The sequence below is a fragment of the Anopheles nili genome, chromosome 3 (genome assembly GCF_943737925.1).
Source record: "Anopheles nili chromosome 3, idAnoNiliSN_F5_01, whole genome shotgun sequence".
Classification (NCBI taxonomy): Eukaryota; Metazoa; Arthropoda; class Insecta; order Diptera; family Culicidae; genus Anopheles; species Anopheles nili.
Genome location: NC_071292.1, coordinates 13,695,820 through 13,930,486, shown reverse-complemented (window position 1 = coordinate 13,930,486; position 234,667 = coordinate 13,695,820). Strand labels below are relative to the sequence as shown.

Genomic DNA, 234,667 nt, shown 5'->3' with positions numbered 1-234,667 from the left:
CATTTTATCGCTGTATTCGTAGGTAACTATTCGAGTGATTGTTTGTTTTCGACGTAAAATACTACAGGAATTGCTTTACTGGTTAATTTGTGGTCATAGTCAAATGCAGCAAAATATATTTAATACCCATAGTGTAGTACAGCCTTAACGGCACGTTGTCACGTTTGACATTACTTAGCGCAGCTGTCAAACAATCTGCAAGGTTTTTTGTACGGCTGGTAGAAAAGAAGAAAAAGCCAGCAAATCCGCACGCGAAGCTCTCCTGCCGCGACGAATTCAATTCGAAATTCTCCAATCATCGTAAGCTCACACGTCTAATGTTTTACGCGACCGCGTTGGCCATTCGTTGCTCCAACGCATATCGTTCCGTGTGCACTATTATCCGCGGTGTTGGCAGAGTACAGTTGCGTGAATGGTCGTGTTCGTACTGCAATTAGATCCATAAATTCCCTACCATTCGGTTTGGTCGTTTCCACAAAGAAACGTTGGCAAGAAGCGCATGTACGAGGTGCAGTTCGTTCCAAAAAACTCTTCAATAACGTTCGTCTAGCTTTTTTCATGAGCTGTTAGGTCCATTGCGTGTGATATAATATAGCATAAGTAAGTGCATCGGGTTGTGTGTGGCAGAAAGTGTGACCGGACGTTTCGCGGGTGTTTCAGGTACGGGATTGTACGAATGCTTGCTTGTGTACGCCCGTGTGCTCGGATCGTTCAGTACGCCGTGGTGCAATTTTTTGCTGTTACGTTAATGATGCTTCTCTTACTGTGATGATGACTGAGCTCTCGACGCCAGCGGCATCGTTAGTCGGACGTTAGCATTTGTCGTGTAAAGATATTTACGTGCTATTTAGTCACGCGTTGCCAAATTCTTTCACCTCTTATACCTTCCTCCCTTTTCGGGACGGAGTGTTTTGGCACCACATCTTTAAGGAAGGAATTTTGGATCTCTCAATTTATCCCATCTCCCACCATCTCGTGGCTCTGTCTTTCGCTTTCTCTGGAAGAAGTCTCCAACGCAAAAGTAAGCTAAACAGACTAACGAACAAAAAACCCGTGGAAATTCCATCGCTCGCATGGTGTGGTAGGTTCACATTCTCGGATCGTAGTGTGCGAACCATCGACCAGCATTCCATGTGGCAAACCGAAAGCGAGAGACGACGGCTCCAGGTGAAAGGAAAGCGTTCCCAAATTCAACACCGACGAAAGTAGGTTACGGCACTGCGTACACCGGGCCACGGATGCCGTAAATTGATGGTGCTCCGAAAGTTGGTGCTTCTCTTTGCCTCGCGAATCATCCTCGACCCATAGCAATCCATCACCAACCAATCCATCATCATTGCGTAGCGTAGTTTTGCTTTTTTACAGCACCTTACCACGGTGCAATGTAGGGAATTCCACGTGTACACGTGCGTTTTTTGGTTCTGTCCTATAAATCAAATTGACCTCCAAACTGCACCCCTAATTGGGATTCCCATTGTTTAGAACGCAAAAAAGAGGTACCCGCCCAACATAACAGCGCATGGTGACAGTTTGCTTCGATTGGAGCAACATAGAAAACAGTGCGTGACGGTGTGTGAGTGACGCTGCGTAGGTAGGCCCATTGCTAAGGGTGTGTTTGGAGGACGAAACAGGATTTGGTGTTTCCTGTGCGACAGGATTGAGCTGCAAATTGGCGAAACAAAGAAGCCCTAGACGTGGTTTGTTTGACAGTTCTAGAGCTACCGAGGAAACGACTCTGCCAATCTGCTTTTTTCATGTGGTAAGTTGAATTATGATTCTTTTTCCTAATAGTATTTTTTATGTAGCATGACAATAATTATGCTCTATTTATAACATATAAAATGTTTGAAAAATCGTAGTAGACTTGGTGGAAATTAGAGTTCTTTAGCAGCTCAAGAACATTAGTTGAGGCCTTTCAATCCCACTGCAATTTTTAATGTAAAACATGTTCAATCAAACATCCAAAGCAATCTTCTCGGATATCGAACCTTCTCGCTAATGGGGATTCATTTGTTTGTTTACCGAACCCCGGAGCCATATTTTGTTTACCTTCGAATACAAATTTCCACTGCAGTCGCCTCAGAACGAAGGTTTGGGCAGACAGAAAATCTGACCGTCCGATGAGACGCTTTCTGGGGCAGCATAATACTGCTGTTTACCTTCGGGCGAGTTTTCATGACGACTGCACCAATCGGAAACAGCAAAAACCATGTTTTCGTCCCGTGCTTCGGGCGGAAGAAGTAGCACCTTGGGTCGTCGCCCTGGAACGTCATACTTACTCCCCCTGCGGTGGTGTGTGTGTGTGTTGGGTGGTATTGCATTCCCCCATGGGGAGGTAATGGAGAATGTTTTTGAAGCTCCACTGGCCTAGTTGAATTATGTTCTATCGAGCTAATGAACTTGAATCTTAGAAAATAACTTGAACCAGTCCTGGGATGCTCACCGAAACCGAATTTAAAACAAGCACAACTCTGTGTGTTGTGTGGCATTTTTCCTGAGAGCGAGGGCCGAGTTGCATGGGGTGATAAAATTGAACGTATAAGGACACTCTTAAACTAATGTTTTGCACGTGTGGAATATGAACTAACATAAGAAATATGACTTTGAAAAGTACCCTTTTGTCATTGGGGACAAATCATATTTAACATTTGTTTCATTCGTCTGAATTGATGGCAAAAACAGAATTTTTCCGTTGCCAGGTGCTTCATTTAAACTTTATTTTACAACAAGTTTAAAATATTACAATCTTAAGCGCAGAATATGATAACCATTGCACGATTGCATAAATTCAACCAATGCCAATTGTTCTGGATAGAATAGCATGCAAGCGAAAAGAATATCATCTCGCGTCTTTCTGCTGCATCGACCTCCTCCCGGGCAAAGTGGTGCTTCCTGGCATTGGTTGCAAACGCCGGGTCAAGGCTGCTTTTCCTGCACCTGCGTATCCGTGGTGTGCACCAACGTGGGGCACAAAAACTGGCTTTTGATAGCGCAGTCAGAGCTCGGTGTTATTTTCTTTTTTTTTGCCTCACGTTACCGTTTAACCCGCTGCACAAGTACGTCCGTCTAACCGTTCGTACCCGGTTGGCTGGCCTGGGTCGAGAAAATCGGCCACCACATAGGCCCGGGCAAATGTTCGGGCAACTAATCGAGAACCGTAATGCTGCTGAAGCAAACCGATGCCCTCATTTTAAGCCCCCTTGAATTGTATGCGCACGTTCGCTGTGCTATCCGTAAGTCGATAAAAGCGTATCGCCGGTCTTTGTTTTTACGGACGCGATATTTAGCCCGACAAGCGAGGAGGGACTTAAAAATCCAACCGCAGCCGGTGCTAATGATAAGTAACGACCCAATCCAGAACGTGCCCCGGAACCGGGCGGTAAGGAATGCAAATTCGTGCCAAATGCACATCCTCCTTCGTGGAGGTTTTGGACGAGGAAACATTCGACGAAGCCATACAAAACAAAAACCCGCAGTCATGGAAAAGCCAGTGAGGTGGACGCGAAAAAAAGACAGGCACGCAGATCGATAGGGAAAAGGTGAATAAGCTAACCTTCTGCTGTTTGGGTGGGCAAGAAATGAAGCTTCCTTTTCGAAATGGAACCACGCTGAGTCGCGCTGAAGGAAGGGCCGAGATGGAAAACGCGCCCCCGCACACGTGGGGTGGAAACTAACATTACATTAGCAACTTCCGTTAGGCCGGTGGAATTCCTCGAGTTTTCTCGATTTCTTCGCCCGTTCGCCTCCCCGAGTCCCGTTCAGCTGCGCGATCGTACTGCGGAGAGGAAAAAGATTATTAGTCGGTCTTTTCCTTGATGTTGCGACAAGAACAAATGGCGTAAAAGGCGAGACGCAGCGAAATAGAGAAGGGAGGGCAGGAAAACTAAAATAGAGAACACTGGCGAGTGATCTGAGCGAGTGTAGCATGGTGTGCCGTAATTTGTGATGCCCTCAAAGACCTCCCTTTCACGAGAACCGAGTGGAAATGAGTGGAAAAACAAATCGAAATATGACGAGGTGAGAAACGTGACTGCCCTCTCCACCCTGTCAATGTCAATGTTAATGGTGGGTTTTTTCAAATGGAGGAAGGAAAATTTTCGAGGGCGCTTTGCATGGGCCAATTGGAGTAGCGAATGGGTTGGATTGACCACTATAAATTCCTCCCGCCAGTAAATTAAACCAGAATAATTAATGCCGTCCGGTTCGGTGTTGGCTTCTCATAAACGCGTCACGCTCGGAAATGAGGTTCCGATCTTGGGAAAGCACGCAACGCGCTTCTATTCCCAGCGTTTCCCAGGTCCACATCTCACGATCCCTTAAGGGGTTTCTATCGGAAGCGCACCGTTTTCCCACTTTCCAGACCGGCAAACAAACATAACCGTCGCGATCGCCGTGAAGAAAGTGGAGTTTTATTTATCGCGCAAGCCCGTGGGGATATCTTCCATCTGGGGTGGGATGTTTTTAAGTAACGGGCGTCGTAAAATCACCAATAATATTTCCGTGTCATGCCACGTTTGCCAATTCGAGCGTGCTGGTTTAGCGTAAACAATCGTTCGCGATGGCAGCTTGTAGAGTAGTCCCAAACCAAACGACGAACAACTCGCGACCTGCAGCGGACCATTTAGCCTAGGTCCAGGCCTCGCGACCCGCGAAAACTTCCCCAAGCGTGAAGCAGAACAATAGGAATTGGAAGACTGACTTCGCTTCCCCAAGACAGCTTGTAATTCGTTTAAAATTGCGAACCGATCCCAAAAACGCACCCTCCCAGCAGGCGAATTCACGGTCAAGCACCACCCAGCAAGGGGTTGGTTTCCGAGGGAGCTCTATTTCCCGGAGGAGGTGCGGAATTAAAATTTACTTTGGTTTATTAATTATTTGGAGCCTCTCCACCTGAAAATCTTTCGTTGTTTTTAAGTGCCTTAACTGTTTTTTCCCCCAAACCGATGGCCAAACGTCGTGTTGGCCATTATTCCTTGCGTTTTGTTTTCGCACCATTTGTTGACGTAGGCTCCGATCGGGTTGCGAATCTCCACCTCCAGAATAGGGAGAGAGATCTCGCCCGTGACGCATTACGTGGCGCTTCGATCGTCTTTCAGCCATGTGGAACGATCCAGCGGTGGTTCTGAGGTAGCTCCAAGATCGCCGTGAATCTATTCTTTGAGCATGTGCATTTTAAAACTCGAAATTGAGACCTCTAAAGCCCCTAAGCGTCTCCATGTTGGGATGATTTGTGGCGTTTTGATTGAAGAAGCTGAATAAATATGTTCTTTGAACAAGTTTAAAAATCGCTTCTTAAACCTTCTTCTCCTAACCGGAGGCGTGCTGAGGCAACCGCTAGAACGCGGTAACGGATCGCGAAATTTATTGGAGCGTTGCTCGAACCAAACCGGCACATTCTCGATGACACCCTGCTGCCTTCTCCTGTACCTGTACCGGGTGAATGCTCCAGGTCCTGTTGATCTTGCACTTCGGTGATCAGTGAAGAGCATCTGATGAGTATTCGAGAGAGAGAACCAGGGGGTTTTCCCTGCGGTGAAACGGGGAGCACACTGCTTTTCCACCTTCGTTTTCCTTGCATCACGGAAAAACGGAAAGAAGGAAGGAATTGGAGAACCCCGTCATGAGGGTTCTTTTGTAATAAATTTATGATCGTATCTAGATTATACTGTTGCCACCCATCTTATGTTTCCTCATGCAGCCGATTCCGTTAGTTCTTATTAGTGGGATAGTTTTTTTTTCTTTTCATCTCTCTACCGCAAACTAAAATCAATACACCACGTCGCGAACGGAGTTGAGGACCCTTTTCGGTTGGGTTGGAGCTTATTATTTGCTGGTTAGGTTGTGCCCAGCAAGGCGGAAACGCTGGTTCCGGATTCCGCACGGCTGCTTTCAGTTCTGATTACGTTCGAGAACGAGAATAGAGTGCGGTTCGCGGGAAAACAACCGGTCCGGGGATGGAGTTGCATGGTCACGAAGCGTGATTCAGTAAAGGTGCTAAATGAAAAATAGCTCTAAATTGTAGATTGCTACGTAGAAATATGGCGGAATTTGCCGGGGAAGCGCCAACAGTGAGCAATATTGCGTAATTTCGCTAGGCTGTTTGTTTCAAAATGTAAAAAATGGAAATTATTATCAACTTTACTAGTGTAATAAGTTACGCGCTGAAAGTTTCCATTATGCCCCGCTAATAGCTTAATGGAACCACTGTCGCCGTCCATCAGTCTAACGACTGCCGACAGCCGCGGAATGGAAAACGTGTAGCCTTTTCGTCGTGACAAACCGATGAAGATCCGCTGCAGTTAAAAATACGACGTCTTTGCTTTCCTTTTGCAACATCTTTCCGACACGATCGATTGGCTTCGCTGTGTGGTAGCAGCTTTTTTTTCTGTTCATCTTCTCTTCAGTTCAGTTCCCCAACTCGAGAAAACTCACCTAAAATGCGTTCAACGATCGTCTGTGGAGCGACCGGATGACTCAAATGTGGCCATTAGGTGTTTGTTTTGGTGTGGTTTTTTTTATAACACTATTTTTGCACCCACATTCACCCCCTTCCCCCTTCGTTCGTCCTGCTGCGACGATGGGTCAGAGTTTATTGACATTTCACCGATTGCGATCGCCGGTTTCGCACCGTTAAACGCCAACAAGATGTTTCCGCTTCCCAGCTTGACGCCGAGTGTCATTTTCGGTGCGTTACGGCGTGAAGAAGTTTCCTGATCTGTGATCTTGACATTGCTCCACACCGTTATGCTTTCTTGCTCTCTTTTGCTTTCTGCCATTTCGTGATTACAGTTGATACATTCGAAAGGAGTTTTGATGTAACAGAGGTTTGATTTTACAACCCTCTGGAAAGATGAAAAAAAAAACGACACATTAATTCACCACTCCGTTAAGTTGCTGAAAAGCTGAATGAAGAGAGCCGTCCGAACACTGCCATAAATCTTAATGATTGAATGGATTTTTGAGTCTCCATCGCTGTCGTTTACAGATGGTTTTGCTGATCGTAAAATCGGAACGCGAAATGAAACGCGAATCGCGGAATTGGCTGCACCACCGTGTTTGACCACCGACCGTATCGCGTTGGTACAGTTATGACGATCGTTTTTTTTGTCTTGTCAGGTTTTCCCATGCCTGAATTCATTTAGGGTTTTCCGTGGTGGAAACAGAAACACTACTGTTACATGGGCCTTTTTTACGACAGCATATGTCACCACATGTGCCGCGTACTAAAACATGCATGTGCGATGTATTAGAAAGTGTATATGACCGATTCCTTTATATCCGCATGGTGTCGACAATAAAAAAGAAAGTTTGAAATACATCGATCGTAACGGTTGCGATGGAATTATTGTTCATTTTCTTATGTGTTGATTATGCTCAGTAAAAATTTATTGATCACAAGTATGCTTTAGCATTAAATTAGTCTGATCAGTATAAAATACTCAGTTTTATTTTAAACATGTTATTATGTAACGAATCATTTGTTTTAGATATTTCATATTTTCACATTCCAATGCATTGAGGCACTATAAGCTTGAACAGTATGACCGCATAGTTTCGTGCATCGTTATCATAAACCGCCCCCCACGAGAACGTTACCATATGGTCTGTGATGCCTATGGCTCGACGATTACTTCATTAAACATTCATCGACACATTCCGATGCGTGCCGCGTGGCGACTACCGGGGTGATGTGGGGTCTTATTAAATTGCACCCATACTAGTGTGCCTATGCGGCTCCACTTACGCGTAGGCGTAGGGCGTCGGCCAAACTGAAAGACGAATCGATTAGGGTACGGTGGTGCCTAAGGCCCTCTTTACAATGCTATTAATTGGATTGGATGCAATTCGGTACAGTCAGTAGCGTTTCCCAGGAGCATGCAGCTCTTCTTAATGCGTATGTCATGCTTTAAGATGCTGTTAGTTGAATCATTTATTAGTCTTCTCCTTGAAGAATGTTAATTGAGTTGTGCCCAAAGAAGCATTAATTCTCATAATTTTTATTTACAATATTCATCGCTACTATAATGAGGAGAGCTTAGGTCCTCTGTTTTTAGAAGGCAATTAGCAGCTTTCATTTCATTGCGACATTATGCATTTGCATCTTAAAGCGCTCGGTTACACAGTAGCTTGACGCTCCTCAAAACTGACGTCATTATGCATCTCATGCGTGAATAAAATATAGCCGGACTGGTCACTCGTCAGCTCTTTCCCCTAGGGCATCACGCCTATGATACATCCATGCAGGTGTGGCTGATGCAGCAGGTTGGTATTTTTAGCTCTCCATACATTTCCATTCACCTAACGTGGGTTCAATCGTTTAGAGCTCGAGCAGAAGGTCATGGAAAGGTGTCAACAGCCAAGCAGAAGGTTAGCCACGCGGGACCTGGTGAGAGCACCGTCATCATGCAGTTCCCTCGAACGAGGCGGTCGTGCGAGATTCAGAGGTCATGTCCCAGTTTCGTTTGGTGTGGTGCATGCGTTGTGCGAGCGGTTGCAATTCGAAAATGCAGAAAATAGTAAAAATCGGATCCATTGGGGTGGGCTGAATGGTGAATAGCGCCAGCGTGCAATTTCTCCTTGAAGCCCGCCATTGTCGTGAAGAGGGCGAAGGATTTTGGCTTTGTTTTGACCGTGTCCAATGGGGTCACCTTGACACGATGTGGGTTGGAAAATAAAATTCGAACCGTTTGTGATCTAACGTATAATAAGGAAGCTTAAGTATGTTTCGACAACAATACCAAAATCGAACTACAAGTTTATTAACAACTTGTACATGCATTCGATACAATGAAAAAGCAATGTTAAAAATAAATGTAGTGTCTGATTGCCGGTAATGCTGTTTGTTTTACGACAAGCAGCCATACATGCACACTTAAAAGCGATTGTTTAATTAAATATAACGATCTCAACCCCTCTCAACCCGCTGTCGACTTGAAGTCACCCAGAAAGAGGTGTTGTGTGTCGCATTGCGGCGGAATTACCCATTTAGCCATTTATGGTGGCGATCAGATGCAATCGAGTGCAGCTTTGCGTTGCGGAAACTGTGCCGCAATTTGGCTGCATTGTTGAACCGGCTTGGTCAATGCAAATCAAGCAAAAGGAGCCTTTTTAAAGCTGGCACCACACGCTCGATTAGAGCAGACTATGTGGGATCAGCGTGTGCTGCATACCTTCCGATCGGACATGTTGTTATTCGCCAAAGGAAGGGGGACATTTAAGCGACGCAGGATGGTGTGTATGTGTGTAGGAGAGTTTTTTTTGCTTTTCTGCTGTCTCGGGACAAACAACTGCCCACGATTGTTCCATAATTGGAACAAGCCAAAAATATTATCACGTACACCAGCTGCTCATAATCAGCACGCGATTCTCGTTTGCTGGCGCAGCCACGAAACCGTCAGACGACAATCATTTTGATTGGGTTTTGGTGGAATGCGATGCTCTTTTTTGTGGACAGTCTTACGTAAATCATTCGTTAAATTAGTTTATCGAAATCTGCCGTGCTGCGCAGACACATTATCCACATCTATTTAAGGTACATCGGGGTTTCGAATGTTTCGAATGGTTCTATCTATCGAAATGTCGAATGTTTCGAATGGTTCTATCGATCGAAAAATCGTTTCCATACCATCATGCCGAGAAAAAGAGCTATAAAAGTAGTGGTATTTTAGACGAATTCTGGACATAAAATTGAGAGCTCTTTTTTATCATTCGCCCATCAACTGTTGAACGTCTCAAGAGACCTATAACACTTAATTTTATTTCGATAAGCAAGCGACATGAGTGGGAAAATTATCTGGTTGCTTTCGTTTCATTGGGAATTTAATGAGCACTGGATAACAACAAGTATCTTAACAATGCGCGTAAAGTTTATCATTTAAAAAGTATCGTTTAGTAGGGAGATTACGAAATGAAAGCAATCATTTTCCCCTAACTATTCCCTCATAAAAACAACTCAATGCTATCTACGAGTAAATTAGTTCCAAAATATCTGTATCTATAAAAAAGTAACTCAATTATGAAGTGAGCATCGAAGATATCAGCAACAATAGAAAGCGAATCGTGTTGTACTAGGCGGTCAGCGGGAAAATTTCATCCTATTTGTAGTAGCAGCCATTGAGCATGTACATGATTTGTTTGTTTTGCTCACAGCTTTGTCTGCCGCGCGGTAAATTACAACACTTGCTCCAGAAGACCATTGAACATCGCGCGTCTGAGTAGTAAACGATATTGCCCCACTTTATGCACAACTCGAGCGCCCATAGGTGAAATCCGTAATTTACTACACTTGCTGTTGTAGTGTGTGATCGATGTAGTTCCCACTCGCTCTTACTGTCGTTCGCTTTTGGTCTCCTTTCGTTTCCTTTTTGCATGTACGATTGTTTCGCTCTGGCACTGGTGGGAGATGGGTGAGTTTCAGCGATAGATTTTCATGTTTTTCCCAGTCATTTGAATAGAGTGAAATTGAACCCGGGGCCTGTTCGCTGATGCTGATCATGAGAAAACTCGAGCACACCTATTGCCGTGCTTCCGTTGCGCTTTCGTTTGAGAAGCTAAACCAATGTTTAATGTTTAATTCTGTTTTTTTTCTTCTATTGTAAAGTAATCGAAATTTTGCCACTCAACCTTCGATTCCGTGGAGTTTGGTTTCGATTCCCCCACGGCAGAGTTACTTTCGAATGCATGCTCAGCTGTCGGTTACAAGTGGTGCAAATTTATGTTATGCTAATGTGTGAAGCCACAGTTGAATGTTGATCCATTTGCCTTCCGCTGAGGGTGATGTTGAACAACACCGCGGGATTAGAGCGCATCGATCCCCGAGAGAGTGCATAAACGGATATGCAACAGGCAAGCAAAAAACAGATAATTATTAATTCAATTAAATCGAGTGGGCTAAGACAGATTGCCGTTGGGGAAATGGATTATTTTTCACCACTCCCATTGGACTGCTGTGGTCATTTATTTAATTTTGTTTCGATTTCCCAAATCGATCACACGGCGAGGAAACGTGTTGAGCATGCGGATGTGCCGTGTTGGGATTGCGAAACGCAAAGGAAAAACAAACAACCACACATTTCGTCACCTTTCACTTTCTCACAAATCCACCGGGACGACGAGAAAATGCCGACCGAGGCTGCCAAAATTGTGCATCATGGCGTGGGAAACTCGATGGCTGATGTCTCACTTACGCGACTTGACGAGGGCATTGTTTTTCTCCACTTCCGCCCAGCGTCTAACGCGTCGAAGGGGGCTAATTAGTTTTTCCCCCATCGACCAAACGACACGATAATATGCAACGAGCGCCTAATCATCTCGCGTTTGTCTGGGCGTCCCTTTGCCTTACGACACCAGCTAGTTTGATAGAACCACGGTGCATTGCGTAGGAAAATTAGCTTGTAACTTTTCTGTTGTTGTTGCTCCCTGGAAGCTCTCGATGGGGGCGCTAATGAGTTTTCCCCCAGTATTTTCCTCCAGCATCCGGCCAGCGCGAAAATCTTCACAAATCTTCCATTGTAAGATCGGTTAACGTGCGCAATCGGTACCCCCGATACCCGGCTTCCTTCTTTTTAATAGCCACATCTCGGTGGAAAAGTGGATTATTATGCTCGAAGCCAATGATCATCATATCACCTCTTTCTATCTTTTTCTCCCTTCCCCGAGTCCGATCGCTAGTTTTTCGCGGGCTTCCGCAGGCCACCACGTGGTTGCATTGTGGAAATGGGCACCCGGATTACGCCAGCAGTGTAGAAACTTCAAAATCTCGAACCGCTAAGAAAAAGAAAGAAGCGATCAGGTTAAGCATGTGTGCGTCTGGCGATCATGGGGCTAATTTTCACCCCCCCCCCCCCCAATGGAAATGACGTCTCGCGGGGAGGAATGCAGTCACGGATTAATGAGTCATCTGCGTCATCGGCTGGCCAACTAGCTCAGTCCGGTGAGCCGCGCAGCTTCTCTCCAGCGTACTCCCGGCAAGCCGCGAAACGAATGGCCACGAGAGTGGTTGATCTGCGCACGCCTGATTTAGCATCGCAATAAAAGCAATTTGGTGTGGCCCGTCGTGTTCCCAGCGCACCCGGTTTTTCGAGCCTGATTAGCGGGATATTGCGGTGTGTTTGCTGTGCGCCGATGAATCCGGCGTAATCGAGCGTGGAATTACTGAACAACCGGCGACCCACAGTGTGCAGCCGCGTTTGTGGGGAATCTGTAAGGAATTATTCGGTCAGGGAACTTTTCGGAGCGCACCAACGCGCAATTCGTCGTGGGTTGAAAGGTTCCGAGAAGAACGCACCGCATAGACGATGGGATCCCGTTTAGTTTTCCTTCATCAGAAAAAAACGAACATTTTCTTTTCCTTTCTTTATCAGGCGCTTAGTCCGCTGTGAAAAGGCGTTTTTTAAAAGCTCGCTTTTAATTGGACGGGATAGAGAAATTGGCAGACGAAGGGTGGCGTTAATTTGTTTGAGTAAGTTTGAGCAGCCTTTCCCAACGAGTTTAATACTCAATTCAATTAAAATTATTACCTCTTTACCAGAGCAGTCAGATTGGAGAGGGAAGTTTGTAATCTATTTCCTCATCAAATCGCCCTCTAGGGGAGTTACACCGGTAAAGGGAATGTTCACTCGAGCACAGCAGACGTGTGTGTGTGTTTTACGCTTCGTTGCCGCACATCCCACTCGAGCACTAATCGTAAAGATGCTGAAAATCTAATCTTCCTTTTGGCTGGCCCCAAGAACCGCCAAGGGAAGCAATCGTTTCTAGTTGCCGCAATGGTGCTAGACAATAGAACGAACGTATGGTGCACTAAAAGGCGGCGGCTGATGGAACGCGCTCATCCTTCGGTTATGATTCGCGTAATGCTTTTTCCTGTGCATGTGCGGAAACCGGTGGCGCATTAGTACCGACAAGCCAGCTAAGCCGCCGCTTCGCGTGTTCGCAAGAACGAATGTTCCGTTACGAGCGAAAACTTGCACTTGTCCGTTTTGTCGATTCGTACCGAAGCGCCCGTGGGGGAAAGTCCAACTTCTGTCCTTCCTAAGGCCGCTCGAGCCGTGTGTGCAGATCGAAGCGGTGCAACGAACACGCACCGATGCATAATATCCCTTCACCACCGGCGGGCGACACGAACTCTGTGCGCCCGGAACTCCACCCCAAATTAGGTAACTTTGCAACCCCCTTTGGCTGGCCCGGGTGTCGAGAGGGTTGTGCAGGAACTGAAACGTGTGTGTGTGTGTCTGTTTTTATTGCAATTGTTTTCTGGTGCTTGTTTGTTTCATGCTCGCCTCCTAAAACCCACGAACCGCCGGAGAAAGAAGGAAATGAATTTTTAACTCTAATGATACGCCTCTTTCTTGTGGGGTGGTTTTAAATTGGCCCTGGAACAGAAGGCTTTGTTGGTTGGTTGGCGCTCCTTCGCGACGTTGCTGACTAATTACTCTAATCACGGAGTCCAGAGGTCGTTTCGCTTGATTAGTGTTTCGCGACAAGCGCGGCGGATTTTGTCGAGCTGCTGTTTCGTTTTCTCTTGCGGTTTCTTTTTAATCAATTTTATGCTCTTTAGGTTGCGTTTTCGAATGTCTCTAACCGGCTTGAGTGAATGGGATTTTTTAGAGCCATTTTCTGGTGAAAATCTAGATAAACAATTCACTAAGTTGATGCATAAACAATAAAAATAATGAGCTTAGAATGAAACCACGTTCAAATCAACTATCTACGTGAGTCTAATGATATTAGCTGTCATAAATATATCTCTTTAGATGTTCATGTAGGCCTGATAAAACACTTTCAAGGCACAAAATAAATTTGAAAACACCGTCCCAGGTTGATACATCACGATAATCAACTCGGCGATAAACTCACATATGCTTCTCGATATGTATAAATGGATTTTCATACTCCATTGCAAGGAAACATCGTAAATTGAGTGCTGAAACCGGATTTACGAACCATTCCGAGGGACCATGGAATGCAAATGGATGGCTCCGCGATACTCGATCAATTAGAGGGGCAACAAATTGTACAATTAGTGTCAGTGCCGTGTGATCGCGACGAGTTTGCAGGAGCTTACTCGCGGCGGCAACGGAAACCCTCTACAGCAGAGACTAGTAGACCTCACGTGTGATGCAACCTCCACCACTTTTCCGGTGCAACGATGCCTGCTGCCTCCCAAGATGGTGTTCGCGCTGTCGCCTGCTGAAGATGCTGCAAGTGATTGCATAAATTGTCGCGTGTTCGCGTGCCGTTCCGCTAGGGCGCGAGTTGTGGCCCTTTTTCCATTCCGAGGGCTTGTTATTTGCGGCAAACCATCGACAATGAAGGTCCGCCCGGTCGACTGAGAAGAAGATCTTGATTAAACACCCTCGCGAGGACAAGACAACATAAACGAGCACCAAAGTTAGCACTCGAATGAGGCGCCAGCTTCGTAAACCGGCCCCGTTGTGAGGGTGAGTTGGTAAATTTTTCGGGACATCAAATATTTGTCGTCGTATTTCACAGTTTGCTTTCCTGGGCCGCGTGCCTCACGAACGAGGCCGCCCGTTGGTTCACACCAATGCACACCTAGAATCAGGGAGAGAGGGCGTACCTTGCATCACCGGGAAGTTTATAGCGCCTTGTGCCATTTCCGGTCGCCTGCCCAACGAAGGAGTAGTCACTGAAAATAGTCGACGACGGTGACATAAATCCCTGCGCCAAACCTCCAGAGAAACGCGGTAGACACGCTCCAGACGGCTAAATAATGGGAAGGTAACGGCTCCAAACGGCCGTTCCAAAAAAGCACCTTTTTACCGATGGAATTATAGTGACACACACACAGCACACCACGCGGAAAAGGTGCAATGGCGTGAACCAACCCTTTTTTTGTTATTTCCCACCGATAGACAGAAAGCAGTGCCAGCAGCAGTACGTGTTAGGCGTGTGCCAGCAACACACCAGATCTGGAGTAGATACACGCGGATCGAAAATGGGTTAGCGCTTTCGTGGGCTACACCACCGTGTTGGCATTCTGTCGCTAGGGCACTGACCGGAGGTTTTTCCGTGGTGAATGAAAAATTAATCCAAAGGGACCCCGAGCGCGAACGAAAGAGCAGCACCACGCCATGCACCATGTTTGTGTCCACTTCACACAACGAACCATGTGTGGCCACATTTGTCAGGTCATTTTCCGAGCTGCCACTATGTGTGCGCGTGTGTTGCTGGCAGGGACAGGAAATTAGGCTTTGCGTTCGTGTGACTTTTGACGTGAGAGGGATGGGCTTTACTTGTTACTATGTCCCATCCATCAGGAAAAGGGCCGCTTGAGCGAGCGAGTTTCGTTTTCGTGTTTGTGATGTCATTTTCCTCTCGATCTCTCTCTCTCTCTCTAGCCGGGAAAATGTGAACGATCCCATCAAGCGGTGGAGCTGATGGGTTTCAAATGACTTTCTGCAACCCGCTCGAGAATAAGTCGACGGAACGGCGGTACCGCTTTTTCAGTCGCCATTACAGCTTGCCAGAGAGCAATAAGAGTGGAAGCGAACTTTAAGTAAATGAGACGTTTTAAATTAATTTTACTTCCCCAAATATCCGTCTGCTGGCTTGTGGCCAGGGTGAACAATATGTTAGCTTAAATAAGTCTCGCTTACATTACTTTTGAGCGTCGTTTTCATAACCATCCCATGAATCGGTTGGAATCGGATGCACTACCAACGTTGCTTTAAACTCGATAAAGCGCCCCGGTTATGGTGTAAGAAGATGCCTGCGCACCCCTAAATGGCTTCCCGACGTTCGCAGACGGAAGAACTAATTCGATTAACACCGACCAACCGTGCCAAGAGGTCTGCCTGCCTGCCTGAGTCGACGGCCACCCAACCCCAAACTCGACTGGCGCGCCGTCGCAGTTTAGAAACGGTTGATTTGAAATCCAATTTCAAGAACGGTTCTACTGGCGAGTCAGTGGCCACCGACATCCATGTTGCGGTTCCTTTGGGGTTCCCGGTCACCACCGTCTCCGTGTACGATTTGCTTCGTCCGTTTGTCTCCGACACCCCGATAAGTCGATGAACTTTGGCCCTCTCCGTCGGTGGTACTGGTGGACCCCTTTGAAGGAAAACATCTTCGACCGCCGTCACGCGTAGTGTCAACTTTCGCCGGAAGTTTTGTTTTTTCTTCTTCTTCTTTCTTTCACATTCCAACGGTGCGTCGCCGGGGGCTTCAAAGCCACGGCGGCGGCCAAACCGATGGGGCGGAAAATGCGAACCAATCGAAAACATCACCACCCCCTCCACGAACGTGTGTGAATGGCTCTGTGTGGCGCTTCGTACGGTTTCTTTGGTTTCTTTCGTTCGAGGGTAAGAGAGAAAGTGGAACGGTTGGTGGGGAGTGATTTGTTTTTTCTTTTTCGGAGGGAAGGAGAGCTTTTGTGAACGGTTCGATAACGCACGTGTGTGTGTGTGGCCATATATTGGTGCATCGTGTTGTTCGCATTACGATTGGGATCGTTTTTCCGGGGGGCCAGCAAAAAGTGAAACCATGGAAATCTGAAACGAGGGTGAAATTTGCACACAGACACACACACACATGGGCGCTTACTTTTGCGTGTGGTTTGTGAGGAAAAGGTGCAAATGAATACCTTCGTGTCTCGTTGGTCAATTTCTTCTCCCCTAAAGGCACGCTCATGATGATGGAGAAACGAATGCTCGGAATGGGAACCGTAAATCACACCATCGTCGCTGCAGGTGGAGCTTATTGCTACGGCCAAAGAGACATCATAAGAAGACACTCGTCTTTCGAGATGACTCAGCGTCCCGGGAGGGAAATATCATCACTGCCACGGGACCAACGGTTTTTCTCTTGGTGATCATATTCGCCCCCTACTCTCACGGCACGTGTTTCCGATCTATGCTGTTAGCATAAATCCATTTGCGGCTGGCTCTTCCATCCGTCGCTCGAGCAGTCATCATCGGCGATGACTTATCATGAGAAGGGGGCATTAAAAATAGGCATGCAGGAGAATGCCGTCGGAATTAGTTTTCCCCCAAAAGAGTCGTTCCCCTAACGAGTGATCGAAGGAAAGATGTCACGAATGCCAGCGGCTCAAGCACAGACGCGCGGAGCAATTACGGAGAGTGATGAAATCTGTGTCAACGAGATATTATTGTCATTGTTGAAAGGGTTTCGGCCCACACGAAAATCCATCGATGGAAGCCAAATGACTGATAAGTATGCATATGGCGGTTGATGGAAGCATACACGTTCCCGTGAGTGCTGTTACGCGGGGTTTTTGTGGCTTTAAATTAATTTATTATAATTCCTTAAGCAAGTGGAATGGAAATGTAAACCGTTTGTTCGCGCTTTGCTCCCAGCAGGACGGCTGAAATTGGTCGAAATGAATCGCTTTACAAAGACGACCGCCCGTGCGGATTTTCGCGGATGGGTTTTATGCTTTCGGCGTGAAAATATTTCAATTTCCACGCTTCTGATATTAATCACTCACTTCCCGTTTGTCGGCAAATAAAGTCGTTTCATTTTCTTTTTTTTTTTTTGCAACACTTCCCCACCCAATCGCTGAACGAACAATTTGCATGTGGCATTCATTTACGAGTGGATTTATCTTTTTCACCCCCCTGGGGTGGTTGGTGTAATTATGGGGTTGGATGAAGCACAATGCGCTTCAATTCGAGTGGCGTTTTATTGCGCATATTGAAAATGGTCGTCGTAAAATCGAACAACAAAAACTTTGCGCACATGTGCTGCTTCTTTCCTGTCCTCCTCCCGTCGTCTTTCGCTCACATTAATGATCTTTAATTAGCATATTTTCATCAAAACTTTCACTCACCGTCGTCCCCCGTAGCCCAAACGAACGCAAGCAATGTTTGTGCAAATGTTTATTTTCCTAGGCCAGTTTTTCGTCGTTTTTTACTACCTGAAAGCTGATGCTGTTTTTTGTGTGCAATTTTACCAGGGCTGTAGCTTTTCCGAGAGGTGCCGATAAACATATTCCGTTGATAGTTTCCCTTCTTCTTTTACTATGCGTGTTTCGCTCGGGGCCCCCCCGTCGTGATGGGAATAATTTTCCCCACGGCGTGGAAAAAATGGGAGTTTTCAATGGGTGAATTAATGAATCCACCGGAAAATAGCGAGTTCGCGTTTCAGTGTAAATTAAGTAACGCAAATTAAATTGTCTGTGAAAGGTGCCCCGGGTGGGACATCAATTAAACTAACTAATGCGAGAGTGCATAGCGTTAGTATGGACTTTTCGGTGTCGGTAGGCTATAAAGAGGTGAGCGTTTTGGATGGGAAATGGAGGTCAGCAACAGCGGTGTGTTAAACATAATTTATTTATCGCCGGCTCTGCTTCACAGCACCAGTGCCGTTTACTAACATGCGGTTAACAAACAACTCCCATTGATCACCCAATTAGTATAGGTGCTCCGGTTACGGCAGCAAACAAGAGCACTTTGCTATCTTTTCTGAAATCGATGTACTCAATGCAATCGGCAAACACGACGGCGCACCCTAGCCCGATTCGTAGTCGCGATAATCACAGCTCTCGAGTAAAATAAACTCCAAAGTACTCGAGAATTCCGTTAACACGACAATTTATTTGCGGAAAAACTTAAGCACATCACAAAAGCCAACCATACCAAAACCAAAACCCTAGCCTGCCCAAAAACACGCCGAAGTTATGTGTGCCGATGGCCAAAATATCGACGATTCGAGGTGGAACCGCACAATAAAACACTTTCTCCTTCCTGCACATAATGCACCCACGGACTGTATTTCCATTTCGATTGTGGGATGTGTTGGAGGCCGCCATATTATTTTTTTTTTCGGACCTCCACCACCGATATGGAGTTTTGTGAAAGCCATCGGCGGCCCATCGTTGCCCGTAGAAGGAGAAAAGCCCGGTAAGAGAGAGAGAGAGGAGATTACGCCCCTATCGAAAGGGAACGTTTATGAGCCAAAATCAAAGGTACCGGAGGCGTGTGCGATGGCCGGGCGAATATAACTTATTACGCTTAAACCCTTTACACGGGTGCGTGCGTGGTAGTTGGCTCCAAATTTAAGAGCATTATGATGGAGGTTAACGGCTAACGGATTTCCCGGGGCGCATTCATGATTTTCTCACTATCCCCTTTTTACCTCGGCAGTGGCTTCCGATGCCACGAATGCAAGCGAAGAAAGAAGGGTACGCCTTTTTTGGAGTTTATTTGGGAACCGTGGGTTGAGAGCTCTCATCGTTGGTTGCATTTTGTGGCTGCTGTTACTCGTGGGCAAAGTGCGAAGAACGACGCCCTCGCAAGTCCTTAATTTGAGACCAAGAAGCAACTAAAGACAGGGTGTGCAACTAAAGACAGGGGGGATCATGATCTACAATTCTACGAGCATCATATAATGAGATTTAAGGGTGCTAAAATTAGCCCCAACTCTGTCTATTCTGCAGTTGGTGAAATTATTCACACCTCCACTGTGTGAAGATGCGTCGCTTCAGCGAGAGAGAATAAATTCCATTTTGCCATAGTCCGGTGCTATTAAAAATAATCATAAACCGTGACAAAAAATTCTAATAGGTAGAGAGAGAGCACCGAAATGGCAGTGTCATTTGTGAAATGTGTGTATGACTAATTTTCTCAGCATTGCCGCGTGATGCAATGCGGCGAGTTTGTGGTTGCCGTGAGATCATCACCTGGTTGGGATTTGTTCGGACACTTTGGGTGGGGATGGCGTCACGATGGTCCTGTCTCGTGACCGGTGTGAATTCGTTCTCGCACACTACGTAGCTCGAGCGGACAGTTGATTGATTGTCATACGAATTTATGAATTGATTTGATTTATCCAATCACTAAAACGACCCCTAACGTAACGCATTGTGGCTCAGTAAGTTTTTTGTTTATCCACTTAAGTTATCCAAAGCATTATCCACTGAAGAAAGATAATTATGTGCGTTTTCTAATTTGGGAAAAACACCCTCGTTTAGGTTTTCAGCTGATGTGTGACGAGCATCTTCCTTGCGTTCGGTGGACGCAAATAGAACCTTACCTTAATCGCTTTCGAAGCGGCTTTCGTTTGACACACGATCCATCTACGACTTTTTGCCTTAATGCCTGTAAGTCTTCTCACTATGGACCCCGTGACAACTCGCAGCGCTGTTGCCGAAATGCACCAAAACTGCAGCACGGCATATCAGCCTGTCGAGTGACCCGACCGATCATTCCAACTCACACACTTCACTCCACGACCGTGCAGTGCATTTTTCATCTCACCAACATCGACCAGCGGTGATCTCGAGCGCCTCTCCCATTGGGAAATGGGATGATCATTGCTCCCACTAAGGCGGAATCGGTGCATCGTTCGTTGCAGCATCGCTAGAACGTATGTGTCTGGGCGGTTGCAATCAGAGAGGGCACCGAAAATAGATCGGATCTATTTTTAAGTACCTGTTTCGTTCCGTTTAAAGGAGGGTTTAATGCCACTTTTTAGGGATTTGCTCGGGATTCGGTGGTGCTCCTGGCAGCCGGAACACCCAAAACCCCAGCAGCTATAGGCAAGAATCTGTCAAAGCGCGCTTCGTTCGTCGTGTTGAAAGTTTTATGTTTTTCCCTCGTGCCGTAGACCTACAGTGGGTTTAAGGGTGGTCAAAATCTTACGCATAGTATCTGCCCGTGTACTTGACATTTGGTTTCTATATCGAGTGACTTATTTAACGCCACTCCACGCGGAGGATAAAAAACCTTTTCATGCGAGAACAACTCTTCCACCAAATGAAGCAGACCTTTCGCCCGCTCCGGTACAAGAAGGTCGTAGAAGATGGCTCGAGCAGTGCACCCAAAACCCTCGCCTATCGTGTTTCAAAGGTCACTCGCTGTGGCACGTACCGACACAATGCACAATGCGCGTTTTCTAGCCAGCTTCATCGTGTTTCTATACTGTTGTCACTTGCCTCTTGAGGGAAAAATAAAACGAACGAGAGAGAAAGAGAGAGAGAGAGTGCACACATAATTAGATCCTCGCGCGCCCAGAGATGCGCCGGTTCTAAAAGTGTACCGTTTTTCCTCCCGACATATGCACGCGCGCGGGATTCCTGCGACTAGTTGCACGCACGTGCATCACGGTTCACGCCGGCCGGGGCTTTACGGACATGGTTCTTCTGCTATGCGTTCACCAAGCGTTCAGTCTTGTCGCCAGCTTCCCGACGGGTAGGAAGCACACTCTATCATTAGATCTTTTCCACCCCTTTTCAGGGTAACGGTTCCGCAGAAGGTGCGGTTTGACGTGACAGCGTGTTCCCGCGTTTAAATTTTAATGACATTTCGCCGCATGGCTTTACCGGTCGTGCACTTCACTAACGTGTGGTCTATTTCTTTTTTTCCCGTCTCTTCCAGATTTAGAAGACTTCCTCTATCTCACTGGCACGCGATCGTCCACAACGTACGGTGAGCTGCAGCGCATTGCAGTGCCTCCGCTGGTGTACGATTTGCCTGCAGGACAATTGCGACAAAGATTCGGTACGGCACTCGGCCCCGGATGCTCTCGTAGTGTGGGACTTTCAGCACTGGAAAAAGAGACTATCGAGACAACCGCCTCTGGCTACGGACAGCATAGTGCTCCAGATTCTATATCCGGCTGGGGCGTGATTGTCTGGGCGTTTATATTTTGCCACCCGTTCGTCCTCGTGGATCGCCTTCGAACACGAACCTGCAGTAAGCTGCAGCGACCCCACAGAGGGAGCGTTATTTTGGAGGAAATTAAACAGCCCCAAGCGATTGGCCAACCAGCTCCTCCACCGACCGTCTAGGTTCTTCGCCCAAACAGCTGCAGTGGCTGGTTGGCTGACCCAGCGCGTGTCACCGACGAAGAAATCAAGCAGTGAAGTGGAGTTTAATATTTCACCCGATTTGTTTCGTTCGTTTTCCCGTGTTCCGGCGTTCGCCTTTCGGCTGTAATTGACTTCCGTTATTTTCTGGAGCGTATTTTAAATGTTCATTTCCCAATTTTCCCCTCTAGGAATAAGGTATATAACAGCAGCGGAAAATTGTGTCGCAGTGTTGTGTTGTGTTCCCCCCCCAAATTTTCAACCGGGGGGAAAAATTAGTCGCCTCATAACCGAAGCGACGTTTCGTGCAAATTTCCGCAGACAGTGTGATTCTTCTCTCATGTGTACGTGTACTACGTGTGTGCGTGTGTATGTTTGTCGGTGTGAATAATAAATGGTGAATTAAAATTGGCGCAGACCTGAGCCAGCTCGGAAACCCGGGAGAGGCAGTTTTATGCATCCTAATTTGGCCGCATCGTGCCACCTTCGCGACGACGGTGGAGAGTGTTGTTCTTAATCCAGCCAAGATTAGCAATTTTACAACCGGTCCCGTGTGTGCGTGTGTGTTTTGTGTGTGTGTGTCCACTAACGATCCTCGCACGGCAGCACCGGCAGCAGAACGGGCCAGAACGTGAGCGGCGGCCGGTACCGCGAGAAAGTGAGACAGCGTGGCGATCTACTCTTCTATCCCCGCGGTTGGAATATGGATAGAAGTGTAGATTCCATCGGTAGTTGCTCGCTCGATGTAGATGCCGATTCGACTGATTTTTCAGGTTAGTATGACGACATTCCAGGACATTTGGATGGAAAATTTATGAAAATTAGGAGCCATTTAAAGGATAAAGGACATTACCCTGGTGTTCCTAAAGGTGTTTGTCTTGAACAACTTAGAAACCCAATTTAAACGGATTTAGAGAATAAATTCTCCAAGATCTCGAAATCTTAAATTCTCGAACTCCTTAAGACGGTATACTTTTTGTACAAGCATCAACCACTTATCTCACTCGGCTACTCTTTAACAGCCTCTTTTATTTGACCAATTAAAAGCATTGCTTCATCCCGCACAAACGAATGTGATGTTGTCCAAGGAGGTTTTTGCCTAAAGGTAGGTGGGCGGATAAGCGTCATCAAGAAACAGATTCCGGAGTAAGCAGGAAACAATTTCTTTACGGTCGTGGCCACGTTTGAAGGGGTTGGCCAATTACGTTCTCATAGAGAGCCAGTTTCACCGGCTTGTGGAACCTTCCCAGATAAGGCCGGAACCGGCGACAACTGCGTCACACGCGTGGTGGGATGACATTGAATTTCCCATTTGGGGTGTTCACCAACAAAACCACCCCCGAAATGCTGGACACCCGCGTGGGGGGGTTGAATGAAATAAAAGGCGATAAATCATGAGGGACAAATGCGGCTGTAGTAATCACTAGCCCCGTGTAGAAATGAAGTGCGAGTGTGCCAAAAATCGTCCACAGCCGTAAACGGGTGCGCTTAAATGGGCACTCTAGGAGCTCGTAAAAGCCGATCGGTTGAGGAAGAAAGCAGAAAACGAGGATCGCGAGGGTGGATGGATGGGGGTTGCTTCCCACGCGTTTGTCGCGTGTAAGTCGTCACACACAATGGGCGAGGTGCCATGTGGTGTCTTGGCTTCCTCTTGCCTTCGATTTCCTTTCAGACTGATTGGACCGGAAACAGGATTACGCGTACGCGTGCACGGCTCGGTAAAAGTACGCGTGATCGCGCGCTTAGCCACGAAACGTGGGATTGATTTTCTTATCCCTTTTAGTCACGTTATGAGGGTATTTTTTTGAGGAGTTGTGGGTTACGCGATACGGTCGGGTGATGGCAGCATTGTTATTATTTTCCTTAACTATGTTAATGCCATTCGGTAGAGTTGTTTCGAACCCGCGCTCGAAGGTCAATGTCGAGCAGGGAAATTTGAATTCTTGTTTGCCCTCCCCAAAACAAAAACCGGCTCCTTCGTCGCACGTGTGGGTAGATGCTTTTGTTTTCAATCCCATGTATTTTTTCGTGTATTTAACTCATGTTATTCCGTCATTTTTTTACCCGGCCATTGTCGTTCGAATGTGGAGAAAATCGAACCCAGTTTTTTCGTTCAGTTCATCGTTCAATCGTGGTGTGCTTGTAATGCTTACTAGCCCCGAAAACATTGAAGGTTAAACGTTGGCCTTCTCCAAATGGGACTCGGTCGCATGCTAATGGGCGGCGAAATGGCCTTTTTTTTGTTGTACTTTTTTGATTTAACGCCCGCGACTTGTTGAGCTGACGTTTGAGCGATTGCTTCGTGTCATGCTAAAGCATCATCTTTTCGCAAAGAATGAAGGCTTTCGTGGGTGTTTGCGGCACTCGAAACGTCCTGCAAGGACGCGTGTCAATAGTTTGGGCCATGGACTTTCGCTTTTTTTGCACGTTATACGTACTGGTAGAAAATCGACCCGCATCTTCGAGAGTCGAGGACAGGTGTTCTGGAGTTCGTAAGGCAAAATGCGCTAATAATCCACCAGCAAAAGCTCCAGTTTCCCGATCGAACCAGGTGTAAAATATCAACCAAGCAACGAAATATCCTAATCAATATGCCATCTTTGAACCTGTTTCGATTCAGTGAGCAATAACGTGTTTGAAGGTGTTCCTTTGTTTTTGTATAAATTCACCTGGACCTAGAATCTGTATTTTGAAACAGGTTTCTTTGGCTGCTTAAGATGGAACAAGGACAAACGCCTTTTAATTTGAGACCTTCTTCTTCTGCTCCATTTCATCTACAAATCAACACCACCGTTGGGCAAATATTTACTTTGCAACCCAACCACTATCAACGCCCGGTGAGAAAGCCTAATGTATTTTTGATGAACCACCGGTAAAGGGTGATCATTAACACTAAAATGGCGTTAGGTTCCCGTGGGCGTTTTTCTTTTTCCTGTGAGAACACTGCCCAAACGATGCTAATACGAAGCCCATCAACCCAATTCGCAGATAATAGCACTTTTATCATAATTAATTACTCTCCGGGGTGTTTGCGAGCTAAAACTGCTCGCCATAGACAGTCCCCTTGTGGTTTTGTTAGCAATTTATACTCGATATGGGAAACGGTGTGTATCACTTTCGATCAACGGTTTCCGATTTCCAAATCATCCCCCATATCAAGCGATACACGCCCGTCGCTATCTGAGCCCAATTCCCGGTGCATTAGTGTGTTAGCTACCGTGTGTTCACGGGATGTGTCGTAATTAAACCATCACTGGCACCGCTGTTGCTGCACCGATTGCTGCACCAACCATGGGAACCCGGACAGTCCGACGTCCGGTCACCGAATCGGACCACACCGCGGCCGGCATCAACCTCCATCACAGTCTAGTGCACCCACTCGGCATCAATGAAGCCCTACGCGCGTCGCCCACCCTTACGTGCGTGAGTGTTTGCGTCTGCGCGGGCGACTTGCGCTTGGGTGGGGGTGAATATACAAATGTCCGCCGACGCTCCTTCTGCACTGCATCAGAGCCAGCCAGCCCCTTCTCGAGGAAAGGAGAAGCGAACGGGCGCCTGCATTCACCGAAGGTAAAGGCGCGTCTCGGTTTCCTCCATCGCGACATTGCGTCATAGAGCTGCAGCTTGAATGGGGCATGGAAGAAAGAGAGCACGAGAGAACAAGAGAGATGGTAGTTTGGAGCAGCAGAGGGCTTTCCAAGTGCCGAGGAGGCTCGCGAACGAAACCACTCCAATGTGCGCTCGACAGTCGGTCCGAGTGGTCGATCATGTCGTGTTGTTGGCTCGTAGGGAGGACCGTATGGCGATCAACTCTGGTTTCGGGCATCAACGCAAGGCTCACTGTTGATAAACGACGAAACTGAAAGTGAACGTCGCGTTCCCTTATCTTCGAGTGTGGTTCCAGTGTGTTAAGAAACCCACAACGAATCCGTCTTTGCAACGCAGACATCCCCCTCGATTCGAGTAGGTTAGTTCAAAAACCACGCGCGCTGTTGATAACACACTGCCTGATCGATGTCATTCGTAGTGCGAAATACGGCGCAAATCGTTCTCTAATAGCTGGGTATCTTAGTGAAGTATATGCGTGCCTTGTATAAGGTGGTGATGTGCGAGAAAACCAGTTCCCACGGCCGTCGCGCATAGTTGTCCGGTGACGTAAAGCGTGTCCATGTGTTCGACTCCACCCAGCTGAGTGGATGACCAAATCCAACGGGGGGTTGCTTTTCGAGCAGCTTCATCTCATCGTTCCTAGAAAAGTGCATTCCTATGCGTTGAATTCTCTCATCTGTTTAGTTCGCCTGTAGATCATCTGATCTGGAGATCACCGGCATCTCCGCAATAGGTGATCAACAGAGACGCGTAGGTTGCTCCAACAAAAGCCCTTCCAGACAACGAATCTGCGTCTCCATCGAGTGCTTTTTGTGGAGGTTGTTCCTTTAAAAAGTGCAACTAATCGATCGATCCATCCCCCACGTGTTCGATCGTCGTAATTGCCTGGTCGTCGCCATTCGACTGCGTGAGTGCGTTTTTTTTTGTCGTCCTGCTCAGGTGCTCCAGTTCGTTTGTGTGAAGAAGTGAAGCAAAGCGCATGAGACCGCGTGGGGTGCTACTATTTATTATGGTCCCCAAAGCGGACGCATGGTGTTTTCCCTACCGCAAGGCGCCATTTGTCGGGCTTCCTACGTGCTCGATCGGTCGGTGCAACAACATTTCGCCCACTCGTCGGCAAATGCATCCCACCGACACAGCGGCAAACGGATGTGTGGGTCGAAAACGATGCTAGAGCTACCTCGATATGGGGTCGTGATTTCTAGACGATTTAAGCTTATTTGTTTGTCTCCATGGGCCAAGCGTTGTGCTGATCCTGCTGTGTTGAGTGATCGGAAGCGAACTCGCTGGAGTTGCGTTTTAAAGGGCAGGAATATAAACCATCTCAATTTGTGGGTGATGTGAAAAGAACACACGAACGTAGTGCATCGGCTGATACTGACGTCCTGTGAGTCATGTTTCGATCGGGTGAATCAAGCAATAACAATCACGAATTGGCCTCAGATAGCACGTATCACTTCGTCAGCCTATACGGACAGCCAGAAAAAGCCTCAAAAGGGCTCAATCTGATAAAGCACTGAACTGTTCGTTCCGTTTCGTACCACCATTAACTGCTATCGATTCTATTCCACCCTTTTAAGAGCCCTAAAAGCCCATATGAAGGTTACCTCTTGTGCAAACATATTGGCTGCAGTCGGATTGCGTTTATTCGGAGCGGAAGCGCGTTTGTGGGATCGTGATGTCAACATAACAAACTGCGTCGATGTTTTCGTTCACTATCTCTTGCCCAACTGGCTCGGGAGCTTGTACTTGGTAGCGATTGGCCTCCATCCAAGAAATTCTCTACTCAAGGAAAGCAGGGTGTTGTCCCTTGGGTGGTTGAGACGCGTCCGGGGATGTGTGCGCTTGATATGATATTGCTGCGTTCAATTGGCTTAATCGTGTCGCAATGTTTTCTTCACAGTCCAACGAATAGTGGAGTCTTTTGAAGTGAACGAATGTTTGTTTATGTCAGAGCGCATTAAGTGTTAAAACTCGGTTTAAAATCTGCGCTACCCGGGGTAAAATTGTGCAGAGATTTTCGCTTACTTCATGCCATTCTCGACAGCTACCTTCCCGGTGATCAATTGAATATGTCAATATGTCTGAAAGCAACATCAATACGCTCCACACATTATAAGTTCACCGGTCGTGAACACAAATAAGAAGGCAAAACGAAATGGGTCATAAAAACACCCATTTGTCAAAGTGATTTTTTTTGCGCACATATTCGAACTACGAGCCTGGAAAAACCGATCGATCGTCGTTAACGAACGCGGGAACAGCGTGATAATTGATCATTTTGTTGCACCCTTCTCACGGCCTTGCGAGGAACCACCATTTCATAATGTTCGTTGCGATTTATGTCTCCTCGAGAAGCTCTCTTCCGCTTGCGTACGGTGATTCCCCGATGACTCATCGTGGCATTAGAATGCTAAACACTCGCCAGACGATGATGTCTCGTCACAATCGCCGCAACAGCTTTCATCGACTCGACCCCGCACCAAGGACACATCCTTGAGTGTGTCCTTCATTGGCCACGCAGGGACCTAGGGGTGTCCTTTCTCGTGCGTGCCTGGTGTCGCGTGCCTTGCGATTGTCGTATAACGTATAAATTTATCGGTCCCGTGACCGATCCGGCCACCAGTGTCCTTGAAGGAGCAATATCGCCTCCACTCTGCTCCAGGGATGAAGCGTAGCAAAAACAATTCTCCACCCACGAATCCTCGCCACTTGAACAAGGAGAAAGAGAGTCGGCCACGCGCTTGAACCACTCCGATATTTATGGCACCCGTTTTAACGTGCGCTTCCCGTCGCGTCCTTCGGGCGAGCAACATTTTTATGGACCGTCTTTGACCATCGCGGGCTGCCATAAGGCAATCGATTGACTACTGGCTGCCCGTGGCGTGTGACGGAAATTTACCGCATTTTCCATCACGTCGCGGTTCTGTGCGCTGGTATTACAGGGTTGCTTTGCCAACGGTAAATGAACTTGAAATTAAGTCACTGTTGTACTAGGTTACCTTGGGGAAGGTTAGTTTTTCTCGTTCTGCCACGTACTGTTGATTTAGTGGAACTTGTTCGATTTGTTTGTTCAGCAGCTTTGGAGAGTTCAATAAGCAAACATTTTTGCAACAAGTTAGTGTAAAGAAGACAATTTTAAGCCAAACTTGTGTTATCCTTGTGTTGTTGTGATATCTTAAATATTGTTTCCATATCGTTTTTTGTATCAGCAACATTTTAAGATTCCTTCCGTGTGTGTTAATTGTACCGTTCCGTGTGTTTTATTCCTTCCAGACACCTCCGGGGAGCTCAATTTTCTAACGCCTATTTCCGGCAAGGACATAACGCGCGAATTCACGGCCGGCATCAAGGAGCGCTGCATGCTACCTGTGATCAACTGTCAGGCAGTCACAAGCGTACTGGATCCGGTAACCGGACACATCAGCACCGTCCTAACGACGACCGCTACGGCCAACCCACAGGCACCATCCTCCCAGACGTCTTTGCTACAGCCTCTGCTCGGCGGTGGCGACGGATCGTCTCCTACGGCCACTAGCAAAAAACCGAGCTACCTTAATTTGGCCTGCTGCGTGAATGGATACTCGAACCTGACGACGTACGATTCGAAGCTTCGCCAGGATATCAACAAATCGCGCGAGGTTTCACCAAGCCGGCCTATTATCGCCACGCTGCACTACAACCGGACGGATTCCGGCACCGGTGGTCACCTGCTAACGGCTCCAACGTTGAGCTACGTCAGCATGAACAACACCATCAACAACAACTACAGCAGCAGCACGGCAGGGATCGGTGGCAACCGAATGTTTAAGATGAACACCGCCGGGATGGTCCACGGGGGAGCTCTCAACGGTAACACGTGTGGAAGGATGCGTGGAATGAATGGGACCCTTCCGGCGCAGGTTGGTGGAGCCGACATGACGGATAATGCCGCTGCAATGGGTCTGTTCAACGGGAACGGTGCCTACACCGGGGGAATCCGCACCAAAGTGATCTCCTCACAGTCACAAATCAGCAGCCACACGCGGGATGACGTGCAAGCTCAGCTGATGACACCGAAGAAAAGCTTCATACAACAACGCGTCGAGAAGCTGTACGGAGCGAGCGAGGTGGTGGTACTCAACAAGCAGAACTACAGCAGCAGCGAGCGGAAGTACCTTAACAACATTGCCAACAATGAAACCAGTGGCTCGTGTGGCGGAACTCCATCGAAGATGGTTCACCACAGCAGTATGGCGGGACAGCAGCAATCGATTGGGAACGGAACCACCCGGAATGGTGTCGCCAACGGACACACGGTGAACGGAACGAATGGTGCGTCGTTCGGGGCTGTCGACGAAAACAACAAGCAAATTAATGGGGAAAGACACGAGGGAGATGGTGATGATCCGGACGTTGAATCGCTGCCAGTGTTGCGACACCTGCGGCCGGAATTCCGCGCTCAGTTGCAAATATTCTCACCGAAAAAAGTGCCCAAATCTTCATCGAATCGTTCCTCGTTTGTGGCCCCGGGTGCGATCAATGGCAACGGGGAGACGACGCACATCAACGGTAGCGCATCAACCGGGACGGATCACTGTAACGGTGGGGAAGAAAATGCCAACCTACGCGGGGTGTCGAAGCGTCACTCGCAGGTAAATGGCAACAGCTACACGGAACACTTCGAGCAGCAGATACTGAACGGTGGAGGTGGTTCTGATCGGATTGGTTTTTCGCTAAAGAACGGTCGAACCAGCGCCAATGTTACACTGACAACGAGCAACGGCAGTACCGCCGACGAGCATCACGTCCACGAGGAGCAGGTTGCTCCGACGACAACCAGTCGTAACCATAGCAACGCCGGCGTGCATACTGTGACGATGCAAAGCAACAACGTCAGCAGCAGCAGCGTGGTCGAGCAGCAGGAACAGTATCGGCACGAAACGTCGCACAGTTATCACCATTCTAGTAGCAGCGCGTCGTCGTCGTCTTCAGTGATAGTGGAGCAGAAGATACGCTCGATGGTAGTGGTATCGTCGACTACGGCCGATGACGGTGTGGAACGAATGTCGACTGCCACTGGCAGCGACAGCGCCATCATTGCCGCTGTCACACCGAACGTGGCGGACGTGCAAATACCACCGATAGCCACCGCGGCGAGTGTGATCGAGAACGGCGAACAGACTGGTAGTCGCAAAGCCACCAGTAGTAAAGACGGACTCGAGACGGAACCAGCGAGTGCTGCCAACAAAGCTCACGTCGCGAACGGTAGTGGAAGTGAAATTGTGAATTGTGATAGTCAGTCCGAGCTGGTGACCGCGGACGTAATGCGCACACCAAACGGTAGTAGTACGGTGGTTCTGGATAGTGGTGCGACTGCTGTCGTCACGATGCCGACGACGATGGCCGTTTTCGGGCATCGGGATTCAAAGGAAAGCAGCCGTGATATGGCAGAACCAACGCCCGTCATCGAAGTAACCACGAATGGCACCACCAGCACTAGCGACAGTAACAGCAACAACAACAATAACGTGCTCGATGGAAATTATTTCCTTCGGATCATGAAAACTGAGCAACACCGGCTAGAAGCAATGGCTGACGAAGTTGAGAAAGAAATTCAACTGATAAAGGTACGGTCGCGCGGAAAGGTGCTAGCGATTGTCTCGCCTGCAGGTCTGGTGGGAATTGCGTGCGCAATGAAAGTATTTTTGTTTTCGTGTCACGACAATCCATCCTCATAGCTGGCTATTTCGCTCCGGGACGCGTGATTAGAGGGTTCCTTTTATTTTTACCTAAACATTAAGCAAAAATGCGCGCGCATCCCACACATCTCAAACGCGGGCGAGTTGGCCTTTACCTTAGTGTTCCGCTCAACAGCTGATAGTTTGGTTTTAATTTTAGGCCGACGGTGTTGAGCTGAGCGAGGACATGAACGGATACATCCTGGCCGCCGTAGGCAAAGCGCGCTTGCTCTGCTCGCAGAAAATGAAACAGTTTGAAGGTTAGTACTGTGAATGCATCGGAAATAAACGCAACATACTGTATATGGGGAGGGCGATATTGTTCCCTCGCAGAAAGTCACGAGACTGATGGCCATGAAAAGGTGAATTTGATCCAGCGACAAAAGGTTGCAAATGATTATCAGGCGCTAGGGAGCTTATCAAGCCGATATACTTAAAACTCTATTAAATGATTTACGCCGTTCAAGATTTCTTATCGGAAACGGAGATCCGTAGTGTTCTGTATAGATAATGGCTCTAGAAGCTCTTCAAAGGTTTCGTAGAGTTTTGTTTTTATATGACGTTAATATTGATTGATCGTTGCATTTAGTTTGACAGAGCTATGAATAACTCTTTGACTGCTGAATATTTTCATATGCTTATTAAGTTGCGCAAAAGAGAATCAAAATGTTGGTTAGAGCTGGCAAAACAAAATATATCATTCAACCGTAAATAGGCGGTAATGAAAGGCGGCAGTGTCAATCAATAAACAGCGTCGTATTCCATTGGTATCCAATCTGAAACCACTTCCTCCTCGCTTTTGTAACATTTGCGCGTGACCATTTCTGCTCCGCGCTGTGCCTTTTCGCATTCATTAACACCGCCAGGGGTGCGATCAATGGACAGATATTTTTGTTTCAGTTAGCACACGAAAACCTGTTCGTGCTAACGTGAGCATAAACAAGCTAACGTTTAAAACGCTCGGCGGAATCAAATTCAAAACTCATCCCCGGAATGATTGTGAATTCAAAACTGTTTATCGATAGTTTGAATAATTTGTTTGTTTGTTTCCTGTCTTTTTTTAGATTTATGTTACACTAACTTGAACCAATCGCCAGACGAAAAGTTCCAAACGACCGGAGAAGATCTGAGAGGATTCTGGGACATGGTGATGCTGCAGGTAAACAAGGTCGATGCCAGCTTCGAGGAAATTGATTCGTTCCGGAAAAATGGTTGGCGGGTAAGTTGAAAAAATAGTGTGCCAGAAAATGCAAATGTAATTGGATACATTGGCCATGTAATTTATTCTCGAATTTTTTTCTTCGCTGCGTCATTATTCATCCCCTACGCTTATTTGTCATTTTAGAAACCTACCCCAAAGAGTCCGACGCCAGCGCAAACCCGCAATGGTACTGCACCGCGTACAAAGTTGGTGAAACGTCCCTACAAAACACCGGCGAGCGTGGCGAACGGTGGTGGTTCCTCCGTAACAGACGGTAGCAATGGCGTCGAGACGAAAAAAGCGTCTGCCGCCCTGGCGGCTGCCAAACGGGAAGCCCAGCGGAAGCAGCTGATGGAAATGAAACGCAAGCAGAAGCTGGCCCACAGCCAGCAGCAGCAGGCGGTAGAAATATTTGCTCCGGCGAGCGAACTGCCGGTGCATAACGGTGATGACAAGAATCCTCCGGCAGTGGCCGGCTCGACACTGGTGGATTTGAGTTGATCTCTTTCGCCAGTGGCAATGCGCTAAAGCCTTTTCCAATTACCAATTCCGATAGTAGCTGAGACCTGAAGGACTGGGGCACGGTAGAGAAGCAGATCACCGTATCTGGCCAGTACGTGATGGCAGAATTGGCCAGGCGTGCAAGGAAAAGCTAACGCTAACGCAACTCGATTCGAGCACGCAGAAAAAAAAACGCTCCGTGAGCAAAATTCGGCTGCTTCAGCAGACCAGTATGTTTGTAAATTAGTACACACACAGGACTGATCGATTATTTTACATTCTTTGTTAAGTTTCGCGAATAATTTGCGGGACGTTGGAAGCACAGAACGCAGTAACATTCGAAAGTTGTGAGCATATCTGCTATTTTTTAAACCACAAAGCTTAAACCACAACTGATATCAGACGTACATACCACCAGCACCTTCATCACCATCATTCATTGTTCACGAACGTGAGCTCCTTCATCACTAATGAAAATTCAAAATGTGCTGCGTGTACCGTAGCCTTCAACCAATTTCATTATCCTCGATAGTAAGACGAATTGTCTTTACCACCAGCAGTAGCGCAGGACAGGATTACAGAGAAAACGTACACAAATTGTGATTGTTTTATACATTTTACGGTCGAATATTATAACTATATTATTGTCCCATTTTATTGTAAGTACCCGTTTTACTTGTATAATGATGCGATTTGGTTTTTAAAACATTCGAACGAATTCATTGGCTTTCGGACTTAGATGACTGGGCGAATTGTAAACAGACATGGGAGGAAACCTCACGGGAGGAACGACTAAAGCGTACGAATTAAAGTAAATCTGTTCCATCTCGCATAACGCAGTTCAGAATAAACGAGAAAGACGACATAGATAAAATACATCGTTTTCTAGCTAGAAAATGGTTCTCAGGAGAAAGGAATGACTTAGTTTGAATAACACATACACATCCACTCACACTCGTAAAGACAAACTTACCTGGCTCCTTTAGTGGTTTAGACGTATTACTCTTAGGTACCTATTCCTTTTTACGAGCACGTGCTAACTATTAATTTTTATCGCGACCCGTTCTATTAACGAATCATTATAAACTATTGTACATGCGGACGAAAGAAAAATCGAAATGTAAGATGAGAAGAATCTCTATTTATTAACAAATGATTATCGAAAATCATTTATCTATTACTATTACCGCTTTTACACTACTACTCAGATGTGTCCGTTGCTTACTCTTTATTATAAGGGGAGAAAGACAAAGAAAAACCTAAACGCATCAGTTAAGTTGTGCATTTTTAATTGGGCTACGAAAATTTAAAGTCGTGCATCATTCAGACACGTTTTCGAAAATTCGCTTATGGGTGTTATGGGAAAAAACGTAGGGTTTTGACTATTAAGATGATCCCTTATGAGTTTGGGTGTCTGTTCATAGTTTTCGCTACTATACCGTACCGAGCTTGAATTTGCCTTTTCTTTGCGATGTAACTGTTGATAGCATTGAAAGTAGTGTGTTTCCTTTGCGTTGCGATATTTGTTTCACTTTACTTCTATAATGATGACGCTCCAGCACCTTACTTCGTGTCTCTGATACTTTGATATGCAAACGGTGATAGCATACAAGGGAGAGGAAGTGGAACCCAAACAGATCATTGGAACACTCAAGGAAACGTAAATAGAAATACTGATATGAGACAAAAACTAGTTCAGAGACAGACAAAATTAGCGAAAATTTATCCACTGAGCGAGTGCCTTATCGATATCGTTCTCGAAGGAAGAAGTTGATGCGCATATGAGTACAAAAAAAAACAATAAATTAGTTTTTTCAGTTGTTCTTCCTTTGCGACTGTATGTTTTTCAGTTGTTTGGTTATCACTTAGCAAAATGAAACTAATTGTTTTAGTATTTTTTCGATTTCGGATATGTTATCTGTCGCATTTTCCTATGTTCCTTCTATTAGTTCGAAATAAGCTTGGAATTAAATGGATAGGTTCAATGTTGGAACGAACGTTAATCACTATGCTCCATGACAAATGATAGACATATATTGCGTCACGAACAAGAGCGGAACTAGCAAAACGAATCTATTTTGACGCAGCTCAAATGGTTTTACGTAAGCAGACAAAATAGAAGCGAAACCATTACATTATGCTATTTATCGTGTGTGGTTTACTAGCATAAAACGGGCGGTTTGCGTTTATCTCGGTTAGCAGAAGCAGAACCGATGGACAACGAGATAACACAGTTTAGAATATAATTCAAAATGAAATCGGAAGCGATGTTTAACAGTGGCGCTTCTTTGCGATTTATTTTTCATATTCGAGCGATTTTTGCACATTTTACAGTATTTGCTAAATTTCGAACGTTGCGAAAGGTGGCGGGGAGAGAGCACCGAAGGGCGTAGAAACAGGATACGCACGTTGATATGGGGAAATGAAAACAAAACCACCAACAAAACGAACACAAATCAAAACCAGTACATTCACCGACACTTGAAATACACGATTTTTATAACGTAAGAAACGCTCTCCTCTATGCTGATGCATAAGATTAGCCAGCAGGACGAGCAGCAGCTTTCTAGCTGAGCTTTCAAAAAGGGTGCTCTTGACGCTAAAAAAACAGAGGAAACGAAACTAAATGAAACTGATAAATCATGCCGATTCCTTCTTGCTTATGTGTAGATGTCAGCATACTATATGGCGATAAGAAAGCGTTGCCGAATTGGATGGAATAAATCGTACATTAAACCGTACACCCCTCACACACCAAGCGGACATGGTGTTTATGATGCTTTCTCTTTTATTTTTCGTTAATTTGTCTCATTTCGTGAATCTTTTTTTTCATTTTTATTCACTGCATTAGTCTAATGTACATTTTTTTTATTTCATATCAATCTCTGACTTAAGCGTACGAAGCTCCTTGACTTAGGTATCGGGAAGTATCGACACATTCATTAAAATTAGCTTCTCATTAATCTACTACTAACGATTCTACTATTTTTCAGGCTTACTTCAAAATTGTTCATCACCATCAGTTCAATGCAGTGCATAAGGATAGTGCTGTGATCGGAAAGCGATCTACCCTTGAGTGGACTGGATCTCTTGTAACGAAGCACACACAGCGGCTTTCATTTCGGAAGGATCTCTATGCGCGGACGGCAGACAGAATCATCACAATCATGGGCGGATCTTGCAAGGTACAAGCATGTCGGGCAAGTTTCCAGAGAAAAAAGAAAACACCCCTTTAGAAGTGCATCTTCTCGATCTGCACCGTGCTGTGTTTAATGTGGAAGTCCTTCTGAGCGATATGGTTCGCAGTGGCTAAAATCTCCGTTGTGTTTGCCAGGGGATCTACGAGAAGATTGGCAATTTGAAGTGATCGGCGGGGCTTTCAGAGCGACGCATCAGGACTACCAACTTACCGATCATGAGATGTACCGTCATCACGTACCAGCCGGTCGAAACGCTCCACACTCGAAGGTCGTGCACCGCCTTCACACCTTCGACGTACCCTAATTCGGAAGACAATCGCTCCAGCGACACATCGACGGGGACGGCATCCACGAGGATGCGCATCGAATCGCGGAAGATTCGCACCGTCGTTACCAGGACGATAAGCGAGAAAACGAACGTGCAGATCGGATCGAACGCTTTCAGGTGTGGCTGCAGATGAAAAGCAATGTTTCCTTCGTGATTTCCTCACCCAAAAAATGATCTCCTTCGTTCACACTTACAGCGTATTTGATGACGATCGCCGCGATCAGCACCCCGATACTCTGGATGAAATCACCAATCACGTGAATAATGGCCGCGCGAACATTGAGGTTACTGCTGTCGTCATGAGCGGCCTCCGAGCACTGCTGCTGCTGCTCTGTTAACGAAACTGCCGTGTGGTCACTTTGCTCCTCGTCATCGCTGTGTCCCCGAGTGGACGATTCCGGATCGGTGCTGATGCGCGAATACGCCAGTTTGCTCGAGCTGATCAGATCCGGCGAGTGTAAACCCGCGTCGATACTCATCCGCTGACGAAGGCTTTCCTTGTGCAACTTCAACCGGGCACTGTTGAGGATGGTGTCCAGGTTCGGACGTTGTCCTATATGATCCCCCGTTAGCGCAAACGAGTTGTGGCGACTATTCCCACGCGACGTTATCGGACTCGCGGTCTGCGGGCTCGGTGGATAGTTGGGGATGATGAGTTGTTCCAGCTTGTCGCACTTCTTCTCGTCGCAGGACAACGTGCGGTGCATCCTCGGTGTCATCGGGGAACACGATCGCGACAGCGACAGGCGTGGTGACATGAGCTGAGGCGTTTTCGATCGCGGCCGAGAGGTGTGACTGTGGCCGTGCGCGTGGCTGTGTCCTCCGTGCGAGTGGCCATGCCCTCCGTGCGAGTGGCCATGTCCCCCGTGCGAGTGTCCGTGGCTGTGTGGCACTACGCTGCACGATCCGTGCAGAATGAAGGCCGTTCTAAAGCGAGAAAAGACCACCATTGATAGGAGATTGGAAACTACGTGAAGAGCGCCACTCACAAACTTACATCACATTCATCACGACACCCAGGATGGCCACGATGATCATGGTGTCGGCATCGATGTCATAGTTGCCCTCGATCAACCTGTTAGCGGACATAACCACCAGCACAGCCGTCAGCGCCCAGATACCAAAAATGGACAGTAGTGCGCCGAGAACCTCCACCCGGCGGTACCCGAAAGACATCCGGTCGTCTGCCGGCCGGTTAGAGATCCAGATTGAGATGATCGCGATCACGAAGCTGATACAATCCGACAGCAGATGGGCGGCGTCCGTCATGATGGCCAGGCTACCGGACAGGTACCCTCCAACGAATTCCGCTATCTGCGTGGAAAGGATGCGTCGTTCATGGTATGTATTGACACATTGTATTGATGCTTGCACTGCTTACCATGAATGCCACCGTGAACAGGGTGGCCCACATAAGCTTTCGTTTCTCCGCCTTGCCATACGATTCCGTTGGGGATTTTGAGGCAGGTGTGAACAGACAGATAGGATTGGAGAGCTGTGTAGGAAAAGCGGTTTACTTTAATACCTTTGCTTAGAATGTATCGTCTCAGTATTCCCCCTATAACGCATTGAAGATAAGAGGATAGTTCTCCCAGTCCCAGTGTCCACATCCGGTGAGATGCGCTAATTTGTCGCCTAATGGCTTCAACGCCTAAGCTGCGATCTTGCGGGTTTGATCAGTCAAATAAGTATGCCCAACGGTTTACAACGCAATCAAACTCGTGCGGTGATTATACGGTGAGCCAATTAGCACCGGATTGTCGTCGAAATCTGACCGGACGCGTGATCGATGCGATGGCCGATACGGTTCCCCTGGGTTCTGTTTACATCGTTTCCGGAATCGACCGGACAATCACGATAAATCAGAGAATCCGACGGTAATGACAGCTTATAGGTTTAGGGTCAAGTGTAATTGCGACGGCCATGATCTGATTTTTGTGTGCCGATCAATCCGCGATAGATCGTAGTAGGATCGGTTTTAAAAGAGAGTTGTAAACTTGCAAATTAACCTTCCTTGGAGGTGATGGATTGAGCAATACGTTTCTTCGATATTTTTACCGATAACTTCGTCGATGGAGAAAGAACCGTGCCTGCAACCTGTTGCCAACGGAGCGCGGTTTTATTTTCCTGCCAGGGGTCCCGTGGAAATTGGTGTTAATTTTGCCACTTTTTCTGCACCGCTAACAACGTGAGGTCGTGGCGCGTGAAGAAGCCCAAGACGGGTTTCGGGGTGTTTACTGATTTCCTATCAAGGCTGTGGTGACGTGTAACGAGGATTGTAGGGACACCTTGGACGGTTGGTGATGAAACTTTGGGTTGCCAATGTGTCTATACACCTCTGTCGATAACTAACGAGCTGCTGATAAACAGATGCTGTGTCCGCAACCTTAATCTAAACCGTCTCACTAACATTTCGTTTCCACAAGAGATCCGTTTAGAGTAAATCCAAATTAAATCATCCCATAAACATTGTCTCGCTTGGCATACATCTAGAGTCCCGCGTGCCTTATCGGTTGGGACGCTCCAGACGACAAAATTACCCCCAATCAGCCTCAACGAGTCGTCGTGTTGCGGTTTAGCTCAAAAACACTCCAACACCCAAGATGGGTTGCGGTACAAGTCCCAGATTAGCTTCGACACGAGGTAAAGGGGTTGAATGCGGATGGTGGAACGCGTGAAAATGTCTTGCCCTTGCCCGGTGTAAGTAGTTAGTAATTTCCAGTTGCTGTTTAACAACACAACATCCCCCACGACCACCAGCCTCGACTGCGAGCAGGTATTTCAATGGAATGAAACCTTTTGGGTAACACTTCGTCGTCCCCATCCCACCGATGGGGGTGGAATTGGAATCAACCCCGACAACCTACTCGACATGCAACTCCTAATCTCCCACTTCTTCCACCCAAGTGGGCACATAACAATGACACTTGGCACGTTGCGTTTTGGAGCCCGCGTGGTGCGATTTTCGCTTTCAGCGACTACCCTCGAAAAGGCCCCCCAATTCCAACCCTACAACCCTACAAATTGCTCGATACATGTAAACAACCGCGCAACCCAAAGTTCCATTGTTAAAACGCCCATCCCCTCTCCCGTTCGGTTATGGCACCATCAAGGCGCTTATCAATCGCCCCCAAACGGCCAACACAGCGGCTATCATAACTCCACCAAGCGATGGCACGTAACGATCCGCACGGGAAGTACTTCGGATGGGCAACGATTAGATATAGCGCCCGCGTACTTCACCCTTACATTTGTGATGCTTTGCAGCAAGTTCTGGCGGCTGCTGCACTGCCCCAGCTCAAGATCCGTCATGTTGCGATCGTCGTCCTCTTCTGGTTCCGAGTGGATGCACACTTCCACGTAGCTGTTGCTGTTCATAATGATGGAGATCCTTGATCAGCGGACAACAGAGGTCCGCCTTTTGGAAGGACGTGCGCGATTCGGATTAAATTAGGCTCTCGATCAACCTGTACTTCCCGGAACGCGATCACACACTGCACACAAAACCACCTGCTCCAACCGGAACACTCGCATCACAAAATCACGAACAGCACCGTACGATCACCCGAGCCGAATTAGTTGGCGCGTATCGCGTGAGATCTATCACACGTGCTAATTTCTGGGGGCTCTAGGGCTAGAATTCGGCTAGACACTGCTATTATTCTACTACGCGCGCGTGCAGAAGGTGCTACTACCAGTTCACGTTTTCGCAAGCATGGTTCAAATCGTGCATTGGCAGCCCGAATCTACCGCACCCAGCTAACTCCGAAGTGGCACTGGCGAGCGTGCCGCGGGTTTGATATAATTTTTATATTCCCACTCCACGGATCGCAACGTCACCGATGGTCGGTGCGGGTTTTTTTTTTCTTCTCTTTCGTGTGGCTCTGTGGCCATTGGCCGAGTTGCGGACTCGAGAGAATGTGATAACACTTTGTACCAACATTCAGTGTGTGGTAGCGTTCGATGTGGTGAGGGCAGGATATGCGAGCGTCAAGCTTGACGGCTCTGGAGGCAGTTTGGATCGTGGAGGTGCTGGTGATGATCACTCTTTGGCTTAACCCATGGTGCACGTTTTGTTGGCGCACGCTTTTAGAACAATGCGACAAGTTAACACGCGAGGGGGCCTTGGATGCACGGGTTGGATGGTACGCGCGGCTCGTTGTAGTTTACTGGTGCGATCTGGTGAAGCCAGGGTAGCTGGCCGGCATTTAATAACGTCCCCACGATCAATCGGTGACGTTGAGGATTGCGCAAAAAAAAAGTAGTACGCTCTCAGGGATGGCGGACTTTTAACACATGTGCGTTTCGGACGACGATTCGTGCATTTCTTATCTTGTTTGTGATGTTTGCTTATGAAGTTATTGAATCATGCAAACAAACAGCTGAGTCGCTTACAAGTGCCAATTTGCGTTAATTGCGATATATTACAACCGCTGTGGAAAAAGCATTCTACCACATTTTTCTTGTTATCTCTATTGCATTTGTGCTTGCTGTAGAAGAAGTACAATTCGTCGTATTTGAAAGTAGGAAATTGTATAAATTGATTCAAAAACATTTTAGCATTTAGTCTATTGGATTTGTAAGAATATAAGGTTTTATATATATTCTCTGGAACGATTCACATTAACACACCACGTTTTTCGGAGCCCATGCAACAATCTTCTCCATCTATCTCTCTCGCTCATGTTTCAAACAATTACCACCCCAACTAAGTTCACTGTGGCCTTGCGTATAACAGTTGCATGCAAGTTTTGGTCTATGCATGCAATAAGCTTGCCTGTATAACTATGGTGATGGAACAGTTTCTAGAACGAGTGGTTCTTCAATTCCAAAAATCGGGCGATATTAATTCACAACCATAACACGAAATTATAATGTTCGGTACTTCCTTAAATTAACTAATGTATTTTTTAATTTTTTATACTATCATTTCAGCGTGATGAACCACATTGACAAAGGAATACGCACGGCTTCGTGCCCTACCAGGCCAATCTTTCCTTCGTCCTCGTTATCTGTCCCGATTTCGATCAGCAAAGATATCGCCGGTGCTTATATGCCTAAATTACCATTTATCTTTCGTTCACGCTGCATAGCCCCGTTAACGCATTATCTAAACCAAACAAAAATGCTTCGCTCGTTTATCGACCACGCTGGACGATGGAGAGATATGCGCTCTTATGCTCGAGCATGAAATATCGGTAACATTCCCACGCCTTGCGGTTGGAATTATTTCTTTTCCTGCACCATTCGGCACTGACGGCTAAACATTGCCGAATTTCCTCGATACGCACCGATCGAACGGGGAAATGCAGTGCCCTGATAAACGCCCGGGCGTGTGCGCCGGAACGTGGAAGCTGTCATGCCGACGTTCCGAAAGACCGCGACCACGATCTTCCGGAGCTTCTGTTCGCGTGACGCCTGACGAAGCGTCCGGAAAACCTCGAAAGCACCTGGCGTCCCTGGACGTGCCCGAAATCGGGAACGCAGCCGCCCGTCAGCCACGTTAAACAATATCCAATCAAATTAATAACAACCGCACCGGGAACGGATTCCGCTCGCACAGATGCGGTCGGGTTAACCGTGGAAGGAGAGGTTGAAAGGTTTTTCTGTGCATTTGTCATGGAGCTGTTGTGTTTTTTTGCTCCGTTTATTCGTAGGTTTCTTTGGAGAATGAACAAAAAATACACGACTAACCATGACCAAGACATGAGGCGATGAGGAATGAAGAAAAACGGCTGCGATGGCACGCTGGCAGTGGTCATAAAAAAAGAAGCATGCACCAGACGCGCGCCCGGGCGTTGGGAAGCCACAAGAAATCAAAGGCCACCTTCAGGCGCTGCTCGGGGGCTGCCTTTCAAACTGTTGCTTCTACTGCTGGAGGCTGCCGAGCGAAGAGCGGAAGGAGAGACGGGAAAGAAGAAAAAACAGGCACACACAAAAAGGACCTTCCACGCTCGGCGAAGGTCCCTGCGTGCAGATGGTAGCGAAATAAGGCACCTTTCTGAGGTCCTACGCGCCGTTGCCCAAAGGAAGTTTTTACGGCGTGGTTGAGAGATGCTCGCGTTGCTTCTTGATCTCCTGCGTGTGCGTGTGTGCGTGTTTGACAGCGTGAAAGAGGTCCCTGCCATAATGGCCATGAAAATAGCGGTGCGTCTCTAACGATGTCCCTGCCGATGCCGATAGGATGAAATCGAGCTGAACCGTGGAGGGAAGGAGAGCGAAAAAAATGATCCCGACCGACCCAAGTGCATCCGATACATCGGGAGATGCAATTTGTGCATTCCCTTCACCATCCCCCCCAGCGACATCCTTTCTTCGTCCTGCACCATATTTCACTGTGCCGTGTAGCATTCTTCTCGAAGTCTCCTTTTCTGCTTTCTGTAGGTCGTGCTTTCTTCGGCGCGAGCTGAGAAGGTAATTTGATTTCAGTTCCTTCAGTTTGGGCTTCTCGTTTTCTCGTCACTCTCTCGCACAGCACACACACACACACCCGGCTAGTGCGCACTCCTGTTGCGCGTGCATCCTTAATGATGCGGACACCATCTGCGTTTGGGTGGCTCTTTCCGAAAACAACGGGTGTGCCGGGTTTTTGAATAGCCGAGAAAGATAAAAAAGTACTAAAAGTACGCACATTTCCCGTGAAGACAATGCGAGCCTATGGATTGTTTTTCGGGGTTGATTTACAGACGGCGTTGTTGTGTCCTGCCGAGGTGACCAGCTTAGTTTTGCGCGCGCAATTTCGTCTCGGGTTTCGGGCTAATGATGTTTTTATGAAGTGTCCATTCTGCTGTAGCTGTAAGTTAAATAATGTTATATGTAAACCACAAAATAAAGCACTTGTTAAAAAATGTGTTGGAAATAAATTATGTACCGATTAAGACGTATTCCTATGTAAAATAATGTTAATATGTACCGCAAAAAGAAACACTTGTACAATAAATGTATTTTTGTGAACTTGAGTGCTATCTTTGCTTTATTTTTAAGTTATTTAATGTTAGTATAATAATGCATGAGAGGAACCACTTATTAAAATAGTGTATTTTAATTATTTTTAGTGCTCATTTTGCGTTATTTCAGCGTTAAATAAAGTTATTGTAAACCACTAAAAGAAACACTTGTATAATCAATGTAATTGCTGTAATTTAAGCGTCTATTTTACTGTATTCTTTTGTAAAAAAATGCCAATTTTATCCACAAAAAACGCTTAATAAATAAAAGTATTTTTATAAATTAAAATCAAACGCTTTTTTAATGTGATTATGATAGAAAAAACCCGATAAGTTATCGTTTTTCGCTTTAAATTTGGTTGCAAAGTCCTCCCGGTCCGTACCAGCAGAACGCCACACGCGCCGGCAAGCAAAAATGCTTCGAAGCCGAAAAAATCAGCATCCCGAAAACGAACCAAAATCTGCACCTTAGTACCAGGGTCGCATGATACCCAGCAGGCTGTAATGTCCGCTACACGCGTGTTCTCGCTCGCACTAGTCATTGCGCATGCAACTCCCCCCTCCAAAAAAAATGTGGTCCGGCCCGAAGCCGACGACGCATGGATGGATCGGCTTATCAGCGGATTAGCGGTGAAAACGAGATCAACCGACGAGTGCCGTGGCTTCGAGCGAGCGAACGAGATAAGCCTCTCGCTCAAGCACGCGCGCGCGCGCGCCATCGAGTTGGGTTGGGGGAGTGTACTTAGCGTAGCGCTCTCTCGCACATTGTCGCGTGCCTTCTCACGCGTGGTCGCACACGCGCTCACGTCAAAGGCACAGCCTCCTTGGTTCCTGCTCGCCTGGTACTATTACTTTTTGCGCCGGGTCGTTTTCCGTTTTTGACGCGATCGCAAAATTTTGATTTTGCCCGACCCAAAACGGAGCTTGTTTTTCGCGCCGCTTGGAGGCTCCCGGTTTGATGGATCGATTTAATAGCGATGAATTGCGTTTTTTGCAGCAGTCTTAAAGCATTGAATGGACATTATTTAAAAAGCAGGGTCATTTTTTTATTTTTCCTCGTTATCGACACGAATCGACTACCAGAAAGTAAGGGAAAAAATCCGCTTTGAAAAGTATCCAATCAGGATCAAACCTGAACATTTGTTCGGATCGAAGTAGCGTTTTTTGTTGCTCTTCTTCTTAAATTCACCGTGCAAACGGACCATTTCACCTTCGAAAAAAAAACCCTTCTCGATCGCGCGTGGCATTGTCCTGTGGCATCCGGGAAAACGGCATCCAAAACAATAGCTAATCCTGCCGCACCAGAGCAGATGCGTCCGTCCAACGCTGACGGCTGGCATAGCTATCAATATTTGATCCTCAGCATCCACCCGCGTGCGTTTGTGCATCCGCATTCCGGAACGCACGCGGCCAAAAGACCCAGCCCAGCGAAGAGGGAGGACATAAAAATCCCAAAAACTGCACCGGAATCCATCGCAATGGGAAGAAGCGAAATGCACCCTCAGGGGCCCCGAGCCCTGGCGGCGTTCCGGTGCATACGATGGTGATTGAAATCTGCTGCACCCTCTCGGGCGCGTGCATATGCTGCCGCAGTTCCGCAGCAGGTGGTGGGGCCAAGGTGCCGATGTGTAAGTGAAGGAATTTTCGCTTCCCGGTCCCGTGAATGGAAACCGGTCGGAAAAAAGGGAAGCGGGAACAGGGCGAAAAAAAAACACAAACCAGCGCCCTGCCAACAAACCCACCAAAAAAAAAAGCTCAAACACACTCGAGCCTCCTTTCGAAAGAAGGAACTTATGAAGAGAGTAAGAGAGGAAGATCGGAGAGATGAAGCGAAAAATCCAGCAAAAGAACCAGTCCACGAAACACCTGCCGATGACGAAAATTGCTTTAAATGTTTTTTCTCCACTCCACGCCCGCCTGCCCGCTGCCAGGAAGCCCTTAACGGGAGGGTGTTAAGAAGGGTGTAGCGGGAGGTGATCGACAATTTGGGGGGGTGAATAAATGCTACCCTGCTGCTATCAACATCCATCCTGGGCGCGCGCACCAACCCCCCTGGCAGCGACGAGATGCCGAGAGATGAAGCCAGGCCTTTTTTTATGTGTTCCAGGACACCCAAACACACTCGCACACACGAATGCGTGCATGAAGGGCTATCCCTTTTCGATCGCTCCTGCTCATTATCGATCATTCTCGCCTTAATGCCGGTGAAGGCTGGCGTGCGCCAACGACGGGATGGCGAGTGGATCGATTTTTCGCAAAAGGGAAATCAACCCCCAAGGACAGAATGGGCCGTTAGCTGATTTTGAAAATGTCCTAGAGTGGTGGAAATTATTTTTGTATTCATTTTTCAACAAACTGGAAGTATGTATAAAGCACTTTTCATGCTAAGTTTGAAGCAGAGAATCATGACAAAAAAGGACTCAGATCATTCAAAGTTTCCTTCCGAATAATTTTCCGAAAATAAAACAGCAACAGCTTCAAACACACTTTAAAAACATCGATCATGCATGATCCTTGCTATGCAGGCATTCATTTAGGCTCCTTTCCAGTTCCTTCCACCTTCTTGCTGCATTCTTAAAAGCATGTATTCTTTTTTCCAATCTCCACAGCTCATATCCGGCCCCTAGGATACGAGATCCCACCCATCCTTTCAGCAAACTCCGGGCGACGTTTCCAAGGGATTATTCATATTTCACCGGCTGTCGTTGGCAGCTCAGCTTCTTCCGCCTTCGTCCGAGGACTCTCCCGAGATTCCTTCGCTCACATACACACACACACTCCATCTGTCATTGAATTTATGGTGGTTTATTATACCTGCCTGACGCGGGTGATCCTGTCGACACCGGCACGCTCCCAGGACCCGATCACGTCGGCCACACGGACCACAATCAAGCGTGCCCGGTACGAGGGCGCGGTTTTCATTTCAATTATCATCGATCTTACGAATGAAAGGGCAGCCTTTTAATCGGTGCCCATTTTTCGGTCGAAATAACTCCCAACCCAACGGCAAAGCGGCACGTAATTAGTTGGTCTCGAATGGCGCTTCGGCGCCGGGCAACAATGTTGCAAACCGGGTCTGCAAGCGTTGGGATGCTGCCCCATTGAAGTTGCAATCAAAAGTGCACGATCGGGAGATGAATTCGTGTTCGACATGGACGCGCAAGGATAAGGACGACGGCAAGGAATGGCCAACCATTTTGCGGGCAAAAACGAGTGAAAAGCTCGCCCCGAAACGAGGCCAATCGTTTTAATTACATGCTGCCGTTTTGTTGCTTCCATCGAACGAAATTTCAGGGTGGCGGGTGGCATTTTTGAAGTCCTTTTCCCGCTTCGCCCCAGGAAACCAGTCAAACCGGAACCGAAGTTTTCACTTAGCGACTCATGTAGAAATTCACCTTCTTTCTCTTCGAACGTCAATTTCCCAATTACCTGGCAGGTTCTTAAGCACACATAAATGAGCAATCGAGTCGAAGTTGATTGCTTCTGCTTCACGTGCTCGCTTAATGCCAATCGTTATCGCTGTTTTATTTTCGCATACACGGTAATTCCGCCCGTTTCGCTGGTATCGCAAATTTCTTTCCCCCTCCCGTCATAAAGTACACAAACACGGAAATATTCTGCAGTCGAATTCGATCCAAAATGTCGAACAAAACCGTGCGGCGAAAACCAGCGAAACATATCAATTAATGATAGACCGGTAATTAAAGCGAGCCCCCAGAGATGCCATCTTGAACGCGTGATGTCAAGTTCACGGCAAACCCCTGCGAAACGAAGGTATGATCGATTGTCGCGTTCTCGAGGATGATAAATGGGACTTGCCCCATCCAACGACGGTTTTCCGGTTTCCATGGTAACCGTACTGGGGGAGCGCTCAGACAAAAAAATATACAAGCGATGGCAACTTGGATAATTGATGATGAACCAGTCTCTCGTGCCACGTCAACGGACAAGACAAACATTAAGTGCGTCGTGTGTGCGTGCGTTTTTTGCTTTCAGAATTATCAAAAATCGTACATTTCTCACGAATTCCACGACGCTGGTTTCACTTGCCCGTTTTGGTACCGCGGTATGGCTTTAAACCGGCACCGAGTCGTGCAGTTCAAGCGCGCGTTGAGTCCTTTTCCCTTCAGAGCCGTATCCTTCATTATCTTCCACGGAGTTGCCGGGAGCTTAGTCATAAGGATGTGCGCCCCCAGAGGTGTCGTAAAATCCACCATGCAAACACGTCCCCGAAAGCCAGCCTTCCTGAGTGAGAGGATTAGACGAGGACGCTGTACTTCCGGTGCGCCATTTCCGGAACAGGTGTGCACCGTATTAGCCGGGTAATCCGGCGTTATGAAAGTACTGGCACCTTTTTCCAACGGAGCCAACCTCCCACCAGGTTTGGGTGGTTTCGCTTGATGAGCAAATAACTGATCGGGGAATAACCGCGAAAGCAATAGAGGGAGCTTTCTGGGAGCTGGTGGTGGGTGGAAAGTTTTCCCCCGTCAGGAAGCTATTTGCATTAGTTAGGCTTGCGGCGCTGAATGAGGTTCAATTGGAAGCGGTTTATCGATTGGCGATGGTTGTGTCGAAAGGAGTAAGTTTTTCAATGCCGTTTAACAACACTTGAGCACTTGAGGCTGGGAAGCTTCGAGAGCCGTTGCTTTTGTCTTTATTTTTATCACCAAACAGCGTGGAAAATATGAATAATTGAATGATAAATTGGGTCAGTGAAAGAGTTATTTTTGAATTAACCTTTACAGTTTCTTCAACAGTAATATGTTGAATTATCATCAGAGAAACTTTCCTATATGAATTCATTTGATCATGTTTTTTATTAGAAAATAACGTGAAGAAATTCAAAAACTATGAAATTTTTAAAAATTCATCTAAAATATCATGAGACATGTTTCTAAACTTGTGAAACGATAGCTAAAAATCATAAGCAATAGCAATAATCAATGGAAAGCCTCTTTAATCGGTACCGTATAAGTAAAACGCCTAATAAAAATCGGATAAATGCGATTCATTTAAAGCCTACGCAAGCCTATTGATATGATCCAGTTATGATACACAGCAAATATCGATTAAGAACGATGCAATTATTGCCCAGAATAGAGCAGATTTCGTTAGTTTCAGCCTTCGACAAAACATTAAATTGCTTAAGTTTGTGTATCCTCCATCAGCAAACGTTTGAAACCGGTACAGTGTGATTAATTATTTTTTACCAATTACAGCGCCGTAAAAATACGAACCTCATTTTCCTCGTTAACCCCATTTTTTTCCCGATGGAGCAACACACTGCTGTCTCCGGTTCCGGCATCGTTTGACGGTCGATCAAATTTCAAGCGTGTGCCCAGAGTTTCTTAAGCCCGCAGCCCAGCGGTCGTCGGTTTAGGCAGCTGTTTTTCCCTACGATCCACTTCCAAACGCTCACCCAAAGTCCGGACACGATCATCCACGTGCCAGGCTGGACGTGGGGAAACAAAACCCTTCGTTGACGCAATTTTCATCCGCCCTTGATCGGTCCCGAACGAAAAACCCCGTAGACGCGTAAGTGTAATCATCAATTATGAGGCATTTCGTTGAACGCTGAAATAATAATCGAACCTCCCCTACTGTGCCGTGGAAAAAGGGGTTTGCCAGATACTAGGGGCACATTCCAAGGTCCTTCTCCATATGCTCGTGTCATCCACGAGGATAACCATTTTTTTTGTTGTTCTTCTATCTTTCATTATATCGCTCGTTCCCATTCGTCGCTTCGCGCCTTAGCCACGCTTCCTCCAGAGATAAACACACCCGTCAGTCCATTTTTCCAATCCGTTGGAGCGATTTTCGGCTCAATTTAGCCTCCGCTCCGTCAACCACATGTTGAAGGATCGGAGAAATTCGGGCACGATCGTTTGAGCGTTTTTCCACCAGCTCGCAGGACGAACGATCCCGTGGCAAACGGAAATGAAATTTAGCACCCAAAATCGCAGCTCCACGACACATAATTGCAAACCTGTCCGCGATCATGCCACGATCATGCCCCTTTTAGAGTTGTGCTTCTTTGGCCCTTTTCGCACAAAAGCGACCCCTCTGAACTCTCTCGCTTGAGCCCTTCTCTCGCTTCTGGGAGGTTAGACTGTCGGTGAACCTTTTTTTAAGAGAAAACTCACATACCACCGGCGAAGGCTTCTTCCTTGGTGAAGAACAAAAAATACAACTACGCTGTCTGATGCTCGTTTTTGGGACGGATTTTTTTTTCTTCTCCAGTACACGTCTCTTGGAAATCCTATTCCGTGAGCACCGTAAACCGATCCTGCAGGTCGACCGAACACCCGCTAATACAACCGAATCTGATCGCACACCTGCCGCTGGAGGTAGACAAGAAACGGAGCACTTTAATCGATCCCTTAAACCCTCCCCAGCATCGAAGATCGAAGGGTTCGTCGTTGAACGAGACCTCCCAATCGAGCGGTGGTTTTCGGAGCAACGAACTCCTTAGCGGCGTCTCGTCGTTCATCGAGACAGGCTTAGGTTTTCTTCAAACAGCCCGGATTTCAAATTGTTTTTTAACAACGAAACAAGTGATCGGTGCCGCCACAACCGACGAGGGCAATTATTTTCGATCTCAACAATCATAAACCATCGAGCAAACGGGGATTCCCCTTTTTGGGGGGAGATGGAATTTGGCTTTGATTTGTCGATCGCTCGCTCGTCCTGTCGTCGTTTTCCGAGCCAAGAGAAAGCTGACCCCGAGGCCAAGGCCACAGCCACCGGAGCAAACGAAAAGCCCGAGGGGGCCATCGGATATTATGCAAATAGTGCGTGCCGAGTTCCGCTGCTTCCTTAATAAATTACATGTAATTATGCATACACGGCGATTCATTTGAATATTGGCCGCGTAATTGGTTTCACTTTTGGCCGATCGCGGTTTGTCCGTCCGTCGAAGCGCCGAAAGACGACGGGAAGAAATTGTCCAATCCAATCTGCCGGCGGGCGTAATTGTTTGGGGATGTTTTTTCGTTTCCCTTTTTTCTGTGACATTATATTTGGCATTCGTCAATTTGAGATGCATTTAACAGGGAATGCTTTCTGCGAGCGGGTCTGTGAGGAGAGGGATGATTTCGATGGCAAAAAAAGACAATTTATTGTACTTACTTTCAAGCGATTTGCAGGAAAGTAGCTGAGCAAAGAACACACCATCTGTGGGAATAATAAAAAGATCACTTTAATACATAGAATACGATCTATTTGCTGCTTGCAGGAAGACCCAAAAAAAACAGCACCATCAAACCGCCAGTTTGGGGATGATTTATGAGCACAATACGAGCCAAGCCTTTTGTGCATTTCATCCGGCATAATGGGCCGCAGTGTTCTATGGGGCAAAAGGACCAACAGAGGAATTGAAAAAAAAAAAAGCGCGCGCATCTGAAAGGCGGCCCATCGCACCGCGAGTGTATGATTTTAACCTCAAAAACCAAATTCCCACGGTGGTTCACTTCCCGACGCGCAAAACAACCGAAGCACCGCTGGTGGAGTTTAATTTAACCGCTTCCCATACGGTTCACGCTGCATTCGCGGAAGACGGGAAGAAAAATCAACCACTAAACAGCGGCGAAAACAAAAAAAAACGGTCGTGTACCATCGTCCTTTGCATCGAAAAGTTTGGCCGCCATAAAACGCCACTCGTAATTAACCCGACACGGAAGCCGTGGCCACGTTTCGGAAGGCAAGTGGATAAAGCGACAAGGAAGAAGAGCCACGGGGAACAAGAAGCGTTGCGGGAATAACAAAAAAAAATCGCACATCCAAAACAAGCATCCCCCGCCGAACTATAGGAAGCGCCGAAATGCGCTAGTTAAATGCCGCCCCGGTTTTGGAAAAAAAAGCAGAACCTTCCACACGAAAACGCACGGTTTGGGCGATATCGCACGATTTTCCACCAGAAAAGCCCCCAGAAACCGTTTCAAAGCAGGGGCTGCTGGCCAGAGCGAAAGGACACGCACAAAACTGCAGGCAGAATGTGTTTTTTAGGGGTTCGACCGTGTGCTCGGTGATGCATTCAATGCACATCATGAGTGAGCGAGAGAGAGAGAGAGAGAGAGAGAGAGAGAGAGAGAGAGAGAGAGAGAGCGAGAGTGAAGAAAATTCACCCTTAAAAAAAGGAGCGCTACAAATCTCGTCCTGCGTGCGAGTGAAAGAGAACGAGCGAACTGCACCCGCTAGAGTGAGACGGCACGCTCTTGCTCTCTCATCCGCTCTCTCGCCGTTAGGTCGCGCGGGGCAACATCGCAGCCGCCTATGCTGAGCATAAATTCTATGCTGCCAGTGCCGACCATTCGATCTCGTGCGCTCGGAACGGAAGGACGCGCTTTTTTGCCGCTACTCGAACGGTCAGCTTTTCCTGTGCGTGCGTGTGTGTTTCTGTGCCGTGAAGTGGGTGTGTGCGATTGTGAATTTTTAATAAAAAAAAAAGTAGACGGCCACGACACGTGCTACCGACGAATATTCAACAAGTGGCCGCCCCAACCAACGGAACATCCGTGATCGGGATTCGGGGTTATAAACGGCACGGCACCCTTAGTTTGTTCACCCAACCATGCGGACGGTTTGACTTCTGTCTATTCCACCACACACACGGAAACCACGGAGTGCAAGTGTGCATTGCAGTGCGAACTAATCAACTCCCCAGCCAATTGACCCTTTTTTTGTGATCGAAAAAGGGGGAGCCGAGTCGTTGATTGAGCGTTGAGGGTGTGTTTTTCGTGTGTGAGTGCGTGCGTGCGTGCGTTACCGTGGCAACCATGGCGGACGAAAGCCTACACGTACCGGACACCAGCATCGACTTCCACATCGTGCAGCTGTTCGAGCGGCTCGAGGCGATGCGAAAGGAACCGGGCCAAAAGCTGTCCCGTTCGTTGCAGGGCCGCATCAACATGCACACCGAGCTGCGCAGCCTGGAACTCTGGCGGTAAGGTGGCCTTATCGTGGGGTTTTTATTTCTTTTTTTCTTTAACGAGCCGCCATTCGAACACTTGAGCCAATAAAACGCGACGAGCGAAACTCACCCCCTTCATTTTGCGCCGGGAATCGGTGTTCAAATATGCATGACTCGTGTGCGGATGTGGGGTGGAGTTGTGGAGTGTGGAGCAGAAACACACACACACCACCCCCCACTATTGCCGGTATAATAATAAAACGAAATAGGGGGGTCGTTTTTGGGTGATTGGATTTTAAAATTTCATCCCCACAAAACGCGCAACGCAATCGCAATCTAATGCATTTCGCTTCATTCGCTTTTCCTTCCACAACAGATCGATCACGTGCGAGAGTTTGGCGTCCTTTTTCTACGTTTTCATCGTGTGCGGAGCGGCGGCCGGAGCCGGTGTTGGGGCAAGCGTGTCCTCCGTCCTGCTGGCCACAGCGCTTTCGTCCGGTTTCTCCATGATCGCGCTAACCCAGTGCTTCCTGCACACGTCGGGTGAGTCGGCCTAATCGGCATGCAAAAACTTTCTCCCACCGGTGCAGGTCCTTTTTCCTTGTTGGGACCCCATTTTTTTTTGCTTGCTTGCTCTCCTTCACTGCGCTTTCGATAAACAATTATTCGGTACGAACGATGTCGTCGATGATCGGTGCTGCAGCGTAGAACACGGTTTCAGGACACACGACCAGAGAAAGCCACCCCAGTTGGAGGTCGGAGAAAGTCGAGGGTTGGTTCTATGGTGATGGGAGATCAGAAACAAAAAAAAGAGCCCAATTACATCGCTTAACGCCACCAACCGTGTTCGGTGGGTCGTGTGCCTCGACGATCGCAAACCATCACCGTACGGCATAATCACCATTAAGGGCGCAGGAAGCGACGCCAACCGGCATACCACGGAGCCGTTGCCTTAATTTCAACCCCATTGCTTGAGGCGTGCTGGCGACATTCGATGCGTCTTCAATTCCCCACCATCTTCCTGCAATTTGCTGATAAAGGTTGCCATCCCCATGAAGAACGACAAGAGCAAAAGGGCAACGAAAAAGCGAAGCTGATACTGGCGGAATTCGGCGAGCTGAAAATCGGCCCATTCGCAGACCAAAGGGGCCATAATTTCTCCACCATGGCTGCCGTTTGTGGGTCATAAAGAACGACCGAGACGCGTACGAGGAAAATGTGCATCATCAGCGGGAATTGATGGTAGCGACAGAATTGCAACCGGGGGATGATGAGCGACAGAGCAACCAAGAGAGAGAGAGAGAGAGAGAGAGAGAGAGCGGACAAAAAATGACAATCCTCCTCCCGAAAGCACAAAAGCGCGCTGGGTCGAGTTTAAGGCAGCGGAAAATAATGGAAAAAAGATGCGGCCCCGAAACAAACGTACAGCTGCCGGCGAAGCAGAAGACCTGTGGTCCTTTCGGCAAGGCGAACCATCCTGGCTCTGTTGCTTTTGCTTTTTGCCATTTTTTCACCCGATTCCGATCACTTCTCGGTTCTCCCTTGGGCAAGGCAAACCGTGTCTGACCGTGCCTCGGGGTCATCCTTGGCAGGGCCTTAGCTGATCCAATCCGACCGGGAAAACACCGAAGACCGTTTGTTTGTCTTGCCTTCCTTGAGTCCTTTCAGCGTCGGAGGAGATGGCCACCCGGCTATGATTTCGGTCCTACTTCGAATAGCGAAGAAAATGGCGCATGTTTCACTCACGACGGTTGGTTCTAATTGTGCTGTGTGTGTCCTTTCTTACCACGTTTCGTTTCAGGAGCACACGTCAACCCGGCCGTCTCGATAGGGATGCTGGTCGCGCGCCAAATTTCACCACTCCGTGCTCTGCTGTACATCGTGGCGCAAAGTGGAGGTTCCATCGCTGGAGCTGCTCTGCTGTATGGGTAAGTGTCCTGAGAAGACTCACCGAATGTATTAGCATACCCTTGAACAGCTCCAGCACGCGCTGCTGCTGCCTTTTTTTGCATCAAAATCGAAACACCCGTGCGTGTGCGTGTTTCTCGCTTCCCCAACATAACCTCGGCTAAAATCCTCGGCTCCAAACCACACGGCGGCACACGAAAAGCTGTCCCAGGTTGCTTGAGCGCAGGATGATAATTTATGGACCCCCACCATCACTGTAATCACCCAACGGCAGGTGATACATTCCGCTTTCTCGGTGCGTTTCTTTTGCGCTTTTGTTTCATCGAGCGTGTGTTTGTGGCTTATTTTCCTACCTGCGCTTGGTTTTAATTTTTCGCTTGCTTGCCGCCGGTTTTGGCATGTGCAGCTTTCGGTGCTTTGGTGTTTTTCGTCGTGCCGGTTTTTCTTTTTCTGTGCTTTCGGTTGGAGCAAACACATGCCAATCCATGCACGGCCGGCGCCGAAATGTGTCTTATTTTTTGTTGCCAGCTCGCGGAAGACACGCACCTTGGAAAGGAGACTCGATTAAGAAAAGGAGTCTCTGAAGTCGCTGCAGCAGTCAATGCACTCGATGCAACCGGGCTTTGCGCGAAAAAATTGATGTAAACGACCTCACATCGGGTATAATCTATTCCCGCCGTTAGCCCGACCGATTGCCACCTCATTTGTTTCTCAAAATGCACTTTTAGATGCAATATTTCACGCCCTTTTTTCGTCCTAAAGCACCACCATCGTGACGGGGCAACATTTGACCTGCATTTTGTATCCAATAAGCCGCTAAATCTTACGCCGAGAGGTGAAAAAATCGTCCCCACGCTCTAACACCACCCATAAATTGATCGATTCATCTTCATTAACCTGCCACGAGACCGATTAAATCGTGGGCAGCCCGTTGTTGTGCAATGTGCACGCACATATTCTCCGTCCTCCACAGCCGCGAGCAGCAGAACCATTACAAAATCAAAACAAAATCCCTTATTTATTGGCTCTCGGCAGGGGAGAAGAAAAAAAACCCTCAAACTGCACGCGCTACGATGTCGATTTTTGTCGATGTTTATAAACATCGACCGCGACATCGTGAAGATAAATTATCACGCAGCCTAAACACCCATGCGACGGCAGCAATTAGCTCGTGGCACGGGAAAAACCCCCGTGAACGTTCGTCACCCTTTTTGGCGCCCTTTTGGGAGGAGGTTGATAAATTCTCACAACCAACCAACACCTGCCAACGTTCCACGGTGAACATCTTCGGTGAAAGCATCGCACCATCTCATATTTGGCGCGATTTTGGGTGAGCTACAACACGCGTGGGCCCGAAAAGATGCAACTGGTGGGTGTACCGAGATGCAAGCCACCATTTTGTCGGCGAGAAAGCGTAAATCCGATCCGTGTTTCGTTCCGCGCTGCATGGGAATGCATGCCTGGTGCTGGTGCCGGGACCCGAGTGCAGCTGTTGCACTTTAGGCGGGCTTTAGGCGGAACCAGCGCTCGCCTAAATAATCACAGAGCTCAGATGCTAGATGGGCTGGCATGCCTTTAGCAACAGGCGAACCAGCGAAGGAGCGTACGGACGCGGAAAGCCGAAAATACGGACGCAAAAGGACGAGGCAAAGGTTCAGGTCAAAATCTGTTCTCTGGTGCATCCTTGGGACGCTCATCCTCGGGTCCGTCTTCGAGAAGGTTACCGATTTTGGGACCCGTCGAGAAAATCCGCCCCTTCGAAGGCCGCTTAATGCGCTGGGATGTGTGTGTGTGTGTGTATGCCCGCGCTCATCGGCTGTCTCCTGATCGCAGGATCTCGCAGGATCTGGTTGCTTAACATCAGCAACAACAATCTGTTGAATGTGCTTCGCTCGTTCGCTGGCTGTGAATCTGTCTGAAATCTGACGCCATCTGTGCATCGTTGGTTTTGGAAATTCGCTGCCCAGCGATTCTGGGAAAGCCCCACGCTGATCCGCTTAAAATCCGCTGCTCGTTTCGTGGAGATCAGCATTTTCTCTCTCGAATCAAATGGAAACCTGCAAGCAGTGCGCTGATTCACGCCAAAGCAGGAAGGGAATCGCCCCCCAAAAAGAGCAAGCTCCAGCAATCAAGCAAGCAAACAAAAAACTAAACCAACCAGTCTATGGCGCAACCAGCTGCCAGGTGTATTTGGTGTCCTACCACGACGATTCGTCCACGTCCGTTGCGATCGGACAATGGGTTCGATTTATTCCTCGCCTCGGAACAGCTGTTCGCGCTTGGATCGATTTTTATCGCGATCACGTCATATTGGTTGGCGTCAGAGAAAGAGAAAGAGAAAGAGAGAGAGAGAGAGAGAGAGAGAGAGAGATAGTGCGACCACGACGAGGGATCCTCGGGGGATGAAATGCAGTCACGATTATGCATACGCACGGCAAACAGCACCGGAGCAGTGCATGCTTTCTCCCGGTCGGCTCGAATTAGTGGCATTCTGGAAGGGTGGCGATTGCAGCTGAACAGCATTGTCCAACAATGCCCATCCATCATGAAGCCTGCGCGATCTGTAGCTTACCGTCACGATCCCGTGCTTCGTGGTCAACCCGCGTTCTGCCAGCGCGACATTAGGCCATCGAAAAGCCACTCGACCCTCGGAATAATTTGACCAAAGCAACGGTCCCTTGCGAGAAAACGCAGCCACGCGATGACAGCTGCAACCATTTTCGGGTTTCTTTTCTTGGTTCATTTTTTTTTCTGCTTCTTGTGGTCCTGTGTCTTCTCGACCTCGCTCTGCTCCTTTTGTGTGTCTCGTGATTTCGTGGCATGGGTTGGTCTTTTTTTTTTTTTGCTGGTGATATTGTCGAAAACCCACCATCACCACCAGATTGGCCTCCTATCGCGGTTGGTTTCTTTGTCGTCCTCCAGCGCGTGTAATGAAGCACCCAGACGCGGGGTTTCAAAGTCCATCTCGCTGATGGAACCACTGGGGAGAGAATGAGCATATGATTGCCATATGGTTTCGAAGCCCGATAGCGACCCCAAGGCCTATCGATGGTGAGAACGAGCGTCAATTGTCGAGCAGAGCGTTTCAATCTGTCATCACGCGAACGGAGACATCCGTGGCCGAGAACCTCGCTTTACGCGGTTGTTCCACGGGACGATAATCTTTCCCCCACGATCTCTCGTGCCTCGTGTGAGAAGCTGTCAAACGACTAGCGACGTTCCGTACTTGAAAAGGACCCCAGAAACGTTCATCCCAAGCGTTCGACGTCAAAAGGGGGCCAAAGGAACAACGCACCATAATAATTGGTTTCGATGTAAATTAAACTCTCTCAATTTCAGTGCAGTGTGCTTGTACCGACAGCTCAGAGTGATGTTTTTTTTTCCCTCCACGGCCCTTATTGTTCTTTTCTTGCTCCCTTGGGAGTTGGGAGATCCGTTTTCTAAAGGCGCTGGTGTCGACAGCGCATTGAAGTGCCGCACTCGGTGTTTCAGTGGCTTTACGGAAGCAAAAGGCTGCAGCCAGGCGTCATTAGCACACCGTCCTGGGAAATGGGTGCGTTCCGAAAGGCACCGAAGAAAAGCGAACCGTCTGGTTTGGCACGAGAAACATGTGTCTTGAATTTGTTGCACCCCTTTTTCGCCGCCAGAGCCATATTTTACATGCCGTACAGCATCGTGGCGGTGTCACTGGGAGGTCAATGAGCGATGGGAAGCGAGTAAATGTGTTCGCTTTAGAAGAACCACCGGCTTCAGTGACTTGCTGTGTGGGGAATCGAGTCAGGCCAATTTCTCGTCCGAACACTCGAAGCGTAACACAGATAGCAGACGAACAGGGGGTTCTCGGAACGCGACAAATCTCTGGGAAAATGTGCCGCCCAAGTGCGCCGAGTGTCTCGTGGAATCGTTTTGAAGGAGCTCTAATTGATCCGATTAGTTTTATTAAGCAGTCGTACTAACGTGTGAGCGTATGTGTCCGTATGTGTGTATCTCCGTAGAATTGCGTTGTTTGCCATTCTCCGACTCAAAAGGACCTCTGGCTCAAAAAGGACCCAATTCCCGCCCCCTGTTCGAAAGCTGCAGAAAAAAAACGAAACGCACACAAAATGGAAGTGAGATGCTACCTGTGCGACCTGTGCAAAAACCCGTGGCACTTAGCGACGAAATGAAAAACCCATGGGAAAACCGTGCTCACTCGCGATGCCTTTCGGCAGGTTCCATCCACGGGCCTCGGGTGGGCCTGCTTCTTCCACGTAGCTTCAGAAGGCTGGGGGTTTTTCTTTCCTCGGAATCTTTTTTCCCTCTGCTTACAATACAAAACGAAGCGGAATGCTAAACAGGAAACGGCAACAGAAAGCGCCGACCCTTCGGAACCAGGTGCTCTATCCTTGCGCTATGTGCGGCCCTTTTTTTCCTACTCTCTCTCTCTCTCTTTCTCGAGGCTCACTGGCAGCAATCCTTCGCTGCGACCGTCCGTTGTGTGCATATGAATATCTGATTTTCCGTTCCGTCTTCGCTGTTTGTGCTGGTGCCCGTTTTTTTTTTCTTCGCCCTTCAGTTTTTCTCCTCTTACACCGTTAACATGCTCGTAATGTAATGGCATCCGTGTGAGGGTAGCTGCGTGGTGCACCTTTGACCTGTGGCTCAGAAAGCCGGAGCCCTACGAGAGCATGTTAGCCCACGGGTGGCCACGGTTCACTTGGCTTTGAACAGTTTTATTTAACCAGCAGCTCGGTATTGCTTCTGCTGCTGGTCATGCAAATAAAACGGCGGAGATACACACGAAACTGGGCGCTTTCGAATCGCTTCCGAAAGGGAAACACCCGAATCGAAGTTGTCCCAAACACATGACGCCGTTCGTGGTGCTAGAACTATCGCAGCTTCGCTATCTCACGGTGTGGCCATTTGATGGAAGCATATTTCACGGTCGGCGAGTGGCATTTGCATACGCCCGTAGCCGTAATCTGCAACCAATTTGCAATTTCACATCGAGAGAGGGAAAAAGAGAGATCGTGCGATCGGCGGGAGCAGTTTCACGGACTAATAGAACTGTGAATTTTTATTGCTAATTTATGCATACAAAGATAGCGGCTCGGGTAAGCTACGAGGGAGCGAGTGGATCGAAGATGATTGCCAATTTTAAAACGCGATTGCCATTTTGTGTTAGGGGTTCGTCGAATTGCAGGTTGTGGAGAATTTCGTACGGTTGCGGTTTCGTTTGTAGCAATTAAGTTGTTTCGGGCGTGGACAAATTTATAAACTACACGTTCCCGGTCGGTCTGTACGGACAGGAAGTGAACGATTTAGGGTGACAGGATGCGCCTGTCGGCACAATTGTTCTGATGAACCTACGAGATGCCTGATTTATTCCGGATTGTGACCGAAACGCGGCGTCTTCACGCCGGCGAGTGACATTTTGACGGGCTTTCCTTCGAGCGCCGGAAGAACGTGATTCGAAAGGCAATCGGGTGTGTTCTTCTACGGATCCAAAAACCCTAACAGCCGCAGCTACTGACGAGAACAACCCGCGGCACCAGCTCCTGGACGGAAAAAGAGGAAGGAAAAAAAATATCGACATTTGGCTGCAATGCCCTGTGACTGTGTGGCACTTGTTTAATCGAGCTGTGTGTATCGTTGGGATCATGCACCCAAAAAACACTGTCCTGTGAGAACAAAAGAGTGCCAGATTAACGCCACACCCATTCGCTGACAGAGGAAAACGCACGGAAATGCACCAAATTTCCCGGCATCCTTGCTAACGATGTCCATAAATCTCCCACGACAGTGCATTGAAGTGGAGGATGATTATTTTTTATGTGTGTGTGTGGCCATCCCTCCCTACGAGTTCGTCCTTTTGCGTCCTTTTTGCTGATTAACGCAAGGCAAACAATGCAATCGCTGCAACACTTTTCTCTCCACCATTCGATGGTCGGGGTGCGATTTTCCGATGACAATGATACACTTTTCCACCCAAAAAAAAACAAGGAAAACCCTCCCGAGGGTTGATCCTTTCACCGAGGTTCCCGGGTGCCATATGCAAATAAATAATAACCACAATCACCGTGGGCTCGTCGGGCGGATGTTATTGTTGCGCCTTCTCGAGGAGGGGTTCGCTCGATTGGCTTAGTCACGATTGGGTTCGAACGAGGAAACGATTGCAGGGTAATAACATCTGCATATGCCGACAATTATGCACTTCCGAGGGCCAACCATGTCGGATTGTGTCTACAGAACGGACGAAAGGATTCACCAGAAGGACGTTCGGACAGATGTGAAGATCTTGCGTAAAGACGAACGCGAATTCAATTATCTTCTGACCACTTCAAGTCATCAGCAGAAAAGGCACTGAAGCTGACAACAGACGGATGGAAAGATCCCGACGATGAGTCAATTCAACTGGAACCGATAATTCGTTCGACATTCGATGACTTTTGGGTGATTCGATTTGTGGCGTCTCGACGGATTGTGGTCGTAAAACCTTCAGCGGTTTTAAAATTTATCACCCTGCATGGGTTGCAAGGACTCGTGGCGAACATTCTGTGCGAAATGAGAAACCAATGGCCAGTGGCGTGTAATTCGCACTTGTTCCCTTTTGGTGGTAGGTCGTGTACAAAAAACAGAACTGTAACAAACTGCTTTGACCCGCAAACCCACTGGCGCCCTTTTTTACACTCACACACATCGAGGGAAAAAAATTGGCCATGTTTCCCTCGCGCCCCTGTTCGTTTCCGACCGCAACGGCGGAGGTCACAGAAAAACAAACAACTGTTCGCTAGAGCGCTTGCCCTCCTGGCCAATTTCAACCCCTCGATGTGGGCTCGAAGGACTTTCCAACCCTCCGAGGTTTTTTCGCTGAATGTGGATGCTCGCTTCCGGATGCTGCCAGAGGATCTAGACAGACGAGGCAGTGCGTAGTGTTATCGCACCCTGGTCGAAGTGATTTAAACTCTCCACTCGACATGTATCAATTACGGGGATGAACTTTAAAATCCACTCCGAAAGGGTCACTTGGGACGCAGGGTTTCGGAAGTTGCGCTCAAGCGAAAAACACATCCTCTGCCGTCTGGACCAAAATCGGACCGGAACTGGTTTTTCCCCTTGGCAATTTTAAAATTATCACACGATCACTTGCGGTCGAGCAGTGGCTAAAAAAAATCATATTCTCCGAAAACCATCGTCAACCACCCCAACGAAAGCGGGAACTGCACGTGATATCGTAATTGAATTAAAATCCACTTGTTGTCGCTCCCATGCGACCTCGCGAACGGGAAGCACAAGTGGAATGGATGATATATCATGCGGCCCTGTTTTTCCCCCATTTTTCACTGACGTTCGATGAAGAAGTGCACTTTCAGGCAGGGATCAATTAGGCCTTTTTTGAAACATGTGCGCGTCCGCTCAAAGGCGCAGGTCTCCCGAAGACTAGAGAGCCCTTCAGGACGCGAGAGGAGCAGTTTCAAACGCAACCACTGGCAGGACGTTCTCACGGAAGCGACGACTAACGGGGCGCTTACATTTACCCTGCGCGTTTATTTATGTAGTCGAACACGCCACAACACATTACCACGAGACAATTATCCGTTATTTCGGCTCCCGCATCCGCGAGCCAAACGCCCGAAGGATCGTCACTCCGGACGTGGGACCATTTTTCAAGTGCCCTTTGGAAGATTTCGGGATCTTTAGACCACAAACACAAACATTCGAGCGGGGTCCCTAAACGACCGTTACACGTCGGGACGAAGGACCTCCACGGGAGATTTTACAGACTCCCGGGTGACATGCATTCTGAGAAATGGGTACTTCAGTGACACTTTGCAGTGACTTCTTGGCCATCCCGAAATCGCCTGATCGTTGTTCTCACCTTGACGTAGCGCAAATCTCGCATCCTTGGTGTGTTTATCAGTGGGATCTTCTCAAAGCACCAATTGCTGAATCCCGCAGGGCTCGAATGCACCTCTAGACCGGGCTAATTCTACCTGCCATCCATATCCTGGCCGGTAATTTCGGTTCTTCCCACTTGCGCAGGATTTTCCAACCGCTTTCGTACCAATTGCCAAACCAAATTATCCAAATTACCTGTCATCCGTCCCGGAATTCCTCCGGTGGCGTTGTTCAAAACCCCTCAGTGGGTAACTGTGAAAACTGTCCCTTTGACTCTGCGTGCGCTTTGATCCTTCTCTTCTGCGTCGTCGCTGTCGTCGTCTTCTTGTCACCAATTTTCCACGTCCTAATTCGTGCCGCTTTTCTCTTCACATTCGCAGCGTCACCGTGCCCGGCTACCAGGGCAATCTGCAGGCGGCCGTTTCCCACAGCTCATCCCTAGCCGCCTGGGAGCGGTTCGGTGTCGAGCTCATCCTGACGTTCATCGTCGTCCTGGTGTACCTCATCTCGACGAGCTCGTTTAAGAAGTACTTTGGTTCATCCGCGATCGCCATCGGTGCGGCGTACAGTGCGTGCAGTTTCGTGTCGGTAAGATCAAACAAACAGCCTGTCCACTCCTCTAGCTACCTACCATCCCATTCCTACCACGGGATTTCGTCACATTCCTGAAGTTTTGCCTCCAGGAACCGGATGCCTGGAAGGTGCCTGCTTGGGTTGGCTTAAAACCGGTGCCAATTGGACATTGTTGCGATCAGATCGCATTCCCGCTAGCCTACCTTTGGGCTTCCCATTTTACGGTCGATCGTAAATGTGTGTTTAATTGTACGTGTGTGTGTGTGATCACACTCCCTTTACCGTTCCGTCCCGTGACCCAAGATCCAGCGTGCGAAGAAGGATAAAAAAAAGAGATAAATCCTCCGCGAACCGCGGGATCCTTGCGTTCCGGGGATGGAATGCGAGACCGATGTTATCGTGCAATCGAAAAAAAATCCACTATTTAATGAAGATACCATCGCAACCCACGCCCAGGATGGGTCCGGTTTCGGGCCTGCGATATGTTTCCATCCTGATAACGGTCCTCGCGTACCACTCCCTAATCGAATGTGAACGCATTGGGCCTCGAGGTCGATTACATCGCTCCAGTTACAACCGCCGGCACTGCTAGCGAATGTTTGCCCAAAAATAGACTCCTCTCTGTAGCTCTCTTTCACGCTCACACAACCACGCACGATCGCCAGCATTAAATGATAAGCGATCAGTGCCTAACATGTGCTTTCCAACCCGGACCCGCGCGTCCTGCGCATGCCAGCATGAAATTATGTTGTACCGCACACACCCTGTCCCTGTGGCGTGTCCCGTTTCGGCGTACACATGCACGTGTGCTTTTTATACTGGTTTGTTTTTTTCCCCTTGCTTTTTTTGAACCTTCGTGTTCGCTTTCTGTTGGTAAACGATTTCCGTTTCAAAACTTGATGAAGGTGGAATGGACGCACGAAGCGAAACGGAGGGGGAGGGGAGAGAAAAATCCTGCCACACACTAGCGCTCGCGATACCCAACTGGCGACTCGAATAGACAAACCGAAGGTATGAAATTTGAATCTGGATGAAACACCTGCCCGGTGCCGTTTTCTGCTTCGCGTACGTTCCACCATTCGTGCGAGTTGGTGCCCGTTCGCCGTTCCTGCGTGGTGCGATTCTTACGAAAAAGGTGTCAGTTCGAGCATAACAGAGAAAAACGAACAGAAAAGGTACGCAGAAGAAGATAGATAAAAAAAAGCAGGCTCGCTTCACCGGATCTGCGTCCTAACGAAGCGATCGTGCGCGTCCTTTTGAGCACTTCCTTAAACTATGCGGATGCCCCAGTGAAAGGGAAGGATATCCTTCTCAAACTTTGTGGTCCATACAATCGGTACCCAGGTAGCCTTCGGAGATGGCCATTGTTCACCGTGATCAACGAGATCCGGCGTGGACATGTGCATGTGCTAAGGCGCGTGTGAAAACGCGTTTCGCAATGGCGATCTTCCCGCAACGAGTTCTATGCGCTCTAAAAGATCCTCGCGGCTCTAACGAGACTCTCGGCTAATGTATTTGGTTTATTTGTTGATTTATTCCCTCACAGATGCCCTACCTAAACCCAGCTCGCTCGCTCGGTCCATCCTTCGTGCTCAACAAGTGGGACAACCATTGGGTGTACTGGGTTGGACCGTTGGTCGGAGGAGCCATTTCCGGTGTGCTGCACGAGTTCATCTTCAGCGCAAAGCGATCAGCCAGGCGCTCGAAGGACGACGTTGACTCGAGCCTCAACTCGGAAGATGACATCAACTACGATATGGACCTGGAGAAGCCGCACCAACAGCAACATCAGCAGCACCAACAACAGCAGCTGCAACACCAGGGCAAGTACCATCAGTACCGGGCTCCGAGTGGAACTCTCACCGGAAGTCAGCAGCGTTACTGTCAGAGCATCTACACGGCCGAGCCAACCTCTAAGGTGGAGCGAATCGAACCGATCTACGGTGGAACCAAGTCGATGTACTGCAAATCACCACCACTGACTCGCGCCAACCTAAACCGTTCGCAATCGGTCTACGCTAAGAGCAACACGGCACTTAACCGTGACCTGCCAGCTCGCTCAGGACCTCTTGTTCCAGCTCAAAGTTTGTACCCATTGCGTGTGTCTGCCGCACCTCAGACACACCTGCAGAATCAAAACGTGCAGAACCAACTGCAACAACGCTCAGATAGCATCTACGGCATCCGTGGTTCAATGCGACAACCTGCCCCAGGCGTAACTTCTCAGATGCCTCCCCAGATGGCGCCACCAACCGGCGAAGGTCCTGGCTTCCAACCGATCTACGGTGCGCGTTCCAACAACCCCAACTGCTCGACGGACGCGCTCAAGTTCGACCGTGACCCCAACAGGTAGGTTTGTATGCGCGTTTTTTTTTTGTTTTCGCGACACATCGCAGGATGAGTTCTAATCGCTCCTACTTTCCCCACCACACCGACTGACTGACAGTTCTCTCCTTTGAACCTCCCACGCACGCTTCGTTTCCTGCAACGCAACGACGCCTCCTCGCAGCCGTGACGACACGCTCAGCTCGAAGTTTTCGCGCGGAACCGGAGCAAACCGGCCGGACTCGATGTACGGTGGAGCAGGTCAGCGGCGCATCCATTCGGCGCAGTCGGATGATAGCTCGTACGGGTCGTACCATGGTCCTGGACCTGCGCTAACGCCACCGACACGTAACGCTAGTAACGGCAGCAGCAGCTACAACCCGGTCGTAGGAACCGTGCTGCCAAACTACGAACGCAAGACGTCCTCATCGTCCGCCTCGAACCAGCAACAGCAGCAGCAATCGCAGTCGGCTCGCGGAGGACAGGCTGGTTCCAGTATACAGAATACGAGCCTTCCACCACCACCACCACCGCTACACCACGCGATGCCACCATCCTACGCCATGCATCCTGTGAGGCAGAACTAGATCATCTGGCGAGACTTCCTAGACTCCTCGAAGACTTCCCACTAGCTAGCTAGCTAACTTCCATGATCGTATGCATGCGTGTTTGAGTTTGCGTGTTTGTGTGTACGCTTGCGTGTGTGCGTGTGTTTGCGTGTGTCCGTGTGTCAGCACACAGTTTAGGTTAGAATTTGGGGCATGCCCCAAACCTGGACTGCACCACCTTGTGTGGACGTGGTCCAGATCGTCGGCAAGCTTTTCTACGGACGCCCAGTGCTACGGCCGGTTACGCGCGAATCGGCAAATCGACCTTCCAGATCGATCATATTCCGTGCGGCCGGTTGTAATCAAATTTATACAATTAATCGTCGAGTGGTCGCTTGACACAGCCGCATCTATCGTTGATATTAAGAGACTGAAACGGCACCACCTGTTCGTCTACCTGTTCCGAGTGCAGGTGCTTCGGAGCAAAAAACGGCCATATGATATCGTGTAATCGTTCTAGGGTTTCATGAGCGTTGTACGGGCGATCGGATTCGCCCGGTGTAGTTCGTAATATTCCAAAGTTTCGGACCCTTTCGAATACCACGTCGCACATGCGTGGCGGGCTTACAGCTAGTACAAATGTAAATAGATAGATTCGGTTCGATTTTTGTTTTCATACGGATAGTTTTATTTCATGTTTTCGCGGTTTAACTTTATTCTTCCTCGTAGGCTAGATTAGTTATTGGAGTGGAATTGTGCGTACATAACGCAGGTTGCGTGCGGTTAGGCAGTTGGAGGGAATCAGATCGAATGTTCATAATACGACAGGCTTAACGCTGATGGAACTAGCGAGCGTTGAAATGTTCATAGGTTTATGCGACGTTCGCATCGATAGTTTAGTGAGGCTGAGACGAAAGTATGCATAATCATGTTACTAATGTTGCAAAAAGTATCCTATAATGTACATATTTATTTGTGATTTATATAGACAAGATTATAACTCATTTAACAAATTTTACAGTAACCATCGAATTGTGGCAAAATAAATAACAAAATCTTTTCTTAAGAGGAGGTTTTTTTTATTGTCGTGCTACAGGCTGAAAGAAATTTACAATGTAAAATAAGTAAGTATGTAGTGTAAGCTATATTATTATATGATGAAATAATAGCGCAAACTTTTAAAATAAATGCGAAATTGAAATACTAGGGCTTTCAACAATTTGATTATCACGAAGAAGTATTCAAAGTACACCCTTTAAAGGTTTTTCTTGGCGTTTATGCTTTTATTTATCCGTAGTGTGCTGCTTCAATTGTTTGTTAAGTAAATTTAAACAAAATATCGTTTTTTACGATCAGTTCACATTTTATTCGAATGATCGACAACGCCTGAAAGTATACTATCCAGCACACCCTTCGCATTGTAAGACGTTTGGTATCGATCGCGCGCTTAAGACGTTAGCATCACACATCCTAGAGAAAGATCGAATGGTCGTTCCGAAAACAAAAATGCCACGCGTTGTATTAAAATGATAAAAAAATAAAATTATGCTACTATTGTTTCAGCATTTAGCGTTTGTCATCGAGTTAAAACATCGCACAGACTTAACGTGCATCCGAATAGTTAGGATTACATTTGTTTTTATTCATCTTAAGCACATAGAACACAGTTCAGATCGATACAATGGTTTATTGGTTGGTTCCTACTTCATCAGTCTTCACCTACGACATCATGCGACAGGATAGTTACGCTCTACAAACTGCCATAAATTACTACACTCTAGCGGGGTACGGTAGCGTGCGGGAGGTTTGTTTTTTATAAATAACATTCTTACGCTAGTAGGATCACTATGTAAATATATACGAGCGCGCGCCAGAGCAACACACGCACGCACGCACGCGCTAACGCAAATGCTACACTTAACGGCTACGAGTTCATTGGTGGATAGGTTGAGGCTGTCGTTTTGACTTCTACAGCTTAAGACAGACCGTCTAACTGCAGCTCATCAGTGGAGGCGGTGGTGGTGGCATTCCGGGATCATGTAGCACCACACCTCGATGTCCATGTGGGTGAGGTAGCGTACGAGAGTTCGACGCAGGATGCATCAAGGATCCAGCCGCAAGGTACGCTCCATGATCGCGTGTTGGCGGCGTGATCGCAGGACCTGTTCCGTGGTAAGAACCGTACGAACTGTCATCCGAATGCGTCGAGTGGATGCGTCTTGTCGCGGCATACGCCGACTCTGGCCGTTCTGCTCGAGAAAGCGTGTTGATCACCTTATCGCAGCTGCTGCTGCACGTGGAGTAGGTTCAGAAAAGGGAACTGATCGTTATAGAAAGAACATGGCAGGTCAGTGATGCTGCAAAGAGTGATGCCGCGGTGCGATCTCACACAAAACTTACCCGGCCTGATCGTGAACGTCACGTAACCCTTCCGTGGAGCAACCGGGATTGTTTCGTACGGAGTAGATCGGCTGGAACGACGTTTGTCCATCGACGTGACCCGGTCGAGGTGCGAGTTGTTGCGACAAATGCTCGGCCAACTGCTGCTGCTGTCGAACGGTGTTCCGGATGCCGTAGATACTCTCAGAGCGCTGGTGCAGTTGATTCTGGACGTTCTGATTCTGCGTGTGGACATGTGGCTGTTGCTGCTGCTGCTGATGCTGTTGAGAAACTCGCATCGGATAGAGACTCTGTGCCGGAACCAGCACTCCAGGACGAAGAGTGGCCGTAGCAGCGACCGTCGCCGGGATCTCGTGGTGCAGGGCCGTGTTACTCTTGGCGTACACCGACTGTGAGCGGTTTAGGTTCGAGCGGGACATTTGCGGTGACTTTCCAAGCATCGATTTGCCGTACATCGGTTCCAGAGGCTCGATCTTGATCGTCGGTTGATCGCTGCTAGCGTACATGCTGTGGCAGAAGCGCGAAGGCAGCGTTCCACTGTGATGGCGTGCGTTTTGGAACTTCCCGATCACACCCTGAGTGGCGGCCATTTTGCTGACGTCCACAGCGTAATTGTTGGACTCTTCCGTAGCTGAGGCTGTGATGCCGTTTGAGCCATTCACGCCAACACCCTTTGGTTTGCCCTTTGATTTCTGCTTCGGTGTGAACACGAACTGATGTATCAACCCAGCGATAACGCTTCCGAACAGCGGTCCAATCCAGTACACCCAGTGGTTGTCCCATTTGTTGAGCACGAAGGAAGGTCCTAGCGAGCGAGCTGGGTTGAGATAAGGCATCTGTGGAAGAAGATCGAGAGGTTAGTGAATGAGACACACCAAGGATGAAAGTGCCCAAAACTCACCGATACGAAGCTACACGCACCGTACGCCGCTCCGATGGCGATCGCGGATGATCCAAAGTACTTCTTAAACGAGCTCGTCGAGATGAGGTACACCAGGACGACGATGAACGTGAGGATAAGTTCGACACCGAACCGCTCCCAGGGTGCCAGTTGAGCACTGTGCGAAACAGCGGCCTGAAGATTACCTTGATAACCCGGTACTGTTACGCTGCAAGTGAAAAAGGATCAAAAGGAAAACAGACATCAAACATTGTGTTTCTCTAAGCCGACATTAGGGTGGCAAAACGCGCCGTAGGGTTGCACGGTTCATTTAAGGGATCGAGAAGGTAAATGCCGTTAAGCTGGGATCGGCTTTGCCGGGAACTGGAACTGCTCGGTGTTTTTTTGCGCAATCACTGAGCATGATTTGCATATCGCGCGATTGAGTGATAATCAAGCGAGTATTATACGTTCGATGGGATCAATAAAAAAACGGAAGCAGAACCGGAATTCCTTTTTCTACGCCCGTAATCCTCGAAATCGCCGATCAGGTGGCTTATTTGAGGCATGTATTATTTCTCTATTTTTAGGGTTATGTTAGAAAGCATAAAAAACAGGACATTGATCATTAGCGATGAAGTTTGCAGCTCCAACGCAACCTGTTCTGTTGGTGTACTCTCCCAGCATAAGGTGCAATTAGGCGCCCTATTCATGGCATCCTTCGACAACTGTCGGAAAAAAAGCGAGCCAGTAATCGTCGCCCATCCGTCGCGCATCCATCATAGGAGGCATTTTTTTTCATATCCTGCTGTCGCGACTACTTGTTCCCTCGGCGCATGCTTGATCCACTGGCCGTTGCGTTTCCGGTTTTACGGTGGGAGCGACAACAAGTGGATTTTTAATTCAATTACATCGTAACATAACCTTAAAATTGCGTGGTGCGTAAAGCCAATCGCCGACCGCGGCAGGACACGCTCCGGATCATTTTTCTTTTTTTTCTTTCATGCTCGTGTGCGCGCAAATTTAAACGCTATTGTGAACCCTCCGAGGGGTTCGTTGCACGAGGGCTAAAAAACGAGTTCCGGCCTGGCAGAAGGTAAAGAATGCCAGCGACCACGCTGTACATTACGCAACTTTCGAGTCCCCTTCCGGGTGGACCTCGTGATCGGGAAGCTGGACACGGGCAGTGGACGGGAAGTGGATTTTAAAGTTCATCCTCGTAATTGATATATGTCGAGCGGAGAGTTTAAATCACTTCGACCAGGGAGCGATAACACACCACACCGCTACTTCCTTTTTCGTTCTGTCGTCCCGGTTCCATCTACATCCTGCCAGCATCCGGAAGCGAGCATTAACCCTCAGCGAAAAAACCTCGGAGGGTTGGAAAGTCCTTTGAGCCCACATCGAGGGGATGAAATTGGCCAGGAGGGCAAGCGCTCTAGCGAACAGTTGTTTGTTTTTCTGTGACCTCCGCCGTTGTGGTCGGAAACGAACAAGGGCGCGAGGGAAACATGGCCAATTTTTTTCCCTCGATGTGTGTGAGTGTAAAAAAGGGCGCCAGTGGGTTTGCGGGTCAAAGCAGTTTGTTACAGTTCTGTTTTTTGTACACGACCTACCACCAAAAGGGAACAAGTGCGAATTACACGCCACTGGCCATTGGTTTCTCATTTCGCACAGAATGTTCGCCACGAGTCCTTGCAACCCATGCAGGGTGATAAATTTTAAAACCGCTGAAGGTTTTACGACCACAATCCGTCGAGACGCCACAAATCGAATCACCCAAAAGTCATCGAATGTCGAACGAATTATCGGTTCCAGTTGAATTGACTCATCGTCGGGATCTTTCCATCCGTCTGTTGTCAGCTTCAGTGCCTTTTCTGGTGATGACTTGAAGTGGTCAGAAGATAATTGAATTCGCGTTCGTCTTCGCGCAAGATCTTCACATCTGTCCGGACGTCCTTCGGGTGAATCCTTTCGTCCGTTTCGTAGACACAAACCGACATGGTTGGCCCTCGGAAGTGCATAATTGTCGGCATATGCAGATGTTATTACCCTGCAATCGTTTCCTCGTTCGAACCCAATCGTGACTAAGCCAATCGAGCCAACCCCTCAACTCGAGAAGGCGCAACAATAACATCCGCCCGACGAGCCCACGGTGATTGTGGTTATTATTTATTTGCATATGGCACCCGGAAACCTCGGTGAAAGGATCAACCCTCGGGAGGGTTTTCCTTGTTTTTTTTTTTGGGTGGAAAAGTGTATCATTGTCATCGGAAAATCGCACCCCGACCATCGAATGGCGGAGAGAAAAGTGTTGCAGCGATTGTTGCATTGTTTGCCTTGCGTTAATCAGCAAAAAAGGACGCAAAAGGACGAACGCGTAGGGAGGGACGGCCACACACACATAAAAAATAATCATCCTCCACTTCAATGCACTGTCGTGGGAGATTTATGGACATCGTTAGCAAGGATGCCGGGAAATTTGGTGCATTTCCGTGCGTTTTCCTCTGTCAGCGAATGGGTGTGGCGTTAATCTGGCACTCTTTTGTTCTCACAGGACAGTGTTTTTTGGGTGCATGATCCCAACGATACACACAGCTCGATTAAACAAGTGCCACACAGTCACAGGGCATTGCAGCCAAATGTCGATATTTTTTTTCCTTCCTCTTTTTCCGTCCAGGAGCTGGTGCCGCGGGTTGTTCTCGTCAGTAGCTGCGGCTGTTAGGGTTTTTGGATCCGTAGAAGAACACACCCGATTGCCTTTCGAATCACGTTCTTCCGGCGCTCGAAGGAAAGCCCGTCAAACTGTCACTCGCCGGCGTGAAGAAGCCGCGTTTCGGTCACGATCTGGCATAAATCATGAACCCCTTTCCAGCTGCTACTGCTGCTGCTGGTGCTGTTTACGAACAAACCAGCTAATTTCGGCCTCGAGTTCGGAGACATCGCCAAAGGGCTGTCTATTTTCTGAAGCGATTTGTTTGCGCCCTAAAATGGCTTAATTGTGGCAACCGGGTTTTAGTTAGCGTACGTTCGTGCTCGGATGTGCAAGAACTCATTCTTGTCTCACTCTAGCTAGCTTTCGCTCGTTCACTCCAGTTAAAACCCGTGCCAACGCTGGGAAAGGAAATTCGCAATCAACTGCTGCACCGGCGTCCGAAATTTTTGCTATCCCTGGCACGCAAACCCCCAGGTTCCCGTTCGAAAATAATGCAACGCTGGGAGGGCGCATAAATTAGCAATAAAATTTAACAATTTCATCCCGCCCCGGAGGCGAAAAAGAAACAAAAGTACCACTGCACATGTCCTGGTGCCACGCGGGCATCACCAGCGAGCCCAGGGTTTTGCCCCGGAACGGGACGAAATTGATCCGTCAACCCCGAAAACTGCTCACCGAGGCAATATGCAAATTGAATGCTGCTGTAAAATTTCATGCAAAATTGCAGCTGACAACAGCCGGAGCCCGGACGTTTTGGACCCCGTGGGAAAGCCACGTCGCCTGGGATGGATCACCGGGTAAGAAAAGAGAACCGAAAAAAACGGCCAGTGTGAATTTCCGCGCGGAGGAAAAGCAACCAGGCTGCCAGTGAAAACCGGATTGGAGGTAAACGCATCCTTGGGAGCTTGTAATGAGTGGCAGCTCGTGGGAGAGCATGCGGGCACGGTCGGTTAATTGGAGGGAAATTTCATTAGGCATTAAATTTATCTCGCCATTTGAGGCACCCCATCATTTGCATCGCGATTCGATTCCGTAATTTGGGAGGCCCGATCGAAGCAAACCGCTATCTACGTCGTCCGTAGCAACGATGATGATGGATGGGGCGATTGAGAACGAGCGAGAAAGCACGCGAAAGTTCACTGAACTTTGTTCGCTTTTTCAAGGAGCGTAAACACGCAGCCTGCGGGGTTCGTTTTCCTTCGCACGAATGGGGTGGTCGTAATAAAAATGGTATCACCTAAAGTAATTAGAATGGTTGACAATCAGCTTGAATTAAAATGGTTTAAGGCCGTTTTCTGTTTAATTAAGACATTCGGAGCGATTCTATTAAATCTTCTTCTGGTTGCGCTTTTCATTTCTTACTTGCGCTTCTAGGGATATTTCAGCACCTTTGCAGCATTCAAAAAAAAAATCACCCCAAGCGACGGTTAAAGAAGCAAATTCTTGTACCGTTATCTCCATAGCAGGATCAAGGACTTCTTAATGGATTTGTTTGTTTGGAAAAAGTTCCCTCATCGACGTTAAACAAACAAACAGCCGCCATCGATCCGGAAGCTGATTTAAATATCACCAGATTGATCCGGCGACGAGTGATCGACTCCTGAAGACCCAATCAATCAGCAGCCCAATTTTCCACCCTTCCAGATCACACCCAAAGCAACGGGACGTGGGCCTAGTGCCGATGGACGTGCTTCCATCCAAATGAGCGACGGTTGCAACCCAAAAAACTCGATACCACCTCAAGGACGAGGCGTGCCGTTTCGCTCGAGAGGCCCATCTTTATTATGAAAAATGCACCACTCCTCCCCGGTAGGGTAGGTGCGTCTCAAATGACAAATCATACCACAGAAGGGCTCACCTTCGGATGTCAGTCGACACCCGGTTGGTTGCGTGCGGTAGAAAAACAAAAAGTGTCCCGGTTTTGGGCCCCTAGGGCCAGCCGATGCGTGCATAATTATGCGTTTGCTGCACCACTTCGCCCCGAGTAGGCGATGCTTTTGGGGGATGGTGTTTCTTTCCTTCTTCTTTGGCGTAATGCTTTCCACAACCAGCGCCTACTGTGGCGGCGATGAGCGATCTGACATTCTATACTTCCGGATTGCTCATGCATGCCGTGCTCAGGTTCGACATGGTTCAAGTGGCCAGCTACGACGTGCGCTCGAATCCCGGCGATTCGAAATAAAAAGGAGGAACCCAAGGGGCGCTCCCTGGCAGGCGTAAAAAGGCGCAGGATGGGGGCGGTTTTCCATCCATTTTCACCATCCGCTAAAGAGCGCTGAGAGGTTGTTTTCATTTTTTTTTTTTGCTTCATTCATGATGCACCATCAACCGAGGAAGTGCATTGTGCATTTGCAGCAAACACACACGTGCTGGCGCTGTTGATGCTCCAGTGCACGTTGTGCCCTTTTTTTTTTCTTCCTTCTCTCTCTCTCTCTCTCTCTCTCTCTCTCTCTCTCTCTCTGTTCGTTTGCTCTCGAACGTCATCGCGTTTTTTCGGGATTTCTTTTCCATTGTGCCGAGAGCCTTGGGCGGTTTCGTTCCTTATCCCTCCAGCGAACAGGAAACGCATTGTTTCCGCGCGCTACCGAAAGGTTTCGGGCCATCGTGGAGAAAAGAGGAAATGAGAGACGCAACAAAAAAGAAATAGCTGCAGCTCGAGATGAAGATGAATACATTTATTTTCGCCAGTGGCAGCATAACTCTTCGGTGAATTTGGCGAACCTTTCGAGCGGGTTCCGCTCGACGGACGATCGTACGAGTTCCACGCGCGTGCGAAATTGAGGTCGTTGCCATATTTTGCCCGCGCGTTCTTCTCCACCCCAAAAGGGGCCCCCATGGCACGCGAACCTGATGTGGCATCATTTCCCGACCACAAACCGACCAGTTTCCCGTTCTTAAGTGACCTGCTGCGTTTCCGGGGCGAGCCGAAAACCCCAGAGCTGCACCTTGTGCTGCTAATGATTATTTACGAAAGAAAGCGGCCGGTTTCCCTTTTTTTCCGGCCAATTCCCCCGTTGACCCATTAGAACGAGAAAGGGCACGCTTAAAGTGCAGCACCATTGCAACCCATCCGCGATCCGTCCGTGATCGTGCGTGCATTAAGCATTCAGTTATGATGATTATTACGTCCAGCAAACGCGATCGGACGCTCGATAAGCACCCGTGGCCAACGGGAGTAATTACGCCACTTTGAAGGGCGCGGCAAAGTGTGTGTGGAGTGGGGTAAAAAAGGGCCCAAAAATTGAAACGAAACCCGCAACGGCCAGTGGCGGTGGACACTTTCCATTCCTTCATTCCATTGGCGTTTGTTTTTCGGGCGCGTGCATTCACTTTTTTTTTTCATCGAGCTTTCGGGCGCGGATAAGGGCGAAAGGATAAAGGACCGTTGGTAGGGCAGGACACACACACACAGGACGCGCAGGACGCGCAGGTGCCACCAGAACCGGAACCATTTTGATCGCCTCATCAACATCCGCCACACCATGGACCCGTGTCAAAAACCGAGCCCGGACACACATTCCACCAGCGCGTGTCCTTCGACGGGGTTTTTTTTTGGATTGACCATTAACACACACACACACACACGCATAGCTATTTGCTTTTGAAAGTGCTTTTCCAAAACCACCACCCGAGGCCCACCTCGGAGGAGCTCGTCAGCATCTTGATCGGTCGGTTGGAGACCGCAACGCGACGAGTTTGGATCTGTTTCGCTCGAAGGAGTAGCCGAAGGATGCGAGCAACGAGAGAGAGAAAAAAAGCACACAAAAAAGGACAAGAAAACGAAAAGGAACAGAACGGCCCAAGCACCGGCCGGAGACGAAGATGAATGGTGTTGGGTTACGGTCGCGGCGTACGCTACCGGATGAGCTGCTTCCGGGTTTGTGGTCGCAACTTGTTCGGCGCCTATTTCCGCTTTCTCCCGGTTTAAGGCCATTTTTTACAGCTCTCTCTCTCTCTCTCTCTGTCTCTTTCGCCATTGCCTCTTATTATCGAGCGCGACATACTTCCGCATAAAGCACGCTGGTGCGACCGAAGGCCTGTTGCTCGTTGGCACCTGGTGCTGGAGAACCAAAGACCGAGTGTGGTTGGGTTTTTGCTTTTCCTCACCGTGTCAGTGAAGAGAAATGGCGACACTGCCAGCATTCCGGCACACGCACGTTATGTACGGTCCAGTGCGAGCGCTCCTTCGAGGGCCAGATGCCGGGAGATGCTCGAGAGCAGGATGCGTCTCCTGTTACACAAATGGGCCCAGGACGCGGGTTCGAAGTTCAACCTGACCGTGGGTGGAAGTGAAAGATGCTGTTGTGTTGTAGAATTTTCACCAAGCACCATCTTTTTTTTTAGTGTTTTTTAAATGAAAATCTCTTCGCAGTGCTTCGGAAAAACATATGGGGCTTTTTTTTGTGTTAGAAAGAAAAATCGGATACGGTTTAAAGGAGGGTGGTTTTTTTTTCAACACCACGCTAAAACACACCATCTTGTCCAGCTGGGGAAAGGAAAACTAGCTGAGCATCGACGGGTGGAATGCGTTTTATCCGAGAAATAAATCATTTTCCGGCATTTTCCTCCCTCCTCCGATGATGCGATGCGGTGTGATGGAACTCGAGAATTTCGAGAAATAGATCGCAATACCGCACAGCTCAGCGATTTCGGCAGATGTTTCACCACGGCGGGTGTTATTTATGCTACGACACAAACAAAAAATGAACCCCCTTAAAGTAAGCTGCCCAACTCCCGATGTCAACGAAGTCCCGATTGGACATATTTTTTTTCTTCTGTCAGTCGGCTAGTTGATCCTCCATCTGCACCACGAGTACGCTCAAAATTAGCCTCTTCGATTTCACGACGCGTGGTTATTTGAACGAGCTGTAAGGTTTTATTAACCCAGCCCCGGATGCAACCGTTAAGTCCTTCTTTGGAGGGAAAAATTACTCCAGAGCACATACAGCCAACAAAAAAAAAGACGACACACGCTCAAAAACAGGAGCATAAGCGAAGCGATTTGTCTTTTACCATCGGATCGGTTCGGTAACGCAGCTTACGCCTTTCCTTTCGCTTAGGCACGTGAAGACAGCCAGATGATCGCCTTGCATCCTTGCCGTGGCATGAAAGGAAGCTCATAAGCGATGCAGCTTAACCTTTCACATGCCCCCTTGTGCACATTACGTGCGCCACAAACTTTCTTCGGCTTTTATCTCGTCTGGGGATGTGTGTGTTTTTTTTCTCCCCCATCCATCCATCCATAGCCCCTGCAAAAGGGAGGTGAAGCGCAGCGCACACAAACCAAGGGTAGACAAAAAATAAACCCAACCCAAAGCCCTTTCCAAGGAAAATCGAAAACCCACAAAAGGAGAAAGCGAGAGAGAGAGAGAGAGAGAAAAAGTGCATCAGAATGAAGGGGACTCGGTTTTTCAGCTTTTCCCAAACCCTTTCGCCGAGCTATTCAGTGCACGAGTTCCGTTTCAACCCACGGCGGGAAATATTTATTAATAGTTCAGGATCTCCCTCCTGGTCCTCTCGGTTCAAGATGCTCTCACCAACCCGCGCCTTTTCGGATGATCCACACCGGGAGCTGCTAATGATATCCAGGCGCTTGGTAGCCACGCGCACATATCAATCTGGAGCATCTCACCAAAGTGCATAACGACACGGTGGGTTGCCCTTTTTATACCCTGTTTTTTCGTGTGTGTGGACTTTAACCACTTCTGGCTACCGAGCAGCCATGATGTAAAAAGAGCCAAAAAACAACTGCACCCCGGTGGCGACGGCATCTTCCTTAGGCCACCCGGTCTAAGAGTCTATTTCCGCCCAGTCCCGGGGAGAGTTTGTGCATTCGTTTAGGTTTTTTTTTCTCTCTCTCTCTCTTCTTTCTGTGGCCTTGCTAATGCTGGTTTAAGACATTATCCTTGACTGCCTCGTGCAGCTTCACAATTGATGCGTTCCAAATTGGGTTCCCTCTTTTTTTTTTGGGATGGTCATAAAAAGGGGTTTAATCAAACGAACGCGCACCGTTGCTACATCCTCGGCAATCAATAGATGGGTGGATATGAATATTTGAACATTATGTTTTGGGTTCTGGTTCTGTAATCGACAATAAAAAAAATATCCATCCAATTCAGGGTGGAGGAACAAAAGGAGTTTATGGACATATGTTTGGAAGCACATTTGCTGTTTAATTCCGAACGAAAGCATCTTCCACGTCGACGAAAGGAACGATAAATTCAATTCGTCAATCCCCGCATGTCACTCTGACAGAAAGGAACATTTTCACCATTCCTGGCGGTTGGAATTTCCCACCCAAAGGGCATCTCTTTGTGTCTGCCGTGTAATGGAGCTAACGAGAGCCAGCGAATAACACCAAACAACCACACAAAAAAAAGTCCGAGTCAGACCGAAAGCGAGCTGGGGATTGCAAACACGCCGAGTTAATTTTGGCAGGACATTCATGCGTGAAACCGTACCCGGTACCCGGTATGTGGCACGCGCATTTGCAACAACGAACAAATGCGTCCTCTTCTGGTGGATTTCGTGTGTGCGCTTACTGTCCCGTTACTTGCCCAAAAATAAGCAACTATAACGGAAAAAGGCACATCTTGCTCGCGAAAAAATAAATAAACCGAAAGAAAATATGTCAGCCCGTTTCTGTCAGGCGTTTTTCCCTCCCGTTTCCCGATGGGGTTTAACACGCGAATGCAGGAGACAGCGTTTCAAGAACAAAGCGCGTCGCGTTCTAAATGGATCGTTATGGGAGCAGCGTCTTATCATCGTTGAGCCACGCGTCTTCGGTTGCTGGAACGATGGAGATTTCCCGCACCCAGTTTGGAGTTTTACAGAGACGGGCTCTTTTATCTAACGAAATATGGTTTGCGAAGGCATAAAAGGCACCCTGAACGGTAATGGTGAGTTTAAACAAGCTTTAATTGCCGACAACGTGCACACCCAGAACGAGCAGTCGTTGGCTTCACTTTAGCGGCGTTTAGTTTGCGCCATTTCAGTTTGTCTTATCGGAAGGCAATTTCCTGCCAAAGGTTAATCCAACGAAAGTCAGGACCGTTTCCGTGTCGGAGGAAAAAACTTTAAAATTAACTTCCGAACCCATCCCGCCGGAAGCGGATTATCCCTCAACTGACACCTATTGATCGGATTATCCGCAAAACGGATCCCTCGGAATGATGCTGCCGGAGCAATGCGCCCGTCCGATGGCACGTATCAAGCGAAACGAACCGCGGATTCGAGGCCCATCTTTCCCCGGCAGATCCTTAACAATCGAAATAGAGACGTTTCAGTGCCGGGGCCGAGTTCGAATTCGAATTCCGTTCGTAACGATGTTAACGACATCAGCTGTCCTCCCACCGACGTGTCCGAATTAATGTGATATAAATGCGGTTTCGATGCGAGTTGAATTTGGCGCCAACCGAGGATCGGGCCTTTGTCCAGGCGAGCAAATAAAACCTGGTCAATCTTAAGGAGAGAAAAAGGAGGAAGAGAAAAAAGCGCTTCCTCATTGTTCCCGAGCCAGCCAGAGTTGCATTCAGGGCGCCCCTGTCATCCATTCTCCAGGAGCCACGTTTGCGCCGGATTAAATGCCTTAGGAGCACGATTTGTGCCACCGAAAAGCGAAACCCCGCCCGAGAAGGGTGCCGTGTTTACTTTTCACACCGAATTGAGCGCAAGGTCAGACCAAGGGGACCGGGGCCATTTAAACGCCAAAGATGCGCCCGGGAATCGAGCGTATTACGTCGTCACAGCCACCTTTGGGTGTCATTCTTCAAACAAACACCGGAAGGTTGCGTTTCCCCGACACGGAACAGCACAATTGGCCGATAAAACAATCCCTGAGGGGTGGATTCCTTCCATACGCATTGTGAGGTGATGTTAAGGAGATGAGACACACGCACGCACGCACGCACACGCAAAAAAGAAGATGAAAGAGCTTATTGAATGGTCGCATGAAACCGATCTCGTCACGCGTGACTCGTCCCGTTGTTGTCCTGTATAGGACGTCTTGGCGCCTGCGTGTCCTCGCCCGAAAAAGCACCCCAACAAAAGGGATACGGATTTAGCGATTTTCCACCGAAAAGCATTCAATCTGTCTGTCACCCGAAAGGAAGCCGAAAAAAGAAGCCCGCAGCTGCTTCCCGCAGGCCGGGATGTTTCTTCGAAGATGCGCTACGGCGTGGGTTTTGCGTGCAACAGGCGAGGATCTCGGGGTCGGGTTTGGTTTTGCATGGTGTACGCTGGTTGGAAATGGGAACTCAAACACGCACACACACACAGTCGTTCGTTTGGCCACGCTTGGCATCCTCCTGCGCGTTGAGAAGCGCATGATCGGCAAACTGTTGCGCGCGCCCGTCGGAATCTGGGAAACTGGGCGAATCTGGCCTCCGTGGAAAGCCGATACACACGCCACGCTGGGAACGCGCCTGTGGTAAGCCAACGCCTGGATCTCCACGCGCCAGCTCGAAGAAAACGAAGAAGAGGAAGAAAAACCCCGGCAGAATCGGTGAGATCGAGCGAAATCTGACACCATCTGGACGATGGCGCGCAACAGGCATGGAACGTTCGATCGTAGCTTTTCTGCCGGTTTTGTTCTCTCTCTCTTTCTCTCTCTATCACTCACTGAAACGTCTTCAAGATCCCGTTCCTTGAGGGTGGGAAATGGACGTGCTTCGGAGCGAGATTGTGCCCGTCTTCAGCAGGATCTTCGGAACCGCAATCATCCTCGCTTTGTGCGCTCCTGCCCATGGCCACATATCCTTGCTGGTCGCTTGTTCTCAGGGATCTCGCTCGATCTCGCAAACCGGCAGCAGGGAGGAAAAACCCTTTCGCCTCCTGATCCCGTTCGCCATGGTTAGCGTTTAATCCTTTTTTCCTTTTGTGTTCCTCGTCTCTCCGTTGTCACTCCTGTCGGTGACCCACCAGCTGGCAGGCTCGCTGCACGCACGCAGGATCACCAGGAATTAGGATGCTCTCCGTTGGCTTTTGTTTGCGAGCCGAGCACACCGCTAGCTCGCTAGCGTTGGGATTGCATTCAATTGCATTGCAATGAATGTTCTCGGTGACGCACCGGGATAACCCGAAAGGATAACGCATCCCGGGTGGAAACAAAAGCCCGCTCGTACGGTACTCCTCTCAACTGAACTGGGGATGAAGCAATCACCGATCAACCGGTCGCGATCGGGTTCGAAAGGTGCGCCTTTCGCCAAAATTGGAGTACCGCTACAGGCCTGGAACGTTCCCCGTTTCGATGAAAAAGGCATCTGCGGGTACCATAAAAGTGCACGTCCTTTGACGCGTTGCATTTGCATCCTTCGCACGGTATTTGGAAAGGATTATTGGCGGGCAGATTGAATAATCAGCTGCCTTGTAGGACCTGACAGCTCGTCGATTGTTGCGCTTTATCGATCGAGAGCACCCGAACAAAAGGGGAGAAGGAACGAAAACACCCTTCAATAACCTGGCACGTAATGCGCTATGGAAATGACGGTTTATGACCTAAACCGAACCCGGCCGTGCACAGATGCAAAACGATCGCGATCAACGAAAAGTGATCATTAGAACTCACCCTTCGGTCGTTTCGGAATGGAACTGGTGGCTTGTTAAACTCATCAGCATTCACACTGATGGCAGTTACAAAGCAGCTCCGTGGTCTGTCCATCCAACAACGGTCCAACATTTATCAATCCTTGAGCCTTGTCCATCGTCCTCTTAATGTGACATATTTGTTTTTGTCCCATCGACATCCAAAGATGAGCCCAGCAGCAAGCTCTTCCTGCTGCGAAGGGACACACATTGTGCGCTGCAGTTTGCGGTGCAGCAAACCAATTTCGCTCAAGCGCACGCATGCAAGCAATTCATCACTGCCAAACGGCGCCGCCGCCAGCGTCATCGTCATCTTCGTCGTCTTCGTCCCAAGACAGTCTTTAGACGGGAAAAAGGACACACGCGCCACGACGCCGGATGGACGACATGCACGGCATGCGCGCGTGCAAAACTGCAACCTCATAATCAGGAGCGCTTGCCTCGTGCGTGTGTGTGCGTGTATGTTCAACATGGCGCACGGAAAAACAACCGCAAATGACTGCGAAGTGCGCAAAAGTGGCACAACAGGGGGCGTTCGGGTGGCAGCTGCCGGTTTCGCATACACGAGTGCCAAAGGCTGGCTTTTCCTTTAACCTTCTTCGGTTATGTTTTTTTTTTCTTCCTCTCATCACGAGCCAGTTGGTTCACCAGTCGTCTCCTGATTTAACGCACAAGATGCTCTCGATGCTTTCCGGGCACCAAAAGGCACCCGAAGAAAAAAAACGCATCTTATTTCTAAATTATTTTCCCATCACCCACCCGGCCGTTGCGGGAGGAAGACACAAATCTCCGGCTCTCGGGGTTTTTCCCAGCACTTTCCAGGTCGGTTTCATTTTTTGCTCTCTCTCTCTCTCTTGCTCGCTCCCACATCCATCTTCCTTGAGGATGATCTTAAAGCATCAGGCACTCCTACGCAACATGCTGCCGAGCAACAAACGGCCGGCAAGCGGTGGGAAACAATCTCGTGAAGATAAGCGTGGAAAGGAAGGAACCAAAAAACAAAAAAAAACCAAACCGTATAATAACGCCCCGAAGAAACGGATGCGCAGCTGGCAGAGCAGCAGGATCCTTCGCAGGGTGGACCCCCGAGGAGGCTCCCTGAAGGATTCCCCTGCTCGGATGGCTACAATGTAGTACCGGCAGCAACCACGGTTGCACAAGGACCCAGGACTTCCGTTCACCGTCGGTGTAGGAAAAATCAAATCAAACTGCACGTCCAGCTTTGAGTGTTGCGATCAGAGATGGCTACTTCCGGTGGCATATCCTGCAGCCGGCCGTCACACAGGTTGCGCAGGACATTCGACGCTTAATCCGTCCATCCGGCCGAACGGTTAGGTTCCCATGGGAGACACGTAGTAGGCTTTGGATGAAGGAAAAACAGCATGCGACAAGGATGCAGCTCGCCTACTTGGAGAAATGAAATGCAAGCCCTCTTCAAGACCTCTAGAGCTCACGACATGAATAAACGGCTTCACGCGATTCGTCCGGGAAGTCGCCTGCATCCTAATGTGACCACGTGTGTGTGTGTGTGTGTGTGTCGTTCTACACACCCGTGGGCACTCGTACCATCATTAACGCAACAACCCAACGCGGGCGCATGCCACCAAACCAATGGCGTCGCCGAGATACGTCCCCCCCCCCCGTATTAAAAAAACAGCCCCCGTTTTTTTTCGCTCAACCCTCCTTCGAATCCCACCCCGATGGAGCAAAAAAAAAAAGTGGGTCCGCTCTCCATTTCTAAAACGCGACGCCACTGCACGTGCGGCCGGCTGGAGCCTTGGGCAGCCGGCGATTCAGCGCGCACCTGCCAGCCCCCCCGTAGGAGGAAAAGCAGATAAAAGGGGGGAAAAGGATAGCAAACGAGGCTCGCGCGTTTATCATCCATAAATTATCATCGGCAGCAGGCTACGCCGGCAAATTGAGGTTACACGCGGCCCCTCGATTGTGCGGGTCTGTCGCCGGCTGGCTCCATCGTGTGGCACGTGTGTGCAGAACTGGGATCTTCTTTCGTTGGGGCTCGAGCGCCCTATGTGTGGCTGTTTTTTGTATTCGCTCTCCCCCACCCAGCCAGCTCCCCACAGTAAATAAGGCATGAGGCGTTTAGTCGGGATTTTAGTCGAAATGGGCGGAATGCCTTCCGTTGGGTTCCGTAAATGAAGCTGTTTTTTTTTCTTTCACTCCCCCAAAAAGCTCCTCCAGCTTCAGGCGTGGGTTTGGGCCGTGTAAATACGAAACTGCGAGAGATACAGTCACGGACGGGATGCGAGATGATGAGCTAATAATTACCAGCTCGTTTTTTTTTTCGAGCCAAAGAAGCACATTACCGTGAAAAGGCATGGTGAATAAAATACGAAGCCATCCGTTCAGCTGCGATCGCTGATTGGGAACCCCACCGCGCAAGGTCACGTGCTAATACCGCGCACAGCACTGTAACGCCCCACAAAAGTCCGCACACAGAGGACAAGCGAGCTGGTACTTACCCGTACAGCATGGCGGCACCGGCTATCGATCCACCGCACTGGGCCGTGATGTAGAGCAACGCGCGAAGGGCCGATATCTTTCGCGTCACCGCCAGGGCCATGGTGACAGCTGGATTTATGTGTGCGCCTGCATTCGGGAACCCAAAACCGGTCGATCGGGAGACAGAGAGAGAGAAAGAAGAGACAAAACAGAGAGACACAGTTAGTGAGTGCACGTCGAGTCGGAGATCGCGCGCGTGTTGCATTAAGTACGCCATTACATCCGGTCGTGGGGCGCGATGGGAAGAAGATGGCCACCCTGCAGTTGGCTGCACTTGTTGATTTTTCGAGCATACATATGAATGCGCTGGTGCATTCACAGCTGGCCTGCTGCTGCTTCTGGCACAGCGAGGTAATCAATTCCAGCCGGACGATGCCACGATGCCCTCGTTCTAGGCGAAGACATTTTGATTCTGCCAGTAGATGGGGTTGGTGGGTTTCTTCCTCTCTGTTTTTCCCGGCCCTTTTTCCCGCAGCGCTACGATTTGCTCGATTTATCATTCCCTGCCGATGTGGCAGTGCACTTGCACGCGTGCAAAAAGTGCTGCATCGGATCGGTTATCGCCACCGCAGGATCGGTTTTGGCGATTTTATTTACGCGATAGCGAAACACACACACAAAAAAGCATCTCAGTACCGAGGACGGCTGTAATTGACGGTGCATGTGTGTTTTTTTTTTCTTCTGCAGCCGTACAAAGCCCACACAAAGCGCCACAAAACAAAGCGCCCGATGGGGAGGAAAGAAGCTCGAAATAAAATCTATAAAATATTGTGCAGTCTCTGCCGTCGTTGTCCAGGGGGCTCATAATTATAGGTCGGAATGAAGCGACCCAGGAAAAAAAGAAGGTGAAAATAAAAAAAAAAACCCCGTCCATAAATTATTGCACGAGAAGCCGCAGGTTTCCGTTGTGGGGGTCACAGCTGTGGGAAATGGCCGTGGCGGGCGCGCCCGCGTACGTGGGCGGGAGAAAATTAATAAATTACGGCACCGGCGCGGTGTCCGGAAAATGAGCGGTGCAATTAAAAAATTACTCACTTCCCAAGCGCGCTAAATAAACAGCGGGAACTTATTGCTTTCGTAAGGACGCCGGCCGGCTTCAAGGACGAAACGTGCAATTTGGGAAGTGTATTCGTTGGGAGGTTGATTACTTTATTGACCTCCGGCCGGGGATGTTTTCTTTTTTCGAATCATTTACATACGCGCACCGTATCTCCTGTACCTGGGAAAAAGGACCTTTATCGCGAACGAACCCATCTGCATTTCGGTGGAAGGAATTTCCAACCGAGCAGATGGAACCGCGAACGAACGCCAACAAAACCTACCTGAGACGTGTAGAAAGCACTGCGTCAGGACGACGACGATCAACCCGGAAGCGAGTGACGTCGCTAGCAGCAAGGACGAAACGCTCGCTCCAACACCCGCACCGGCAGCTGCACCGCACACGACGAACACGTAGAAGAACGAGGCCAGACACTCGGACGTCACGGATCTGGAAGGAAAATCAGTACAAGGAAGGAATTAAACCGTTGTATCGTTCAAGACACCCAAGGCACGATCGTATGGATGGAAAATCTCAGACCCTTCGTCCAACAGGACGAGGTACCCGGCGGTTATCTCGACCGGTAGCGAACGTCTTGAGGTGTTTTGTTTATTTTTCACACCACCATCAGCAGCAGCAACATCGCAAGGACCTTTTGAGGCGCCTGTTGCGCGCCGGGATTTAAATCAACCCGCACCATTGTCCTTCGCTACCTGGTACATGGACATTATCGAACCATCTTCGCAGAACTTTTGCCCAGATGTTTTGCGAGCCAAAGGAAACACCCGGTCGGGTGCGGTTAAATGGATGATAAATTTTCCCGAACCGGATGACGAAAACCGACAACGCGCGCACCATTCCTGTCCGTCTGTTTGGGCAACAATCCGCGGTAGTCCGGTATCGTGTTGTTCCTGCAGTCTGTGGACGGCCAAACATGCAATATTTCGTCCCGGCTTAATGACGATCGTACGGGTGTGGAAATGCACTCGCCTGATGCGACCCACCCGGGGTGGATGAGGGTGGATTTACGGTTGGGAAACATTTTATCGTGCGATTATCGCTCTCTTGCCACCTCGACCGGGCATAGACACACACACGATCTTTGTGACGGTGGGGCAGTTTGGGCGTGTTTGCATTAATTTTGCATTTTTTGTGGGATTTTTTTCTGTGGCCTAAAACACCCGGGAGGTCGGGTGAATTCCAAAAAAAAAAACGAAATAAAGCAAAATAGCATACAGATGCTGAGACACGACCAAGGTCACTGGCGGAAGGCATCGCTCATGCAAACGACAGATGATCCATTTCACGATCGCGATCGCAGTTTGGGTGCGTGTGTTGGTGTATGAGTGTGTGTGTGCGTTTTTGCATCATTCCCCCCACCAAACGGTCTTCTTACGTGTGCCGCCCGTTTCGACACCCCTTGGGAGGGATTGGCGCTATTTTAAGATATCCTTTGAACATTTTCGCCAAACCCGGTCCCGCATTTGTTACACATCCGTTATACGCCGTATGAGCGCATGTTGGTGAGGTTTTCGGGTGTTTCATTTTTTTCAATCTTTTTCTCGCGCCTCTCACCCCCCCCCCACCCCTCCTCCCCTAAAAACCCCCGACCACCCAACGAAAACGCCGACACGTTTGACGGAGAAAAACAAGAAAGAAACATCCCAAACGGTTTGGTGTTTTTTTCCTCCCGGAGCGCTCCCTTCGCTCGCATGGCCGCAGGAAGTTTTTCCTGTCACAGCTTCCATAACCGTGACAAATGGAAACGGGAGGCGAATAATACAGTGGGGGAAAAAAAAGCGAAACACGTCGCGCGCTGCACGTTTTTACGATGCAGATGTTTTCGCTCTCTGGGCGGCCGCGGGCGGCCTTAGAACGAAGGACGCGACACCGAAACATAACGCGACTTTGCGCTGAAGTTAGCCTGCTCGAAACGCCCGTACACGATCGAGCCTGAGCGTCCTGAGCGCGCGGTTTTGTTTTTTGTTTGCTGCTTTCGTCTCCAGGACATGTTTTACCATTACGAGCACTTCATAACGGAAATGTCATTATTCATAGCAAGGATACTATCGCCTTCTGTCACCATTTTTACCGTTACCGAAACCCATGGCCTGCTTGTTTTTTTTCTGTTACCAAGGAGTGCTTGATTTTCTGATGTTCATAAATGATCGCTTTACTGGTGTTGTTGTGCAAGCCGCCAAGTACATTTCTTCTGAACCAGTTGAAAAGCTGTTCGAAGACATCCGGCTCGGAATTTTATTTCATTACCAAACCCGAATTCATTCCAATGCCGGTTCGGTCCTCTTTTAATTGTAGACCCTCTTTAATTCATTTAAATTTCTCTCTTATCATCACCAAGTGGGCCCAATCGTTGGTGCCTCGTGCGCCTTCTGAAGGGCGAGCGAAGACACTTCGTATTGGGAGAAGCAAAAAAAAACAATCCACTCTCCATCGCCCCCAAACGATCCGTACCGCCGTGCCCGGCATCGGACATCGACCGCGCTTCGTGCCCGTTGAGAGTGAAATTAAAATTTAATAGACCCATCATAACTCGCGCGATGGAGGGGAAATAGTTTTCCAAAAGACGCTGGCGTCTTTTCGCCACCATTCCAGTACACCAGCGTGGTGGGCGTTAGTACGGCACCAGCCCGGTGAAGCGTGCCGACAGGCAGAGAAGAACCAACAGCAAAAAAAACTAAGAGCCCCTGAGTGGAAGGCGCCGGAAGCGGGCGCTGCCACTTGACTGCACCTTACCCACGTTTGCGGGGGATATATGGGAATAAATATCGTCGTTCCGGATGGGCGGAAATGATAATTGCCTATACGAGTGATTAATTAGCGACGTTTTATGCTCGCGCACCCGGTCACTGGCAGCGCACCGGGGAATTAATTGATTCCATGATCGAACCACCACCATACGCACCTCCAAAGCTCCAGTGTGCGCAGCTCCTTGTGCATGTTGGCACGGGTTTGCACGGCAAGGGCCAGCTTAGGGCCTGGATCCTTCCGGAGAGTCTCCAACCGCTCGAACAGCTGCACGATGTGGAAGTCAATGTTCTTGTCCATGATGTGGCAGTGGTTTTCCTCGGACATTGCTCACTCGACCGTAACGGTTGTGGGTTCACTTAAAAAATACACACACACACGCAGACACTCCAGCGAGTGTGCAGGTTTAATTCACCGCGATTCTCGAGTCGAGAAATTCGCACACTTTCTTTGGGGTTTATGTTCTTAGTTTAATCACAGTGCGTTACGACGTTCACTGGGGGAAGCAATCTCGTAGCACCGCAAAATCATTAGCATCGTTTTTCTTCCTTCACGGCCACAGAAAACACTCGATCGTTTGGCACACCACACAGGGATACTCGAGAGACGGAACTGAACACTACCACGGGATAGGAAAAGCACGTGCGCTCGCGGTCGCTTCGTTGCGTGTTGTGATCCTCCGCGTTGGATGTCGACGCGCGCGATGTGCCGGTCCTGAGCGCAGACGAGCACGGCAACAGCAGCATCATGCTGTCTCGGCATGGTCCAGCATGCTGCAACAGCATAAGGGTGGGTTCGGGTTTCGGGTGTTGCACGAACGCGAACTCGGGCACCCGAAGTTTGGGTCGACCCGCGTGAGCATAAGTTTTATGCTACCGCGTCCGCGTGGCCAAACGGCCCAAGGGGAAGTACGGAGGGCTTTCCGGGACCGAGGGGAATTTCCTGACCTACACACGAAGGTAGAATTGTGGGGCCCGGGACCAGCGCCGTACGTGAGAGTTTTATTTATGGCGTCAATATTTTAATTGCTTCATGATAGAATAGGTCACTTTTATGCTTGTACTCCCAGCTGGAATTCCGCCTGCGCGCGCTGAAGACGATGGCTGATTTATGGCGGACAGTGGTGTGGATGGGATGGGAGGGGGCCAGGACGAAAGGAATGAAATTGCGTGTCCGATGCGCCTTCGCGCCCTGTGTAAACATTTCCTTTTCAACAAAACTTTTACTGGCGCTGCTTGTTTGCTTTTGATGTGTCCGAGCGGAATAGTGTCTTAAAGATGTGGACATATCTGTTACACACAAAATGGGGCAGGATCTAGCTACCGAATGCAGGATGCGTGACGATTACGAAGGTGCTGAAAGCACACAAACCCAAAAAAGGGTGTTTATGGTATTGTATAAAAATTTTAATTCAGTACCAGCTTTTATAGAAGAGCGGCATCGAGGGAAGCTCCGCGTATTTATAATATTGCATTGTAAAATTACAAAGCTATACCAGCAGCAACACAACATTTAAAATTCTTGTTCTTAGCATATGTCTCCAGAAAATTTTCTCATAAAGTTTGACTCATATTATTTTGTTTTCTTCTCTATATAATATTCACAAATTTTTAATCGCTTAAAAAGGTCACTATATGAAAATTTTAAATTTTAGTCACAGCATACGAATTACAATGAAAAACAAATGGCAATAGCATGCAACCGAATATATTGCAATTGATGAAGGTCCTTTTTCGAATATCCTCAAACCGCATGAAACTATTGCCTACATTCGGGCGTATTCAAGATACATTCGAATTTTTGCACGTGTTGTATTTTGACGACAATTGCAGTAAAACATCCACCAATTTTTGTGTTTCAATGATCATTATGGTTTATATTCTAGCACAACAGTAGTATTTAAGAAATTTTAGCTCAGTTTAGGTACAAATGTAACAAAAGACGTGGTTTTGAACACTACTTCGACGACACGGCTTGCAACTGATTTCGGATGATGTTTATTGCGATTAATAATCATTATCTATCTACACTAGAAATAAACAAATCTGAAAGAGCTATATAAAGATGGATGTGCGATTTTCTTGTATAAATAGATATCGAAATACGTCAACGGCTAATGGTTTGACGGTGGAAAAATTTAAAAACATTTTGACATAAAGCCAGCCTGACGTTCATTTTGTCATTGGCGTGAGAATGTATGTGAAATTGTTTTGGTCAGGATTGCTAGGAAGGATTTTGTGAGTTTTAACATTAACTTGAATATAAAGCCATTTCCTTGTTGTGGGATACACAGAAAAACATCATAAAGCGTGGTGGGGCTTCAAACGTACCGATGAGTAAACCACGTGTTGCTCTATCATAGGGAATAATAGTGTGTTTGGTAAACGGATAGAGAATTTGATCGTATTCAGGATAGTGACAATCCTTTTACTGTTAAAACTTTATCATCTCCTTATCATATAGTATCCAAAGAATAATAAGTGCAGGTAATTGTATCATGTTCAAGCAACATATGTGAACTGTGATTGCAAACCTCTGTGCAATGATAGAATTCGTTTTGTAACTTCAGACGACCATCAGAATCGGTGAAAAATCCGCTCTACAGCAATGGAACCACCGAGTTTCCACCCGTGCGATGAAGCCGTAATTTCCACCAACGACGATGCAAGCAACTGCAAAAGGTCCGCGGTGAAGCTAGGCTATTGGAAGGACGATTTTATCGGCCACTTCGTGCGCAACCCAGATCGCAAAGCACCCGAAATAAACCGCGGGTATTATGCCCGTGTCAAGGGTATCGAGATGTGCATTGAAAAATTTTTCAAGGTTAGTGTGACGCCGATGCACTCCTGAGGTGCGTCCCGGGAAAACGGGATACGAGCAACATCATCAAGTGACATTGGGCGGGTTTGATTTAGCATTGCAAATATTATGCTCCTTTCAGAAAACTGGAGATAAATGCCAAATCGTCAATTTGGGCTGCGGCTTCGATACGTTGTACTGGAGATTACGAGAAGCCGGACACATGGTGACGAACTTTGTTGAGCTCGATTTTCCCACCGTTACCTCCCGCAAGTGTTACCAAATTAAGCGAAATAAGATTTTGCTCGAGAAAATCCACGTTGAAGGTAGATCCTCGTTCATCCAACTTTCTTGCCGGGGTTAACAATAAGTTAATATCATTATATTTCGTTGCAGATGGAGAAGTACGCCTCAGCCCCACTGATCTGCACTCGACAAACTACCACATAGTTGGCGTGGATCTACGCAACATCGACGAGGTGGCGCTTAAGCTGCAACAATCCGAGATCGACTACAACGTACCGACCATCTTCCTGGCCGAGTGCGTGCTGGTATACATCGAACCGCAGAACTGCAACAATCTGCTGAAATGGTTCGCTTCCAACTTCAAAACGGCGGCATTCGTGAACTACGAGCAGGTCAACATGAACGATCGGTTCGGTGAAGTCATGCTGACCAATCTGAGGCAACGAGGCTGCAGTTTGGCTGGAGTAGACTCGTGCATTTCGCTCGATTCGCAAATCTCCAGGTAAACAACGTTCATGTCTGCTTGGTCCCGGATATGGTTATGTTTAATGTCACGCCATTGCGTCGTTACAGATTTCTTCAGTGCAACTGGCACGGTGCCAGAGCGTGGGACATGGTGCAGATCTACAATAGTATTCCCGCCTCAGAGCGAGCGCGAACCGAGCGGATCGAGATGCTGGACGAAGCGGAGCTGCTGGTGCAACTGTTTCAGCACTACTGCATCTCGATCGCCTGGATAGGGGACTTATTTCAGGATGTAGAGATCACGTAAGTACTAATTTTAAGCACCTGTTCCGTTGGCACAGATAAATGTCACGATGGCCTTCCCGTTATGTATTTTTCAGGGTGGAAAAACAGCTTTCCTCGTTGAACATAGATTAATCGACCGAATGGCGCATGTCTCCGAATGCCGGCCGCAACGACAGAGGCTTGTGGTGTTAAACCCGTACTGCAAACCCTACGACTCCCAGGAACAAGAACCCACAAACGCCCCCATAAAGGAAAAGGAAAAAAGTGGCAGGAAATCGAATAACGAAACTCTACAATCAAATCCAATAGAAGGAACATTTAGCACATTGATCGTATTTTAAACGTTTTTGCACAGTTTATTGTTCATACCGATCGAGATCCGCAGATAGAAAATCAAACCCGTGAAATCCACAGCTCCTACCAGGGAGAATTGAATTGCACACCCTCTGTTCATCTTGCCAAAAGGGCACAGGCAGCAGTTGCATTCACCAGATTCAGATTTATGCTTCGTCGATCCGTTACTACTGGAGTAGCAAAGTAGTTCCCTAATCAAGAAATAACCCTTCTCCTCCATAATGTCATCCGTTTGCATGAAGAGACTGCATTGATTAGGTTTGTAGATAGGTTGTAACAAATTGGATATCATCTGCGCGCACATCGAATTCCTTGCATGCCGGATTACTTAGATGTTTTTAGGTATTTTTCTCCCCCTAAAAAAACGTTTCGTTCTACTTTTTTCTCTCTTGGCTCGTTCATTATTTACATTACCCACTCAGCTCACGCCAAACCGAAAGGATGTGTATCTGTGGGTACATCGTGAACCACCGAGACGCATCCCACAATTTTTCGGGTGGCCAGAGCCTCTCATGTGTTCCTTAGAGCGTGTCCGCGAATGTTGTTATTATTTATTTTAAATAAAGATAATCTAAAACAAACGTCGTGTCTAAAGTATATAACAGGCTTCGTTATTGAACGCGATTTTGATGCAGCATTCGCACACAGGGCAGCGAATGTAAGGCTCGGGACCGTTTTTTTCGATCGCTGGACGATTTATCACAACAGGGAAACATATGCGCACCTTCGCATGCGAGGTTTACACGATGCGAACTGGATTCGACTGAACAATGCCTTGGTTAGAGCACACGTTTTTCGCAATCGCGCTCATCGTGTCGAAATTCTTCACAAACACGCCGCTATTTATCCGCCGGATGTTGATTCGAACGCGGTCATTTGCCTGAAAAACGAATTAATGAAGTCGAAAAGCCAGAATGCCACCAGCAGTTTTCTTACCTCCACACACCACGCCTTCACCATCAGCACCTCGTGCTCGGCCGACGGATGGTTCTCCCGGATGGCTTTGGTAGCTCGGGACAGTATACAGGACATAGCGTAGATGTCGATGGCGGAATCGGCCAACCGCATCAGCAGGAACTGCTGGTCTACGATACCCTTGCCGTGCTTGATCAGCAACGTCTCAATCGTCTTAGAGAATCGATCGATACTATCGGCACACAGAGCGGACGACTCCTTGAGCGGATCGGCGACGAACGAGCTGAGGTCCGTACCACCGTATCCAATGCTTCGAACAGCGCGCCTCGAACCCTCTTTGAAGATCAGTCCCAGATTGGCGGTAGGATTCTTGAACGCACGCTGCAACTCCTTGAGATGCGATCCGGCATACTGAATGCCCGTTAGCGTGACGAACAGCCGCAGGATATCGTTCGCTCCCTCGAAGATCCGATAGATGCGGATGTCTCGCAGGAACTTCTCCAACCCACTGGAGCTCATGAACCCGTTTCCACCCAGGATCTGGATCGCTTCATCACACACGTACCATGCGGCCTCCGATGCGAATACCTTCGAAATGGCCGCTTCCAGGTGGTAATCCGTATGACCAGCATCCATGTTACCCGAGATCATGTATCCCATCGATTGGCTCACGTACTGAAGCATAGCCATGCGAGCCAGCTTTTCCTGTACGTTGCCAAAGTTTTCAATTTTCTGTCCAAACTGGACACGGGTTGTCGCATGTTCAGCCGCCTTCCGGATACAGTGCGCCATCGTTCCGGCCAGCGTGCCTGACATACCGAATCGGCCATTGTTCAGGATGTTCATCGCCACCTTGAACCCATTTCCTTCACCACCCAGCACGTTCTCGACTGGGATCTTCACATCATCGAAATAAATCTCGGCTGTGTTCGAGCACTTAATGCCCATCTTCTCCTCCGGTGGGCCACTGGTCACACCCGTGAATGCTCGTTCCACGATAAACGCGGTCACTTTGTCACGTTTCTGGCCCGTCTTCGGATCGGTCACCTCGGTTTGCGCGAACACCGTCAAGATATTGGCCAATCCACCACCGCTGATCCAGATTTTGGAACCGTTCAGCACGTAATGCGAACCATCGGCTGATTTAACCGCTCGACTGCGGATGGAACCAGCATCCGAACCGGAACTGGGTTCTGTGAGGCAGAAAGCCGCAATCGTTCCACCGGTCGTCACCTTCGGGAGGTATTTTTGCTTTTGCTCTTCGGTACCGTACAACAGGACACCCTTCCAGCCGATGCTCTGATGAGCCCCAAACACAACCGCCAGACCTAGATCGACGGAGCCGACCAGTTCGCCCATTCGCGCATAACCCGTGTTCGGAAGGGCCAATCCACCGTACTCTTCTGGCGCTTGCATACCCATCAGACCCATCTCCCACATGCTCTGGAATGTCGCCTCATCCGGTCCACCGTTCTTTTCCGCCTTCACGGGATCGTAACCTTCCTGCAGTGGTGAGAGAAGATAAAAGTGCATTAATTCCGGCCTTTTAAGTTGACGACCTTGCGGACTTACAAAAAAGCGCGTAACCGGATCAATGAGCGAACCGACCATGTCCTTCTGCTCCTGCTTCAGGGAATCAGGGAACGGGAACAGTTGCAGTGGTTCGATTTCACCCCGGAACAGATTCGCCATATACGAGGTGTTGACCGTCGGGGTTGCCGATCGGTGTTCTTTTGGTTTCGTTTGAGCGGATGCTGAAAGCCATCTGAAAGCGATAAGGGGAAGGTTGTTAATTGATGCTTCAATGAACGGACAGTTTGATGAGAGTTCACTGCAGCAAGACAAGGTCTTTTGTGGCCGAGAATAACCTCCTCCGATTGTGCGTCATGCGAGTGCTGCTTTTTTCGCCTCGTATGCTGAAAGTCTGCCGTTAACTTCGCACATTATCTCCGTATCAGTTGAGCCGCATAAGTAACCGTCTTCCTCGTTCCAAAGGTCGTATCGCAACGTGAAACTGGCACGGTCCACACGGCAATTTGTGCCAACTCACCGGACCGCGCTTTACGCGATTTCATCACGGATTTACGCGAATCCGCCCGCGAGTACGCACCCGGTACAAAGTCCACATTGCGGGGTTTGTAGCAGTGAAAATATCTCCGCTTGACGCGACGTTGACCGACTTTTATTTTGCTTCGCTTATTACCTTCCATTTTGCACGCAAACAGCACCGTACGGGTGATCGCCTGCTAGCACACCACGATTGACCAACGCCAGTCGGTGGAGACGATGCATTTTTGGGGTTTTTTTATTCTCGGTTAAATGCTAGCTACACACTGAAACCTTGCCCTCTAAAGTCCAACACTTGCTGGTCGTGACGGAAAACCCCCAAGCACTTCACACTCACAATTCGCTGCGTACGACACGCACAAGTCAAATAAACGCGAAAGATTGTTCGTTCATTGACGCACTTCGCGCTGACGGACCTGTTTTGCGTGATCTCGCGTGGCTCTCTCTCTTTTTCTCTCTGTCGTTCTCTCTATTTGCGAGTGCTCTCACGCGAATTCCCCCAAAGGGCGTTCTCTCGCACATTGAGCTTCATTGTTTACCAACATTCGGGCGTCAGTCCATTGACACTAGCTGGGGATTTTTTTCTCTCTCTCATTTGCCCAACGAATTTTCCACTATTATTCCACGCCATAAGGAACACGTGCGTTTTTGGCGAAATGCCATGATGGTGAAGTTTTGAACCGGAAAAGTTGAGCCACCACGCTTGAATCCTTATCAATGGAAGGGACTTAACCGATTGCGCAACATTGTGAAATGGCAAAAAGGTGGCTAAATTCACGGTGTACAGGTATTGGATTCCATTCGTCCTTTTTGCATCCTTTATGCTTACCTGGAGTACTGTTCAACGATGGCTTTAGGCGAATGCTCATTTCGCGCGACAATATAGCGCCCTAATCGCAACATTATGGCTTGCAAGCGGAATCGAAAACGCGTATTCACTAACGTGCCTGAAAGCCGACGTCAATACCGACGGTAGTCACGAGACTGACCTTCCCGTCGATGCATCCTGGCACTAGTCATGAAATTCTCTCCCCAACAAAACCCCTGATAACACCGTGCGGCAAGAAAACGTGTCCAAAGATCGCATTTGCACTCGTGGATAACGAAGAAAACCGGTTCGTTGGATTTGTGATATCATTTCGCCTCCACCCGAACTGATAACGCACCTTCCGGTTCAGAGGGAGGCGTATATTTACTGCGTGCTATGGGAATTTTCTTTCATTTTTTTCTTGTTTTTTGCTACTACCCACATATCGGTAAAATGTTAATCTATCTCTAGCGGATTAGTGTGCGCTACGCCTCGCCTTTCCGACACGTTCCGTGCGACCTGCGCAAGCTTCTGATAGTGCTCCTTAAATGCGCCCGAGTTGATTCGATTGATGTTACGGTGCACACGGTTGCTCGCCTCCTGGCACCAAATCTGCGTCATCAGAATCTCGTGTTGGGCCGAAGGAAGTCCTTTACGAACAGATCGGGACGCCCGTGACAGTACCGCCGCCATCGTGTAGATATCGATGACACTGTCCGCAACTCGGGCAAGCTGGAACTGCCTTTCGACGATGCCTTTGCCGTGCTTCACGAGCAGAGATTCAATGGTCTTGCTGAACACGTCCATACACTGCAAAGGGAGAAGCGTAAAGCGTGAATAAGGGCATCCAAATTCCTTCCGCATGTCCTTTTTTGTTACCTCAGCACACTGTTTTGCTGCTGGTTGCAGCTCACTGGCAACGAAAGAACCCAAATCCGTTCCTCCGAATCCGATGCTACGCCCCGCTCGTTTTGATCCTTCCGTCAGGACAACGCCCAGATTGCCCAGCGGGTTTTTGAGCGCCTTCTGAAGCTCACGAAGATCCTTTCCTGCCTTCTGGATGCCCGTCAGTGCGATGAACATCCTCAGAACATCATTGGCTCCCTCGAAGATGCGGAACACTCTCATGTCGCGCAGGAATCGTTCCAATCCACTGGCTTTCATGAAACCATTGCCTCCTAGCAGTTGGATGGCTTCATCACACACGTACCAGGCTGCTTCCGTGCAGAAAACCTTACTTACAGCCGCCTCAAGATGGAAATCTACCGAACCCTGATCCATGTTTCCGGACACCATGTACGTGAGACTCTGCCCCACATAATGGTAGGTGGCCATCATGGCGAGTTTTTCCTGCACGTTCTCAAACTCGATCAACTTCCGCTTGAACTGGACACGATTGCTCACGTGATCAGCCGCCTTTTCGACGCACGTTTTCATCGTTCCCGACAACATAGCACCCAACCCGAACCGTCCAGAGTTAAGGATGTTGACGGCAATCTTGAATCCATGTCCAACTTCACCCAGCAGATTTTCAACGGGCACTTTAGCATCGTCAAAAATCACCTCCGTCGTCACCGAACACTTGATGCCCATCTTGCTCTCGGGAGGTCCTGTACTAACACCCTCAAATGCCCGTTCCACGACGAAAGCCGTCATTTTGTTGCGCTTTTCACCCGTCTGAGGATCAACGACCTCCACCTGAGCGAAGGTGGTGAAAATGTTCGCAATACCACCACCCGAACACCAGAGTTTCGTGCCGTTTAGGATGTAGTACTTGCCGCAAGGACTAAGCACAGCTTTCGTATTTATCGAAGCCGCATCCGATCCTGTGCCAGGTTCTGTCAGTGCAAATGCCCCAAACACCCTGCCGGTGCATAACTGAGGCAGATATTTCTCCTTCTGCTCTTTGGTACCGTACATCACGATCCCTTTCGTGCCGATCGTCTGATGAGCTCCGGCGTAGATACACATGCCCAAATCGTAGCTACCGGCCACCTCCGAAATCCTCGCCGATTGTGTGTTTGACAATCCCAAACCACCGTACTCGGTGGGTATAAACGGCCCAAGGAATCCTTGATCCCAAAGCGTATCCACGACGGCCTGTTCTACCGATTCCGTTGAGTCGTTTTTAGCCGCATCGTTCACATCCTTGAAAAGAGAGGTTAAGAAGAGGATCAGTTTACTTTCAGGAGCTCAAAAGAGAGTCCATTAATTGATCTGCTTACTCGATAGAACTTTTCCGTAGGATCGATGAACGCCTGCACGTACTCCTTCTGCTCGTCGTTAAGCGGTTCCGGATACGGAAACAGTTCGGCCGTTTGAAGCTTTCCACTGAACAGGTTCATCACAAACGAACGGGACGGTTTCTGCTGGTCATTGGGTTTGGGCGCTGCATTTGTTGATAGATTTCGAACAGCTCCTTGCAGCAGCAAACGACGCATGTACGCGTTAACCGCGACGCTTCCACACGTTTTCAACATTTTGAATGGGTGACTAGGGGGAAAATAAACCCGCGTGTTATCTAGATAGCGGCTGTTTTGGAACTGAAACACGGCGCGGTTCGATCCGCTTTTTGCTGATGCATTATTTTTTTTTATCGACAACCGATATCTTGCAGCTACTATCTGCACGTCCCGTGGACCTAGTGCGGTTGAGAGGGATGAACGGGATTATGAACTACCTCCAGGGGTTCCAATTCCATCGACCTGGGGAATTCCGAAGCACACACACAGTAGACCGAGAGCTGCGATTTGGCAAGAGGTTCAACTTATCTAACCGTGGAAGTACAGACAGTAAGTAACTGGCAGTGAAAAGAAACAGTAGAATAGTCACAATTTGGAGGCATTTTATTGTTTTAAATCGTTTTCTTTGACGCCTTAATCTACTTCTATCGGGTTTGTGAATAGCACCCCCCGACGATGGGAAATAGTTTTTGCTATCGTTGCCATTCGCTGATAGTTTGCCGTGAAGGATTCCGAGTGAATGCGGTTAACGTTTCGGTGGACGCGATCGCTCGCTTCCTTGCACCAGATTTGCGTCATCAACAGTTCCTGTTCCGCTGACGGAAGTCCTGTTTTGATGGCACGAGCCGACCTGGAAAGAACAGTTGCCATTGAGTAGACATCGATGGCACAATCGGCGAGCCGGGCGAGCTGGAATTGCCGCTCTGTGATGGCTTTCCCGTGAGTACGCATTAGAGATTCAACTGTTTTGCTGAATATGTCCATGCTCTGGAAGTGGAAAGGCCGTATTAATGATTAATCGATCTCAAGACTTTTGAACTAAAAGAATGTACTGGCGTACGCATACCTCAGCACACTGTTTCGCTGCTTCGTGTAGCTCCGCTGGAACGAACGATCGTAAATCCGTTCCTCCAATTCCAACCGTGCGTCCAGCACGCTTTGATCCTTCCGTCAGGACAAGACCCAGATTTCCCAGCGGGTTTTTCAATGCTTTCTGAAGTTCGCGAAGGTCCTTGCTGGCGTATTGGATGCCCGTCAGTGCGATAAACATCCTCAGAACGTCATTGGCTCCCTCGAAAATTCGAAACACGCGTATATCCCGCAGGAATCGCTCCAGTCCGCTGGCTTTCATGAAACCATTGCCACCTAGCAGTTGAATGGCTTCATCACACACGTACCAGGTTGCTTCAGTGCAGAAAACCTTACTTACAGCCGCTTCCAGATGAAAATCCACTGAACCCTGGTCCATGTTTCCAGACACCATGTACGTGAGACTTTGGGCCACATAATGGTAGGTCGCCATCATGGCGAGTTTTTCCTGCACGTTCTCAAACTCGATCAACTTACGTTTGAACTGTACACGATTGCTCACGTGATCAGCCGCCTTCTCGATACACGTTTTCATCGTTCCCGATAACATTGCCCCCAAACCATAACGTCCCGAATTAAGGATGTTGACGGCGATTTTAAACCCACCTCCTATCTCACCCAGCTGATTTTCCACGGGCACTTTAACGTCATCGAAGAACAGTTCGTTCGTAACCGAGCACTTCAGACCCATCTTGTCCTCCGGAGGTCCTGTAGTAACGCCCCCGAAACCACGTTCCACAATAAAAGCCGTCATTTTGTTGCGCTTTTCACCGGTTTGCTCGTCCGTCACTTCCACCTGCGCGAAAGTCGTGAATATATCCGCCAATCCACCTCCAGAGATCCAGAGTTTTGAACCGTTCAGGGTGTAATGCTTTCCGCAAGGACTCAGAACGGCTTTCGATTTTATCGAGGCCGCATCCGACCCACTACCAGGCTCCGTCAAAGCGAACGCACCGAAAACTCGTCCGGTACTCAACATCGGGAGGTATTTCTGCTTTTGCTGCTCAGTTCCGAACAGAAGGATCCCTTTCGTGCCGATGCTCTTGTGTGCTCCGATAGCCAGACTAAGCGAAAGGTCGTATCCTCCACTGATCTCGGCCATTAACACAGACTGAACGTTGCAAAGACCAAGTCCACCGAGTTCCGGTGGCACGTAGACGGACAGCAGTCCAAGGTCCCACAACGAATCGATCGTTCGCTTGTCCACGTTACTCGTATCATCGTTGCGGACTGCATCGTTCACTTCCTGTTGTAAGAACACACGATCGGAGCGAGAAAGACCGCTTTAAAAATTGATCTTGGTAATGCTCCCAAACCCCTCAAAGTATACCTACCGTGAAAAACTTATGCACAGGATCAACAAGGGCTCTGGCGTACTCCTTCTGCTCGTCATCCAGCGGTTCTGGGTAAGGAAACAGCTCGGCCGTTTGAAGCTTACCACCAAAAAGGTTCATCAGGAAGGATCGATTCACGGGCGGACGCTCATCCTTCGTGGGTGTGGCAACTCTCGCCAAATTTCCACTTCCGGTAAAGAACAGCCGTTGTTTTTGAACTGCGACCACATTTGGCTGGGCCCAACGGATCAAGAACGATGCGGAGAAACTTCGAAGGTGCAACATTTTGCGAGCCTACCAGCGGAAGCGCTTCTGGTAGCTTCGAACTGAAAACTGGAGCCATTCGCTAGGAGAACCATCCACCAAAGCTACGATAAAATACGCCCAGTACGTCACGCCTTATCGTGGTTTAATCTGCCAGAAAGCTGGCAAAGGGCACATAAAAGAACTTGCGAAAACAAAAATCGTTTGTGATTTGCTGGTTTGGCAAAACGGTGCGAAAATGCGCTGCCAGTTTAGTCATGCATTCGCGCAAAACGGTCCACACATTCCGATAAACCTTGCGAACTTTGAGCTTTCTTTGGTGTGGCTTAGTTCCGTGTTGTGTGATATCGTTTTGTCTGATACCGCGTGAACTCATCCGCAGAAACGCATTATCGGGCGGAGAAATGTTGCAAATCAGCATCAAAACCTTGGCGAACTCACTGCGGTTACGCACTTTCCGGACAAAGCCAGCTGTTTTAAGGGTGGATAGATAAACCGAACCAGCCTTAAGGAAAGGACGATTACTTTCGGATGAAAAAGTGACACTCTATGGGAAAGCAAAAACCACACTCGTAAAGGTATATGAAACGATTTGTCTATTGCCTGGCCCGTGTCGTCAGCTGGCCTCGAGTTTTTGGCTTCATCGTGAGGCGTTTCTTAGTTGTATGTACATGGTATCATTAAACCTATAGCTACACTATCAGTAGGTGGAGTTTTGGTGAATCAGACTTTACACATTAACCAAAATAAAAAAATGAAAGCCATAAAACCATACCTAAAACAGTGGAATTGTGTCAGAGAATCGAGCCTTCGTAAGCGTCAAAAGTTAAGCACCTTCGTCATAAGTGGGTAAAAACGTGGTACTCAAAAACGTGTGTAAATATTACGTAAAAACAAAACAAAAAACACAAAATTGGTCTATAAATGTTCGTGAGAAGACAAAAAATAAGAATTGAGCTACTACTCTCCTCATCACTCTCCGAGAGTGTGTCATTCCTGGTGCATATGCCCTAATGTCCTGGCTCTTTGGGTCGATGGGATCGTCAACCACAACACCCGACCGGATCTGGATTCACTTTGCGTAACTTTCTCCTGAGGTAAAGTGTACAGGAATCCGCCTGGTGGTGGTTTCGTGGCCCGGATGTCGCAATTTTCCCGCGTTTATTCGATGTCCAGCGGGTTGTTGTGTGCGATGCCATTGTTCGCGCAAATGTTCTTCGCGATCTGCGACATCACGCCGTAGTTTTTCACGAACGAGTCGGTGTTGATTTTGCGAATATTCACCCGCACACGATCGCTAGCCTGAAGTGAGGATAAACCAGAGAAAAAAGCTCGTTATCGTTGATCTAACGTACATCCTAGACACTCCGAAAAGGCACACTCTTACCTCGTGACACCAGGCTTTGGTCATCAGCACCTCGTGCTCTGCCGACGGAAGGTCCTTGCGCACGGAACGTGTTGCTCGGGACAACACAACCGCCATAGCGTACGTATCGATCGCCGCATCGGCCAACCGGTTCAACAGGTACTGCTCGTCGACGATCTTCTTGCCGTACTTGATCAACAACGATTCCACCGTCTGCCCAAACAAATCGATGCACTCGGAGCACTGCTTAGCGGAGAGTTTCAGTGGATCCGCGACATGCGAGCTGAGATCCGTACCACCGTATCCGATGCTACGGATCGCACGCCTTGAACCCTCCTTGAAGATCAGACCCATATTGGTGGCTGGATTCTTGAAAGCACGCTGCAACTCCTTCAGATGCGATCCGGCATACTGAATGCCCGTCAGTGCCACGAACAACCGCAGGATATCGTTCGTGCCCTCGAAGATGCGGAAAATGCGCAAATCACGCATCACACGCTCCAGCCCGCAATCCTTCATGAAGCCCATACCGCCAAGGATCTGAATCGCTTCGTCACACACGTACCACGCCGACTCGGACGCGAACACCTTCGAAATGGCCGCCTCAAGATGGTAATCCAACGAGCCCGTGTCCATGTTGCCCGAAATCATGTAAGCCATCGATTGCGTGGCGTAATGGTGCATTGCCATCTTGGCCAACTTCTCCTGAATGCCACCGTACGTTTCGATCTTGCGTCCAAACTGCACACGGTTTGTCGCATGTTCCGCCGCCTTCTGAATACAAGCTCTCATCGTTCCGGACAATGTCGCGGCCATACCAAACCGGCCGTTATTAAGGATATTCATTGCCACCTTGAAACCGTTTCCCTCACCACCCAGCACGTTTTCCATTGGGATTTTCACATCCTCGAAGTACACCTCGGCCGTATTCGAGCACTTAATGCCCATCTTGTTTTCTGGCGGACCACTGCTAACACCACCGAACCCACGCTCCACAATAAACGCGGTCACTTTGTCCTTTTTCTGACCCGTCTTTGGATCCTCCAGCTCGGTTTGCGCGAACACGGTCATTATGTCTGCGATGCCACCGTTCGAGATCCATATTTTGGAACCATTCAGCACGTAATGCTTGCCGTCGGCCGATTTCACTGCCCGGCACCGGATCGAACCGGCATCAGAACCCGAACTTGGTTCCGTTAAGGCGAAAGCGGCGTACACTTTTCCGGTGGACACCATCGGTAGGTATTTCTCCTTTTGCCGCTGGTCACCGTACAGCATAATACCCTACATAACACGAGGAGAGATGAAAAAAAAAAACATAAACCATTCGATTACGATCGTGGGCGCGTTTGGTGAAGGACATCTCAAAGGCAACACGGGTTGCTATTCCGGGTGTTAAAGATCAACCCCAAATCAACCCGATCAGCTCAGCTGGTGAACGATGCTTATCAGCAAGGCGATCCGGTTGCGATTACCGGCATTTGCGATCACGTGCATCGTATTGATCAGCAGAACCACGCTTACCTTGAAGCCGATGCTTTGGTGGGCACCGATGAAAATACCCAGCCCAAGATCCTGCCCACCGATAATGTCGCACATGCGGGAATATTGCGTGTTGTTTAGTCCCAGTCCACCGTACTCGGGTTGGACCATGAGTGAGAAGGCGCCCAGTTCCCACAACGCCTCGGTGGTTTTTTCGTCGATGGACGCGTTGACATCGTTTTTCACAGGATCGTTCACCTCCTCGAAGAACTTGGTGACAGGATCGACGAACGAGGCGATGTACTCCTTCTGCTCGGCATCGAGTGCCTCCGGGTAGGGGAAAACTTGAGCCGGTTGAACCTGACCGCGGAAGATGTTCGTCAGGAAGGACATGTTGGGTCGTTTGTCCGCTTCGGCTGGGGTGGCGGTTTGTTGTGCTTCGGCGGCCTGTTTGACCTGAGGTGCCGCTGAAAGGCATCTGGAAATAGCGCGAAAGGAGCGCCATTAGTCGTCCATTTTGAATTCCTTGAGGTCCTAAGACGAACGCATAATTCGTTCCCAAAAGCCCCTTTAAGTCGATGAAAAGCCTTATTCGAATTATTCATTCATGCGCGCGCGTGATACGGGTGATATCTTATCAGCGCGAGTACAAGCCTTGAATGGGCAATAGGTTTACGGAGCGATTACACACGGAACCGTTATGTTGTCTCCGTCGCCGTAGGAATCCCTCCAGAACGTCTGGGAGCAGAAGAATAGCAGAAAACCGCTGCAGGTAAAGCAGACTAATCCTCGCCCGTACTAATGATGCCGTTAGAAAGAAGCTCACACACGTGAACGTCTGCTTGCGCGTGTCAACAACGGTCAGTTTCGTGTTGTTTACGTAAATGACGGCGAGACACGATGGCGAAAAAGTACAAAGTCCACAGGCGGCCACACATGCATCAAGCGGGCGTTTGCTCTCTCGCTCTCTCGCTTTTTCTCAATCACAGTTTACTTTTTCTTTGTTGCCATCGGATTGGGCATTCCGGAAGTTCTGATTACCCACGAGCAACCCGTGACCTATATTCCTTTTGCACACGTTGCGGTGGTTTCCTTGAAACCAGCGAGCCCTCAAGGTCATTACTACGCGGGTGTACAAAAAAAGCCAAGGCCCCACACTCCCGGTTACCCAACGTAACGAAATTCTCCCCTTTTTGACGGGGCCTAAAAATAGGGAGCTATTACCTTCGAATTTCGATGCCCTTTACTTTCTGCGTATGGCGCACAACCAGCTGCCCGACGCGAATCATTTTGTCACCACCGAAAACGGTACTACACTTAAGCGCACGGAAGAAAAAAGAAAACACAGATATCCCGTCGGGAGAACAAAGAGTGATCACGCTTCGGTTGGGTAATGGCGATGAAGTGTAAATGTTGCGTCCTCTCTCGTCGAGAACTGGTGTGGAACTTGCGTTAACTGCGTCGTGTTTACGTCGTCGTTGTCTGCCAGAGTGACAGTAATGCCAAACCCAGGACGACAGGGTCTGTACGGATCCGTCCGACAGCATCGACCGTGGGAATGTGCGCTAGGTAACGTCACTGGCAGCGCCCCCACATGCCCAAGCGACAAATGGACGGCTGAACATTAAATACACATTTAAAAAGCATGAAATAAACTATTCCCGGACAAATTGTCAGTTCTTTAATTAGTTTATCACTTAAGGAATACAATTTATATAGGTACTGAAAACCCGGCCAAGAGAATAAAGAACATTCCCAACATGTCAGGCACCCGTGATTTCGAAAAAAATCCTGATTCCTTCCCGCTTTCAAAAGGATATTATTTCGGTCAATGCGCAAACAAGAAAAAAAGCCGATCCGTTTTAGGTGTCTGCTCCGAATTTATTGTGCTCTTCATAATCGGCCACAGGACGAAGCGAACAGAAACAACAAAAAAAACTAGCTAACGTACCTGACTATGATGGGTAGTGACTAATGCCTGCTTTAAATATCTATCGCTTAATGAGCAAATGTAATGTTTCCTGATTCCTAAGCTTTGTTACGCTACCTGTTCTCTTAGACCTAGAGATAATGACGCATTCCGAACGACACGCTCTTACGATAAATTCTTATTGCCGCTAGAAGTACTGCTGCTTGGTGCTGTTGCCGTCTTTGTTGCTTTGGTGGCCACTTCATCGTCGCTACTGCTCTCGCTGTCACTGCTGCTGCTGCTGGTCGAGGATGGTTCCGGTGCCGCCGAGCTGTTCCGTCCCGGAATGGTGTGCGGGAATGGTTTGCCCTTCGCCGCCAGGCTCTCCTGCAACCGCTTCAATGCCGTCCGGTTAACGTTCTCCAGACAGGTCACCTTCAAGCCCTCTTCCAGAGCCACCAGTGCGTCCTCGGGTTGCTCCCGTGCGACCAGGATATCGATGAGACAGCTGTAGATCAGTCCCTTGCCCTTTTCTGCCACTTTCGAGTCGCGTAATTGCTCGATCAACCGACGGCAGAGCGCATCGTCCTTGTTGTCCCGAGCCTGCTGGATGATCTTCTGGAACATGATCCGGGAGCTGTTCTTCAGGTACCGGTTCCAGATTGAATTTGCCTTTTCCGCGTCACCAACGATGAAGTAATGCGTCCAGAGAGCGTTCACCGGTGCCAGCAGTTCCCATTTCGCGTATCGTTCCGCAAGTCGCTCGTACCGTTCGTGCAATTCTGGGTGGTGCGATAGAATACCGGATGCTCCACCGATTGGGAAGTGTTTTGCGGCCACGATGGCTTCCTCCTTGGTCTGTAGTCGCTCGACGGCATCCTCCAGCTTGCGTAGATACTGATCGGCGTTTCCATTCGACACGTTCGCGTGACACAAGCGATTGTCGAACGAAATCTGCCGTTTCAGATCATCCGAAACGAGCTCGCCAATGCGATCGAACGTCGCCACATCGCCACTTATGGCCAGCTTGTTGAGGAAGTACTTAAACGTGCGCGGAATCGGGAACATCTTCTGCTCGAGCATGTCCAGCACGTGCTTCGATGCCTCGGAAAGTCGATCTCGGTTCACGAGCGCCTCGATGATCGCCGACCGCTCGGTGAGATTTGGTTTCGCGTCCGATCCCTGCAGCGACTCATACGCTGCCAGGATGCGATCAGGATTGTTCACTTTGATCGCTTGTTTCAAATCACGCAGTGCCGGATTCGCCGGTGCACGTCGTCCACCTTCCTGGGGTTGTCCTTTCGGTGCAGCACTGGTGGGAGCGGGTTTGGGATCTTTTTTAGCTTTCGGTTGGCTTGCAGCAGCAGTACTGGTCACTGGCATCACGAACGGGACATCGTATCCGTTGCTTTTCAAAAATTCACCCAACTTCGTGAGGAACGAGTCGGAAGGTGTGACGTTCTCTTCCTGCATGCGTGTCCACAACCCGAGCGACTTTTCCGCGTCCTTCTCACCGATGTAACTCTGCAGCAGTTTGTGGTAAATTTCTCCACGATCGATGTGACTCAGATCTTTGGTGGCTTCCATCAGTCCTTCGAGACTGGACGTTTTGCCTTCCTGCTGGTAGCGCTCACATGCCGTCTGGATGCGCTGGTAGCGCGTACGCAAACCGGGCGTTTCAAGGATCTTTCTGGCCTGTCGGATACGGCCACAGTCGACGAATGCGAACACGAGATCGTACAGACTGTTCACCTCACCGTGCACCTCCGTGCTGAGGTCGGTCAACCGCTGCAGGTTGGTGGCATCTTCCGCCTGGATCAATCGGCACGTTAGTTCCGTTTTCCACGGTGTCATGCGATGCTTCTGGCAGATCTCTGTAAACGTGTTCATTGCGGACGCTAGATCATCCCGCATCAGGTGCACTTTGATGAGCGAACCGAGGAATATGTTCTGCGGTTTGATGAAACCTTCCGCCATCAGCTGATCGAACAGCTGGTTCACCTGCTGCACGTTACCCTTGTCCGCCAGGGTGTTGAGCAAACGCCAGCACGCACTGTTGTACACAAAGTCCACCTCTCGTTGTCCCTCTGGCTTGTCGTCGGTGGTTTGCGTGTCCACAACTGCCGACTGGGAATTTTCCTTAAGGAAGCGCAGCGCGTCATCAAAACGATCGCTTTCAAGCAATCCTTGCGCCAAGCGTACCACCTTTAGCCGATCGAGCGCAAAGTCTGGCTGTTTAGCTTCGACGGCTTTAAGCAGCGCGAAAGCTTCCTCCAACTGACCATTTGCGGCGTACAGTTCAATCGTCAGCCCGTAAATTCCCGGACTGATGACGAAATTTTCCGCCTCCAGCTTCTGTATCACCTCCGCCGTCTTGGCGTAATCGTTCGCCCGGATGCACGAATGCAGCAGCTGAGATTTCGCGCCATTTGCATTCTCTTTGCGGCTTTCCAGATCCACGATGAGCCGTTCGAGTTGCGGAACGGACAGGCTCGAAACCGATTGTCTCTGGCGTTGCATTCGTTGGTTCCCGCCAGGGCGCTCCAACTCGATCGGTTCCAAATCACCCGCAGCCAGCTTCGACAGCATGCTGGAAATTTCCGGTGTCATCTCGCTACCCAATCGCTCCTGGATTTTCTCCGCCATGCCGTTGCTGATGGAGAGACCCTGGTTCACGAGACCGGTCAACAGTTTCTGCATCACCTCCACGCGGTTCGTCTTGAACGTCACCACGACGTCGAATAACATGCTGCCGAGCACTTCCGCCTGTTGTGATTCGGTGCTGGCACTGCTGGTTTCTCCTCCTTCGGTGCTTTGTTCGCTTTCCTCTTCTACGGTACGCGCGCGCTTCAGCCCATCATACATAGAGCGAGCGAAGCGCACGTACGAGTCGTAATCCTGTGAATGCTGGAGCGCCTGTACGAGCGGTTTGCGGAAGATTCCGGGCGAGTAATACGCCCGATAGCGTGACGCAATCGAAGCCGCTTCTTTTAGGTTGTGCTTTTCCAGTGCTACGTAGGCGCAGCTAGAACTGGCGACGGCCGACGAGATACCAACGCTGCGCAGTAACTGGATCACGATGTCATTGTTGGTGACCGGCATGTTCGGGATAGCGTACTCGCGCACCGTTTCACTGCTGGGATAGAGGCTAAACTTTTCTCCCATCGTGCGCAGCACATTCAGCACGTTGTCCGTGCGCTCCTCCTTGGTCCAGGTGGGTTCGTTTGCGCAAAACAATGGCCAGAAAAAGTGCTGCCGGATCGGTTGATTCTGCGTGGACAGCTCTTGCAGCAGCGCGAAGCTCAGCTCCATCGAACCGCCCTTGAGGGCTGTCTCGAGCGCGATCAGATACGCGCGATCGTTCAAGTTTTGCTCTTGCAGTTCCTTGCAAATTCCGATCACCTTTTCCGATGGACGTTTCGCCCGCACTAGTTGACGCACCAGGAAGCTGCCGGTGTTTGCCAGCTCGCCGTCGTTCTTCGAAGCACGAGGCATGGTTCGGAGGAGCTTCAACGCAACATCCTCCTGACCTCTGTTGATCAACCGGAGGATCACGTTCACCGCGTCTTGGTTGTAGCCGGCCTGGCGGCGAATCTTCTCCACCAATTTGTCCACCCGATCCGGGTATCCATTGGTGGCGAGCGAGTAGATTATCTCCAGGATGTCTTTGTCGAGCAGGAACACCTCTTTGTTCTCGCAGGCGTCGATCGTTTTGCAGATGTAGTCTAGGTCGCCTTTGCGGGCGTATCCGCAAAGCAGTGTCGTGTATGTGTCGGCTGACGGTTGAAGACCTGCTTGGGCCATCACGGCCAAAATCCCCGTCGCCGATTCCAGATCGCTAAAAGATGCAAGCGCATGTAAATAGAGACGTGCCAAAGCTGCCGCATCGTTCTGTACTTACTCGGCCTGGGAATGGCCCATGATGAGTGCGTTGAAAACATATTCATTGACCGGGAGTTGCTTCTCGCGCATGAATTCCAATATCTTCGTGGCCCCTTCAATGTCTCCCTGTTGGCAGTAGCGTGAGATTAGCCGTTGGTACGTAACACGGTTCGGTTCGATTCCTTTCGACTGCATGTCGGCAAGGAACTCCGTCGGTGAAAACGGATGCTCATTGTCCAGGTACACCCGCAGCAGAGCATTGTAGTGCGACACGTCCATGGTAACGTTCAAATTCTTCAATGTCTTCCATATTTCCTGTACCATTGAGGTGCGTACCTCCGGCAGCTCCTCCGGAACCAAATTACCTAGATAACCATGAGCCAAAGAAAGCGTATTAAATGATTTCGATGCAACAGTGCACTACAAAAATGCTATTACCACAACATCTGATGACCAGCAGAGACTGTGCGCTGGTAGCCGAACGGTTTATGCGGATCTCTTCCAACACCTCCTCCAGATCCCGCCGGGAGATACGACCCGATCGACGTACATCCTCGTCCAAACGTTTCAACGATCGCTCCAATCCGCTTTTGCTCTTGGTAGCAGCCGTTGCAAAACCGCTGCAAACACAAAAGTTTTTATTACATAAAAATAATACTAGCCTGACGCACTCGGGCACGGCATGTTGCGTAATTAAGCCGGGCCGTGGCTGGGCACCGGGAGTACGGTCCTTCTGGCGTGATAGTGCGCATTTTTACCTGGTGAGATGGCCGCACAAACATTGTGACTGCTGAACGAAGCTGCTCTCGGTTTCGCGAGCGGAGTTAAATACTAGATTTCGTGCGAAACCGGCAACATAACGCACAAATTTGCTCGATCGCAGTATCGAGGCCATGTTTTCTGACGAACGGGAGAAGGTGTTTGACACTGTGTTGACAGTACCATGCGTGAGAAACAACGTGATTTTGATTTGCATGGGCATAGTGACAAACGTCTCGGTTATTTAGTATGACAAATCGTTCAAAATTCATATTTAGTAAAATTGTAATAATATATTACAAAATAAACTGTATTCAATTGCATTGAATAGATAATCTAACGTTTGATCGAAGTGCTAGGTGTTTTATTCTTGTCTCATTCGAAAAAATCTTACATCCATTTTTAGTTGCCAAAATGCGTTTTCAAGCGTGAGCACGTGGTCGCATTTTCAAATTCAAAAATTTTACTTTCAAGTGCGCTCATCGTAATCGCCAACAGATTACTGATACGATATAAACTATCTCAAATAGGCTAATGTTTCATCGATCGAGGCAGAAAAGTCGAAAGATTTATCTCAATGTATTATTTTAAAGCACAACTTCTGATGCTTTCATAGAACCAATGTGGTTTAGCAGTATTTTATTAACGCATTCGATTAAATTAGTTTTAAAGCTCAGGAATTTTTTAGAGATTATTAGTAAAAAAAGAAGCAAAATTACTTGACAAAAAATCATTCCCCACGAACAAAAACGCTATTTTTATGAGCATCACTGTAGGAAATCTGCTGTCAAATATTGTAAACATTTTGCCGGTGTAAACATTTGCACGTGAATTCGCTGGTGGATTTTTTAGGTACGCGGAATCAGCTCAAAAATGGAAACAAAACCGTTGTTGTACCTCGAAGAATACAAACTGAAGCAGGATGCCAACGATTACGGGTTGGCCGACGAGTTTTGGGACTTTGAACGGTTCAAGCAGCAGCTGCAAATCGTTATCGTGCGCTATGAGGAAAACGATATGGAGTTCGACATGATCGGTGTGAGTCCCGCCATTGCGAACATGTTCCGTAGGCTGATGCTGAGCGAGGTACCGAGCATGGCGATCGAGAAGGTGCACATCTACAACAACACGTCGATCATACAGGACGAGGTGCTGGCACACCGGCTGGGACTGATACCGCTCCGTGCCGATCCACGGATGTTCGAGTACAAAGCCAACGAAACGGATGCTCCCACCGCGCAGGACACTCTCGAATTTGAGCTGAAAGTGAAATGCACTCGCAAGAACAAGGACTCCACGGATGTGACGAGCAACGACATCATGTACAAGAACCACAGCATCTACTCGGGCCAGATCAAATGGGTGCCGATTGGAAATCAGTCGACCGTGTACAATGAGGCTGCGGTTGGCCCGATCGATGACGACATTCTCATCAGTAAAATGCGCCCCGGACACGAGTTCGACATCAAGCTGTTTGCCGTGAAGGGAGTTGGCAAGGATCATGCAAAGTTCTCGCCGGTGGCAACCGTTTCCTATCGATTGTTGCCCGATATTAAGCTCAACCGACCGGTTGTGGGGAACGACGCGCGGTTACTACAGAAATGCTTCTCTCCGGGGGTCATCGAGATCGACAAGGATGACCACGCGTACGTGAAGGATGCCCGGTACGACAGCTGCAGTCGGAACGTGTATAGATACCCACAAATTTCCGATGCCGTTACGATGGCACGCGTCAGAAACCACTTCATATTTACGGTGGAATCGTTGGGATCGCTCAAGCCGGACGTTATCTTCGTGGAGGCGGCCAAAGTGCTGAAGAAAAAGTGTCGAATGTTTTTAGATGAAATAAAGGGAAACTGAAACCGGAAATATACTAGACCTTGTTTAGTCATGATTTTAACGTCTAAAATTCCAGAATCCGAAGGAGAAAGATGGAACTTCACGAAGACGACACGATGAGGTAAGTTATTGGCTCCAAAATAGATTTATTTTTGCCTGTCTGTCATTCCATACACTCACATTGGCTAGTGATCCGGGTTTTCAGTACCACGCATGTATTTACAATTTATTTCGCTTACTCCCCAGTGGAGGTTTCTGTAGATTGAACGCATCAGCACCCGTGGAGGACATGGCACCGAAGCCAAAACCTAACCGGTTACCAAACCCAAGCCCATCGCTCCCGGACGTGTTAGTGCCTGCGCTCATGCCAAAAAAGTTCGTCTGTCCGAAAGCGCTTTTAGTCGGGTCGGTCGAAGCCGTCCCGGTGGTTCCTCCCGGCCAGAGTGCCGTACCTGCTGCCCCAGGTTGCCTGAGCGATACGCCGAAGCTCACGTTACCCATCACCGACGAGAACGGCGTCGGTCCAGACGAAATGTTGAGTGCGAATTTGTCCACGGCACTGGCCCCGGCGTTCGCAGTGTCTTTGTTTTCGAACACGTCCGTGTGGTCGCGCAACAGGTATCGTCGCAGATTGAGGTACTGTTCCTTCTGCGTTTCCACCTTCTGGTGCAACTCGTGCAATCGGCCGGCCAACGCAACGAAGCTTTCGTAGATCTGCTGCAGGCACAGCTTCAGATCCTGTGGCGTGAAGTACTGCGGCGTGGTCAGCGAGTTCATATGCTTTTCCGTCAGCTCGACCTGCTGCTTGAGATTGATCAGATCGGACTCGTACTTATGGATCAGCTCGATGAAGTACTGCAGCGGCAGCGTGTTCTCGAACTGCAGCCCAGCAGGCGTTTCTTGCGTGCGTTGCGCCATGTCGGCCTGGTGCGTGATGCCGGACGTTTCGTGGCGCAGCATTTTAATGGCGTTCTGGTTGTTGCCGACGCTATTCGACAGCTCCGCTAGCGTGCAGTTGAGGCGCTTGATTTCGTTCGAAACGTTGGACATTTTTCTCGCCGACGAGCGCGCAATGTCGGAGCTGATCGTTTTCTGCTTTTTAATGTAATCCTTGAGGTGTTCGACCGTGCTGATGATTTCCTGCGGCACCTGCGATTCCTTCGCTTTAGTGTTGTCGTTTTTGCCCTCCACCGATTTCGGCTGGTTGGCGTTGATGTCGACACCACCCAGCCCGACCGTGGTTGTGGCTGTCGTCGCGGCCGGTGCTGGTGCGACCGTTGTGATGGGTTTGGCCGCCCCGAACAGTCCTCCTGAGGCGGTGTTTCCGAGACCGAGTGCCCCCGTAGCGCCAGTCGTTGCGGTGGCCGCGGTTCCGAAGTTAAGCGTAGGCACCGCGAATGTGGACGTTGTTGTGGCCGTCGCAGTCGTACCGGCGGACACATTCAACCCGCCGAAGGGGCTGGCCGTGGTGGAAGTGGCCCCGAGACCAAACGATAACGGTGCCGCCGTAGTCGCAGCTGTTCCGGCAGGTTTACCGAAGCTAAATCCTGGTGCGGCTGCTACTGCTGCCGTTGCCGCGACGGTGGCGGGGGTTCCGAAGGAAAATCCTGTCGCTCCCGCCACCGGTGCTGCGGCGGTTCCGGCGATGCTTGTTGTTGCCGCAGGCGTCCCGAACGAAAACGCGGGTGCCGACGTTGTCGGGGTACCGAAGCTGAAGCCAGACATTGTAACACGTTCCGTGGGGTGGGTATGGGATAAAACTACACAAAAACAAAGAAAATTTTGTGTTTTCCCTCGAGAACAAAAAAACGAGGGAAAAGCACGCACGGACTAATTTGTTGATCTACTCTTGGCACAGGAACGGGTTGGTTAGGGTTGTTTTGTTAGTTGTCATAATGCGAGGATATGACAGCAGCAATTCGTTACGACGTTCGAAAATTACAGAATACTGAAAGAAAATGGCTACAAAAAGGTTAACTAATATTTTTTATTCAAAATTTAAATCCTTTTTTTTGTTTTAATACGCAGTTTTTTCATGCCCATGGCAATATCTAGACAATAAATTCAATTTCACAACATAAACACGCTGTACCTAGTGGTTGATATCCCTGTCGGAATGGGATACGATAAATCGATCGTATTTTCACCTTTATTCTGGTGAAATGTATTGTATAAGATGTAAAAATCGAGTAAAACGTTTCTTCTAATAAAAAAGCACGTGTTAGTTAGGGATTTTACGATTTTACATCGTTGGAATCATCGAATCGTTGCGTAAATCAAGCCAGGACCTGAAGACGTCAATGTTATGAAATGTCAAAAGGATGACATTGGCCGGCGAACAGAAAACATTAAAAAAGTTCAACAAAAATAAAAAGGGTATTACACAAATAGTTTAAATGATCGTAAAACAGTTGTTTATTTAGTGCAAACAGACGGTAAATTTGAGTTTGAGTATTTCTCCCTGCTTTTAAGATGTCTCTAATCAAAATTGTGCTCTTCGTCTGCAGGAAACGCCGATATGTCGAAAATTTTGTTACGTTTGTCCAGTCGCTGTTTGGGTGAGGCTTGCGGGAATGGCGGAGCATTTAGTGGCAAAACTGGACTATCCAGTCATGGACGGTGGACATTGCAAGGATCCATGATGAGAAGGTTTGAGCACGCATCTGGTCAGCAGGATCCAATGAAGGGCAAAGGGCCAATCACGTGGAAGAGTTTTGCATTTATTGCCACCGCCGGTGTCGGTGTGCTCGGGTTCATGTGGTACGTGAAAGACGAGAAGGAACAGGCGTTGATGCGCGAACGAAAGCGGCAACTTGGTAAAGCGGCCATTGGCGGAAAGTGGGACCTGGTGGATTCCGATGGTAACCCACGAAAGTCGGCCGATTTTCTGGGCAAATGGTTGCTCATTTACTTCGGTTTCACGCACTGCCCGGACATTTGCCCGGATGAGCTGGAGAAGATGTCGGCCGTCGTTGATAACCTGGCGAAAGAGAAAGACGCCGACCCGGTGCAACCGATCTTCATCACAGTCGACCCACAACGGGACTCCAAAGAAATCGTGGGGAAGTATGTGAAGGAGTTCTCCCCGAAGCTGCTCGGCCTGACGGGCACGGTGGAACAGGTGGCACAGGTATGTCGCGCATTCCGTGTATATTTTAGCGCCGGCCCGAAAGACGAGGACAACGATTACATCGTAGATCACACCATCATCATGTACTTGGTCGATCCAAACGGGGAATTTGTTGATTACTACGGGCAAAACCGCGATAAGGAATCGATAAAGAATTCCATACTGATCAACATGCAGAAGTTTAAACAGATGACCAAAACGTCGTGGTGGTAGCCCGCTTGGAGTGTACGAAACAGAGTAGTAGCGAAGGGGTTGATAAAATATTTGTTAAGTTGAATAAACTCGGCAGCGTGTCGGCATTTTGCTTTAATGTAATAAATACGTGTTATTTATTCGTTAGAAATTGTTGAGAAACATATCGTTACCAAAGCACCGGTTTGATTAAGCTTTATAATTGCGGCTCATTTCCGAAAGGGAGCACTTTCTTTTAATTTCTTTTCCACGAAAAGCCCGCCCTTCGCAAGAGAGAACAATCGATCTTATCAGCTCACCTTGTGGGGGTTGTTTTTCAAAAGTCAAATTACTATCCCACGTGGCTTCCAGCGACATCAAAGCATGCCACGTTTAACGCTTTTTTCCGCCCATAAAACACCACCGATGGGCTGGAGTGTGGGCATGCCAAGAGCCAAGAAAGCTTGGTTCTGCCAACATTTAACCAGCGTAAAGCATAATCTGCTTTGCGAAAGTTTAATTAAGACGCGAAGAGCAAAGTTAGAGGGGTTTTCATCTTGTTTGTGTTGTAGTTTTTCGTCCGCCCGTCCCCAACCGGTGGCACGCGTGAGTGTAGAGATGTGGCGAGATGTAACGTTGAAACAGGATTACCACCCGCGTCGGTATTTCTTCACACCAAACGGCGGTGGCCGACGCCAGGCCACGAGGACGATCCGGTGGGACGTGTTTTAAAACTTAAGTCTAGTGCAAAGTTGCTTTGCGGTGATGGTTTTGCACCGTAACGCTCTCTGCAGGCCATGCCACCTCCTTGCTGGTTGGTGATCGCGGGCGGAATAATGAAAACAATAATGGCTTTGATCGTTGCGAGTGCAGAGTGCGGGCGTGTTCTCGGTGCTTTCATCATCCTGGTGTGTACGCGTTGGTAACGAGCGCCATTAGCGTGCACAACATGGTTCGTGATTTCACCGCAAAGCGCTCCGCAAAAGGTTCGCATGTCCTTGGAGCGATTGGGATGACAAATTTTCACCGAAAAACAAAAAACCGGCCTGTAAAGAGGGTGAATATTGCGTCGGGAAAACATTTTTCGACACATGGCGCGTTCAATGATTGTGTGCCGGTGCCGTAACACAATACGTACCGAAGAGTAAAGTTCTGTTTTTTTTGCTGTTTACTTTGTGCCCTCCCACGCCACTGCACATGCAACGCCGTGAGCCAGAGTGCAATGTTCACGTGCTGAAGTCCGACCGAGAACGGATGCTCTTAAGCCCAAGCCAAAACCGGCAGCATGGACACGGGCAGATTAAATTAAAACTTTCCCTCACCCTTGTTGACTGTTGTATTTTGGGCGATTTTTACGCCCCTCCCACCCTTCTCCTTTTCTCCCACCGACCGGCTACGGGTGTCCTGGAGCAGTTTCCGCTTCGCTGATGAACTTTTGCTACTTCTGCCAGCGCTTCTTGTGCCGCTGCCCGGGCACGAGCTAATGTAAATCCTTTCTTGCTAGTAGTTTTACGGGCATTTTTTTTGTTCTTTCCCACTGTGCATCGCTCTTTGCGCGAGAGCTTAAGGACATCGTCGAAATGGGTGTGCATGTAGTGTGCAAATAACTTTGCGAAAAGGGGTTGGAGAAAACAAGCGGAATTAGCAATTGGCTTGCGATAAGCATTCGAGTGCAGCTTCGGGTGTGTACTGTGGGATTTTGTAGAGAGCACACTACAAAAAAAAGGAAGAAACTTCGAGGCATATGGTCGTCTGACTTTGGGCGGTGGAATTCCGCATGTGAAGGATTAGGCATTTGGAGTAATGTTTTCCGGTTGTTTCAAGATTAATTGAAACGGTTTCAGTTGCTCCCGAGGGTGCACGATTTATTCAAAGTCCGCATGATTTATGCACCCTCTATCGGAATTAATTATTCCCATCAAAGGGGTAATGTTTGACGCCCGAATAATAAATCCTTTTTTACCTATAAGGAATCCGTAAGGAAAATGCGCCGGAAAAAGGAGCCGCAACTAAATAGATTGGTATTTAAAGCGTACTTGTGCTCCCTCAATGGTCAAGCAAGAAGGGTACACTCCGTTTCCGGTGCACATGGAAGAAAACCTTTTTCATTTTCCCCGGCAACGGAAATAATTGCTCCGCAATGGAACGTTAAGTAAACAACTAAGCCGAAGGCGACCGACGGGAACAGTATTTAAGTGAAAAGTATCCAAAACAGCAGCAGCCCGATGGGCAAGAAATAAGCATCCGGGAGGGGGCGACGATAAGCGAAAAGTTGCTGCAAACTGGACCGGAAGCATTCAAAAGGGAAGAAAAGTTTCCCATTCGTAATTGTAAGCTAGGACACACACAAACGCACACACCCGCGCGAGAACGCCCCGAAATGAAGAGGAAAAAAAGCACGACAAAACGAAGGAAGAATTTATCAACGGTCTGTCTGTCCGGATCCGGAAGAAGTTATCGAAGCCCTGGCCTGGGTGGAGTGGCTTGCTTTGGAATTTCCGTATATTTCTCCGCTTTTCGGCACATTTTTCAGCGCTTCTTCATTCGTAACGGGGTTTTGGGACGAGGCGCAAAAAGTGCCGCAAAATGAACACCGAAATCGAGACAGGGAAAGTTTTCTTCTTCTTCTTCTTCTTCGCTCTCTCTCTTTTCCTACTCGGGAATTGCCAAAGTTGATTGCTCCTTTTGGCGGTAAGCCTCCTTTTCTTTGACGGGCTTTTTTTCCCTACACCCACCACGCTGTCTGTAAGGATGTACGTGTACTTTTTGTATATCTATTTATCAGAGAGGGAGGAAAATGCATTACACAGTGGAAATGCTCGCCCCCGGAAATGGACGACCCGGCAGTGTGATTGTTGATCGTACTTGGCTTCCAGCCCGCACACTCGCCTCTTGATCGCTCGGTTTCGTCGGCTGTTTTTTTTTTCTTCCACCCTTCGAGCCCTTGGTTGAGTGACGTTTCATTTTCCCGGCCCAGACGGCAAGGATGCCAGAGGCGAGCAGCACCCTTGCCGAGTTGGTGCTTGAGCTGTTGAAAGTTATCGTAAATTGAATTTATTTCGCTCGCCCACGGTATGATATCGAACATTTCCGAATCGAATTGATTTTGCTGAATACGGCCCCGGAATGCTGGGCAGTATCGTGGCGTGTTTTTCCTTTCCATTCGTTCTCTCGCTCTCTCTCCACTCTTTACGCCAAGTGCCCTTGGTCATGGTCAGCGATGAGGGTTATTTCTGTTCCCGGTCGCGCTCCACCACCCGGTTCTCGTTTGCTTCCTCCTGTTCCGAGGACATTTGGGGCTTTTATTTGACAACGGTTGGAAGTTAATATTAATTTTTCCTGTCATGATGAGATTAGGAACTTTTATTATTGTTCGATTGGTGTTTTGAATTCGTGTTTCTACATAGAAGGCCTTGCTGCAAGTGGCCTCCCTTTTTTCGCCGGATGGGGCGGAGTGCGTCCGAGTGGAAAGAATCCTTGCGCTTCGTTTGCCATTTCGCGCTTATGGGAAGAGTTTGTTTCGTTTGATTCCGAACCACAAATTGGCCACGGTTGGGGAATATTCCCTTTTTTTTGTTGCTCGAAAAAAGCTCTCTGGCCCACCTAATGCCATCCTTTTGCAAGCTCGCCTGATGCCGTAGCGAGTGTGATGTAAATTTCCCTGTCAAATGGGCACAACATTAAACAAACGTAACACACAAACAGGGGGAGGTTTCATTCTCGCTCGCCTTCGTGCAGGAAATAATATCGTTACCGGTCATACGCGCGACGGGTGGTTCAGGACGCTCTGCCACGAAATGCATAATGGCATTCCCGGGCCTCTCGGTTTTGGTTTGATTTGTTGCGAGATCGTTTCGGTACGAGCCGTACGCTCGCCGGTATGTTTTAGCAATTTAAGTGCTAAATCACAGGGCACTCCTCCGAAAGGGGTTGCATCCTTCGGACGAAACAGAGTGGGTGGGTGTGGTGCAGAAATTTGTAGTGATTAATTTTTATTGCACATTCTATTTCATAAATCTGCTGCTACGTTGTGGCATTTCTTCCACCCACCTACCCAAAATTCCACCCTCACAAAAGCCACCCTCGAACACGGAACCTCACCAGAGTGTGGTTCGCCTTTGCCCACTTCACCCAGCTGTGAGTGTGTTTCCATTTCCGGCTCGCCTTCGTGATCTGGTTGCGCAGTAAATGGTACCAGCTGGCATGTTTGCTTTTGCGGGACTCCCTGTCCTGGGGACGAACTTTTTGGCCGAACGACTCGCAACACAGTGGTGGTGTCGTACACACGGGCACCGCAAATCGGTCCGAGGTTCCGTGTCGCCCGGGGTTTGCCAAAAATGAGAGAGTTTGTTCGTCTTCATTCCGGCGATTGCCGGTCGGGTAGAACATAAACATCTTCTTCGGTAGAGTCGCCCAATGAAAGGCATTTTGTTCCACCGGCTGACCTCTGCTGGTGGCCCTTGCCCTTGCCATCTGGCGAGAGTTTTGTTCACTATAGCGAGGGTGGTGCTTTTTTTGTTTGTGTTCCATCGTTCCATCGTTCCGTCGTCTGTAGCCGTTGTTGAGTCGTAAGAAGACACAGACCGGGTGGCTGGTGAAAGTGGCCAAAACCGAACAGAGCACGAGTGGCCCTTAATGGTGAAACGGTGGCCGTAGAAGGGTTGAAGTCTGCACCGGGTGGTTATTCTTTATGCTGAACTTACGCTCTCACATCATACGTACAATGTGGTGTAAACAAGTCACAAGCTCCAACCGGTCAGTGCCGCGTGGTTCGGTCAGAGGGATGGCAAAGGATCGCATTTCGTAAATTTTTACCACTCTCCCCCAAGCTCCACCCAGCGTCCGGCTAATCGAGTGGGGCACTCTCTCTCTCGCTCATTCTCCCTTCTGACACGTTTCACCAGATTTATTCCTCCGATGGCACATTATGGTAACTATCGCCTGAACTTAACGACACCCGGGCACGGATTGTTGTGTTTCGTGTTTTTAGGGGGTGTCGTTTTGGGGTTGGCAAGAAAATGTTTCGCTCCGGCTCATCTTCATTAAGCGGAAGCTGCCCAGACCCCCCGACAGAGGGCACTTTCTTTCTACTTTCGCTCGAAGCGAACGAACCGCCGTCGCTGCCTGTACCGTGCAGCTAATGGGTGGTCGTGAATTGCAGCACACTGAACAGTTGGCCACCATCCCAACCACCCCCCCCCCTCGAAAAGGACGAAGAAAATGCCACCCCTCGCAAGAAGCACAATTGCTGGTGTTGGCGCATGTTCTAAAGCTCCACCGATACCGGGCGGGAGGGCCATTTCCCATCGGTCGTACATTTAATGCTCGCGTTTTATTGTGCAATGCGAGTGCCATAAAACACGCGTCCATACGTGCGGGGGAGATAAAGGGGGTGGGAGGGGGCATGCGAAGGGTGGGAATTGGGGACCAATCGAACCCACCTCCCTTCGATCCGCCATACGCGGTGCAATGATGTGCTTGTTTGGCAATCATCATAAATTGTTCGCCCCTTCCTCTTGTGTGTGCGCGTTCTCCCCCCAGTCGCTTGTGTCCTTACGCTGTGGGGTGTCCTTTACGCTGTGAAATGTCGCCCGCTAGCCACCCTCGGGTGAGTAACTTTTTCAATAACACCCATCTACCAGCTGCCGGGGGAAGCAAAAAAAAAAACGACCCACAACGCGCTTTCCCCGTGGTGGATGGTGGATGGAAGGAATTTTAATTTCACCACACGAAGGACCCACCACACGGAGACCGCCTTATGCAGACCACCGAAAGGGAGGCAAACGGCCCATGGAACTGAACGGGAGCACATGTGTAGCGGCCCACATTACGAGCAATCAAAGAAACAGATGACGACGAGCATTAGCGGGTGGGTTGTGCATAAATATTTCCATACTGTATCGGTTTACTGGGAATTCTTTCGAAGGGGATGTTTTTCCCAGCATTTTTTTTCTTCTCTGTATTGATGCCGCTCTCTCTCTCTCGCTCGCACAACCCGCTTTTCCGGCCCATTCGGTGGCTTTGTTTGCGGTTCTGGCGGCTTTATTTACGAGCTATTCGGTTGCGAGCGTGGCGTACAGGCCACGGGGCATTGTGAGATAAATTTATTCGATTTATTTATTGCTTGTAATACGCTGCCACTGCAACGATCGAAGCGGGGGGTTTATTTTTACTTCATCCGGAATGCTGGCGATTGCGCTTAGTGTCGGCCATTCGGAATTGTGGTGCTCTTTTGTCTTCGTTTTCGGTCACGCTTTCTTCCGGTCGGTGGAGCAACAGCTCTCTGTCTTTCTCTCTTCGCGCCGAACAACAGCACGCCCATCAATATATATTTGCGGCCAGGCTTTATTTATGCCATCCGTTTTGAATTGTCCCCGCATCCCCGGCCGGTGGCATTCGGATCCGGAAAGTGCAATATCCGGCACCGCTAAAAGCTGCTCCATCGCTTTATCGGGCGGGAGTTGAATATTTTGCACCCATTTTGTTTCAATCGTGCGCGATTTCCGGGCACAAATAAACCCCCAAAAAAATAAGACAAACGGCGCCGGAATGCTGACAAGTGAAGGGTGCTTAGAAAAGGGGTTTTAGACACTTTTTTCTTGCCTTGTTCGGGTATGTTCTTCCATGGAACGCAGCGCTGGAATGTAATCGGGCGAATAAATCATGCCAAACCACGGTACGATCCAATTTTTATTTCATTGTAACGCTGCAATGCGCCGTGAGCGAGCAATTTTCGGATTGCACCACACGCAGCGTTCGCTAGCGGCAGGTGAAAATGCAGCGAGCTTTTTCTCGGTTTCATTTCATGTTTATTTCTCACATCACTCCGTACTTACCCGGCGTGGGGCTGTAACGTGTTCCGTGCCAATAATTACGGATAATGTGGCAGTGGCGCCCTGGTCGGACTTCTCCAATCAAACGACCAGTGGATTGAGTGTTTCGATAAAACGATAAATTTCCTTTAATCATTCGCCCCATTTTGTTGTTTTTGCTTCGTGACATCCGTTACGCGAGCACGGTGGTTTCCGGTTTTACCGGTACCGATACCGAGGTCCTTTGCGAACCGATCTAGCGAGTGGAAATCGGATAAAATGTAACACGAAAGAAAATGAAACCACATAAAAAAAAGAACTGCCGTGGGAAGAGCTTTCTGCTGGTTCTTCTTCTTCTTCTTCTTTTTCGGCACTGCGCTGGTTACAATAAACTATGGGGTGATAAAAACTGAACGCGCAAAATCAATGGTCGGGAAGGTGCGATTCTTGTCGGGGTTTGGGTGTGGCTCCCACCTCCTCCCTTCCCTGTCCTCCCCACGAACCATCCTATCACCCTGCCGGGATCGATGGTGGATAACATATTTTCCACATTTCTTTTTTCTCATTCTCACACCACCCGAAGACAATCATCCGTTCCACTGGCTTGGAAATAACCGTCCATCCGTTTATCACTTCCCTTTCGCTTCGCTCCACTGGCAGGATGGATTCCATATTTGTTTCTTTTACTTCCGGGCTCTCCTTTTACCTCCCCCCCCGCCCCATCCGGAAGCGTTCCGGAAATGGGCGAAGAAGCGAAGGGAGCGCTTTCTGCGATGGGGGAGATTTTTTTCCACATTTATGGGTAATTGGAAATAAAATTTTATCTTCCTTTGTGCTGGCCCCCCCCCCGGACCGTACCGTACGTCGGTTGAAACGCTTTCGCTAATAAACCTCGCCGATGGGTTGGTACGGATACGGTAGAAAGGCGCTGCCAGGCGCGACCGGAACCGGATCGAGTGCAACCGATGCACCGATGCACCGGCCCGAATGATGGGTCCGATTTCCGCGCCCGATCGCAATTGAATTGCAGCTGGCCAGTCCAGCGTTGGCCGGGTTGGGTGGACGATGAGCTGCACCGAATGCTATGCAACGTCGTACAGCTCCTTCTCGGCGGACGTCGGTGGTTCGCATTCGAATGACGCCAGCATGAGCTCTGTAGAAAGAGAGAGACAGAGAGAGCGAGAACGGGAAAATATTATTAATAAGTGAAGCAGTGAAACCGTGCGGTCCATTCAGCCCACCAGAGGACTGGAAGGTGTTTTCGTTCCTGAACGAATGGAAGTAATTCAAATCGAAGAGCACCACCGGAAGTGGTGTTCCGGTCCCAGGCCGACAGACGCGTCTCAGAAGGTGGGCGTACGCCAAATGCCAAACATTGCGCTGCAGTGAAGTCGCTGCTCGGTGCAGTTTGGATCCTGCAGAAGTGCCTCGGGTAGATAACAAACTCTCAAGGGTCATTCCAGCGAACATACGACGACGGAGAGCATCATCATCGTCGTCGTGTCGCCGACGGATGGACCTTGGACTTGCCCGGCCGGGTGTCTTGGAATGGCATTTTTATTAACTATTCTTGCCATCGCTCGCTCGTTGGCCGGCTATTCTTCATTCGAAAAAGCAGACACCAGACGAAAAGGGTTCGCTAGGAAGAGCGGTGGTAGATATATATACAAGCTTTTCCGTAGCTAGCCTGCGTTGCGAAGGCCTTATCTCGATTAACGTTAAATTAAATTAAGCCCAAGCTGAAGCGGAGAGCGGGTTTTTGCTTGTTTCCAGTGGTTGGAGTGCTTTCACGAATGAGAGATTTAGAAGAAGAAAAAACACGGCAGGACCAGATGGGACCACGGGTAAAATGTGTAAGAAGAGCTGCGATGGTTTCGATGGGAAGCGCAAGAACGTCGTTCTTATGAATGCGGAAGAAGTAGGAAAATAAAAAATGAACGTAGCCTTTCGTGGTTAGAATTGCACTTTTTTTTTCCTTTGCCCACCCATCGTTAGCTTGACGTCAAGGCATCCTACCGAGGTAGTTGAGTAAAAAGCGAGTGAAAAGCGAGTGAAACCAGCAAGATTGATAGTTTTCCCAACTGTCCACAGTGTGGTCCGGAGCCGGCTCGGGTGGGTCATTGGAACCACTGGGAGATTGGAAGCCCGAGATAGAGGTGACAATATGGGAATGGTAGCTCAAAACAACGAGCACAAAAAAAAACGAAAAGAAGAAGAAGAACGCATGCACACGGGGCCAAGTGAATAGACAGCTCGGTGAAGGCGAAAATGGAGAAAAAAACGCCCTTAGTCTAGTTCCTGGTTGCACCGGCATGGCCACCGGACCCACCGAAGGAAAAGTCCATTTATCAGATAATCAGAACTTCAGCGCAAAGAGGCACAGGATCTGCGGTTGACGGTGATCCCACCGTTCACCGGGGTTTCATCAGCCAGGGAATGCGGTTACGCCGTGCGATTCATGGTTTTGCGATCAAAGTTGCGATAATACCAACTTTGATTAGTTTCGTTAGTTCGGTTTTTTTTCCGGAGCAACGTTCGATCGCGCTGAATGCATCGCGATATTGGATGTAAACCATCTGTGGGCAGCATCCTTTTTTCTTTGTCCTCTTAGCTCTATTATATACAGCCCAGGGTCGTTATGCAGGTTGGTGGTATGCAAAAAAAAAAACGCACCGAACCGCAGCGAATAAATCGGTGCTTGAAACCAGGGCAGACGATCTAGTTTGTTCCCGGCTGTGAATGATGCATTTCTGGTGCAAGGACCGAAGGCTGAATGAGCTCACCCACTCATAAGGAGCGCTTGGTCAGACGCGCGAAAGAACTTTACGCAAGAAAGCCACCGATAGCGAGAGTGAATTAACGAGAATAACGCATAATGAAGCAGCTTTTTAGGGGTCGTCGGGGATCATTTCGGTGCGCAAGTGGCAAGAAACAGGGACTACAGATAAAAACAACAAAAAAAAATAGATCCCGCGAAGGATAAAGTGCATGCGATGGTAATTTGATTCGGCGCATGCCGTTCACCGAAACGCGGGCAAGCTGTTAGTTTATTTTATTTCACTTTTATCACAGTTTCATATCGAGAGAAGGTGGGGTTTTATATTTTTATCCCCAGCCTGGAGCGAAGGCTCACCCCATCCTGCCATGGTTCGTGCTGTGTTCATTCTAATTTCGACACTCGGGCGCCATTTTTTCTGCATCTCGCTCTCCCCCGACCGGCGAGAGACGCTTAACTCAATTTGTTTGGCTCGTTTGGGTGGGTGGAATAATGCAAACAGATAAAAAGAGGAGAAGAAAAAACAGACCGCGCACAGCGTTCGTCATGGATGATGCATATCGTCTGGTTAAATTTGTTCGCATTTTATTTACCTCGGTGGTCAGTTGTTTTTTTCGCCACCACATTTTCCCGACGCTTTGCATTTGCATTCCGAAATGCACTGCGCGAAAATGCGGGCCATTGTTTCGCTCTCGCCATGGGGTGTTGTTTTTTTTCTGCAGTCTGGATGGGTTTTGGCGGTAAATTGGAACGTGTGTATTATAATTTCTTTGGGAGCCAATGCCGTGGCAATTAGCATGAAAATGAGTATCAGTCGCCGTGGTGGTGGTGGTTGGTGAAAAAAGCTTTCCCCAGGGGCAACGTTGCACGAGCTGCAGATGGGAAAGAGATTTCACGCCCAGCCACACCACAAAGAGGGCCGACGAAAACCCTTCGACCGAATCAATGCGGTTCAAAGAAATACCTCCGTCCGTGGCCGCCTGATGGATGTTATTAACTATTTCGCAAGGAATGCTACTCATCTTTCCGAGCCGAGGCAAAGGGTCTCGGGAGCTTCCGGGCCCGGGAAAATGGAATGTGCTGCCACCATCGCTGCTAAAGCTCTCGCAAGCGGCCCGCCACCGTAACACTCGGTGATAATACATTTACGGTATTATTTTCCCTGTTTTTTTTTTGAGCGCAAGTTTTTATTGGAATTCCAGCGCGATGGGAAACTTGTGCCACGCAACGCCAACCAGCACCCGGGTGTGGGTTTTTTTCTCTTCTTTAACCTTTTCGCGCGGATAAAACTCACCCCAGGAGCCTTCAAAGAAGGAGCTGACGGTGAAGCGTATCGGTGTGGTTGGCTTGCAATAGTTTAGCTTTCTCGGTTGCCGCGAGTCAAGCTTGCGCTTACCCTGCGTGAAGGAAGCTTTAAATATCGAAAGCGGTTGGTAGCGGGATGGCAGCGATATCGCGTGTCGATGTTGCGCATAATTCAGACTTAGAAAATGGGAAGTTTTCCACTCGAAATTCGATAAGGACGAAGTTGCTATTGCTTAAAATTGTTTCGCTTCCCTGTTCAACTAGTTACACTGTAGGATTAGACATCAATAATCTCATCAAATAAGCTGTGTTTCTTTAGCATAATACAACAGTACCACGGGTAATCCTCACCATTATATCGGCAGTATATCGTCATGTCTTAAAATTGTCCCATCATAATGAAAGGGTTTAGAAAATTGAACGAAACAACCAATGCATCTACAACAATGACAGCAGTGATGCGAATCAATAAATGAATCATCATTTATAATTGATTCCCAAAACATTCAATGCTCGAACGATGGATGTGATTCGGTGTGCAAAACCGTTGCTCAATTGATTTTTAATCAAATCTCGCCATAACGAGCAGATTAAAAACTAATCCCATGCACCTGCCATGGCACTTGTTACACGACCACCCGCTGGCAATGGTGTCCTCGGCCCAACGAATCCTTCCATTGCCCGGTGCATCGTTGCAGTAATCGACGGCTGGAATGCATGCCGGGGCCGTGGCAAATATTTGGCCAAGCAAAGGGAATTAAAATCGAATTCGAACCCCCCGTCCGGGAAACTCATTCCGAAACCGTGTGTTGCCACGCGGATCGCGAATGGTTCGAGTTTTGTGGCGATTCCGATCACAGACGGTCCCACCGGTAACTGATCAGGGCAGCTTTGTTTCATGCCAATATAGGCCGGCGTTTCTCCGAGAACGACCTGTTCCGAATCTCGCCGGTGGTGATGCAGTCGTGCTCTTTAGCTGGCCACAGGACACGCGCTGCAATGTGCGCGAGATGGTATCGGCTTTTCCTGGGCCCCGTGGTGTCACCATTTTCGCTCCGGTAGCATTCCCGATGGGACGCTTGCTAAGCCGCTGATGAAAAATGCATATGCACACGGGCAAGCTATGGGTTGTGTGCTCGCGCAACGACCAGCACCAAGGATCAACGTGACGGGCCACGAGGTGAGGTGTGAATGTTGCGCAAGGTGTTGAATTCCCTGGCATCGTTCCGGTGGTCCAAGCCACCAGCCAGGATGCAACGTGACAGGTCCCGGCGGTAGAAGAAGTGACTGCGGTGAAAATTGCCCCGCGCGCGAAGATAGCACCGGGGATGATATTTTCTTGTCGCATTTTGCACGATTTTCCCGCGCGCGCGTTGAACGGAAAAATCCATCCGTTAACTCCGGGGGCACACGCTACGAGCGGTTCGCGAGCTGTTCGAACTGTTGCGGCACCGGTCCCGGGGGAGTGCTTCTGGGAAGGACTTATTCATGAGCGCTAGGTAAATATGCAACCGGATGCGGCCCAGTTGGTGGCCGGTTGGGTTGGTTTTTTTTTGTTCGCTCTTTTTGCACGTTGGCTATCTCATTCCACACGAGCTGGACCGCGGGGTGGAGCTTTTCTGTACCCGAATCTCTGTCTCCGTGCCAGCCCACCGAAAGGAACAACGCCGTTCTGGGCTAAACGAATTTTTGCTTTCCCCAAAACCGTGGTACCGTGTCTGCATCGAATGTGATACGGGGTTTGGATCGAGCGAGGTGATATGTTTTTTATTGGAACGTTCGCCTCGTATTTTTTATACAGCCACAACCCGAACGAAAGCGGTGGCTATTTCGTACGGGAAAATAAAATGCACATTCTTCCAGCGGTGTTGTGGTTGTGCTGTACATGCCAATTTTCGTCCAACTTTCCGGGAGCTGGGGGTTGGGTACCGTGTCCGAACACGACAGAACCAGACGCGCCGGATAGCGCAAACATCATCGATAAATGCATATGAATTGATAAAATATGTGCGCCCGGACGCAACCGTGCCAAAGACGAATCGGTCGAACCGCTCGCGGAAGCGATTATTTGGCGATGGTTTTTTTTTAGCCTTCCTGGAGTTGTTTTGCAGTGCTCATACCTCGGTAGTAGTTTTTGTTCCCCAACACACGCGCGCGTGTGTGCGTAGGAGGAGGATTTTTCTTTTCCTTTTTTAACCCTCACGTTGTACTGGCAAGAGTGAGAGAAAGCACGCTGTTCGAGCATTAAGGTTCGATTTTTAAGCTGCACCAGATTTAGAAGGAACATCCCCGGTGCGCGAAGTGCGTGGGGTAAGCGCATTCAATTTGCAGGCGAACTAAACGTTCACTTTTCCGGGTGGCTAGTCGGATTGGGTTGGGTGATTTATGTTTCTGCTTTGTTGAGCCCATTTGAAACGGTGGTTTTGTGGGGGTGGTGCGAGCTTTTAGGCAATCCTAGTCGCACCCGTGCGCGCGTGTGTGTGATTTGGAGTGGTTGTTAGAATTTTTTGGGCCACAAAACTTTCCACGAGTGCATTGCGGCAGGCGGCACAAGTGCACGAAATAAGTACTGACAGCTAATCGAACGCACTTTGCGCGAACGCGTTCGATCGTTGGCATTTTGTTTGCGTCCACGAGTGGAGCTGCAGTGTGCGAGATCAAACGGTCGATTAAATTGGTGTTTTGCGGAAGATGAAAGAGATGATTTCGGAGATTTGTTTTCCACTCTGCGTTTTGCATTGTTGCGAGGGCAATTTCTTTATAGCGTCACACCTAAATTTTGAAACTGTTTAGGACTGATGTTTCCCCGAATAATGTTTTTACATTGAGAACAAAAGCAATGGAGGCGCCTGGTTGTTTATAGATGAACACCATTTATTTCCTGTCCGATTGTATTGGCTTTTCCATTAATGTTACTTTGAAATATATCATATCTTTGAATATCAGCATGCCATAAGCGTTAAATAGGACAAAAATTTTTGTTATTTGTCATATTAATTTTTTATTAGCCTAACGATGGAGGCGCATGGTAGTTAGAAACTCTAAATTCCTTCAATTTTTATTTATTATTCCATTGATAGTTGAAAGCTACAATCGATCAAATGCGATGTCAAAAGCTTGTCGTGTTTACTTAAACATCCCACAGCTGTCAAAAGCCCGGCTTGCAAAACTGGCAGCTCTTATCGCTGTGTAGACACGTGTGATGGAGGCGCCTGGTCGTATGTACGCAGAATACATTTTTCAATGTTTTAGGTCCTCCCCGTCGAGTGGGTAATCATTACGGTGGATATTTATTCGAATTGCATTACTGTAATAATTCCCATGCATAGCTTACTTGACATGGCAACTGTTTCCATCGATTCTTGTTCATTCCGATGGAGGCGCCTGGTTGTTAACATACGCAAACAAGCACCAATTTATGGCATATGTTAAAAGCGTTCACGTAACGACGAGCGTCCTGCTGACATGTGGCGATATGTTAAAGGTTCACAAGTCTGTTCATGCATTATTCAATTACGCTATCACGAATCGTTTGATCGAGTTTCGCTTTAATATTATAATGAAGTAAGCGAATGGCACGTGTTTTTTTTGCTGATCTCTTTTTCAACCAATGCTGTCAATTGCCTATCCCACCATTCCCGCCATGTGTGGAGTGTCACCGGAAGCCATTAACAAGCAGTTACAGGCAGGTGAAGAAGAGTGTGCTCTGTAGCGCAGTTGCTCAACATTTGAGGCCGGTAAGGGGTATACATTTTTTAAAAATAGCATCGCACAAACAAGCAAACATCCGGTAGGCGAGCTTTCACCTTCCAACCCGTCCATATGTTAGTTTTCCGGTGCACCTAACGCACCCGGAGGAAGCGCTATAGTACGAAGGCAGCAAAAGGGGCAAACAAACAAGCGCAGATGCTCACCTGTTTCGTTGAGAAGCTTACAGCTCTGCATGAACTGGCAAAGCGTTGCGTATTGGCCGACGTCCGGTAGTGTCTGATTGACCTGGCTCATGTGCTTGGTGAAAGCGCCTACGATGGCTGCCAATCGATCGAAAGCCGTCATGTTTATGTGACCGTTTGGGAGCCTGCATCAATCGGTCGCAGATGGTAGCGATCCAAGCGAGGCGAGAAAAAGAGTGAGAGAAAGAGAAATAAAGAGAATGAAGGACGATTGGCGTAAGATAAACAGCGCGCCAGATAAACAGCAGCAGTCGATCGCAGAGTCGTGGTGACATCGATGCGAGCAATTGCCTTAACTGGAGGAGCTTATTTGAGCGCGATACCATACATTTCCACTGCTTTCGACGTCAGCGTGGCCATCGTGCTTACCTCACGCAGCAGTCCTCCCGTGCCTTGAGGGCTAGCTTGATGATGTCGACAAAAACCGGCATCACAACCCACTCGTTGGAGCTCGATCGGGCTATCGGGCCGCTTCCGGTGGCGACCGGTGCCGATGGACTGACGGCCGAGGTCGACGCTTTCGAGGAGCCATTTGTGGCCGTCCCGACCAGGATGCCTCGGCGGCCTTCTCCGGTACCTCCCGGTCCATGGTGGTGTTCCGTCTGTTTGCTCCACAAGCTGCCGCATCCTTCCGCGTGACGCTGCATGCAGTCGAGCTGCTGGCTCGTTGTCGATGACAATTTGCTCCACTGTCCGGGCACGGGCGCATTAGTGGATGGGGAATAAAAAAGCAAATAAAGCGAAACTCGGTGAAGTGAAACGGTGAAGAAAAACACCGCGAGAGAGAGAGAGAGAGCGAGAAATTAAAACGCTGCACTGCAAAGGCGAACGAGGCGCTGATGTCAGCTGCCATTTGCCACCGATCGCGCTTCGGGACGCGCGGCTTGATGGAAGAAAATGAAACTAATTTGTCCCGCTTAATTGAAACTTGTCAGTTCGATGCCGCTAACGTCCGAGCACGAGAGTTTATCGAGTGGCCGGGGGTGACAGTACTCCGCTTGCTTCCGTGGTTGGCGTTTCCGGGCGTGATTTTAGGTGGCTGGCCGATGGGGAAGAGCAAAGGGCTAGTGATTTTCAGTGTCCATTGCTTCCCACCAGCGCAGCGTTCAGGCTGTGGCGGACAGCTTAAGTGTCGCTGGTGACGTGTAACATGGCGTGAAGTGTGATACTTTTTAGCGAGTCACGGGGTGTGGCTTCTGATTTTTTCCTCTATTATATTGTTTCATCTCATCAGCTCCATTTGCAGCACCCTTGTCGGTATTAATTGAAATTAATACCCTCTGGCGTGAAGCGCGTGGTTTGATGCATTGATTTTTAAAACGTTTGCACGGTGTAAATGTTATTATGGATTGGAACGGCGTTACTCAAACAGAAAGCTTACGATTAAAGCCAACAGTGCTGTGAAAAGGGGAAAAAACTGCACTCAGCGCCTATCACAACACGCCCACACAAAGAAAGCTTCGGGAAAACCCAGTTCAACCGCCACAAAATCGCCTAGTGAAGGATCTCTTCACTTGGCAATGCATTTTTGAGCGTAAAAAAATATATATATATGTATATACACACACCCACTACAAAATGGAGTTGTTTTAGCATTATTGGATTTTCGTTCCCATTTCGGCCGCCGGGCCTCGTACTCGGGAGCTATTTCTTTGATGTTTGCACTACAAAAAAAATGCACACATACACACACACACGACACCGAAACACACACGTACAACCGATCGTTGCAGTTGCCGAACCGATGGATCAGCATATGGTTCGTCTCAACGGTTGGGTGCAATTTTTTTGTTCCACCTACGTGTGCTTTTATATTTGTTGATTGCTTTTCGGGTTGGCCGGGAGGGAAAATTGGGTGGGGTGAAAGTGGGTGGGGTGGATTTTCCGTAAAGTTGTTTCCGATCAGTACGCGATTGCATCGCACCGATGCACCGGCGAATGTAATCTTGTTGATTTACTTTTCTTTTCCGTTTTGTGTTTTTTGGTTGCCCTGCGTTCCTCGGTGCATCAGGCCCGGTTTTTTTCTCTCTCCATTTTTTTTTTCTTTTCATTTTAACGGTCGCTGCAATTGTTATCCCCACGTGTGACGGCCCGTGCTACCTGCTCTACCCTGCTAGCGGGAAGCTAGTACGGAAAATGGAAGCTCACATCCGCCAAACGTCCTGCATTCCCGCACGTATGCACGCGCGTCTTCCGGTTCCGGAAAGCCGGTGCGAAACCGAACAAAACGTGGGTGGGCGAAAGCGAAGACAAATGCCCACCCACCGTTGCATACTGAAACGCCCCTCCCCTTGTGGAATGCAATGAACGTGAACGGAAACCAGCGAACCGTTCCAGCGCACTTTTGGCTCAAGCATACTTTTCCCAACTCCGCCGCCATCGCCAATCCCGAGCCGCGCAAAGAACCCGACCACCCGTGAGCCGGATCTTCTCACCACATCCGACGAGTGCTCTCTTCGCAATTGATTGTAAATTATAGCCCCCTTCTCTCTCTCTCCCACTTCCACCCACATGCAGGCTGCGTGATTTTTCACTCCAGGACGTTCCGGGCGGGTGCGTTCGTTCGTTTAATTAATTTTTATGGTGCCGGATTCGCACGGGTGCGGGTTTTGCGGGCCGCATAATCGGTTTGAGTGATTTCGATCGAGTGGCCTCGGCCTCAGCACTCCCGGACAATGGTGGGCTTCCGTCGCGGAGGGTGTGTGGGTTTTCACAAACGAGGACGATGGTGGGTGGTTCTGATTGGATTACATCGCCGGTGGCGCTTGGGCCGGGCTTCATTAATGCGCCTCGGTACGGGTGGGATTATGCAGCCCGCAGGCAGCCCGGCCAGTCGATTAATGCCGCTGCGATGGCTTGATGCTCATTATATCCTGCCTTATCCTGCGTTGGGGAGTGAGCTGTGGGGATCCCACCATTTGTTAGAGCTCGCGGATTCTGCACCGGGTTTGCGTACGATGGTGCGATGGTAATTGAACTACTTTCCCATGACCACTCGTTGCTTTTGCGGTTTTGTTTGCAAATGGCTTTTTTCTCTCTCTCTCTCTCTCTCTCTCTCTCTCTCTCCCTTTTCGCAATGTGTGCTTTAATGTTGTGTTTTAGTTTCCAATAATGGTGTGATTTTAGAGCGTGTGTGGGAAGGCTTACCGTAACTTGCAGCCGCGCTACGGGTGGCAGATCAAACGATTCCAAAATGGCCGTGGCGCTGTTGTAGTTCCCCACCAGCAGACAGTACTGGGCCGCACCGCTCCACAGCTCGAACTGCCTGTTGCGGTCCTGAATGTTGCGGCACTAATGAGAGCGAGAGACCCACGATTAGCGAGGAAATAAGCATACACACCGACTCAGTCGGTCCCTTTCCGCGTACCTTCAGTATCTCATTGGCCACGAGCAACCGCAACCGAGCGGACCACTCTAGGTAGCTCTCGAGATTGCAGGTCTTCTTGCCGTCGAGCGATGTCGACGCGGTGGATCCGGCCGCTGATGATGGTTTCGGTGTGAAGTCCTCCCGGTTCGGGTCCTTTAGCAGGTTTGGGCTGCACTGGACAAACTCCTCGGGACCAACGTGGCGGGCCAGTTTGCGTTCGATTCGGCACAGCAACTGTGCCAGCTGGGTCGCCGTTGGCCAGCTTACGGATTCAGTCTACGCGAGAGACAAAAAAGCATGAAATCAGGCGCTTGCGAAACCCAGCAGAATGGAGCAGGAGCGTAGGAGTGAAGGAGCATAAAAAATGCAACCACCCCCGAGAACGTACCTTATTGTCTACGGTTGATTGATAGCTTCTGAGTTCCTCCTCGTGGTTTTCCAGCTCAGTAAGTCGAGCCAGCAAGGCACACAGTAGTTGGGGCACCACTTTGGCGAGCTTGGTGTCCGCGCATCTGTTTCGAGGGGTGAAGAAAACGACCCGGAAGCGCAACAACAACAAAAAAAGGGAGAAGAAAATAAAGCACACCCCGCACCGTCAGCACAGTAAATTTCACGTGTGATCGCGCCGGTCGTCAATCATCGGTTCGTCGGGCCTACCTAGCTACGATATGTTTGACGTGATTCATCATGCGCTCGTCGCGGAAGTCGTACGGGAACATGCGCGTCCAGACGCCGAGCAACGGCACGATGCGCTCGAGCGGTTCCGGGTCCGGGATCGATTCCAGCAGCTTCCCGAGCAGCTCGTACGACCGAATGAAGAACCGAGCCGACAGCAGAAACGAGAAAACGTAGTCCTGCGATCGAAAGCAAGAGAGAGAGAGAGAAAGTGGATGCAAATGAACGCACGCGTTAAATCGTCCCGTGGGGTGTGTGACGCTTACCTGATCGAATTCTTCCGCGTTACCGGGCATCAGCAAATCTATTAGCGAGTCCACCGGCCCGGAAACAATTGTCCCGTTGCCGTACATCACACCACCGGTTCCGAGGCTGCCCGTGTGCTGCATTCATGATGGCGAAAGAAATGGAGAAAGAAGAGAGAAAAAAAATGTTCTCAAACGTGCATCATTACGTTACGCGAATTTGCTGACGGTGAGCTTGCTTCTTGGGAAGCGAGATCGTTCGCTAAGGCGGAAAATGGAGAAAAATGGCCCCGAAATCCGTAGGCAGGTGGATGATTTGAGCTCGTTTTGGTGCCAATTTTTAGCGCCGGGAAACTCCACACGGAGACACGCGGAGATTGAGAGGTTTATAAATTTTAATCACACGACCCAGTTCCAAGCGTCCAGCATACCTGCATGGCCTCAAGCAGGGACCCCCCCAGGGGTGAGTTGTCCCGTGGTGGTGAAAAATATGGCCCACTCTACCCCACAAGTTGGTTCATTAAAGCGAAGCTGAAATGCGCGCTGGCCCCAAAATAACGACGATCCGATTAGCCGGAAATGATAAAAGTTTGCAGTTGGCATCGGTGTGTCGCACCGTTCCTGGAGGGTGGTTTCCGGAACCGCGAAACCAGAATGCGGGCGCGCGATTATCAGGCGTGGAACACTTCAGGGCAGATGATTAGCCGGTGGCGTGGTGTTATTTATTTCCCGCATCGCGCACCGACGGGAGCCCTAAACACCCAACAGATGTTTTGCAGCTTCACCGTTTTCCCGTCGGGACCGAAAAGTTTGCCCCAAACGCCATACCTTCGCTTGGTACGCACTTTTCCACCCTGGAAAAGCACCGTTTCTGCTACATTAACTGCGGACAAACGGCAACCGAGCCGGGAGGTCCTTTTCGAAGCTCATCGCTTTGAACGACGACGTGGCGTGGACGTCGGTTGGGTTGCGATTTTTGGGGATCGGCGTTTTCCCGGTGTTTTCTGTACGCACTCGCTTTCCCGACGTTGGGTTCTAATTCGAGTGCCGGACGGGTTCGGTGCGTGAGCTTACGATCGGCCGGACGAGATAAACCCCAGCCCGGGATGGGTTAGGGAAAATGGAAAATTTAATTACATCCCGTACAACTCGCCGGTACGCCCGGTACGGTGGTCCCATGACAATCCGCTCGCTTTTTCTCCCGCTAATGTCGTCCCGAAGGTGTCCCGTGTCCCGCTAATGGTGATGGCGAAATAAAATCCATCAAGAGACGCGAGACAATCGGACGGTTCCTGGGCGTTCATTCGTCGTCCCGCCGTAGCACCAAAGGGATCCATTTCAATTTTAATCAGATCGCGATCACCATCGACGGCACGGATCGTCATGGAACTACGGATGGGTTGGGCGTGGATGGATGGCAAAAGAAAAGCACACCATGAGCCGCCATCCGGGAATTACGTCGATGAAATTGATTTCCTGACAGCTCCGATGGCTCCACCGAGCCTTATTGCCGGTTGTTCGCTATATCGGGCTTTTGGTCAACCGGAATCGGAAAAAGCACCCCGCTAATGCGCTCGCGGGAGTGCCACCGGATCCACTTCCCGTGTGCGTGCGTTTGTGTGTATCCGGTAAATGACAGCGTCATCATCGGTCATGTCGCTGGAATGCGATGCCCACCCATCGGAGTTGGGGTGGATTTCTCTTTCTTCGTGAGCTGTTGTACCGGAACCGTTCACTCACGTGTCATCAATCATCATGGTGGAAACCGTGATTCGAAAGCTCGAGAAGGAGCCTAAACAAAAAAAAACACACACACACACACTGCCCACCAAACTTAGTCCACCGTTTCGAGCGGTTTCGCTGGTTTTTCGCTGCAACCATAATAAATATGTATTTAAAGATCGAAAATCTATGACTTGCAAAGTGCGAACTGCCACGTGGTATAGGTCTTTCGACCCTGGTGAGATCGAACAACCCCCAGAAAGTTCGGTGCCTGCGCCGTGTGCATGAAATATGAATGTAACGCTTCAGGCACCGTAATCGTGTTTGTCGCTTCCTGCGGAGCAGAGTTGGAGCTTTTCTCCTGCTAAGAAAAGCACCGCTTTGGCCGCTGCTAGAGATTTACCGAGAAGCAAAAAGCCCACCTTCCGGCTCAAGCTGGCTTCCAGTTTCTGCGGCCTATCGACACGAGCCCCTGGGTTTTGGTTTCTGCGTTAAAGAGTCGCTGTGCGTAATGAATGTGTCATGAGCTTGTGTCGACCGTCAAAAGAACCGAAGACATATTGGAATGTGCGCGGGCATGTAAGCGCACTGCAACATACCTTATTCATGACCGCTACAACACTCACACTCACACACACACATGAGTTCGGCAGAACCGTCAACGGAAGCCCGGGGGTTTTACCATGGACGTGTGTGTCAAATAAATCTTAAGAATCTCTCTGCCTTGGTAGGGCTTCGCACAAAAAAAAACGGGAACTCCCGCGGCACCGCTTGACCGGAAAAAAGGGCCTGGAAGGACACAAAACGGGGGTGGAGGGATGAGGGGGAAAAGCGACACCCGCACCGAAAAGTATTGAAGCAGCGGTGAAGAGAAAGGACCGAGGCTGAGCTGGAACAGAATAGCGAAACTGCTGACAACTTCGTGAAATTGGATTTCGGGGCATCGAAGTCGTCCCCGTGGCACGCACAATGGTGCCAGAAGAGGTGACCTTGGGGGAGGGTGGTGATATCGAAACACGATATTGGTTTCCTACCGTGCGTAGCAAAATAGAATACCGAAGTAGCAGATATTAATTGGGAAAATCCTATTTACTCCCCGGGCCCGGGACGCCGGGAAAAACGTTTCCCAGCGGGCTACCTCGGCGTCTAGAACCTGTATTCTGGGGTGCTGGAAGGTACAGGGCAGGGGCAAGTGTGAACCAGGACGTGAATGTGCATGCGTGTGTGTGTGTGTTTTGGGGTTTTAGGGGTATTAACTTCAGATGAGTGATAATGCTGATATTTTATCGTAGTTTTCCACCCCACCCGGATAAAGGGCGGGGATTGGGAATCTGTTTGGGCAGGTGTGTGGACGGAGGCGTGATCCTGTCGACCTGCCGGAGACGGAACCACCGGGTATTATATGCCGAATGAGCCTTAATGGGAAAAGTTTCCGGCTCGGATTTGCTTCTGATATGGCTTAGCGTTTGGGTGTGGGGGATGGAGCCTTAAAAGGACGCTGAGGATGAAAAAAATGGAGAAAAATCCCGAAACGAACGGAAAGATAAATCGGGCGCGCGTCAGGCCGCACTGTTTGGGCAGCGCATTAAAGCGCGGGATGGTGAACGGTACGTGGCGGTGGTGGCGATGAAAGCGCGTCCAAGAAGCGGAAAGTTCAAAATTAGCAGAATATTTCATCAATTTCGATCCGGGCAGACAGGAAGGCTCGCCACGGCACCCGGAGCTGGGCGGTGAAAATCTCTTTCGCGGCTAAGGATACTCCCAAGACCGCGGGTGCTTTCTTTTTTTTCCCATTACTCTTTTTTTTTCTGAACAATCCCACCGTCTGAGCTGATTGATCGAGGGAAGGTCTTGTTTGTTCGCGCCCCAGAAAGCCATTTTTCGCTGGTTTATTTTCACGTTGACCGGCGTTTTGAGTTTCCGGGCGTGACGCACGATCCCCTCGCGCATCACGGTCGTCATCGTGATGTGGAAAATGGCGTCCCCGCTGGGCAGGTGTAACCGTTGGCAACGGAGTCCCTATTTTCGGAAGCCAATCTTTCGATGCCGGCGATTGATGCGTGCCGCCAATTGCCGCCACACACGTTTAATCGGTACTCATCGGTTTCCGGACTTCCGAGGGCGTGGACCAAATCCGGCCATTTCCGGTGAATCGGGAATTGCGTAGAGAAAGTTGTACACCAAGGTAGGATTGTTTGATTGCTGGTCGTGGCAAAAATTGAACCACCGTCAAAAAAAGCAAGTGCGTAAAGACTTTGTGTGGGAGTGGATGAAGCTGATGGAGCTGATGGAAACTCACCAGAAGGGTTGGGGTGCTTTCGCAGCACACTTCCGGCTGCTCGGACGACTTCACCGATATCACAATGGTATCGTTGGTGCTTTCGCAGCAGAAACTCGACAGCGCCTGCAACGGAACGGAGAAGCGTTACTCGGATGCGGGTGTTTCGGGCACCTGAGAATGGAATTAAAAGCTGATGGATGGATTATAAATGCTGCTTTCGGTCGAAGGATTACGAGCTTTTTGAATGATTGTGTGGGTTGGTTGAACGGTTGATGCGAGCTGGACAATTCCATTCCAATCTAGTTGGCCGTGGAAAGGCTTTATTTTGCTCGTGTTCGCCTTGGATGGGCATAAATTTCCATATTTTAAAGGAACGAGGTCATCAATTCTGCAGTGAACCAGTGCTGGTGGCACCATCGACGGAGCTTAATCAATTGTTTTGCGGTGGCAAAGTAGTTTGCAAACAAAAATTAGCTTAAAAATATTCCCCAAGCATGCTTAGTCACATCCAAAGCGTTTTTTTTTCGCTTCATGGCTTCCTATGCTAGTTTTCTATCGCCCGGAAAACGCTTCAAACCTCCGCCCGGTCGGATGGGGGAAATGCTTTATGCATGCGCTTCATCAAAACGCGTAAATAACTACTCGCCGCACGATGCATAATCCATGCTAATGACGGTACCATCGTATACAGTATTCATTGGAGAGTTTAAAACCAACCCTACGCCCCCTTTCCCACGGCGATATGAGAGCATTTTGAATAAATTAGTGCGTACGCCTCGAAGCCATGCATGCACATGCACACGGTGGTCAATGTGGCCGATCCGGTTGACAGGTCGCGCGCACCGGAACTAACCCATTAAGGCTAGGAGCGCAGGCTAGGGGGCTTTGCCCTCAACTTTGGCCACAATGTTTAGCGATAGGTTGATGCTTTCCGGCGCCATGGCCGAGGCGGGGTTGAAACTATAAACCAAAATGGCGCAACGTCGGTGGTGATCGTGCGCCCGAATGATATGGAAATCAGTGAAATCGAGGAGACGTTGTTCGCTCTCAAGCTGACATTAGTGTGCATTCGGTGGCTTGAAGCGTTCTGTTTTTTTTTCGGGATGGAAGTTGAGAGAATAAGCCCCCCAACCCCTCAAAGCGATGATGGTAATGTGGGTCTAGCTGGCGGAAGTCGGTTATATGGAATGCAAGAAGCCACCCGGCGGCATGCTTACGAATGCAAAGGCCGTGTACGCGGTGCGGCCAATCCGACATCCGGAAAGCAGGCGCCAGGAGTGCGACCGCGGAACAAGCAATCAAGCAAAAGAAATGGGAATGTAAGCAAAAAAGGCGGCTGTAGGAAATCCAAAAAAAAAAAAAAACCACAACCACGAGGATATCCATGATTCATCATTGCAAAGTTATTTACGTATTCACGACGGCACACCCCTATAGGGCAGGGATTGCGAAATGCTCCTCGCGTTCGTTTCGAGTTGGATTTGATTTTTCTCGTGCTCGCAGGAGACTCGAACTCGTCCTGGTTGTGGTGTTTTTGTTTGTTTTGTCGTCTGTTTTTATTTTTTGTTAGCTTTTCGACAACGATCGGGGTGAGTTAGGCACTCCAATCACGAGGCGCCACATTCGTTCGGCTCGCGTGTCGATGAGGGAATTTAATTACGTACGCCATCGATCCGGCCAAATGGGCTTCCGATCTCGGTGGGAACGTTTCGTTGACTTTCTTTGGTCATTTGGTTTTTTTTTCCACCTCTAAAGGTGCATTAAGCCCGTGCTCAAGACCTCACCCGGCGGAGAGTATAAATACGTACGTTCGCACACATGTTTGTGGTAGTTCGTGCTCTAAATTTCATGCACCACCATGCGTGTGTTATCTCATTTGCAAAGCCGTAACCCGGGTGCTCACCGAGCCCTGATTCATTTGCATTTGCAATCAAACGACGGTTTGGGGTGGTTGGATTGGGTGGCCCCTCGAAGGGCTCGCACTGAATCGCACTGATTAGTGTGGCTCTTCGCTTCGCTGGCCATCCAAACGTACCCAAACCCCCTTTTTCACCCGGGCAGCGATGCATGCTGGCGGGTTCACAGTCTTCTTATCGGTGTGCGTGTGTGAATACCATCGCCACAAGCAAAAACTAGGCGCGCTAGTTTCGCGGCTTTTCGTGGTTTTCCCTCGGTTTTCCTCCGGTGAAACGATGAACCTTTCATCCCACTTGACACGGTGCGGCTCTGCACCGAAATGAAGCTCTCGCACACACGCTTTTTCTTACGCCACTTCAAACGAACCAACCCACACTCACACCTATGCAGGGTTTTACATCCTTACGCCCGCCGGTGGAAAACCCCCACAAAAGCCAAGCCGCGGTTAAGACGCCGGTCGCAATGTCTAACCCTGCGCACGGCTACCGTATCGCAATTACCTTTTTATCTTTGCCATTATCGTCGGAGTCTTCATCGTCGTCCTTCTTGCCACCACCCGCGCTACCACCATTGCCCGCACCACCGCCCGACCCGACGCCCTGCTGACCCGGCCGGTTTGTGCGGGCGCCGGTGCGCTGGCGGCGCGCTAATCCTTGCCGGCAGCGTGTGCCGCATGCGACTGCCGAGAGCTTGCTAGCATAGTAGTACATAGCCATACGTCACGTTTGTCCGCACATTTAAGGGCATGCAGAAGTTGGATTGGGAAGGGCGTGTGCGCGTGCAAAGCACGGCCTCCTGTAGGGTCGATCTCGAATGCCACAGGGTGCGTACGTTACGCTGCAACGTTCGCCACGTGCGTCCTGCCCGGTGTCGTGGGGTTTCGTCCTAAACCGATGCGAGCCAGCCGAGCCTGAGGGTTCATCGCACGGATCCTGTGCACGTGGCTTTTGCGTGGAGAGATTTTCTTGCGTTCCGTCACCAACACTTGGTGGGTGCTTGTGAGTGGGTGGGTGGGTTGGATGAGGTCCTTCTGCACCGGACAGATGGGCGGAATCGGTCGCCCTAAGGTGCGCGCAAATCTGCAACTGTACGATGCCGTAGCGTGCCTGAAACGAACCAAAAAGAGCGAAATGCTAGTTTTAGTCCTGCTGTCTTGCTTCACGTTCTCGCATGCGTCTCGAATCCAAAACGTAGCAAACGCAAGTGAAATTGGGAGATTAAGAGATTTTCGCCCACAAAACCGCGCACGAATCACACACGGCGCACGGTGCCGGTGCGTGTCTTATCGGACTCGATTCAAGCGTTTATTTGAGCGCTCGTTAAAGTTGCGGTCGCTCGGCCAAATGTTGGGTGAAACTTTTCCACGAGCCGTTCGTCGGTCCTCCGGCCGACTGTAGGGAAATCGATTGGCAACCAATTTCAATTATCGTAATTAAAACCATTGCTGGTGTTTGTGTTTTCCATGGGCCGGCGAGCGGTCGAAGATAAAAAAAAAAAATAAAAGTGTAGTTCAACCACACAGAAAACTTTGCTGCTGTCTGGTTAGGGGTCTTAAACCCCTTGAATATGGTGGGTATAATTGAATTTCGGTTCACTTCCGGAAGTTTTCCTCGAGCTTCTCCGGTGCCACATTTCTGGCGAACCTGGCAAGGGACAGTTCGTTTGCCCCTCGGGGGAAGTTTGTGCTTGATAATGTTTGCGAACCCGAATGAAACTGACCGGGCTCAAATAACATAAAAAGGCCAGCCCGGTCCTTCGCAACCGACCCGTTCGTGGTGATGTTCCACGTTAATCTCGGATTCCCGACGCCAGGACCACGGACTCGAGCGCCACAAACAGATCACATATCGGGGGTGAAATGCAATATGGTGCATTATTAAAATTGCATCAAGCTGGAGGAGAGCTCAAGCTCTCGTCGTGCCGAAGTTTGTTGTATAAATACGCAATCTTACTGTTGGCCTCTCCCCCACATAAAAGGGCTACCGGTCGATTCCCCGCGGCATCGGTTGGGTTGAGATTAGTCGGAAATGAATACGAGCGAGAGTGCCGGGGAACGGAGGGCGTCATGTTGCACAAAAGATCCCTCATCGAAGGGTCCTTCGCAAGCAGAAGGACGAGCTGTTTTGTCGATTTCCACCGAATGCACTCACCGATCGGGCCATCTAAGAATGGACCCGACCGAAAGGCTTCTAAGAATGCAGGGACAATGCTTTAATGTAAGTGAAGCTCGTTTGCGTTCCTCGGTTCCCAACCGTCGGTCGCATCGCCCCCGGTGGCTTCTTTTAAACATTATTTACATTCTTCGTATCGCCCATCCTCGCCAGGACGTCTCACTCTCAGATTGGGCTCTTATTTTTAGCGCTTTCCGTGGAACTGTTTCAAGGCTCCTTTGCCAGTATTTGCCACGGACCTGGGCGGATCCGGGCTGGTCGGACTGGTCGGACGGTGTTCAATTTAACGCTAAATCCCCAATGAGCTGAGGGACAAGTTTCGTGACACGGCACCGGGAGTGCTTCTTGGGAAGGATTTGCCTGTACCGGGACGGGGGGTTTGCAAAAACGAAGGCACCGGGTTTGGTTGCGGAGGGTTATTTTTCAGAAATGTGATTTCGGACATTGTTTCGGTTTGTTTTCGGCATCTCGCTCGCACGTGCGTGATCACGGTGCGAGAGTTTCAGACCGATGAGGGGGGATGGTTTTTCCCGAAAAGTAATGCCTTTGAATATGTCCTGGCCCCGGGTTGGCCTGTGGCTCGAGCATTTCTCGCAATTTGTCAAAAGCGCGTGGGGTTTCTTCTTCTTCTTCTTCTTCTTCTTCGTGTTGCTCGGTGACCTTCCGTTTCTTGTTTGCCCGGTGCTCGGTTCGCTCTTGCGCTTCACGTGTCGTTATCGTTCTGGGAAATGCGGCAGGCTGAGAAACAACGAAATCCCACCCGGCGGCCGGGCCTTTCTTCGAATGATCATCGTGCGGCAAGTCTTCGTCCGGGTGTATTACATTCGATTAGTTTTGAATTCAATTTAAAGCAGTGACAGTGACACCGGGCGTCCTTCGAGCTAACTCGTCGCCACGTGTGCGTTTAAAATTATCCACCAGCTTCGAAAGGCTTCCGAAACGTACGGAAAGCGAGCTGCATTCCAGTAGGAGCCCGCGGCCCAAAACGATACCGTCGGGATGCAGACGGACCGATAAATATGCAAGTATCCACCGAGAACGCTCGCCCGCGCGTATGGCAGCACGCTTTTGACGAGTCCTAGACGAGTCGGGTCGAACAAAGTGGGTCGCCCGCCGGGTGACGGACCGGTCGTCCTACCCGGGTAAGTGAAATCCGATGTTATGCAAATCCGAAATCTTTGGCGCCAGTGGTTCGTTGCCGGTGGCCGCGCCATCTTGCGTTCGGGGCGCGTTTATTTGACATAACTTTCGAGGATGCGAGCCGCTCGAAAGCTCCCTTGTTGGTCCAGCGATTTGCATAGCTCCCGGGAGCGGCTCGTGGCCGGATTCTCATCAGCTTGCGCATATAAATGTGCATCACGCGGCCATTTGCGTCGACCAGTGTCGGGGTTGTCTTTCGCGGGCTCGTCCGTGAGCTCGCGCGCTTCGTCACCGCTAGAGGGCGCTATTGCCGGAAGCATGCATTACTTCCTTATTTTGGGCGCTAGTGACGGCGGCACCCATCGGTCCTCGTTCTTGAGCGTGTCGATTCGCGGCCAGTCGACGAACGCCACCCGGAACGAGCTGTATCGCGTACCTGAGCCTTCACGAGGCTGTACGATTTTTGGCCCACGCCCGAACCACCCTCCGGTGGCCGCTTCCGGGGTGGATGCTTTCGAGATGATTGCATTTTATGCAAATAGTGCAACGGTCTGGGTTCCTGGTGCACCGGGCACACGGGCGGGCATTTCTCGCGACGTTTGGTCGAGCCGGGTCCAATTTACGGAAATAGACTTATGAATAATAAATTTCAAACATCATGTCGCGATGAAGCGACGCTCTGCCACTTGGACCGACACGAGTGGTGAGCTCTGCCGGTTGCTCTGACCAAAAACTCAGCATAGCAAACTCTGCTGCTGCAGCCACTCCGATGGCCGCTGGAATAGCAGCATCAGCAGCATCAGCAGCATCAGCAGCATCAGAAACACACCGGGTAATGGAAATTTATTTCCACGTGAAATGGTCGATGAAAATGGGATTTTTTCGATAGTGGCCGCCGACCGAGAGATACCGCCGTGTAAGTGGTCTGAAAAATCAGCGCTCTCTCGGGGAGGGTGGTTTCGTCTTTCTCAACCCCCTTTTCGGGCCGCCGCCCTTTTTTTTGATGGGAAGTTATGAATATAATATATTCCATACATTCCGAAACGATTGCCGCTCGGGAAAGAGCCCTCTTTTTGTGCGCTCCATTGCGGGTCAGCTTAAAGGCTCATAATCGTAAAAAGAGCATCCTTTTTGGCAAATGCATTTCATGGCGCATTCGAGCCTCGAGCGTTAAAGCTGACCATTAATTAATAGCCGTAAAGTTTGGATGTTTTTTTCTCTCGCTCTCTCTTTCGAATGCACGATTGGAAATATTGTGAGGCGGTTTTTTTCTTCACTCATTCTCATGCGACTCATCAAGCTATTGCGCTGAGCTGCATCATCGAATATAGTGGATAGAAAAGAGGTTTTTTTTGTTACCGTACCATTTTGTTACCGCTATTAAAGTGTAGTTTTCTTGCTCGCACAATGCATGTAATTAAAACGCATTCCACTCGCGCGCAAAAAACCACCATAAATAAACAGATTGCCTTTTTTGCAGCGTCAGATCGCACCCTGCACTGTGCGGAAAAGGCATTTGTGGGGAGTTCGAGCGAAAATACGCACCATAGAGTAAAGGCGCGTGAAAAAAGCTGGTTTTTGGCTTTGGCTGTGGATGCGTCAAATGGACCGGATCCATCGATTTATGTAAATAAGCTATCATCAGCGGCTGACCCTCCCCGGGCTGTTTGTTTGTTTGTGTTTGCTTTTGTTCGCTGCTTTGTTTTTTCTCGCTCGCTTGCTTCCTGGTATTGTTTTTGGTGTCCCGTTCCGAGTGCTGCGCTCGGTTTGATTTGCAATTTCTCTGATTAGCGCAATCAGCGTGCGATTGAGAACCACCACCATCACCGACCGCCAACAATGCGAATCGAAACCACACAACGCCAGTGGTTTGGGAGCTGTTTGTTGCGAAACGGCACCGGGTTTGGTTTCAATAATCAGTATATATCAGACCCAACCGCTGGCGGTGTTTTTCCGGCCCTGTGCCCACAGCTGTCGAAGCCTCCGAATGATGAACCATCGAATCCGCGGGAAAAACGGCTTGTGTCCACCGTTCGTCATAGTCAGCATGGCAGGGAGGCTATGGCACTTAAAGCCTAGCCAATCCTGCCTGACTGGAATTTCATGAGCTCTTCACGGGGCCGGAATGGACGCACGAGACAATAATGGGACCATCCATGGTCCCCGAGCTGGGGAACCGAAACAAAACAAAACGAAAAAATAGGAAAAAGAACAATGAACAAGGGCTTGGGGACTCTGGCGCGCTCTTTCTGCCTTTCTCGGGGACGCCCTTCGGGGACGTTTGGGGCCGGCAACCATTGGGGTTGGATTAAAAATTAAAATTCAAATCTTCCGATCCCTGCCGAGAGTCCGCCCGGACCCCGACTCCGGGAGTGTTGTGAGATAAAACGGCAAAACAGACACGAGAACAAAAAGCCTCGCCCTCTGGAGTCGGGCCGTGTCGCACACATACGACCGGGTTGGGCCCCGTTGGCACCGTTCGTTGACGATTGAGCGAAGGCGAAAGGGCCATTTTGTCATATGTTGGCGGTTGCTCGCAAATGCTCGGTTGATTGGTTTTTTCCGCTGTGTCTGTTATTTTTCACTTGTGCATGAAAACAATGTACGACGCTTCGCGCGCTCGGTGAGAGTGGCACGGCGTGGACAATAATACAACAACGAAGATGAATAAAAAAAACGGTAAAAAAGTTTAAAAAGAATAATGGCGCACACGCTCGAACAGCGGGGCACAGGGATTACACTTGGAGTTGATTATGCGCGAGGACACGGGCAACATTGTCGGGCCTGGTCGCCGGGAAAGCCGTATTTGACACAAATTACTCAGCGGGCGAATAAATTACAGCCACCGTCGGGCCATCGCACGTGGCCGATGGGAAATCCAGTGGTGCGAAACTGACGGTGTGTGTGTGTGTGTGTGTGTGTGTGTTTCTGAGCCTCCTGGCTTTCGAACGGGGAGTAGACGAAAAGTTGCTCGCATTTTTGGCCCAAGCATCCCCACCCCCAGAGAGGCGTACATTAAAGGAAACAACCGAATGAGCCCGTTCCAGAAGCAGGACTACAAATTTCACGCGTTGTTGCATCGCAAAACATGCAGGCACGGTGAGCTTTCGTAGGGCGTTAGAGCCTAGTGGGCTAAATCTCGACTAGCGGCTCCCGGAAAGGCCGGAACCGTGCGCCCGTTAATGTATTTATTTACTTGATAAACGCCCCATTATTATCAGCCCGAGATTGTATTTCACGTCAGTGACCAAAAATTCAATTATCCGAAACCGAAACCCTCCGCGCACGGCAGGGCCTCGTACCTCGCCAGCCAGCTCAATTTACGGCGTGAACGTCGGCGGAATGTCGCAAGTCCCGGGAACCGGCCTCGTGGCTCTTTTCCGAGGGGTGAAATTTAAAGAAAAGCACATCCGATACTTGAGCGAACATTCGAAACAAGAAAAAATGTGAAGCGAAAAAGGAAAGAAAAATGAAAACGGGTGGCCGAGGTGCCGAAAAGCCGTTATTTGTTCCGCTCCTTGCGCTGGTGGGAGATTTATTTTCTTGCGCCCCGTCGCAGGGTACATTTAGATAAGGTCGTGACGGTGAAACACGATGGGAATGTGATGTAGTACGTGCCGCCTGTCGCCGGGTGCTTCCGATTGTTCTTCGAGCCGGTCTCACGGTCTCGGAAAAAAGGAAGCGAATGAGAGCACGGAAAGAAGTCAATTTTAATTGTGTGATTCATGCAGGACTCCCACAGAAAAGGACTTCCCGTACACGCCTGTTGTTTTCAGGAAGAACGCAAGCACGCTGGTATTGTGTTGCAGCGTGAAACGTATGATGGCAGGCGGCGTCGTCGTAAAATCTAATTAAAAGCGCACATTTGTTGGTGGAATTTTTATTATTTTTAAGGGGCTGCGATTCTGAAACGAGATTCCACGCGCACGAGGGCAGTAAACCGGCTAACCGGTTTCGTTATCGTGATAGCGTTGATGGGTTCGGGTTATTTTCATTCATGCACCCACGAAACTTTTCCGTTAATCTCTCCGGTAATTTGCTCGTAATTGAATCCGGCCATTTTCCGGTGCGGAAAATGCTATCTCGCGTGTGGAAAAGGAGAAGGTGCAAAACACAACCGCTACACGACCGCCTTTCTTTATCAATGATCGCTCATTTTGGGCTTCCTTTTTCACCCAGGTGGAGAGAATTGTCGCTGCATCATCCGAAACGGAGTTGCGGGTTTGGCCATGAACGAGCGCTTACTAGCGATTCGATCGGATTTTGAAGGTGTACCGGAGCTTAATTCAGCACAGCGGTGTTTGTAGTAAAAGCAAAAGTGCCACATTCACTCGATCGGGGATCCAATCGCAATGCAGACCAGTGCGAGGTCACGGTGAAATGGGAATTTAAATTCAAAACAGTTTTTTTTGCTCCACCGTTCGTTTGCGCTTCACGGTTGTCCCCGCCGTGTGACCGAAATGCCACCGAAAATCCATCCATAAATCATTGGGCGTGTAGAGATGAGTTCTAAAACGAAAAATGATTTATGGCTACGCCAGAGTTGGGGTGAAGGTGCGCGTTATAATACGAATCGAAAAATGTATCACCACGGGCGATGCATACGCGAGCGTCATTGCAAACGAGAGTGTCCGTTCATCGTCCCGACATTATCGCTAAGTGGAAGGACGAGTCAGAAGATCATATATTACTTCCGACAACTCGACTCGGGAGCTGGAAACCGTGAGGATGATTTACATCACGCTCGGGTTGAGTTGGCTCGGTGAAAAGCTCCCATATCCGTGAGGATTCGCACTTGCTCCGGTATCGTGGCGGCCGTGTAGAGGAGATTTATGGAATCGTCAACCGTCCCGGACCGGTGAGTTAATTACTCGTTACGAATGCGAGTGGGTGGTTCAATAAACATGGCTCTGATGCATGGCTTTTTCCGCCGGCGTCACAAAACGCGCCTCTGATCGTTCGCATAAAACTTACGGCTACCTAATTTATTCGCTTCCGTTCTCTCTCTCCCAGCTTGGTTGCGTCGTCTCGTTTGCACACTTTGGCACTTATCCACATCCGATATCGGTTTGTTTTGGCTGGGGAAGGCTATTTTTTTCTTCCTCAAAACACACGAAACCCCATCCTGCTCGCGGTGGATACGGACGGGAAATGGTTGTGTTTACCGAAAATTATGGCATACCGTTTAAAATATATGGCTTGCAGACCGGCGTCAGAGCCGCTCGCCCATTAATTGACAAAATATCGTCGAATTTTGTGGGGAATGAGCGTGCCGGAGGTAGCGTGCACAATCGCTCGCGAGTTTATGACAAATGGGCTGGTTTATAATTCAGCCCAGGTGCCAGCCTTATGGTACTGGTGGAGTTAATTTTCATACGCTCGTTCGTTGGTGGAGCTGGTTCTAGCAAACCAAAGACGCACTGATCAACACGAACTCTTCATTTGGGCTCGTTTCAGAAGATGTATTTACGTGGTGTGGTAAGAACTGTCGAGTGATTGATTTTTATTCCTGCTAAGCGGCTGATTATAATATTTCATTACTTAACAAAGTGTACTCGGCGTACACTTTGTACATCAATCTTCATTAAAAATTTCGTAGATTCAATAAAAACCGTTCCCCACTTAATTTTTGCACGCTCTCCGCGTCACCTTCATTAACTCACCCAGATGTGACAGGTTGCTGGCCATTGTGAAACTTTCAATGCGTGTGCTGAATGCCATTAGCCGAACTAACGCGAACACGTACCACTACCATGACACGCCGTCAGAAACCATCAGCATCACAGAACGTACGATCCGTTCGCTTCTCGGCACCGATTTTCCCACTATGGGCGGAAATGGATGCAACGTTGGCTGGCTAAAAGTTTCCGCACCCGATCGAGCACACTTCCACGCGTTCGGACGAGGAGGATAAGCCTCCCTGCTGCAGTGATTATCACTCTTAAAATCTATATCCTTGCCGTTAACTGCACACCGGCACACTGGATGGCTGGAAGGCTTTTCATTTGTGACTTGTGACCTGCTGGATCGTACGACCGTTACCAAAAATTGCACCGGTGCCCATCCTAGCGGTGAACTGGCTGTCGAATTCACTAGCAAAACCGGGACACTAGCACTGAACGTGGCGTGTTGGTAACGGTAACTGGGCAACTGAAATTCAAATTCAAACCTTACACCACACGTTGCTCGGTCGCGGTGATACAAGAGCTAGCGTGTAATCCACAAAGCCCACCAAACCGCCGTTGCACTGGTAGTATCATCCACAGTTCGTGCACTTGCTTAATCCTTGTCGCGTTTATGCGCGACAACGTGTACGCACGAGTACCCGATACGTCGTTACGAGCGCTGGCAAGAACGAAAGGACACGCACGTTTGCCGCGAGATCGACCTGCACGCGGTGAATATTCGGATGAAACTGAGCTTTAACACGCAACGATGCCAGCATGAGCAGCGTACCGGCTGCGGTATGAAGTCATTCCGTTCAGTGGGCTCATGAACGCACCTCGCAAGGATGCTGTTCATCGGAAAACAGGAAAACCTACTCCTCTTCACGTTCATTGTGTTAGCTGATGTTGTTCATTTCGTCAATGAATGGGCTGCTAGCATTTGCATTTCAACGAGCAAGTGAACGCGCCTCGAAGGGATGGTGTTCATTGGGCGGGAAAATCAGCCCTTATTCTGGTTCATTTTGTAAGTATGCCAGATTCATCTCGTCAGTGGCCTACTAACATTGGTATTTCAACAAAAAGTGTTGTTTCAAGCGGTCATAAGGCGAGCTGAGTTACCTGTGGCTTGGTTCACTTGACATCGCTGCATTTTAAACATGTTTTCAATGGAGAGAAAAGAAGAGTAACAACATTATGTTAAATAACATAGTAAGCAAAGAGTTGCATAAATGCCAAATAAATAATAATGATAATAGTAGCAATTTTGAACTAACAAAACTAAATCATTTGTTTTTTCTTGAAATATACAGTAAAGTGTTATTTTTCTAGTAAAAGTTTATCATAATTTATAGGAAAAGTATTCAATCATATTTAATCGTGATGCGCATCTAAGTGGTTGGACTATCGCTTCAATTCATTTTCATTTATTAGGTATGCTTTAATCTTCGTTTTGTGCATGGTTTCCATTTTTTCAACTCAAGTCACGCCAACAATCGCGAGTAATACTCTTCTTGGCGATGTAATAACTGCGCGGTTCTAAGTGGAAATGCAGATTGAAGAAGTGCTCGGCCTTGCGATGCGGGCTTCTCAGGGCAACGCCTCGCCAAGCAGCGTACAGTTGGCTTTGCCCTACTTAAATGCTAATGAAAATGATGTCTCTATCGGTATTGTGGGCTCGCGTAATGGTCCCGTCAGCATGATAAACACGTGCACGAGCAAGCAAGCGCACCTTCACTACGAGACGCGGCGTCAGAATGGCCGAATCAAGTAGGAAGCGATTCTGACCGGTACGGAATTTCCCCCCGTAAAGCACCGTGGAATAAAACGGCTGTAAGCAGAGAAGAAACCAGAGAGGGCACAAAATCAGCCCCGAGAGGAAATGAAAGTTGAAGGGAAAATTTATTGAATTACAAACCGGAAGGATAAGTTTACGGGAGACAGTAGATGCAGCACTTGACCTTTTCGGGGGCAGCCGAACCACTCGAAAGAAACCGTCCAAAATGGCGCCGTAACGGGTCGCTACGGACGTGGAAGGTGTAATGGATTTTGTCGAGCTTTTGGCTTTGGTTAGCCGCAGCACTCGGTGGGCTAGTGCGTTATTATCACGCACGGCCGCGCAAACGGTCGAAGGATTCCGAAATAAAATAGCCATAATCCAATATTCTTGCCCCCGACAGCAACGCTTGCGAAATTCGTACTACAGAGCATGTTTCATACCGGTCATTTTGTGATTTTTCTTCCACCGCTCGCAGTTTACATTTCTCGTTCGGTTGTTCATCATTTGAAACTTTCACTTTGGGGTTTATGATTTTTTTTGCCTTTTTTTTCGAATCTAAGAGTTGATGTACTTTATCATAACCATTCTACATCATAATCCACGGCAGAGCCACACTGATCTAGTAGCCCAAAATCCATCTAGAAGGGGAGACACTCTCTTACGCACCGGTTTATTGCACCAATTTTGTTTCTTCTAATTGCTTGAATGACAGTTTTCTTTCGTTGCTTACAGAAGCGGTCCAATTGGGATTTTGGTTTTCATCACCGTACGATACATTGCAGGCGATATTTTCCCCACACCGCGCACAAATAGTTGTGAAAGTTTTAATTGGTTAAGATGGTATTCGAGAGATAATTGATTGCTGGTTTCGATGTTTGGCGTACGGTCATGATGGCATTTCGCCACCTAAACCGGTCCACCCGGTGGTATGTCGAGCCCTTAATTGCCTGCCACATTTCACATAGCTGGGATGCTGCGTACCCGGCTACGGCTCATAAGCTAGAGGTATGCCTATCTTCGCATTTTAGTGCATACGAGCTTTCGGTTGGGATCGGTTGGGATCGTTCTATTTCCAGCTGGTTAAGACAAGTGTGGTATTTTTTATGTAGCACTAGGTTGTTCAGCTGCTATTTGGCAACCGGAAACCGGTCGTTGTGGTTTGCGATCGATACACCGAAAGGGTCCCCGAAATCGAATTGCCGTTTAAACTGACCGGCTCGTTATAATACTAGGGTACCGTTTGCATAAGGCGATGTTTGACAAGGGTAGGAAATATTGTATTTCGTTGCTTTTTTTCCTTCCTTTTCCTCCGTACGTTGTTTTTGAATTGTAATAGAGGGTATCAAAAATATGGCCGAGGTCGGGATCACTAGTTGGGCGTGGTGGCTTTGTTTAAGTTTTATTTCAATTTCGGAAATCCCAACACTGATTATCGATTCACAAACAACCGGCCAATCTTCGGTACGGATTGGGATCATGTTTGGGTTACAGGTTACGTTGGATTTATTTTATGTTATTATTTTTTGCTCCCAGTCAGCGGCATGGCACGCGTAGGATCCGCGCCAAAAGGAACCACGAGAGGCTTAAATTGTGGCTCAGAAAGTTCGTGACATAAATTAAAAGGTTTCAAAAGCACACGCCACTGGATTGCCCCATGCCATCGGAGCGTTCTCGGTGGGTTTGAAGGTTTGTACGAAAATGGGCGCGGAAAACCGGTTTAGAGGAGGGATAAGGATCTCCGGTGGTGACTTATTTCCAATATTCAGCTTCGCATGGGAGCGTACCTGACCGAAGGGTTTTGGTTGACTGGGCAATAATATTGTTTATGCGATGTTTTGCATAATACACCAGAAAGGACGATTGCCGATTCGCTAGTTGGGAAAATGATAATCCATCGTAAGGGTTCGATATTGCAATAAAAAGGACCTCACTTGCTGAAGCAGCAGGTGTACTGAAGCGATAACGGATATGATGTATCATCATTCGCATCATCATCATCGATGTCCATTGTTAATTTGAAACCTGCGAGTGAAGCGCCCGAGAAAAAGCTAATTTCTCGCTACAAAGTTAAATATGGATGTTTCGAAAGTTAAATATGGAAGTTGCGAAAGATAAGCAAACGGATACGTCGTACCTTCGCGGGAAAAAAACCATGCGGCCGCAGTTAACGGTGGGAAAAGAATTTGAAAGGATTTTCAAACAGTTTTCCAACTCAACCCAGCATCGCAATGTACATCCATATGTTGCGTGGTATGGAAATACGCCATCTCGAAACCGAAACGAATGCAACGAACGTCTCCCGATCTCGAACGCACGTGCCGCAAAAGCCATAAAACGTACCATTTCTTGGCAGGGCGCGGAGTGCGAGCAAAAGACCTGTTCGAAACACGTTCCCATTTGTGCATGCATAAACAACCCATCTCGGTGTTTCGCCTTCCGTGCCAAAATAAAGGCCAAAGAAAAATCATAAATTTGGGCAAATTAAGAAAAGCGCTGCGATCGACGGGTTTTTCGATGGTGGTACCGTGGCAAAGTTTCGAACCGTACCGTGTTCTAGCGTATGCTGCAGTTCTCGGTGGTGGTTCGCCGGCAATGCGAACAATGTTTCTGACACGTTTCGTCACAGTGGAAAATTTAAAAATGAAACTTTTTGCCACTGATGTGCCACTGGATGTGCGGGTAAATGAGGCACCGGGGCGTAAATGGACCGATCACGCTGTACGCTTCAGCGAGTGCGGTGGATTAATTCGAAAATAAAATTATTACTTGACGGAAGGGAAACTCCGGTAGCGTCGAGAAAAGAGAGTGAGAGAGAGAGAAAGAGATGCAACACCTTCGCATTTACACCGTAAGCTCGTAACGTGTTCCGGGAAACGCGTCTCTGTTGGCTAGAATAATGCCTTTCTGAGTGGTTTTATCACGTGTTGAAGCAAAACAAGATCATTAAGTGAATTCAGCAGTTTTAGCTCTGTGTGTGTGTGTGTGAGTGTGCTTGGAAGGACGCTGTTTTCCCCCATCAATTTAGCGGCCATGATATAACGTACAAAAAATAGGCTTTATCTTGTCACTGTTGAGTGTCAATTTTTTCGATAAATCTTAATCGAACCCTTGACACCACGGTTCATCTCACGCACTGTGTGTCTCTCTCTCTCGAGAAGGATTGAGTCTCCAGTCACCTTGGTAGGCACAAATCTATCCATCCCTATGCAGCAGGTCGAGCAACCGATAGAAGACTCCAGTCACTAGTGTACAAACAGCATTGGGGGAGAGAGCAACAGCAGCAGCAGCAGCAGTAGCAAAAAAAAAGGTCAAGAAGGATAATGGACGACTGGACGACGCAACCTTTTTCACGGTACTCGCTACAGTTCAGGGAATTTCCCGCTCCAAAGTGAACCGCGATTTGGCCCTGTTTCCGCTCGTTCGCTCGCAGATAAAAACCGCTCTGGGTCCTCGCTCGTACGGTTCGATTAATGCTTTAATGGCGTTTTGATATTGCTTTTATTTCTCGCTGCAAAAGATGATTAATTTTTGGCCACACGCACACTCGCACATATACACATATTTTTTCCACCATTTGCTACCGAACGGCAATGGCCAATCATGTTGATTTCGCTTGCTTCGGGGGTACGTATTTTTTTTTGGTTTGGTTGTGCTCTGTTCCTTGCTCCGGTTCCCGGTGCGCGGAAGGGATTGATTGGAAGAAAGCCATTCCTCGGGTGGTGTACGAAACGCTCAAATGACATCAAAAGCACGGATTTTGATGAATTGAGGTACTTTTTTTTTATTCCTCGCTCGAGGGGTACACCACCCCGGTGGTTATTGAATTTCAATGCTAGCACCAGATAAAAGCATTTTCGCTTATGGAAAATAATTTTAGAGCACATTTTGCTCGCCGCGTGACCCCCGGGACGCTGTGAAGGTGTGGTGGCGGTTTGATGAGTGGCATATTTTTGGGGCGCGGAATTGAACGGTAAACTCTCTCTCTCTCTCTCTGAAACCGGGGTGATGCAAAGGAAACCTAATTTTCACCAACACCACCCGCAACCGGACGGATTTCGCACAGCACAAGGACGTGATTCGAAGTGGGCGTAAGTTTCTCGTTTCTTGATGAGGCTGCGCAAAAACTCACCCTTTACACCCTCACGGCTGGTACGGCAACACCTTCGGTGTCGATAGTTCGCCGGCATTTAAATAGTAACAGTAACGCCCGGGCATTGTTCCACCGGTGATGTCTTTGGGGAAAGTTTCGGGCATCAGCGCACTGGAAGCTGTAGGATGAAGTTTGCTCATTATTACACGCGGCTAAGCGTGCGACGTTGCGTTAAAACTTAAATTAATCCGTGCTTGTCGGTGCACCGGAGCGACAGGCTGAAGGCTGAATGCTGAAAACCTTCTATTGAGCTGGTCGAGGACACCAGGGTCTTTGCAGTGTGAGGGACGTTTGCTGGGTTAGGACGAGGGAGACAAGGTCAAACTATGATTTATTGCCGTGGCACATTTGGCCATGGCCGGGCAACAGGCGAGAGGTTGCCGTGGTCGGATCCCGGATGGGTTCGCGGAAGCACCCGACCCGGACAGCTGGCGGCGTCCTTTCGAGTGGATTAGAGCCACTGCGACGATGAGAAACGGGCACTGGCAAGCGCGAAACCGCATCATTGAGCGCGTGCAGTTTTAGCCGACGATGCGAGTCGCTGCGTTACCTGGGGATTTCACCGAAAGCCCTGCTGGAACCCGCCCCGTGGGGTATGTGCAGCAATTTCTATTGTTTGCTGGCATGGATTTATGGGCAGCTTTGGTTCACATGCGCCCGATGGTACCCGAGGCTTGTGTGCGTGAATGGGGACTGAATCTCGGTGGGATGCAGTGGTTGGTAATGTTACAACATCGGTGGTGGAATGGAGCGAATTTGGATCGTTTGGAAAAATGTTCCGAAAACTGATAAGCTTTCGTTGAACCGGCTATTGTAACGGAATCTATCACACGGGGACGTTTATGTGGGAAAATTCCAGCTTAGGTTGCTGTTTTCATCACAATTAGCGTTGATTAATTTTATGCTGCAGGACAAACATTTCACTGACAAATACAGCAGATTACGTGTGGAATTTTACCGTTGCAAGGAGCAAGATGTTTTTGTTTTCCCTCATTTGTGCGAATGTACGTTGCGTCGTTTTAAAGACGAAAAGCTTATCTCAAGCCGGACTGCAAAAGCTCGCAAAACCACCTCACCGATCTGAAACTGAAGAGCCGCCCGTGATGGTGGTGTGGCTTGAAGCGATGTAAAAACAAGTAAACATTACCATTCTTCATGCTCGCGAGCATGAAATATGAATTGAGCAACGGGCGCCAGTGAGCGCCCCTTCACTATGGTGGGCTAGCGAAAGAAAAAACCTTCACGCGGTCGAGCATTGCCACAAAGCAAATGCTACACTTTTTAGCAGCTTTTATCATCATTTGTCATTCCGCTTGCCGTAAATTACTAATAAAGCTTTACTCTTGTTCCCTCGCACTATGCTGGCTCGTGTTTGGCAAATCGTGGTAGGAAGAGTGACGCGTAAAAACGGGTGCAGAGTGCCCTACCTTCATTGATGGAAGAAGCGCAATGAAATTTGCAAGGACGGCATTTGTTCCGCAACGAGCGACAGTTTCTATTCGCTACTCAGAGGATAAGCACAAATGGAAGCGCCGGTACAAGTTGCTAGTAGGAAGCGTCCACTAAAAGCAGAAACAAAAGCAACACGATTTCACATTGAAAGTCACATTTTTGCAGTGTACTAAAATGTGCTTAAAGTTACTTTTAAAATTACGAAAAAAGTACTTCCGTACTGGCAGGATGACAGCCATCGTTATAGTGAATTATAGTACCGCTCAACTGCAATCGATTGGAGTGAAAAAGAAGTTGAATAATGACGCGCGGTGTTATTATCGAGCGCATGCTTTATCAGCGAGACAATGACATCAGAGGAAAAATAAAACACCCCTATCCATATTCATAATTTCCTTATATCAACAACAAGCGCGCATTTATGCCAACCAATTCATCACCATTACCTGATTATCGTGGCATGCAAATGTAACGCACCATTTTTGCCGACCAGACTAAAGAAGGTTTAATTGCATTGATTACCTGCAGCGAAGGCGGTAATTGAATAACAAATAAAGTTAATTAATCCCGCAAGCAGGCGACTGACGCGCTGAGCTCCGCAAAGTGGACGGTGCGTGCGAAATGCGCGGTATGGCCGCGTGTGATGCACGCATGAAAGCGTTTATGCATAATGGGCACCGGATTGTGACAAAATCGCTCCCATTTTATTCGATGGCTGTAATTGAAAGCAATTAACGGGCTTGGCGGGACAATCCACCGCATCCGCTAGTCCGGCGATGGGGGTGAGCTTTGAAAGCGGTGCACGGAAAAATGAAATGGCGGAGGTTGTTTTGAATTTAAGGCACAAAGTCGCACCGATAATTGCGTGGGGCTTTATTTGTGGTTGATTAAAGTGTGCGAATGGAACCTTAAAGGCGCTGTGTTGTGTCGTGTGAACAATTCCGCCGTGATTTATCGCACAACGTGAGGCAGAGAGTGCGACCTTCGATGTGGAAAATGGTGAGGATATGAAGCAGGTGTATAGTTTGAAATTGTACTGTTTATCGCCTTGTACATAGTTAGTATCAAGAGCAAATTCATTTTGAGCAAAGTAAGACTTTGGAAGCAGTATGTGTAACGTTTTGCTGCACAAATTAGTTGCCTCTTTCACGAGCTTTAAGGATCGCCAATAACAGGATACCAATTTTCGTTCTTACACTTAATTCAGGGCCTCTGGCGTACAACACGATGAGAGAGCAATTTTTATGGCAAACGATCATCGCACTTACGCCGATAAAGCCCCAAATGCGCACTAATCCGCCGGAAAGAAAAGCTATTCCGATTATTGCATATTCATCATCGTTTGGGGGGATATTTTATTTCCGTCCCTACCACCGTCCATCGAGCGAGACGAATAAAATGCGTGTAAGTAATTGTCTTACAGAAATATTAACTGTCACCGTGGCGTGTATCATCCCGGCGCCAGGGCGTTCGCTTTGGACGTGATTTATTTCGCCCCTCGAGCGCGCCTCAGCTGGATCGATTCTAGTCATAAATGCGTACCCAGCCAAACCAGCTGCAGATGCACCACCAAAGCAGGCCCGCCGAAGGACTGGCGAAGCGTTTAGGGAGAGCACCGAGTGAAGACCCCAAGCACAGGACGCAAAACCACCGACAGGACACGCGCTGAACGGTGCACGAGCGGTGGCGGGAATGAGTGACATAAATTATCCGGCAGCCAATTTTAGAGCGACTGCGCCTTCTCGTGCGCCATATATCAAGCCATCCCGAGCTAATATCTTGCGGTTATTTACACCCTGCAGGGCCATCCCCAGGCCCCTGAGTTTGCCGCAACCGAGCACTCCAGGGAAAGCGCGGCACTATCAACGTCAGCGAAACGGTGGCAGAACCGGCGTTTTCCCGGCGTTCCCGTATGGGTGGTTTGGGCGATGGTACGGGTGAACCGAGCGCTAAGATTTAGCTAATTGTTTTACGGCGCCAAACATAGAATTAATAGAATACGGCTGAGCAGGGAGGTCCTGGTCCGCATTGGAGACAGTCTGCTGGCTGGGTGGGAGATACGGCACTAAAATGCTACAAAATGTGCTTATGTGTGGCATCGAAAGAAATCTACCCAACACACGCGTACGGTGGGCGCTGATAAAGCGTACCAGACCAAACGTCGCTGCGTGAAATACCGCACCGAACAACCCTTTAAAGCACTCGCGATGCGATTCTTTTGTTAAGGACAGAACCACACCTGGCAGGGGTCGTAAAAGTTATACGCTGCCTTTTCGGACCACCTGCCACGGTGGCGTGAATCGGGAAGGACAAAACGATCAATCTCAAACCCCCAGGAGTGGATAAAAATGGAACTCCCGGAGCGATATTTCATTGCCCGAGCTCGATTGGGCTGTAATATAGTCGCCGATGCCACCGATGGTCCCAGTGCCATGGGGACACGCTTTGGCAACGGCGAGGAAAACAACACCTGGCCGAATCGTCACGGAAGCGGTGGCGTGTGTTTTGAACATTCGAACCGATTTGCATTCGAACGCGTCATGAATAATGACGAAAACATGCCCCGGTCTGTTTATGATGGCTTATGACCAATCAATTTCGTATCGCAAGCCGGAATGGTGTTCGTATTCTATTCCCTTCAGTTTCCCTGCATGGAAACAGGAAGCTCAATCGTGAAGGATACGTGGAAATTTACGCCAAAGATTAGTTTTAAGTAGCCTTAACGGGGGGTTGATTTTGGAATCGAGACTCAAAAACTGAGACTTCGCATGGTCCGTTCGTTCCGCATCATGCAGTTCCGTATGATTGGCTTATCGTATCGGGCTCTTCTCGCGGAAATGGGCGCCTCCATTCTACCCAAGTGGTCGCGGCGGAAATCATTACTGGCATATAATCTTCCCTTTCTGCTGGGCCTTTCCCCAACGCATGGCGCCACGTCCACGTGGCCAAGCAAGAAGATGTTACCATCAGACGCGTGGCGAGACGGGAAACGTGATATCCTGCCGCCGTCTCAGTGCCGCCATCATCGCCGGCGGCTCAATCAGCATAATAAGTTAACTGACAACCCGATTGACATTGAATTGAATTGAAATTCAAGCAGACATTACTCCGTTACGCAAACGCTTTCGGGGAACTTGCGCGCGCGCGCACTCACGCGATCCCAACCGCCTGGTAGGGTTTGAAATATGAGCTTTAATTTGGCCCGACCATTACATGATTGCCGGGGTGGAGTACCGGTCAGCGGAAGGAGCGTCGTGCCAGCCCCCACAGATTCCGTGCACCGGTTACGATGAAATTGAACCGCCGCTCGACGTTCGGCATTTGACTTGCTAATGGCGTGGTGGTGTGGCGAAATGACGGGATAATGATGAAAGGGAGCCTCCATAATTGATCATGATTCACTCGGTGGATATTCATGAGTGCAGTTTCTTGCACGTAGCGCTGGGCGGAGTGGATCTTTGAAAATTGAGCTCCATCATGCTTGGGGTTTATTTTATCACCATTGGGCAACAGCGATTTTTCATGGCGTTGGAAATTGACAGGTAAAAAGGCTGACAGTTGAGGAGTTTCATTAGGATCTTTAAAACGTGAAGCCACACACAACGAATGTCCACAAGGGTTCACAAACCCCATGGTTCACATAGCATGTCTGATCGGCCTGGCATCATAATGGCACATCGATATTCCGTCTACTCAGCCTGCCGCTTCACACGTTATTATGGTACGCTAATGTCGTCTCACGTTTACGTTCACTCGGTGGATTGGGATGACATTTATGTGTGGTGCTTTTTTTTTCATCCTAGCACGACAAAACGAATGGAGAAGAAAAGATGATCGAAATGCATGTCAGCGTTTCGTGTAATGCTTCTACGGAGTAGCATGGGAGTATTACGATGAAAGCGAGGCTATTTGCTGACGCTTTTCCTGCGGCGAACACTGTTGAGAAAGGGGGCAAAGATATGTGAATAATTCCATGAAACCCACTGAAGGTTGGCTCGCCCAGGACAGTAGAACGACCGCAGTAGGCTTTGATTCGAGCGAGCGCACGTAAAAGAGCCTACTTGGGTACACTTTACTGCCCGTAGGCTTGACAGATGAAGCCGGTGAAGCACAAATGAGAAACACATATTTCCCAGATAACCGAAGCATAGCGTATGTTCATTACCGTACAGCATTCGCCTTACGTTTGCGGGCTTGGATCAAAACCATGTAGGATGTACCCGTACCCGGTGGTTCTAATACGGCAGACTGCATTCTTTGTGCTTTTGCCTTACATGCATGTGCTGTGGGTCGTGTAATTGTCTATGCGATGATTTTTGAGCCGTGTTTAGTACGATATGTAGGAAATTTCTAATTGGACCAGCTACGGTGGCGTGTTACCTAGTTTCGATCATCGATCAATCAGGGGTTTAGCTGAATGAAAGCCGCTCGCTACTGGGAATCAGAAATTAACCAACAAATCAATACCACATAATCAGCCCGATATGCTGGTTTGCTTCCCTTACTAATTGGATGTCAGAAATTTATTCTCAACTATATTCATAAGGATCACCGCTTGCTTGATAGTTCAAGAGCCATGAAAAGGATTCCTGATATCGAAATAATATCCATCATGGGTAAGAGAGAAAACCCTGTGTCTTTGCTATAGTTTTGTGAAGAGTCGATTTGATGTGGTGATTAAAGATGATAAGTAAATTTTAATATCCTGAAACGAAAACTCATCACGCTTCCGACAGAAACATGATGCCTGTTGTAGTCTGTAGTTCGACATAAGACACCACTCGATTCGAACTTCGTTAAGAAGAATTAGATTAATTAGCTCCAACGGGCGAGGATAACTGCTGTGGCAACCGCTTTCGGCTACCTTCCGACCGGAAATGGAAAACGACCGTGTCGGCAGACATGCGAATAGACATGAGTACGCCAACCAGCCAACGCCCCATCGCCGTGGACCGTTTCTCACTTCGGTTGGTTTTTCTTTTCGCCTTTCCATGGGAGAGGGAAAAACTTTGCTGAACGTTCGACGAACACCTGTGCGCACCTGCCTCAAACATTGGGCACCCGTTGAAACCCAAGGCCCCGGGAAGCCTTCCGGATGGAGGATTGATTGATGGGACTTAGCCGAGAGTTTAGGCTGTCTCTGTGGCGTTCGGTTGGCATCTGCCTGATGCCACAAGTGCGTGCACTGGGGCCCCAAATCGAATGATTGATAGAGACCCAGACGAATCGATGTGGAGAGTGGATGGAAGGCAACAAGACAGATTGTGTTTGAACAAGTGTGTGTGTGTGTGTGAACGAAGAAAAGGAGCCAGCGAGCGTAAGATTGAGCGTCTTGGATCGTTATTTTCGCCCTTCCATCCTTTCGTGGGTGGAAGTGCCAAAGTTGACTTAATCAGTTGCGTATGGAGGACGCGTGGCGTAATGTGCTGCGCCAGTTGCGCCAAGCGATTGTCAGGCAAAGATTATTGTGATACACGATAATGAAGCAACATGCCAAATTGAGATTATCCACTTTTGTCAGTTGAACAAGCGTCGTTCCGATGGTTCTCATGCATTATTGAAGCAAACAACTTTTGCGTACAATAGAACGAGCGAAGAACGATTTCAGAATTCTACAAAGCAGCGTTAAAGTTGCACCGTAATACTGATTTCTGTGGTAAAGGCTCTTTTGAGGACATGTTTTTGGTTTTTTACTTTTTTCCATGAGCTTTTTATTGAGTCTCTTGAAGACTTTCAAGTCAAATTGTAAGTTACTTTGAAAGAACTTTGATTTATTATTAATTTAAAACCAATCCAAAAACTGTATTGAATTGTGCGGTTTTTATTGAATTTAGCTGGTTATTGAGTTCTTGCTGGTGGCGTCCCATGCTAAAAGCTCTTTTGAAAAGCTTTGTTTCTCGTATATGGGATACAACCACCACTTGATTATTCAGGAGAATTATTCATCTCCCAGGCACGTACCCGTGGTGGACTTGCGTTCAGTTTTCAACAAGCTACGAGTTGGGCTATCGATATAGTGCGTCCTCAACTCCAACCCCTAACAACCTGAACGCTTGTGGTGGAAGCTCATAAGCTGCAATTGCATTTAACATTTGTACCGTTTCGATGTAGTTCCGTACCGTGGATGAGTGCTTTCACCAATTTGTACCACTGTCGCAGAGAACACACGGTCCCAGGCGACGTTCGCCACCGCCAGCGATGCTTATTGAGCAATAAACACTTTTAGTGGTACTTGCCGATCTGTTTCGCTACCATCGTCAAACGCCACTTATCTCGGACCCGCTTCCACGAGAGGTCATGGCCACCAATGTCCGTTTGGTCAACCGCTAGACGAGCGAAGATAAACGCAACACAACCGGTGCGTCCGTGATTGGATGCCGAAATGAAATTTCGAGGTCACTCGCAGCCTTCGTCTTGCTGAGTTTCTTGCCGGGCACGCGAGATGATTTCCCGGTTGTAAGCGCAACGGCAATCGTTTCCGTGCAGCTGAGCGGAAGTACCGTTATTTATCATTGCAACTGGAATGCGAGCGTTATGCAGCGGGACAGATAAAAGCGAACGGAATCATGTGAGCGTGCTTAGGGGCGCTTTATCCTGAACGGTGAAGCAGCGCATAGCGGAAATCGCTCTTGTGGGAACGCTGGGAAACTCGCGGCAAGAATTTTACAATTTTATGTCACAGTATTGTGCTGCACTTGCGTGACAACACTCGACAACGGTTCCCGGTCGCTTGGAGTTTGCTCATAAATTACGAATTCATAGCAACAGATTGCGAATGGGCGTGATTTTTCCTCCCGAGGGTGAGCTATCCATTCGCATCACCCAGCCACGGCCCATATCAATCGCGTTTGATCGGGTTTCGAGATCAAGATTATTTATTTTTACAGCTCGTCTAGCTGGGCCGTGTACTTGTCGTTGTTCGCTTGCATGTCGCCAAGAAGTGAAATCGAAAACTGGTTCTGATTTTCGAGACCCTCCCAATTTGTCACACAATGTGCGATCTCACCGCCCTACCGAACCGAACGCCGACATGACGTGAGTGGATGCGTGCGCGCGTGCACGGAACCGGGCCGAATTTATACGCCGGCATGGGCGTAATTGTGTAGCTGGCCGTAATGATCTTAAATTCATGTCAGGCAATCTTTCGCTGACTCCCGTCAGACGCATGCACGACGGCGCGCCTGGTGCGAGCTTTTGTGCCGTACTGCAAACTCAATTTAGGATAAGTGCTATAGGCAATAGATAACGGTCTGATAACGGGAAATCGACATTCAAAATCTGTCTTCGGCGCGAGAGAGAGAGAGTGTGCGTTCGTCCTTTGCCGTGCGTCGAAGGAGCTGCCTAAACAAGGGCAAGTGAACCGGCGGGATCAATGTACGTGACATGAGGGCATTTTTGAGGACGACATTATCGGCCCCGTCGCAGGGTCGGTATGCATAATTCGATGTCTGTATTCTCTGTACAACCGCACACACAGAGTGTCTCACATCGAATGGATCGGTTCTTTATTTCCTGCCCAAATGTGAACGATAAATTGAGCCGGGCCAACTGAAAACCAACTGGCCGAGTGGTTGAGTTTGTTTTCGTTCACTTCACATAAAAGCTTCCTGATAAAGGCAACCAATAGCATAATGCATCCAACGGTGTAACGGTTTACCTTCGTCTTCAAACACACCCAGATTCGCAGCAATTTCCTTCGATAGGCGAATTGGAGTTGGGTGAGGGATGATAATATTGCAGCAAAAGCTCCTACCCGTTGGTGGTCGGACACAGGCGAAGCAAAACAAAGTTAGAAAACTAAATAAAATAGGAAAACAAAAAATACGAACATCTCCACACCGTGAGGTGGGCTGTTCAAACAGCCAATCGTTCGTGGCCCTCGGTCCCTGGCGGTTTTTGCAGAAACTGACCGGCTTACGTATTGATTTGTACCACTCGCACGTTGGTGGTTTTCCAGAGAGATGGCAAATATAAAAAGCTGCATACGGAACGGCATCTGCATAATCCGAGCGCCAAGAAAAGGGAACATCCAATAACGAAAAGTCAGCAATCGAGCCAAGGCACGAGTAGAAAAGGCATCGGAACGGTTGCGGCCTGGCATGCAAACGCCAGCCGAGAGATCGGATTTTCAATTTCAATAGCCAGGGCATGAAAGGCAGCCAGGAAAAGCGTTCGGCACGGCAAAGGGCACGTTCAATCCGCTGGATGGCTAGGCCTCGATCGTACGATGCTCCCGACGGTTCCGCCATTGAGACTCAGCCATTGTTGGACCTGCCAGGTTGGGTTGGGTGTTCTCCGAAGACGCTGCACCACGTTGTTTAACAATGATGAATTTAATATGAGGCCGATCTTTATCTTGGGGTTCGGTTTTATTAGCCGAGAATTGCCTTCCCTGATGAGCATGATAAATTAACTGGCGGTTGCAATGGCAGCACGGCACCGGCAAAGCTTTTATTGCATTTGGTTTAGCTTCCGGGGTGGTTCGATAGCATGGTGAATATGTTTCGCTTTCTTGGGCGCACCATCCGAAGGGTTGTTTCTGTGTGGCTTTTAATCTTAAAATTTGAACCTTCCGCTTTTCGCTTCGAGATGTACATCGATTATCCTGGCAACCGATCGAGCGCCCGGTGGAACAGCACCAAGGCACACGGGCACATTGCCTGCACGTGATCCTGGTGAAAATGATTGCTTCCGCGTCGGGCGGAAGGCGCTCGATGTTTTTCCGGGGTGCGGGAGCACGCTTCGTATTAGTATGCGACCGGCATTCGGGAACAATGCGGATCGGATCGTTTACAAATCGCCGGGAGTTACATTATTCATACGGGTCGGGCTGTTAAATGAACCACACAAGCGCCTTCATGGAGTTGATTATCTGTTTCGATTACAGATTCGATTAGGTGATAATTTATTCAGTCTTGAGGTGTGGTCGATTTCGGGAGTGTGGTGTGGTGTTGCGAGCCATTTAAATATTGACATCGGCCCTGGATTGATTTGTTTGCGGAGGTTTAATCGCCAAGCGGTCCCCGGGAGCGAATGGCGTTAGTAATGTGGTGCTGCTATTTATATTTCTCGCGAGACGGTCCCGAGCAGGTAATTTTACTGCTGCCAGGTCGTTCTAATCTTATGGCAGCACTCATAGCACCACGAGCCACCGGTGCTTGGCTGGAGCACGATCTTCTAGCTCGTGCTTGTCTTGGCATTTTCGTACAAGTGGCAATAATTACGTTGTCTTATCATGGCGTTACTTGCCAAGAGCTGCACCGGTGTTATCCTTGCGGAAGCTTTCTAGCGCTTGAACGATGGATAATCGAATCGTAATTGAATAGAAACACTTTCTTCGTTCAGGTCGCACCGAACGAAGGCAAAGCATATGAACAGTGAGGAAAAAATATGTTGGAATCGATGAAGGATAAGTAAAAATGGTGAGTTTAGCTAACATTTTGTTCAGCGAAACATAATTTCTTACAAAGCAGCAATTGCTTAGTCATGAGATTGCTCATTTTATTATGCAATTTAAATATAATTTTATCCATATGATATTTAATTCAATGCTTAATTGTTCTATATTCTATCTATCAGATTATTACCCATTCCTTTTTTAAAACAGATAATGGCATTGATTCTAAATTATTGCATCATCAATACTACTGTAACGGCGTTGTTCTCCTTCATCGAAAGCAGGTTTGACGTACCTCATATGCTATCTCATTGCATACATCAATTCGATCGACAAAACAACGACATTTCAATGCATCTGATTACTGTTCTTGATGGATCAATAGACGCAGAATTGAAACGTTGCGTCACAAATCATACCACCTCGATCCATTAGCACAGATTCGTGGTGACTTAAATTTGATGCAATTGTGATACCGATAAACATTCTCTGGAGTACTTATCTTGGCCGGAAATGCTGCCATCCGTTCTGCCGGGCTCCGTTGATCGATTCATGAACGGAATAATTACGTTAGGATATAATCGTACGGCTCGCATAAATTTTCACCATTACGAAGACATCTTTACTCGCTTTAGAGAGCCGTGCCTGAAGATGTTGACTCTTGTTCGGTCGTTCTAATGATCGTTAGCTATTCAAATTGCTTATCTATCACACGCCTGGGAAACTGACGAGTTTGTTTTCACTAAAGATTCATTATAATTTTGCAAAGTTGCTGAGCTCTAGAATGCATTATAACTCGTCGAAGGATTGATGCTGATATAATATAGCGAGCGAAATTTTATCCGTTATCTTACTTACTTTTTCTAATCTGACAGGAAAAGCTTAATATGGTTAAATTAAATGTTGCTTGAGTTCTTCAGAGGTATCCTTTCATCGCATTGCCAGGGCAACGAACAAAATCTTTCACGTGCGTTACTTTAGTTTTCCAGGAAGGGCACTTTTAAATTCTCGTTACGCTCGAACCACGCCATGTGTCTAATATTTAACATATCTCATGGTTTTCGTTCACAGCAACGATGCACGGTTTGGTTAATCTGCGGTTGTGGTCCTTTTGATGTAAGGAGCGACAAGGTTAAGGTGAAAAAAATGCTCTTATCAATCCCATTTGAGAAGAACATGGTTTTTAGCTCCATGATAATTAGCTACCTTTGACTTGGAGGTAATTTAAAGGTAGGTTAAATTTTACCCTTTGAGAAGTACAATCATAATTACTGTATAGCAAATAATTATAATGAAGCAAATTAAATTCTTCAACAAAAGAGCTTAGCTTAATGTTTTTTCCTACTAATTTTGCTAGTTCTATAATAAAACAAATATTAATCGCACTTCTTCTCTTATATTAGAAGCTTGCCAATAAATGAGAATGTTGCACTGTTCTGGGTTAGTTAGCAAAGAGTAACAGAAGCTGGAAGTTCACCCAGATTTTGTTACAATATTTGCTGCACTGATTTCATGGGATATCATCTGAAGAACGGAGTTAGCGCAAGTACTCTCACTGGAACCCTTGCAGGAGTACTTTTTCCAATCACTCTGTGTGAGCCTGAGAATAAGAGGGAAATTCCATTGGGCTCATTTTCATTTCACTTCTCACGAGACATTTTCACGCAAATATTCATTCACTTTCCAGTCTCACTCTCATCTCAGTCCCATTTCACTTCTCATCTGATAGTCTCGTTACTTCGACGGATCAGCGAGTGAACGCAATCCACTGCCATGAAGGAGAAAAGTGACCTTCTTCAAACCTGTCGTTGATGGAGGCTTTCGGAGGATAGTAATTTGTTTGTTTCACATGATTTCTTCGTTTTGATTAATTTAATAATATAAGATGTTTTTCAATCAAACAATTAAAATAAAATAATTCAAAAAGTATTGAACATTGTTCACTGTTGGATACATTTTTCAAAAGATTCACACGCGACACTTCGTGTTAGCACGTTCGCGTGGAATAGTTTGAGTAAAACGACAGCAAATCCTTACCGTCTATTAACATCCGGAAGAGTGACATTTCGCAGCCAATATCCTTCGCGCTTATTCCGACCAGCTTTAGCGGCCTCGTAACAACGCAATAGCAAATTGTTTGGCCGGAAAATTGCTGAGATCGGTGCCAGTATAATATTCGTTCGCATTTAGGTGTTGTTTTGCATAAGATTATTGCTGTATCATTTCGAGGAACCCCGTTCGCACCGATTCACCTAGCTCGACCCCTCGGCAGGCGGGTTGTTGCAGAAATTTACACAGATTGGTTCGTTTCGGGGCAGTTGAACCTGCCTGTTTGGGCAAGTTTTTGATTATGAAGTTACATTCGGTGCTCATTTGCATAATGGAAGCACATCGGTAAACGAAGAGACAACTTTACTGCCCGAACGAGTTTACCTAGGGCATTATCGCCGGCAGCAGCCGCAGCGGTTCCCGGAACGGCAGCCACTCGGATTTAATATCCAAAGGTGTAGTCCACCTGCCGGACGGTTCGCCTTATCATGCCACTCCGGCCCTTGCCGGTTACACTTACGTTCGGGTGCGATAATGACCTCTAGGTATTTTTTAATTTATTTTAATTGAAAGACGCTGTATACAAGCACGTCCGTCCGGGCTCATCAGGATTCTAAATTATTTTAATGAAAAACGGCAAACAGTCGACAGTTGCGTTCGGCTGCAACCCGGTCCTATAAAATGGCGTCCTTTATGTGCGAGTGCCTCCGTGCGCTTTGGCACTATTTCTTTTAGTTTTTCCTCTTCGTAGGCTGCCACTCGCAAAGCCGGTGGGCTGCGTTTAACGAGCTTAATTTTGGAATGAAATTACGCCCGAGACGGCGAAGTAAAGCAAAATGAGGGAAAGCACCGAGAGACGGAAAATAAAAGAAGAAGCAAGCAAAAGACGCAAAATTTTAATGCAAATGGTGACTTATCAAATGATTAGTTTCCATTCCGGTTAGAAGTGCGCGGTTTTGCTCCACCGAACCCGGCGGAAGGACTATTTTTATTCAATTACGCGAGTGCTTTCACGTTCGAATGGCGCTTCCCGGGGAGAGCAGTCGAAGAGAGCGTTCCTCGAGGGCACTTGTTATGAAATGCAGCGCCGTTAAATCATCATGTTTGCCGTTTTATTGCACAAAGAAGGGAGATACTTTCGTTTAATTATAGAGATTACAGGCCAGGCAAACAGTGTTGTGCATTTAAGTCACGTCTGCGGCGCGCCCAGACGGAAAAGCGAAGCACGTGGAAGAGGTAGTGCAAATTATTTAAAAACAAAAAAGCAAATCAAACAAAGCGCCACCAAGCCATCACAGCTGACCCCAATCGGTGCCCGGAGTGAAACGGGTAGACGGCGTAATTTAGGTCAGTTGAAGTGAACAATCAGTCAATGCACTTTATCGCCGGTTCATCGTCCGCATCTTCAAGGAGGCCTCTCAAGGCAAAAGCAGTTGTCCGTTTATGGCCGGTCTTTGCCGGGCAGCACCGGACGAACCGGTGAAATTAAAAGACAGAATTTTCCAGTTCGTTGCCCTCGTCGCATGGAGGAAGCAAGAATTTTCATCATTCAACGAAACCATTGCCATGGATACGCGGATGCGTCAGTGTCATTGGGAAGCTTTTTGCACAGTGAAAGCCAACTGCGATGTGAAGCGATGTTAGAAGTACGACTTTTAAGATCGTCCATTTAAATAACATACACGTCGTTTGCGTTTGCTGCATAATCTCGGCATCAGTTCATGTAAATTTGATGGCAATTGGATCCCATAATCAATTCAAATGATACCTCCGGCCGTTTTCGAATGCGTGCGTCCGATTTTGTTTTGCGCTACTCGCTACTGCAAAGAAACGAAATCGTTAAAGCTTTCGGTCGTAAAACCGAGCGACTCCCAGCATTTGGGAGGGGGAGACTTTCGTACCATTTAACAATTACCATCGCAGCGGCGGCCAATGATTTCGTTTTTTTTTGTTTCCATCTTTTTTTTTCCTGCCGTTTTCCATCGCCCACTCGCGAACGATTTCCCGCTGTCCGTTTGACTCAGCTGGTCTAGACATGTTTATTATTATGAACGCAATAACTCACCACCCGCTTGTCATCGCATCGGTAGCGGACGTAGAGGACGAAAGAAAAAGAAATGTAACCCCGAGAGGGAATTTTTCCGGACCATTTTCCCTCCCCCGAAAGGAGGGATGGGGCGCTTAGTAAGGGCGCGTAGCATCCGTGACGTAATTAGGCGCTCATAGCAGCGGGCGCTCCCCGTGGCTTCCAGCGAGGAGATTGAAAAATGCCGAGCCACATTACGCCCACCCTTCGGTTTTTTCGCGCGCGCGGAAATTGCGCCCAGTGACAAAGGAAATAATTGAATATGCTTCCCGCACGCAATAAGTAGCGCAATGTCGCTGTTTTGTTTGCGCCTGCACAAGACGCTGCTCTTTGCGTGTGTGCATGTGTGTGTGGGTCCGTGTGTCTTTGGAAAGTGGCAAAGCTCGAGTGGCACAAGTGGTACCCACTCATTTGTTTGCCGGAGTGTTTATTTAGGATACGCACGGGGAAGTATGTTTGCGCCCGTCGAGTGCGGGTCTCTGCGCTGTAGGGCCCCGGCGCATTTATGCGACACATCATGTGCGATATTTTTCACCCACTCCCTGCCAGTGGGGTTTTGTGGACAAGCGGCCCGAGGGGTTATGTAACGGAAAGCGGGATAATTTCTGCCAACCGAAGGTGACAGGACGCAGCCCCGTAATGCATTAGTGTGTGCCGTGGCAGTGCGGTGGCGGTTTTGCCTCGCTGACAAACTGTCAGTTGTCATAGTTTTGCTTTCCGGTGGATGCATTTCTTTTTGTATCGCACCGCACGGCAAGACAATACCGGCCTGGGATGCGTTGGGAAACCCGCCCTGAAGTATGAAACAAAGAAAACCGTGTGGTGGTGCGCGGAGAAGCGAATCCCAGGGCCGTGGTCGGGATAATATGTTTTCCCTTGGCGTGTTCGCTACAAAACGGTGCCTCCGGCACGGTAGGAAGCGCTCCACGTGTTGGGATGAATGAGTTTTGCCTCCGTGTAAACAGAGACACATATCGGTGTCCTATTTTCGGTGTCCTTGCGTTCCACTGTACGCGCCGAGCGATGGGTGGAATGGGATTTTTTTAGGTGCGTTTTTGACGGTGGTAAACGTGGCATAAAAATCCCACCAGAATTATCTTCAGAAGAACGTTTGAATTGAGCTTCGCGTTTGTGTTATGTGTGTTGTAATTGTGCTGCCAGCAAGGACGTGCCAGCCCCGTAAAACATAACATTTATCGAATGAATGTTGCGCGCTGAAAGACTGCACAATATTTGCTTTCCTTGGCGGGGTTGCGTTCCTTTCGTTGTTTTTTATTAAACCGTGTTACGAGATGCTTCAAGCTAAAGGTAATCTTTTCGTGCTTCCGGGTGAAACGGTGCTACCGCGCGCTTAAACCACATCTCAGTCGCTTTTCCCTTCTATGGCAAAGTAATGCACTCGCCTCGCCCCCCCAAAAGTACAAGCCCTGTTCGGCTATTAATTTTAATCTTCCGTCCTAATCTTCGCTCCAAAAGTGCGCCCGAAACTCGTCGCAGCAAAGCGTGAGCGCTTGTCCTCTCATGTTTTATGTCGCTTTTCGGCGTAAATGATAAAAATCAAATAATGAGAAGTGGCACCTGTTTATAAAGCTCTTTCATTAACCGCGCGGCACCCGTCGGCGTGTGGCCGTAAAAGTGTACCGAGATTATGTGCATATGAATTAAACATAAATCATTTGGCGCGGTCCCGGTGGCTGGTAAAAATTAGCAATTTGCCTCATTTAATTAGTATGGTGTGCTGCTTTCTTTCTGCTCGTTCTTTTCGTGCGTGGTGCCGCTTGTAAGCTGGCAGCTCACCGGAATGAAGACACGTTGGACCAACCGGTCGGTAGTCAAAAGGTCACGCAATGTGGGCCTTTTTGTGTGGGGAGAACATTTCGCATGCCACTCTCATCGCGATGGAATTAATGAAACGACTAGGATTTCCCTTCCATCGCGTCACGTTACATCACAAGGACCTCGCTGCAATGACTCGGCTAAGGGTAGAAAGGTTTATGAAGCCTGACGAATGAATGCCACGGATGCGCCCCCGGTTGGGGGCTGGTGTATGCAAAATTGATGGAACCGCTCGCCGTTTAGAGTTCATTTCGGTTGTTGCGGATGTTTTAAGAGAGCGGGCAATGTTTTAATAAGCCAGTTTGGAGGCCTCTTAACAGTCTCCAGCCCCAGCCGAGTTGCACCGACGAGCGGCACTGTCAGCTAAATGGTTTTCGTAATTATGCAAATCTCTTATGGAAATTGAATCTTGAGCGCACCACTCGAGCCGAGCAATCAAGCCCGGCCATCGGGGAATGGATTTTAAAAATTGTTGAAAAAGTAATTAATATCGAACTTTTGCTCTCGAGCGTGCACCATTCTCGAGAGTGCGCGCGTCCGCTCGCCGGGAGCACTTTTATTGCCTCTGTCAAGTTGGCCCACGGTGACCGAATCGGAAGGCCACCGTCAATTGCGAGCTACTTGATGCTTGAGTGAATATTAAACATAAGCAAAATTGAATCATTCCGCAAATACTGCGGCTCCTCGGGCGGATTGCACCCAAAACGGAAACGTAAACGCGAGCCGGGCCCATCATCATCGGTACCGGCCGGCATTCGAAAAGTAAGAGCACACGGTTCCGGGCGTTTTACTTTGCCTCCATTATAAGCTCGTTTTGATAACCGGAAAACTGGCCAGGCTCATGTGCAACCCGACCTCGACCCGGTGGAGCCTTTTTCTTCGCACGCGCCCCGTTCTCGCGAAGCCTTGGGGACGTGGGAAGCGTTTTGGGGCTCGTTTTCTCTTATTCGAGCGCTCGAAACATTGCCACCCGAGGATCGTATCATATTGGAGGCGTCGGATCCTTATCATCACCGGCGTGTCTTACATCCGTGCCCACCCGAAAACGGAGCGTCCTTGCGAACGTGCACCTGGCAGAAGCGCCCGCCGGGACGTGGACCGATGATGGAGCGATAAAGATGGCCGGGCGTGGGAGCAAAAATGCGAACGGTAAGCGAAATGTAAACATCATAAAACGCATCTTGGGACAAATTTTACGCCTTGCAAATCGTGTCGTTCAACACCTTAACAACGTTTCCTACGGCTGAAGTGGTTTTTTATTGACTGGTTGGTGTTTTTTTGCTTTCTCTGCCTTCCGTCTTTTGCTTTTATGGCGCGCTCTGTTTTATTTTATTCTATCTTATTTCTCGCCCCTTTTTTTTCGCAACATGCCGGCGTCGGAGCGCATTTGGATACTGTTGTGTTTAAAGAGGATTATTGGGATAACGATTGTAGGTTTGAAATATCACACTGACGATGGTACGAAAGTGAAAGGCTATTCCGTTGGGTATATTTGCGAGCAGGAAGAGCACCGACGCGCGCGAGTTCGAGATGTTTTAACGGGAGAAATAATTCTTCCTCCCGGTCGGTGTGATAACATTGACGAGTAATGTTTGGATTTAGCACCCGCCCGTGACGAACAGTGGCACGATAAGCTGATGAGAGCCGTTTTTTGTGTGTGTTTTGTTTCTGTTGAGTTTGGATTTATTTTTTTTTTGTGTGTACACAGCAGATTTCTCTTCCGCGCCCAAGCTTTTTAAGGGGCTACGTAAGGCGTTTCGGTAGCCGCTGGATAATCTTCATCAATATCCGGTATCGGGAGGATTTTCGCTGATTGCGCCTCCTGCATCAAGTTTACGGTTCGGTTTCGGTAATACTATTGTCCTGTAAGCTTTTCCATGAACTAAGTTGAACAAAACGAAGGTACCCTAAGCTATTGAATTTAAATGTCAACCTCTCTCAACTGTTATGTTCCATCGAAACACTTTAAAGCGAACCCAGGGTGTTGCTTTAAATGCGAAAAGACACGAAACACATCAACACGGTTATGATGATTATCATTTAAAGCTACCAACCTGGCAATGGGCAGAAGGTTCCGTTGCTGCCGCGAACGATCTGAGGGTGGTGATTTCGATTAAAAACCATCTCCATATTAGTTTGTCGTCGCTTTTCCGACCGCCGGTGGTTTCGAGTTCGCTGCGTGCGATGTGTGCGTGGGAAGGTCCTGCCTCATTTTATCAGCCCCATCGCAATGACACCCATCTGAGCCATTTTCCACAGAAATCATGATTTTTAATGGCATCGTTTGATGGTCACCTTTTTGCTGCCGTGCATAATATCACTTCATGATAACGTCGTAAAAACCCGGAGCAGTCCTTAAAAAAAGTACACGCACACTGGCTGCCTTAATAAAAGCAAGCTCCCATCGAAGGGTGGGTTCCGCGACACGGAATGATTCCATTAACCGCATTATTATACAGGTGAGAGGGGCTGTTACATCTTTAACACGGATGTGATCATGAAAATTACGACGGGTTCGCCAAAACGTGCGGTCCGTGTGAACATCTGCCCGCGAAAATGGTTGACCGGGAACGAGCGAGCTACTGACCGGTGTGGGTAAGCTTCATTCGAGACCTTTCTACGCTAAAACCCAACGCCCCGGATGGATCCCTTTTGGGGTGGGTTTATGCGTCCCGGGATGGTTTTCCCAGAAGTGCATGAAACGAGCAAAATGCGTTGGGTTGTTTTATTTGCTTTTCCCAAGCACAATAACACGTTTCACAAAAATCTGCATTTGAACGTGACGGAAATCTTAACGCTCGGATTAATGCGAAACGTCAAATGTTGCTTTCCTCGGTGATTGTTTTTTGACCCGCTCATTCCTGGAATGGGAATTTCACCCACCCAACTTCCTTCGCGCTGCCCGGCACACAATTATAAGTTATCATTTTCCGACCGGGTGTATTACGCTCGCGCAAATAATTGAAACATGCCGAGCAGCGTTTTACCGTTTTTCGTTCGATCGGCTTCCGGCAAAAGTTAATAAACTCACCGAAGGGCACGCGAAACACGCGTTCATTGTCTCGAATGTATCTTAGCATTCCGAACCGGGGCGTGCTTGGCCTCCACTCCTCCATGCTGGGTAGGAAAGTGAAAAAGTTTCGATTGAATTTCCCCAACGCTAGCGATTGCTCGCGCAAATAATACCCCCAGCCCCCGGTCTCGGATGGCCCTTTTGCAAAATGGCCAGGCCCGCTGGCCCTTTAAATTGGGGGCAAATTTTACAACAAACTCATCGGAACGTTACGAGAGATTATTAGTTTTCGAAGCAGAATTTAATATACCTCTCGAGCACCACCAGGGGGTCTTGGGGTGAAATTGTACGCGTGAAACTTTTACAGGCTGCTTGGGCCGTTGCTTCGGTGAAGGGTCTACTGGCTTATTACTGGCTGGGATTTGAGCTGGCTTCACCTCATTCGAATGAGTGGAGTTTTTCGGAAAAAAGATTCATATTTCCCGGCCACGGTTGTGCATGCACACCGTGAATCGTCGATTGCGGTGGGAGATGTTTTTATTTCAAAGCCACTCGTTCGACGAAGCGATCGCTCAAAAACCCCTAACGTTGGGGGGTTGAAAAATTGAGTTTCCACGCGCTCTGCACCATATTTCGAAGACAACCGCAAAAGAAATGTGCACGGGCCGTGGTGGTATTGAATATTTTGAGCACGCATTCCGCATCCATCCCGGGCCACGGCAAAGTGCCCGCTTGGTGAGTTAATTATTGGGACGTTGCCGAGGCAAACTTTGTGGCACAAATAAAAGCATCAATCATGTATACTTCTGTGCTGGTGTACGGATGAGCCCGACGTGATTACTTCTGGTACACCGTACCCAAATTAGACCTTCTCTTCGAAGCTACCGCCGAGTGGATCCCGGAGGAGTTCGCACGCGTGCTCTTGTGTGGTGTGTGGCATTTTTCGCATACTACCGGCGGAACTATCTCCCAGCAGCGATGTCCTGGCTGCCGGTGGCTTTCGTCGCGAAGCGCTTTCGACGTGTTCCGGTGAGCATCCTTTGATTTGGCACACTCGGGACTGAGCCTCGAGGCAAAAGCCAGGAGAAAGTGTGTGTGGGTTTGGCAGAGCCCAAACTGTCGTCTAGGATGTCGAGGGTTAAGAGTGGCCCGAGACGCGAGACCACACTGTTACTGCTGGGTACGTGACCGCCCCGTCTCTGGGGAGTCGTACGTACGTATATTGCGTGTGCTTTCGTAGAAGTGCCTCGAGAAACCACACGGGAACCCCGAAAACGAAGGAGAAAAATCCGTGCTCCGTGCTTGTGCGTTGCTAACGAGGGCGGTGATTAGGAAAGGGCTGACATACCCGTGCCCGGTAGATACGGCCGTGGCGTGGCGTCCGTTACAGTAATGGAAGTTTAAATTCTTTACCGCCGGTACGCAGCATAACCCGAAGCAATCGTGCGTTCGGCTTAACGGCCTTGTGAAAAGGCTAACTGAGCAGTTTAATTCGAGACGCAGCGTTCGGGGGTTCTTTACGCTCGATTATGGCTGCGAAAGGCGCACTTTATCGCATGATCAGATCACTGCAACCGGATCTTCGCCGGTGTCTGATCGATTTATAATTCGCTGCTCGCTCGGTGCGTAGATTCCCGCTGGGTTGATTAGGCAACGGTATTGCTTCCGTTCAATAAACGGTAAATGCGAAAGATTGCATCGCAACATCGCAATCAGGCTTCCTTCCTGCGTTCGCGTTTCGATGCAACGCTGGCATGAGGTTGATGGTACGCGTAAAGGCGAAATTGAAAAGTTATTGGAATTTCCAATGCTGCTCCTTGAAGTTAGCATCAGCCTTGAAATCATAATTTTCGTTCCAGCGCAAGTCAAACCCTCATCTAGGTAGCCATTAAAGCATGGTTCAACAATTATGGCTACTTCGATTGAAAGGAATATTCTACGTTATGCTGCAAACTTGCTGTCCGCAACAACTCGAGACGATGCGCAAAAGTGTGTCCAGGTTCGTACCATCGCAATCACGGGGAACACAACGGCCACCGTGCCGAGGGTTGGTATGGATTGGAGCTTTACGGCTACGCATTCCTTTCACGGATCCTAGTTTTGAGCAGCTTAGCCACGGTCGTTGAGGATCAAAAAGGACTCATTTTTCCCAGGCTGAGGTTCCACCCGAGCTGAGTTTTCAAAGTCCGCACCCAACGATCTTGGCCATTCGAAAACACTTCCCTCCGGGGGTTGGGTGGCCAGGACTAGTCCTAGTTTTGGCAAGTGAAGCTGGTCACGTACAAAATGGTCTGCAGCAGCTTAGTGGCGATACCGATTGATCTCGGTTGGGGTAAAACTTCGACCAACGTATGCGGTCATGCGTCGTCCGCTGGGGAGACTCGACGGCGGAAGTCTTCTTATCGGTTGGTCCGGTCCGGGTCCCGGATATAGCTTAGCTTGCTGAAGCATGGCAGATGCCGTCAAATTTTGAGCCATCTCTTGGAGTTACGACGATAGAGGCAGCCCATGTGACGTTTTATAGATTTACGCGCTTGGGCGGATTTGTGTGTCAAACGGAATTTCATGTTTGGCCATCGTTTGGCCAACGGTTTGAAAACTCGGTGACGTTTAAACGGACCAGCATAAGCGGGCAGGTGCACAAAACGGGCTAAACACACATATACACACATAAACGTACTAAAAATAGTTTTAGTAATTAAACTTAATCGTTAACGCTTCGTTATACCGCGTGAAGACAGGTCCCAGTAGCCGGTCGTCGGTAGCGAGGAAAATGCACACCTCGACGTTTGGCTTTTATGATTCGCCCGTATCTGGAAAAGCACATGGCCAGGCGGTTCTGGTCCGGAATTAAAGTCACCCCAGCCCGGGCAGCGTTAACAGGGTGAAAATAGTAATTGCTGGTCAGCGTGTCGCAAAAGAGCCATAAATTTGAGCCCGCTTCCGGTTCCACGCCATTAAGATCTTATCGGTGGTGGAGGCGGAATGTTTTGTGTTTAATGCATCTTAAAGCTGAGCCCTGGGTTGCAGCAGATTCGCAAGCATTTTCCCACCTGGGAGCATTCAAGCATTTTCCCTTCTGGAGCGTGCAGAAATGGGGCTAAATTCAAGACGAACCATGCGTTGCTAAAGTGCAGTATTCAAAGCCCACAAGCAAACGTTTTCATTCCGAGAAATAGAGCCATTCTTACGTGCTGGCTATTCAGCTGCAGCCTCAATGTTTAATTATTATGCCTAGCTTACCCAAGTCCGGCTTATTGTGTTTCTACATTGTTAGATATAATGTAAAGTGCATCCACACTCGTGGTTGACGGGATGCCCTTTTTGGAAAAATCTGCACTCTGTAACTTTCCCCGGGCAACTTTTCCGGCTCCCACTGTGCCGGCAAACTTTCCCGTGCCGCTGGACGAGAAAATATATTTTATCTTAATTGATGTAACTTCGTGCGTTTGGCCCGTGCGTTTAACTTTTTGCCGTGCGCCTTGCGTTCTGTTTTTATAATTGCAAAAAGGGGCAAAACATTGTATCTCATTGGGAGCATACAAATAAAAATCCACAAAAATGTACCGCTTTACTTAGCACCGAATGCCGGCTCGCCGTACAATAACAGAACCGGCCGCACGGGGCACAAACGTCCTTTCGGGGCTGTGGGGGCTTCCTTCTCGAGCTGCCGGCTTTTGTTTTCCTTCGGTGGCTTTTTCTTGCTCTCGGTCTCTGGTCTTTGCCGCGTTGCTTTTGCGTCTTGGCGTAGAAGTAGAACAGTGTTATGATAGTTCTGGGCAATGGCAATGGCCACCGGAACCAGAATAAACCCCACCGTGTCGTGTCGTGCTGCTGGTTTGATAACTCTCACGGTACGTGTCCCGGGGCCGGTTGGCAGGCGGACGAGCCGGTTGCTTTCGGCTACAGGAAGCGAACACGTGCTTTGTTATCCGAAATTGTGACACGTTAACACGTCCACGGTTCTCGGCCCTAGCTGCCGGCGAGGATAGTTTAACTGTCTTCCATTAGAGCGGAAGTGTTCGGAGTTCGTCCCGTTCGTCTAATGGAACTGCCGGGCGTATTTGGGATGAAAGTGTACGAATCCTTGCCAAAAAAAGCAGTACAAAAGAATAACGGCCTCGTTGACAAATGACACGCCGAACGAAAACGAAGATGTCGTGGTTGGATGTGAGCGAATGTGTGTAAACTGTAAAATGCATCGCACGGCTGCGTTAAAAGGTTTGATAAATTGTTTTGGAAATTTGTTACTCTGGTTTGCTAAGTAGTAAGTGATTGTGCCCGAATATACGCACCACAATTCATCAGCAATGCAATAACGCAGCAGCGGCATAATGAGAGCCTCGTATTTAAAACACTTCCGTAATGAAACGGATTATGTTGATTAGTAGAGGAACGGTTCGTCATTTTTGGGCGGCACCGCACGGTACGAACCAAGCCCAATGTTGGCCCCTCTCGGAAAAGGCTTCCCTAATCAAGCAATATTTAACTTCGTCTGGCAGTTTCACCGGCACAGACCGAACCGGATGGCAGCTCGTTGGCATCATATTTGCATTGATGGATACGAGCCGAAAGGGAAAAGTTAGGACGACACAAACAACGTCCTTTGATGTTTGGTGCGTTAAATAGGACTCCACGATGTCCTCCAGCCCACTGACCGAGTGCTTGGGTCCTTGTCGCGTCCGCAGCAGGAAAGGATGACACAGCGCACGGAATGGCGTGGTCGGCGAAATTATTATTTAATATGTGTTGTACATTTCGTGGGTTCAAGATCATGTATTTCGCTTTTGGGGCCTTTTTGAGCATGTTATATGCGTTTTTTCTTGTTTGGTTAGTGTGCATTCTCTCCAACATTATAAGCAATATGCAAATGTTCGAAGGCGTAACGTAACTCCGCCATAATCGTAACATTCGAAAACGTTTCCCACAGAACCGGTCCATTTGGTCGGTGGTTATGTTCGGCGTTAAAGTAGCGTTAACTTTCGACCGGTTGACTTTTAGAGCATGAAACTATCGGTCGTGCAGCCGCCAAAAAACGCATTACGGGTTTTGGGGTGCTCGCTTTCTCCGCAACAGCATCCAACCGAAACCGGAACGATCGATTTCACACAGCACACCGGCGAGCCGGGACGAAGTTTTTCACGGGCTTCGATAATAGTTGTAACGATCCGGTCGGAACGCCATCCACTTCGAATCCTTTGCGACGTGCGCCACAATGGATTTCGCTGCCGGCTGACAAATGGATGCTTTTACTGCGAGCTGGGCCATGGGAGGTCCCGTGTGTTTTCTTTTTCTTCTCCATCCTTTTCGCTTTCGCGGATAACCCCTTTCACGGTCGAGCTCGCGTCAAGATTTTTCGTCTCCCGTTCCGAATCGTTGTCAAAAGTGGGTGTGTTCGTGATTGGAAATACATTATCCGTGGCCGGGGTGGCAACGGCCATCGCGATAAAACACGGCGTCTTTCGAAAGCGGGTTGGGATCGCTCCAAGCTATTAGTTAATGTCGGGCAAGGAAAAACTCTTTTATCTCATTTTTAGCTAGATGCTTTACATACGACTGCATGCTACATGAGTGGTTGCTTTTATGAAGTTGAGAACAAAAAGCAAAATTCACCGTTTCCCACACGCCAGCAACTGTTGAAATTGCAACCGTATCCTTTCCGTTTGCCGCGCTTGGCGAGCTGTCTCTTAATTGCGAAATCGCGTGGGGAATGTTCACCCCACGATCGTGTGGCTGAGTCATCTCTCCCATCGCATTCGGTGGGGGTGGTGTGAAAAATACTCCATTTCACGAATGACGCCAACATCTGATACGGTGCAACATTAGTGATTGCAATCGCACACGAATTTTCTACTGCCCCACTGCGAACAATGCGCGATGACTTTGATCGAGAGAACGTCGAGAAACGCGCGCGGCACAATGATTGCTTGCAATCATGGCGCATTATCGTTTCTCTGGGTGGCGTTCATCGTTCTAGTGGGAGTACGGTTGACGTCTGCATTAGTCGTCGTATCTGTTGGTCTGTTGGGGAGCGAACGAACGCACGGACGAAAGAAAGGCAATATTATGATCTCATCAACGGATCGGATCACATTCGAAATGTGACAAATAGCTCCAGTGTGCGAAAACGCGAATGCGCGTCAAAGCTCCCCCGAAGCACAGATCGATAAGCTGAGATTAATTCACGATTTAGCACTCTGTCGCGTTGCGTTCAACATGAACAGAAGCAGCAGGAACAACAGCTGACCAGGAGAAAAACATTCCGCTACAACCACGCGATAAGCAACCGTGCAATAAACTTTCGTCGTGCGAGGACACGCATGATGTTGCGAATTTTTCGCCGAAAACCAGTGCTACCCGTGAATGTGGTACGAACCTGAACCATCCCCCTGTTTCGGAAGGCCTTTTTTTTAAGCGTCAACCCCTTTTGAGAGCTCGCCCAAGCGTGTGACAGGCAGACAGGAGTGGCTTGCCTTCGTCAAGGATTCTCGAGGTCGGGAGGAGTTGAAAATGCGCGTCTGCTTTCGTGCTTGGCACCGGACGACAGCTGCCACGCAAGAATCAAAGTAAAATCAATCAATGGCTTCTCAAACCGGGTGCACCAGTTTCCGGACGGGTTTCGTGTACGGAAGGCGTATTTTGCTGGCCAGCGCAAAAACACGGCCAAGCTGCAAGTGATGTGATGCATGGAACGTTCTCGTGGTGGAGAAAAAAACTGCATTTTCATCAGTCTGTCAGCTGCGAGATTAAACAATTGCGATGAATTATTAAATATGTCGTTTTTGCCCGTAACAAGACGCACAATTTAATCGTATGACATGGCGTTGAGCATGAAAGCTCTCTGTGCCATTATCCCGAGCCCCGAAGTGGAGTGAAAGTGTTGAGACTCTGCACGGAACAAGAGCTGACTTTGTTGCGCCGGCCGGCTCGGGATCTTAACATACGCGCGTAAATGGTGCTTCTCTAATTAAATTCGCACGCGGGGACACATTTTTTTTCTTCCCCAGTTGCCGCTCATCGACGTTCGCGCAGCTTGAGCTGAACTGGCGTGCTATGTTCCGAACGGGGCGAACGATCCAGCCCGCCGGGCTTTGCATCACCACGATTAAGAAGCAATCTATTTAATTAGATTGTTGTTTGCACTCTTGACAAAACGGCGGATAATTAACGCTTTGATTGTGAAGCCGTTGTTTTCGTAGCCGGTGGGAAATACCGTGGCGAAACGGCAGACAGGGCGGAAAGAAACTGGCGGCGTAAAAAAGGGCTCGTTTGCGTTCGTCGTTGTCAAAGCGATGTCAGGCGTGTTCGAAGAATTGGGGCGTTTTTTTTTTGTCTAACAACCTTACCGTCGTTGGCTTGATGTATGCAAAGGTTAACGGTGAACATTATGTGCAAATGGAAAGACGGTTGTTTTAGATTTATCTAGCGACGAAAAACAGCATATTGTTCGATCGGCTAACGCTCTAGTGTGCGTGGGGTGAGGGAGTTTGTTAAGATAACTTTTTTGTGCTTCTTCAACTTTCTACCGTTTCTCTAAACAATTCAACTCAGTGAAACTCTGAACGAGCCTCCAGAAAGCTTTATTCAAATCAATTTCAATTCATTCCGTTCATTCGGTTCATGCACAGCATCAATTGCGCAAAAGCACTGGATGAATTGAATGAAACTGATGATGGTGAATGAGCCACGACGCGTGTTCATTATTCAGGCGATGAATTTTCCCATTTTCCTACCGGCTGGTTTCGTTTGGTTCGCGTTTATTTCAGTTACCCCCTGTCAATCACATTCGCAGGGTGCCCCAGGTCAGGGTTTGCATCGTTCCGGTCCCAATTTGGCATCGACTGTAAACAATCCAAATTGACCACATACATTTGAATGCCATGTATGAACGCTGTGTGGAGGAGTTTTATTCTTGTGTCCGCGAGTGTTTCAAATACAATGACCGGAGCATGCCATGCTAGCAGCACGTCAGCTTTGGCCTGGGTTTGAAGTTCAGGATAAAAGTTCATTACTTGTCGGATGGCATGGATATGGCGTGGGGGGAGTTGTTGCAAAACTTTTTTTTTATTTTACATCATTACACCATCCTCTACTGTAGCCGTTAAAGCCGATACTTGCTGGAAGCAATGGTGAGCTTACAACAATCGAGTGCCCGACCGGGATCGGTACCAAATGAGTTATATGGTGGCAGGACGCACAAGATGGTGATAATGACGCAATTAAACGCTCCCAAGGTTCGAGTCCAATGCGAACTGCGAGGGCAAAGCCATCATCAGTGGACCTTAATTACGCCGCTGATCGGATGAAAAATGGTAACCTCGGTGACTGTGGAGCGATATTTCATTGGCATCCAATGTAATGAATGTTGAATTGCTCACGTCGGGCATGTTGTGTGAAGCATTTGAATACATTTAAAGAGAAATTGATTATGCTCGATTTGTTTTCCTTGAGTAAATTACAACAAACGGCCTTGCGATGTATATCGTACAATTTATCGCGTTGTTCCTGGGTTTGCTCGTTAGATGAACATCAACGAAACGAGTATGAACATAACGACGTGTTGTTGATTTGAAATTTGAACGAATGTGCTGATGAATTGAATTGTTTTAAGAGAATTTGCAAGCAATAAGTAATTGACTTATCACTATTTTAACCTACTCAACACGTTATTCACATCGCACACAAATTACGCTCGCATTTCCACACGCACAGACCTGATTAGGGCATGCAAATAGAGTGCTTATTAGTGCTTGAATCACCATTATCCCGTGAAGTGAGCTTTCGAGAGCGTTTGCGAGCGCAGGCACGCTTGTTCAAACAACAATAAGACGGCTCGGCCGATCATCGGCTAGACTAGGCGCTTCGACATCCTCCCTCGAGGGCAGGTGTTGATGCACATTCGAACGCACACGAGCTGCACAGCAAACATTCATTATTATTGAGGGCCGTGTTCGTTCTGGTCGCGGCCAGGTCAGGTATTGCTCAGGAATCGCTGATCAAAGCGATAATCTCCCGACGGATCAATCCAGCGTCTAAAATGAGCCATCGTGAAGGCTCCGGCTGTGCGGTGTTATGCTTCAGTATCGGATTCCCACTCAAAACAAGCGCCTCCATCGAGATGAATGTGCGCTATTTTCGGCCCCGTTGGCCAGCATCACTTGGCCCATGTGCCAGGGCATGATCTTGGTGGAGCCAACTCTTTCGGCGGAGACGACGAGAAATTTCCACAAATATCGGTATCTTGTTTCGCCGTCACGAGAGGTATTGGATATTGAATTTTTCTGTTCAATTTCGATGCCGAAGGCTTTCGGCACCCAAAAGGGGTAGCTCTTGGAGTGGTTGTTATGTGGCCCTGGTAGAGCGGGATTACCGTGGCACGTTTAGAATTACACTTCGATTGAATTGAAGTGGAACGGAAATTTGTTTGGCGAGAATACATCAAACTCGCGAATCAAATCCTGGCTTATCCTTTCAATACATAAAGCTTTTTATGCGTTGTAAAGTATTCTAAAGTACAGCTTTATGTAATATTATATTTCCTTTTCATAGATACATGATAAAGATTTGAAATCTTGTAGGTTAATCGTTCATAGCTCAAGAAAAGTTTATAAAGTGATAAGCGCAGTAAAATGAAACATCGAAAAATTAAATATGTAGAATATAACTTGTCTTGTAATTTTAAATGATAATACAAAGAAATCAATATGGTCGGAAGCTTTGCTTAAATGAAAGATGATTATCATGAACCATTTCTCAGCAATCATGTGTAATGGTTAAAATTCAAAAGGCATAAATTTACAGGAGATGATGAGATGAGTAAGAGAAGAAGCAAAAGAACTATCTAATAATTCCGTGCACCTAATAATCACACATGTAAACTCATATCCTCATGCCGTGGATAGATTATGGTACACACATTCGCATGACATAATGCTGTTCAGAATTCATGACCTTACATTGGTCGTCAGCATTGGTCATATCATCGTTTCAATAGAATCCCACCCATGTAATAGCGATTGTGCTGGGCCCTAATACACTGTTTTCAAACACGGCTCGAACCCCAATGAGCGAGGCGGGCTTAAGTGTGACAATAGCTCGAAGCACCCATGCCCCATGGGGAAGGAAATCTTCTTCCGTTCTTTTGAATAGCAAACAATTGAAAAACGGCCCGAGAGGGGGATGCATTACCGGAGAGCTTACACGGAGCAGGAATCAATTTGTCATCCGGTGCCGCCGTTATGAATGAATCATCGGCCCGAGCGCGCGCTAGGGTTGAAATCGCAGTGGCCCAGCAGTGGCAAATTAATACGGTCGAACTCCTAAAAGGTGGCTTATTTTCCGGCTCGCGCCACGCTCGTGCCAAATTGGATCGTTACATGCCGCCGGATCTTTGTGCAGGGATTCTCCACGCCACACAATGCGCCTGGCGTCTTTGGTGGGCTTGGAGGCATTGTTTGTGGTGGAAAGTTGTAACCATTTCTGGCGAATGGATGTCATTAGAGAGGTGTCTTGAGTGGGGTCAATCTTTTCCCTCTTCTTGACAACAATTGTGTGCGCTGCGGTCGTTTGATAAATGGTAATGGTATTATAAAACCCACCAGCGAGCAAATGCTCATGTTTTTCCCTTTTGTGCGTGCACTCTGCTCGGTTCGAGTTCAACGCTCGCATTGCAGCTCATTCGAGCGGATGCAGAACAATATCTTCTGGATGTTGCAAAGCAGTCATTTGTGAAAAAAGGCCTGCAAATCCCGCACCGCGAGAAGTATGCTTCTCGTTCGCGTACGTGAAGGGTGTGCATGTGACGCAAACTAAAACTGAACGAATGGGGGTTTTCCACTGTCGGTTCACAAATGCCGTAGCGCACCACGGAATCGCAAGCGGAATGCAAAGAACCATGCGGATACTAAAACATTAGCAGAGTGCTAGAGTTTTTTCCCTCCCCTTTTTTTTTCGCTCCACATTCCATGCCGTGCATGGTAAGGCAAAATGGAAAATTAGTTCCCCGTGGCATTTATTCGCTTCGCGTTCCTCGTGCAAAGCAGTGACCTGCATCCGAATGGCTCATATGATGGATTGAGTGAACGTTCCGTTCCGTTCGTGTTCAAATTATGATACATGGCTGCAGCGCATTAACGGAAATGAAGTTATCTAGCTACGAGGTAGGAAAAAAACGGGGGCCAACCGACACAACGCTACTTGCTGTTCGAGTTTTGGGTGAATTAAAACGCCATGTGCCCTCTTGTATCACATAAACGTGCATACGGATTTGAAATCCCCAAGTAATGTTAGTATATAGGCTTTTAAATAGTCTCCAAATGATCTAGTCTTTACGCGTTTCTTGCCCAAAGGCAGTCTAATTTAAAAGCTATTATGTAATGAACAAGGTCCATGCTTTATCAATCTTCAAATTGGCATCCAAATATGTTGCCAATTTTGGCCACATGACCCGTTTGACTACCCTTTTTTATAGGAAACGCTCAACCACCTCACATGACACCTGGAGGCGTCTGGAAGCGCTCATATCGATAATTTTTGCCATGGCGATAAGGATGAACTTCCGGCATGAGTCATCTCGTTCGCCCGAAAATCATAAAACCAATCATTTGCGAAGCACACGGCTTACCTTGGGTGGTGTCTGGGCACCGCACGTCGATGGGTAGATAGTAAAAGGGCTTTATGAAGCACCCCGGCAGCTTGAAGCCAGCTGCTGTCTGGTGTATTAAACGTGCGCCAGCCATGTCGGCAAGCCAGACAGATGGCTCCGGCCGTGGCTGGGGCGAGTTTTCATTATACTTTTCGCTCGGCTAAGCACACCATTAGCCGTCCTTTCACCATGGCAACTCACCCCATCAGGCGAGGGTAATAAAAGTTATGCCTTTTTGCCAATAACGTTGCATCAAAGGAGGCTCGTCCTATTCTCGAATTAATGTTCATGGAAGGATGGATATACTTTTTGCTCTGTGCCGCTTTCAGCCTGAGCGTTCAATTTAACGGTACCACGCGTGCCGGTACAGCCCCATGTGGCTCGGGTTCTTTCCAGGAACATCTGTCTCTGCATGCCGAGTGACGGGCAGTAAATCAAGTATGAAGTCAGGCCCAATTCATGATATCACTATTAAGTTGGGCTACGGGCTATTTGGCCCGCGGCAGACTGTATAAGCTGGAAGTGTATCGTTAATTTTGGGATGGGCTATACATCCCGCAGGTATTTTGTTTCAAATCCAGAAGGATTATATCACGTGATCAACAGGCAACAGGTAGCAAATATATATATACATATTAAATTTAGGCAATGATGTTCTATGTTGACGTAAGGAACAGACGGGTTTTCCGGGAAGGACGTCTTGTAATGAAATACAAACGATACACCATTTATAGCATTCAAATATTTCGAGTTTATTTAGTTGGCATAAAATGTTGGTTTGGCATTTGTTGTCATCATTTCCACCTATTTCGTTCTTGTGAAAAGCGTACGTCATCAGAGACCCAATTAATTGAATTGTGATTTTTTGTTACGCTTTGAATACTCTTTCCCAGTGCAACATTTTTTTTCAAGTAGCGTTCACAACTAAATACCGTCCGTGGAAGGAATTTGCGTCAGTATATTCAATAAAAATTCCAACACGCCTCGAAACGGGGAGATAAAATCGCACGCGTTTTTTTTCCATCGATCGATAGTAATGGAATTCATCATGAATTTTCTGCACATTACACGTTCGCTCATGAAGTTGCACTCGCGCCCGTTTAGCGCCATCGTGGGCCACCAGGGAAGATCCCTGGCGCACAATGTATTTTCAAAAAATAACCATTTAATTATCGACTACCGCTCCCGGAAGTAGCGACGAAAATGTTTGGTAACAATGTTACCAGTGGAGGATTTACCCTAAATGTCATGGTCGATGCAATTCACGGTGCCCTTGTGCCAGAAGCACTCTCTCACCGTTGTGGCGTGACAGAGAGCGGGGGAACGATACTCAAAGGAATTGAGTTTACCTAGTCTGATTATACCCACATCAAGCCGGGATGGAGCATCACACACCGCCACTGCTGGCCCAACGACCGAGCAGATCCGATTTTATTTTCGCCCGTGTTCCGGCTGGCTGTTTCGGTGTATTTTATTAAATCCTCTACAAACTCGTTTTGTTTTCTCGCTCGTATAACGGTCCCGATGGGGGGGGGGGAGAAACGAAGGCTTGAGCAACGGGGTGCAGAAAGGATGTCACCGGTCGAGTACGCTTGTGAACTAGCGATTTTTACGGTGCCGTAATCTTCCATTGCAAACAATCCGCTCGGAGCACCGGAGCGTTCCGGGAAAATGGCAAATCTTCTGGCTGTGAGCTTTCGTGGGTCCGAGCTCGGTTTTGTGCCGCGTGCGTTAAAATTTGATTATTATAAGGCTTAACTGGCTGCGGAGAGCCAGCTTACAACTTTAGCACGCTCACGGAGTGGGTTAATAAGAACGCGCGTAATCGTTGCTTGGGCTAGCATTATGACCGCTGGCGTGAATGTAATGGAATTATGAGCAGAAATGACGATGGAGAGTGGCAAAAATAGCACTTTTCAAACCGTGAGTTTTTCAATCTTCTGATGCCGTTTGAGGGATTTTTTTGTTGGATTTTCATACCAGTGACTTTAATTGCGATCCTACATCGATCGACCGGTACAAGTTTCCAGACAGATGTGCTTGGGGAATGAACTAATCTCCCAGTGTATCAAGTGACAGATATTTGCTCGAGCAGTGAACACCCGTGGGAGGAATTTCCCGCAAAGCTAGTTGAGGGGCTGTTTTCTGCTGCTGACCCCAAAAATATCGCACCTTTGCTCGGCTGCAAACGCCCGATACAGTCCCGAGGGGCTTCGCGCGTTCTTTTTCGTCTCCGCTTTGCAGCCGTTTCGCTACCCTTATCAATGCTTTGCGGTGCTGCCTCAACATACGCAACATAACAGAGACAAATTGCTGACTCCTTGTTGATAGAGGATTATCGGGTGACACTTTTCGTTACGGGGCTGTGCATTGGAAAAGTAATGCATTAGCCTTTTTTTCTGCTTCGGAGCACCGGCGATTATTTTTCATTCCCACGCAAGCTTAACCCAAGGACATGGTTTGGTAGAAATGTCCTCGAGACTATGTTGGATGACTGTGTACGAACTTCGTACAGGCTTGCGACAGTTGCTTTATTTCTCATTGTAGTCTTTTATCGTTTTAAAGCACGAAATTTGGAGTTGATTTTCGAAAAGGTGATGAATATCTAATGATAAAATATTTGCATGAGCTTTCCAATGTTTTGTAATTCAATTTGTTTTATTTCAAACTGATTTCTTGCTCTATTTCGACAAAATTGAACACTATGCTTTCATCATTGCTTTGAGGAATAGTATAAGTATGGCTTAAAAACCGCACACCCTGCCGAGTTGTGAATGTTCGATCAACATCCGTTCTGGGCAAACCTTTTACGAATAAATACCGCACTGGGTAACGGGACCGTCAGAGATAAACTTTCGCGCGTAAAACCACTCGAGATGCGCGCCATTTCGTGGAAGATGATTAGCGTCCTAATCAAAACATAATTATGGTTTACCCGATGACGCACCCGAGTTTCTGGGCCGTGGTTTTTGGCGCAGCGCTAAGCAGAAACATGACAACTCGCTGTCTGCGAGAGAAAATTACAAACTCTAATTTAATTACTTCAAAAGTCTCAATCATAAGATTTCACCGATTGAATTAGCGGCACGCAATGCTGGCCAAACCAGCGCGCCACCGCTCATCAGCGGGACTGAATGGCTTTAATTGTACTTTGAAGATTCACCCTTCGGTGGAGTTCGGATTCCGGATGCTTGAGCGCTGGCGTTGAGTTGAATTGATTACATAAAGTTTAAACTTGGCCAGCGTCGTATCGTGTCGACTATTGTTACGTATGAAACAGCTGTCTCAAGTTTGGAATCGATAAGAACGATTGCTTCACAAAGGAATAGCATTTCGAATAGAATCGTCAAAGCAACGGCGTGTTGAAAGAAAACTTCTCTTGTTTTATGCAACCCTTTGTCTGGCTCTGGACCTGTTGCTTTAAACGGGAGTGTCTAAATAAGGCATTTTGGTGGAAAAGTTGTTTAAAAATGAATGAAATGCTCACAAAGCACTCTCGGCCGGGGGAAGGACATCGGAAAAATCGTCAGCAACCTCGACGCCCGGTAAAGGTTTTGGCCTCGGCGACATAATTTTCAATTATTTATTAACAGCCGAAACGGTAATTCGATGGAAGCCGGAATCGATACCGACCCGGTGCAGCTTTATTGGGCAAACAGCGCACAAACGATATCCTTTTTTGGCTGATCATTCGCCTTCGCCCGGTACCGGTACCGTAGAGGCACCCGTCCTTTGGAACAATGGTGTTTACATCGTCTAGTCCTCATCCCGACGAGTGCCTCGTCGGTGCCGTAGCTTTGAGTCGTGCTTTTGCGGTTTGCTCTGCCGGAGGATGCCCGTTTTTGCTGGAGTTACTTTTGCACAAATCGACTACGAGCAGGGCGTTGAGGTTTGTTCAGCTTCTTCCCATTCTCAGCGGGTCCTTGCCTGCCGATAGTGTCATTCAGGAACGGCATCCGAAGAATGGCGAATATGCTGCCGTTGTTCAAACGTGGCATGATACGATAAGCTCGAGCCCAGGTGGCTCGAAACGGTGGACGGAGACAGCTCGCACCTAAGACATTCCTTGTCTTTTCGGTGCTGGCGGCACAATCCGCAGGCCAATTGAAATTCAAACATGCCATTTTTTCGAGGAATTTATCGATCCCGATATGGCGGGAGGGATGAGATGGCGTCCCTACTAATAGCGTGTCGAGCACGTCTGGCTGAGACTGCGTGCCATATTTCAAGCTGTAATACCTTTTCCTGGGGCCCAATCGGCTTCGACCCAGGCAGCTGATCTGTGTGTGTGTGTGTTTGGGAGTGGTGTACGTGTATTGACTGACCTTTCTTCCTTTGAAATTTAGCGAATGGGATTCAATAAACCTCCCGTTTCGATGTGGTACGGAAAAGCAGCCGGAAAGCAGGAGCTAGCGGGTATTAAACGTTTCTAAGCATTCGGCAAGCTCTGTGGTGTACGCTAGCGACATAATAATCTCGCCTTTTACGCAATCTTTCCCGGTACTTCTTGGGAGCGCATTGGTGCGATAAATTTTACCGAGTACCATTCCGAGTTCCACTTCCGGTTCAGGCAGCATTCCCATCGCTTAATGTGCCCCTGGAGAGCAATCGAACGAGAAGCCTTTGGGGTGAGACATTTCTCTATCAGGATCCAGCGGGTGAGCTTGTGGCTTGTGAAGCAGCCATTCGTAAAAGACAATATTAATTCGTGCATTCCATTCGATTACGTTAGTTTTTGCTTCGGAAGCGCGAATGTTCCTTTTTTCTCGACCGAAATATGTGAGTTTTAGCTGCATGAAGTGTGCTGGCAAATGGCTTCCCCGGGTGCATGCAGGTGAAGTAAAACTAAATCGATGAAAACTTATCGTATCAGCGCGATTATTTGGTTAGCAGCAACGCGAACCGTGCCGGAGGGATACGGTTTTCAATTTGAGTTAGTTGGTACGTATTACGGTCTGTTGGTGATATGCGCGGCAACAGCGAACCGGGCTGCACAAAATCACTAAACGGCAGCCGAGCAGCTGAAATGGAAAGTTTTCTCATTACGCGGTACATTCTCAGGTGAGCAGGAGCGGCGAAAAACACTGTCCCGATGGAGGTTTGAAACCTACAAGGACCACGCCTGGAAAGGTGCCACAAAGCGACCAGCACCGGTGGAATGGTAATCGAAGTTTTGTATCGAGCAAAAAAAAAAGGAAGCAGCATCCATGTTACATGGCACATGAATGGCACGGTCGATGATTGAGCGGGTTGGTGTGCCAGTACTCGAGAGATGCGCCGTACGCGATTGCCGACTCGCATCATGCCGGTGAATGGAGATGCATCATTCACTCGTTTGACCTGAATGCGCATTAAATAACGCTACCGAAGCGAAGCGGAAAATAGCAGCTTCATCGTTGGAAAAACACTATTAGCAAGCTTCAGGACCGAGCCGGATGCGGCATCTTCGACAAGTCCTGGAGGCCGGCCCAACCCTATCAACCTTACGCTCCGCAGCAGAGTCGGAACGTTCGATCGATGGCGCCTCTTGCGAGGTGACGATACCAGGCCAGCGTGACGAGCACGGAAGGTGGCTTCCGAACCTCTGCACGGAATGGACGTGTGCGCAATCGTATCATGCTTCACCGAAATTGTATGCAGTGTCAAAACCATTCGCACTCGCCGGAAACCGTCGGAAAGGGGATAAATCAATCAATCGGCATCGTCGCTACGGGCCGGCACCTTGGCATGAAAGGAAAATCATTTTCTTTTCGCTGCACTTCGCTTCCCACCGTACCGTGTGGAGAGAGGCCGTGGCCGGGCCTTTTTCCGGATCACGTGACCTGGAAGGCGGGGTGTTTGTGTTGGCACAGGAAAGGGTGAGTTTTCTCGCCGGACGGAATGGTATTCGCCGGTCGAAAGAATGATCACATTTCTCGTCCGCATGACAGGGCATTGGAAATGGAATTTTTAAACTATGACTTCTAGTTGATTCCGTCCGTGTTGGCATGTGTGTGTGTGTTTGTGTGTGGAACGTTGCAGGACTTTCTGTGAGAGGACCTTTCCTTGGTGGGATCGATCGTGCGTAAACTTTTCGTGAATGTTGATTGAAAATAATTACAAAGCTTCGTTTCCTGCGCTCGAGCCTGATTGAGTCAAAGCTGGAGAGTTGAAGTTTCGCTTCCACGAATTACACCCATACGCTGCTAGTTTCGATCATTAGCGCCGAAAGTTAGCATCTAATATCGTCGCTCATCTGCAGCGTTGGAAATATCGCAATCTAGCACGCGCACGGGTTTATTTTGGGCAGCCATACAACAGCGTCCTTCCATAGCTCGAGGGTTGTGCCAGATGTTAATAAATATTGCACCGGCGCCGTGCTCCATTGTTTCCCGATACCCTTATTTCGGTGGAAGCTACGGCAAAGGAAAGTTTCCGTGGCACCATTTGCTGCATCGAGAGTTTTAATTAATTCACTCGGCCAAGCACATGTCTCAGGCGCAGTATGTAAATAACCGAGGCGAGACCACTTTCACTTTGTGCAGCCTTTGGTCCTCGGAACGAAGGTGCAATATGGATTAGGAACTGGGGGCATTGTTCACACCGTGCTGCTCGGACCCTTTTGCTGACGTACAGTGTAGTTGCTCCGTTTTTACTGCACAGTTTGATCGCAGGAACCCGAACAAGCCGAACGGTTGTTTGCGTCGTACAGCAGTGCTTTATCGGTTGCCATGACGATGCGATGGTTCGTGAAAGCAGTTTGACTAAGGCGTACCATTTTCCAATACATTGGAGCGCGTGCGTTTCCATTATGAATGGATCAAAAACGGGTGCAGCAGGGATTACATGAATAAATGTTTGAACGCCAAAACGGCGAGCATGTCACGGTGTTTGACGGCGGGAGCTTGTAGGCATGAAAGTTTCATTAAACCAGCGCGGGTATCTTCAACATTGACAAGCAAATAGAGCTACGGTTTGCTTTGAGTGGCTGGGTTTGGGCATAAAAATACCTCGAAATGAAATGGCCTCCGAAATGAATTTCGACAGCCGTAATTGATTGTGTGCTGTAAATTAACTTTCTGCAATAAATGGCCCGTTTCGGTGCTGTTTAATTGCGTTCATTTGTATCATCGCCCCGTTCTGCGCTGGTTTGAAGTGGCACCAAAAACTGGCTCCGGCATGATTGCGCTTGTCCCGCCAATCATCGGGCTGAGAACGTCCGCAGCTGGCGGGAAGGAATGTTCGCGAGCGATAAACGCTATCAAGATGTTTGCCGCACCAATTTGGCCACCGCCTGGTGGCCTGACCCCCGGCAGCAGTCACCAATATTTGTAATAGCTTAGTTACGATCAAGATTCACCGAGCGTTTCTTTATCGGGTTCAATAAATTTCCCCGAAATGAGACAACCTTACGCCCGCCGCACGGCTGGCTAAACTTGAGATTGTGCCGTCAGCGATACAAAAGCACGCCGCGAAAAGAAAGGCTGTGGGAAATTCCGCTTTCGTCTTCCGCACTGGCACTGTTTGAGCAGCCGGAGCTGGATGTTTGCGCGCGAGTGTCTTGGGCTTGTCTTTTGAAAATCATTATCTTGCCCGATTGCCCGGGCCCAATACGGTGGGAAGCACACCATAGGCATGGGGGGCTCATACAAACGGATTGAGCAGTAGCTGACAAACCGGGCAGTGGCAATCGAACGTGAGTATTCGCAGGCAGGAATGACTTGCAAAAGATCGGTCAGTTTCCGGTTAAACAAGCTTGCGCGTGTACAGAGCCATCGCAGTTCATAAACGTACAACGCTCGCTGATGGCGGTCGTTCGAGCATATCGGGGATTATATCTGGCTAGGTAAACACGCTTTTCTTTGATTATTTCGATACCCATTTCGAGACCGGGCAAAATAAGCCGGGCTTTTTTTATGGCGAACCGAAATCCGATACAACGTTATCCACCGCCCCCAACAGCGAATGACCCCCGGGTGGTGAGGTCAGGATCTCTCGGCCTGAACCGATGCGATGGGAAATCGCTGCCGGGAAGACGATGGTATAATTGAAAGTTATGTCATCGGCAAACAAAACCAGGCACAATCTATTTCGATAACCCCCATGAACCTTATCTCGTGGCCGGATGCCGTTCTCAAGCGTACCGGCGACTGGGCGCCTCCATCGGTCTCATTACCCGTGGGAACCACCTAATGGAGGGACGCTCCTAATTGAAAGAGCGGCGAAAGAAAGCGAAACTTTTCTCGGTGTGCTTCGGTAAAACAAACCCTTGCCCTGGGGCACATCCTCGAACGGTGGCACGGGCAACAATCGGAAGGATTCGAGATGATTAATTAACACCTGCGAAAGGTTCCGTAATACGCAATCCGGCGAAGATGAAGCAAACCGTTCGAGCGGCTGCTAACCAGGACCCGTTGGAGGAGCTGGCTGATATTATTAGAAGTAATTGAACTCGATTGGGTTGCGAGCTTCCAGCTGGTGGAAGAACGAGGGAAAATTGAGCAATAATTTCCCAGACAGCTCACTAGAGACGGAAGAACCCGGCTGGCGGAGTTGTTCGGGCGCGTTTTGTCGACGATATCCGGTTACAAACGCTCACCAGCTTTTGCGCAACGTGCTCTGCTCTGGCGTGTTCAAGATGCCGATTATCGATCATCTTCCGACGCCAAGCCGGTCGGTGGAGTGATGCTCTTTGAATGCATCCACTGATTGACAACCGGCGCTTTCGAAGTGCTTCGGTATAGCGTCTTCTGATTGGTGGGAGGCATTCTAGGGTTCTTGACCGTGCCAAGCGGCGCACTTAATCTCACGTCATCACGCCTCACATGGCACGGCAAGCTGTTGAGCTGGCTGCCGGTTTGCCTCAGTCAATCACGAAACAATTTGTGGAAGGTGCGAAACGTGCCCAAGCCCGGAAAACGTGCATTAAGCTTTGGGGAGGATAATGTTTTGCTTTTGTGCGCCGGTGTGCGAATCTCGGATCACGGATCTCGAATCTCGAGTGGTTTGTGCAAATGTGTTTATGATCACGGTGGAAATGTGACGACAAATTGCTTCTCAGCTCTCAGCTCGTCACCAGAACGGATGCCATTGGAGGACAGCTGAATATTCCGTGTATGAGAGCCAACTTCAATGAAGCATGAATTTCGTTTTTCTTTTGCGAAAACGTAGGAGCTTTTTCTGTTGATTTCTTCGTAAGCAATATTCAGCACACAACCATTGGTGTATTACAAAGCCAGCTCGTATGGGCACGATGCTTTTTCATGCCTCACAAAAGGTATAGGGAACGCTCGTACCCAAACAATTGCCCATTCTACGGGAGTTGTTCCGTGCGCATGAATCCTGGGGCAAAGTTATGGCGAACGGAATATCCATTGCCGGTTGCACATGCTGCAGGCACATTAGCTTCGCACAGGTACCCCTCAATGTCAATGACCGTCGTACGCAAGGTGGCACGGGGGTTGGAACCCAGTTTCGTAGCCCTGGGAACCGGTACAAATTCTTTACATCCTTCCATTTCCATTTTGAATGATGCCGTTGGCAAGGATGTAAGGGCACGAAAGGGTGGTTTTATATGGGTAAGGCAAACTAATCCCCAGCTGTTACTGGGATTGTGACCGAGTTCCGCCGTAGGATTTTGTGCGGGAATCCTCAAATGGTCGTAGTCGAGTAGCGAATGACAAGAAAATCCAGACGTGTCCTTTTTTCTAATAAATGATAGTTTTTTCAATCAAAAATTCTTGTACGAATGCTCATTTGTTTATTTTAAAGGTTTATTTTGTGTTGCAAAAACTCTTTTTTGATGGAATAATGTTTTTATAAATGTCATTGCTTGTGGATTATTGATGTTCATCCATAATGCAACAGAAATGTTATCAATAATGTTCTGAACACAAAATGATGATAATATCCGGTGCAAACGTCGTTAATGAGCAGGAAGTGATTTGCTCCGGCATCGAACAGAACGTTCACCATTGATATGTAAAGCTTTCATTGCTACTGGTACAGTTTGATGGCGTTTCTCTTCCCAAGGAGTATAAAATATGACATTCAAAGCAAGTATCGGCGGTCATCGCAGCAGGCGTTTTTTGTATCGCTGTCACATTGTACACCCTCCATTGGGTAGCAACCTGTTAGAAATTCATTTATCTTGCTTAGGGAGCACTGCAGCGAAGCGGCGTTTATACACCCAACCAGTCGTGTTAGAGTAGGGCGTGACTTTTAATTTTTCATCGCGAACTTTTCTCGCCGTATGCACCGGCAAATGCACCAAGCCAACCAGCTCGGGAGCATTTTAGGTGGGCAGAAGCTTACACCTTCGTGCCGTGGGTACCGTTTCGCTGAAGCGTTATATTACCGGTTTACAAAACAACCGTGTGTTCCGGGGTGGTAATTATTTATTAAATTTTAATAGTCACCATCTAGTTCAAAGCGTGAAAAGATGCACTGGAAAGTTTGGGAGGGTTTTTTATTCCGTTTGAAATTTCCTCTCGGAACAAGGCATAAAAAATGCAGCATGCATGGCACTAAAAGCAGTTTTACATTGGCGGTGGTGTTATTTTAAGCTTTAGTTTTATTTTATCGTTAGGGTTTCGAAATACAGCACGTACAAGCAACTACAAATTTAGCCGTGATTGTGTGTTCACATCCAAATATGTTGAATCGTTAGAGGGATGGAAAAACTACAATAAAACGCTTACAAAAACTTTTAATAATTCTATCGTCCGTGGTGAGCACGCTTTCCACTCACCGTAATGTGAATAAATGAACCATCCCTTTTGCTAACCATAAAAAGGTGAGTGAATGTGATCATCTTCTTAACCGACGCAAAGATTGCTTCAACACGTTCACATTTCGCAGGCCTTCGCATTCGGTTAAGGTCGAAAAATTACATCCCTTACCTTGACGTCAAAAGGAATTTCAAGGATAGGGCGTGAATTTCCGGTCCCTTTCGAAGGGAGGATTACGAGCCTGCTGCTTTTCTTTGAAGCGAATCCCGTGTGCTCATTTCACCCCAGCATCAACCGTAACAGGCCGGTTTCTACGGCGTGTCGAGCAAGCAGCTTCCATTTCAGTGCGGAAGCTGGCACGATTCAGAAAATTGAGCAGCAGCCAACCTTTGGTGCATTTTAGGCGACCCTTAAAGCGAAACCAACCATCAAAGTTATCGGTTGACAAATTGATCCTTTTCAGCTATGTCGATAGTTTCCAGGAGCATGGTGTTCGCAGAACTATCGTCAAGTGCCGGTTTTGGGACGGTTTCGATTCCCAAAAGCATGCGGATGCGAAATCGAAATTCTTTTTCATACCTTCTCTGAATGCGACCGGCTGGGAGAGATGTGTTCGTGGTTGGAAATTCATCATAATGTCGGCGGAGAGTATCGATCGAACGACACGGGTAGTAATTGGAAGCGGAGGCTGCTTGAAGTTGATTGATATGAAAACGCAACCGGATCATTGAACTATTGTGCGTTGGCTCGTAACGTAAGTGGTTTTTCCTTTTATAGCAACTGAGAGCCATTCTATAAGAAGGCTTTCTATTTTTGCGTCGTAACAGCAACATCTGATGGCAAAAGCAACGTGCCTAGATGTTAACTACATTAGCATGGAGCGGGTTTTTAGCATGAGCAATAATATGGTGGTGTATTTACATGCAAGATGTTGGATACTTTATAGTATCCATTATAGCTCCCCAGATTTAAAAAAATCTTCCCAGATCTTGGTCGCTCACCGTTTGTTTGCATTCACTTCATCCGTTTTGTTTTCTCTCATGTTACGTTACGTGAACCACGGGCCGGGATCGTTCCGCATTTATTTGATGTGTTTCGGGTGACTTTTGAAAGCAAACATTTAGCAGCACCGGACTGAGGCTAGCAGAAACGACTTCTTGGAATTATCGGTTGATGTGAGCATACATCCGTTTCATGGATACATTGCTGTTTTTACTGCAGAATAGAAAAGGAACTGTACGTATTTCATCACAAACGGAGTAGACTTGCTTGCATCGTTCCTGGAAATGGCAAGCATCAAAGGTGGAGTAATTTATGTAGAAGAAAACGAAAGGTTTTCTTAGGAGCAGAATACTATCGATAGAGATATTGAAAAGCACTTCGCTATAGGTAAGAGCGATACTGATAGATATTTCTGAAATTTGAAAAATGAATCAAATGCAAATGAATCAACCATGCATCAATTGTTCCGCTTTAAGAAGCAATTATATATCTATTTTGGTTAAATGAATTGAAATATCAAAGTAAAACTGAAGAATGAAAACTCAAAATGAACAAATAGAGCACGTGATTTTGTTAGTTCGCATGAGTTTCCTAGCAAATCAATTAGCTTTGCCACCTTAGCACAAATATTCATGTAAAAGTTGAAGCTGTAGCTTCTGCCGTTCAAAACTACCCATTTGAGGTACCCATGCTTTTGTGCTTTTAGCGAATCGGTTCAACTAAATTTGCATTAGAATCTTTCTCTTTTGCTCGTTCTAGTTGAATATCCACGCCACCTCAATTGCTCCTTCGAGAACGAACAGACCGAATCCGTGCCCAGCTTGGTTCGTTGGGCCGTTACCACAAGAAATTAGTTTAATATGGTTTGATTTACGAGCGTCAACCAGCACGCCGTGCCGTCCGGAATTGCCTGCGGCGTAATTTACGGCAAGCGCCCCAAGCAACGAAAATAGTGCCCTTACTCGAGGTCCGAACTAGAGTTCTACCGATGCGAAGTGGTGGTTGGCTTTTGCTCGTTCGTCGCGCAGATAGCGCAGAATGGTGAAAGGGCGTTTTGGTGTGTCGATTTGAGTGGCATAAATCAAACGACCAAGCAACTGGGCGCCGAAAGGTCATGGGATACAGGAATAGTGCTTTTAACGAAATTAATAGTGTTCGTGGGAGATTTTCAGCATCGCCAACATAATCTTCATCAGTGTTGATGAAGAGACGGTGGAGGTTGTTAAGAGGTCCAGTGTAGGAATAATAACGTAATTGTTTTCGCAATTGTTTTTACAAGCGATTTTCAAAGGGGCGCCAAAACGGAGAAAGTTTAAAGAGAAAGCTACCGAGGGTTCTAGCAAGCCACTCGAGCGTGAGGCAGATCAAGCTGTGAAGAGCTACAGACTACGATGGAAAAAGAAAAAAAAGATCTAAAACAATAAAATGCACCGGAAGATAGCAAAGGAGAACGATAAACGCTGGTAAAGCATAATTAAAACCATGAAAACATTATTCATATTCCTGCTCTATTATGTAGGCGGGATTACGTGGAAAGTTTTATTTAACCTAGAATTTTAATTGAGCTAAAGCGATAGTCCTGGAACCCGACGCCTAGTTTGTGTTTGAGCAATAAAAGGATATCATTATGAAGGTGTTTTTTTCAAAAATTTTAGAATGCTTTGTTTCTCGTAAATGAACCATTTAGCTTTAAAATTTATTGGAATAAATTATTCTTTTACTTTTGTTCTGATTTTCTTGGCATAGTTTAGTTTTATTTTGCTTAGTTTCATGCATTTGTATAGTTTTTGTTTGATTCAATTTGCATTACGATTTTTTATGATAATAAAATTACCAAACCCAGAGGGATTTCTCGTTTTGTTAGGTTTAAGTATTATCCTGAAGCTCCCAATCTACAATGCATAGTGAATTCTTGTAGAAAATTAGTTACTCTTGAATGCTTGAATGATATGTATATATTATCACTGAACATAACTGGCAATATGGAACACTCGCATTCACGGCATAAGTGCCAGGGCAGAAGCGCATTTACTACGAAACAAGCAGAACGAGCATTTCTCTCTGCAAAACTTCAACTCCAGAGCTCTCAGTATCGTTAGCACCGGTCAGAATGCAGTGGGTGATGCATCTACCGACTCATGCCGATAATTTAAGGCATGACCGTGAAGATTGACTCCATAGGACCAACGCACCGGGACTTTCCACGCCCGGTCCGGCTTGCACCCAAAGTCATAAAACCAATCATTCGTGAAGCATGCGATTACGTCCACCGGTTTTGAGCCCACAGCTGGCTGGCCAGGAAGCGTCTATCGTCTGCGAACCCGTAAGGTCCCGGATCCTGGCAGCTGCAGCTGCTTTTGGACAGAGGGCACGGCGAGTTTTCATTATACTTTTCACTCCACTAAGCTCCCCATTAGCTTTTTCCCCAGCCCGACCCGACGGCGTAAGTTCTCTGGGCTGTTTGGAGGGGTAATAAAAGTTATGCCTTTTCGAAATAGACCCACTCGGAGCGGGCTCCATCCGGTGAAGAAAGGACTCGGTCCCGGCTAAAGACACTCATTTGCCCATTGAAACGAGTGATTCGGTAACATAAAATCCGAAATGGCCATAAAGTCGCTGCTGGCGTAAAGACAATTGTGCCAGCTGGTGTGAAGGTTTTCTGCAGGGATTTCATATAGGGTGCTCGCGGGTTTTGTACGAAAATAATGTACTGAAGGGTGCTCCATGGATAGTTCGAGCCATTCATAAAGCCCGAATTGCCAATTTTAGACGAACCGTTCTGCATATAAGTATTGCTATTTCCAACGAAACTTGAACGACATCTTTCCTCGATATGTTTGGAGGTTTTGTAACGAAACAAACACGAACATCGAAGTCCGTTCTCGGTTGTAATACCCAGAAAAATCAAAGATCGTGGATTCTGGTCAATCATCGAACCAAGACCAAGACCGCAAGGTCGAATGAAAGCCTAATGGATTCTGAAAATTACTTACTTATCAGGCGCTACAACCGCTTGGCGTTCTTGGCCTGCTCCATTGCTCCATGCTCTGAAAATTAACCGCTATCAAACCGAGCACACATTACATTTTGAAACAATACGTACCCTCCGGAACCTGCGAGCGCTAATACTACAAGGAATTCCAATCGTTAACTACTATTCGTATTGGAAATCTCTGTTATACTCTACGAAGTGAACATGTAACCCTAAAGAGCTTCCAGGTACCAATAGCACGTCGTAGCCAACGAATGTGGTCAGCTTTTGGTCAATGCTTAGCGAGAATATGTACATTTTGTTCTCAGAGCTTAGTTTATAAATGAAACAGTCTGAAAAAATTCTTTCACATTCTTTAATTCTTGCATAAACAGTATACGATGAATACAACTATTTTTGCAATGTTGAGAATTAACATCAGAAGTGTTTGATTTTTTATCCATCAGTTCCATGTTTTAATGCTTTTATATCTTATTTGGAAGGATACATTTTTACACTGTTTTCATCATCAAATATGATTGATTTAGTTCTGATTTCTTTTTTCTCTATCTAAAGCTACTCACATCATCCTTGCGCTACTTCCACCGATCATTAGGCGTTTGCAAACAAACGTCTATCAAATTGCCGGAAGGCGGATGCTTGTCAACGTCAATTACCGATGGCATGGCAGAGATTTTTCGAACTTCTAATGTGTCCCTTCCATCCATAGCACAGCCTCCCATTAGTCTCGTGACAATCCTGTGAAATCAATTTCCGGAATAGAGCAGTTCATCATTACAAGCGATCTCGGGAATCATCGAAATCCGGTGCATGGAAACAGGACCACAATTCAACGGAACGTCGAACCGCCTGCCAGCGGTGGTTTGGAAAATCTGAATCGAAGTGGAACTATTGATAGGACGCTGCTGATTTGCTAGATGGGACGGGCGAGCGCCTCACGAGGCGAAGTAAATCGATCCTAATCGGCGACTAACGGCAACGGATCGTGATCCTACGGTTCTCATTAGCGGTTTACGCTTTGTTGCGCTACGTGCCTGCCACGTTTGGGCTTCAGGCAAAAGACGTGCGTCACCGTCCGTCGTAGGTTGCCGTCCGGTAATGTAATTAAATTTCCCTGTGTGGGATGCCAGTGGTGTTGGATGGTGGATCAATGTAAGCTCCACGTGCGTTAGCTATCGTATCCAACGAAGCACCCTCAAAGTTGAAGTAATGAAATCATTAAGCAACTGATTCGGTATAAGCTACGCTCATAACGAGGCGGACTCGAGTGAGTAGTAGGTGGTAGTTTTTTATGATGGTTTTATAGATTTAACTAATCTGGATGAATTTGATAAAGTTTTTCAAAACGCTATCGGTTGCCTGGAAATGCAGTCATGAATGTCAAACGAATCGAGACGTATTGGATAGGGTTGCTCGGACCAAATGCTCTTAAAATGGATGGAAAAGACGTCATGGGACATACTTGCACTATTTCTAAAGCAATCTCGGTTTTCTGTAGAAGGAACTCGGAAGCAATAATGTATTGCATTGCCACGCATCCGTCGCTAATGGATTGTAGCGTCCCCCAGGCAAAGGCCATTTCCCTTTGGTGTCGGTATTGCACTTTCGAGAAAGTTGCAGGTGCAATGGTTATAGCTGACATACCAGGCTAGCGCCAATGGGAAGGAGCAACATTTTGAAGCATAAATTTCCCCAAGGTACCTCCTAAGAAAACATGCTGTAAAAGCTAACATGCATCACATTGCTCTAGATTGGTTCGGGATGCAAGGCATTATCGATTCAAAAGTTCGAAGTAATAATTTAAATAGATATTTATCGCCCTCATCGATTAACTTGCATAGAACAATGGTTGTGATGTGACATTCGAAGGTTTTGAACAAATGTTTGAGCATGGAAATCTTTTAAAATCATTTGAAATAATAAATCAATTGCTGTTATTTAGAGAAAATCGAATTAACTTCATGTAGTTCATAGCTTTAATTGGTGTTTCAGAGCCACTAGTTATTTTATGTGATTCTTTGTAAGCGTTTTCCCTTTTCATGATTATTTTACTTTACGTAATGTGTTAGATACTATTAAGACTGCATCATGTTTGCAATGCAGAACAGGTACAGGAACAGGAACATGTATATTCAACTAAATAAATCATAGTGATTGTGGAAGCAATAAATTGTGTATTTTTTGTTAAGCAACAATTTAAAAAACATAGCGTAACAAACATGTAATTATATAGAAAATCATTAGCAATGTACTTGGGTAATTGATCATTTATCAAACAACAACCAATTTGTTTCGAATTCTACGGCGGTAATATCTATCTATCTGCGCTCTTGTTTTGCCAGGTTCGTTCTGGACAAATTGAATTCCAATTTCATGGCAGAATTTCTTTATAGATTCCAATATCACCGTAAAAGGTGATATTATTTGGAACGTACCCCAATACGTATCCATAAAACAAGGGGGTAAGCGGAGGATTTGCATCCGAAATTTTATGTAAATTCCACAATCAATATAGGCCGCTACGATACGAGACAGGTGTAGCCAACGATCATGGTACGGTGCATCAAAGTGGTATAAAATGTTGAAGTATATGATGCTCGTTCCGTACACATCCGTTCATTTTGCGTTTCGAAGGCGGTGGCATTTCGGAATCTTTATGGGTATTACGTTTGTTGTGCCAAATAGTGCTACGGTGGCAGCCGAAGAATTTATATTCATGCGTACGATACCATTTTGTCACGTTCCAAAACCATCTGATCCGTGAAAGAGCTCAACAGATGTTTCATAAAGTTATCTTATAATAACTCATTGTTATCATGTTTGGATAAAATAAAAGCAGTTTTTTTAATGTAAAATTAAGGATTTTCCATATGCACATCACAACTATGTTGCAAGTATTACTACTTCGACGTTTTTAAACTACAACTCCAATAAAGTCGAAGCAACAGTTTTTCCTTTGCAGATGGAACAATTTTCTGAAATTCCAATTGAAATCATGAAGCACCAGGCGTCTCCATCACCCATTGGTCATGATACGGATCATTATCTTCGGTATTATATATTTTAATGCGAACTGAATTAGAACACTTGTAGAATTATTATTAGAAGAATGCCAGAGAATTTCTTTCTGCTCTGTGTACATACAGCAAAATCAAAATCGTTTCATAATGAGTCGATGCAGAAATTACAAAACACCAGGCGTCTCCATCAACCACGTGAGCGCTATTGATCCCGGGACAATGTATGCCAGCTCGTACAAGCTTAGATGTCATTCATATCTCACCGATTGTCACATTGAAAATACGGCACTATCTTACGCAAAGCATGCAAATGCATTCATATGACGCCTTGCGAGTGTAAAGTTGTGTGACGCGTATTCTTCCGCCCTCGCGGGAGCACTTGAAAGCTTCGCCAACCATCATCTAAAATCTGTCGTAATTGCATTGGAGCCCGGGTTGCGGTTTTGGCTTGAAGCGAACGTATGGCTAAATGAATTTAGGCGAAAATTATGAACATGTCAAAGCTCCCTGACGCTCGACCTAGCGAAGCACAATGTGCAGCAGGTTTCATTTAATTAGGCGACTTTGCTCGCTAGCTCTGTTGGGTGTGGGCAGATTCGCTGGCTGATTCGAGCTGCACCAAACGAACCACCGACCGCTATTGAAGCGGTCTTGGAGGTTTCTATCTCCACACGGCCAACATCCAGGGAGCGTCCAAAGCACCTTCAACATTTTGGGTGACATACTCCGCGATATAAGCACGCTGAGTTTCTCGGTGAGGAAATATTTCGTTCTCAACGTCACTCGTTCGTCAGCTCCGGATTGTTGGCGTTGATTTGCGTTAACGTTGTACGGGTTTGGGGTTTTTGGTGAATTTTTCACATCGTGCAAAGTTTGCATAAATGAACAACCGTGCCGCACCTGAGGCAAAGGAAACCCTTCAATTAGCACAAGGAATGGAAAGATTTCTGCTATTTGTACCGAACCGAGATTGGCAAACAGATGCTGGTTGGAGAAATAAAACACGCTAACGGTTTGAAGGGAATTTTCCAGCGGTGGCCCATTCCACGGGGCTGGTTGGTATACGCCAGTTAAATGAGAAAATATAACAACTCGTGCGTGGCTGTAATAGGGAAGGAAAAAGCTAACAAAACGGCGCTTCTCTTGCACAATTTACTGGGACATGCACGTACATCGCTTGGCATGGATGGAAAAGTCCGCGTTTTGAATGAATTAAAACAAATTAAAAATGAATTTTAAATATTTGTCTTACCGCGCTGTTGAAGCCGCTTCTCTGCTTCAACTTTATGCGTGATGCGCTATTATTTGTGACAAGCCAGGGCTTTTTTATGTGGTATGGAATGAATTTGTTTGTTGAATACTTAAAGTTGCAGGCCATGCCTGCTTGTGCTCTCGTGTAGGTTTTTATTGTTATTTTACACGAACGTAAATAGGCAAACATTTAAGCCGCGTTTTGGTGCCATATATACCATTGATCATAAAACATTTTTCATCACAATTTATTGTACATGCTTCAATAATAAAGCAGGTTATTTTTGGAGCAATATTTTGAGTACCTGGAAAAACGCACGGTGGTACTGGAAGAGCTCGCATATAAACCATAATTTAAGATGTAGTAGAGCAGCATAAATTGTCCAAGGAACTGTGTACCTTTCTAAACATAGTTTCACGTTAGATGGGCTTTACCGAGATGAAACTCTTTGTTTGTTCTGGGACCGTGTTTACCGTCTAATGCAGCTACCGCTTGCCTAAGATGGCATTTGATGTAAATTATATTCTTCGACCCGAAATAAATCCCAACCCACATTTTCTACAGCACATCTATTTACGTCAACCATAAAACACAGCGGACTAATCCTATTTTTCCTACCCCTGTTCTTTTTGATACCGCTTATCACTTCAGCTCATTGTCCTTTGCTTTTCTTCTCGCTCGTGTTGTCTTTGTTCTTATCTCTAGCTCTCTCTCTCTCTCTCTCTCTTTCGCTTTGAAGCATTACTGCAGACAAATGTGACGGGATTTACGACGCATAATTTAGAGTCATTAGTAGCGTGTCTCCGGTACGGTGAATATCCGTACCGACCTCACTCAGAAAGCCTCATGAATGCTAATACATCAAACGTAAGTACCGCAGCGTCCAGATCGCGCGAAGGGATTAGCCCAAGTGCGTGTTGAAATCATAAACTTCAACAACCAAGGGTGGGTTTAATTTAATGATTTGACAATATGACTATAATACGGCGATAATAATTTGACAATGCGCTGCTTGGGCGGCTGATCTTATTGCTCGAGAGCGATGATAATGTTTGCTGGTGACTAACGTCACTTCAGCGATATGCGCGAAATGAATTCTGTATTCTGACTCTCATGAGTACATGTGCAAAAATTGAAAATAAAATGCATTGTTTTTTTTTTCAAACCAGTTTCTCTACAAGCAAATAATCAATTACACATACGTGACATCCGAAAGATTTTTGAGAAAGGTTTCTTGTATAAAAATATGTTAATGATGTGAATATGTGATGTATTACTCGGTGCGTTTTTAGCAGAAAAACATGTATATCAATTTTGATAAAAAAATGCATCATGTGTGCTTCGACCCTCAACTTACATTCGCTTTTTGCACCGATTAAAACCTGAAATGTAGTTACTTATGCCCCACGTGGGCCGACACATTTATCATCTCCATTGCAACCAACCCGTCCAATCCAGGGGATGTATTGGAGCATGTGGTACCGTATTCTGCAGGCAGCAGTCCACACGAAACCAGCCCGTAGCAGCATGTTTCCGAGAAATTAATTAAAACTTTACAATGCAACATTAAAGCGGGGCCGGTTCCTCGAACGCCTCCCCGTACGGGCAGCTTCTCCGAGCATCATTATCATTAGTATGCCATCATAAGCTGGTTCATTAATTGCGATAAGCTCGTGCGGCTGGTACGCAGCAAAGGTGTTGCTAACGGAACTGATATTTTAATCAGACATCTATTAAGACGCTGAGTCACAAAATTTCGCTGAAATTATGCCAGCGGAAACAATTACAACTTTTGTGCAATGCAATACGAGAACGCCTTGAGGTGCGCTTCGGAAGGCATGGCACGGCACGCAGCATGGAAACCAATTAGAGCCGGTGGTTTTGCGAGTAAGCTGCCGGCAACAGAAGGGCCGGGATTGCTGGGCTCTTTCGGGATGGGGAAAAACTTTCACTCACCGCACGAGAAGGAGTTTTTAGGAGAAAATCCCCAAGGGTAGGGCAGCCAGCAAAGCCGGAATCAATCGAGGGACTTTCGTCCGATCGAACTATAACCGGGCCCAAGGGCGCTTTGGCAGCAGAGCGGCTGGAAACGGCTAATTGACGTTGCAATGAGGCAGATATGGAAACATACCCAAGCACGTTGGAGTGCCGAAGCAGAGCTATCTGGTATCTGTAAGAATTTGTGAGTAAAATGCACGTAGAAAAAAGCACTAATTTTCTTATATTCTTCGAACAAAATTGGTTCCGTCTTACGGCATCGTAGGCTTGCCTTCTATTCATGGTAGCCATAATGGCTAAATGTTTTCATTCCCTTTAATGGGTGCATGCCCTTGCCTTGAAGAGGTAAATGATTTTAAATCAATTAAAAACCAGAGGAACAAAACCAGAAAAAGCCCTAAAACAGATAATGCATTACTTAAGGGTAGCCTTTGGATGTGCTCTCGGTGCTTGGCATTTCCCAGTGCAGCATTACTCCGGGGCCTTGACCATACGTGTGGGCTCGAGATCCTATGAAACTCCTAACGTGGGATTCATTTTCATCTCCCCCGGACATGGATGATGTTGATGGCGCTCAAGCGAAGTGATCCCATAACTTGTGCCCTATTTCTGCTTTCGAATGAGGAGAACAATTTTTTCATCGACCCACCCATCCTCATACTATCCGTTCGACTCCGTTCCCTGAGCCGGACTGCCCGGTGGTCACGAAACCGGTGAGACTCAAGAGATGGAGATAATTTTCATTACCATTCCACACACAAAAGGTCCATTTTCGGTCACATTTGAGCGCATGACAGGAATAACAACGAACGTGTCCCAAGTGAGTGGTTCACAGTGAGCCTCGAAAGGTCGAAAAGCTTCAGTTCCATCCCCGTGGGGGTGTCGGACGGAAAGGTCCACGGGAAACCTTTTCACGTACGGTGCGTACGATTAGTTGTGATTAAACACATTTTTCATTTAAGGGTTTCAATTAACTTCGACCACCGGGTGCTGGAAGTGGCATCTGAAATTGATTGATTTCGCAGGGCCAGATGGAATCGCACGTTACTTACGAACGAACGCCCGTAATTAAGCTTTCCATCGGGTGAAGAGAAAACGATCGTTAAACAGCATGCCCCATTATTTGCGAAACGAGTGGGTGGAAATTAACGCATGTAATGCAGGTGTTGGCGAGTCGAGTGGAGAAAAACAAAATCGACAACAATAACAACGCCCGTCAGGAGCAGTATGGTGCGTGTGTCGTGTTAGCCGTGGTGAATTTTAATTAAAATCCATAAATTTGATATCAAACTCCGGATGACACAGGCGGCCTGGTTGGATCCATTGACTGCAGCGTGATCACGTACCTCTAACCGCATTGCGCGTGTTGTCAGGCGCTAGATTTGTTGATGGTCATTTATTAATCCTTCACCCAGCAAACCATCCGACATTTTGGGGCGGTGCATCTCCGGAGATCCGGAGCGGAAGCGAAGGTTTTTTTTCCTTCCACGTGCCACCCACGAATTGATGGTGGGTGAAAGAGAGCTGATAGGGAACTGTTTGCATTAATCAAACGAGCACAAGGGAAAGGATTTTCGATTGAACGCACGCTGATTCGTTAGCGTATTCCAGGAATGAAAATGATGTTTCGAGCATGATTGCTTCTTTGTTGTAAATGTAGCGATGAATTTAGCTACCAAGTTGAATAAAGCTATAGTTTTTTTTTTAATTTTTATGCCTGTACCTATACCTGATCGAATACGATTGTATTGATGAGAGACATTATTCTTACTAAAAGCAGAATCTAATGTTGTACCCAAAATTAATGAATATATGGTTGATTTATTGATTTTCCCTTCCTAAACTAGATAACTATCAAATATAGATGCTCGCAACATCAGATTGGTAGGTCGTTTCGATGGTAGAACTCGTTGAATACACTATCAGCCGCTGCTCGCACCAATCGCTCATGAATTAACCATGCTTTCAGCCCCAATACGGGGCACATTTTCGCTTCAATCAAGCTCGTAAACTCTAGTTTTTAGTAATCGTGTAATCATCAGCAAGATTCCCAAATCAGATCTCTACGCGGGGCATCCATCGGCAGACGCGCCCAGCCGTTTGTACGCCGAAACGCGCCCGATTGGAGTGGGTAATGGGAATTCAAATGAAGGCATGATGTCTCGTTTTATTTTCCGCCCGTCGGATCCGATTCCGGGCAGACGGTACGGCAGTGGCGGCAGTGGAGGCGCCAATATTCTAAGCACACTTCGAAAAGGCAGCTGAACCGGTCCCGGTTCACAATTAGCGCACTGGCGTTACTCCGTCCGTGCTGGTGGAGGCGCTCTAATAAGCGAAAGCGTCATCAAATCCCATTTCCCGAGCGCATTCGATTACGATGGTAATGTAATTAAATTTTTCCTTTCGCAGACGTACGAGACCATCAGAGCTATCGACGGATCACTGGCATCGGTGGGGGTGATGGTGTCGCAAACGCATGCGAAATCAATTCCTGGCCCTTACAGAAACACTATCACTATGGCGGACTGGTGAAGAATGAAACTAGCGCGAGCACGCGTGCCAAATCATCGGCACAATTAAACGCATTACGGGACAACAATGGCCCAAATGAGGCGCCGTCACTTACAGATTTTATTTGCAATTTAAAGTTTAATGATCCACCGACTCCACGGGGAGGCCAGAGGACGATTAGCTCCTTGCGTCAGCGCTTCCATCGTCACTGCCGCCGGCAGAAGTCGCTTTGCGGGACTTGGAAATTAACTGACGTCAAGCGTCAATCGTGGTCGTCCCCGAGGACAGCACGCAAACCGAAGCGAATCGGAATCACGGTGGAGTGTGATTAAACGATTTGGATTTTAAGAGCTGTTGAGTTTGGGGTTTCCCCTTTGCGCGTGACTGCAATAAATTTTACGACGCATAAAATCATGATTTATTGCGTTCGTGTCCTCGATTAACATTTGAAATCGATCCGTGGTGCTTGAGCCATTGTCTTCGGTAGCGTTCGCGGCCGGCCACATTGCGTAGTCAAATTGGCGTGAGAGTTCATTGGAGCTGCTACATTGAATTGGTTCATTTCATTTGGCAAAATTATCGTTCATTCTGTTGCGGCTCCGTTTCACCGTGCCCTGATGAGGAGATTTTCGTGACAGCGTGGGTTTGGATGTCAGCCGGCGTAACTTTTGAAAACGAAAACGTCCATCTCTATCACATAAACAAGTCAAGATCAACAATGTATCTCGTTCTGTTCGGTCTATTTATTGCGTCAATTTTCCCGATAAATCATTAGCGATATTAAGAGTGGTCGGGTAATGCGCGAAGTATAGCCCCATTGACAAAAATACGCCCTGCAAACTATGTTGAGCTTCTCTATTGCTTGTTTTTATCGTTCGTTTTTATTGTTTTATCATTGGAAAATATATCAATATTGAGTTAAAAGTAAATCCTTTCTTTTTGCTTAAAATTCGTTTGACAGTTCACATGGATACATTACATTTAAAAAACAAATACTTCAAAATATATGCATCCTAATGGAATGCACGTACGATACTTACGCGTTACGATATTTGCATGTGTAAAATTAAACGCTAAACATAGAACCGATATCTCGCTGTCGCTGACGATCGAATGACACGTGAAGTAAAACGTCCACCTGTCGGGATACCACATTTCCCATGAACGATTTTCCGGAAATCCCGACAGAATGTGCCACACACCGAGACCGACGCGGTGGAAAAAGCGGTAAAATTCGACAGCACATTCTGTGGCTAGCAGTGGTGCCCGGTTGGAAGTGGTTTTTGCAATCGCACCCATTGTTGGGCTATCGAGTTTAAGCCATTTTTTCTCTCCCCTTTTTGCATCCCTGAAACGTCGATTGTTTCAGCGTTTGATGCACCGTTGGAAGCCGTCGTAACGTGCAGGTAATTTCACGCGGTTTGTTGAGCGGTGGCGTGGCGTTTTCACTGCCACAAACGAGTGGTGAATTGTATCGCCTACTTGGATGCGCTTTTATTGCGTCTGGCGCAGTGATGAGTTGACATGAAGGCTGCAAAATGCGCATTGTATGGTCAGTAATTATCAGTTTTAACGCTGTTTTCAACATGGCTGAACTTTCAATATTTTCTCTCGTTACGTAGTTTAGTTGCACTAGTCAGTTATAAAAATCACTTTAATTATAAAACCAGTAATTCATTATTCCCACACTGTAACAGAACACAGTTAAATATACGCTTGGTCGACCTTTGCGTACTGCCTTCGGCGGAAGTACTACCCAAGTTCTGTGAACCCTACCCCGAAGCACGATGGTTCCGCACCGTTTGCGTAACTGCTTCAATTTGTCGCCAAGATCCAGTATCTGCTCGCATAAATCCTCTTAAGCGTGCTTCGATTACGTCACTTCCGGGAAAACCACCACCACACCCATCTTCAACCGGTCGACGCAGGCATCGGCGAAACTGTCTCATTATGACGCCTGGCAAAATCTTCCCGCACCGATAAGAAAAGGCTGCCACTCACCACCACATGATGCTGAAATTTCCATTTAATTAGTTGTTTGCCGAGTGTTCGTTCACTAGCGTTTCCAGCGCTCGGTTGCGTGTCCCATGGGCGGTATGGCTTTTCCGAGCCACCGGCAAACACCCGGTATCGGTATCCCTAATTCCACGTTTTGCAGCGATTAGGTCACGTTTCTCGGGGCGTCGGCTGCACTGATACCGGTGGAAAAAAGGGAAGAAACCACCCCCACCAAAAAGCAGGACGTTGTTTACAGATTAATCAAACCGACTAGCAGGGTGACGACTGTCGACGTGCGGTAGACTTCAAGACTACGCCAAGCACACCGCCCCTGAAACGCGTCACCCGGGACGGAGACAGGCGTTCAAGCGTTCGCCGTTTAATATAGCAGCCTCCAGCGAAGCGGCACCGGTGGTGAAAATTGGATTATGAAGATTTTTCACCGATGATTCCGTCTACCACCCTGGTGATAGTGTGGCGGTGCGTTGACTCGGGAGAAAATTGGGCGCCAAATATGGGCGGATCGGAAGCGTTATAAATTGATCGAAAGCGGATTAAAATAAGGCACCGAAAAACCGACGCCGGTGGTCGATGTTTCGGTTTGACCAGCAAACAAAACCACCACGGAGGGCAACTTAGCCCAAGGAGACGTGCACGTGGGAAGCGGTGAGTCAGCGTGGAATAGATTGAAACAGCAGAAGATACATGATCATGATAATGAATGGAAGGTGAAATGGAGGTGGTTTTTTTTTCGGCATGATTTTTTTTAATAATATTTGTCCCCCTGTTCAGCAGGAAACGATATCCAAGCGTACTGTTTTCAGCTGTTTCATTGCCAATTTAGAAAACTAATCTTTCAGTTCCGGAAACGAAGTTTAGATTGCCGTCCAATTACGGTACATAATGAAATTTTATGAGAGATTTCAATATTTAAAGTTCGTTTAACGTTGCAATGTTTATCCCAAGTTTATACATACATTTTAAGGAACTTATAGGGATATTTTAAAGCACATTGATTATACAGAACGATTTTGCCCATACAAAAAACATTCACAACCAATTACTTTCCGATATATTTTTTACATTTTCAATAGTTTTCTTCTTCGCCAGGTTTATAAAATTCAATAATTTATCAGCCATACCATTACTTAAGTTTCAGTAATACACTTTAAACCAATGAAATATAACACGGATGAGAAAAAATATTTATACTGTGAAGTGACCATATTTTATATTACTAATCCACATTTTTTCAATTTTATTATTCAATTGGATGCAAGTCCTTAAAGCATGTTCGTAGCTCAAAAAGTCCTGATTCCTTGAAATATGGAAGCTTCGATGAAATGTTTCATGATAAAAAGGATATATAGCATAAAGGATTATAGCATGAAAGATTTTCCGTGAAGCACAGTTTATTGTTTATACCAAGTCTGTACTACTATAAATGCTTGTATGAATCGACTTGTATTCAAATGGTGAACTTTATTATAGTAGCAGTAGTAAATGGCATGAATGAATTTCCACAGTATAACAGTTTTGCTTTGGAAAATGTCCTTGTTTCAGACACACCGTGAAATATTTCAACGAAGAAATTTTCTAACTAAATTGAACCATGAAAAATAACAGTGTGCAAGTTTGGTAGTACGAAGAGCAAAATTTACCTATAATTTTTTACTCGTAATCTCCATGTTTCTTTCTTCATGATTTTGTCAAATTTTACAGCATGAAAGAAAAGTCCTTTACATTTCAGTTCGTTAAATGGACGATAGATTTTACTGCGTTTAATGCGGCTCGCACAACAGGAGAACAATTTACATTTGCTGGGAGGTTACACTGTTTGTTTGATTTGTATTCGTCGTTCTTAACATCTGGCTAACGTAGTAATACCGCTATATGCACATGTAATTCGTATAACATTTGTCGGGCACGCTGCCTTAGCCTGCCTCCTTATCATAACGCCACGCTTGCGAGCATCGCCACGGCCAGCGTGAACCAACCGGAAGAACCAACCCTCGGTGTCCCGCTCGATGACGCAGCCGAAGCCGAAGTCAACATGACGTCATTCATCTTGTTATCGGTGTAGTTCTTGTACAGCGTCGTCGCCCCGAGAAAGTTCGTTTGCTGAGTGAACTGCGTTTCCACCTGTTTCATTTTAGCTATGGCAAAAGCAAAGGGGACAATTAAGGTTAACCCAACCTCCAAAGAGAGGCATCCTTAACCTCACTTACAGGTTTTCCGGTAGATTTTCATCGAGCCCTCGGTGGTGCCGAGGGAATTTTTGGCCACACACTTGTACACACCGAAGTCGGCCGGTTTCTCCACGCGTACGACCAGCTTCATCGCCAGCTTGTGCACGTGATCCTCGAACGTGGCATCGTACGTGCCACCCGGCAGGATCACCTCATCCCGCTGCTTCATCCAGTAGTTGATCGAAACCGGCTGGGACTCGCTGAAGCACTCGAGCGCAACTCGACCACCCAAGTCCGCGTAATACTGGCGTGTCGGTAGGTGAACAATCGGTTGGACTGAAATGACACACAAACACACGAAATGAAAGGCGGCCATTAGGTGTTAGATCGCTATCGAGCACTGGAATGAGCACGCACAGTTGACTGTTACGATGATTCGCTTGCTGACCGTCGGTGGTACGCCGTTCGATGCGATGCAGTGATACGAACCGGCGTTGTGCCGCTGAACGTTGTGGATGTGCAGCATCGCCCCATCGTGGCTCGTTACTAATGCCGGTGGGTGATGATGAAGTAATTATTAGCGGTTAGCTCGGGAGGAGGGCTGGTGAATGCATAATACATACTTCCGGAGTCCTCGACGGATGTGAGCGATTTGTCGCCTTCCCGCTTCCAGGTGACCGTCGGCTCGGGAACGCCCGTTGCGGCGCAGGTTAGCGTCACGTTGTTACCCTCCTGGACCACCATGTCTTGGCTGGTTGGGTAGTCGAGGATGTCGGGTGGGACTAGGGGGAACGTGTGGTGCGGGTTGTAAAGAATTAGTCGATCGATTTTGGGCATCTTTGGTCGTCCGTTCGAGGAGGTTTTTAGCCTTAATTTTCCCTTCTCTTCGCTGGGATAAGTCAAACGAGTTTGTGTGCTCGAGTCACTTGTTATTCCCCTAAACGCCGGTCGCCAGCACCAATTACCATAAGAAACCTGAAATGCTGTCTCATTGGCATATGAAAAGCGAACCCTCACTCTCTCTCTCTCGAACCTCTCGCACGTTTGGTGCAGCGAAAGGACTTTTCCAAATCTTTAATCTCGTGTTTGCGTGTTTGCAGATAGGATAATAATTTATCGCAAACGGCCTAGCAGGGGGTGGGTGCACCCAAGCAGAGGTCCTTCGTGTTTGGGATGCGAGGGTGTCGCTTACTTACGCGCGACCTTACGATCCACCCCACACAGCAATGGGCAGCGGCTCGTTAAGCCAACACTCCGTTCGCCGTTGAAGGGTGAGGTCGTAAAAATCTCCATAAAACTTTTCCCAAAAAAAACCTCCCACTCCTTTTGGTGGTGGTCGAGAAAAAGGAGTCCTTTCGAGTGGCAGGACCTCAACAACCACCCACAGCAGGTATTTAAACTTTCATCACAACCATTTACGTTTCCGTGCGCCTTGAGGGTCTTCCAGCACCCGATGCGGGAAGGTACGATGAAGGTGAAAGTATTTGCACGCAATTTCGTCACTTTTACTGTGGTGTCAATGATAGCTCGGCGACTTTACGGGGTGGAGGACTCGATGGTGGCATCGAGCACGTGAACCAGGGCCACGCTATAAGTGGAAGCCCTTTTCGCCTGGTGGGACAGGAATTTCTACGCATTGTCTCTACGGCGTGCCCAACCTCGAGGCCCGTTACCACCCCGGGCAATGGTTAACAATGCTGCAGCACTATTTCACCCGGTAGCTCCCCGCACGAGGCAGCACTATAAGTAAATAAACGATTAATTGTGCGTCACCGAGGGCACCGAGCCGGCGCCGAGGGAATGCGTTTGAAGCCCGATGCCCAATGCCACATGGAACGTGATTTTCATCGCCCGATCGCGGGTGGTGGGGTCGTGTGGTGAAATAGCGGAAAGCAGGAGTGGGGGGAGGGGGGGGGCATAAAAGGGGCAACGTTACGACGGCAGGCTCGCATGAAAGTTGAACTTCAAAGGACCTCCTGCACGGCGTAGTGCGCCTTGGCGGTTTTCGTGCCGAGCGGCAATCGAAAAGCGGCTGAAGTCGAAACGCGCTGCGGAACACCGGTGCGCTGGCTTTGGGAACCGGTCACGTTTTAAAGAAGCAGACAGCCGGCAATCAGGTAAGCAATTGGACCCGCAGGTGGTGCGTTTGGTGGGAGAGCGAAGGGAGAAGCGAGAAAACAAACGCGTGGAAGAGCCTGCAATAGCGGTACGGTTGATTTAGTGAGAAAATTAACGTTGATTGAGTTTCTGCTTCTCTCGTGGCTGGAGTGTGGTGGATTGATCATCATATCCAGCTCACTCATTTAATAATTGAAAGTTGCAAACATTAATAATCATTACTGTGGGGTTTACTATATGCGGGTTCAGCGATCAGAAAGATCATACGGCTTCTTTCAAAACGAGTTTGAAATGGCAGTGCCTACTAAGATTTTAGACGTTTCGTCAGTAAATGCGCAGCTGTTTACGTGGTTTTCTTCATTTCTTGTAAGGATGCTTTGCGAATAGGCGCATGTGTTAATATGAATCTATCATTTTCGCTAACAAGACATGATTTTGAATCTTCCTGTGGTTAATGTAGGGGTTTCGTACAACAATGTGTGTCCAAAGACCCAATATAATATTGAAATTAATTTCGTTTTTAATACACATGTCCATCGGCAAACCAGCTTACCAACAACGTCCAAGTAACCCATCTGGCTCTTCATCGGGTCCGTGTTGATCTGGCACATGTACCAACCCTTGTCCGACTCCCGGATGTCCTTGATCCTCAGCTGCCAGATACGCTGCTCGGTGTGCGTAATCGCAATCCGTTCGCTCTTCGTTATCACGAGCGTTTCGATCGTCAGAATCGTCTGCGTATCGACCCGAAGCCAGGCGACCTAAAAAACCACACAGAAAAACACGGTAATATCGAATCAAACGAGCAAGCGAACGTGTATGGTTGCCCCATTATGACCGATGACCGTGAACAATTCGCTTCACTTTTTCCCTATCGGTGCTAATTATCCACCCCAAAGCCGAACGCCAGCACCGGAAATGGCACACAATCGGAATAAGGGCAGGCGGAAACGGAAACCACCGGAAACGCGGCCACCCAATTACCTTGTATTTGTACAAATCGTGCACCGTGCACGTCATCACTCCTTCGCGGCCCACGGGCACGGTTACGTTCGCTATCGGGGCGCTGAATTTCGGATCGACTGCAGTGCATCCACACATCCGGTCGGGCGATCACAGAGGGTTGGGATCGGCATGAGAGAGAAATAGAAGAGAGAGAAAGAGAGAGAGAGAGAGAGAGAGAGAGAGAGAGAGAGAGAATAATAAATAAACGAAAATAACATCTACTGGTGAGTGGAAAGTTGGCGGTCAATTAAGTTATTCTCAAGTCGTAAGCGATGCCGGAGATGGGAAAGGTGGCTGTTATTGCTTCACAACCGCATAAATCTTCCACCCCAGTAAAGACGCCCGGCAGGAAGTTGGATTGGCGAATGGATTGGCATTGGGGGAGGTTAAGCGCCACGGAGAACCCACCCCCCGCGACATGATTATGTGACTGTTTACTTAAACCTCCATTACGGGCGCCGTGGTGCAAGGTGGTCGATTGTTGCGAGTTGTTGTAAGGAGCGAAACTTTCTACAACCCTGGAAGAAGGGGTAGCTTAAAAGGCGAAAGGGATGGAGTGATCGCATGTGACGACCCGGGAAACTACCGGCTAGTTTGGTTGCAAATGGTGCATTTATCATAAGGCTAGTATTAGTGGCGTTTAACTCGTGCACTCGGTAAGCCGCAAAAGTGCACACGGCGCGGGCATACATGCACTCCGGGTTGGGTGAAGTTTGCAGCTCCCGAATCGTCCTCGTTGCTACTCTACCCTCCCCCGAAGCCTTCGTTTGGCTAGGCACGAGGCAGTGCAAAGTTTCAGTGGCGCTTTTAGCAATCGTCCTGCAGAGCCAGCGAGCCGAGAACTAGGGTATGGACAAAGTTGAGTGGCAAAACTTTTGCAGCTTCACGTGTTGCGGTGCAGGGAAGCGATGGCGGATCGGTTCGGTTTTGTGGTATTGATTTATAATTGCTGACGCGCTTCATCTGGAGACCAGGTTGGTGAGAGACCGCTGACGGTTTGGTTGGGCTAATTTGCTCATTTGTAGCGGATCGTTTTTACTCAGCCACTGATTGCGAAACTATTCGGCCACGGGTAGCATCGCAACGGAAGAGTCCTTCTGGAAGATAATGGGCGATGGTTAGGTGGAATGTATTGAATTTGATTGAATCCAATTGTGGCATAACTGGGGAACATATTTATGAAAGTTAATTAATCGAACAGGTACGGAACTGTGCGCTATGAGGTCCTTGAAATCGGAAGAAAATGCACGTTACGTTCCAAATGAACTTTCATAAAATTAATTCAATATTTTCATAGACAGTGTTCGATGTGCTTTTCTGGATAACGGAATAATACTATCATCCTCTGAAGAATACTTGCGATGTATTATGGCATTGTTCTTATCGTACCCCCCAATGCAATTTTTCTAGAACTATATAATAAACCCACGGCACAATCCCTTCTCATTCCTTCGAAAATTATATTCAACAAAAATAATCTCTTTTTTCAAGACCCCTACTACGATACCGCTCAATCCGCCTTAGAGAAATGCCTCACTCAAAACCATCGCCTTTTCATGATTTCTCCCATTCCATTGCAGCCCCTTTTTTCAACAAACTCCCCGTCTGGGATTACGGACAATGCTGCAATTGTCACCTCATCATCGATCCCTCGATCACAATTTGAAGAAAGAAAAAAAAACGCAACCGTGACCGTACGCTGCAGATAAGAAACTTTGCAGACTGTAAACGCCGAAGGTCACCGATGGGTGGGTGGAATTTTCTTTTCTTACGCGTATCGCAAGTCAGACAAAACCCGTGCAAAATCACACCCTTTACGCACTGCCCCGAGGGTCGGGCGTTGTCTTTTGTTTGGAAATTTTTACTTCTTTCCCTGTGGGTAGCACTCGCCTATCTGCGTTCCGTCTGATCGTTCTATTGTTCTTGCACTGGAGTGCTATTTTCACACCGCGAGGGCCGTCGCAGAAGCAAAACGATGTTCTGATAAACGGGCAGCAGGGTGCTTTTGTCCTTTTTCCTCGTCACGATCTCACGCTGCGCCGTTTGGGGATCTTGCGAGAACCTGACGTTTATCCAAACTACTCCCCTGAAAAACAAAAAGGGCCTGATTAGACTTTAAATGCCCGTTGGAGAGAAGGAAAAGCTCCCAAACGCACTGACATTTGTGTCAACTCCTTAAGCATAGCCTACTTCGCTAGCACTAGCGCCTGACATCCGACCTACCGTTGAGAATTTATCGTCACCGTACGCGTTGGACGCGCCTTTGGTGCGTCACGAAAGTGAGAAATTTATTGACCACATTTCCCATAACGGTGGCTAATAATCTCCCGTTCGAGCGGATGACGAAGGTTTGTTTTTCACCCTCGCGAACTATTCCACTTGGTTCTTAATCGGGAAAGGGGCGCCCGCACATGAGAGCGACAAACATTAGCCACTGCCGGACGGGCAGAATGGGTGAAATTAGAATAATAAATTAGTAATGACATAATTTGTATTTGATTTCGCTTTTATTTGTCACCTCGCGCCACGTCGTGTCGGGGACATGGATCCCATCCGTGGTGCCGTTTTTCGTGCCATTCGCAAGGCACAAAAACATCGAGGACTAATGCACGAAAAAACCAACAGGAGACAGACCCAAGAATGAGTGGTGAACGCGAGTGAAATTATACTGTCCCTGGGTGGTGGGTTGCCGGAAAAAAAGGGGCGAAAAGCTACCGTTCGGTTAACGGCTTAACGTTCGCGCTGGTGTAAATATTTTTATTGCATGCCAGGGGCAGATTTAACACTCATTTTCTTTTCGGCAGCACTCTGCGAGACCCACCTTGGGGGAAAAGGAGTACAAGAAGGAGTGGGTTCACTTTTTGCCCACTTTATGCCATGGCGCGGGTTTTCGTGTGTATGTTTTACTTCGTAGCCCCGCTAATCGTCAAACACGAAAAATAATAGCGAAACAAGGGATGAGAAAATTACTCATTTCCTAGCCGTAAGTTTTACTGACTCCGGTTGCCGTTCAGCAGAATTTTATTCATTTGTTTATTTGCGCACCCGGCCCGAGGGGGGGTCTTTCACTATCGCGCTCGAGCACTTGGCCTGACAAATTGCTCACCGGGCGGGAAAATTGGCTGTCCTGTGGCCGGTGAGGGTCGACGCGCGCTTCCGCTCGGGGCTTTTCGCCTTGTTTTGTCAGCAGTTTAATGTGCTTCCGCATATATTCGCACTGTGCTGGTTGTGACCGAAAAATCGCTGAAAAAAACCAAAACATTCTGAACAAGCAGGGCGCTAATGAGAGAGCCCACACGTGAAGGGGCAAATGGTACGTCGAAGAAGACAGCAAGAGTCTCTCTTTTTTTCTGGTTAAACACTGGATCACTTTCCAGGAATGCTGACGCACTTGGCACTTGCCCAACGGAGGCAGCTTCCTTTATTTTTGTTTTGAATTCACCTTCGTTTGACTTCATCTAAAGTTCGCGGCTGAAAGCAGCTAAAAGTTCAAAGTTTGTGCAAAGTTTTGCCTGCGCGAGAGTGAAACTAACGGGCACATTTTCCGTGCCACGTCCGTGTACATTTTCTTCATGGAACGTTTAGGTGGTGTTTACGTCACATTAGACCCCATCGGCAACTTCCTAACGGGGATCGGAAAAGTGGAAAAACCCAGCTGGACACATTGCGGTGTGAGAAAGCTAACCCTTGTGATGCACGGAGATGGAAAGGGATCATTTAATGCCGATCATTTCTTGGTGGATTGGAAGTAGTTGTAGATATAAATTTGTTTAACCCTTGTTTCCATTACAATCGATCTAAGAAACATCTGTTTTTGATGTTCTAATTTCGATGATCAAAAATTCCCTACTGACTTTCAAGGGTTAACCAAACTCACCCGCAAAGGAGTGTTTCGACTTCACATCCTATCATCATCGTCATCGACGTCGTTATTATGTAAACACGGGCACACTGACGTGCCTCGACCAACACCAACCCACCAGGAGTAGCCAGCGTCTTGTCTTACTTAAGTCTCCTTCGTTAACGGCAGCAGTTCCGGTTCGGGTTCGAGGCCAGGAGCGGAACTTCCGATCGTACTTAACCGAGACACGAACCCTTGCATTCGCCACCAAGTGGGGCCTTTTTTCGTGCCCTTTTCTCGAGGGGAAAGCCTCGAGTGCAAAATCCCGTAAGTGGCCGCCTATTGACGTTTTCACCGCCCGTTGCATGCAACCAGGTGTCGTTGTTTGTAAGGTTCCAAAGAGGGCCCAGGCGTTCAACGTCAGACCAGCACGGTGAAACGGACCGTTGAAAAATCAATTGCAAATTCCCATAATCACGTCTAATTTAGAAATAATAATACCTTCCCGCCGTTAATCATTGCGCCTAGACGGCGGTCACTTTTTGACCGAGACCAGCACCCTCACGGTGGTCACTTCGATCCGGATCATTCAAGGGGTTCCGAACGTCTCAACGAACGAGCAGGCCAGTGCCAAAATGGTCACCGTACCAGCGGGTCCGTCACTTCCGTGTCGGCACATCCGGACACCGGGACGCTTTCCATCGATGTGGCGTGCAAGCGCAAACCCTGTGTGTGTGTATTTGGGGGCCGTTTTCAGAAGGATCGAATGTTGTTTTTGTGTTATTCTATGCTTTTACCGATCCGGCTGTTTATTTGAGTAGCCGCAAGAAGGACTACGGAATGATTGAATTGCAAATTTCGCTTTTCGGAAGAGTGTGTTTGCTTTTCAGCGATGAAAATTTAATAGATGTTCGAACAGGTTTTAAGTTTATTTAGGAAAAAACATGCATTAAAGCATATATGTCTAGATTAAAAGCCAGATTTAAAAACACAAACGAACCAAAAGTTCCCCGTTGAAGCGCAAATGTTCTTGGTGTATCCTAATCCACCATGTACAATATTGTTGGTTCTTGAGGCCTCACGGTGCCTTGCAATGAAATTGAAAACCCAAAGCACCGAGCCTCGTCTTATCATATCTTGAGAAATGGCAATAAATCAATCCCAGCGAAAGGACCATCCAAGAAAACCGCGAACAATCCTTTCCCTCTCAAACGCTTCGGGCGGCGTGTGTCGATACATCCAATCAAATTTGCCTGTCTCGTTCCATCCCATTCTCACTCACTGTAGCTCTCTCTCACTCACTCTCAATGTACCGTTGGGGTTGCTTCCTGTATCGCGCGTTATGCGGTCGTTTCGATCTAGTAGTCAAGCACCATCATGCAGTTGCTGTGGTGATGGATCCGCTTCTTGTTTGACATATTGAAATTTTGCCGCTGCCCCAGATGCATTACCGATGAAGGGAACTGCAGGGTTATTATTATTCATACGTACCCTCACGTGATTGTTTGCCGCCAATAAAAGGAGGCAGAAAATTATCTTCCATCGTTCTCGGGTTTGCTCATCATCCCACTGAGCGTCTTGGGCGCGTGCGAAGCGTCTGCAATGGCTGCTCGCCTTGTTCGACACCAAAGAGCAACCTCGAGAACTAGCCTTTCGCGTTGCGGATTATCAGTCCCGGCTGGGTTGGTTAGAGCTCCCCACACGACAGGATACCTCGTCCTTTGCACGATCGCACGGCCGAAAGGATTACGAGAAAACCACGCGAAGGGTGGCCGGAAGAAAATTGAGCTATAAACTGCTTCCGGATTATTAGCGTTAATTGAAGTTGTAAATTCTCGTTCTTGTTTTTGTTTTTGTTTTATTATTCTATACTCGCTCGTGTTGGGCCAGCCTTTTTATGCTTTATGCTCTGACGTCCCCCCTATTGGCGTATTGCGGCAGCCGAAAGGGGTGGCGCTCGAAATCGAAACGAATACATCAGTTTCGGCTGGCACCATCCCCGGCACCGAAAGGAGGCTCATATTCGGTCCGAAGAAAAACTCGGCCGTCACCATGCGAACCCAGCAGCGGGCGCCACCGGAGCGTGGACCAATTACAGTTAATCGCTAAATCGATACCCGGGACCGGAATGTGAGCACTGCCCACCCTTCGCTGGAGGCCGGTTCTTGAAGTTGCTTCCGCTGCGAGCACTGGCGGGGTGTTTGGTGATTTTCTAATTAAATGGTTTATTGACTCCACCGAGCGGCTTTTAATTGAGTTAAAAATCGACTGTTTGCTCACTTTGATCTAATCACGTCGCCAGCACCAAGCGTTCCCGAAAGGGGTTCGCCAGCTCTCAAGCGAAACCGACGGAACGTGAAACCAGATGGAAAATGCCAAGTGATAACATTTACCCCGTAGGAATGGGCACGTAATGGGCCGCACGAGTGGCGATGGAAAATAAAAGTCCATTTCAAATGGTAAACTGACCTTTTTTGTGGAAGGCAGTAGTGCCACCCAAAAGCCCATAATGGAGCACCGACGTGCGGGTTTTTATTTTAGCACAGAAAAAAGCCAAGCTCAACAAATGCCTTACACTAAAACATAACCTTCAAAAAATTCCTCCCGATGAAGGCAGCCCGATTGTACGCCACCGTTGACTGGCCGTTGATTTAGTGACTTAATTGTGAGTCATCCGCACCTTCCGCGATCGTCGTGGCACCGGTGGCATTAGCGTGAATGTGGCTCTCCACCCACGGCTCTAAGATGCCATTAAAATGGATATCATTGTCTCACCGGCTTTTTAAATCCGTCCCTCAGCCCTGTGTCGCTTTCGGGACACCTTCGAGGCTAGCGCGGCTGATGATGGTGGCGCTTAACATGACATGAATTTCCATTTTTTCCCTGCTCCGGGTGGTTGGTTTTCTTTAATTGCTGGTGTTTAAATGCTGTCGGTTGGATTTGAGTCGTTTGGGTTTTTGTTTTGCTCCTTTCTTTTCCGTAGCATTTTATGCTTCGCGTTGGAAGGCTAAAAGCCGCTGCTGAAGCGCGTTAAAGGCGGCCAGATATCTTACATTACGCTGTCAACCGTCGAGTTTGTTGGTGTGGTTCGGCTTGCTTTATATCCTTCGGTGACAGGTCAAACATCCGCTAGCATTATGATAATCAGAAGAATTTAAAAGGTTTTTAACGATGCCGCGGATTTTTCGGAGACATGTTCGCGCGAGGTCAGCGATACGCAATCTATCGCATCGGGTGGATGAGGCTTGAAGTCGTTGTGGAATGTAGCACAGACAAAATAAGGCTGGAAATGTCTTCAAACTTTAGTTCTGTGAAGCTTGCCAACACAGCTTATTCCGACGAGCACGCACGCACACTTTTTGTATTCCATGGCATAGAGGTTCTCCCAAAATTATGTGTTTATTTAGCGTTACGCAAACATGAAACGTTCGAAACAATAGAAAATCAAGAAAGCGACTCTTCCTTTTTTAACCCGTTTCTGAGCCACTCTCCACGAACGCACCCTTTTTGTCAGCCTGCAAGGCAAACAGCTTCCCCAAAAAGGTACACCGACTCTCAAGGGGAAAATCCTCAAGAACCTCTCGTTGCGCCGAATTTCGTCACGGATGGGAGCAAAAATCACGATGTCACGCATGTTTACACGCTCGATTTAGTGGTTGAGCAAATAATCGAACACGCTGTTTTGGGGGAAAAACCTCAAAACCCTCACCGGTATTGTAGCTCTCGTCACGCTAGAGCCCGATAAGAGCAAGCTCAGGGAAGTCGAAAGGCTTTCCGTCGCTTCAACGCCACCTCGAGCCGCTTCAGTGCGTATCCTTGTGGTGGGTTTGAACGCTTCCCCATTGCGATAAGTTCCCAGGCAGCAATCCAGCAAGCAGATGCTGTGCAGGATTTATCCATCGATGGCGTTGGTGTTGCACTTCCCGACCGTGACCGCACGCTCTGCCACCCCGATTGGCCCCACAGTTTTAATTAAACACGGCGGATAAAACTAATTATATAATTACACACATCTAATTCCACAGAAAGCTTTTCCCCGGGGGCCGTGTGCTGCCGGTGGGGGCTTTGGACGACACGACGCCATCGGCTGCTGCCTTTTGTTAAAGCCGCCTCCCTCGGGTGGTTTCGGTGGTTTCGGTGCATCCTGCGGGTGCATTTGGGTTACCGTCAAGCAGGCAGGCGTATCGTTCGGTGGATCTGGACTGACTCGAGCTTCGAGCTTGCGAGATGGTGGCTACAGGTGGCTCTCGAGATAACTTTTGTCGGCGCTTCGGGACTGTGGAATTCCAGCCGTTTAATGGAATCTCTCGCACAAAGTGGCACTCGGTGGCTTTGAGGGGGCGATAGTTGGGCAGAGAATCACATGGAAGAGTCGCCCGCAGCGCCACGAGTCGAGATGTTTAACACGCGTAATGTTGTGGCTTTTGCTTGATTCAATAACAAGTACATGCGAATCGTAGGACGGGCCTCCGACCTCTTTTGAATGGAAAACCCCTTCCGGCGCTCGTGTGGGAGGTGTGCTGCGTCGTTATCTTGTTACAAAAGGTTTCACCGTTACATGGTACATCGTGGTGGGGTGAAATAAAGTGAAACATACACGATGCGGAGGCGACCGAGCGGTCGGAGGACGGACGATGCGTGTAGGATATTAAGCAGATTGCTTTCGGAAGAGCATATTAAATTATCTGCTATTCCGGAAGATGATAATAGTTGAGCAGGTCTGGGAAGCGTAAAAACGTGCACTGAAACTGTCCCGTAGAGGTCGATATTTAATGGACTTGATTAGGGCATATTGGATGTTAATGGAAATGTCGTTATATAAAAGATATTACATGATAGATTCCTCAAAAAAGATTGTAAGGCAGTTTAATTCAGCGTATGAACGAAATAATAAACCAGTTATGATTAAAAGAAAAGATGTAGTGGTAAGATCATCTTATCGATTATCTGACCTTATTTAAAAAAAAAGATATGGTTTAATTTTGATCTGAATTCAACATTTATTTTACTTGTATCATGATTAGTTAAATGAGTTACCGCTTGAAAATCACCGCTAGCAATTGGAAATTTAATGTTATTCAAAGGAAATCCATGGTACGAAATCAGTTTTAACTATATAATGTGTCAATCTACCAGTAAAATGTTACATAAAACGATGTTTTGTTAATTAAAAACATAGCTACTACACTTTTGAATTATTTTAATTATAAGACATTTAGCAGCCAAAATCAATTATTTTCGAGGCTTAAATAACAAATTAATTGCCATTAAAAGATGTCTTTTATTCGTACACGTTTGGATTTTCTCTTTTGGTTTATGTTTATTAGGATAAAGCTTACTTAACTAATTACTAAACTATTTGAAAAAAATAACTTTCCAACACTACTTCTTTTTAAACATATCGTTTCATGTTTTGAATTGTAAGTAAAGCAATGGAAAGATCTACGCAAAGCATAACCAACAGACACTATTGAATCTGTTTCGCATTATCACTTGTACTCACTTCCGGAAACATCCAGCAGCGCATAGCTGCTCGTGGTTCCAAGCAGGATCAATAAGAACGCCTTGCACCATAAATCCATGCCTGCGCCACAACCCACCAATAAACGGCCGTCTCTCATATCACCGTTACAATCTGGAAGATATCTGGTTTCACGCTATAAGTTCACACTATAAGTCTCCACGCGTCATCGCACCGAGAGAAGAGTTTTTTGGCTAATTGAAATCAATCCCAAACATCGGTTAAATGTTCCGAATTTGCAGCGCAGAACTGGGCCCCCAAAAAACCGATCCTGTTTCACGCACTGCGCACGTTTAATCCGCCACAGCCCGCATCAAACCGAGTAGCGATTGCAAATGGTTCTACGCGAACCACGCCATCAAGGACGAACCGCGAGACCAAACCGAACGGTTGCGAGCGTAAACATAAACTGCTTAAGAAGCCACCGACCGTCCCGGTCTCGGTCCGCCGTGAAGCACGACATTCGCCGGTCACCCTCTTTGGTGGGCGAACGTTTAGTTGAGAGTTTTGCTTGAGATTTTCCCCTGGCCACCTTCGATGGAAAACACTCGCAGAAAGCCAGTTGCCTACGGCTTCGTTGCTAGGTCGCGAATCGAAGTCACCGGTGTCGTGGTTCGGTTTCGCACGCTGCCATTCGGCGACCGGCGTACGGGCTCGTGTTTTGCTCGGTAGAATTTTCCACCACCCGAGATCGAGCTTCGTGCCCGTGCTCGAGTGGTCGCGTGCTGAGGAAAATTGTCCGCGCCACTTTTGCCTGCCAGCCTGCCTGCCTACTGGCGCCTTCGGAAGAAACCGCGCGCGTGTTGATGACGAAACGCACGGGGGAAAAATCAAACCATAATCACAGCTTTTGACACCCGGCCGGAAACGGCGGTGACGACGGTAACCGTGTAACCACCACGAACTTATCGACAGCCGGCTGGAAATAGGGAGCCCTTTTTTCTCTTTCTTTCTTTTGTTCTCTCTGCCTCCCTCTCGCGCAGGAGTTCTCTTTTTGCAAACAATGTCTCTATCTCGTACTTCCGTGCAGGTGTTTGGTTCTCTTCTGTCTCGCAACAAAACACACACACAACTATGAAATGATTCATACCGTGCGCTTGGAAAACGTTTTCCTTTCGCGCGCGCGTTCCCAGGGATAACAAGGTCGCGGTGGAGAGCCCATACCAGCCGCTATGGGGGAAAACGGTTGTGTCGTTTACGATTTTTCGCATGTTTACACAACAAACGAGATTCCTGGCTTGGGTGCGAGGTTGGTCCTTGCTCTCGCTCAGGGACTTACGGGCAGCGAACTCGTATAAATGAACCCGTTCCCGTTGAGGCTGTGTGGCGTTTGAGACGCACCACGCGAGGGCTGAAGACAAAACAGGAGAAAAAAGCCCGCCGTGGAGGAATAAACACATAAAAAAGCCACGGTGGGTACAATTATGTTTGGCCGTTGTTTTAGGAAGCGGTTGGCAGCGAAACTATGAATTGTTTCCGGGAGGACAAAAGAAACCACCCCACGATGGAGGGTAGCGATTCAGGGACGCGGCACGCGCGACATTATGTTGGCATTGGGGCTTCCGTTCTGGTTGGTGCTTGTTGCCATTGCAGCATGTCGTTTTGCGTGACGAGAGACGAACGTTAAGTGCAAATTTGTCTTATCGTTTATTGTGCACGCATTTCCGGTTCTAATGGGTGGAAATATTGAGTCAAAAGTACGTAAATAAGGCAAACAGTAAAGATACAGTAATTTCTTTTCGATATCATCAAGATGTATGTCGAAGAAGATTTTATGAACTTATGATAAGGATTCATTTCAGAAACGATTTATCATATGTATTACTAAATGTCACATTTTCTAAAATTCATCTTTATTGAATTATTGGAAGGATCTTTCTCAACCCGCCAAGATCTAAAGAGTGACGCTTCTCTTCATACATTCTACCACCACTCACTCGAAGCGTTTGTTATCTCACAGCACAAACTGCGATAAAAAAGTACCACTTAAGGAAATTACACTGGCCGATTCGTAAAGCGCGGTTGAAAAAAAACCTCAAGGCAAGCACTTTTTCTCCTTTCAACTTTCCAACCGACGTGACGCGACGCTTTCATTCTCATTTTAATAGCGACGGCCGTTTCCACCTCAGCACCGGGAAGCACGGGAACGAACGGCACGGGATGCTCGCTATTTGTTCTAGCCACCCTCGCCATCCGTCTGTCTGTTTGGAATTTCCCTCCCAAAAAACCCAACCACGCCAATCGCTTACTTCCGGGTAGTTTTGGATGGGGGTTCGGGGGGAAAAAGCAGTAGAGAAGGAAAAATTTGACGGCCAGCTCGACCGAGCCCGAGGCCGAATGTTGACCGGTAAACGATTCGGCAACAATTATCACCTAATTAACGAGCGTAGCGAATCGGAAAGTTGGCGTGGAAGAATATCAGCATTTTGGGGCAGAGCAGACCTGCCGTGGGAAGGATGAGGGAACATCTGCTGACGGGGAAGATTTTGATTTGCGCCACGGATTATGCGGTGTAGAACGGAGAAACGTTTGAAGCAAGGAAGGGTGAGTGACCAACTTGGTGTGTTTTCGTTATTCAATTTCTACGAACCTTCCGTTTAAGAGCACTTAATTTTAAGGTGCTTGATTGAGGAATTCTTTCGGAAGCGATGCATGAAGGTAGGATATTTCCAATTTCGTCCTTGTTGAAAGTATAGCGTGAGGTGTTTTTTCTTCGTGTGAGCTTTTCGGCTCAAGCTTTTGCCGCGGGACACGTATTCAAGTGAACTTAAGAGAGAAAGCTTATACTATCGTCCAAAAGATGGCGCTGTTCAGAGCAGCACCAGGAGCCTCCATTGAGCTTGTAAAAAAGGTAAACAAACAGTTCATCTAATTGAGGAATGGTTTCATTCTAGTAAAACAGTAAGCTCCGTTCCATAAATCGCAAGCTTTGATCAATCACACCGCCGAGTAAACTAGGAATAAAAATAATCTGTTGCATTGACGTCAAATGCACTAAACGCAATCAGTACGTTTCGATGCAAGGATAACCTGCCAATACCTTGCACCAAGCCAATGCTCATAATCAAAGCCAGCCCCACTCTATTAGTGGTAGCTTATGCTTTTCCGAAACGATACGAGAAGGCCGCATAGAGACCGGATAATTAGGAGGCGAGGACAAAATCATACCCGAACGATATACATTATGTTAAGAAGAAGCTTAAACTATCGTCCAAAAGATGGCGCTGTTCAGAGCGGCACCAGGAGCCTCCATTGAGCTTTTGAAAAATGTAAACAAACAATATATCTAAATGGACCTTTTTCTAGATTTAAAATGTTGTTTGCCTATGAAACTGAAATTTATTGAGGAATGGTTAACTGCAAGCTACAATCAATCACGTCCCCGAGTAAACTAGAATTGAAGACTATCTGTCGCATTCACCTCCAATGCACTGAACGCAATAGGTTCGTTTCGAAAGGATAACCTTCCAATACCGTGCACCAAGCCAATACTCATAATCAAACCCAGCCCCACTCTATTAGAGGTAGCTTACGCTTCCTCAAAACGACACGGGGAGGCCGCATAGAGACCGGATAATTAGGAGGCGAGGACAAAATCATTCCCGAACATTGTCCACCTTGCCAGCGGGACAAAACGTGCCACCACCAACGTTGATTCCAATCAAAAACACACATCGCTCGATATCCTCGGGCCCAATATTATCCGTCAGTCGTCCGTTACAGCTTCATCGAGTCGAGGCGCCATTCGTCGTCGGTCTGCTAAAAAGGGGTACGGCTTTTCGTCACGATTCCAGTGCGGATGCCAGTCCCAGTGGAAATTACAGACCGTATGGATAATCCTGGTGGTGTGCTCGTTGGCATAAGCATAGACAACCATCTCCCTGGGACATCCCTGCCGATATTGTAAAAAATTCTAAAGTTAATACCCACTCACCGCGATCGGGAAAGGGTCCAGCAAGGAAAAGGACAAAAAAAACGCTGTCAGCGCTAACTTTTCTCTTCGGGCAGCCAGTCAGTTGGGCGCTCGCAAGGAGTCACGCAGGAAAACGATCGAATGCAGCGTGCAAAAAGGACTCTGGCTGCAAACAAAAAACAGAACGGTTGGTGTGGAAGGAATACGTGGCGTGAAAACCCACAAAAAATAGTAATATTAATAAAGACGAAGCGAGAAAGCGTATTAGTGTCACAAAACATACACATAACACATAAGTGTTATGTAAAATACACAAAACATACACATAACACATAAGTGTAAACCACATAAGTGGTTTGACATAAGTGTTAGCACAAGGGCCTTATTAATTTATGGAAAGGAAACATAATTTTTCCTCCAAATGCACCCATCCACAGACAAGGGCGCGTCCTAATGAGCCTAGGCTCTAATCCGGTTTCGAGTCCGGGTGAGATTCACGCGAGGAAATGCACCGTCATCGAGGTTTAATGATTTAATTCGGTTACCAAACTCCAAACCCTTAGACGGTTAGACCCCAAAACGGTGCCAGAATATCACAATCGATCGATCGAACAACAGTTTATTCCACCTGCGCTCTGTTATTTATGCGGAAATTATGATTTTCCAGTGCGGAGCATAATTTATGCGCACTCAAGATCGATCCCCAGCCTTTTTCCTCAATTAAAAAATGCCTAGCAGGCATGTGGAAAGGCAATAACGCGGCCGCTTTCCTTCGCGCACGCTTTTTCGGGCGTACGATTTCGCTACGGACGTTTGATACAAAAGCGATCGTTTGATTAACGCGCCCGAACGCGGCTAAACGGCCGCCCGATTTGGCGTAAAAATATTTACGATTCAATCGACGGAGCTGGAACACACTTTGGAAGCGCGATCTAAGGCCGTCCGGATCATTCCGAAACGATCGCCCGAAAGCCGCATTGATTCTTTATTTTTCCGTGCAAAGTTAAAAAAACAACCCGCAACGATCGCAAAAATTGTGGTTTGCAAACGATTCGACGAAAAAAAAAATTTCGACCCGGCCGCGCGATGCTCAAAAAAACGCTCAAAATGTGGTCCAAAATTTTCGCTAGTACCAGGGGCGCAGGAATCCGCGGAGGTAGTAACGCAGCCAATTTTAGGCTGCCGAAAAATGGCTGCGTCGCCAAAAAAAATGACGCAGCCCGTGGCTGCCAAAAAATGGCTGCGTTGTGGTTTTTATGTACTCAGCCATTTTTTGGCAGCCATGGGCTGCACACTTATTTTTGCCGACGCAGCCACTTTTTGGCAGCCAAAGGCTGCGCACTTATTTTTGGCGACGCAGCCATTTTTGGGCAGCCGCAGGCTGCGTCATTATTTTAGGCGACGCAGCCATTTTTCGGCAGCCTAAAATTGGCTGCGTTACTACCTCCGCGGTTTCCTGCGCCCCTGGTACTAGCGAAAATTTTGGACCACATTTTGAGCGTTTTTTGAGCATCGCGCGGCCGGGTCGAAATTTTTTTTTTCGTCGAATCGTTTGCAAACCACAATTTTTGCGATCGTTGCGGGTTGTTTTTTTTAACTTTGCACGGAAAAATAAAGAATCAATGCGGCTTTCGGGCGATCGTTTCGGAATGATCCGGGCGGCCTTAGATCGCGCTTCCAAAGTGTGTTCCAGCTCCGTCGCTTGAATTGTAAATATTTTTACGCCAAATCGGACGGTCGCTTAGCCGCGTTTGGGCGCGTTAATCAAACGATCGCTTTTGTATCAAACGTCCGCAGCGAAATTTTCCCAAGCGTGCGCGTTGAGCGGGCGAGGTTTTTTTTGCGCCGCGCGCAGATTTTGCGAATCAACCGGTGATCTTATCGGTGAAGAAGCGTTGTTTATTTATTTGCTCACCTCGTACATCCCTTTGAGCTGGTGGTAGAAAATCAAACCAAATTGTATCGAACGCGCGGAAAATGGAGAAAATAACAAAAAACAGTTTCTAAGTGGTTCAGTGTGTGGATTTTTGTTTGCTTTATTGACATTATTCAAAAACATACAAATGACGGTTTTTTTTCCTCGTATTTACATCAAAGTTTCACAATTTTAAAGCACTAATTCTGCCCCGGCCTCGCATAATATGGACCGAGCCCGTTTATTCGTTTATCGAAAAGGTGGGCTTCAGGGCCTAGTAAATGTAGACGTGGAGAAGCGCGTTTTTTGTTTGTTTCCGTTTAAAAAATGCGCTCATCTGCTAATGGAACTATAATGTGCAAAGCACACTTGGATGAAACGTGTAAATGATCACTCTGAAGATCACAAAGGGGATAATCGCCTACCAGCCTTCTCGCACACGCTGCTCCTGAGATCGAGAGGTTGCGAGGTTGATCGAGAGTCCTGGGAGTCCTCCAGCCCTCGTTGCCGCTTTTCGTCCGAAATAAAGCACCGATTCAGACAAATGTTGCCTCCTCCGTCGGAGATTCCGGTCCGGAAGCGAGCAGCGTTTCCATGCTTTGGGTGTTGTCGAGAAAATCACACTCCACACTCGGTCTACCACCGTCGTCGTCGAACAGATCGTCCAAACAGCTCGCGATCGCCTGTTTTTGCTCTTCATCAATGCTTCCAATGTGCCGTCGATCTTCCTCGTCCTGCGTAAGATAGTCTCGTCGATGGTTTTCGGCCGACACCATCATGACGACAGTGTGTCGACGTCCTTTTCTTCTGCATCATCTGCATGATCATGACCTCCGGTTACCGTTCTAGCTCCTCAATTCGCTGGCTCACCGGATCGTCCAGCAACCCTAGATTGGGCTCGAGGATTTACGGCACATCTGCGCCAGCGAGAAATAGAACCGTGGATGAGGATTCGTTGAGGAACTGGTGGCCGTTTGTGTGGTGGCGTACGCAACTACGCAAGTGAACTTTAAGTGTAGTCTGTTAAGAGGAGGCTTAAACTATCGTCCAAAAGATGGCGCTGCTCAGCGCGGCACCAGGAACCTCCATTGAGCTTTTCAGAAAGGTAAACAAACAGTTTAACTAATTCAGGAATGGTTTCTTTCTTGTAAAACAGCAAGCTGCGTTCCGTAAATTGCAAGCTACAATCAATCACACCGCCGAGTAAACTAGGAATAAAAATAATCTGTCGCATTCACGTCAAATGCACTAAACGCAATCAGTACGTTTCGATTCAAGAATAACCTGCCAATACCCTGCACCAAGCCAATGCTCATAATCAAACCAAACTCCACTTTATTAGTGGTAGCTTATGCTTTCCCGAAACGCCAACAGTCCCTCGGAGAAGGCAACATTGAGAACGGATAATTAGGAGGCGAGAACAAAATCATACCCGAACGATATACATTATGTTAAGAAGAAGCTTAAACTATCGTCCAAAAGATGGCGCTGTTCAGAGCGGCACCAGGAGCCTCCATTGAGCTTTTGAAAAATGTAAACAAACAATTTATCTAAATGGACCTTTTTCTATATTTAAAATGTTGTTTGCCTATGAAACTGAAATTTATTGAGGAATGGTTAACTGCAAGCTACAATCAATCACGTCCCCGAGTTAACTAGAATTGAAGACTATCTGTCGCATTCACCTCCAATGCACTGAACGCAATAGGTTCGTTTCGAAAGGATAACCTTCCAATACCGTGCACCAAGCCAATACTCATAATCAAACCCAGCCCCCACTCTATTAGTGGTAGCTTATGCTTTCCCAAAACGCCCACAGTCACACATAGGGACACCGCATAGAGACCGGATAATTAGGAGGCGAGGACAAAATCATACCCGAACATTGTCCACCTTGCCAGCGGGACAAAACGTGCCACCACCAACGTTGATTCTAATCAAAAACACACATCGCTCGATATCCTCGGGCCCAATATTATCCGTCAGTCGTCCGTTACAGCTTCATCGAGTCGAGGCGCCATTCGTCGTCGGTCTGCTAAAAAGGGGTACGGCTTTTCGTCACGATTTCAGTGCGGAAGCCAGTCCCAGTGGAAATTACAGACTGTGCGGATAATCCTGGTGGTGTGCTCGTTGGCATAAGCATAGACAGCCACCACCCAGGGACATCGACCGATGACATCGATGGACTTATTAATTTCGGCACAGTAACAGCCCACGGGGGCGACAAAACGGGACTCCCTTCGTAGTGGTACATTGTTGCACCGTGTGACGAAGGACGAGTACGAATGAAAATGATCAGCATCACCAGGGCAGCTGAATCCCGACAACCGGGATGTTGCAGATGTGTCGACGCTTGTTGGCGTCGTGCAGCTGCGAAGGACCTTGGATTTCTGACCACCAACCGAAGTGGTGGACATCAGTGGCAGATTGTGCCGTTGTGCATCTCGTTGGCTGTTTTCCGGCCGAAAAAGGGACAACGGCACAATCTGGAGAACGTGTCACACAC

General features: G+C 48.1%; 15 protein-coding genes across 15 annotated transcripts; 5 read left to right on the top strand and 10 right to left on the bottom strand.

Annotated features, from left to right (window-relative positions):
• Positions 1-22,490: 22,490 nt before the first annotated feature.
• LOC128727676 (uncharacterized) lies at positions 22,491-35,562 on the top strand. The gene is made up of 5 exons (XM_053821613.1): positions 22,491-22,560; positions 28,673-31,005; positions 31,277-31,376; positions 32,181-32,335; positions 32,462-35,562. Exons 1-5 carry the CDS (start codon positions 22,491-22,493, stop codon positions 32,816-32,818), a joined length of 3,015 nt encoding a protein of 1,004 aa, XP_053677588.1. The 3' UTR covers positions 32,819-35,562.
• Positions 35,563-36,050: 488 nt separating this feature from the next.
• LOC128726557 (uncharacterized) lies at positions 36,051-39,724 on the bottom strand. Its single transcript, XM_053820371.1, has 6 exons — positions 39,596-39,724; positions 37,728-37,841; positions 37,344-37,660; positions 36,541-37,273; positions 36,229-36,469; positions 36,051-36,157 (listed from the first exon to the last, which is right to left on the bottom strand). The coding sequence occupies exons 1-6, from the start codon at positions 39,722-39,724 to the stop codon at positions 36,051-36,053; spliced, it is 1,641 nt and encodes a 546-aa protein (XP_053676346.1).
• A 12,334-nt stretch (positions 39,725-52,058) lies between these two features.
• LOC128723393 (neurogenic protein big brain) lies at positions 52,059-65,472 on the top strand. The gene is made up of 6 exons (XM_053817125.1): positions 52,059-52,234; positions 52,578-52,744; positions 54,003-54,129; positions 62,368-62,575; positions 64,107-64,909; positions 65,070-65,472. Exons 1-6 carry the CDS (start codon positions 52,068-52,070, stop codon positions 65,470-65,472), a joined length of 1,875 nt encoding a protein of 624 aa, XP_053673100.1. The 5' UTR covers positions 52,059-52,067.
• Positions 65,473-67,360: 1,888 nt separating this feature from the next.
• LOC128723101 (neurogenic protein big brain-like) lies at positions 67,361-87,663 on the bottom strand. Its single transcript, XM_053816812.1, has 6 exons — positions 87,494-87,663; positions 84,854-85,020; positions 83,492-83,618; positions 68,735-68,942; positions 67,834-68,669; positions 67,361-67,723 (listed from the first exon to the last, which is right to left on the bottom strand). The coding sequence occupies exons 1-6, from the start codon at positions 87,661-87,663 to the stop codon at positions 67,423-67,425; spliced, it is 1,809 nt and encodes a 602-aa protein (XP_053672787.1). The 3' UTR covers positions 67,361-67,422.
• A 2,048-nt stretch (positions 87,664-89,711) lies between these two features.
• On the top strand, positions 89,712-91,487 carry LOC128727165 (leucine carboxyl methyltransferase 1). Its single transcript, XM_053821042.1, has 6 exons — positions 89,712-89,822; positions 89,906-90,159; positions 90,278-90,461; positions 90,532-90,883; positions 90,955-91,149; positions 91,227-91,487. The coding sequence occupies exons 2-6, from the start codon at positions 89,944-89,946 to the stop codon at positions 91,261-91,263; spliced, it is 984 nt and encodes a 327-aa protein (XP_053677017.1). The 5' UTR covers positions 89,712-89,822; positions 89,906-89,943; the 3' UTR covers positions 91,264-91,487.
• Positions 91,488-92,199: 712 nt separating this feature from the next.
• LOC128727164 (very long-chain specific acyl-CoA dehydrogenase, mitochondrial-like) lies at positions 92,200-94,692 on the bottom strand. The gene is made up of 4 exons (XM_053821041.1): positions 94,604-94,692; positions 93,973-94,165; positions 92,422-93,903; positions 92,200-92,365 (listed from the first exon to the last, which is right to left on the bottom strand). Exons 1-4 carry the CDS (start codon positions 94,690-94,692, stop codon positions 92,225-92,227), a joined length of 1,905 nt encoding a protein of 634 aa, XP_053677016.1. The 3' UTR covers positions 92,200-92,224.
• Positions 94,693-95,731: 1,039 nt separating this feature from the next.
• Positions 95,732-97,755, bottom strand: LOC128725798 (very long-chain specific acyl-CoA dehydrogenase, mitochondrial-like). Its single transcript, XM_053819568.1, has 3 exons — positions 97,501-97,755; positions 96,155-97,423; positions 95,732-96,085 (listed from the first exon to the last, which is right to left on the bottom strand). The coding sequence occupies exons 1-3, from the start codon at positions 97,753-97,755 to the stop codon at positions 95,732-95,734; spliced, it is 1,878 nt and encodes a 625-aa protein (XP_053675543.1).
• A 396-nt stretch (positions 97,756-98,151) lies between these two features.
• On the bottom strand, positions 98,152-100,226 carry LOC128722818 (very long-chain specific acyl-CoA dehydrogenase, mitochondrial-like). Its single transcript, XM_053816499.1, has 3 exons — positions 99,942-100,226; positions 98,585-99,853; positions 98,152-98,505 (listed from the first exon to the last, which is right to left on the bottom strand). Exons 1-3 carry the CDS (start codon positions 100,224-100,226, stop codon positions 98,152-98,154), a joined length of 1,908 nt encoding a protein of 635 aa, XP_053672474.1.
• Positions 100,227-100,795: 569 nt separating this feature from the next.
• Positions 100,796-104,342, bottom strand: LOC128727346 (very long-chain specific acyl-CoA dehydrogenase, mitochondrial). Its single transcript, XM_053821250.1, has 4 exons — positions 104,278-104,342; positions 103,096-103,531; positions 101,593-102,855; positions 100,796-101,507 (listed from the first exon to the last, which is right to left on the bottom strand). Exons 1-4 carry the CDS (start codon positions 104,340-104,342, stop codon positions 101,367-101,369), a joined length of 1,905 nt encoding a protein of 634 aa, XP_053677225.1. The 3' UTR covers positions 100,796-101,366.
• Positions 104,343-104,919: 577 nt separating this feature from the next.
• On the bottom strand, positions 104,920-109,739 carry LOC128723315 (leucine-rich PPR motif-containing protein, mitochondrial). Its single transcript, XM_053817042.1, has 5 exons — positions 109,603-109,739; positions 109,283-109,464; positions 108,864-109,209; positions 107,084-108,800; positions 104,920-107,053 (listed from the first exon to the last, which is right to left on the bottom strand). Exons 1-5 carry the CDS (start codon positions 109,737-109,739, stop codon positions 105,149-105,151), a joined length of 4,287 nt encoding a protein of 1,428 aa, XP_053673017.1. The 3' UTR covers positions 104,920-105,148.
• A 731-nt stretch (positions 109,740-110,470) lies between these two features.
• On the top strand, positions 110,471-111,463 carry LOC128726462 (DNA-directed RNA polymerases I and III subunit RPAC1). The gene has a single exon (XM_053820276.1). It carries the CDS (start codon positions 110,477-110,479, stop codon positions 111,461-111,463), a length of 987 nt encoding a protein of 328 aa, XP_053676251.1. The 5' UTR covers positions 110,471-110,476.
• Positions 111,464-111,583: 120 nt separating this feature from the next.
• On the bottom strand, positions 111,584-113,167 carry LOC128726145 (nuclear pore complex protein Nup58). Its single transcript, XM_053819935.1, has one exon. It carries the CDS (start codon positions 113,165-113,167, stop codon positions 111,662-111,664), a length of 1,506 nt encoding a protein of 501 aa, XP_053675910.1. The 3' UTR covers positions 111,584-111,661.
• A 632-nt stretch (positions 113,168-113,799) lies between these two features.
• LOC128727458 (protein SCO1 homolog, mitochondrial) lies at positions 113,800-114,877 on the top strand. Its single transcript, XM_053821374.1, has 2 exons — positions 113,800-113,877; positions 113,950-114,877. Exon 2 carries the CDS (start codon positions 113,961-113,963, stop codon positions 114,783-114,785), a length of 825 nt encoding a protein of 274 aa, XP_053677349.1. The 5' UTR covers positions 113,800-113,877; positions 113,950-113,960; the 3' UTR covers positions 114,786-114,877.
• Positions 114,878-121,542: 6,665 nt separating this feature from the next.
• Positions 121,543-140,512, bottom strand: LOC128727457 (ras-GEF domain-containing family member 1B). Its single transcript, XM_053821373.1, has 10 exons — positions 140,297-140,512; positions 137,898-138,002; positions 133,898-134,014; positions 133,614-133,810; positions 133,345-133,468; positions 132,957-133,232; positions 132,737-132,880; positions 129,959-130,278; positions 129,551-129,714; positions 121,543-122,708 (listed from the first exon to the last, which is right to left on the bottom strand). Exons 1-10 carry the CDS (start codon positions 140,510-140,512, stop codon positions 122,638-122,640), a joined length of 1,734 nt encoding a protein of 577 aa, XP_053677348.1. The 3' UTR covers positions 121,543-122,637.
• Positions 140,513-213,609: 73,097 nt separating this feature from the next.
• LOC128722815 (opioid-binding protein/cell adhesion molecule homolog) lies at positions 213,610-226,394 on the bottom strand. Its single transcript, XM_053816497.1, has 7 exons — positions 226,316-226,394; positions 216,951-217,048; positions 216,520-216,727; positions 214,472-214,630; positions 214,266-214,394; positions 213,888-214,184; positions 213,610-213,815 (listed from the first exon to the last, which is right to left on the bottom strand). The coding sequence occupies exons 1-7, from the start codon at positions 226,392-226,394 to the stop codon at positions 213,610-213,612; spliced, it is 1,176 nt and encodes a 391-aa protein (XP_053672472.1).
• Between the last annotated feature and the right edge of the window lie 8,273 nt (positions 226,395-234,667).

Coding starts and splice junctions, on each gene's coding strand:
- LOC128727165 (XM_053821042.1), top strand. CDS start 89,944: ATGGAACCACCGAGTTTCCACCCGTGCGATGAAGCCGTAATTTCCACC. Junction 90,160..90,277: donor GCATTGAAAAATTTTTCAAG/GTTAGTGTGACG, acceptor TGCTCCTTTCAG/AAAACTGGAGATAAATGCCA. Junction 90,884..90,954: donor CTCGATTCGCAAATCTCCAG/GTAAACAACGTT, acceptor GCGTCGTTACAG/ATTTCTTCAGTGCAACTGGC.
- LOC128726145 (XM_053819935.1), bottom strand. CDS start 113,167: ATGTCTGGCTTCAGCTTCGGTACCCCGACAACGTCGGCACCCGCGTTT.
- LOC128727458 (XM_053821374.1), top strand. CDS start 113,961: ATGTCGAAAATTTTGTTACGTTTGTCCAGTCGCTGTTTGGGTGAGGCT.
- LOC128723315 (XM_053817042.1), bottom strand. CDS start 109,739: ATGGCCTCGATACTGCGATCGAGCAAATTTGTGCGTTATGTTGCCGGT. Junction 109,465..109,602: donor TTGTGCGGCCATCTCACCAG/GTAAAAATGCGC, acceptor TTGTGTTTGCAG/CGGTTTTGCAACGGCTGCTA. Junction 107,054..107,083: donor AGGAAAATTCCCAGTCGGCA/GTTGTGGACACG, acceptor ACCGACGACAAG/CCAGAGGGACAACGAGAGGT.
- LOC128727346 (XM_053821250.1), bottom strand. CDS start 104,342: ATGATTCGCGTCGGGCAGCTGGTTGTGCGCCATACGCAGAAAGTAAAG. Junction 103,532..104,277: donor AAGGGCATCGAAATTCGAAG/GTAATAGCTCCC, acceptor CGCTATTTCCAG/ATGCCTTTCAGCGGCACCTC. Junction 102,856..103,095: donor ACCAAAGCATCGGCTTCAAG/GTAAGCGTGGTT, acceptor CGTGTTATGTAG/GGTATTATGCTGTACGGTGA.
- LOC128725798 (XM_053819568.1), bottom strand. CDS start 97,755: ATGTTGAAAACGTGTGGAAGCGTCGCGGTTAACGCGTACATGCGTCGT. Junction 97,424..97,500: donor CTACGGAAAAGTTCTATCGA/GTAAGCAGATCA, acceptor TCTCTTTTCAAG/GATGTGAACGATGCGGCTAA. Junction 96,086..96,154: donor CAGCAAAACAGTGTGCTGAG/GTAACAAAAAAG, acceptor CTCCCTTTGCAG/TGTATGGACGTGTTCAGCAA.
- LOC128722818 (XM_053816499.1), bottom strand. CDS start 100,226: ATGTTGCACCTTCGAAGTTTCTCCGCATCGTTCTTGATCCGTTGGGCC. Junction 99,854..99,941: donor CTGTGCATAAGTTTTTCACG/GTAGGTATACTT, acceptor TTCTTACAACAG/GAAGTGAACGATGCAGTCCG. Junction 98,506..98,584: donor CAGCGAAACAGTGTGCTGAG/GTATGCGTACGC, acceptor TTCCACTTCCAG/AGCATGGACATATTCAGCAA.
- LOC128727164 (XM_053821041.1), bottom strand. CDS start 94,692: ATGCATCGTCTCCACCGACTGGCGTTGGTCAATCGTGGTGTGCTAGCA. Junction 94,166..94,603: donor GTTTGCGTGCAAAATGGAAG/GTAATAAGCGAA, acceptor TATCGCTTTCAG/ATGGCTTTCAGCATCCGCTC. Junction 92,366..92,421: donor TGAAGGCGTGGTGTGTGGAG/GTAAGAAAACTG, acceptor TTCGTTTTTCAG/GCAAATGACCGCGTTCGAAT.
- LOC128723101 (XM_053816812.1), bottom strand. CDS start 87,663: ATGTCCGAGGAAAACCACTGCCACATCATGGACAAGAACATTGACTTC. Junction 68,943..83,491: donor GGTGCCGCCATGCTGTACGG/GTAAGTACCAGC, acceptor TTTCACTTGCAG/CGTAACAGTACCGGGTTATC. Junction 68,670..68,734: donor GTGCGTGTAGCTTCGTATCG/GTGAGTTTTGGG, acceptor CTTCTTCCACAG/ATGCCTTATCTCAACCCAGC.
- LOC128722815 (XM_053816497.1), bottom strand. CDS start 226,394: ATGGATTTATGGTGCAAGGCGTTCTTATTGATCCTGCTTGGAACCACG. Junction 216,728..216,950: donor ACGATTTGTACAAATACAAG/GTAATTGGGTGG, acceptor GTGGTTTTTTAG/GTCGCCTGGCTTCGGGTCGA. Junction 214,185..214,265: donor AATCATCGTAACAGTCAACT/GTGCGTGCTCAT, acceptor GTGTCATTTCAG/TCCAACCGATTGTTCACCTA.
- LOC128726557 (XM_053820371.1), bottom strand. CDS start 39,724: ATGAACAGCAACAGCTACGTGGAAGTGTGCATCCACTCGGAACCAGAA. Junction 37,842..39,595: donor TGCTGCAAAGCATCACAAAT/GTAAGGGTGAAG, acceptor TTTCCTACACAG/CTCTCCAATCCTATCTGTCT. Junction 37,274..37,343: donor GGTGTCGTGATGAATGTGAT/GTAAGTTTGTGA, acceptor TTCTCGCTTTAG/AACGGCCTTCATTCTGCACG.
- LOC128723393 (XM_053817125.1), top strand. CDS start 52,068: ATGGCGGACGAAAGCCTACACGTACCGGACACCAGCATCGACTTCCAC. Junction 52,235..52,577: donor CGCAGCCTGGAACTCTGGCG/GTAAGGTGGCCT, acceptor CTTCCACAACAG/ATCGATCACGTGCGAGAGTT. Junction 62,576..64,106: donor GTGCGTGCAGTTTCGTGTCG/GTAAGATCAAAC, acceptor ATTCCCTCACAG/ATGCCCTACCTAAACCCAGC.
- LOC128726462 (XM_053820276.1), top strand. CDS start 110,477: ATGGAAACAAAACCGTTGTTGTACCTCGAAGAATACAAACTGAAGCAG.
- LOC128727676 (XM_053821613.1), top strand. CDS start 22,491: ATGGATAGAAGTGTAGATTCCATCGGTAGTTGCTCGCTCGATGTAGAT. Junction 22,561..28,672: donor CGATTCGACTGATTTTTCAG/GTTAGTATGACG, acceptor TATTCCTTCCAG/ACACCTCCGGGGAGCTCAAT. Junction 31,377..32,180: donor GAAAATGAAACAGTTTGAAG/GTTAGTACTGTG, acceptor GTCTTTTTTTAG/ATTTATGTTACACTAACTTG.
- LOC128727457 (XM_053821373.1), bottom strand. CDS start 140,512: ATGGCTATGTACTACTATGCTAGCAAGCTCTCGGCAGTCGCATGCGGC. Junction 132,881..132,956: donor TGGCCAATGAGATACTGAAG/GTACGCGGAAAG, acceptor CGCTCTCATTAG/TGCCGCAACATTCAGGACCG. Junction 122,709..129,550: donor TAAGCTTCTCAACGAAACAG/GTGAGCATCTGC, acceptor CTCTTTCTACAG/AGCTCATGCTGGCGTCATTC.